This window comes from Heteronotia binoei, chromosome 2 (assembly GCF_032191835.1).
Source record: "Heteronotia binoei isolate CCM8104 ecotype False Entrance Well chromosome 2, APGP_CSIRO_Hbin_v1, whole genome shotgun sequence".
NCBI lineage: Eukaryota > Metazoa > Chordata > Lepidosauria > Squamata > Gekkonidae > Heteronotia > Heteronotia binoei.
In genome coordinates this window covers 28,960,591-29,248,948 of record NC_083224.1, presented here as the reverse complement: position 1 = coordinate 29,248,948, position 288,358 = coordinate 28,960,591, and the positions used below count along the sequence as shown (strand labels likewise).

The 288,358-nt window shown below is 45.3% G+C and overlaps 3 protein-coding genes and 1 long non-coding RNA gene across 6 annotated transcripts; 3 read left to right on the top strand and 1 right to left on the bottom strand.

Annotated features, from left to right (window-relative positions):
* Positions 1-105,534: 105,534 nt before the first annotated feature.
* STX16 (syntaxin 16) lies at positions 105,535-133,635 on the top strand. 3 transcript variants are annotated; one of them, XM_060230732.1, is made up of 8 exons: positions 105,535-106,199; positions 123,181-123,288; positions 123,988-124,128; positions 125,864-126,026; positions 127,195-127,286; positions 128,402-128,545; positions 129,844-129,924; positions 133,350-133,635. In XM_060230732.1, exons 1-8 carry the CDS (start codon positions 106,119-106,121, stop codon positions 133,452-133,454), a joined length of 915 nt encoding a protein of 304 aa, XP_060086715.1. In that variant the 5' UTR covers positions 105,535-106,118; the 3' UTR covers positions 133,455-133,635. The 3 variants fall into 3 exon arrangements, with proteins under 3 accessions (XP_060086715.1, XP_060086714.1, XP_060086716.1); XM_060230731.1 differs by having other exon boundaries at positions 105,570-106,253; XM_060230733.1 differs by lacking the exon at positions 105,535-106,199 and adding an exon at positions 117,112-117,238.
* A 555-nt stretch (positions 133,636-134,190) lies between these two features.
* LOC132566059 (uncharacterized) lies at positions 134,191-135,042 on the top strand. Its single transcript, XR_009555044.1, has 2 exons — positions 134,191-134,313; positions 134,409-135,042. It is a non-coding gene; the product is annotated as an uncharacterized LOC132566059 (long non-coding RNA).
* Positions 135,043-151,195: 16,153 nt separating this feature from the next.
* Positions 151,196-179,740, top strand: NPEPL1 (aminopeptidase like 1). The gene is made up of 12 exons (XM_060230728.1): positions 151,196-151,393; positions 158,470-158,655; positions 160,160-160,330; positions 161,103-161,192; positions 161,511-161,592; positions 164,892-165,034; positions 165,527-165,604; positions 171,220-171,320; positions 172,776-172,899; positions 174,149-174,325; positions 175,303-175,413; positions 179,471-179,740. The coding sequence occupies exons 1-12, from the start codon at positions 151,244-151,246 to the stop codon at positions 179,627-179,629; spliced, it is 1,572 nt and encodes a 523-aa protein (XP_060086711.1). The 5' UTR covers positions 151,196-151,243; the 3' UTR covers positions 179,630-179,740.
* A 2,866-nt stretch (positions 179,741-182,606) lies between these two features.
* LOC132567283 (piezo-type mechanosensitive ion channel component 2-like) lies at positions 182,607-288,018 on the bottom strand. Its single transcript, XM_060232969.1, has 48 exons — positions 287,936-288,018; positions 273,521-273,710; positions 268,485-268,689; positions 266,940-267,153; positions 265,664-265,826; positions 262,107-262,202; positions 261,235-261,352; positions 259,698-259,834; positions 258,245-258,508; positions 256,277-256,388; positions 253,490-253,671; positions 251,477-251,625; positions 249,932-250,090; positions 244,489-244,580; positions 244,167-244,330; positions 242,923-243,111; positions 241,119-241,235; positions 239,515-239,715; positions 236,813-237,017; positions 235,272-235,370; positions 234,386-234,551; positions 233,624-233,867; positions 231,748-231,844; positions 230,690-230,852; positions 229,557-229,646; positions 227,641-227,735; positions 226,295-226,363; positions 225,949-226,061; positions 223,990-224,119; positions 223,524-223,589; positions 220,992-221,158; positions 219,090-219,250; positions 217,011-217,265; positions 215,858-216,116; positions 212,530-212,718; positions 211,387-211,582; positions 208,481-208,607; positions 205,835-205,982; positions 201,866-202,080; positions 199,607-199,765; positions 197,877-198,024; positions 194,915-195,103; positions 193,257-193,349; positions 192,471-192,640; positions 191,362-191,478; positions 189,798-189,877; positions 187,276-187,501; positions 182,607-183,091 (listed from the first exon to the last, which is right to left on the bottom strand). The coding sequence occupies exons 1-48, from the start codon at positions 288,016-288,018 to the stop codon at positions 182,836-182,838; spliced, it is 7,527 nt and encodes a 2,508-aa protein (XP_060088952.1). The 3' UTR covers positions 182,607-182,835.
* Positions 288,019-288,358: the final 340 nt, after the last annotated feature.

Here is a 288,358-nt window from a genome sequence, read left to right as displayed (position 1 = left end):
GAGTCTCCACACTTAACCACCGTGCCAAACAAACAGAAATAAAGTGCACAATTGTATCATCCCAAAAACATCCCCCCCACACACACACACGCACGCACACACTGCAATCCCTGGAAAAATTATCTTCCACAAAACCAGTCCCTAGTGCCAAAAAGGTTGGGGACCGCTGCTCTAGGACCTTTAGAATCTATTGCCAACACCATGCTGTTAACATTATGTCATTTCCCAGTATTCTCCAAAAGTGATGTCATGCCACTGACACAATGCCATTGTCCAGGGTTGATGCTTCCATCTCCACACTTATCCCCGGGGGACTGCAAGCTGCATCTAAGGGGCTCTGCACCAGAAAGCCCCAAGAATGGGGAAGTTGTCTGTCAGGTTGCAGCAGGATGTGGCCTAGACAAGGTCTGTTTGTGAGTCAGCCAGGAGTCCATCTGGCTCTCAGTAACATGGTCAGCAGCAGAAACCAACACACCCAAGTTCCTACCAGAGATGACCCTTGCAGTGAGACCCAGGGGAGCTCCAACAAAAGGGCAGAGAAAGCAGGCTGTGCTGACCATCTTAGAAAAGGTCAGGTGGGACAGTATAAAATGTAAAACAACAAGGGGAAAGTAAGCCATAGAGCCTGCACACAGATAAAGGTGGAAGGTACAGAGTGGGCAGAATGATCTCAAATGTGGATGGGGGACTGACCTTGGAGGGGCAGCAAAGAATGGAGGGGGGGGGAATCTGAGGGAATTGTACACTTTTGAATTACCTTCAGCTTGGAAGCAAAACAAGGGGGAAACTGACACAAAATCACTCTCAGAAAACCCAAAGAAACAGTGAGTGGAAAGCAAACTGAGTGTTGAAGGGAATGGGAATCAGTGCAGAATGAAAAGAAACACCAACAGAGATGCACGGCAAAGCAAGGGAAAACACATGCGCAAAATAAGCTGAGTTATTTTCTCCTTGGGAAACTGGCAATGAAGCCAGTATGGAGTAGGGTAGCCAGGTCTGTGTTGGAAAATACCTGGAGACATTGGGGGGGGGATCCAGGAGAGGGCGGGGTTTGGGGAGGGGAGGGGGCACAGATTGGGAAAATGCCATCGAGTCCACCCATCAAAGCAGCCATTTTCTCCAAGGGAGCTGATCTTTGCCAGCTGGAGGTCAGTTGTAAAAGCAGGAGATCTCCCGGCCTCACCTGGAGGCTGGCAACCCTAGGGAGCAGCCTTCAAGGACCCAAAACAAGAAGGAGGACTTCATACCAGTCAAAACAGGTATAAATGCAGAACATGTTCCAACATTATTATCTTTCACATGTCTGTCCCAAATCCCAGTGGGGTAGCTCTGTCTGCTGCAGCCAAAATAACAATAATCCATGCGGCACATTAAAGTCTAACTGACATATTCTTATCCCATCATCCTTCAAGGAATTAGCTGTTCAATCATAGCCTAAGCCTATTAGGAAGGGAATTGAAAACAAATCAGTCAGTATCATAATGCCCCTGTATAAATCGATGGTGCTGTCTCATTTGGAATACTGTGTACAATTCTGGTCACCACACCTCAAAAAGGATATTATAGCATTGGAAAAAGTGCAGAAAAGGGCAACTAGAATGATTAAAGGTTTGGAACACTCCCTATGAAGAAAGGTTAAAACGCTTGAGGCTCTTTAGCTTGGAGAAACGTTGACTTCGGGATGACATGATAGAGGTATACAAGATTATGCATGGGATGGAAAAAGTAGAGAAAGAAGTCCTTTTCTCCCTTTTTCACAATACAAGAACTTGTGGGCATTCGATGAAATTGCTGAGCAGTCAGGTTAAAACAGATAAAAGGAAGTACTTCTTCACCCAAAGGGTGATTAACATGTGGAATTCACTGCCACAGGAGGTGGTGGCGGCTACAAGCATAGCCAGCTTTAAGAGGGGATTGGATAAAAATATGGAGCAGAGGTCCATCAGTGGCTATTAGCCACAGTGTGTGTGTGTGTGTGTGTGTGTGTGTGTATATATATATATATATACACGTGTGTGTGTGTGTGTGTATATATATATACATTTATATATATATATAAATACACACACATATATTGGCCACTGTGTGACACAGAGTGTTGGACTGGATGGGCCATTGGCCTGATCCAACATGGCTTCTCTTATGTTCTATTGTTTTCAATGGGTTTGGACCAGACTAACTTTGCATATGAACATATGAACATATGAAGCTGCCTTATACTGAATCAGACCTTTGGCCCATCAAAGTCAGTATTGTCTTCTCAGACTGGCAGCGGCTCTCCAGGGTCTCAAGCTGAGGTTTTTTCACACCTATTTGCCTGGACCCTTTTTTGGAGGTGCCAGGGATTGAACCTGGGACCTTCTGCTTCCCAAGCAGATGCTCTACCACTGAGCCACCGCCCCTCCCCGAATGACTAGATATACTGTGAGGACACCTGTCCCATTTTCTCACTCACAACTCTGTATAGTAGACTAGCCAGGGGAATTATGTGCTGTTCAAGATCATTACCAAACGAGGATTTCAAAATCATGTCTCTTTCATCCTGGTCCCAAATGCTAGTCTCCAGGGCCGGTGCTAGGCTTTCTGGCACCCTAGGCAAATCACCCACTAGCGCCCCCCCCCATTAAAAATATAGGGAAATTGAAGTGTGCCAAACTTAAAAATTTCACATTTTTAATTTACCTTTTTTTAATTTAAGTTTTTCAAAAAAATGTGATAAGTTATAAAAAAATTGTGAGAATAAGTGCTTGCCAGTCATTCCAGGAAGGCAGGTGGCAGAACAGGATAAGGTGGGAGGCCAAGTCACACATTGGGGAGAGGGGGGTGGCTTGGCTTGCTGAGGGCAGCTTGGTGATGGGAGAGGACAAGGTGACAGTGGTCAGGAGCCAGAGTCATGTATTGGGGAAGGGGTGCCCAGCGGTGCCCCCTAGGCCAGGTGGCGCCCTAGGCGACTGCCTATGTTGCCTACTCCCATGCACCGGCCCTGCTAGTCTCTAAAACAGAGCACATTTGGTGTAGTGGTTCAGACCACAAACTCTAATCTGGGAGAGATTATGACTTCTTGGGGCCTCTCAGCAACAAAAGCAAGGTTCAGGGTGTGCTCAGACTTGAAAATGGAATTCTTATTGGCATCCAACACATGATGGGGCAGCCATATTGGGTCTAATAGCATTCTGACTGTCTTGCAAGCCAAACCTGTGAGACAGTTTGGTGAAGTGGTTTAGAGTGATGGACTCTAATCTGGAGAACCGGGTTTGATTCCCCACTCCTCACATGCACCTGCTGAGTGATCTTGGGTCAGTCACAGTTCTCTCAGGGTTGTTCTGTCAAGAGCAGTTCTCTCAGAGCTCTCTCAGCCCCACCTACCTCACAGGGTGTTTGTTGTGGGGAGAGAAGGGAAGAAGATTGTAAACCACTCTGAGACTCCAAGTGAAGGGCGGGGTATAAATTCTCCTCCTCCTCCTCCTCCTTCCTCTTCTTCTTCCCCTTCTCCTTAGGGTTACCAATCCCCAGTTGGGGGCAGGGAATCCCCCAGTTTGTAGGCCCTCCCCCCACTTCAGTGTTATCAGAAACGGGTGTGTGTGAATGACTGCTGGACACTCCATTATACCCTCTGGAGATTGGTTCCCATAGGGTATAATAGAGAATCAATCCGTGGGTTTCTGGGACTCTAGGGGGCTGTTTTTTAGGTAGAGGCACCAAATTTTCAGAATAGCATCTGGTGCTTCTCTTCAAAAAGCCCCCCAAGGTTCAGAAAGATTGGACCAATGAGTTCTATGAGTTCTGAGGCAACTAGGACAATTTATTCACAAAAGATGCTGAATGTAACCATCTGCTGTATTTCAGCCAACTTCTTCAGACTAACAGAGGAAAACTAAATGAGATCTCCTGCTTTTATAACTGATCTCCAGCTGACAGAGATCAGCTTCACACATTCCCCATCTCTCTGCTGGCTCGCCCCACCCATCCAGTTTTCCTCCTGAAATTTAAAGGCACACATACCTTCCAAAAAACAAGCAGTTTCCCCAAGCTTCTTCTAAGCCTTTCAAGGCGGAAAGACATATAGTGGCTGTTGGGGGGCGGGGGGCTTGGTGTAGGGGAAAGAAAAGGTCCCCTGTGCAAGTATCAGTCATTTCCGACTCTGGGGTGATGTTGCTTTCACAACGTTTTCATGGCAGACTTTTTACTGGGTGGTTTGCCATTGCCTTTGTAAGAAAATACCCCTTACAGAACATTGTAGTTACCAGCATTGTTGCCAGTACCCCTGGAGAAGTAACACACACAAATCTGGCCAGAGAGTGTGGGCAAACCTATCCAGGAACATAAGGGACTTATACAGTACAAGCAGCCACAACACTACATAGGACCTCTAGACCGGTACAAGAGGGCCTAAAAGAAGAACAGACATTTCCTCATCGTTCCATATGCCAGCCATGAAGCGGAAGAGACTGCACCACCAGGAGCTATCCAGGCGAACAGTTATGAAGCGCTGACCATGGAATCCACCGTGGAGGGCTAGCACCACACGCAGCCATCTTCCCGCCAAGCTTGACTCCATTCCATCGTAGCGGACAGCTCATGTACACACCAGATGTCACCTTTGGACTACAAGCAACCTACCCACCCCAGGAGTGGTTAATTGTCCAACCGCCACTTTCTTTGTTCAACAGAACATTAAACAAAGACTAGTCCCAGAAGAAGACAGAAGAAGAGGAAGACCATCTTCAGCCAGAGCCAAGTTCCTTTGTGCAGACCGGGTGTTACCTAGGCAATAATTTGATTCTCTATTGTCACCCTTTACATAGTCTTAAACACCTCTCCACCCAGTAACTTCCTCCTATTCTTCTCCCCAACGGACATTTTGGAGCCTCCCCCTGGTATATTTCAACTTGAAAGTTTTACCAGGTATTCCCAGATCCCACTTGTTCATTGGTTAGGCACAGGCATCCAATTAGGTGCCACCAATTAACTTGCTATTGGCTACTGCAGAAGTCCAGCCCTTATGGTCACTGCATAGCCTCCCCTTTCTCCTCCCCCGTGCAACCCATGCCCTGAGGGTCTAAGGTAGTCTATTTAACCTCTGACCCAACTCCACTCAGGTGTGCATCTAGCTGTACCCTATTTCCGCTGTCTAGATCCATCCCCAATTCTTGGCCAGTTGAGGGTCCCAGATCCCCCATCCCTTTTTCGTCGCCATTGGAGCCTTCCTGGAAGACTACAATAGGTAAATATCACCCTGTTTATCTACCCTTGTGTTTATCATCCATCTATCTATCTATCTATCTATCTATCTATCTATCTATCTATCTATCTATCTATCTATCTATCTATCTATCTATCTATCTATCTATCTATCTTTCCTAGGACTGTATGTGTGATTTTATGAGTATTTTATCTTGTATGGAAGCCTATATTTTTCTTAATAAATTTTAACTGATTTTACTTAATTAGAGTCCCTGATATTTTAAGCATCACTTTTTTCTGGACGTGTGTTCTTGTATACATTGGTAAAAAATCCTATTAAGCCAGGTGCCCACCTAATAATTCCCCAACCTCATTTTTGACGGCATTTCGGCTTACACCTTCCCCAGTCATCTACTCTTTCCCCCCAGCAAGCTGGGTACACATTTTACCAACCTCAGATGGAAGGCTGAGTCAACCTTGAGCTGGCTACCTGAAAACCCAGCTACTGCCGGGATTGAATTCGAGTCGTGAGCAGAGTTTAGGACTGCAGTACTGCAGCTTTAACACTCTGCGCCACGGGGCTCGCTTTCCTTTCCTGGGGTAGGGAGGAACCTGGAAAACAGGAGAATCCCCCGCTAGGACCTGGAGAGTGGCAAGCCTTTGAATAGCCTGATCTTGTCAGATCTTGGACACTAAGCAGGATCAGCCCTGGTCAGAATTTGGAAAGGAGACTTCTGAGGAATACCAGGGTTATGACATGGAGGCAGGCAACAGCAAACCACTTCTGAAAATCGCTAGCCTTGAAAACCCTACAGGGTCAGAATTCAGCTCTGACTCGATGGCAGGAAAAAGATCTTGGCAGTCATAAGGACACTGTCCAATCTAGGTCAGCTCTATGAACATAACAGGAACATGGTGACAGTAACCGTCTATGCACTGAGTATACATAATCCATGGTGTAAGTCTTACAGAATGAGAAAGCACTACCATTTGGAGGTATGGTGGCCTTTGAAGACCATAGATTTATACCATGCCCTTCTCTCTGAATCAGTCTCTCAGAGCAGCTTACAATCTCCTTTATCTTCCTCCCCCACAACAGACACCCTGTGAGGTGGGTGGGGCTGAGAGAGCTCTCCCAGAAGCTGCCTTTCAAGGACAACTCCTGCAAGAGCTATGGCTGACCCAAGGCCATTCCAGCAGCTGCAAGCGGAGGAGTGGGGAATCAAACCTAGTTCTCCCAGTTAAGTGTCCACACACTTAACCACTACACCAAACTGGCTCTTTGTAGGCTTGAACCTCCTAACAAAAGCAGGCAATCCGTCGCTTATCAAAAAGACATTTGTTTTTGCTAGAAGGAATTCTCCCCACCCTGCCTGCCTGCCGTTCACAGAGTGAGCCAAAGGCTTTTCTATGGAAGCAACAAAAGCAATAATCACAACATGCATAATATACAAAGCTTCAAGTGGGATTAAGTGTACCCCATGGCTGAAAAATAAGCTATTAGATTTAAACAACACACACACACACCAGACACAATATGTTAAAAGTATTTGCTGAATGAACTCTGTGTTTCCACCCACTCTCTAATCCTGCTGTCATAGCTCACAATCTCCTCTTTTTTATTGGATGCATTGATAAATATGCATCATTTGTCTGCAGGGCTGTTTTAACGCATGGGCCTGATGGGCACTTGCCCTTGGGCTCCATGAGCATAGGGGCCCAATAGTAATCTGAAGACCATTGACTTCAAGCCAATAATAAAGTAATTCTCTGCTAAGAAATGCCGCAAATGCTTGTTATAATAAGAAATTTGTAGTAATTTCATACTGCGACATCTAATTTGTATGGTTTACTGAGTATTATTGTGTTTTTCAAGCCTCCTGTATTGTTCAGATGTTTATCACGTTGATTAGTTGTTGCTGCACAGCATGTTTTTAATGTTTCGACACTGATTTTGTTGGAAGTGCCAATAAAATAAATATAAATTTAATTTTATCAACCATTTACATTTTTATCCCTGTGAGTAGCTGTAGTAGGGGCCCAGTACACTGCTTTGCCCGGGCCCCATAATGCTGTTAAGATGGCCTTTTTGTCTGCACTAAAGTGGCATATCACCTTCAGAGGTGAAGGAGTGGTGTGGGAGAGAAGCTCAGTTTTACATATCTGGGAACTGGACAGTCTAAATCAATCTGTCTGTGGGAGGGGAGCTGGCAACTTTATGGAACTGCAGAGGAGAAAACCTGAAAATTCAAACTTCAAGGGTTGAGGGAGATGTCCACTGATGGTTCAATTTCTGGATGTTACTGGATTTTACAAAATGGGTTAAGCAACAACTAACCTAATCATATAATGGCCAGACCACAGAATAACACTCATTAATAAGTCTTTTGCAATTCAACCTTTTTTAAAAAAAAATAAATCTGCATCCAGCCAAGCAATATTCTGAACAAAGAAAGCTAAGTTTGGAAAGAGAACGCATTGAGAGAATTTGGAAAAATTTGCATACCTTCTCTGGCTTTGCATAACCTCTCTTGGTTAGCTTAATTTTTAGAAAGACTTTTTAAAAAATTGTCCCCCGTTTTTACTATGGGCCTTCCAAAAACAGTATAAAACATATGAATGGCACAAGGCATTGCCAATCCCCTGGTGGGGGCAGAGGATCCCCCGGTCTGGAGGTCCTCCCCCTGCTTCAGGGTCGTCAGAAACCGGGGGTGGGGGGGTGGGGCAGGCAATGGCAAACCACTACTGAATTTCACTTGCCTTGAAAAATATACAGGGTTGCCATGTCAGCTGTGACTTGATGGCGACAACACCAACAACCTAAGATGACCTGTTGGTGGCAGCATATTAAAGTAGAAGGGGGGGGTGTGGCCAAGCCAGGGGAGTGGCACATCACCAGATGGAGACATTGGATGGTCATCTTTAGATATTGAAGATAAGAAGATATTGGATTTATATCCCACCCTATATCCTGAAAGAGCCCCGTGGCGCAGAGTGGTATACCTGCAGTGCTGCACTCGGAGCCCTCTGCTCAGAACCTGAGTTCGACCCCAGAGGAAGCTGGTTCAGGTAGCCGGCTCCAGATTGACTCAGCCTTCCATCCTTCCGAGGTTGGTAAAATGAGTACCCAGCTTACTGGGGGGGAAATGTAGATGACTGGGGAAGGCAATGGCAAAAATGGCAAACCACCCCGTAAAAAGTCTGCCGTGAAAACGTTGTGAAAGCAACGTCACCCCAGAGTCGGAAACGACTGGTGCTTGCACAGGGGACTACCTTTACCTTTTTTTTTTTTTTACTGTACCCTGAATCTCAGAGTCTCAGAGCATTTACAATCTCCTTTACCTTCCCCCCCAATAATAGATGCTTTCGAGCTGTGGTTCTGGAGAAGAATCTTGAGAGTCCCTTGGACTGCAAGAAGATCAAATCAGTCAGTCCTAAGGGAAATCAACCCTGACTGTTCCCTGGAAGGCCAGATGCTGAAGCTGATGCTCAAATACTTTGGCCACCAAATGAGAAGGGAGCTGAAGGTTGGAGAAAACTTAATGAGAATGACATAGAAGTGTGAGAAATATAAGCTAAGTATTGGTAAAATGTGGCTTGGATAAAGCAGTTGCGAAACAGGAGAATTTAGACAGTTATGCCTGTAAGCTGATACTAGAAGTGTATTGAAGTATCTTTTGCCTACATTGTGCAAATCCGGACCTATTTGTAAAGTAAAAAATTTGGAATATCATACCAATATTTTGAGTGGATTTTTTTGAAGATCAGAGATTGACAAGAGGTGTATTCTACACGGAGCTGTTGCTTATTTCTTGTCTCCTGTGTGACTTTTTTTTATGTTGCCTAATCCCCAGGTGAGGGCAGGGAATCCCCTGGTTTGGAGGCCCATCCCCCGACTTCAGGGTCATCAGAAAGCAGGGAGGGGGGGAATGTCTGCCGGGCACTCTATTATTCCCTATGGAGACTGATTCCGATAGGGTATAATGGAGAATTGATCTGTGGGTATCTGGAGCTCGGGGGGGGGGGCTGTTTTTTGAGGTAGAGGCATCAAAGCATAGCATCTGGTGCCTCTCCTCAAAATGCCCCCCAAGTTTAAAAAAAATTGGACACTGGGGTTCAATTCTATGAACCCCAAAGAAGGTGCCCCTATCCATAATTTCCAATGTGATGGCCAGAACTCCCTTTAGAGTTCAATTATGCTTGTCACAACCTTGCTTCTGGATCCACCCCCAAAGTCTCCTGGCTCCACCACCAAAGTCACCAGATATTTCTTGAACTGGACTTGGCAACCCTATCCCCAAACCTGTTGAGCCTGGGGTCACTTTTGGAATTTTGAAATAGGGTAGTGGGCACCATGACATAATGGCTGCCATGGAAGACAGGGCTAATCACAAAATGGCTGCCATGGTGGCAATCAGAAAATGTTTGGAGGTTCTAAGCCAAGTGTTCTGTTATGGGCCAGTTGTTTCTGAACAGGCACTCTCTGCAGCTGATTCTTCCTGGTGTATACCATATTCCACTGGAAAGCCAAGACTGGCACTTTGCTTTTGGGACAGTGAGAGTATGAATAGTTTATTGTACATGGACAATGGCACTTTGGTAAAAAAGTGGACACCAGTAAACACCTCAGTATGTGCCATGTGGTTTAAAGTACCAGTAAGCTTCCCAATCCCCAGGTCCCAGCAGGGGATCCCCCAGTTTTACAAGCTTCCCCCGCCCCCAGTCAGCTGACCAGCGGGGAAGCCCCACCCTCACAGCCACCATGCACCTCTAGATCTCGATCTATGGTTGATAGACTCAGCTTTCAGAAACCTGCAAATAGGTCCGTTTCAAAATGTGTGTGTCTCTGTGTGCCTTTAAAGTTGAGAAGAAAGCAGGAAGTACTTCATGGGGAAAGGTCAGTCCCTCCATTTGTTTTGCTTTCGTTTCACAGCGAGTAAGAGTGTGTGTGTGTGAGAGAGAGAGAGCAGCGTAGCCCCCTGTTCTTTTCAGATGTTGTGGAGGAACCAGACCCAGTAAATGTGTGTGTGTATGAGAGAGAGGGTTACCAATCCCCAGGTTTGGAGGCGCTCCCCCCACCCCACTTTAGAGGCATCAGAAAGTGAGGGGGAGGGAAATTTCTACTGGGCACTCTGTTATTCCCTATGGAGAAGGATTCCCAAAGGGAATAATGGGGAATTGATCTGCTGGTATCGGGGGCTCTGGGGGGGCCCCTGTTTTTTGAGGTAGAGGCACCAAATTTTCAGTATTGCATCTAGTGCCTCTCCCCAAAATAGGGTTGCCAATCCCCAGATGGGGGCAGGGGATCCCCCGGTTTGGAGGTCCTCCCCCCGCTTCAAGGTCATCAGAAAGCGGGGGGAAGGGAGGGAAATGCCTGCTGGGATCTCTGTTATTCCCTATGGAGATTTATTCCCATAGAAAATAATGGAGAATTGATCCGTGGGTATCTGGGGCTCTGGGGGGGGCTGTTTTTTGGGGGTAGAGGCACCAAATTTTCAGTATAGCATCTAGTGCCTCTCCCCAAAATACCTCCCAAGTTTCAAAAAGATTGGACCAGGGGGTCCAATTCTATGAGCCCCAAAAGAAGGTGCCCCTATCCTTCATGATTTCCTATGGAAGGAAGGAATTGAAAAGATGTGACATCCTTTTAAATATGATGGCCAGAACTCCCTTTGGAGTTCAATTATGCTTGTTGCAACCTTGATCTTGGCTCCACCCCTAATGTCTCCTGGCTCCACCCCCAAAGTCTCCTGGCTCCACCCCCAAAGTCCCCAGATATTTCTTGAATTGGACTTGGCAACCCTACCCCAAAATACTCCCCAAGCTTCAAAACAATTGGACCGGGGGGTCCAATTCTATGAGCCCCAAAAGAAGATGCCCCTATCCTTCATTATTTCCTATGGAAGGAAGGCATTTTAAAAGGTGTGCAGTTCCTTTAAATGTGATGGCCAGAACTCCCTTTGGAGCTCAATTTTGCTTGTCACAACTTTGCTTATGGCTGCACCCCCAGTGTCTTCTGTCTCCACCCCCAACATCCCCAGATATCTCTTGAAATGAACTTGGCGACCCTAAGTATCAGACTGGGCTGTAGGAGACCCAGGTTCAAATCCCTGGACTTTGGCCTGGTTACACACACTCAACCTAATTTAACACAGAGAGAAAGTAAAATGGTAGAACAACACAGGTGCTATGAACTCCTGAGTGGCAGGGGGAGGGGGACTAAAGTACTAAATAAATAAATATGGCAAGTGAAATATGTGCTCAGGCTCATCAGGACTCGGCCCTAGAGCCTGAAATTATTTTGAGTTCAGGGCTCAGCCCTGGGAAATGTGAAGTTGTAGTAAAAATGAGGTTGCAGTTCTGGCACTACCAAGTAACCGTAACAAGACATTTCAGAGCAGAATGCTCCACACACAGCATTGAACCTCCAGCACCATTTATTTTAGAAATTAAAAGCTGAACCATCTAAATTCACCAAAGGGAATATGGGAATTCTTATTTGACGAATGCTTCGGGTTCATCTCTCTCTCTCTCTCTCTCTCTCTTTCTATGTTTTGTGAGGTCAGGGCAAAGCAGAAAACATGAGTGAATCCATTTTAAAAAAAAAACCCAAGCCCTGAGCCAAAACACTTTCATATCAAAAATGTTTAACTCCCCCCTCCTCCCCACTGAAGCGTTTAATTTCTTTAAATGGATGGGAGACTGTTGCCAAGATTCAAGAGCAATTAAAACTAATGCAAGATAAGGCAGCAAGGATGAAACATAATTATATGCTTTAGAAAAGCTTAGGCGCTTTTTCAGATGAAGTGCCCTTAGGGGAGATTCCGTTTTTTTTCCCCCCCAGCAGAGTTTGGAACTAGCTGCCCTGCTCCTGAGCTGGTTGCCAGCAGTTACTTTTCAACAGTCCCCCCTGTGGCACCAGCCTCCAGTGGAATTCCCTGGCATCACCATGGAAAGATGCCACCAGACACTGACAAAACCTTTAGGTTCTCAATTCATAGCTTTGAACTCTATTTTCCATAATCTCTTAATAAGGGGTGATGGAGAGAGAGATTTTATGCACTGTGAGATGAATACTCAGAAGGATGAAGACATACTCCGTTGCCTAGATCCAGAGCGCCTTGTATGCAGTGAGACATTCACAGAGCTGGATCTATGTGTGTGAGAGTTGCCAGCAGGGGAAGGGGGGAGGGGTAGAGTTTCCAGATTCAAGCTGGGAAACTTTTAGAGATTTGGGGGTGGAGCCCAGGGAGTACAGGGAACTCAGCCACGGAGTCCACTGTAAACGTGGAACCTTCTGCATGCCAAGCATGTTTTCAATAGTGGTCAGCTGCCAAAGGGAAGTCCTCAAGTAGGACACACAGACAGTAGTCCTTATCTGAAGGCAGTTTATCTCTGGTCCTAGAGGCTATCACAGCTAATAGCCAACCACAGACATATCTGCCATAGATCTGTCCATCCTCATTTTAACAGCCATGTAAACCAGTAGTTGCCCTGACTCAACAGCAAAGACTAGCCTGGGCTCATCAGATCTTGGAAGCTAAACAGGGTCAGCCCTGGCTGCTATTTGGATGGGAAACCACCAAGGAATACCAGGGTTGTGACATGGAAGCAGGCAATGACAAACCATCTCTGAATGTCTCGTGCCTTAAAAACCCTATGGGGTTGCCAAAAGTCAGCTATGGCTTGATAGCTTTATTCCTAGTAGTAATGTATGACTGTGAGAGTTGGACCATAAGGCAGGCCAAGTGCGGAAGAATAAATGCTTTAGAGCTGTGGTGCTGGAGAAGACTCTTGAGAGTCTCTTGGACTGCAAGAAGATCCAGTCAGTCAGTCCTAAGGAAAATCAATCCTGACTGTTCTCTGGAAGGTCAGATGCTGAAGCTGAAGCTCAAATACTTTGGCCACTAAACGAGAAGAGAGCACTCACTGGAGAAGACGCTGATGCTGGGAAAGACAGAAGGCAAAAGAGAAGGGGACGGCAAAAGAGAGATGGCTGGACAGCGTTACTGATGTAACTAACACGAATTTGAACAGACTTTGGAGGACGGTGGAAGACAGAAGGGCCTGGTATGACTTGGTCCACGGGGTCGCAAAGAATTGGACTCGACTGTGCGACTGAACAACTATATATATGTGTGTGTGTGTGTATACACACACACACATACTGTGGTCATTACCAAATATTGTAGCAGTGAGTTCCACAAGTCAACTACTCACTGCGCAAAGTGGTCTTTCCTTTTGTTGGTCTTAACAAAGAAGATGTTATTAGGCTAGATGGATCGTAATTCATATACGTGCATACATAACAAATCGGGAAGGCATATGGTAGCATATCCAGGTAAGAACGTAAGAAAACCCTACTGGATCAAACCGAGGGTCTATCTAGTTGAGCATCCAGTCTCCAAAAATCTCTGGGAAGCCTACAAAGGGCAATGAAAGCAAAGAGATCCACACACACACTGGATGCCTTCAAGCATCTGATTATTCCCTTTGAACATGGAGGTTTCCATTAGCCGTTATGGTTGATAGACTCAGCTTTCACAAATACACCTTCACTCCACGAGCTGGAAGAAAAAAGCAAAACAATCTGGAAGCTTATTGGGTGACTCTTGGGATGTGTCATCTGTAGCCTCTCTCTATTCCTAAATCCAGCTTCACCACTTGAGCAGTCGTGGAAGACCAGAGGATTGAATTTCACCTCCTAAATTTCTTCTGTCCAGCTGCTGTGAAACCTCAGGAGCAGAGTGTTTTTTAAAAAGGAAGGTTGGCAAACCCCTTAATTACATCAGATTTTAGTATTATTGTCGGGGCTTTTTTTGAGCAGGAACACACAGGAACACAGTTCCGGCTGGCTTAGCTCCAGGGAGTGTGGACTAATACACAAATGAGTTCCTACTGGGCTTTTTCTACAAAAAAGAGCTGTGTGAAACAATGGTGATGTCGGGGTGTGGCCTAATATGCAAATGAGTTCCTGCTGGGCTTTTCCTTTAAAAAATCCCTGATTATTATTACTTTAAAAGGGTTAACTTAACGCTCCAGTCCTTATGATTGCGAGGACAGACTGGGAAATGTAGGGCCTGCCTGTGTTGTTTTTCTCCCAATCCTTCACTATACTAAAGTCCCTGTTGTGGATACTCTCGCTCTTTATAAACACTGTCCTTTTCTTCAAGCCAATTAGAAGCTGCTCCTTGGAAGTTTCAAATACGACACCAAGAATGGGTTATTTTGGTGCTACCTACAAGTCCCCTTTCCTTCTCCACCAACCCCCAAACTTGCGCTGTGAATCGTGGCCTGATTTCCCATCACAAACTTTCACAACTATTTATCAATCAGGTCAGTGCTGATCTAAAATGTCTTCCTCCGTTTCAGAGAATAGTCTGCCTCTCCTCTTTCTGAGGGACTCGTAAAAACATATAAACGTACAGTAAAGAATCATGCTCTGAGCTCTTTGCCTTTCTATAAACTCTGGCCTAAGGAGGCTGTAAATTCATTTGTTCTATAAAGGGCAGGGAGGTAAATTTTCAACAGAATGTGCAAGGGATTAGCCACTTAACTCCCATTAGCATTAATGGGAATGGAATATTTATTTACTCCACAGCACATAAATCTCGACCTTGTAACTTCTACAGTTTCTCAACCATAATGTTTCCATTGTTCCCTCAGTTCACGGTTATATCCCCCTCAAGTATTTACTGAGGTGTGGGCTTCAAAGAAATGGGGCGACCCTGTCGAGACCCCTCTCCTTTCCTGTCATTGTGGAAGCTGTAAAATCCATCCTAATTGGGGAGGGGAAGCGCTCTGGCTACAGCTTGAATGCCCTCCCATCAGAGACATGAACATGTGAAGGGACTCAGAAGCAGTTCCCATTAACTATTGGTGATTTACTCATTTAGAGGAAAAGCCACATAAACCCACGCAATGGCCTTCTGCTAAGCAACGTTGCATTATCTACCCTGTCCACTAGCAGCTCTCCAGGGTGTTGGGTGGCGGTCGATCACATCACCAACTGCTTTGTCCTTTCAACTGGAAATGCCGGGGACCGATCCTCAGATCTTCTGCATGTAAAGCAGATGCTCAGACACTGAGACTCTCCTGATTTCATTGTATTGCATTATACTGTCCTTTTGCAATGTTTGGTGTAGTGGTTAAGAGCGCAGACTCGGAGAGCCAGCCGGGTTCAATTTCCCACTCTTCCACATGCACCTATTGGTGTGATCTCTCAGGTCAGTCACAAGTTCTCTCAGAGCTGTTCTCTCAAGAGAAGACAAAGAAGAAGAGAAAAAGAAGATATACCCTGCCCTACACTCTGAATCTCTGAAGCAGCTTACAATCTCGTTTACCTTCCTCCCCCAAAACAGACACCCTGTGAGGTAGGTGGGACTGAGAGAGTTCTCACAGAAGTGGCCCTTTCAAGACTATGACACTGGATTTATACCCCACCCTTCACTACCTGAAGGAGTCTCAGAGTGGGTTATAATCGTTTCCCTTCCTCTCCCCACAACAGACACTGCTCTTGAGAGAAGTTCTGGAAAGAGCTCTCTCAGTCTCATCTACCTCACAGAGTGTCTGTCGTGGGGAGGGAAAGGGAAAGGAGATGGTATGCCGCTCTGGGACTCAGAGTGACGGATAGGGTATAAATCCAATCTCGTCTCTTCTTCAGCAGCAGCAAAGGCAAACTGTTAAGCATAAATAAATTAATCACCTATATTGTCTGTGCTGGCAGACAGAAGCTCTTCAAGGTCTTGGTGCAGTTGACTGGACTTTGGGAGACCTGGGTTTGAATCCCTGCCTACCAATGCAGCTCAGTGAGTGACCTCAGGCCTGTCATATACTCTCAGCCTAACCTATCTCACAGGATGGTGGCTGTGAGAAAATGGGGGCAAGGAGAACAATGTTCTAAGCCACTTTGACTCCAAGTTGGGAATAGGGTTGCCAGCCTCCTAGTGGGGCCTGGAGATCTCCTGTTTTTAGAACTGATCTCTAGCTGGCAGAGATCAGCTCCCCTGAAGAAAATGGCTGCTTGGAAGGGTGGACTCTATGGCATTGTGCCATCCTGAGGCCCCTCCCCTCCCCAAACCCCACCCTCTCCCAGATCCACCCCCAAAATCTCCAGGTATTTTCCCACACAGACGTGGCAACCCTAACTGAGAGAAAAGCAAGATGCAAATAAATGCATCGGAATGCCTGCATCTGTCTTCACACCGAATCCTTCCATGTTAACAAAAATTGTGGCAGGAAACGCATGGATGTTTAACTCTGCAGAGAGTGCGCAAACATCTGTCCCAAACTCAGCAGAAGGAGCCTCCCCCTGGATTTCCCTCTCCAGATCTCCACAAGACTTCTCACCTCATTTTTAGGCCTGGCCTTTTATGGTATTCTTTTCACAAGCTCTGCATAACCCAAAGCAGACCGGTCCCCACAGATTGTCCAGTTCCGACACTATTTAGACTTTGCATTTTATTTCCAGTGTATTGAAACTGCAGCTTTTATCATGGTTGACCTTATTGCTAATGGCACCTGTCAGGTTCCTACAGAGACTGGAATGAACAACATCTCCGGGTTTGTTTTCATAGCTCTAAAAACTCAGACGGGGATTCACCAGGAGGCCGTTACACAATATTCCACCATTTGTTGCAGATCCGTTTCCCTTTGTGAACAAAGAGGTCGTTTTCAGGCATTTTATGTGAGGGTGCTGAAGTCATGTCCGGGCCAGTGCAATAAGGGACTACTTTGAGCTATATCAATATATAACATGAAGTAACCCAATAATGTATGGAGCTTAATGGCAGTCAGGTTTAGGGAGTGTGCATTGGGGTATGTTCAAACCAAAATTTAACTCAAAATTAGCTGTTTGGGGTCAGTTCCAGATTACCTGGAATAACCCAAACACTTCCCAAATTTCAGGAGTAACAAAAAGATCTGAGATTTTGGGAGTTTTATGGGTTTTGGGAAGTGGGGAAGGAGAGAGAAATCTATGGGGGCAATTAGACAGTGGCTGCAACCACACACACTAAATAATGCACTTTCAATCCACTTTCAATGCACTTTCCACCTGGATAGTACTCACGTGAACTGCCAAATCCAGTTGGAAATTATTTATTTATTTATTTATTTATTTTATTTTATTCGATTTATATCCCGCCCTACCCCACCGAAGTGGGCTCAGGGCGGCTCACAACACAGAGGGTTCTAACAATAAAATTTTAAATACAATAACAGTTTACGTCATTAAAACATTAAAAAACATTAAAAACATTAAAATCAGTACTTCAGTCCAACAATATACTATCTATGACTTCCTTTGATGTTTTGATAGTTTTAGTGCCCGTCAGTTATAGGCCAACCGGAAGCGGACTGTCTTACAGGCCCTGCGGAATTGTCCAATATCCCGCAGGGCCCTGACCTCTTCCGGTAACTGGTTCCACCAGCAAGGGGCTGTTATGGAGAAGGCCCTATCCCTAGTTGACTTCAGCCGGGCCTCCTTTGGTCCGGGGATTACAAGCAGATTTTGGGAGCCTGATCGCAGTACTCTCTGGGGGACATATGGGAAGAGACGGTCCCTAAGGTAGGCAGGTCCTAGACCATATAGGGCTTTAAAGGTAATAACCAGCACCTTGTACCGGACTCGGTATATTATCGGCAGCCAGTGCAGTCCCCGGAGGCCCGGCTGAATGTGCTCCCGGCTGAATGTGCTCCCGCAGTGATCACACACTCTAAATATTGCACTTTCAACCCACTTTCAATGCACTTTCCAACTGGATTTGGCAGTTCACGTGAGTACTATCCGGTTGGAAAATGCATTGAAAGTGGATAGAAAGTGCATTATTTAGTGCATGCGATCGCAGCCAGCATCTCATCCCTTAAAATTTTGATGGGACAAGCCCAATTATCATGCCATAGTGGTTTATTTTTTTTAAAGTGCAATGGAAAGACCTAGGATTCTCTGCGCCAGCTGGCATCTCCCAACTGCCGGCACTCTGGGGCCACATCATAGTGGGTGGCCCTTCTCTGGGCAGCATAAAAGAAGAAGACCCAAAGGAGTCTCAGAGCAGCTTACAATCTCCTTTCCCTTCCACTCTCCACAACAGACATCCTGTCAGGCAGGTGGGGCTGAGAGAGCTCTGACAGAAACTGCTCATGAGAGGAACAGCTCTGCGAGAACCTGTAAATCTCATCAGCATGTGGTGCATGTGAAGGAGTGGGGAATCAAACCCAGTTCTCCCAGATAAGAGTCCACACATTTAACCTCCACACCAAACTGTTCTAGAGTATCTGAGCCCTGTGTTGAGACCAGTAGCACCTTAGAAACCAAAAAGATTTTCAAGAGTCAAAACTTCCTCAGTCAAATCTGATGAAGGGAGCTTTGACTCATGATAGTTTATACTCTGAAAATCTTGTTAGTCCCTAAGATTATACTGGATTCAAAACTAGCTTGTCTTCTCCAGATAAACATGGGTACCCTTGAAACTACCTGGGCCATAACAGTTGGAGAATAACTGCTGGCCTGCTGGCAAAACCCACTGAGTGTGTCAGATATTTGAAAGCTAGATTTCATTGCACCCTTGAAATCTAGTTGCCTATCCCTGACAACATGCTTAATGGACAGAAAAGTTTCCAAGTCTTGAGAGCCAGTTTGGTGTGGTGGTTAAGAGCGCAGGACTCTAATCTGAAGAACCAGGTTTGATTCCCCATTCCTCCTCCACAAGCAGCCAGCTGGGTGACCTTGGGTCAGTCACAGTTCTCTCGAGCTGTTCTCTCTAGAGCAGTTCTTGAAAGAGCTCTCTCAGCCACACCTACCTCACAGGGTGTCTGTTGTGGGAAGAAGATGGAAAGGAGATTGTAAACTGCTCTGAGACTCAAAGCGAAGGGGAGGGTATAAATCCAAACTCTTCTTCTTGGCCATCTGTGACATGGTATAAAATTCATTTCATTAAGGGGAGGGGACAGCCCTCACCCAGCAACCTGATAACATATATGTATAACCCTATATATTAGCCCACAAGGATAAGTTCTTGCCATATTGTACCATGAGGAACCACTGAACAAGCTGTGGGAATTCTTTAGCTGAGTCTCTTGGTGGTTTTTAATTTCATTTAAAAACAGCCACCGGAGGGGAGATTTTAATGAAGGCATGATCATCCTTTTCCTCAGTATGTTTTCCCTGACAGGAATCCACACCTGCAAAACTGTTATTAGCACTGGTAGATGAAAATATTTGTATATTATAGAGCCAAAATAGAAAAGACACCAGAAAACAGTAATGAGAAATTTACAGCATTTATTTTTTCCCCTCTTAAAATTGGGTGTTCAGGGGTCCCATCAAAATGAATAAGTCTTTCTCTATGCCATTTTCCCAATCTGAAATGGCCTCCCCAGGTTACCAGTTCCCACTGTAGGGAAATGTATGAGTACAGATATGATCATTGTCATCGGTATATGTGCCCCAGTAAGACAAATAGCAGTTGCACAGGGCCATTTTAGATTGGGAAAATGGCATGTAAGAAGGGATAACCCCTTGTCTTCTCTCACACTATAGTTCTGAACCAAATCAGACCCTCATGCAGCAGATAAAGTTTCAGAAAATTCTGGAACCTCCAGATGCAGAATTCCAAGTGACTCTCTAAACAGGGGGTGCCCAAGCTTGCTTAACATAAGAGCCACACAGAATAAACGTCAGATGTTTGAGAGCTGCAAGACATGAATGCCAGATGTTTGAGAGCTGCAAGACAGAAGGAAGGAAGCAAGAAAATAGATGGGGGATGGAGAGAGAGGTGGAAAGAAAGCAACTTTAACTTTAAATGTTTTCTTCAAACCACTGGCTGACTTGGCTTGGAGAGGTGATTTAAAGAGGGAAATGCCTTCTCTAAGCCAACCAACATGATGGTGGGGGCTTCAAGAGCCACTCAATATGTGTGAAAGAGCCACATGTGGCTCCTAAGCTGCAGTTTGGCCACCTTTGCTCTAGACAAAGAATTCCATCTGGAGTGCCAGTTTGGTGTAGTGGTTAAGAGTCGTGGGCTCCAATTTGGAGAGCCAGGTTTGATTCCCCACTCCTCCACATGCAGCTGCTGGTGTGACCTTGGGTCAATCATAATTCCTGCAGGGCTGTTTTTTCAAGAGCATTTCTTGAAAGAACTCTCTCAGCCGCACCTACCTCACAGGTGTCTGTTGTGGGGAGAGGAAGGGAAGGAAATTGTAAACTGTTCTTATAGTCTGAGTGAAGGGCAGGGTATAAATCCAATCTATTCGCTTCTTCTTCAGCAGCAGCAAAGGCAGGCTATTAATGAAGGCTGTGAATAAATGGGTGGCCAACAGTAGCTCTCCAGATGTTTTTTGCCTACAACTCCCATCAGCCCCAGCCATTGGCCATGCTGACTGGCGCTGATGGGAGTTGTAGGCAAAAAACATCTGGAGAGCTACCGTTGGCCACCCCTGAAATATATAACCTATATATTTTTAATTTTAAAACAATTTTATTCCATTAACATATGGAAACAATTAATTTTTGCATTATTAATTATTTTTTTAACTATCCCATATATTATTTTTCTAACCCCTCCTCCCCCCTGTTACTTGACCCCCGCCGGTGTTATATACTTCAAATTCTAATATTTAAAGGTACCCTTAACTAGCAAAACAAAAATTTCTATTTTTCTTTCTTTTAAGACTTAATCGTTAACAAAAATTGTCCAATGTCCTTTTATTTTCCATTCTTTTTCTATATAACTTCTAAACTTCTTCCACTCCAACTTAAAAGTTTCTAGATCATAGTCTCTTAAAATTCTTGTCAATTTGTCCATTTCACTCCATGTTATAATTTTTATAATCCAATCCCATTTCTCTGGTATTCTTTCTTGCTTCCACAACTGCGCATATAATGTCCTAGCAGCTGAGAACAAGTACCAAATTATAGTTCTATCTTCTTTTGGAAATTTTTCCATATATAATCCCAACAGAAAAGTCTCTGCAACTTTCTTAATTTCATATCCCAAAAACCTAGATATTCTTGTTGAATCATCTGCCAATACTTTTTTGCTCTTTCACAAGTCCACCACATATGGTAAAAAGAACCGTCATGTTTTTTACACTTCCAACATCTATCAGGCATCTTATTGTTCATCTTTGCCAACTTTTTTGGAGTTATATACCATTTGTACATCATTTTAAAACAGTTCTATTTAATACTTTGACATGTTGAAAGTTTCCATCTGTATTCCCAAGTTTCCATCTGTATTCCCAAGTTTCCATCTGTATTTATTTACATTAATTGCCCACTTAATCATTTGAGATTTCACTACATCTTCTGTAGACCATTTCAAAAGCAGTTTATATAATTTTGAAATTAGTTTTTCATTAACCGTTTTCGCACACTGCTCACCTCAGAGTCACGTCCCTCTTCACTGTGCAGCGTCTGCTCGGATTTCCCACCATCTGCGCCAAAGGAGCAGGAAGAGCCGCGGCTTCTGCGTCGCAAACGGAAACTGGGTTTTAGCGATTTCCATTTGCGACGCAGAAGCTGCGACTCTTCCTGCTCCACGGCGCAGATGGTGGGAAATCCAAGCAGATGCTGCGCAGTGAAGAGGGACGTGACTCCAAGGTGAGCAGTGTGCGAAAACGATTATCTCCAAGCAGAACTATTTCCATTTCTTTTTGTTCTTTTCTTATTCCTTCAGTTTTAATGTCTTTTTCCACCAAACTCTTTATTTGTTGCATTTGAAACCAATCATATTTATTGTTCAACTCTTCCGCAGTTTTCATCTCTATTTTACCACCTTGTATTTTTAATATCTGGTTATATGACAACCACTTTTCTTCACCCACTTCAGCCGTTATTTTTATCACTTCTGCTGGCACTATCCATAACGGTTTCCTTTCATCACCATATTTCTTATATTTCATCCATGTATTCAACAGATTATTTCTTATATAATATCTTATATCTTTCTTATATATATCTTCTTTTTTCCATAGTACATATAAGTGCGCCAGCCGAATTTATTTCCATGACCTTCCAACGCCAAAAGTTTTCTGTTTAGTAGCATCACCCATTCTTTTATCCACACTAAGCAGACTGCTTCATGATATAGTTTTAAATCTGGTAATTGGAATCCTCCTCTCTCATTTGCATCTGTTAAAATTTTCATTTTGATCCTTGGTTTCTTCCCCGCCCACACAAATTCTGAGATCTTCCTCTGCCATCTGTTAAACTGTTTGCTGTCCTTCACAATCAGAATCATTTGAAATAAATACATTATTCTTGGTAAAATGTTCATTTTAAATGCAGCTATTCTTCCCAGCAATGACAAATTAAGTTTATTCCATTTTATCATGTCTTCATCCATTTTACACCATAGTTTCTCATAATTATTTTTAAATAAATCAGTATTCTTCATTGTTATCTCCACACCCAAATATTTTACCTTTGAGGTAACTTCACAGCCCGTTAGCTTTTGTAACTCCTTTTGCTTACTTACTTGCATATTCTTACATAAAATTTTGGATTTTTCTTTATTTATATAAAATCCCACCAATTCTCCATATTCTTGTATTTTAGCTAACAGCAAGGGTGTTACTTGAGTTGGATTTTCATTTATAAACATTATATCATCTGCAAATGCTCTATATTTATAAGTAAATCCTTTTATTTTTAATCCTTCTATTTCTTTGTCTTCTTGAATTTACATCAGCAAAATTTCAAGTGTCATTATGAACAACAGAGAGAGTGGACATCTTGTCTTGTACCTTTACTAATTATCATATCTTCTGTAAGGTCTGCATTTATACATAGTCTTGCACGTTGTTCTGTATATATTGCTTTTATCATCCTTATAAATTCTTCTCCCAACTCCATTTTCTCCATTATTGCAAACATAAAGTCCCAGTTTAGATTGTCAAATGCTTTCTCTGCATCCACAAAGAATAATGCTACTTCCTTTTCTGGATGTCTTTCGTAATATTCTACAATATTTACAACAGTTCTAATATTGTCTCTTATCTGTCTTTTGGGGAGAAATCCTGCTTGATCTTCCTTTATAAAGTTTATCAAATATTGCTTAAGTCGTTCTGCAAGTATTCTTGTATATATTTTATAATCATTGTTCAATAATGAAATCGGTCTATAATTTTTTACATTTGTGACATCTCTATCTTCTTTTGGAATTAACGAAATCACTGCTTCCTTCCATGTATTTGGTATTTTACCTTTTAATCTTATCATGTTCATCAATTTTTGGAGCTTCGGTATTAATTCTTCTTTAAATGTTTTAAAAAATTTAGCTGTATATCCATCTGGCCCATGAGCTTTTCCAATTTTCATTGCATTGATCGCTGCTTCAATCTGTATTCTTTCAATTGGCACATTCAAAACCTTTTTCATATTTTCTGTTAAGGGTGCTATTTTAATATTTTGTAAATATAATTTCATCTTTTCATTCTTTATTTTAACACCCTTAAATAGTTTAGCATAATATTTAAAAATTCTCTTTTTATTCCTTCTTGATCCACCATCTCTCTTCCTTCCACCACAATCTTACTGTTTAATTTTACTTTCTCTCTTTTTTTGCTTTTTAATCCAATGAAATGTTGCCCTTCTTTTTTGTGGTGAATTTAGTCCATTTACATTCCAAGATAATAATTTGTAATCCATCATGGTGCAAATTCTTTATGTTCTTCATAAAATCTACGCAGTTCCTGTTCATTTGTAATTGTGGTTCTTTTTCCCTGAAGTTCAAAGCTCAAACCTTCAGGTATTATCCATCTATACATTTCATTGTCCTGTAATTTCTCTGTGAGTTTTTTGTAGGTTCTTCTGTCATTTATCACTTGCCTTGGTAATTCCTTCATGATTCTTACTCTGCTACCTGACACAATCAATGCCTTTTCAAAATTTTTGTTCATAATCTTTCCCACCATTTCTTTTGTCATATATCTTATGACCACATCTCTTAGTAGATTTTTTTTTGCATAGAATGAGTTCACTCTGTACATATAGTCATACATATTTTTAGACTCTTCAGGATCTTCCTCCAAAAATTCTGCAATTATTTTTATTATATATTCTTTCAAGTTACTCGCTTCCTTTTCAGGTACTCCTCTCAGACATATCTGAGTTTCCATCAATTTGCAGGCATGGATTGTCACTTTTTCCTGTATTTTCAACAAGGTGGAATCATGTACTTTCATTTTCCCTTCAACCTCCTGCACTTTCTTAGATGTTTCCTCAGTCTCATTTCTGAGATCCTCAATATCTTTTTTAATCTCTTCTATAATTTCTTTCTTAGAGGCAGTCATCATGTCTTTCATACCTTTCATCATTCTAGCCTTCATTGCCTCTAATTGTTCCTGCATTTTCTCCAGAGAGGTAACCCTTGTACGGGTTTGCTTGTGCTCTGACATTTAAAAACAATAAAAAAATTGTTCTCACCAAATTAAAATACAACTATCAAATTCAAAAGATTAGAGCTTGCTTTTTCCAACAAGCCTAATTTCGCCGTCCTCAGAGCCTCCTAGGCTGAGATATTAATTTTTGAAATTTTTATTTCTTTCAAAATGGCGGTCGCAGCTTTCTACTTCCTTTTTTAAAAAATTTCCTTTTAAAGCTTCTAAAGTCCAATGTTAACAATAATGTCCGATAGTATTTATCTTTTCATCACCATCTCAATTGTTTCCAACAATTATTAATGTCCCGAACACCTTAAAATTATTATTTTAATTTTGACCTCCTTGCAATGGCCACCGATGTTTTTCTATGGTATTATAGTCCTAGAGTAGGCTTTTCATCTAATGCTTCCTGCTTTACTTGGCACCAAATCCCGTTTTCGCTGGTAGAGAGATCTCACGATACTTGACGTACTTCCTGTGTTGACTGTATATGCTGCAGGTCTGTGACAATGGTGATCTTTTTTCAAAATCGCAAGTAGACCAAACAATAAATTCCTTCTCACTTTTTAGCACTGTCCTTTAAATTTAAAAAGTCCAAATTTCACTTCCTCATCTCTTCTTCTTCCAAGCTTTTGTAGATTTCCATTTCCTACCTTTTAAATTTCTTCTGTTTAACTTTAAATAGTCCCGGAATGAAAGATAGTAATCTGTACCTTTTTTACAAGTTATCTAGGTCCACACCGGTCTTGTGTAGCTTTAGATGTTTAGTAATGTCCAAGAAGGTTAGGATTCTGTCGAACTTATGTCAAATAAATGACTCTGAAAACTTCTGCAGATGATGAAAATGCAACTCTTCTCCGGAGACCCCTCAAAGCCTCAAAGGAGCCCCCCCCCCCCGGAACTCCCTTTTAGCCAAGGTAAATCTCAAAGTTTTCTGTGCATATCTTGGACTAATCTCTGACTGAGAAAAGTAGGCAGTAGGCATTAATTTGCCTTCCACTACCCCGAACAGAAGTTCCAGCCTGCTCCCTTTATGAGAAGCAGCTCAGCTCAGCATTTTCCTGCCCCAGAAGTCCATAACCTATATTGTCTATGCTGGCTGACAGGAGCTCTTCAAGGTCTTGGGGCAGTTGACACAGTGTCTGACTGGACCCTGGGATTGGAATCCTCCTCCTCCTCCTCCTCACTGTTGGACCCAGATATGTATCATGGACTAACCATGACTCAAATTAAACCCAACTTCCAGTCCTTTAGACATAACTCTGAACATCACAAGATTTTGTCTTGTTCTCACACTTCTTGTTAAGGCAGCTTCCGAGGGCAAAACTAGACAATATATGTGACCAGGGATCGTTTTGTAGAAAAATAGGTAGTGGAGCTCATTAGCATAACTCATTAACATATGCTGCCCTTCCCATCAGCCAAAAGCAACCTGACACAAGAAAGGAGAGCCCCAGATGAGCGAAGCCTGCCTGGGCTGGCTAGAGATCCAGCTCACCTGAGACCTTGCTTGCCTGGGGCTCTCCTGCCCCCCCCCCCGAGTCAAAAGGCCACCAAGCCACCCACAGCCCAAAATCGCATAAGAAGTGGAGAAAGGGAGGTGTGGGCTTCTCCAGGGGTTAATGAGGGCTGCTGGGGGTGTGGCAAAGCTCCTGGTGGCTGGCTGGCAGCCCACTCTCCTAATCCAGCGATTGTTATGCAGCTGCACCTAGTATTCAATGTACAAGGTAGGTATGTGGGGAGGAGGAGGGGGGTCCATCAGAAAGGTTCAGAAGAAGAAGAAGAAGAAGATATTGGATTTATATCCCGCCCTCCACTCCGAAGAGTCTCAGAGCGGCTCACAATCTCAGAGCTGTGCTCCTGTGAGCTCCTGCTGAATTCGAGGCCTGCATATGACAAAAATTGCTCACCCAGCCCTGCTGTGGGGCTGCATGTGTCCTCTCTGTAGCTCATGGCTCTCCATAGAGGGACAAACAGTCTCCCTCCAGTGGCTGTTTCAGCTCAGGAAAACAGCATGGGAGGGAAGGCTGAGGCTCGTCTTCAAGCTGCATCACAGCTTGGAAAAAAGCAACTTTAAATGCATTCTCCTCAAACTGAATCAGGTCCCAATACTCTTGGGAATGTTCAGTCTCCAGCATCACATACATCTGCGAGTTGGGCTGGCACATATCGTCTAGTTTGGCCCTGAGGAATAATCATTATGGGGAATGGGGAGGTGGGGTTGGGAGGAGGTAACGTCTATTTTTGAAAGTATTCACGTTAAATCACCGCAGGCTCCATGGAATGGTAGCCAAGCCCATGCCTCTTGTCAGGTAGCAGCAGCCGTTGTTAGAAAGCCTTGCAAACGTTCAGCCACATCACAAGTTGTTCGCATCATACGCCCGACGGCATGTGCAGACTTTTTCAGGATCAAGCAGATCCCGCTGAAGCCTTGTGCCCTCGTCGACTAAAAATAGAGCAATTAAGCCCTAGCAGAGAGGAAAATGAACACATCAGCAGAAACATTTGTTAACTGGAGATTCAGGCAGAGATAAAAGGTGTTTACACTAAGTTTGGGGAGAAAAGAGCCAACATAGCATGGAAGGTTGGCTTGGGTTTTTTTTAAAAAAATAATCCCCTTGCAATTTATCATCATTCTTCTTATTTAATTTGGTGTCTTAGGGTAGTGGCCTCCAGGTGCAAGCTGGGATCGCCCAGAATTACAACTGATCTCCAGACTATAGAATAGGGTTGACCAAACTTAATGTAAGAGCCACATAGAATAAGCATCAGGTGTTAGAGAGCTGCAAGGAAGGAAGGAAGGAAAATAGATGGGGGAGGTAGAAAGAAAGGACCTTGGGTCAGCCACGAGTTGTCTCAGAACCATCCTCTCAAGACCAGTTCTCACAGAGCATTGGCAATCCCACAGGGTGTCTGTTGTGGAGAGGGGAAGGGAAGGAGATTTTAAACTGCTCTGAGACTCCAAATGAAGGGCAGGGTATAAATTCAATCTCCTCCTATTCTTCAGTAAATACAAGTAAGATTTAAAAAACAACACAATCTATTACTATTTCACATGGCGCTTAGAGGACCAATTTATGTCCCTACCCCCTGGGGGAGAGGAGATATATGAAAGGCCGAGCTCAATGAAAAAAAATCACTATCCTCAACCATACACTTGGTGGAACATATATGTCTTACATCCCTGTATTCATTTTTGTAGAAAAAGCCCAGCAGGAGCTTATTTACATATTAGGCCACATTCCCTGATGTCACCATTGTTTCACACAAAAAAGCCCAGCAGGAACTCTGTTGCATATTAGGCCACACCCCCTGACACAAAGCCAGTTGGAACTGCATTCCTGTACATCCCTGCTTTCTTTCTTTTCTTTTCTTTAAATAAAAACCTTCATTTATACCCTGTGTTTCTCCACTATGGGAACCCAAAGCAGCTTACATCATTATCATCCATTTTCTCTTCACAACAATCCTGTGAGAGATCAGGCTGATACTGTGTGATTGGCCCAAAGTCACTCAGGAATAGGAATACCAGTCCACCTACTGGGGGTTGGGTCTCCCACTGCCGGGCCTCACCTCTCCACCTCTGGCCAGTGGGGAGAATTTACCCCCCCCCCCAAAAAAAAACAGTGTGGGCATTACCCCACTATGTGTCCCAGAACTGATGTAGGCATGTTGGGGACTTTGGGGGCAATGTTCTGGTTTTTGGGCAAAAACTCTAAGGTAGAAGCTAATTCTAACATAGAGTCTTGCCCGAAAACCAGAGTGTCACCACCATTGGGCTTCTGGGTCACACAGGCACATTGCTGAAAAGCCAGGCATTCCTCCCTACTCCTGGTAAGCACACCTCCCACCCCCCACCAGCTGCTTGGAGGGAACTGTGGAAAAAGCAGAAAGTTCACAGTAACAAAGGCTGTAATTGACTAAATAATCTTTGCAATAGAAAATAAAGAAACAATGTAGAAAACCTTGTGACTAGTTTCTTCAAAAATTAGAAAGGGCACTAAGTCAAACCCCATACATTGTACCTTACAAAAAGCCACTGCAGACTCGAAAATGATGTACATTCAATGACACACACAAGGTGTTAGTCCATTTCCAGGGAACTCCCTTTCCTTTCAACGTGCTGACGTTGAAATGTCTAGTAGTCCCCGCACACAGAATTAATGCAACTGATCACTAGCAGTACCATGCCATTTCCCAAAAAGGCTTCTTCAGCCATGCGTGCTCTCAGGACACATTTCTCCAAACTGTTCCGCTGCTTTGAGTCATGCAAAATGATGGCGTCAGTCAAGCTGCTCAGCATTTGTACTACATGATTTCCTCTATTGTTGGCTTGGAGGGACCTGGCAACCCTAGCTGTGGGGCAGATGGCATCCCTGGCAACCAGCAAAGGGCAGGAGAGACAAGGAGAAAGAGAAAGGTCTAGGCCTTGTTGCCAGCATTACACATCAGGTGACACTCTGGTATTTGGGCATAAACTCTATGGTAAAACCACCTAGATGTTTCTGGCATGATGATGTAATTTCCTGTGCAATGCTGGCAATGTAGCCTGGGCCTTCCTGTTTCTCCTAGTAAGTTCCTCCCCACCAGCCAGCTGATTGGCAGCTGGTGGTAGAGCTTGGTGGTGAGGGTGGGGGGAGCAGTCAGGCAACCATAGGCACCCCACTCCCTACAACTGATTGTCCTCCCCACTGCTTGATCATCAGTCAGCCCAGGGAATCAGAAGTGCTTCCTTTTCAGCTGGCTGCAGGGCAGTGGGGGCTCCCAGTGTGGGACTCACACTGCCCCATGGCTGAGATCGCCCCTGTCAACATGTGCAAAAAACAAATAGCCTGGAAATAATATTTAGGCCCGCCAACACCTGACTTCTTGTGCTTTTCATGGGTCTTGAAGGATGCTCCTGAACCTTCCATATGTTTGGCAGGTGCATCTTTTTTCCATGAGTGCATTCTGTAGTTGCTGGATATCTCTCTCTCCCTCTCCGAAAGGCAGTGAGGCCACCTTTAAAAGCTGGGGCTGGCGATCCAAGGAATGTTGCCTGCACCCAGTAGAAGGGTGATTTGCAGCCCCTTGATTTGCTGCTTTCCATAGATGTGGAAAGAATAATGTTCTCTAAAAAAGGAGAAAGAGAAAGCAGGGAAGGGAAGGGAAGGGAGGGGGGGAGAGAAAGAAAAGAGATGTTGAATAAACTGCCATTGCCTATTGGAGAAGTTATTTACTGTCTGGTAACCCCATTTTATAGCCACCCTGCATTTCACTTTCAAACCCTCTGAGTGACACACATGCTGTATTTCAGTCATTATCTGATATTAGAAGCTTTTGCTGGAGTTTCCAGGCGCCTTTTGGAAGCTGCCAAGGAATTCAACGGACAGAGCTTGAGACTTTATGGCTTCCCGCACCCCTCCTTCCCACAGCCTGGGCTGGAAATGAAAGAAGAGAATAAATGGGCTTAAAGATCCGGTTCCAAACCGATAGGCTGCTGGCCATGAAAGGAACAGACTTTGCCACAGCTTTATTGCATTCGAGGAAGTTGGCTTTGAGCCACCGGTAAACATAATACCATCACCTGAAGATCTTCACCCATTCTCCTTAAATCTCTGCTGTGGCTGGGAGAAAGGACAAGTCTTTGGGTTTCTTAAATTAGATTAAGAGGGTAGCCATCTTGGTATGCAGCTTAAAGGTCCAATAGCACCTTAAAGACCAACAAGATGGGGGGTGGGGTATAATCTCATGCTTTACGAATCTTGTTGGTCGCCAAACCAGGGGATCCCCTGCCCCTAGAGTTGTCAAGCCCACTGCTGTGGTGGGAAACTACCTGGTGTGATGCTCTAGGATTCACAGTAAAAACTCCATGGTACCATAGAGTTTTACTGCAAATCCTAGAGCATCCCCAGTGTGATGACATCACTTCCAGGTGACATCATTGCTCAGGGCACGTTGTGCGACAAAGGGGTCCTTTGGAGGTGGGGAACCACTGGTGTCCTGTTCCATGCAGGTGGGTTGGGGCCTCCAAACTAGAGGATTCCCCCCTCAGTGGGAACTTGGCAGCCCTACCTGCCCCTAACTGGGGATTGGCAACCCTAGACCACGATGTGCCCATCTCTGGTCTGAAGAGCTTCTGAGTCCCAACACTTGCTGTAGATCAGAGGCTGAAAGTAACTCTAAGACCTCTACTGGGGAGTCTGGTAACCTTACGCCAGCCAGTCTCACATACTCCCTTTATCTGGAGAATGGGCTAGGGCTGCCAGTCCCCTGGGCTGGGCGGGGGTTCTCCCACCCTGGAGGTTCCCAACCCACTGGCCTACATTGGGTCAGCGGGAGAAATGTCGCCAGTGCAATGACATCACCTGGAAGTGACATCATCGCACCGGCGACACCACGTGCTGGCCACTCTATTGTTTTCCGGGGCACTCTAGCAATTTGGGAAGGGAAACTCTATGGTATGATAGGTCTGACATATGATATGAAAAAAGTTCCCCGCCAAAGGCCACAGGGGACTTGACAATCCTAGAATGGGCCTATCGGAGTGGCAGGTCATAGGCCGAATAGACAGCTGCCTGCCTAGGATCCCATCTCCCCTGCCCTTCCTCCATGGGAAGTCTCATAGGGATACACCTCTGGCCCCTGCTGGTCTAAGGAGGTCACTGCAGCCTGTTTCCTGGTTTGCCCTTCCAAAGTAGCCTTCCTGGCTCCCACAACAGATGAGGATCAGCCCATTGTCTGTGGTGGCGTCTGCTGCTCCTCTGCCACCTTTGTAGCCTTGTGCTTCTGCTGCTGGCCCTTGGGGGGTTGGCTGCTGGCTGGCCCCCGGCCTGGTCAGCATCTCTGGGCATCATGGCAAGATGGGAAGAACCAGGTTTGATTCCTCACTCCTCCACTTGCACCTTCTGGAGTGGCCTTGGGTTAGCCATAGCTCTGGCAGAGGTTGTCCTTGAAAGGGCAGCTGCTGTGAGAGCCCTCTCCAGCCCCACCCACCTCACAGGGTGTATACCATGGGGGGAGAAGATATAGGAGATTGTAAGCCACTCTGAGTCTCTGATTCAGGGAGAAGGGCGGGGTATAAATCTGCAATTCTTCTTCTTCTTCTTCTTCCTGGCTCATCAGATTGGGCTTCTGTGTTTGTCCTTGGAAGTTTCCCTCTCCTCTGAGCTAAATGAGGGGATGGCAGGTCTAAGTCCAGACGCTCACCTGAATGGAAACATGGTCAAACTGAGAGTGACACGAGTCCCAACACCAGAAGCAGGAAGACCTAGGGTTGCCAACCTCAATGTGTGGTTGGAGATCACCTTGGATTATAACTGATCTCCAGGTGACAGAGACAGTGCTGGATTAAACCCTATGGAGATCCCCTAGGCAGTCAAAATTTCAGGAGCCCCCTCACAAATTATCTCTGAGTCGGTGCCCACCCCACCCCTATTACAAACTGCAGGCACCTTCTCAAAAGCACCTTTGACAAAGCCACAGGGGAGAGGCAGAGAGTGGCAAACTTGGTGACGACACCAGCAGCAGCTGTACCAGGCAAGTCGGGCAAAGAGCAGCTCAGTTGCCGGCTGTGCATGCAGACTGGGAGGGCTGCAAACAGAGGAAAAACTGGGGGGGGGGGGGCGGGGGCTGGCCTGGGGCCCCTAAAAGTGTGGGGACCCTAGGTCAGTGGCTACTTGGCCTAATTGTTAATCCAGCCCTGGACAGAGATCAGTTCATCTGGAGAAAATGGCACTTTGGAAGTTGTTCTCCATGGCCTTATACCCCCCTGAAGTCCCTCTCCTCCCCAAACCCCACCCTCCTCAGGCTCAGCCCATGAATCTCCAGGTATTTCCCTACCTGGAGCTGGCAACCCTAGGAAGAAACTTCAACAATGGAGAAAGATCCAGAACGGTGCCTTCAGGCCAAAAACGAACCTTTCCTGGACTATCACTTGCCTGCTTTGCAAGACGGAATTGCCAAATATCTCTCTACAAGTTGGGGAGAACGGTCTAGCCGACTCTCTTCCTTGGAGATCAATCAAGATGGGTAGCTGTGTTAGCCTGTCTGTGGCAATAGAAAAGCGTAAGACCAATTTCTCAAGCTCCTCTTCTCTGCGGGGCTTCCGTCGGCTTTCACACTATCTGCCCCGGGGCTGCAACTCACTCTGCCTTTTTCACGGATCAAACACAATCCTCTAAAAACCAGTTTCTGTTTGGGAGAGATAGTGTGAAATCCCATGGAAGCCCCGCAGAGAAGAGGAGTGTGAGAGCGGCATAAGGCTAGTGGGGAATTGGTCTAAGAGTTTGACTCCAGTAGCACCGTAAAGACTAACAACTTCTATGGAAGGGCATACTGCTTTTGTGAGCAATGACTAATGAAAGCTCATGCCCTACCACAAATTTTGTTAGTCTTTAAGGCCTCTTCCTGACATGTTAGTTTTCTATACGTGGGAATCTGGGTGGAGCGAACGTAATCAGACAATCCCCGATCTCAGGCTGAAATGATAACAGTCCAGGAACAATCTGACCACACGATGAGTTGTTTGTTTGGAGAGTCTGAAAGCTGAATGACATGGGATGCTAGAGTTATGTGCTCGGAACTCCCAATATTGAATTTGGCCCTGAATATCAGCTGGGGAAGGCACATCTTCCTCCATGCTATTTTCCCAACCTCAATTACACACCCCAGGGAGCTTTAAGTCCTGACAGAGGGGAGGAAAGACATGCACAATACCTGTGTTTCCCCCCTGCTGGAACCAAAAGCATTCTGGAACAGCTATTTCTGCTTAGGGAAAGAGGACTCCACCAACCCCAACATCATAGCTCTGATCATTTTTTGGATACTTTTGAAAGACCAATTCTATGAGTCCTAACAGGGTCACCAGATCCCACTGGCGAGCAATGGGGAGGTAGGGTTGCCAGATCCAAATTGGGAAACTCCTGGAGGTTTGGGGATGGACCCTGGAGAGGACAGGGACCTCAGTGGGGTACAATCCCCTAGAACAGGGGTGTCAAACATGCGACCCAGAGACTGAATCAGACCCTTAGAGGCTCCTATCAGACTCCCGAGCAACTGATTGTCATCTGCTTCTTTCTCCCTCTCTCTTGCTTCCTTCTGCAGAACTGCTTAATTTGCCAGGCTTGCTCAATTGCACAGGAGCTACAGAGAAAAACCTCTATTTTCTCCATTGGCTGAGGCTCCTCCCTTGGGGAATAAGGGGTATAGGCAGAGCTTGCTTTGCCCCACCTTCAAGAAGGGTTTAGATAAAAATATGGAGCACAGGTCCATCAGTGGCTATTAGCCACAGTGTATGTGTGTATATAAATTTTTTTGCCACTGTGTGACACAGAGTGTTGGACTTGATGGGCCGTTGGCCTGATCCAACATGGCTTCTCTTATGTTCTTATGTTCTTAGGCTCTCTCAATCGCACAACAGAACTACCGAGCTAAGCCTGTCTTCCTTCTATTGGCTGAGGCTCCCTCCCTCCTGGTCCCTTCTATTGGCTGAGGCTCCCTCCCTCCTGGTCCTCTGGGGAGGGAGGGAAAAAGCCAGAGCTTCCTTTGCCCAGTTCCCTGGATCCCACGGGAGAAATACAAAGAAAGTACCTTTAAGACCAACAAGTGCTAATGTTTTTCAGCATATTTTATTTTAAGTTTTTAAAAAAAGTCTTTAATTGTGTTTGTCTGTGTCCTTTATAAAGTTTATATCTCTGCTACCTGATCTTAAATAGGTACACACATGGCCCGTCCCAACATGACTCGGCCCAACAAGGTCTCATTTAAGTTAGATCCAGCCCTCATAACCAATGAGTTTGACATCTCTGCCCTAGAGTCCACCCTCCAAAGCATCCAGTTTCTCCAAAGGAACTGATCTCTGTAGTCTGGAGATGAGCTGTAATTCCAGGATATCCCCAGGTCTTCCCTGGAGGCTGGCATCCCTAAATCTAGGGCATGCTGAGGAGCAGAGGATGAGGGAGACTGTGGCTCAGGGGAAGAGCTTCTGTTCTGCAAGTAAAAAGTCCTGGGTTCAGTTCCTGGCATCTCCTACTAGAAGGACTTGGCAGCAGGTGAAGAGGAAAACCTTTGCCTGGAGAGTGGCTGTTGCTCTGAGTAGACAATACGGACCTGGGTGGACCGAGGGTTTGATTCAGTATAAGGCAGCTTCCTGTGTGAGACAGTGAGCAAGTGAACTTTGGCCAGCCCACCTTGCAACTACGGTCAAGATAACCCAGCTTGGCATCTTGTTCCAGACATTGCCCTGCTCTTAACAGGGATTAACAACCAGGATAATAGGGGGAACTGTACATCTATTCACAGTTAACTGGGATTCGTTCCCAGAAAACTCAGAGGGTCTGACTTCCAATTAAGCATGAGAAAAAAGAGGAGGAGGAGAGTTTGATTCATACCCTGCCCTTCACTCAGAGCTTATAATCTCCTTCCCCTCCCCACAACAGACACCCTGTGGTGTCTGTTGGTGGGGCTGATAGTGCTCTGAGGGAACTGCTCTTGAGAGAACAGCTCTTTCAAGAACTGTGGCTGACCCAAGGTCACCCAACTGCCTGCATGTGGAGCTATGGGGAATTACATCCAGTTCTCTATATTAGAGTCTGCCACTCTAAACCACTATGCCAAACTGGCTCACAGGTTTGCTTTGCAAAACAGTCACAATGCTATAAGACCCAATATGGCTGCCCCGCCATGTGTTGGATGCCAACAAGAATTCCCTTTTCAAGTCTGGGCACACCCTGAACATTGGAGGGGGGGGGGTTTGCTCAGAGGCCCCAAGAAGACATAAAAGAAATATTTAACTATACCTAAAGAAGGTCCAAGTTTGGCAAAAGTGTAAAAGCATCCTATCAGGATGACAGGCAGGTGAAGAAAGAAATTACTTTGCTACAAAAGAGACAGTTGGCTGGACTGGTATATTTGTGCTGGCCCTGTGTGACTTAAGATCAGAACAGCACAGAGTACTTTTGCATTCTCTGCCTCTCCTTGGGGAGAATACCTTGTCTTTTTAAAGTCATTTTCACCGTTGCCAATCATTTCTTTTCAAATTCTTTATACCCAGGCTGCTAGCCAAGGTCAATGTTTGTGTTGTTTTAAAAACTTAAAAGTATATCACTGTGGGAAACTTCAAATGTACAGATTACTTCACAAAAACCATTTTTAGGCAAAGAAAGAGAGCTGTGATAATACGCAATGTTATTTTACATTCCGCCCCCCTCGTATTCTTTGTCCATGTTAAAAAGCACTTTCAGAGTCCTTTTCCGCTTTGCGCAAGGCGATAGGATATTCGCCGACTCTTGTCTACACTGTATTCCACCAGGTCAGAGACAGCAAGAAGCCGAGCCTGAACTCTTATCTTCGTCGCTGGAAAATAATGTTTGAAGTGTAGGCTGAACATTATGAAAACATTGTCGGGTGCCTTGATAGTAGTTGTTACTGCCAAAACTGTAACACAGGATCCAAACTGTGCAGAACAGCATCTGGCAGTCTTTCGCTGGAAACAGAATCTCGGGCTAGACTAGGGTTGCCAAGTCCAATTTAAGAAATATCTGGGGACTTTGGGGGTGGAGCCAGGAGACTTTGGGGGTGGAGCCAGGAGACATTGGGGCAGAGCCAAGAGCAAGGGTGTGACTAGCATAATTGAACTTCAAGGGAGTTCTGGCCATCACATTTAAAGAGACCACAAATTTTTAAATGCCTTCCTTCCATAGGAAATAATGAAGGATAGGGGCACCTTCTTTGGGGGCTCATAGAATTGGACCCCCTAGTCCAATCTTTTTGAAACTTGGTAGGTATTTTGGGGAGAGGCACTAGATGCTATACTGAAAATTTGGTGCCTCTATCTCAAAAAACAGCTCCCCCAGAGCCCCCAATACCCGCAGTTCAATTCCCCATCATTCCCTATGGGAATCGTTCATGGAGGTGCATGATGGCTCTGGGGGCAGGGCTTTCCCCGCCGGCCAGCTGGCTGGGGGAGGGGGGAAGCCTGTAAAACCGGGGGATCCCCCTCTGGGACCTGGGGATTGGGAAGCCTAGGCTAGACAGCTCTTTGGTCGGTCCAGAAAAGCTGTTCATGCGCGCTTACAGAAAAACAGAAATAATGACAAAGCTGAAGGAGACACACGCTCAGGGTAGAGATCAGGGGTCGCTTTGTAGAAAAATAGGTGGTGGAGCTCGTTAGCATAACTTATTAGATATGCCACCGCCCCCAGCCAGAAGGAACCTGATGCAAGAAAAAAGAGCCCGGGCAAGCGAGTCCTGCTTGGGCTGGCTAGAGATCCAGCCAGTCCAGCAGGCCTCACTTGCCTGGGGCTCTCCTGGGCTGCCCCCACCCCAGTCAAAAGGCCAGCAAGCTACCTATCACCCAAAATCACATAAGAAGTGGAGAAAAGGTAGCACTGGCTTCTCCAGGGGTTAATGAGGGCTGCTGGGGGTGTGGCAAAGCCCCTGGTGGTTGGCTGGCTGGCTGGCTGCCCGCTCTCCTAATCCAGGGATTGTTATACAGCTGCACCTACTATTCAATGGACAAGGTACGTGGGGAGGAGGAGGCAGAACCCTCAGAAAGTTTCAGGAGTTATGCTCCTGTGAGCTCCTGCTGAATCTGAGGCTTGGTAGAGATAGATAATAGGACTTTCCCCCTGCTGAACTAAAAATATCCTAAAAGAGGGAAACACTGCTTCTAAAGCAGGGGTGTCAAACATGCAGCTCAGGGGCCAAATCAGGCCCCTGGAGGGCTCCTATCAGCCCCCTGAGCAACTGGCTGTCATCTGCCTTCTCCCTCTCTCTTGCTTCCTTCTGCATCACAGCTTGCATTGCCAGGCTTGCTCAATTGCACAGGAGCTACAGAGCCAAGACTTTCTTCCTTCTACTGGCTGAGGCTTCTCCTCCTCCTGGTCCCCTGGGGAAAGAAGGAAAGAGCCAGACTTTCCTTTGCCCAGTTCCCTGGATCCTATGGGAGTGATGCAAAGAAAGCACCTTTAAGACCAACGAGTGCTAATGTTCTAATCATGTTTTATTTTTTAAAAATCTTTAATTGGGTTTTCTGTGCCCTTTATAAAGTTTACATATCCGCTACCTGGTATTACATTTTATGACACAGATGGCCCGGCCCAACAAGGTCTCATTTATGTCAGATTTGGCCCTCATAACAAATGAAGAAGAAGAAGATATTGGATTTATATCCCGCCCTCCACTCCGAAGAGTCTCAGAGCGGCTCACAATCTCCTTTACCTTCCTCCCCCACAACAGACACCCTGTGAGGTGGGTGGGGCTGGAGAGGGCTCTCACAGCAGCTGCCCTTTCAAGGACAACCTCTGCCAGAGCTATGGCTGACCCAAGGCCATGCTAGCAGGTGCAAGTGGAGGAGTGGGGAATCAAACCCTGTTCTCCCAGATAAGAGTCCGCACACTTAACCACTACACCCAACTGACTCTCCATGAGTTTGACACCCCTGTTCTAGAGTATACCTACTTCTCATTTTTACCTTGGGCGAACAGGTTTTGCTTGAGTTTATTTAGTTCCAAGAATGTGTTTGACCAGAAGTGAGAGTGAGTCAAACACAATGCATATTTACACCATAGGAAGCAATCCCTCTCTCAAAGCATTTTTGTCTTCCTTAAAATCTGCTGCTTGTGTCTAGCTTTTAAGTCTTTGGAAGGTGGAACTATATGTTAGGCACAAATGCAGATAACAAAATTGTCACAGCTGGATTTTCCCCTTTACCCTACCATCCCATATATTTCCACAATGAAAAGGGCTAGACTAGAGGCTTCCTTTAAAAAAAGAAAGAAAACTGGGAATTCAGAGGAACTAGTGAGATTGTGGGAAAAGATTGCTGTATCTGTAGTTCAGAGGAACTAGTGAGATTGTGGGAAAAGATTGCTGTATCATAACGTTTTTGCACTATTAAAAAAGTATTCCCCTGTGCAAGCACCAGTCATTTCCAATTCTGCTTTCACTGGCTTTCAATGTTTTCATGGCAGACTTTTTATGGGGTGGTTTGCCATTGCCTTCCCCAGTCATTTACACTTTACCCCCAGCAAGCTGGGTACTCATTTTACTGATCTCGGAAGGATGGAAGGCTGAGTCAGCCCCTTGAACCAGCTACTTGAACCCAGCTTCCGCCGGGATTGAACTCAGGTCATAAGCAGAGCTTGGACTGCAGTACTGCAGCTTTACCACTCTGTGCCATGGGGCTCCTATAGCAACCTAGCAAATACTCTTTTCTTTAAAGACAAAGAAAGAAAAAGCTCTCTGGTGAATAAGAAGAGAAATGGCAGTTGTGTAGGGTTGGGGACTGAAGAAAGCGGAGTGTAAGAAGAGCTGGTATATAAACATCAGTTGCCAGTCTGTCAATGCCCCTGTGACTAAGAGATACCGAAAGAACAGTCACTGTGTGGAAACAGCCTGAATATTGCTATTATTTATTTGACCACCCCATCCTATGCACTACTCACAACCTGTTTTAAACTTCTTCTGAGAGCTAGAAGCTTTCAAGTACATATTAAACAACAACAACAAAAGACATATAAGGTATACCTCCACTGTGGTCATTAATTATAAGAGTAATTTAATGGCAACACTGGGAATTGTGGTTCTGTGGTCAAAGAGGTTAGAGTTCTCTAAAAAATAATAATTCTGAAAACATTTTTCCAGACTGCCATTTCCCAATATTAAGGTGGGGGCAGAGGCCACGAGAGTTAAACTAATACAAACTTGATATGGGGTAGATATGCCCATAGAAGAAGAAGAAGACATTGGATTTATATTCTGCCCTCCACTCAAGAGTCTCAGAGTGGCTCACAATCTCCTTTATCTCCCTCCCCCACAACAGACACCCTATAAGGTGGGTAGGGCTGAGAGAGCTCTGACAGAAGCTGCCCTTTCAAGGACAACTGATATGAGAGCTATGGCTGACCCAAGGCCATTCCAGCTGGTGCAAATGGAGGAATGGGGAATCAAACCTGGTTATCCCAGATTAGAGTCCACACACTTAACCACTACACCAAACTGACTATCCTTGATGCATGGTCTGATATTTTGTCCAGAGATCCAACAAAGCATGAATATCTTTCAAAGCACAGGTAAGGCATGTTTATTCAGAGCTAATACACAAGTTACAAAACCCAGTGTGTAGCCATCAGTACTTGTAAGTTTCCCTCACTGGCAAATAGTGACTTTCCCAGGCCTGTTTCAGGTTGGAAAGGGAGGGTGGGGTGAAGTTCTTCTTATGCACCACAGACCTAATCCATAATGGACACATACATGCATGGAACTTAGATTATCAGTAGGAATCCCTAGAAGATGTCTCAGGGAAATGGGGGGGGGGGGGCAGGTTAATGGTGCGTACAGTGCTATGTCGCTTCCAGTAAAAATCCAGAAGAGTCATAGGGTAGCTCTATGGATCACCGGAAACTCTATGGTTTTACCATGGAGTTTCCAGTGATTCCTAGAGTTACCCTATATCACTTTCAGGTTTTTACTAGAAAAGATGTTGCACTGCAGCTGCTGCCACCCAGCATGCCCTCATCCACAACCCTTCCACTTGTTGCCAGGCCCTGCATGGCAACCTAGGACAGGTAAAAATTATGAGAAATAGCCCTAAGGCAGGCATTTGGTGATTGCTGTCAATCCATTTGGAGGCAGATTTATTCCAGTTACTAATTTCATCCAGCACTCCAAGGACTATAAACTCCTAATGAGGGATGCCAGCCTCCAGGGAAGACCAGGGGATCTCAGAATTGCAATTTGCAGCTAATCTCCAGACTACAGAGATTAGTTTCTTTGGGAAAAATGGTCCTTTGGAGGGTGGACTCTTTGACATTGTACCCCACTGAGGTTACTGTCCTCCCCAGACTCCATTCCCAAATCTCTAATCTCTAGAAGTTTCTCAACCTGAATCTAGCAACTGTAGTTACCTATCCCCCACCAGCAGTTGGGGTAGGGAGGAGGGACCTGAAAATCCTGACTTCAGGGCTTTTTTTTGTAGCAGGAACTCCTTTGCATATTAGGCCACACACCCCTGATGTAGCCAATCTGTCAAGAGTTTACAGTAGGCCCTGTAGGAAGAGCCTTGTAAACTCTTGGAGGATTGGCTATATCAGGGGTGTGTGGCCTAATATGCAAAGGAGTTCCTGCTACAAAAAAAGCCCTGCCCAACTTTATATACATTTCTTACAAAAATCAAAGGACCAGCCCTATAACCCAATCAGTTTCCTATCAGCCAAAAGGTCTCGGAATTCTTATTCTGTGGGATCACATCAGTTGATAGGAATGAATGAGGAGTAGCCATTTACAAAAAAACAGTCAGTGTCACATGTGTTGTCTTTCCCGCACACTTCATCTTCCTCAGTGTCCATTTTCTATTATCTTCTGGTTTCCTGAAAAAATAAACTAAACTAAGTATGTCCTTAATTTCTCCTCTGTTTCCACTGCCCACATTTCCCCTCGTTTTCGAAGCGTCTAGGCCAGATTCTGACTGCGTCTGCTTTTTGGCAATAACCATTCTGCAACCCTGGCCAAGCACACTGTGTAAACACCGGCAACCCCAAAGTTTAAATAAAGTGGCATTGAAGTAACTGCACAAATATCTTTTCTACAATAATCTGCTTGCTGTCTTTCATGCGTTTGCTAATGATCGCTCCCTCCTGTGGAAATTTGGGGGGGGGGGGCTTTTGCCTCTTTGTAGTGTTCTAGGATTCAAAAAATGTCACTTTTTCCCTTTGGTGAGTTATTATATTTGTTTATTTAGGGATGGGTTTGGGGTTCTTAACTATAATTTCAGCTTTATGACATGAAATACCTGCCAGGACAAAATGTATGAAGAAATGCTCAAAAATGTCAACCGGTACAGCCTTATGTTTCCAGCCAAACCTTTACAGCTAAAATTTAACTACAGAACTAGTGTTATTGTGTCTAAACTTGAAGAAAATCCATCTTTTTATGAAAGGTATTCCAAAAAAAGGAAACCATATAGAAACAAATTGCAACGGCAGTGCATACCTGTCAGGATCTTTCTGCACCAAAGATTCTGATCTTTTGTCCAATATACAACGCTCACATACTTTGACTATCCAGTCAGAAAGCTGCAATGGTCTGGTAGTTTTCCAAGATTTAGCTAGAATTAGTCTAGCTGCTGCACATAAGTTTTTAACCAAAATTTTGTTCTTTACATTAGAATACTGTTCCCTCCATACGTTAAGAACTAAAATGTAAGGATCTAGAGGGATTTCATCATGAGTTATCTGATGAATGGTGAAAAGAACTGCTTTCCCGAATTTTTCCACTTTCTCACAAGACCACCAGTTGTGCCAGTATGTGTCTAGTATCCCACAGCCACGGCAACTCATAGGGCAGGGGTGGCCAAACTGTGGCTCAGGAGCCACATGTGGCTCTTTCTCACATATTTAGTGGCTCTCAAAGCCCCACTACCCCATTAGCTGGCTTGGAAAAGGCATTTGTCTCTTTAAATCATTTCTCCAAGCCAAGCCAGCCACCCCATCTATTTGTTTTTCTTCCCTCCATCTATCCATCCATCCATTTATCCTTGCGGCTCTGAAACATCTGATGTTCGTGTCTTGTGGCTCTCAAACATCTGACATGTATTCTGTGTGGCTCTTATGTTAAGCAAATTTGGCCACCCTTGACAAAGAGGAAGTTTTTCTAGTCATATAATGACCTACCTGATAGCATAAAGGCAACTCTACGTTCTTTGGACTCTAGGGGGCACCATGTTTCTCTTCATATCTGAATCAGAATGTGTGCGTTCTCTCCTTACTGAAGACAGCATGCCTCTTGTTCATTTACGACTACGAGCAATCAGGGAACTTCCTTTTACACTCTGGCCCCTCCCTCTCTCTTTTTTTGCCTGTTCTCTTGTGGCCATTCCAAGGAGCAGGACCATCCTGTGGCTCTCTCCTGTGAGATCGTGCAGGGATATGTCCAAGCAATAGGGCTGCCAGCTTCAGGATGGAAAATTCCTGGAGATTTGGAGGCAGTCAGAGTCTGGGATGGGCAGAGGTGAGACCTCAGCTCAGCTGGATATAATGCCATGTATATCCTCCAAAGCAGCCATTTTTTCCAGGGGGACAGATCTCTGTCATCTAGAGAACAGCTGTAATCCCTGGAAATCTCCTTCGGACCTTACTGGCTACAACCGTAGCCAGGGTGGCAGGGTTGCAGGTCCAATTCAAGAAATATCTGGGGGCTTTGGGGATGGAGCCAAGAGTAAGGGTGTGACAAGCATAACTGAACTCCAAAGGGAATTCTGGCCATCCATTTAAAGGGACCACACACCTTTTAAATGGCTTCCCTCCATTGGAAATAATGATGGATAGGGGCACCTTCTTTGGGGGCTCATAGAATTGAACTTCCTGGTCCAATCTTTTTGAAACTTGGACAGTGTTTTGAGGAGAGGCACTGGATGCTATGTTGCAAATTTGGTGCCTCTAGATAAAAAAGAAGCCCCCCCCCTGAGCTCCAGAAACCCACAGATCAATTCTCCAGGAGGTCTTTGTTCTCTGTGCAGCCCATCCTTCCAAAAAGCAGCAAATAACTGGAAGTTTGGGGTGGGGGCTCATGATGACCCAGCACATGGGACTCCACAGCCCACCTAATGTTTGCAAGCCATGAAAACCACTGTGTTAGCTGAGCTCACATTCTCAGTTCATGCGGAGGGGATGCATTTCATGCCGAAGACAGCAAAAGACAGCGTTATCTCAGCAAAACATACCTGAGATGACAATCCTTCAATCTTGATTCCGCAAATGACCCCTCGGTGTCACGTTACTTTGCATTCTTGGCTTTTGGGAACCACGCTGCTGAATCCTAGAGATTTCCAGAATAGCCAAACTGTCAAGTATAAATAGAAAGTTACTGGGGGTTGTCTGCAAAATGCAAACTCCTCAAGCGCTCTGACACGTGCGGTTCCAAAGCCAGGCCTGAAGATATCTTGCTTAGGCCATTGAGATCTAATACCTTTTCAGAGTCTTTGTAAATAGAACTTGAAGGGGACTATCCCAGAGCAAGTGGTTTTAAGAATTACAGCCAAGGTAAATGCTAGAAATGAATGCTAAGACCCTCTTGAACAATTTCCATTTTCAACTCGGTTGACAGGGCTCAGATAAAAAGGGGAGAAAAGGAAAGGTATATTTTATAGTCATGTTTAGATTTAATCTTTTTTATAATAAATTTTATTTTTTTAAAGGGATATAGAAAGAAAAAGGGAAATAGAGAATAGGGGGTAAAAGTGTATGTAATCTTAATGTAATAAATCTAGCTTCCTCTTGTTAGTTACTAACACTACCTCCCCATACAAACTGTAACTGGAAGAAGAAGAAGATGATGATGCTATTGGATTTATATCCCAACCTATACTCTGAATCTCAGAGTCTCAGAGCAGTCACAATGCCCTTTACCTTTCCACCACCCCCACAACAGACATCCTGTGAGGTGGGTGGGGCTGAGAAAGCTCTTACAGCAGCTGCCCTTTCAAGGACAACTCTGTGAGAGCTATGGCTGACCCAAGGCCATTCCAGCAGGTGCAAGTGGAGGAGTGGGGAATCAAACCCAGTTCTCCCAGATAAGAGTCTGCACACTTAACCACTAAACCGGCTCTCAGAAGGTCATCTACTTGAAAGCATTGGTAGTCAGGGCCAGCTCTGCCATTAGGCAAACTAGGCAATTTTCTAGGGTGCTGGCTTTTGGGGGGTGCCAAATTGGGCACCCCCATGTGACTCAGTGACATTATCGGTGCATGGGGGGGGGGGTACCAGAATTTAGCCTTGCCTAGGGTGCCAGACAGTCTAAGGCCAGCCTGGCCCTGTTGGTAGTCTAATGAATTTTGTATTAAATCAGACATATCTGCCCACAGGACAGAAGTCTTGGGTGTGTGCTCGATGCAAGGAGTTCCTGGTCCTCAGGGAACGAGTTTGTACCCTTGAGGCCGAGGTGACTGACCTGGAGAAGCAGAGACGGTCAGTTAGGCACTCAGAGAAGACTCTCGAGGATGTATTAGATGAGCCCCACTCTGAACATGGCAGCCCCGTTGCTGCCAGGGAGCATGAGGGTCAAGAGGAAACAGGGCACCATGCTGAGGATAAGGGGAATGCACCCTCAGAAGGGACCCATTCTTCAGTTGGTGAGCGGGTATCTTTTTGTGCCAAGGAACCATCCCTGGGCAAGGAGAGAGGGGGGATCTTGGTAGATGGTGATTCGATCCTTAGGCAAGTAGACAGCTGGGTGGCAAAACCACGTACTGACCGTATGGTGACTTGCCTGCTTGGTGCGAAGGTAGTGGATATTACGCATGTTGTAGATAGGCTGATAAACAGTGCTGGGGAGGAGCTAGTGGTCGTGGTGCATGTTGGCACCAACGATGAGGGGAAATGCAATCATGAGGTCCTCGAGGAAAAATTTAGGCTGCTAGGCAGGAGACTTAAGGTCAGGACCTCCAAGGTAGCCTTCTCAGAAGTGCTACCTGTTCCACATGCAGGGTTGAAGACACAGGCACAAATTAGAAATCTCAGTGTGTGGATGAGACGATGATGTAGGGAGGAAGGGTTTAAGTTAGTTAGGCACTCAGATGCTTTATGGAACAAGTGGGAGCTGTACAAAAGAGACAGTCTCCACTTGTCCCCAGATGGAACAGGCTGCTGGCACGTAAAATCAAAAAGGTGGCAGAGCAGTTTTTAAACTAAATCTTGGGGGAAAGCTGACAGGAGATTAAATATCTCTGGTTCGGGAGGACTCATCTCAAAGAGATGAAGGGTTAGTTGTTACTTTTCTACCGGGTAATGGATCAGAGTTGTCCACTGAGACGGTGACAAACAGTATGGAGTGTCTGCCAAAGTCTCGAGGCAGCAGAAGAAGGTTGTGGGCCTAACTTGCCTGGGAAATTATAGATGTTTGTACACAAATGCTAGAAGTGTTCAAAGTAAAATTGGTGAGTTGGAATGGTTAGTGTTGGGGAAAAACAGACATTGTAGGAATTTCAGAAACTTGGTGGAATGAGGAGAATCAGTGGGAAATAGTGATTCCTGGATATAAATTATATCAGAAGGATAAGGAGGGAAGGGTTGGAGGTGGGGTGGCCCTGTATGTCAGAGAGTGTATACAGTCCAGTAAGACTGAGGTCAGAGAATTAGATTCCCTTCTAGAAATGCTTTGGGTCGAAATAGAGGGGCCAAAAGGAAATTTAACTATGGGAGTTTGCTATCGCCCACCAAATCAAAAGATAGAGGACAATTTTAATATGATGGAAGGATTAAAGATAGTGGCTAAATGTAAAAACTGTGTCATAATAGGTGATTTTAACTACCCACAGAATGATTGGGTCAATTTGTGTTCCGATCGAGAGAAAGAGATTGAATTTCTAGAAACTCTCAATGACTGTGCTATGGAGCAGGTGGTCACAGAAACTACCAGGGGTGGGGTGATCCTGGATTTGGTCCTAAGTAATGCCCAAAACTTGGTGAGAGATGTAAAAGTGATTGCACCGCTTGGGACCAGTGACCATAACGTTATTGATTTCACCATTTGTATAAATAGAGAGTTGCCCCAAAAGACCAGCACAACAACGTTTAACTTTAAAAGGGGTAAATTCTCTGAGATAAGGAGGCATGTGAAGAGGAAACTGAAAAGAAAGGTAAATACAGTTAAAACCCTTGGGGAAGCTTAGAGGCTATTTAAAACTACAATCCTAGAAGCTCAGATAAAATATATACCACAAGCTAGGAAAGGCACAAAAAAGTATTAGAAAAGGCCTGCATGGTTAACAAAGTAATGGAAGCTATAAAAGGTTAGAAGGTTTCCTTTAAGCGGTGGAAAGCTAGTCCAAGTGAGATTAATAAAAGGGAAAACAGGCTGTGGCAAATCAAATGTAAGACTGTGATCAGGCAAGCAAAAAGGGACTACGAGGAGCATATTTCAAAAAACATAAAGACCAGCAATAAAAATTTCAAATATATTAGAAGCAGGAAACCAGCCAGCGAGGCAGTGGGGCCCTTGGATGACCAAGGGGTAAAAGGATTACTGAAGGAGGATAGGGAAATGGCTGAGAAGCTGAATGCATTTTTTGCCTCCGTCTTCACTGTGGAAGATGAGAAGTGTTTGCCCGCTCCAGAACCGCTAATTTTGGAAGGGGCATTGAAGGACCTGAGTCAGACTGAGGTGACAAGAGAGGAGGTCCTACAACTGATAGACAAAAACTAATAAGTCACCAGGTCCGGATGGCATACATCTAAAGTTCTGAAAGAACTCAAAGGTGAACTTGTGGATCTCCTGACAAAAATATGTAATTTTTCACTGAAATCTGCCTCCGTTCCTGAGGACTGAAAAGTAGCAAATGTCACGCCCATCTTCAAAAAGGGTTCCAGAGGAGATCTGGGAAATTACAGGCCCGTCAGTCTGACTTCAATACCGGGAAAGTTGGTAGAAACCATTATCAAGGACAGAACGAGTAGGCACATTGATGAACGCAAGTTATTGAGGAAGACTCAGCATGGGTACTGCAAGGGAAGATCTTGCCTCACTAACCTGTTACAGTTCTTTGAGGGGGTGAGCAAACATGTGGACAAAGGGGACCCAATAGATGTTGTTTACCTTGATTTCCAGAAAGCATTTGATAAAGTTCGTCATCAAAGGCTCCTCAGTAAACTCGAGAGTCATGGAGTAAAAGGACAGGTCCTCTTGTGGATCAAAAACTGGCTAATTAATAGGAAGCAGAGAGTGAGTATAAATGTGCAGTCTTAGCAGTGGAGGACGGTAAGCAGTGGGGTGCCGCAGGGCTCAGTATTGGGTCCCATACTCTTTAACTTGTTCATTAATGATTTGGGAGTAAGAAGTGAAGTGGCCAAGTTTGCGGATGACACTAAATTGTTCAGGGTGGTGAGAAACAGAGAGGATTGTGAGGCACTCCAAAGGGATCTGTTGAGGCTGGGTGAGTGGACATCAACATGGCAGATGAGGTTCAATGTGGCCAAGTGCAAAGTAATGCACATTGGGGCCAAGAATCCCAGCTACAAATACAAGTTGATGGGGTGTGAACTGGCAGAGGCTGACCAAGAGAGAGATCTTGAGGTCGTGGTAAATAACTCACTGAAAATGTCAAGAGAGCGTGCGATTGCAATAAAAAAGGCCAATGCCATGCTGGGAATTATTAGGAAGGGAATTGAAAACAAATCAGCCAGTATCATAATGCCCCTGTATAAATCGATGGTGCGGTCTCATTTGGAATACCGTGTACAGTTCTGGTCACCGCACCTCAAAAAGAATATTATAGCATTGGAAAAAAGTCCAGAAAAGGGCAACTAGAATGATTAAAGGTTTGGAACACTTTCGCTATGAAGAAAGGTTAAAACGCTTGGGGCTCTTTAGCTTGGAGAAACGTCGACTGCGGGGTGACATGATAGAGGTTTACAAGATTATGCATGGGCTGGAGAAAGTAAAGAAAGAAGTCCTTTTCTCCCTTTCTCACAATACAAGAACTCATGGGCATTCAATGAAATAGCTGAGCAGTCAGGTTAAAACAGATAAAAGGAAGTACTTCTTCACCCAAAGGGTGATTAACATGTGGAATTCACTGCCACAGGAGGTGGTGGTGGCTACAACCATACACAGCTTCAAGAGGGGATTGGATAAAAATATGGAGCAGAGGTCCATCAGTGGCTATTAGCCAGAGTATATTATTGGAACTGTCTGGGGCAGTGATGCTCTGTATTCTTGGTGCTTGGCGGGGGGGGGGGGGCAAAGTGGAAGAACTTCTAGACCCACTTGTGAACCTCCTGATGGCACTTGGTTTTTTCGGGGTTTTTTGTTGGCCACTGTGTGACACAGAGGCCGTTTTCCCACTCACGTTTTTACTGGCGCCACGACCATCCTGACGCCGGCGAATCTGCCTGGATTTCGCAACAGAAGCGCCGGCGCTCCCAGAAGCGCCGGCGCTTTCCGTCGCTAAGCCAGCGCAAACGTTTTCCTGCATCTTTGCGATTTCCGTTTGCGCTGGCTTAGCGACGGAAGTAGCCGGCGCTTCTGGGAGCGCCGGAGCTTCTGATGCGAAATCCAGGCAGATTCGCCGGCTTCAGGATGGTCGTGGCGCCAGTAAAACGTGAGTGGGAAAACGGCCAGAGTGTTGGACTGGATGGGCCACTGGCCTAATCCAACATGGCTTCTCTTATGTTCTTATGAAGTAAAGGGAATGATGTAACTCTGCTGCAGGGTTGCCAGTCTCCAGTTAGCTTTTTATATCTTTGTTAAACTGCACTGAAATACTGTATTAAGAATCTATGATACCTTTAGCTGTTCGACATATGCAATTCATCAAATAAAAGCATTAATGATGCAGCAGTTATAACATCTCTGTCTAGAATATTACTTTTTAAAAGCTATTATGCTTTAATTTAAATATGCACTTCAGTGATTTGGAAAGACTTTACATAGAAAAATATAACATAATGCCATTTTTCTGCATTTTCAGCATTTTCATGTACTAATTCCAAAACTGGATATTTGCTCACGCAGCCTTCACATTCGCAGCCAAATCACTAATTAAAATCCAGCTTGGGGGCTGGAACACACCGGCACATCGAATTTTCTTTTAGAAACCACGCACCCCCACAATAGCCCAACCGCAACAAACAAATGCAGAACAAGCCCTTAGTCAAGAAATGAAATTATGAAGTGTTATATTGCCCTTCCAGCAGCCTGCTCCTCCCTTGCGATTCTGCCTGGTTCTCGGTTACACATCTGTATTATTCTTTATATGAGAAATAAATTGCTCCCTCAGCACACAGGATTCTGCTTTTCAGTCATTAATCTCAGAAATGTGATTTTCATCTGACATAATTTCCACCGCATCAGAATAGCAGCCTTTCAGAACTGGAAGCCATTGACTTCGCTACTTGGTTCTAATTGATCATCTTCTATACCCCCGGCAATTGCAATCCATTAAAAGCCCTGAACAAATAAACCTGGGCTTCATACTCCCAAAGAGCGCAGGGAAAAAATATGGTTCACACTTGCCTTTTATGCTTTGCAAGATGGCACACCGGATGAAAGCAGGCACAGACGTACAGACTTAGATGATTGGTTTGGGAATCGTTGTTTGCACCATGCATTACATTCAAATGTTGGGTGGCGCAGACCACATTAAAGCCTAGAGCAGAAAGATCCTGTGCAAACTTGAGAATGGAACTCAATGTCATGCTTGATTGGGAATACTGCCAAGAGTGGCATCCCGTATCACATTATTCCCCCTTCCCTTGTAATCAGAATTACTTGGGATGTCTGTTACTTTACTTGTTTTTATTTATTTACTTTAAATTTATATCCCGCCTTCTCCGCAAGCAGACTCAGGGCAGCTAATAATCATTTAAAATAACAGTATTGAATGATAGTGTTAAAACAATAAACGTAAACAATTGAAATCAATTAATTAAAATCACATTATGGTGCTACTCAGAAAACATTTTTAAATCATACTAGGAACCATGCTGAATAAATAAAAATACAATAACCTTTACTGCTGCCGGCAAGAGAAGGCAGCTCAGCAGGAAGTCATTCTTTACGAGACTAGCGATGGTCTTGTATCGCCAAATTGATGCCGCTTGGGAAAAAATTGAAATGTAGTTGGGGGAGTGGCCTATGAAAGGGTGGACACAGGGCAGGGGAATCCAAGGGAATTTGTATGCTTTTGACTTATCTTCAACTTGGAAGCAAAGCAAGGGGAAAACCAGCATAAAACCACTCTCAAAAAAACACAGGGAAACAGTAAATGGGAAGTGAACTGAGTACTGATAAAAGGAAAAACTATACAGAAGCAAAAAGAAAACCCTGGAGAAAATAGGGTTGCCAATCCCCAGGTAGGGGCAGGGGATCCCCCAGTTTGTAGGCCTTCCCTTCGCTTCAGGGTCATCAGAAAGTGGGGGAGGGGTGAGGGAAATGGGCATTCCATTGTTCCCTATGGAAACCAATTCCCTTAGGATATAATGGAGAATTGATCTACGAGTATCTGAGGCTTTGGAAGGGGGGGCTGTTCTTTGAGGTAGACACACCAAATTTTCAGCTTAGCATTCAATGCCTCTCCTCAAAATACCCTTCAAGTTTCAAAAGGATTGGACCACGGGGTCCAGTTCTATGAGCCCCAAAATAAGGTGCCCTTATCCTTCATTATTTCCAATGGAGGGAAGTCATTTAACAACAATAACAATGTTACCATCACCCGACACTAGGCTTAATTTCCGTAAGAAATAAATTATTCAGTTCTACGCTGTATGTGAGTTCTGCCCACTTGGTCCCAGACGGAGACCTTGGGTTCTTTATTACTCCGTTTCAATATTATTTCTTCAGTGGTACAAGCTTCAATCAACTTATATCGGATGCGATGCAATCTTATTCAGTCAAGAATGTCAATCTTTGAGTATTTATATTTCCAATTTTTAGACGCATTTGACTATACATGAGGCTTGAATCCACATAGAGAGTAACTGGTACATGAATTATGCTATATAAAGAAATTGGAATATTGAAACGGAGTAATAAAGAACCCAGAGTCTCCGTCTGGGACTAAGTGGGCAGAAGTCACATACAGCGTGGAACTGAATAATTTATCTCTTACGGAAATTAAGCCTAGTGTTGGGTGTTTGTAACATTGTTATTGTTGTGTATACCGTCACTCCATTGTGTATATTACATATTGTTTGATATGGGAAGTCATTTAAAACATGTGCAGTCCCTATAAATTTGATGGCCAAAACTCTCTTTGGAGTTCAAGTATGCTTGTCACACCCTTGCTCCTGGCTCCACCCCCAAAGTCCCCAGATATTTCTTGAATTGGACTTGGCAACCCTAGGAGAAAATGGCTGCTTTGGGGGGATGGAGTCTAGAGCATTATATCTTGCTGAAGTCACTTCCATCTCAAAAGTCATCCCCCCCCCACCAAATCCCCAGGAATTTTCCAACCTGGAGCTGGCACCTTAAGGGCAACTTACCTCTGTAGTTGGAAGATCTGTTGGGATTCTTGGGCTGTGATCACAGACGCTAAACAATGCACTTTCAATCCACTTTCAATGCACTTTAAAACTGGATTTTGCTGTGACTGATTCTGCACTTAGCACTTGCCTCCCTTCTGTGTGGGGCTCCTCACAGCGAATGTTTTTTTTTCCTGGATTCTGCATGGGCATCTCTGGGGCGGGGCTGCATGTTGCCCGCTTGCTCCTTGCCCTGCACAAACCTGAAAGCCAAGAAAGAGACTGGGACAAAGGCTACTGTGGATTCGGTCTGTGTGAACTGGCAAAATCCAGTTGGAAAGGGCACTGAAAGGGGATTGAAGGTGCATTATTTAGTGTGGGTGATCGCAGCTTTGGAGAGTCTTTGCCACTTCTGCTGCCTTGTGAGGGGGTGGGGGAGAGGAAGCAGATGAGCAGCTTGGAGAATGATGAGGCGGTGAGAGTGATGGAGTGGGGGGGGGGGAGAAAGAGAGAGGAAGTGACAGGCAAGGAGTAGAGAACAGGTGGCAGGAAGGAGGAAGAATGAGAGACAGAGAAATAGGGGGAGAGGAGATGAAGCAAAGGGGTGGGGGTGGGGGATGGGATAGCTACTCCCACAAGTTTCTTGCAGATCCCCACTTGTTATGTTCCAATAACACAACACATGCCCCAATGGGATGTATCCTAGTCACCTTGGGCTCCTCCTGTGTGGGAAAGGCAGGGTAAACATTTTAAAATAAATTAAGTTTATGAAAATAAATGCTAGAAGAATCATTTCTAGGATTTTGTAGGAACACAGCTGGAATGTGGTATATGAGAGCCAGTGGGAATAGCTAACACTGAGGGGAGTCTGAGGGTGGAGCTTGTGAATTTCAAGAGGCCCTCCCTATCTTTTCCCACACAATAGCTTCAAGATTGCAGAGTGATGGAATCATATGATGTATATTAATTTTTCAAAGCATATTTCAGCTCCTATCCAGTCACTTCCGGGAAAATGGGCTAACTAAGGGTATTTTTGTCTCGTATCTTTTCAGCACAGAAAAGGTTAATGAGGGGGAAGTTCCTCCCTGTGACCTTTCCGCTCCCTAAATTGTTTAATTTTTTGCATCTCTCAGGCATGCCTTTTTTTGTTTGGGAGTGGACCTCACTTATATGCATTTATTACACAGACATCATGTTTAGATACATCATCCATCAGAGAAAAGCCACCTTATGCAAAAGCTCTGTTCTCTGAGTGACAACAGAGCCAGAGGTATTTGGGGCAGCCCTCTTGCCAAGTCTCTGCAGCTGGACATTTTAAACAAAGCTCATTTATGAATGATTCAAAGAGCGGGAGGGAATTCCACACTAGTCTATCGGAGTTCTTAGGCAAGCCCTCTCAGCCGCTTGCGGATTCACAGACACAATTTAAGACATTCTAGTGCCTGAGATAGAAAATCCAATGGGCCTGTTTGGTACATCATACAGAAGAGGGCAACCAAGATGATTATGGGGAAGGCTGAAGAGACTGGGACTTTTCAGTTTAGAAAAGAGACAACGAAGAGGTGACATGATAGAGGTTTATAAAATCAGCCTCTATACCTTGCTACTGGCTCTCCAGAGGAACTGGTTGGCCACTGTGTGAGACAGGATGCTGGACTAGATGGACCACTGGTCTGATCCAGCAGGGCTCGTCTTATGAAGGCCTTGGCCTTATGAAAGCCTTGGCCTATATATCCTGTTGTTGTTTGGCCACTGGTGAGACAGGATGCTGGACTAGATGGACCACTGGTCTGACCCATCAGAGCTCTTCTTATGTTCTTATGAAGGCCTTAGCCTTTATGCCCTGTTGTTGGATCTCCAGAGGAACTGGTTGGCCACTGTGTGAGACAGAATGCTGGACTAGATGGACCACTGGTCTGATCCAGCAGGGCTCTTCTTATGAAAGCCTTGGCCTATATGTCCTGTTGTTGTTTGGTCACTGGTAAGATAGGATGCTGGACTAGATGGACCACTGGTCTGATCCAGCAGAGCTCTTCTTATGTTCTTATGAAGGCTTTAGCCTTTATGCCCTGTTGTTGGACCTCCAGAGGAACTGGTTGGCCACTGTGTGAAACAGAATGCTGGACTAGATGGATCACTGGTCTGAACCAGCAGGGCTCTTCTGATGTTCTTAACCTCCACACTAAACTTCTGAATCTCAGAGCTAGAAGGCATCATCAGTGGCAGGCCTCAGCCTCTATGCCTCGTTTTTGGCCCTCAAGAAGAACTGGTTGACCACTATGTGAGACAGGATGATGGACTAGTTGGACCATTAGTCTGATCCAACAGGGCTCTTCTTATGTTCTAATAAGAAGAGGTCCTTCTAATCTAGCATCCTGTTCACACAGTAGCCAGGCAGCTAAGGACAAAAAGAAATGTGGAGCAGTGCTTGATCCCTGGAGATAAGCAGAGCAGAGCCAAATTGAAACTGTAGTGAGTATATATGAGAGTATATATGGGAGTACCTTGAATAAGACTCTAGAAAATGCATTTGAATATTGTTAACTGGAAAAATTTATTTTGTGACATGTCAGTCCCTTGGTGAGCTGCCTGAAGAAAGATTCTCTGAAAGTGGACAGAAGCAGCCAGTTGCAGCCACACCAGTTTGGGAACTACAATCACACCTGCATTGGTGAATTGGACTTCGGGAAGTCCTGCAAACGAAGAAAAACATTGTATATTGTAAAATGGACTGTGAAATAATTTCAAATTAATGTGGAAATATTGTGATGTAAAATATTGTTTAAAATATTGTTTTCAATATATATTAGTTAAAGCTCTCACGGAGTGTTCTCCTATATACCTTACTTATACCCGTGATGAGCTCTCTGGTTTCTCACACTCTCACGCAGTAGCCAGGCAGATGCTTATGGGAAATAAGGCTGCCAACTCCACTTTGGGAAATTCTTGGAGATTTGGGGACATTGCCTGGCAAGAATGGAGTATGGGGATGGGGCTCAGCAGAGATGCAATATACATTCAGTGACCTCACATCCAGGTCAAAGGTCAGATCACCCAACTCTTCCCCTTCCTGTGAGTTCACTTACTTCCACCAAAACTAAAATTTTATTTATTTACTTACTTATTCGATTTAAAACCCACCCTTCCCGCAGAACAGGCTCAGGGCGGGTTACATCATAGAAACGGATAGTCAAACAGTTAAAACCAGATTAAAATTATATAAAATCTAAAATTACAGAACTAAACATTGAAAGCCAAAAATGACAGATTTAGCCTCACAGACGTGGCCTATCACTCCAGTAGGACCTACAGCATTAGGATGGAATGGAAGCAGGGAGGCTGATAGCAGGTGACGTCCGCTGCCTCAATTGAATGCCTGGTGAATGAGCTCTATTTTACAGACCCTGCAGAACTGGAGTAGGTCCCTCAGGGCCCGGATCTCCAAGGAGAGCTCATTCCACCAGGCAGGGGCCAGGGCTAAAAAGGCCCCGGCCCTAGTAAAGACAAGTCGGACGTCTCTGGGGCCAGGTACCACCAAAAGGTGTTGGGTCACCTATCATCAAGACCTACAGGGCTCATACAGGGAGAGGAACTAAAATTTCCTTCCTCATATCACTCATCCCCCCTCCCTTTTTCCACTGTCCTTCCATCCTGTAGGCATGTGTTCCATATATTATACAAAACTTTTGATCCTAAATATTTGTGCTACTCTAAAAGCTGGTTTATTTGAAATGTGGTGCTGGAGGAGAGTTTACAGGTACTGCGGACTGCCAAAAAGACAAAACAGTGGGTCCTAGATCAAATCAAACCTGAACTCTCCCTAGACACTAAAATGACTAAACTGAGAGTATCTTACTTTGGTCACTGGAAAAGACAATAATACTAGGAAAAGTTGAGGGCAGCAGGAAAAGTGGATTGATTCTATAAAGGAAACCACAGTCTTTGGTTTGTGTGCGGACTCTTATTGAGAGAACCAGGTTTGATTCCCCACTCCTCCACCTGCAACTGCTGGAATGGCCTGGGGTCAGCCATAGCACTCACAGAGTTGTCCTTGAAAGGGCAACTTCTGTGAGAGCTCTCTCAGCCCCACCTACCTCACAGGGTGTCTGTTGTGGGGGCGGGGGGGGGAGGTAAAGGAGATTGTGAGCTGCTCTGAGACTTTTGAGATTCAGAGTGAAGGGTGGGGTATAAATCCAATTTCTTCTTCTGTTTGGAAGATGAGCAAGGCTGTTAGCAAAAGGACGTTTTGGAGGATGTTAATTCATAAGGTGGCCATGGGGTGACCTGCTGGCACTTAACACACATGTCCAGTTATATTCCATTCAACCAAAAAAAAAAAACGTCCTCTCAAAATCCTCTTCAGGTTTTTCTCAGTGTTAAGGATTAAAATCCATTCTGACAGCCCATGGGAGGATGCCAGCCGATCCTAAGTAGCTGCTGCACACTGAATAGGAGTTTTCATTGAACTCTCCACCATTACCTCAAGGTCTCTTTCCTGGATGTCCTGGAGATTGACAATGAAGCCTCAACTGGGAAAAATGTGAAGTTAGGGGGGAAAGTTTATATGTGAAGTTATGGGGGAAAGAAATGGGTTTATAGGGCACGATCCATCAGACAATTCCCCTGTTCACTAACTGGGCACAGGTCAACCATCTCTGTGTTAATTCTATCCAGGCAAGGTGTGATTTTAGGAACACTTTGTCCCAACATAGCCAGGGAGGGAGAGGCTCACGCGCAGTCAGCAAGGCAAATGCCAAGTCAGCCCATTGAAGTGTACAAACTCCAGAGTTTGGATGATTTTATGGTTGTTTTTGGATCAGGCAGAAGCCATCTGAGTGGCTCCGGAACTCAAGTGTTTGCTCAAACTTGTCTGTGAAAGCTACAACACGAGGAAAAAGAGTGATTAATCAACGGCATGGCTTTATTCCCCACAGTTAGCAAATTAAGGTCGATGTTTTGTGTGTTTAAGGCGTGTTGCCCCTAAAGCAGGTATTTCTCAATTACAAGTTAAATGTGAGATGCACAAGCAGCTGCCACTCCCTTCCCTGACCTGAATTCACCCAGTCTCAACAACTGCTTGCTCTTGTCATTCATCAAGAGGAACACCAGCATAGCCAGCTGAGGTCCAAGAGAATATCTGATTGCAAATGCTACCAGAGCCTTCGAATGACAAGGGGCTGTGGCTACGGTTGCCGGGTCCTTCCCGCCAAGCAGCAAGGGATGGGGGGACTTACCAGGAGTGGGAGGGAGGCCCAAGCTACATTGTCAGTGATGTGGTGATGTCACTTTCAGCATATACCGGAAGTGATGTCATCGTACTGGAATTTCCCAACGATGCTCTGGCATTTGGGCAGAACCAGTTTGGTGCAAAGGTTAAGAGTGGTGGACTCTAACCTGGAGAACCAGATTTGATTCCTCACTCCTCCACATGAAGCCAGCTGGGTGACCTTGGGTGAATTACAATTCTCTCAGAGCTCTCTCAGCCCCACCTAACCTCACAGGGTATCTGTTGTGGGGAGAGGAAGGGAAGGATATTCTAAACCGCTCTGAGATTCCGAGTGAACAGTGCGGTATAAATCCAATCTTCTCCTCCTCCTCCTCCTTCAGTACAATGTTGTTGGAAAGTTCTGTCAAGTTGCATGCATCTGATGAAGAGAGCATTAACTACTGAAAACTCATCCCCTGGAAATATTGTTGGATCTCTAAAAGACTCAAATCTTGCTTTTTCTACTGCAGACTAACACAGCTACCTACCTGAAGCCCAAGATAATGGAAAGAGAGCAGCATCAGAACACCCCCTGACAGTGACTGATGGGGTGTTGGTCTGGGAACCGGAAAAGGAACCCTTGGGCTCAGCCCTGGCACTAGGGTTTCTGCTGCCCAAGGCAGAACCCTGCACCACTGCCCGCCCCCCTCGGCCTATAATCATGTGCACAAAGTGCACACAGCACAATGATATCACCCGGAAGTGACATCATCACAATGGCACGCAGCACACCCCGGCCCCTGCTCAGCAGCCCTCTCACACTTTGGAGGGAACTGAGCAGAGGCCACGGGGGGGGGGGGGGCATTGTTTCTTCACTCTGATTGCTTGGAGCGAATAAACAATGCCCCCTGCGGCCCCTGCTCATCTCCCTCCAAAGTGGGAGAGGGCTGCTGGGCAGGGGTCATGGCGTTCTTTCTTTGCTCCAAGCGATCATGTGAGTGAAGAGTGAAGAATGGAACACAGTATCAGGGTCAGCACGAGCGGAGGCGGGTAGGGGGTGCCCACCCTAGGCAGTTGCCTACCTCACCTACTCCCACGAACTGGCCCTGCTTGGGCTGGAACTCTAAACTGGCTTCCTCTCTCATCCTCTGATTCCTTTCCTGTGTTTTCAGTCCTAGGTGGTTCCTTCAGCCCTGCTTGATTCTATCTGCCAGGGCTATTTTGTAGCTGGAACTCGTTTGCATATTAGGCCATGCCCCCTGATGTAGCCAATCCTCCAAGAGCTTACAGGGCTCTTAGTATAGGGCCCACTGTAAACTCCAGGAGGATTGGCTACATCAGAGGTGTGTGGCCTAATAATGCAAAGGTGTTTGCTACCAAAAAAAGCCCTGTGTGGCCTCATATGCAAAGGAGTTCCTGCTACAAAAATAAGCCCTGCCATCTGCTCCCTTGGTTCAGACCCACTGTGGTCCGGTCCGCCAAAGGAGACCCATCCAGGGTGGAAACTCTGCAAGGCCTGCCCAGCATTCTCTGGGGAGCCATTCTCCACTTACTGAGACGGAATTCTCGGTGTGAGCGAGGGCCGTCTGTTTTCCAACAGAAACGGAAAACGCGCTTCAACTCCCTGTGGTCTCTCCCTGCAGCTCCCTTCCCTGGCGTATTATTTTCGAACAGCGTGCAAAGAATCTGTGCGCTAGTCACTCCATGTTGCAAATCCAATCACCGAACCTGTTGAGCACCTGGGTGGTCTTGCCCTCCCCCCACCCGCTTTGACCGTGTGATAGAACCATCACAACAAGTGCTGCAATGGCTTTGACAGGACCCTTCAAAATCACTTTAACAATGGGATGTTTCCACTGGGTTCTCTGCTCCAAGCGTTTTCCTTTCCTTTCACTTTCCCTGCTCTCAGGTGCTCTTGGCATCTGTGCTCTGAGCAGAGTCGCAAGCCTGCCCCGTATTATTTACACTTTGACACTTGGACAGCTTTGCCTGGTTCGCAGGCCAAATACCCTCCAGGGTTTAACAAGCTGGATTTGGCCTGCCGAGCCAACAAAGAGACGCTAAGCCCAGGAATCAGGTGTCTTTATGCCAAGAAAATGGCCATCTTCTCTGACTCACTTGCAAATGGGAGAGTCAGGTTGTTTTTTGGGAACATTTTTATGAACGGGGTTAGCACCCAAGGGTGTAAACTGTTGGAAAGATTCAACAGGAACGCTCACAGGTGTTGAGCCAGCCAGCGGATAAATACATGTGCGCACATTCTCAGTCGCTCACTCATTTGGAAACACAAGAGAAGTCCCGCCAGCGGCTTTCAGTCTAGATGGGATGGCGATGTTATCTCATTACTGATTCCTTTTCCCTACAATAAGAGCCATGCTTTGCAACAATATTGTAGGGTTGCCAACCTCCAGGTGGTGGCTGGAGATCTCCTGGGATTACACCTGATCTCCGGGCAATAGAGGTCAGTCCAAATAGAGAAAATGACCACTTTGGAAGCTGAATGCCATGGCATTAGACCCAATTGAAGCCCCTCCGCTCCCCAAACCCTGCCCTTTTAAAGCTCCACTCTGAAAATTTCTAGATATTTCCCAGTCTGGAGCTGGCAACCCTAACAAATAAATCCTAAGCAGATCTATTCAGAAGGAAGGCCCATTTTATCGTTTGATTGACTGATTATTTAATCCATTTATACCCTGCCTTTCTCCACAGCAGGGATTCCAAAGTTTACATCCTCTTCCTTTCCTCCATTTTATTCTCACAACAATTAGTGGGGTGGGTTAAGCTGAGAGTGTGTGAGTGGAGATTTGAACTCGGGTCCCCTAGAGCAGGGGTGTTGAACATGCAGTTTGGGGGCTGAATCAGGCCCCCAGAGGGCTCCTATCAGGCCCCCGAGCAACTGGCTGTCATCTGCTTCCTTCTCCCTCTCTCTTGCTTCCTTCTGCATCACAGCTCACTTTGCAAGGCTTGCTCAATGGCACAGGAGCTACAGAGTGAAACTTCTATTTTCTCCATTGGCTGAGGCTCCTCCTTCGGGGAGGAATAGCTTGCTTTGCCAGGCTCTCTAAATTGCACAGCAGAGCTACTGAGCCAAGCCTCTCTTCCTTCTATTTGCTGAGGCTCTTCCCCTCCAGTCCCCTGGGGTAGGAAGGAAGGAGCCAGAGCTTCCTTTGCCCAGTTCCCTGGATCCCATGGGAGGAAATACAAAGAAAGTATCTTTAAGACCCATGAGTGCTAACACTTTAAGCATGTTTATATATATATGTGCGTGTGTGTTTGTGTTCTTTATAAAAATTATATCTCTGCTACCTAATCTTAAATAGGTACACACATGGCCCGGCCCGACATGATCTGGCCCAACAAGGTCTTATTTATGTCAGATCTGGCCCTCATAACAAATGCGTTCGACACCCCTGCCCTAGAGCCTAGCCTGACATTCTAACCACTACTTACTATCAAAAACGGGCTTCTAGGATTGCATCCCTGCTTTCCTAACCTTTGTCAGTTGTATAATACGAACACCGCTTTCATAGGATCCCCACCCCCATATCAGCAAAATGCTTTGCAATTCCTGCTTGAGTGCCATCCCATCCCATCTTCTGAACTCTTATTCACGTGGCCCCAGTGACACATGGAGAGACATTCAACCACACGTGCCAGCAGGCTGTTACCCCAAGCCTTCCTTTGCTCATGCTATTATTTATCACATTATTATCTCAGACCAATTTCCCACTTGCCTTACACCACTCTCAAGCTCCTCTTCAGCAGGGCTTCCCTCCGATTTCACACTATCTGCCCGGGGCTGCAGCTAGCATCAGCTTTTTTGCGCAGCAAACAGAAACCTCTAAAAACCAGTTTCTGTTTGCCACGCAAAAAAGCCGACGCTAGCTGCAGCCCCAGGGCAGATAGTGTGAAATCGGAGGGAAGCCCCACTGAGAAGAGGAGCTTGACAGTGGTGTAAGGCAAGTGGGAAATCGGTTTCAGTTTTCTTCCAAGGAGCTTGAGACAATGTATAAGTAGGCTATTGATAGAGGATAGATCTGTCTGTGGCTATTAGCCATGATGACATTCAGAAGCAGTAAACGCTGAATCCCAGGGCCAGGATGCAACATTGGTGGAAGGCCATGGCCTCTAATCCCTGATACTGACTCTCCAAAGTAACTGGTTGGCCAGTGTGTGAGACAAGATGCTGGACTAGACGGACCACTGGTCGGATTTAGCAGAGTTCTTCTTATCCCACTGCAATTCCACAGCAAACTTATGAGCTCGGCTAGGGTGGGAGAGAGGAAGGCTAGTACAAGGCTTCAACAACAACAATACTGTAGATGGCCAATGGATAGCATTGCAGCCAAGTTAGCTGCAATGGATAGCATTGCCCACTGCTGCTCTGATCAGTAGAGGGAGAATAAAAAACAAAAACAAAAACAGCAATGTTAGTTACATTGTAACATAATTTCCCAGAAAAAAACATGGAAGTGATGTAGGGTAACTCTAGGAATCTTCCAAAATTCTATGATTTATCCATAGAGTTTCCACTAATTCCTAGAGCTACCCCAACAGCACTTCTGGGTTTTTCACAGAACTGACATTGTATCCAATGTCATTCTCCCCATCCCCCCGTTTCCCTGCCCCTACTCCTCCCACCAGTTACCAGGCTTGGCCTGGCAACCAATACTCCCTCTAAGCTGTGGAGTTTTGTGAGCAAAAATTCTACTTTGTGAGCTCCTGGCACTAAAGTTGTGAGTTACTGCATAAATTAGTTTGCGCTGGGGACATTTTTCCTGAGCTAAGACAAAAATGTGTGAGCTGGAGGCTAAAAATAAAGTGAGCTAGCTCACACTAACTCAGCTTAGAGGGAACATGCTGGCAACCCTTAGCCCAAGGAGTCCAGTGTCCCGAGAGAACAACAGGATTCCACCAGGTCCTCTAAAGCTGCTGACCCTGAGCCTTAGGCTGAGTATCTTGTTACCAAGACACAACTTGAGTCCTTAGATTGCCACTCCATGAGTGCATGCACCCCTGCTCCCAGCTTGCCTTCAGACCACCATCAGTCCCGACAACATTATTTTGCCATACAGAAAGCTCAGCATTTGCCAAACATATCCTTGCCGCTGTAGGGTTTTTCTAAGCTACAGACAACTCTACTTTTCATAAACGAAGCTCAGGTGGCATCAGATGAGAGCGGGCATTGACTCCCAAGTATCCCAAGGAATCTAGCATAGAAGAATCCAGCATGAAAAATGAACAGCATTAGGGATAAAGATATTCAGGAAGCACCTTAGACCTCACGCTCATTGCACTACAGGATAAACATTCACATTCCCTCCATTTTTATAAGGTGCATTCTTTCCTTAGGATGGAAGACAGATGTGTGTCAAAAAGGCAGGGAGGAGAATATTCTTCCTAAGGTAGGGTAGATAACACTGTCCTATACCCCTCCATTTTACCTTTTTTGATATTTAAAATGCATATTTCTGTCTGTGCACTTTGGCAGGGTGAAATGAATCTGTACACAGTGTGGGAGTTTAATAAAACAGGAGTGCGGTGGCATCTTAAAGACTAACAAGGTTCATTCCAGCATAAGCTTTCCCAAATCAGAGCTCACTTCTTTGGATGCATTGAAGTGTACGACCATACATTGCCATTTGGCAGGGTCCCATTACGCTGAGTTCTTTTGCAAATATATTTGCATTGTTTTCAGCCAGCACAGTTTTATTGCTCTTTGAAAACAAACATCCATCCCTCTTTAGCAACTGGATCCTGAAACTGTCAGCATACATGGAAATTCTGAATATTGCGGCCTTTGGCCAGGGAGACTTGAAGTAACAGCAAAAACAAATAAGTTTATAAGAGCAGTTCCAGACCATGGCTCAGGCGCATTCGGAAAGACCAGGGGACTGTGAAGATTGCGTGAATCCAACTAACTAGCAGAAATTGCATGACTGAAACAACCCAGTCACTCTTGCAAATTTCCCTACCCGTTCAGTCCTACTTTTAGTACAGCTGTTGCCATCCTTTTCCTTGACTCTATGTTAGAGTAACAAACACTGGAGAAGCTGTTGTCTAAGCAAAATCTTAGGACCCCTCTACATTACACAGTGACAACAATACAGTAATCCCTATTAATTAGGGTCACCAGCCTCCAAATGGGGCCTGGAGATCTCCCAAAATGATAACTGATCTCCAGACAACAGAGATCAGTTGCCCTGGAGAAAATGGCTGCTGGGGGGGGGCTCTACTTCATCATATCCCTGCTGAGCTCACTCCCCCCCCCCCCAAAAAAAGAAAATCCTCCCATCCTCAGGCTCCACTGCCAAAATCTCCAGAAGTTTCCCAGTCCAGGGTGAGGATGGGAAACAACCAGTCTCACTTCCCCTTTTCATATATGTGACCTTTTTTAAAAAAAAAAAAAACAACACCTTTTTTTGTAAGAAAGATCAAGATGGGTAGCCGTGCTAGTCTGGGTGTAGCAGTAGAAAAGAGCAAGAGTCCAGTGGGACTTTAAAGACTGAGACCGATTTCCCACTAGCGTTATGCCGCTCTCACTCTCTTCTCTGCGGGGCTTCCATTGGATTTCACACTATCTGCCCCAGGGCTGCAACTCCTTCCGCCTCTTTCGCACAGCAAACAAGATCCTCTAAAAACCAGTCTCTGTTTGCCACGCGAAAAAGGCAACGCTAGTTGCAGCCTCGGGGCAGATAGTGTGAAATCCGATGGGAGCCCCACAAAGGCTAGTGGGAAATCGGTCTAACAAAATTTATGGCAGGGTAAGAACTTTTGTGAGTCACTGCTCAGTTCTTCAGATAGTTACAATGTGAGTCCATCTGTCCTATAATACAGATAGGACAGATCTTATCCCCCCCCCCCATCCTATAAACCTCCCCCATTCTATAAGACAGATAGGACAGATCCTCTTCCTCCCAATCCTATAAGCCTCTCCCCATCCTATAAGACAGATAGGCCGATTTTGCACTCACCTTACTCCACCCTCACGTCCCTCTTCTCCATGTGGCGTCCTCCCAATTTCCCACTATTTGGGTCGGGGCTGCAGCAAACATCACAGTTTTTGCGCAGCGAACGGAAACTGGTTTTTAGTGGTTTCATTTACTGCGCAAAAATCGTGATGTTTGCTGCAGCCCCAGCGCAAATAGTGGGAAATCGGGAGGATGCCAGGCGGAGAAGACGGACATGAGGGCGGAGTAAGGTGAGTGCAAAATCGTTCTCACATTCTAGCTGTATCTAAAGAAGTGAGCGGTGACTCACAGCCCATACCCTGCCACAAGTGTTGGTAGTCTTTAAAGTCTTACCGGACTCTTGCTTTTTCTGGCAAGCATTACAGCTTTATAGTATACAAAATATATTTTGCATAGACTGGTAAAATAAATTGGTACACAAAACAGCACTTATCTTCCTCTGCCAGATGGTGGATGATAAGCTGTTGTCTATGGACTGGGCAGCCACGAACCTAGATTTAAGGTTTTTGGTTGTTTGGGATGGGGGAGCAGTGAGCCTGTCTGTGCCACAAATTTGCATTTTTTTTCTGTGTCACCCATAATGTGACTGGGGGCAGCATTAAGGGACCCCTACAACAGGAACAGACTTTGCTGCCATCTACAGGAGGTGGAGAAATTTCCACGTCGTATGAATATTAGAGCACTGTTTGTCCTGGGTGCCATTTGCAGGAGGGACAGGGTATAAATTAACAGAAATAAAATTTTTAAAATAATGTTTTAAAACATTCCACAGGCAGTCTGTAGTGTGGCTTCAGCCAATGAGAGATGCATATTCTGGCTAGCACTGGATCAATGAGAATTACCAGCTCCCAGTTGGGAAATACCTGGAGATTTTGGGGGTGGAACCTGGGGAAGGAGGGGTTTGGGGATGAGAGAGACCGCAGCGGAGTATAACGCCATGAAGTCCACCCTCCAAAACTGCCAGTTCTTCTAGGGGAAGTGATCTCTACAGACTGGAGATCAGATGTGATCCTGGGACATTTCTAGACCCAGGGCTTTTTTTGAGCAGGAACGCAAAGGAATGCAGTTCCAGCTGGCTTGGTGTCGGGGTGGTGGTGGTGGTGGTGTGGCCTAATATGCAAATGAGCTCCTGCTGGGCTTTCTCTACAAAAAAGCCCTGTGTGAAACAATGGTGATGTCAGGAGGTGTGGCCTAGTATGCGAATGAGTTCCTGCTGGGCTTTTTCTAAAAAAACAACCACTGCCGCTGTGAGAGCCCTCTCAGCCCCACCCACCATCCCACCTCACAGGGTATCTAGACCCCACCTGAAGGCTGGCAACTCTATGGTGCATTCTGGCTAGCACATGGCTAGTCACTGCTCTCCTATGCCAGCTGAGTCACAAATAGGGTCATCTCCCCAGGAATAGATCCCCCCCACTGCTACCATGTAAGAAGGGAAGACAATTACACAGCAGGCTTCAATTTATTGCTGCCAATTTATTACCAAACAAGTGAGCTTGACTCAGCAGCTGGTGTCACACGATTGAACTGTAGTTTTCCCAGGTAGATGTTGTGAGGAAGCTAAGGACACGGTTGCATCAGTGCTCAGTTCTTGTGGCCTTTTCTTACATGCCCAGGGAAATGCTGATTGACACTTTGGGGTCAGTCAGATATTTTTCTTCCAGGCCAGTTTGGCAAGGGATCCTGGTGGGTTTTGCTGTCTTCTGGGCATGGAGCAGGGGTCACTAGGGATGTATGTGTGTGGGGAAGGTTTTTGGGAGTTCCTGCATTGTGCAGGAAGTTGGACAAGACTGAACAGGGCTTGTGTGAAACGGCCATGAAGACAGATTCCAAAAGGTGCTCACACCGTGATGGATCTGTTTCCTTTTGCCCAAAAGCTGAAAGGAATCATGTTCAGGCATGCCATTAAATCTGCATTATATATGTTTTTAGAAGACGACAGAACTGCTATATCATCCTAATGATTCCTCCAAATTGATCACGCCTTCTCCCCTGCTGATGGCCCTCGTTCCTTGAGCACACTCATGAGCTTTGGCCCAGATCTTATTTTTACTGTTGTCAGATTGGGATTCATTAATCAGGGCGGAATGGAGCATGGGTCCATATTGTTTTTGTTGGGTAATCACTTCAAGCCTGTTTTGACTGCTGGTGGATCGGGCTGGACGTGCTTGGCCTTGTGTGCATCACAATGTAAACAGCAGCTCGGAGTACAACAATTAACAGTGTGCCTCTGTAGATGTTTGTTCCTCTTGAAGGAGCCTGGAATTGGAGTGAGGAATTAAGGGGGAGTCGAACGCAAGAATTAAAGGACAGCAAATGGGGGGCTGACTAATACCTATTGAAGCAACGCCCCCCTCTGGGTTTTATAAACAGCTCGAGCGGCTTCCATTCCCTTTTGCAGTGTCAATAGAAACCCTCCACAGGGCCGTGGGGTTGTTATCAATCATCCACCATCTGCTGTTCCTCCCCTACTGTATAGCAGGGGGCGTTGAGGTTGAAGTTGTCTGCAAAGGCAGCTGGAATCTCAAAGCTTGAACCAGTGCCAGAAGGGGGGGGGGTGTTTCAAGTCAGTTGGAAAATCCAAGCCATTAATCTCCTCCCCAGTCTGAAGATAATGCCGTCCAACAGTTGTAGGTTGCGATTTCCTAAACAGCAAGATAACCCTCGTCGTCAAGTGAAGGTATAAATGTCCAGGAGGAGATAGGAAAGATGATTTAAGCCCATGTAGACATTAGCTCAAGGAGCCTGAATTGATGACACCAGCTGTGATGAAATGAGTGTTTTTCTAGCTAGACGGGGACACCTAACACAGACCAGTGGTTCTTTCTGAATTTGTAACCTCTTTACGTTTTTGGCCCATCATTTTTCTCTCTTATTTATTTATTTATTTTTATTTATTTAAGATTTATATCCCGCCCTTCCCACAAGTGGCTCAGGGCGGCTTCCAATAGTAGATCCATCAAAATTACACATATAAAGGGATCCATATTTAAAACAGATAAAACAGATAAAACAGATAAAACCCTAGTTATTAATACACATAAATGTTTCAGCTATATATAAAAGGAATCCAGCAAGTTACAGTAAAACTCTCAAGCTAAGTAAAGGCTAGCCGGAAGAGGGTCGTCTTACAGGCCCTGCAGAACTGAACAAGGTCCCGCAGGGCCCTCACCTCTTCCGGCAGCTGATTCCACCATGTAGGGGCCATAACAGAGAAAGCCCTTTCTCTGGTGGACTTCAACCGGGCTTCCTTCGGCCCAGGGATAGTAAGGAGATTTTGTGTTCCCGACCTCAGTACTCTCTGGGGAACGTGCGGGGAAAGACGGTCCTTCAGGTAGACAGGTCCCAAGCCATATAGGGCTTTAAAGGTGATAACCAGCACCTTGTACCGGACTCGGTATATTACTGGAAGCCAGTGCAGGGTCCGAAGACCCGGCTGAATGTGTTCCCGCTTTGGGAGACCTAATAACAGCCGGGCCGCGGCATTCTGCACCAGCTGCAATTTCCGAGTTCGGGACAGGGGCAGCCCCATGTAGAGGGCATTACAGTAGTCTAACCTCGAGGTGACCGTGGCGTGGATCACTGTTGCTAGGTCGTCGCGCTCCAAAAAGGGGGCCAACTGCCTTGCCCGCCTAAGATGAAAAAACGCGGACTTGGCAGCGGCTGCTATCTGAGCCTCCATCTTTAGGGAAGGCTCCAACAGCACCCCCAAGCTCCTGACCCTGTCCGCCGCTATCAGCGGCGCACCGTCAAAGGCTGGTAGGGGGATTCCCCCTTCCGGACCACGGCGACCCAAGCAAAGGACCTCTGTCTTCGCAGGATTAAGCTTCAGCCCGCTCAGTCTGAGCCATTCAGCCACGGCATATAGTGCCCGGTCTAGATTTTCCGGGACGCAGGTCGGCTGGCCATCCATCAATAGATAGAGCTGGGTGTCATCAGCATACTGATGACACCCTAGCCCGTACCTTCGGGCAATCTGGGCAAGAGGTCGCATATAGATGTTAAATAACATCGGGGAGAGAACCGCCCCTTGAGGCACACCGCAGTCAAGTGTGCACCTCCGGGACAGCTCCCCCCCAACTGCGACCCTTTGTCCCCGACCTTCAAGGAAAGAGGAAAGCCACTGTAAAGCCAACCCCTGAATCCCTGCGTCGGCGAGGCGACCCTTCAGTAGCCGGTGGTCGACCGTGTCGAACGCCGCCGACAGGTCCAACAACATCAGCACCGCCGAGCCGCCCCGATCCAGATGCCGTTGAAGGTCATCCATTAGGGCGACCAGCACCGTCTCCGTCCCATGTCCCGGGCGAAAGCCGGACTGAAATGGGTCAAGGATGGAAGCATCCTCCAGGAAAGTCTGCAGCTGCATCGCCACTGCCCTGCCAGTGAGCCTGCAGTCATACCGCTGTAGGACTGAGAGAGCCAACTGGAGGTCCAGATGCTGGATCTCCATGCAAGTTTATACAGCCCCCAGAGATACTCCATGGAGTTTTCCAACACAGCAAGTTGCATTACTACCAAACACATTCTGGAAAGACAAAGGATCACAACTTTTACAGAGGTCTGGCAAAAGGTAGCAGTTCAAATAGCCAGGCTTAGAAGAAGACTGCAGATTTATACCCTGCCCTTCTCTCTGAACTGGAGACTCAGAACAGCTTACAATCTCCCATATCTTCTCCCCCCCACAACAGATACCCTGTGAGGTAAGTGGGGCTGAGAGGGCTCTCACAGTAGCTGCCCTTTCAAAAACAACTCCTGCGATAGCTATGGTTGACCCAAGGCCATTCCAGCAGCTGCAAGTGGAGGAATGGGGAATCAAACCCGGTTCTCCCAGACAAGAGTCCATGCGCTTAACCACTACACCAAACTTAGCCTCAGCTGGCCAGATCTTGGAAGCTAAGCTGGGTCAACTGTGGTTAGGACTGTGGTTAGGACTTGGTCACAGTGAGATAGAAACCCCCAGGATTTGTTGGTTCAGACCAGTGGTCCATCTAATCCAGCCCTCTGTTTCACACAGTGGCCAACCAGTTGATTTTAGAAGGTGTGGAGTAACTCTGCCTATGATTGCACTGTGAGCCATTCGCACAGTGTTTCTGCCATTTCTTTAGGTTATAATAAAGACAATCTTTTAAATGGTAAGCCAGAGGCCTGTGTGTGTCGTTCATAATATACAAAGAAACAAGGAATTTAGCAAAAATTACTTGTTAATCATAATCGTGCACGGAGGTCTCAAAGTGTTTTCTGGAAACTCCATCTCCTGTAGATGGCAGTAAAGGGACAGCTACTATGCAGGGTGTTGAGTTACACAGGGTTCTATGCTTTTAGCTTCCACATGTAAAAAAAAATACAAATTATGCTAGGCCAGCTGTGAGTCTGGGTAAAAGAGAAGCAATCATTTTACGCTTTCTCCTTTGGTCCCTTTCTAGCTCAAAATAACCCCTCAAACAGCTTTTTTCATCCCCATTAGGGAGAAAGATATAGGGAAGATGGTGGTGGTGGGGGGGGAACGTGTTATGTCTGGCCTCCATGTACAAAAGAGTAGCTGAGAGGGACAGTGATTTTAAGAAGAAAGGGTTATGGAACCTCTTTCCATTTTATTTTTTAAAAGTTTTTTTACTCTGTCTTTCTCAAAGTCAAGGCAGCTTACATTTTTTAAAAAAAAAATCTGTAAAACCACATCAATATTCACATTGAAACAAATAACAAAAAATGAATAGCAAATGTCACTGCAGCAGCTGCACACGGAAATTGATCCATTAATACCAGTAAAACAAGTCTAGCTACAAAGCAGCCATTGAAAGGAAGTTGATACGATCACCATCTTCAAGTACTTGAAGGGATGTCATATAGAGGATGGGGTGGAATTGTTCTCTGTGGCCCCAGAAGGTAGGACCAGAACCAGTGGGTTGAAATTAAATCGGAAGAGTTCCTGGGTCAACATAACGAAGAACTTCCTGACAGTTAGAGTGGTTCCTCAGTGGAACAGGCTTCCTTGGGAGGTGGTGGGCTCTCCTTCCTTGGAAGTTTGTAAACAGAGGCTAGATGGCCATCTAACAACAATGCTGATCCTGTAAATGTAGGGGGAGGTATTTGTGAATTTTCTGCATTGTGCAGGGAGTTGGACTAAGAACATAAGAGAAGCCATGTTGGATCAGGCCAATGGCCCATCCAGTCCAACACTCTGTGTCACACAGTGGCCAAAATTTATATATATATATATATATATATATATATATATATATACACACACACACACACACACACACACACACACACTGTGGCTAATAGCCACTGATGGACCTCTGCTCCATATTTTTATCTAAACCCCTCTTGAAAGTGGCCATGCTTGTGGCCGCCACCACCTCCTGTGGCAGTGAATTCCACATGTTAATCACCCTTTGGGTAAAGAAGAGCTTCCTTTTATCTGTTCTAACCCGATTGCTCAACAATTTCATTGAATGCCCACGAGTTCTTGTATTGTGAGAAAGGGGGGAAAGTACTTCTTTCTCTACTTTCTCCATCCCATACATTATCTTGTAAACCTCTATCATGTCACCCCGCAGTCGACGTTTCTCCAAGCTAAAGAGCTCCAAGCGTTTCAACCTTTCTTCTTAGGGAAAGTGTTCCAGCCCTTTAATCATTCTAGTTGCCCTTTTCTGGACTTTTCCCAATGCTATAATATCCTTTTTGAGGTGCGGCGACCAGAACTGCACACAGTACTCCAAATGAGACCGCACCATCGATTTATACAGGGGCATTATGATACTGGCTGATGATCCTGGGGACCCTTCCAATATGATTTTATTATCCTTGAACCTGAGCCTCTGGTAGGATGCATGAATGCTCACTGGCATGGCTCACATCCTGTTAGCCCGTCGCAAACAGATTTTTCAACCATCAGCGCAGTTGTTCATTTATCTGTTTGTCAGTGCTCAGCAAGTTGTTTCATTGTATTTCTTACTAACTATGCAGTGCAGCAATGGCTAACAGCGTAACATAACACCATAATGGTGAAATGCTGGGGGAAGTGATGACTTTCAAAAGGTGCCCGCTGGATTAATTAAAAGCCTGGAGGAAGAGCTCCATCTTACAGGCCCTGCAAAACCTTGATAAGTCCCGCAGGGCCTGGATCTCCAGCGGAAGCTCATTCCACCAGGCAGGGGCCCAGACTGAAAAGGCCCTGGCCCTCGTTGAAGCCAGCCAGGTGTCCTTAGGACCAAGGACTATGAGAAGATGTTGAGCAGCAGACCTCAGAGTCTGGGAGGGGGGGGGGGTTCATATGGATAGAGGCAGTCCTGAAGATAATGGTTGCTGACATTTGCATATTAGGCTACACCCCCTGACATCATCATTGTTTCACACAGGCCTTTTTAAGTTAAAAACCCCCAGCAAGGACTCATTTTCATATTAGGCCACACACCCCTGACATCACTATTGTTTCGCACAGGGCTTTTTCTCAGCAGAAACTTATTGGCATATTAGGCCACACCCCCTGACACCAAGCCAGCCAGAACTGCATTCCTGGTATAAAAAAAAAGCCCTGGTTGCCGATCAGTTTGAATAAGTAGCATCTGTGCAAATGCAATTTGGACACAACCTAATGTAAATCAGTTCAGCAGGTGCTTGCAGAAACCAAACAGCCCAGGTTTCTGGCTCATATCTGATCACTGTCTCTGAATACAGGAAGTTCAACAGTTGGCTGTGTCCACAGTGAAATTCTCAGTCTCTCTATCGTGCTAATGCCTGGGGACAGGCCAACACCTTGAACTGATCCTAGAAGGACCTGCCTGCTTGAGGATGAATCCCCATGTGCCAGTTTGAGTATTTTTCAGTCCCTCTCCTGCTGTTGGTGTGAAAAAGCAGAAAAGGCCAGGAGTGGAATTCTAGCAGGAGCTCCCCCTGATGGAGCCAATCCTCCAAGAGCTTCCAAAAAAGAACCTTGTAAGCTCTTGGAGGATTGGCTAACATCAGGGGGTGCGGTCTAATATGCAAAGGAACTCCTGCTATAATTCCACCTTTGAGAAAGGCCATTCCAAATGCACTTTCACCAAGCTTCTTTGCAGGAAGGATGATTTACAAGGTGGCATCTCAACCTTCCTGCCCTTTCCTCTGCACATCTACTTCCAGCCTTGCTCTCCTATGTGATACTTGCACATCTTGCTGGGCAGCCGTTCCCAGCCTTTTCTATATAATGATTCACAAGTCCAAATTTACTTGATATGGTAACCCATCCAGGGGTGGCCCAAGGTTTGTTGGCACCCTAGGCGAACTATAACCTTGGCACCTATCTAGGACAGAAGAGAAGCCATGTTAGATCAGGCTAACGGCCCATCCATTCCAACACTCTGTGTCACACAGAGGCCAAAACCCAGGTACCATCAGGGGGTCCACCAGAGGGGCCAGAACTCCAGAAGCCCTTCCACAACTGCCCCCCAAGCACCAAGAATACAGAGCATTATTGCCTCAGACAGAGTGTTCTATCTATACCTTGTGGCTAATAGTCACTGATGGACCTCTGCTTCATATGTTTATCCAATCCCCTCCAGCTCACCATTCAATTTTCTGCAGTGGCTCACCAGTGGCTCACAAGGTGCAGGTGACTCCACTAACCCTGACCAAGTGGCATTACAGCATACACAGCCATTCATAAGGAGGCTACTTTACACCCTTGACCATTACTTCCTCTAATCCTCAAAATCTTCACACATGCTCAGGGCTTCTTTTTTTTGTAGAAAAGGCCCAGCAGGAGCTCATTTGCATATTAGGCCACACTTCCAAGGTCGCCATTGTTTCACAAAGGGCTTTTTGTAGAAAACTCCAGCAGGAGCTCATTTGCATATTAGGCCACACCCCCTGACACCAAGCCAGGCAGAACTGCATTCCTGTGCGTTCCTGCTCAAAAAAAGCCCTGCACAAACTTGTGGCCATTAGAACATGCTTTATGTGACCAACCTGTATACACAGTGTGTGGGGGGAGAATACTAGCTAATAATGTATGACACAGAAGACAGTGCTTCCAGGGTCGGGTCTTGATTTCCAAGATCTGAAAGAGAGTAATGGAAAGCACAGAGGCAGCTATTAGGGAGGGCTGGCCCCTGACTCACTTTGTGACTTATAGGTTGGGAAACGTCATGCTAGAGAACAGAATGGAGCTGTTCTCTCTACTGCACTTGGCACCACCCAACAAATGGCCATCATGCAGTCACCAAGTCAGCCAGGGGCCAGGTGATACGAGGATCCGGTATTGTTTCACCTGGGAATGGTCCTATAAAGCTGTTGTTCCTGGACTGGTTCCGCCACATGTGGACACCGGGTCCAGACGCTGTCTGCTTGCATTCCAGCCGGCTGCCAACTCCGATGCCAGTTAATTAGCCAAAGTTCATTGCTGTCTTTGCACCCCCTTTAAAAGAAAATCCTGCTTCTTCATCCAGATTTTCGCTTCCGCCCTCTTCAAAGAGGTTTCTGCCAGGCATCTTGAAAGTTTCACGCTTTCTGCCGCAGCGTTCCCAGCAACATTAGCCGCCTGCGTTTGGCCTTTGGCATTGCCCATCCCGTCAGGGTAATCACTGCCTGCAGCTGCCCACATCTTGGAAACAGCCGCAGAACAGACGGGTAACATTATCTGAGACTTTGGGCAACCCCAGTCCGCTCTGCAGGAGATAGCAGCCTCCCCCCACAAGCTACAATTCTGGTGAAACTTTATCAGACTATAAAGGACTAATTAGGTGCACCGGGCCATTAGCCATCTCTCAGCTTTGATTGATGAAAAACATAGTGAATGGCAATTTTTTCATAAACAGAACCCAGGATGGTAGAATTAACTTAAAAGCAAAGCAGCTGCTGCTAATGGAAACGGAGACCATTTCCTTGCTTAAATACTCCCCTATCTTTCTGGGGGAGGCAGCTTCAGAATCCTACGGCTGGCTAGGGAGACGATAAAGAGGAATTTAGGAGCAGAAGTCTGCAGAGGAAATCAAACTCATTTGACTACAGAGAGTCGGTGTTATTCTTTTCAGACTCACAACCATGCTTTATACTTGGTGAGGGATCAGGGATTTTTTTTTGTAGCAGGATCGCTTTTGCATATTAGGCCACACACCCCGATGTAGTCAGTCCTCCTGGAGCTTATAGTAACCCTGTACTAAGAGCCCTGTAAGCTCTTGGAGGATTGGCTATATCAGGAGGTGTGACCTAATATGCAAAGGAGTTCCTGCTACAAAAAAAGCCCTGGGGAGGGTAATTCTTTGGAACATCACTCTAGTGGAACTCTGGACTGAACTGCTTCAGGCTACTCAAGTAGAAATGGTCTTTCTTGCGTGTAGAGAACTAGCGCTTCAGGGGAAGAGATTATAAGTTTTTATTTCTCGGGTGTGTGCAAGTTTTCTACATGCAAGGAGTCTTCTTTTTTTAATATGATGGAATATCCCTTTAAAACCTTTTCCCATATATTTTTAATTTATTTTTGTGCTTCTATACTGCCCTCCCTCAGAGGGCTCAGGGTGGTGTGCAGCATTGTTAAAAACAGAGCTCCAGAAGCAAATATAAAATTAATCTAAAACCCATTTAGCTTAAACCTTAAAAACATTCTGATGGCGTAGATAAATATGAGCTCCAACCTTTGTACGCTAAGGATATCAATCAATGTCCTGCCTTAGATTTTGTGGTTAGAAAGAGGGCCTTTTCAACAGAAGGAGTCTTGCTGAAGAACCACCTTCATGAAGAGGCCAGCCAAATAACCTCTCCTATTGTCTATAAATGGCTGGCTAAAACATTTTTACTGGATGAAGGGCACCGGAGGTCTTGGCTCAACCTTTTTGCATGCCTGCGGAACTGGTTTTATCTAGTTATGTATACAGTTTTACGATTACTGTGTTATTTACATAATTTGTAAGCGACCTGTTTGGGTGCCACAAAGCAAATAAATAACTTTAAGAAATAACTACAGAATCCCTCTCAGTGCCAGCAACTGACTGGTTCTCTAGATATAAGAAGTGAACATGCTGCCTTAAATCAGAGAGGCAGGGTGATCCTGGAAACAGTGCTGGGGTTGGTGGCCAGTGGCCTCATAGGATTGCCAGGTCTGCATTGGAAAATACCTGGAGACTTTGGGGGTGGATCTGGGAGAGGTAGGGTTGCTAAGTCCCCAGTGTTCTGGAGCGGGGACTTTCACGCACATGCGGAGTGCACGATGCAATGACGTCACCCAGAAGTGACGTCATTGTGTCAGCGACATCATGTGCGACCACTCTAGGCATTTCCGAGAAAACTATAGAGTTTTCCCAGAAACGCCTAGAGTGGCCACTGTGCAACATCGTCAGCACGATGACATCACTTCCAATGTGGGCTGGTGGGTTGGGAACCTCACCTGGACCAGAGGCGTGGCAGCCCTAGGGAGAGGGTGGAGTTTGGGGAGGGGAGGGGCCTCAGCAGGGTACAATGCGATAAAGCCCACCCTTCCAAGCAGCCATTTTCTCCAGGCGAGCTGATCTCTGCCAGCTGGAGATCAGTTGTAAAAGTGGGAGATCTCCAGGCCCCACCTTGAGGCTGGCAACCCTATGGCCTCACTCACTCCCTCAGCTCACATAGGCTTGCAGGATGGTTCTAAGAGACAAACAAAAAAGGGACTTATTATTTTCTATTCTGCTAGAACAAACCTATCCTGGAACAGTGGTGACCCGCTGGCTATCCAATCCTGGGATTACTACAAATGGCAAAACAGCTCCTGCTCCATCTCAAACCATCTTCCCACATGAAAACAGTGAGAGGAATTACTTCCCCAATTTTGTGGCTCTACATGGAGTATCTGTGCACATGTGGTCTATACTACTGTGCAGGGCTTTTTTTTGTAGAAAAAGCCCAGCTGGAGTTCATTTGCATATTAGGCCACACCCCCTTGTGTCACCATTGTTTCGCAGGGCTTTTTGTAGACAAGCCCAGCATGAACTCATTTGCATATTAGGCCACACCCCCTGCACCAAGCCAGCCAGAACTGTGTTCCTGTGCGTTCCCGCTCAAAAAAAAAAAGCCCTGCTACTGTGTATATTTTGTTGTAAGTTGAATCCTATCATGTAACCTTGCATAACTTTATGTGTCATGGTGACACCTACAATTTGCTTTTTAAAAGATTTCTGATTGGTTCTATTGGGATATTTCATTAATGTGGCAGAATTTTGCCGAGTCATAGAAGCATGAGTGCAGTAAATAAACATCCCAAGAAGTACGTTGGAAAAAAGATAAACTTACCGGTACGTTTATTCAAGTAGATCCAGTTCACATTCAGGTTGCAGTCAAAAGGAGGAAGAAAAGCCTACCCTTTCCCTATCACAAATGGCCATCTTGTCTGGCATCATGTATGTGGAAGTATGAGGGCACTGTATGAGGAGAGACTTACATAGACATATGTCTCCAAGGAAGGCCATGTAAAGGGAGTGAGGGGACATGGGGAGAGGAGAGGGGTCAGAGGGCAGCTCCCAGGTTAAGATAAAGTAAGGCATCCCATTCAAGAAGGTAACCCTATACACACTTAAGAGGAGAGTAAGAGCGGCATAAGGCTAGTGGGGAATCTCTCTCTCTCAGCCAGTCCCTGAAGCGGCTGTGTACTGCAGGGAATATGACTTGGTTCTGGGGAACACAGACCCAGGTCTTTAAAAACAGTAACATTTTGTTTGGGCTTAACTCCACATGCAAGTTTAACCAACAATTTAACTTTCTGCATTAAAGTCAACATCTCCCCTCCCTGGCCACCACCTTTACCAAGCTCTCCTTTCTCACTTTTCTTTCAGCACCATAATTAAGGGCATGTGAGAAAGTGTCACGTGGTGCACCATATGGCTCAGACTGTAGATCATGAATAGAACCATAGAGTTGGAAGGGCCATCTAGTCCAACCCCCTGCACAATGCAGGAGATTCACAAGTACCTCCCCTCCACACACACCCAGTGACCCCTGCTCCATGCACAGTAGCAGGGGTCACTGGGGGTGTGTATGAGAGAGTATTTGTGAATTTCCTGCATTGTGCAGGTGGCCAGACTTGCTTTACACAAGAGCCGCATAGAATAAACGTCAGATGTTTGAGAGCTGCAAGACATAAACATCAGATGTTTGAGAGCCAGAAGACAAGGGAGGAAGGAATGCAAATAGATGGAGGAAGGAGGGAGAGGTGGAAAGAAAGCAACTTTAAATGCCTTCTCCAAGCTGCTGGCTGGCTTGGCTTACCGAAGTGATTTAAAGAAACAAATGCCCTTCTCCAAGCCAGCCAACCGGGTGGTGGGGGCTTCCAGAGCCACACAATATGTGCAAAAGAGCCGCACGTGGTTTCCGAGTCACAGTTTGGCCACTCCTGGACTAGATGATCACTTTACATACACACACTTCCATGACCCGCAGGTAAAGGAAGGATATAATATTTAATAAATATAGCTTTAAAAACAACCAATTTGAATGTCTGAACTGCCATTTCCAGTGGCAACTCTACCCCCTCAAGCCAACTGCCACGGCTGCTCATATTGTTCCCCTTATTTCCTAACCTTCCTTCCCTGCTAAGAACTCTTTTTGATGGAGTGCAAACTGAAATGGTTTTCATCCTTGTTCCCTTTCTTACCTCAGCATCTTGAGTCAGAGCAGACTGACAGGTTTTAATCTCTGCAGGCAACAAACCCTGAAGTCCTCCCAAAGCTAGAGAAATTACATTCTTGGGGCCCTGATAAAATCATTACAGGGAAATGAATTGCTTCATGCGGTTTTAAGCTTCCTTCTCCTGAAATGCCATTAAGAAGATCAAATGCATTTGTGTTTATTCAACAGGGTTTCCTACTGGGTTTCTGCTTGAAAGGGGGGGGGGAAGGGGAAAGTGAGAGGGGAGGAGAGAAGAGCGAGGCTGAAATGCGTTGGTAAGTTGCAAGTGAAAGCTCAAAACCTGACACCTCACTGAAGCACACGTTTGGGAACCTGTAGTGGTATCCTCTTCAGGTATGCTTTGAATTCATTCCACAGCCAGGGGGAACTGGAAGACCCTTGCTAGGATCAAAGATGAGACAGCAAGCAGCATTCTCAGCTGATATGGATCCTCCCATTAGGCCTTCCCTTTGTGGAAAATTCAGCTTTGGTACAACATGCTGCACTTTGGCATTTAATCCTAGCCCACAATGAAAGAGGTCCAAAATGTTGATGGTTTGTTGGCTCGCCACCCTTATTGACTGTGGTAAAATCAGTTGATTTTAAAGATAATCAGCAGAGGACCACGTAGGACAGGAACTTAAGAGTTTCCAGCAGGGCTTTTTTCGAGTAGGAACACAAGAAATGCAGTTGTGGCTGGCTTGGTGTCAGGGGGTGTGGCCTAATATGCAAATGAGTTCCTGCTGGGCTTTTTTTGCCAAAAAGCCCTGGTTTCCAGAAATTTCTAGAGCTACATTATGTCACTTCTGGGTTCCCCACAGAACTGACATACTGGCACACACGATGCCAACGTTTAATTTTTTTTTTCTTCTTACACTGCTCAGAACAGCAGCAAGTAGCTTGCTTCAAACACAGTGGGAGTAGGGATGCCAGTTCTGGGTTGGAAAATACCTAGAGATTTGGGGGGATGGAGCCTGAGGGCAAGGATTTGGGAGAAGAGGGACTCCAATGGGGTATACTGTCATACAGTCCATCTTCCAAAGTGGCCATTTCCACCAGGGGAACTGTCAGGGGTCATTTCATAGAAAAAGAGGTGCTGGAGCGTATTAGCACAACTCATTTGCATATGCCACACCCCCTGACATCACCAGAAGGTGTACTAAATTTTATCAGCTCAGCATCTACCTTAAAATGTTCCTTGAATTATATTTGTCATAATAAAACCTTACTCCCATAATACTTTTACTTTCTCCTATGTGGCCAGAGTGGCATGATGAAGATTTACACCTGTCTGCTTTATATGTTTTGGTTATTTTCCTGGGGTTTTTTGTTTGCTTTCTTTTTGCGGGTAAAAATATTAGAAGTTAATTTTTTTGTTAAATCTTTTTGTTAAATCTTAGAGTTCAGCAAAATTCTCACAGGGGGGTTGAACAATGGAGCCCAGAAACAAGTATTGGGGAACAACCCAATAGAATTTAGAGGTTCCATCCTTGACCAAGCAGCAAAATATAATAATTATACCCAAACAGGATGCGTTCTTGATGGAAACCTCTGGAAGATTACCTCACCACTCCTGATTCTTCACCTCCCATCCTGTGGGCCTCAGGTTCTTATGGAAAATTAATTACCAGGCTCCTAACTCTGACCCTGAGGACGATACAGAACTGTGTAGGCTGAGAGACCCAATTAGCAACCCCTGCAAGATGGAATAGGCCCTTTACTATAAACATTAACCCTTGAGACGGATGAGCGCTTTGCCCCACACCACGGTAGCCTCCAGATCACAAAAACACATCATGAGAGAGAAATCCCAAGCAGGTCCATTCAGAATCCTACTTAGGTCTATTTAATGGGGCTTAGTCCCAAGAACTGTGGTGCTGGAGAAGAATCTTGAGAGCCCCTTGGACAGCAAGAAGATCAAATCAGTCAGTCCTAAGGGAAATCAACCCTGACTGTTCCCTGGAAGGTCAGATGCTGAAGCTGTAGCTCAAATACTTTGGCCACCAAGTGAGAAGGGAGCACTCACTGGAGAAGATCCTGATGCTGGGAAAGACAGAAGGCAAAAGAAGAAGGGGACAGCAAAAGTTGAGATGGCTGGACAGCGTTATTGATGTAACTAACACAAATTTGAGCAGACTTAGGAGGATGGTGGAAGACAGGAAGGCCTGGTGTGACTTTGTCCATGGGGTCACAAAGAGTTGGAATCGACTGTGCGACTGAACAACAACATCCCAAGAAAATGACAGTAGGCTCACACTGTGAATCTCCTAGCACTAACCCAACTACTACAGACTTCGTCTTTGGGGAAGCTGTCCCTGCTTCTAACGCCAAGATGCCTGCACCTCCCCGATCCATCACCACGATGCCTTGACATGCCCCACAATCAGCAAGTCAGGCATGACAGGAAAAGAGCCTCACCAGAGCTCTTGGTACTTTCTCTTCTAAACCTTTTAATGATACATTACAGATTTAAGCTTTCTCTCTTCCCAAGACACATCCATGAGGAAACACCTCTGTTGTACGTAAACAACAGGAATCCATTTTCAAGCAGTGTGTGGAGGAATGCTGCCTTCCCATCATGCTTTCTGATTTCCCCTCCTCCATCTACTTATTTATTCAGCACCCAAGAAATTGCATGGCTTTGTGACTGGCTGGTTCAGGGTGTGTAACTGGCTTAAGATACAGGCCGTGCTTGACATGTGGTTGTTAGAAATGATACTGAGAGAAGAAGAAGAAGAAGAAGAAGAAGAAGAAGAAGAAGAAGAAGAAGAAGAAGAAGAAGAAGAAGAAGAAGAAGAAGAAGAAGAAGAAGAAGAAGAAGAAGAAGAAGAAGAAGAAGAAGAAGAAGAAGAAGAAGAAGAAGAAGAAGAAGAAGAAGAACTTTTATTTCTATCCCGCCCTCCCCGCCTAGGCGGCTCAGGGCGGCTAACAACAACTTAGACATTAACATAAATGATAAAACTTTAAATTTAACAATTAAAATTAAGCATAAAAACCAGTCAGTTAAGTTAAAATACATGATTTTCGTTAGCCTAGATATATATGAGTGTATCTGGCAGCGATTGAGCTGTTATGGCGCTGGTTCTGCCAGTTTAGGTAGTCTTATAGATGGCGGTTCTTACACCAGGCAACTCAGCAGTCAGTGTCGTTATAAGCTTGCCTAAAAAGGGCGGTCTTGCAGGCCCTGCGGAACTGGCCGAGGTCCCGCAGGGCCCGCACCTCCTCCGGAAGCTGGTTCCACAATGCCGGTGCAGCCGCTGAAAAGGCCCGTACTCTAGTATGTTGGAGTTTGACCTCTCTCGGCCCAGGGATGGTCATTTTGTTTTTACCCACTGACCTCAGTGCCCTCTGGGGTTCATATGGGGAGAGACGGTCCCTTAGGTAGGCTGGTCCTCGGCCATATAGGGCTTTAAAGAAGAATTTATATCCTGCCCTCCACTCTGAATCTCAGAGTCTCAGAACGGCTCACAATCTTCTTTATTTTTCTCCCCCACACCCTGTGAGGTAGGTGAGGCTGAGAGAGCTATCTCAAAAGCTGCCCTTTCAAGGACAATTCTGTGAGAGCTATGGCTGACCCAAGGCCATTCCAGCAGCTGCAAGTGGAGGAGTGGGGAATCAAACCTGGTTCTCCCAGATCAGAGTAAATACACATAACCACTACACCAAAATGGACAACCCTCACTCACACAAGCCCCACAATGCTGGCTGCAGTGTCACATCACTTCTGGTGAAAAAAGGAAGTAAATTAGGCTGGATCTAAAAATTTCTGGAAACTCTGTGGTTTTACAGCAACACCTAGCGCTACCTATGGCACTTCCAGTTTTTATTAGAAATGACATGATGCTGTAGCCAGCGTCACTCTGCCCTCCCCATTTCCCTGTCTGCAGCCCTTCTGCCAACTGGCAGGTCTGTCTACACTTTAGGCTTATATTGGTGCATTTAAGCATTCAGGACACCCTGAAAGAATCCTGGAAATTTTACTTCAGAGGAAAGATTGAGACTGATTCCCCACTCGCCTTATGCAGCCCTCACGTTCCTCTTCTCAGTGGGGCTTCCTTCCAATTTCACACTATCTGTCCCAGGGCTGCATGTCAGCGTTTTCACGGGGCAAACAGAAACTGGTTTTTAGAGGTTTCTGTTTGCCGCACGAAAACACCGACGTTACTTGCAGCCCCGGGGCAGATAGTGTGAAATCGGAAGGAAGCCCTGCTGAGAAGAGGAACTTGAGAGCGGCATAAGGTGAGTGGGGAATCAGCCTTAGAATTTTAGAGCTCTCTCCCTAAGATGCCAAGGTTTCCCTCAGAGGAGAAAACAGCTGCTGAACTAATTTCATGCACATCCATGTGCTCTTAAAATCATGCCTTTAAAACCTCAATTTTTAGAAATGAATCCCCCACCTCAGTTTGCCATTTTCACTAGTGCTAACTTCATGAAATGTGTTAGGGAATTTCTGGAGTATAGAAACTTTTTTAGGGCTCCCATTCCTATTGGTACTCTATTCTCCCATAAGAAGAGGGCAGGAATAGCCTGGTTGCAAGGGAGCGACAATATATCAGGGGATATGAGAACTGCATCACAGAGTTTGCAGCTGTGAAACCTGTGAGGATAAATTTAGCTTAAGAAATGGGCTGGATGAAAGGACCAGATATTATGGAATGAGGACAAGTTGGGCAGAGGAGCCTCAGCAGAAGATGCTGGGAGATTCTCTGAAATGGAGGCCTGGTGTTAATCGGTTACAACCAGGCGTTTGTTGCTAGCATAGTTGTGTTATTTGTAAGGCAGACAACAACATAGCACCAGCAGATGGATACAGAACAGTGCCTGAGATACCAAGCCGCTGTTCCAAGAGGAGCATGAAGCCTTACTGGTCTTACCATTTAAAGAAATTAAAGGCAAGTTTGATGCAAAAGTTTGATGCAAAGGGAAGAAGAAAAAACAATCGTGCCTTAGGGGAGCAGATTAAGAAATGCCTAGGGTTGCCATCCCTGGGGAACAAGGATGCCAGCCTCCAGGTGGTGCCTGGGGATCTCCTGGAATTCCTGCTCATCTCTGGACTACAGAGATCAGTTTCCCTGGAGAAGGTGAATGCTCTGGAGGGTGGACTCCATGGCATGGTATTTCACTGTGGTCCCTGTCCTCTCCAAGTGCCATCCCCAAATCTCCAGGAGTTTCCTAACCTGGAGTTGGGAACCCCGTCCCCTGCTGGTGACCAGGGGATCTGGCAGTCCTATGTGGGGAAAATGTCTTGTGCCTTTAATAGAGGCTTAATCCCCCGTGGTGCAGAGTAATAAAGCTGCAGTAGTGCAGTCCAAGCTCTCTGCTCACAACCTGAGTTCGATCCTGGCGGAAGCTGGGTTCAGGTAGCCGGCTCGAGGTTGACTCAGCCTTCCATCCTTCCGAGGTCGGTAAAATGGGGGGAATGTAGACGACTAGGAACGGTAATGGCAAACCATCCTGTAAATAGTCTGCCATGAGAACGTCATGATGCAACATCACCCCAGAGTTGGAAACAACTGGTGCTTGCACAGGGGACTGTCTTTACATGGAAATAGGCATCTGACGCATTCCATGGCAGAGAGGTGAATAACATCACCTAACATCCCTTCAAGTCTCTGTTAAAGGGACAGGACATCCTTTTTCTCCCAGCAGACAGCAGCAACTCCAGGAATGCCTCTCTAGGCCAGCATTTGGCTTTCAGCAATGGCCAACCAGATGTTTCTGGGAACTCACAAAAGGGCATGAAGGCAATAGACATCAGCTATTGTTTCTTCTGAGCATCCAGAGGTGCACTGCCTCTTACATGGAGGACCCATCGATCGGCCAAGGGAAACAGCCACTGATGAGCCTTCAATAATTTTTTAAGCCATCTGGGGCCTAGTTAAGGTTGCCAACTAGCCAGTAGAAAAATGTCCCTTTAACAGAGATTTAATATGCAGAAATACGCAGTAGAAGGTTTTCATGGCTATCTTAATAACATCTCCTGATAATTGTTGCAGATCAAACTGGACGTTATATTTGGTGGGAAGCTTTCATATGAACATATGAAGCTGCCTTATACTGAATCAGACCCTTTTTAGTTGGAGATGCCGGGGATTGAACCTGGGACCTTCTGCTTACCAAGCAGATGCTCTACCACTGAGCCACCGGGCAGCAGCAGGAAATGCGAGAGACTCTTGAAGACATCTAGTGACTGGGATGCTAGCAGCAACAAATGAGCTGTAGTGGCACAAATTACCTGTACTGGTTCTTTTGCATGCATATAAGTATTTTGTCTTAGTATGTAGTTACCAATAAAGCATGTTCCTGTTTGAATTACAATGTATCGAACTCAGTATTTAACAAAAAGGCTACCTGGAGCAGGGCTTTTTTTATAGCAGGAACTCCTTTGCATATTAGGCCACATACCCCTGATGTAGCCAATCCTCCTGGAGCTTACAGGGCTCTTCGTACAGGCCCTACTGTACGCTCCAGGAGGATTGGCTACATCAGGGGGTGTGGCCTAATATGCAAAGGAGTTCTTGCTACAAAAAAAGCCCTGACCTAGAGTGACCAGGTGGAAACCTTATATGCATGGGGAGGGGGGAACAGTGGCTCAGTGGCAGAGCATCTGCTTGGTAAGCAGAAGGTCCCAGGTTCAATCCCCGGCATCTCCAACTAAAAAGGGTCCAGGCAAATAGACATGGAAAACCTCAGCTTGAGACCCTGGAGAGCCGCTGCCAGTCTGAGTAGACAATACTGACTTTGATGGACTGAGGGTCTGATTCAGTACAAGGCAGCTTCGTATGTTCATATGTTCACCAGACTGTATGTGTGCGTAAAGTGCCATCAAATCACAACCGACTTAGGATGACCCCAGCAAGGGGTTTTCAAGGCAAGTGAGAAGCCAAGGTGGTTTGCCATTGCCTTCCTCTGCTGAGACTTCCTTGGTGGTCTCCCTTCCAAGTACTGACCCTGCTTCGCTTCTGAGATCTGACGAGATCCATCTATAGCCTGCCGGTTTTGCTCTGCAATGCACCAGGATGCAGGGAGAGAATCATATTTTTAGCAGCCTCCTACATTTTAAAAAAAGGGTCTCTGAACATATAAAATAAGCACAGTGTTGAAAAAGCTAGCGTGGAATTTTCCTCCCTGATTGGCTAGAGGTTTGTTTTTACTGGTAGGGAGTTTTTACATGTGGCAGCAGGAATAAAACATGCACTGAGGAGGGAATAAAACATGGCGTCCTCAACCTGTGGTCTACAGTTTACTCTACAGCCTCAGAACTGTACTGTATTGCAGGTGTAGCTCAGAACTAAACTAGCAGATTTCATCACGTGGAGAGTCCTGGGCTTCCTGCCAATTGGTTCCCATGTGACTTCACCAAACGGGGGGTCCCATCCATCCCACAAAAGGACAAAGATGCCACAGACCTTTACATTAAGAACAACAATGAAATGTTCTGTGTTGTCTCTGTCCCATTGTGGGATTGCTTGTTACCCCAAACATATTGTGGTTCAACTAGAGACATCTGAATTCATGAGCCACAGAAGTATTTGTCATAAAATTCCCTCTCCTTCCACCATTATTCAGAGACCCACAAATCACCACCGCTAAAACTGTGGACAAGAAAGACTCACATTTTCCATCCTAGCCTGAGAGAGTGTCGCCATATTGGCAGGGGGAACAACCCTTCGCTTCAAGTCACCCCGTCACCCCTCACCTCATAAGTTACATGACACAATACAGGGAAATCAACAGTGGCCCTTCAGACTGGCCAAAGTCAACCATTCCCCCTCTCTCCAGCTCACAGCCAGATCATTAATGGTGGGATAATATTAGAATACGGAGATGAAAACCCTTGCTATCGGGACTTGTTGCGGTTTGTTTGTTTGTTCATGAAACTGTGCCAGACTGATTCAGTACATCTTCTGCCACAGGAAACTTGCAGCTGGTTGAGAATCCTGGAGATGAAGAGGTGAACACAGCAAAATATATATACATGAAGCTGCCTTATACTGGAGTAAGACTCTGTCAAAACCCACATTGTCCATTAGGTCACCCACTTATCTGTCTGGTACTGGGATCTACCTGGCTCCAATTCCTTCTTCTGTTCCTGAAGAACTAAGGCGTAGTAGAAAAATGGTGTCCATTTCTATAAATTCCCACAGTCTTTACGGTAAGGACCATAAAGACTATGGGAATTCATAGAGCTTTATGGTGAGGACCATAAAGACGAAGAGATGCAGCCTACAGAATCACCTAGAAGTAGGGTTGGCAACCTTCAGGTGGCACCTGGAGATCTCCCAGATAAGTTCCCTTGAAAAAAAATGGCTGCTATGGAGGGTGAACTTTATGGCATTATATCCTGCGGCGGTCCCTCCCCTCCCCAAACCCCATCCTCTCCAGGATCCATGTCCAAAATCTCAAGGTATTTCCCAACCCGGACCTGGCACCCAGACCTGTAGGGATGAGAAATGTAGCCACCTGAAGACAAGGTGAAAATTTCTGCACACCTAGGTCAGTCCTTAGGTATGCAAGAAAATGTGTGGTATATGAAATGTACTGGGTTCGATGCATGAGGAGACTCAGCTGCCGTTGATCACAGCTCTTTATTGGTGATTACAGCATGGCAATGGTTAAACTAAGACTGGAGAACTGGGGCAATGGGACCAACTATATACACGTAAAGTTTCCATACTAGGATGTCACTGGATCATTTGAAAAAGCAGGGAGCTAGTTATTGGTCTGGGAAAGCAGAGATCTGGATCCTGCTTCCCATTGTTTCAGTGTCCCCAAGCTCAATCCAATGAGCCAGGCAAGAACAACCTCCATAAAAGCATTGGGTGATATACTCAAAAGTATATGTATCATCAAGTTGTTTCCATACAGAATTATAATGTGAGCCTGTAGCTCACTTTACTAACAACTGTCATCCAGTGTAGTTTAATGGCTACAGTGTCAGACAAAGATCTGGGAGACCCAGGGGAAAATCTGAACTCCTACTGAGGACTAAGATCTAGGAGACCCAAGCTGGAATATCCAAAACTACACATTTATTTATTTATTTGTAAGTCAAGTCATGACTCACTAAAAGTTGTAATGTGCAGTTCGACCCTCTGCCATGAAAGTTCTCTGGGTGATCTTGGGACAGTCATTCTCGCTCAGTTTCTGCATTTGTTGCAAGGAGGGAATATGGCTTTGAATCTTCATTTAGGATAGAGTTGCCATTGCCAGCCTCCAGGGGGTGCCTGGAGATCTCCCACTTATTACAACTGATCAGTTCACCTGGAAGATGGACTCTATGGCATTATACCCCATTGAAGTTCCTCCCTGCCCAAAACTCTGCCCTCCTCAGGCTCCACCCCTAATCTCCAGGTGTTTCCCAATGCACAGCTGGCAGCCCTTTGGTGTAGCTGGCAGCCAGTTTGGTATAGTGGTTAAGTGCACAAACTCTTATCTGGGAGAATGGAGTTTGATTCCCCACTCCTCCACTTGCAGCTGCTGGAATGGCCTTGGGTTAGCCATAGCTCTCACAGAGTTGTCATTGAAAGGGCAGCTGCTGTAAAAGCTCTCTCAGCCCCACCCACCTCACAGGGTGTCTGTTGTGGGGAGGAAAATAAAGGAGATTGTGACCGCTCTGAGACTCTGAGTGGAGGGTGGGATACAAATCCAATATCTTCTTCTTCCAGGGGTGGAAAACAGGAAGGCATTTTTATAAATGGACATGTCTCTACAATATGCCATTATTTTCTGTTTGTTGCACTGCTCTTGTTCCATTGTTTTCCAACTTTAGCTGCAATCTTTTCTTCATTTGAGTTAATACTTTTTGTTTTGTTTAAAATTTTTGTGATCCCAGTCCTTTCGCACTGCTTATGAGATGTCTCATCCTATGGATGTCATCCTACTAATTGCCATCCAAGTGTGCAAATGCAATTTAAAAAGGTCAATGCTATGCTGTATCATAATGCCCCTGTATAAATCGATAGTGTAGCCTCATTTGTGTACAATTCTGGTCATCGCACATCAAAAAGATATTATAGCATTGGAAAAGTCCAGAAAAGGGCAACTAGAATGATTAAAGGGTTGGAACACTTTCCCTATGAGGAAAGGTTGAAACGCTTGGGACTCTTTAGCTTGGAGAAACGTCGACTGCGGGGTGACATAATAGAGGTTTACAAGATTATGCATGGAATAGAGAAGGTAGAGAAAGAAGCATTTTTCTCCCTTTCTCACAATACAAGAACTCATGGACACTCAATTAAATTGCTGAACAGTCGGGTTAGAATGGATAAAAGGAAGTACTTCTTCACCCAAAGGTTGATTAACACATGGAATTCACTGCCACAGGAGGTGGTGGTGGCTACAAGCATAGCAAGCTTCAAGGAGGGGATTGGATAAACATATGGAGCAGAGGTCCATCGGTGGCTATTAGCCACAGTGTATTGTTGGAACTCTCTGTCTGGGGCAGTAATGCTCTGTATTCTTGGTGCTTGTGGGGAGGGGAAACAATGGAAGGGCTTCTAGTGTCCTGGCCCCACTGGTGGACCTCTTGATGGCACCTGATTTTTTTTGCCACTGTGTGACACAGAGTGTTGGGCTGGATGGGCCATTGGCATGATCCAGCATGGCTTTCTTTTATGTTCTTAGCCTGGGCTATCAAGGTCAAGGCCACTGAACTATAGTAATATGTCAGTTATTAGCAGGGCTTCTTTTGTAGCAGGAGCTCCTTTGCATATTAGGCCACACACCCCTGATGTAGCCAATCCTCCAAGAGCTTACAGGGCTCTTAGTACAGGGCCTACTGTAAGCTCCAGGAGGATTGGCTACATCAGGGGTGTGTGGCCTAATATGCAAAAGAGTTCCTACTACAAAAAAAGCCCTGATTATTGGTTTTTGTTAAAGCCCTCCAGCAGAGGCAAATGGCAGCTATGGGGGGGGGGGGGGGCGGTGGTTGAAGCAAAGAAAGCATGGAGGAAACAATCCTGTGGACATTCTCTTGCCACCACGAACGCTTTTACATTTGTAGCGGTTTTGAAAGCAAAACAGAGAATCATTGTCATGTGGAAGCAGTCGGCTCTCTAGTTTAACGAAGCGTTCCCGAGGTTCTATTGTCACGAACATCCTTCATCAGCCAGAGCAAGAGAAAGCAACTGGGATGAAAGAGAATAGGCACTTGCTGCAGCACACTCTTAGCATCCATTCAGAGGAAGAAACCTACCCATCCCGCACTGTGCCTCCCTGGTCAGAGAGACAATGAATCCATCTCTCTGACCTTTTTCAGGATTCACAGAATTACTTCCTGAGCTCAAGAGGGGAAAACGAACAAGGCAGCGGTATCTTTTCAGAACTGCTCTTGCGGCCCTCTGTTTCATTTTGGGGGATGTGGTTCGCTTTCAGCGGATTTATTCAAAACAGGAGGCTCCTGCAGACAGAAGAGGACTTGTCATTTTGATTTCTTCAGCCGGAGCTGTCCCTCGACACCCTTGACTTCAATCAGTCTAACAATGGCGCTTTCTTTCTCTTTTTTTTTTTAGCATGCACATTGTCTGCTTGCCCTCACGATCCAGTGAATTTGAGCAACTAAAATCTCTGAACTGTGTTATGTTTTTCACGACTCAGCTCTGCTCACGTAAGTCAGACGTGCCATTAGGAAAAGCTACATCGGGCAGGAGAGAGTCAGCTGGAAGGAGGAAAGCTGAGAGTTTCATGCAAACCAGACTAGCTCAGGATTACCAGGGTGCAGGGCTTTTTTGTAGCAGGAACTCCTTTGCATATTAAGCTACACCCCCCTGATATAGCCAATCCTCCAAGAGCTTATAGTAGGTCCTGTAATAAGACCCCTGTCAGCTCTTGGAGGATTGGCTACATAAGAAGGGTGTAGTCTAACAGGCAAAAGAGTTCCTGCTACAAAAAAGCCCTGCCAGGGTGTGCTTACCTGTGACACAATTCCAAAGGTGCCCACAGGGTCAAAAAGGATGGGGACCCCTGTTGTAGACACTTGGTAAATACGTATTCAAATAACTGGCCATACCAGGAGACTTGTAGGTGATAGGTTGGTATATTGTATAATGTATGAAAAGGACTTCTGTTATTAAGAGAAGTGCAGCTATCAGTCACTACATTGTAGGGTTCCCAATCTCCTGCTGGGGGCAGGAGTTCTCCCAGTTTTCTCCCAGTTTTGAGGGCCCTAATCTGCCAAGATGGAACTGGCCAGCAGGGGAATCGCCACCCACAAGGAGCTGCGTTGGTGCCCGACATGTCTATCGTGATGACATCACCAGGAAGTGATGTCATCATACGAAGGATGCTCTAGGATTTGGGTAAAAACTCAATGGCACCATAGAGTAAAGACCCTATAGTAAGACCTGCTTGGGTAAAACTCTATCTTAAGACCTGGCAACCCTACTGCATTGTAGATTGGGGTCTCCGACCTTCTGAGCCTGCTAGGTGGTCGCAGACACAAAATGGCTGCTGAAAAATGGCTGCCACAGGAGGTGGAATCAGCCACAAAATGGTTCCCACAGTGTACCTTCATTCACACAGTGAAGAATCTTGTGTAGTTGTGGCAACTGCTCCCCAAAGCAACATTTTAAAAAATCTGCATAGCCAATCAGATGCCTATTTGAACAAAGCCCCTATTGGGCCCCACCTACTTTCTAAAAATATTTGGCAGTACCAGGAAAGATGCTGGCAGTGCTAACATCTTTCTTGGTGCTGCCAGTTGTGTTTAGAGACCCCTTTTGTATATTCTACTGGTCATATTTTGTTTTACGTCCCTGTTTTTACTACTTTTGCTGTTTGATGACTAATTAGAGGGCTGAATAGCCAGGTATTGATTTTTCAGTATATCAGTAATAATATGCAAGATAAATTCTGTCAACAATCAGTCCTTAAATTTAGATCCAAATGAGCAAAATGGTGATGTACTGGAGAAATCCTAAAGTTGAGTTGTGTATTACCCCAGAAAAACACAGCAAGATCTACAGAGCACAGAACTCTCTTGCTCGCCCTCTGCTGGCTGCAAATGGAAGTGCCACCAATTAGTGGCCCCCATATTTTCCACCGCTCCTTAACAAGATTAATGATGAAATGATATTTAATATAAAACAGAGTCAGGCTATTTCCACTAAAGTTCCAAGAAGAAAATATACATTATGCAGAGTTTCTGAGCATTAAAAATATCTCTGTTATTTCACTGGTTATTTTTACTTTTAAATGCGCAAAGGCTATTAATTTCTTTGGAAAGGCATCTTTAAAGCAGTTGTGGCATTAAGTGCACGAAAGAGATCCTTTCTCGATTAGAACTATTATTGCTGGAAAGCACATCAGACGCTGTTCTAGCACATTAACCATGGTATGAATCACCTTGATTCATTTTGCAAACAAGGAGAAACATTCAGATGCAAAAAGATAAATCTTCCAGGGGTGGGTGGACGTCACGATTATTAATTAAGACAGCAGGATCAAAGGAAGAAATAAATGGTGTCCCCACTATTCTTTTCATTCACACACACAAAACAGATTCTTCATGTAAAACTGCCCTGGTCTTTCGACTTAAAATCCACCATTATATCCAGCACTGGGCTGAAACTCTTCCAGTCTCATCCAAACCTGGAGGCTGCTATAATCTGCTTTTTAAACTTCTAGGCTAGACTACTGTATGCACCCCTATTTGGGGCAGCCCAGGATGACTGTCTGAAATCTGCAGCCTGCGCAGAATATGATGGGCTGCCTCCTAGTAGGGGATAGATCCCAGTAGGCAGCCATGTTAATCTGAAGCAATAGAACAAAGCAATAGACAAGTGCTAGTAGGAGGGATGGTGGCTCAGTGGTAGAGCATCTACTTGGTAAGCAGAAGGTCCCAGGTTCAGTTCCCAGCATCTCCAACTAAAAAGGGTCCAGGCAAATAGGCATGAAAAACCTCAGCTTGAGACCCTGGAGAGCTGCTGACAATCTGAGTAGACAATACTGACTTTGATGGACCGAGGGTCTGATTCAGTATAAGATAACTTCATATGTTCATATGTTCTAGTAAGGATGAATAATCAGTGCTTTTCTGGTTCCCAAGCAACTGTGGTATAGAATTTTAGCCTGGACTTATTCTTTAATTTTGCCTGGATTTATTATCTGCTTAGAATCCAGATGGGGTCCCTTCTTTGTCTGTTATATATTTGATCCAGTACAGTGGTGGCCAATTAAGCAGTTCAAATTCAGAACAGTCACGGGGGAATTGAGGGTGGAAGGGCAACCCCCACCCTTATCAGTAAGCACACTGGGATGTGGTGGGAAGAGGTGGTACTTCATCCAGCTCAATGAAAGCTGATTAGCTAGCAGCCCTGGTGAGGATGCAGGCTGATGATGTCGGTGTAGGGTTGCCAATCTCCAGGCGGGGGCAGGGGATCCCCCAATTTGGAGGCCCTCCCCCCACTTCCTGTTGACCCTGAAGCGGGGGGGAGTGTCAGCTGGGCACTCCGTTATTCCCTATGGAGACCAATTCCCATAGGGCATAATGGGGAATTGATGCACAGGTATCTGGGGCTCTGGAGGGACTGTTTTTTGAGGCAGATGCACCAAATTTGCAGCATAGCATCCAGTGGCTCTCCTCAAAACATCCACCAAGTTTCAAAAATATTGGATCAGGGGTTCCAATTCTATAAGCCCCCAAAGAAGGTGCCCCTATCCTTCATTTTTCCAAATGGAGGGAAGGAATTTAAAAGGTGTGTGGTCCCTTTAAAATGTGATAGCCAGAACTCCCTTTGGAGTTCACTCATGCTTGTCACACCTTTGCTCCTGGCTCCACTCCCAAAGTCCCCAGATATTTCTTGAATTGGACTTGGCAACCCTACGTCAGACAAACCTGGGAGCCAAATGTGGTCCTCCATGGTGCTAATGTGCCCTCTGCCTCTGCTGCCACCTACTGGTATTTACTGGTAAAGGCATGCACTGCCTTAATCAATGGTGGCTGGGAATTCTGACTTATGAATCTCTTCATCAACTTCCGTTGTCCTTTGTTTCCTTTACTTGTCCATGTATCATTCTGTTTCAAAATTTACCTATAATGCTGAACTCCTTGAACACTGAGATAATGGAATGAACCTTGGCAGACACGTCTGGGGCATAGTTCTACATTTCAGGTTCAAATACCAGCTCAACTCCCACATCTGTTTTCAAATTGTGCCACTTACCAGCCTAAGGCAGGAGTCCTGCCTCCTATTTTCCCCTTGCACATACTCAATAGAGTCATGCAGAAAAAATAGGAGGGGTAGTGATAGGGTTGCCAAGTCCAATTCCAGAAACATCTGGGGACTTTGGGGGTGGAGCCAGGAGACTTTGGGGGTGGGGCCAGGAGACACTGGGGTGGAGCTAGGGGGGAGGGGGGGGAACGGCTCCAACCTGTTTTTACTGCCACTAACAAAGCCTTTGGCTCACCACCACTTGATTCACTGGGGAGACCTTGGAGGCAGGTCCGGTTCTCTCAGCCAGACCATCAACCTTGCAGGGTCGCTGTGTCAAATCCGGGGAAAGGAGCGCGCTGGGCAACCCCTGCTGGTAGTTGAAGAAGTTGACGGCCATCTGGGCGGCCCTCTGGACCGGCGGGCTGGAGGCAGTCAATATCCCACAGCGACTCAACAGTGGGTCCTTTTTCCACACCAGCTGGGGCCATTCAGCCAGCAAGCCCCGAGCCGCCGGCAAGAGCGTGAGCAGCGCCGCCAGCACTAGCAGACGGGGACCTGCTGGAGAGGGCTCGCAGCGGCTGCATCCTTCCTTCCCGCGCGAAAGTGGGCGAGAGCGGGCTTTTCGGCACGAGGCAGTAGGCGAGCCGAGGGACTGAGTGCAGGCACCCGCCCAAATACTCCAACCTGTTTTTACTGCCACTAACAAAGCCTTTGGCTCACCACCACTTGATTCACTGGGGAGACCTTGGAGGCAGGTCCGGTTCTCTCAGCCAGACCATCAACCTTGCAGGGTCGCTGTGTCAAATCCGGGGAAAGGAGCACGCTGGGCAACCCCTGCTGGTAGTTGAAGAAGTTGACGGCCATCTGGGCGGCCCTCTGGACCGGCGGGCTGGAGGCAGTCAATATCCCACAGCAACTCAACAGTGGGTCCTTTTTCCACACCAGCTGGGGCCGTTCAGCCAGCAAGCCCCGAGCCGCCGGCAAGAGCGTGAGCAGCGCCGCCAGCACTAGCAGACGGGGACCTGCTGGAGAGGGCTCGCAGCGGCTGCATCCTTCCTTCCCGCGCGAAAGTGGGCGAGAGCGGGCTTTTCGGCACGAGGCAGCAGGCGAGCCGAGGGACTGAGTGCAGGCACCCGCCCAAATACTCCAACCTGTTTTTACTGCCACTAACAAAGCCTTTGGCTCACCACCACTTGATTCACTGGGGAGACCTTGGAGGCAGGTCCGGTTCTCTCAGCCAGACCATCAACCTTGCAGGGTCGCTGTGTCAAATCCGGGGAAAGGAGCACGCTGGGCAACCCCTGCTGGTAGTTGAAGAAGTTGACGGCCATCTGGGCGGCCCTCTGGACCGGCGGGCTGGAGGCAGTCAATATCCCACAGCAACTCAACAGTGGGTCCTTTTTCCACACCAGCTGGGGCCGTTCAGCCAGCAAGCCCCGAGCCGCCGGCAAGAGCGTGAGCAGCGCCGCCAGCACTAGCAGACGGGGACCTGCTGGAGAGGGCTCGCAGCGACTGCATCCTTCCTTCCCGCGCGAAAGTGGGCGAGAGCGGGCTTTTCGGCACGAGGCAGCAGGCGAGCCGAGGGACTGAGTGCAGGCACCCGCCCAAATACAAAGAGGTCGGGGCTGTCCCCCGGCTGCCCGGCCCTCGCTCCCTCCCTCCTCCGGAGGAGCAGCTATGGTGAGCGGAGGGCGCTCCTTGGCGCCATTTCCCCCCCTCCCCCCGCTTCTGTTTTTTGGGGAAGCGGGGGAAGAGGCTGGACACCCTGGGGTCCCCCGCCAGGGCGGAAGGGTTGGGAAGCCTACCATCTTGTGATCGTGCCCATTAGTCTTTCTCAACAAAATGAAAGCAGAAGAGCCACAGCTGCTGGGTCAGAGTTCAACAATGAGAAATGCTGTGTTTTGTTGTGAGGAACTGTTGGATTATGCTTTGAAGTTTTGTAATTGGGGACATTGATGGATTATACGTTGAATCTTTGTAATTGGAGATGCGTTTAGAATGTTTTCTTGTTAATTACTTTGAGCTTATGAACTGTTGAAATGTATATATAATAGATACGAACAAAATAGTCAGCCAAAAAGAGCATTTAAAGTTTCATAACAAACATATCATATTAAAAGGAATATAGACTATAGTTACTTACTTAGTAGTCTTTCGCAGCATTTCTAAAGCAGCTGAGCTGAGGGAACAACATAGTTGGGGGCCATTGGCGTAGATGTATAAGGCCAGGGGTGGAATTCTAGCAGGAGCTCCTTTGCATATTAGGCCACACACCCCTGATGTAGCCAGTCCTCCAAGAGCTTACAAGGCTCCTTTGTGTAAGTTCTCGGAGGATTGGCTACATCATGGGGGTGTGGCCTAATATGTAAAACAGCTCCTGCGAGAATTCCACCCCTGTATAAGCCACTCCCATCCCAGGAGCCTCGGGGTCAACGAGAGAACACATATGGCTGGAATGGGGGTACACTGCTTGACCACCGTCACTAGACTTATCGTTCACTAGGGTTGCCAGCCTCCAGGTGGGGCCTGGAGATCTCCCGCTTTTACAACTGATTTCCAGCTGGCAGAGATCAGCTCCCCTGGGGGAAATGGCTGCTTTGAAGGGTGGACTCGATGTCACTGTACCATGCTGAGGCCCCTCCCCTTCACAAACCCCATCCTCTCCCGTATCCATCTTCAAATTCTCCAGGTATTTCCCAACACTGACCTGGCAACCCTAATCTCCACCCTCAATCATTTGAGAAGCAGGAGAAAAATGGGAGGGAAATGGCATTGGTGATGACACTCTAGGAATTTCCAGAGTTTCTATGGTCTTCATCGTAGCAATCAGGGGGAATTCCTGGGGTGTCACTCAGAAGCGATGTCACATGAAACTCCACCCAACCAGGCACCACCACCCAAATATTTGCCAACAGACAGCTAGGAACTTTATCACTGGGCAGGTGTTGGAGAAAGAGGACTGTGAGCTTATTAGCAAGAGCCACTAAGCAAGCATGGGGGAAAGAGGTGAGCTGATGGTGCGTCATGGGCAGGGCCGGATTAACAATTAGGCCAAGTAGGCACTGGCCTATGGGCCCCCCACACCTTTAGGGGCCCTGGGCTGGCTCCCCACCATTTCTCCCCCTGCTTGCAGCCCTCCTAGCCTGCATGTGCAGCCAGCAACTGAGCCACTCTTTGCCCAATTTGCCTGGTGCGGCTGCTGGTGGTGTCCTTGCCAAATTTGCCTCTCTCTGCCTCTCCCCCGCAGCTGTGTCAAAGAGACTTTTGAGAAGGTGCCTGCAGGCTGCAGCAGGAACCGCATGCAACATGGTGGGTGCTCTGACTCTGAGATAATTTGTGAGGCGGCCCCCCCGAGATTTTGACTGCCTAGGGGCGCCCATAGCGTTTAATCAGGCACTGGTAATGAGGCCATTGGCTTGTCATAGTAACCTCTGTGCTGTGCCACCACATCCTGCCCATTTTCCTCTACTATTGCCCAGCCAGCAAATGGGCATCTTATACGCTTCACCCTTCATAGCTGTTTGGTGGTACTAGCAGCTCCCTGGGGCTCCATCCCACCACACAACCCAGCACTGCGTAGGACAGTTAACCGCTAAAGCAGCAGTTCTCTGCACCCTTCAGTAAATTCCATTGAACTTGGACATTAGTCTCACCAAGTAAACACGCACGGGACTGGGTTGCAGGCGTCACAAAACCAAGACAAATAAATACACACAATCCCCTTTTTGAAACCCAGAAATTCATAAACTGTTTGGATTTTTAAAGGTATTCCATACCTGCCAAACCTCGGCTATGAAAAGCCAACCCAAACAACAAGGTCTTTCATTAAATAATATGAAGGAGGAGGTGGGTCTCTGAGGCATACAGGGCCCAAAACACCGAGTGGGGTTGCAGGCAGGGTGATTCCGCAAGGATGCAGAATGTGGCATTGGGTACAGAATCCAGCTTCCTGGGAATTTTAGCTTTTTTTTTTTTTAAAGGCTATACAGATATGCCGAGAGTCAATGCGGTGTAGTCATCAAGGGTGTTAGATTAGCACAGGGTTGCCAGGTCCAACTCAAGAAATATCTGGAGACTTTAGGAGTGGAACCAGGAGCAAGGGTGTGACAAGCACGACTGAGCTCCAAAGAGAGTTCTGGCCATCACATTTAAAGGAACTGCACGCCTTTTAAATGCCTTCCCGCCATTTTGAAATAATGAAGGATAGGGACACTTTCTTTGGGGGCTCATAGAACTAGACCCCCTGCTCCAACCTTTTTGAAACTCAGGGGGGTGTTTTCAGGAGAGGCACTGGATGCTATACTGAAAATTTGGTGCCTCTACCTCAAAAACCAGTCCCCCCCCCCAAAGCCCCAGATACTGTCAGAACTTCAGAACATCAATGAGATCCCATACTTGGTTTCAAAGCTAGGATTTTATTGAAGAGAACTAAGCACTGAAAGGTACAAGATAACAGTGATGGCGAAAGCCAGCACTGGCATAGTTTTATACACTAAAGCAAACAAGTCACAAAGCCCTAATTCACACCATTACAGACACAGCTGTCTTCCCACCCTTGCTATCAGCAAAGATGTTGCCTCCTTACTCTGAAGGCCACACGGTTCGGCTTCAAAGGGTGTCAGTGTGAGAATGCACAGAGATACAACATAACTCAATCTACAGCCCCAAATATTTTGGATACCAGTGGGGCAAGGTTAACTACTATCCAGGCACTTAAGGTTAAAAAGAGGTTACAACATGGAGTCGGTCTGGTTCAGTCCCAGACTCCCTACCTTCATAGCAAGAGTATATCACATTACATCAATTACACTGGCTACATAATAACAAAGCAGCAGTAAAGTTACAAGTTCTGACAGATACCCACGGATCAATTCTCCATTATACCCTATGGGAATCGGTCTCCATAGGGTATAATGGAGTGCCCAACAGACATTTCCCTCCCTCCCCCCGCTTTCTGATAACCCTGAAGTGGGAGGAGGGCTTCCAAACTGGGGGATCCCCTGCCCCCAACTGGGGATTGGCAACCCTAGATTAGCATCTGAGAGACCCAGGTTCAAATTCCCACTTGTGCCATGGAAACTCACTGGGGGACCTTGGACCAGTCACTCACTCTGAGCCTAACCCTACCTCACAGGGTTGTTGTGAAGCTAAAATGAAGGAGAGGAGAATGATGTAAGATGCTTCAGGTCCCCCAGTGAGGAAAGAGATGGGATATAAATGAATTAAATAAATAGATATGCACCCATGTAGGGCTGAAATTTCAGATCCAAATTACACGTTATGAGATAGACGCATGATTGGATCTTCCAGAACTTTAAAAAAAATTGAAGTCTTTCTGATTAAAAAGTGTCTGCATTTGGGGGGGGGGGATTTGGCTTGGAGCCACAGGGGCATGGGGGAGGGTTGCATTCTTCAGGTTCCCTGATAACAAATGTGGTTAGCCTAATGACTGTCCAGAACTTGGAGGTGATATGGAATATGGTTCCCAATGCTGCCTAGGCAAATGTGAGATTTTGGGAGTGGTGCCTAAGGACAGTGGAGTTGGGGAAGGATTTGATGTCACTTCTGGTTAACACTCTAGGAATTCCCACTAATCTTTATGGTAAAGACTGCAGAGACTAAGGGAAATCCCTGGAGTATTACTACGGAGGCCATTTTTTGTTCTGCTCCTACATTTATCAAAGGTGGGAGAAAGACTGGGGCTAGGGATGGAGAATTCTCTGCTGTGCCTAAACAAAACCTATGTCCCCTTCTCTCATGCCACTGGTCCTACAAGAGCTGCCAGAGCCTCGGAGACTCATCTCAGTTATTTGGGCAGAGAAGTGGCTCTGTGTACTGATGCTGAGAACATAAAAAGGGTGCATGCACATAAAAGATGACACCTGGGGCGGAATTAAAATTTGTTGGTCTTAAAGGCAGGGGTGGAATTCTAGCAGGAGCTCCTGTGCATATTAGGCCACACACCCCTGATGTAGCCAGTCCTCCAAGAGCTTACAAAAAAGAGCCTTGTATGCTCTTGGAGGGCTGGCTACATCAGGGAGTGTGGCCTAATATGCAAAGGAGCTCCTGCTAAAATTCCACCACTGCTTAAAGGTGCTATAAGACCCAAACTTTGTTCAATAAATAAATAAATATTTCCTCAATGTAACTTGTAGTTTGGCCTTCAAATTCCTGCGAATTATATACATTTGGTGGGGGGACGGCATCAGTGCCTTGCATAATTCTTTGCCTATCTCTATGACCATCAAAAATCCAGATAGAAATACAAATAATGTCAAAGTGGAGGGGGGGGATCCGTGTAATAAATCATGCTCATTTGCAAATGACAAAAGCCTTATATGGCCGAGGACCAGCCTACCTAAGGGACCGTCTCTCCCCATATGAACCCCAGAGGGCACTGAGGTCAGTTGGAGAAAACAAAATGACTATCCCCGGGCCGAGAGAGGTCAAGCTCCAAAACACCAGAGCACGGGCCTTTTCAGTTGCGGCCCCTGCACTTTGGAACCAGCTTCCAGAGGAAGTGCGGGCCCTGCGGAACCTTGATCAGTTCCGCAGGGCCTGCAAGACCGTCCTTTTTAAACAAGCGTACATTGACATCGGCTGCTGAATTACTCTGAATAATGAACCGCCATCTATATTACTATGGAATTATTTAAACTGGCAGAATCAGCGCCAAAATATCTTTATTGCTGCCAGATATATTTAACTTAACTTAAATTATGTATTTTAATTCAATTAACTGGTTTTTATATGTTTAATTTTAATTGTTAAATTTAAAGTTTTTATCTATTAATTTAAATGCATAAAATGTTGTTAGCCGCCCTGAGCCGCCTAGGCGGGGAGGGCGGGATACAAATGAAATCTATTATTATTATTATTATTATTATTATTATTATTATTATTATTATTATTATTATTATTATTATTATTATTATTATCATCATCATCAAACAAGACTACAACAGTACAGATCAGGTTGCTGAGAAGTACTGTGCCCTCCAAAGCAGAGTAGTTAAGTCCATTGAAGTTATAGGGCTTAGAAGGGTCTGACTTGGCTCAGGGTGTCACTGTTAATCGTTGCACACTGCAATATGCAAAGGATTAGACTTTCCTTTTGCTTCTGTAGCTTACCAGGGTGTGCATTCTAAGCCCTTTCCAAGACAACAGCGCAATCCAAACATCAAGAGCATTCCATTTTCTTATTATTATCATACAGCACCATCTACAGTCCTAGCACTGTAACAAAGAAAGCACACTGGAAGGCAGGCATAAATTTACAGGCCAAAGACTCTGTTTTTAGAGAAGGGGCTTTAGATATCGGTGAAAAATGCTGGCCCAAAGTCGTTTGCTCAGCTTGTCAGGACTAATAGTAGGAGCATCTGTATGTCCCTCACTTATTACAGGGAAGGTTGCCAACTGAATATTAGGAAGTTCCAGGAGATATGGGGAGTAAGGTCCGGGGTGGGTGGGTTTTGTAGAAGTGAGAGACAATCCCTGGAGGGAGATCCTGGCCTGGACATCAGACACCCTAATCTGGTAGAACTTCATGAATTGAAGGGGGCTAAATTAGAACCTACAATGTTCTCCCTACACACTTAGAAGGGCTGCATACTTTTTTTTTTAAAACTATTCTTAATGAGACGCAAAAAAAATCAAATGAGGGCTCATGCCACTGTTTGTAATACCTTTCGAAATCCAGGAAGGAAGAGAAAAGTTTGGAGACCTAACCAGCATCGAAAACATGATCAACAGCACAAGAATCAGGGTCCAGACCCTGGTTCAGCCTCAAAAGGATCTCTTTCCCACTTAACAGGGTCATCTTGGCTTCGTCATCACGGCTTCCATCACAGGCCTGCTGCACAAAAGATTTCTGAGTCATTCTAGTGAAGAATAATCCTCTTTGCCCCAGAATTCTTTCCTGGAGGTTGCTTGATGTGGGTTAGTCATGGCTATCTTTGGGGCTCAGGGTTTTTTTTTATCCCATCCTGCACCCACTCCCACTCAGTCTGGGTTTGGCATGAGGGTTGCTGGGAGTTGGGAGGTTACCGCCAACCATGGACACAATTGTGCTGTATTTCAAAGAGACCCACAATTCCTTTTCCATTAGACCAGAGGTGGGAATGTCCGGCCCAAGGGCCATTTATGACCCTCGAGACCACTAGGACTGGCCCTCAAGGATTGCTGGGCCAAGCCAAGCCACGTGGCGGCTTCCCTGAGCCCCAGCTGGCCAGTGAGGAATGTGGGGCCCAGCTGTGTTGTGCAGCAGCCACCCTGGGGCCCAGCTGGCTGGCAGGGAATGTGGCGCCCAGCTGCGCTGTGGCCTCCCTGGGACCTGGCTGGCCAGCCAGGATCACTGTGGGGCCTGGAAAAGTCACTGTCACAGTTCAGGTAATCCCCCCTTTCTTTATTTCCCTTTCTTTCCATTTCTTCCCCCTATTTCTTTATTTCCCTTTATTCCCCTTTCTTCTCCCCTTTCTTTATTTTCCTTTATTCCCTTTTCTTCTCCCCTTTCTTTATTTTCCTTTATTATACTTTCTTCCCCCATTTCTTTATTTCCCTTTATCCCTCCCTTCCTCTCTCTCGCTTTCTCTCTGTGGAGAATGAGTGGTGGGCATTGAGAAGGACTGCTGCTGGGGTATGTGGGTGCCTTTAAAGGTGTATTGGGAGGAGATGCAGTTTCCGCATGAAGGGAGGGAGGGAGGGATGGCAGGGGTGGGAGCCAGCTACCACCAGCTCAATTTGCACTTTTTTACCCCAGATGGTGTGGTCTAATATGCTAATGAGTTCTTGCTGGGCTTTTTCTACAAAAAAAGCCCTGGAGCTAGGCATTTGCCTAGGGTGGTGGTCCAGGTGTGTGTATGCCAAATTAGGCTCTCCCCGCATGACTTCAAATAGAAAAACAATTATTTACATTAATTTTGCTGGCCTGAATCCTTCTCCCACGGCAGAGCACTGTTTTTTTTAGCTGATAATTTTGTATGGCCTGTGAATGATGTTATAAATATCCAAATGACCCCTGGCAGAAAAAAGGTTCCCCACCCCTTCATTAGACACTCATAAGGCCATCACTTTTGCTTATTTATTTTATGTACAAAGTTTGTCGCCTGCGTTTCTGCCCTTATCAGGGCCACCAAGGCAGCAAACAGATTAAAAACATACATAATAAAAACATATCTTTTAAATCCATGAGAACTAAACAAAAACATATCATTAAAAGAATTAAAGGCAAGGTAAAATATCACACAAAAAAATTCCCATAAAAGCAATTAAAATGTAGCACAGAAAGAAGGGAAACTCAGGAAACTCCTCAGCAAGGAAACGCCTCTGGCAGCAGAAGGAAACAGATGAGTCTCTGTGGGAACAGAGGTCCAGTTTCGGTGTCACAAAAAAGAAATTCCTCTCCCTGGTTGTCACCTGCCAAATCTCAAAAGGTGGGGACAGCTGAAACAGAGTCTTGAAGGATGATGACCATCAGGGGTCGTTTTGTAGAAAAATAGGTGGTAGAGCTCATTAGAATAACTAATTAGCATATGACCCCCCCCAGCCAAAAGCAACCTAATGCAAGAAAGGAGAGCCCCGGGCAAGTGAGGCCTGCTTGGGCTGGCTAGAGATCCAGCCAGCCCAAGCAGGCCTTGCTTTCCTGGGGCTCTCTTGGGCTGTCTCCCCCCACCCCTGAGTCAGAAGGCCAGCAAGGCACTTGCCTCCCAAAATCACATAAGAAGTGGAGAAAGGATGTAATGGGCTTCTCCAGGGGTTAATGAGGGCTACTGGTGGCTGGCTGCCTGCTCTCCTAATCCAGGGATTGTTATGCAGCTGCACTAGGGTTTCCAAGTCCAATTTCAGAAATATCTGGGGACTTTGGGGGTGGAGCCAGGAGACACTGGGGTGGAGCTAGGGGGGAGGGGGGGAAATGGCTGCCGCTGCCGCCTCTTCTTCGCTCACTGTAGCTGCTCCTCCAAGATGGGCTCAGGCTGAGCCCATCTCGGAGGAGCAGCTAAAATGAAGCCGAGAAGAGGCGGCCCTGCTCTTCCGGCAGTTTCTGCAGGAAACACCGCTGGGCAACTGGGCCTCCGCGGAGGGTGTGGGGGCCGCAGAAGCCGCCTGCCTGGTCCCGGGGAAGCCACGAAGGCAGCAGAGAAGGGAGGGCAGCAAGGGCAACCCACCGGGCCTCGGCAGCTCCATCCCCCCGGCCTCCCTCCCTCCCGTGCCGGGGCAGGGCAGGGCGCTCACCCACCTGGGGTTGCTGGGGCTTGGGGGGGGCGGCGGCGGCTGTGCTGCTGGAGGCGGCTGACCACGCGGCCAGTGTAGAGGACGGGCTTGAGGGTGCACGAGCGCTGCGGCCAGCCGTAGCAGAAGGTCTCCGCGCCCTGCCCGTTGCGCCCGTAGCGCACCGACGAGGAGCACATGGAGCGCGAGCGCAGGCAGCCCCTCCAACCCCTGCTGTTGATGCTGTTCACCCCCAGCATCCTCCCCGGCAGCCCCCGACGCCACCAGCAGCAGCAGCAGCAGGAGGATGCCGAGCGAGTCAAGGAGGAGGAGCATTTACAGTGAGCGGAGAAGAGGCGGCAGCAGCGCAGCGGCCGCCCGCTTCAAGATGGGGCAGCTCGCTGCGCTCCTTGGCGCCATTTCCCCCCTCCCCCCGCTTCCGTTTTTTGGGGGAGCAGGGGAAGAGGGTGGAAATCCTGGGGTCCCCCGCCAGGGCAGGAGGGTTGGGAAGCCTAAGCTGCACCTACTATTCGATGGACAAGGTAGGTGGGGAGGAAGAGGGGGAACCCTCAGAAAGGTTCAGGAGCTGCACTCCTGTGAGCTGCTGCTGAATCTGAGGCCTGATGACTATAGTCCAGGTGGTTTGCAAGGAATGGGCAGTCATTCAGTATGCTGGTCTCCAACTATATAGACCTCTAAAGGTCAACACTAGCACTTTGAAGACTGCCTAGAAACTTTCTTTCTTTCCCTCCCACCCTCTTTTTTGGTCTTTTCATTCAGTCTCTTCCCACCTACACCAGGTTACCTTTACATATCTCTGTAATACCTTTACATCTCCATATAATACTGATTGTAGGTAATTTCACACAGCCTTTAAAGCTGGACTGTCAAACTGGTTTTTTATGAGGGCCAGATCTGACATAAATGAGACCTTGTTGGGACGGGCCACATGTGTCATAAAATGTAAAGGTGTTTTGTATGAGCTTTTTCACACAGTCTATGTATTCCGGTATGGAAGCTGGTCAGTTACTGAACAGTAACGGGTTTCTGCTGGCATTTCAGACAGACCCGATTCAGTAACTGGCTGCTACCGGAATACTCTCACCTTTTCACACACTCCCGCAGCTGTCCCGGTAGTGAGGCGTGCCTGAGTCGTTACAAACAAAGAGCAGCTTCTTCCACTTTTCAACCCCTCCTTCCGGGTTGAAATTGCTATGGGGTGCTGTGTGAAATGTCCAGTATCTAACCCGGGAGCAGTTTTCGCGCCCTTTTTCACCCGCCGGCGCGCAATCTCCGGGTTTTTTTTTTTAACGTCGGGCTAAGATCACTATAGCGCTATAGCGACATATCACAACAGCAGCACCATAGGGATGCCTGGATTGCATTAAGATGCCAGAGATTGCCGCCGCTGAAACTTGGTAACTTATCTCAATGGAGCCTAGCCATCTCTATGGTGGTGCTGTTGTGATATGTCGCTATAGCGCTATAGCGATCTTTGCCCGACGTTCCAAAAAAAAAAGCCGGAGATCGCGCGCCGGCAGGCGAAAACGGCTGCCGCTGGTGGAAGTGAGATAAAAGCGGAACAGTGTGAAATGGCTTGCTTCAATCACGGAACCCTACCGGGGAAAAAACATGTGTCTGAAAACTCCCATCCCTGTCTCGGATTACTGCAAGGCGGCACAATACCGACTCCCTTCCGGCTTCCACTGGTAAGTGTAAAAAGGGCCTATCTCTCCCATGTGATCAAGGGAACTGGGCAAAGCAATCTCTGGTGTTTTCTCTCCCTTCCTAGGGGATGAGGGGGAGGAGCCTCAGCCAATAGAAGGGAGGCTTAACTCAGTAACTCTGCTGTGTGATTGAGAAAGCCTGGCAAAGCAAGGTCTCCCTCCTCCTCCCCAAGTAAGGAGTCTCAGCTGATGGAGAAAACAGGCTGGATTCGGAGAGCGGGCAGGAGAAAACAGTAGCTCCTGTACAATTAAGTCAGCAAGCCTGGCAAACCAAGCTGTGACACAGAAAAAAGCAAGACAGAGGGAGAAGGAAGCTGAATTGCTTGTGGGGCTGATAGAATCCCTCTTGGGGCCTGATTCAGCCCCCAGGCCACATATTTGACACTCTTGCTTTAAAAGCTCAAGAACTCAGTTCAAAAGATATGAACCTATGAAGCTGCCTTATACTGAATCAGACCCTTGGTCCATCAAAGTCAGTATTGTCTCCTCAGACTGGCAGCGGCTCTCCAGGGTCTCAAGCCAATTTTTTTTTACACCTATTTGCCTGGACCCTTTTTTTGGAGATGCCAGGGATTGAACCTGGGACCTTCTGCTTACCAAGCACATGCTCTACCACTGAGCCACCGTCCCTCCCCAAATATTACAAATATATATTTATTATATATTTATAATTTTTCTGCAATATCTTTCTACACCTATTTTTCTACAAATATATATACATACAGGGCTTTTTTTGTAAAAAAAAAAAAAAAAAAAAGCCCAGCAGGAACTCAATTGCATATTAGGCTACAACTCCTGACATCACCATTGTTTCACACATGTAGAAAAAGCCCAGCAGGTGCTCATTTGCATATTAAGCCACACACCCTGACACCAAACCAGCAGGAACTGCATCCCTGTGGGTTCCTGCTCAAAAAAAGCCCTGTATATATGTGTGTGTGTGTGTCTGCACTGCAACGAAAATAAATTCAGATTTAACCATTCGCACGACATTCCTATGTATTCTCACGTCTTAGTCAGGAATCGGAAGTTTCCTTCCAGAGCAATTTACACCGCTGCCCTTTCCTTCCTCCCAAACCCTCCCTTTCCAGTGAGCCCCCGCTAGCCGGAAAAGCATCCGGAACCTTCGCGCTCAGTTTGTTGGGTATAGGAGGAGCCATTATTCTTCGCACCACCCGGAAGTGTGCCGAGTTGGTATTATGATTGCAGTCAGGTCCATCCGGGGCCGGGAAGGGAAGGATGTGGGGTGCTGCAGGGGGTCGGGGCTAGGTCCCTTCCCTGTTTCCCCACCGTGAGCGGCGGGGAAGGTGGAGCAGGCCCTGCCCGTGTGCTGCGTCCTCCCCGGGGAGTCTGGGCTGAGAGCCGCGCTTGCAGTTAGAAAAGGGAGGCCAGGCGGTGACTCACTAAGACTAAGGGGGCAAAGAGGAGTCTCTGGGTGCTCAGAGGGATTAGGGGCTGGAAGAAGGGGCCTCTCCCCGAACATTAGAGGGGAAATCGAAGGAAGAGGGTGGAAAGTCTCGAGAGAAACGTTTTGTAGCTTTCTTTGCAAGCCCCGAGAGGATGTTTAAAAATTCTGAGCTGCAAAGCGCAGATCCTTCAGACCTTACCTGCAGGCGCAACCAGCAAGGGGACTTTTCAGGAGAGAACCTGTTGGTAACCCTTGGGGGACGTGGGTCGAAGGGTCTTTGAGAATCCTTGAGGGAAGGGGGGGCCCTAAAAGCCCCTGTGGGGGATTTAAAGCCATGGCCACTCGGCGTTTAACAGACGCGTTCTTGTTGTTGCGGAACAACGCGATCCAAAGCCGGCAGCTGCTGGCCGAGCAAGTGAGTAGTTACGGCTCCTCCAGCCCTCTGACTTCACGTAGCATGGCTGCTGCGGTGAGTCTCCTCCCTTCATCCTACTGTGTATCCTACATTTCACTGTTCTAGTGCCAAGTGCTTAGGTCTGTCAGACAGCGAGCAAGCTTTTGAATTTCATTTTGCATCTCTCTTGCTTGGCTTTTTGTGTCTTGTCTTCCGTTTCTTCCTTCCTAACCCCGGGCTCCTCCTACCCATCTCAATTCTGTTAAGAACTTTTTCTTACCTAAATGTGGTTTTCTTTACACTCAACCTAACGTCCTTTCAAGGGAATATCCCAGGGCATCCATAATCTATTGACATGTGATTTTCTTATAATGAAGTCAGATTCACTTGATGCATATACAGAAAATAATTGAGTTTGCACACAAATGTATTCTCGGTAGGGAGCTGTAGGCAGTTGCTTGTATTGATTTCGGCAGAATCTCCATGTTAGCCTGCTGCATCCAAAATAGATTCTTGTGGCATGTAAAACTTAAGTTTATTGTGGTATACGCTTTCATGAGTCATAGCTCACTTTGTCAAGTGCATGAAGTGTCGCCTTCAAGGGATAGGTTTATACCAAGAGCTACCAGTAGTGGAAGGGAGAGAGAGTTATCTGTTTTGAATTTCACCAAGAAAGTAAACAAAGTGTTAATATCAACAGAACAGGAGCCTCAGATGGTTTTAACACACAAGGGCAGATTTATGCAGTTTCTTGGTTGCTGCAGCTGCCAGTACAACACAGCAATGACAGGGCTTCCACATGGCAGATTTCCCCACCCTCATCTCAGGCAGCACAGATGGAAACAAGATTCAGTTTTTTTAAACAACATCATCAACAATTTCACAGTAGATGTAGGCTGTTTCCAACTGTTGAGGAACTAGCAAAGTAGGGTGAATCTGAATAGTTTACATAAAGTGGTGAGGAACAGTTGTGTTTTGCCATGAACGTCCTAAGTTCCTAGGAGGCCTAAATGGTAACAAATCCTCATATGAATTCCACCTAGAATTATGAGTTGGGCTGGAGTCCTTCCAGACTTCCAACTGCTCTCCAGTCTGCAAAGATCAGTCCCCATGGAAGAAATGACAGCTTCAGGGGCTTGACTCTATGGGCACTGCATTTTCACTGAGCTCCCTCCCCAGACTCTATCCTCCCTGGGTACTGCCCTCAAATCTTCAGTAATTTCCCAAGTCAGTGTTGGAAACTAATTCCAGTTCAGCTCTTCATGGAGTCCTCTTCAGTTAGCTTTGCTGAAATATTACAACTTTTAAGTATTTTCAGGTAGGCTGAAATACCCACAGGGTTTTCATTTTTAATGACTGATTTGTGTATATTTATTCCTGTTTGACCCTACAAAACATCACCAAGATTTTCTTTCATTCCATTTTTTTTAAGAAATGGGAAGTATGAAATACATTTCCTCCTGTTTCCAATCAATAATATGGGTTTAGAGCCAATGTTTCCACTAAGCTGTGGAGTCTTGTGAGCAAAACTTCTACTTTGTGAGCTACTGGCATTAAACTTGTCAGCTGCTGCATAAATTAGTGTGCTCTGCCTGAGCTGAGACAAAAATATGTGAGGTGGAAGCTAAGAAATTGTGAGCTAGCTAACACTAACTCAACTTAGAAGGAACACTGCTTAGAGCATTTTTGTGTTGACTGATGTCGCTTGAAGGCTAACTTTTATTCACTTAACCTGGGAGGCTTTGCAGGTTGAAACAAAGCAATGAGCTATTTTATGGGAAGGGCGGGATATAAGTCATAGAATAAATAAATAAATAAACAATGTAACACACACACCCTCCCATCACTGCCTTTCATTTCTTTTGGTTCAGTGATCCAAATGATATGAGGATTCCCAGTGGAGTCATGTTTATCTAGACTTAGGTACTCCTGAGGAAGCTCTAGCAGCATAATGAGATTCACTTTCAAACTGCCACAGTGTTCATGAAATTGAATTTGGGCATTTCCTTCCTGCTGTACGTATGTGAAATATTTTGCTTGGTCCACTGGAATGAATAAGAAGAACAATTCAGTTTTTTGGGGGAAACTATAGAAATGGGCTTGGGGACATTATGAAACAGGGTCTACACCTGTTTTGCATCCTCTTAAGTATGTCCCAGATTTGCCCCCATAGAACTTGCTCAGTAAGTGCCATTAAGAATTAAGTTAGCTGCTGCATCTGCAATATTCCCATCTTGGGTTGCACTGTTTGAAAGCTAGATCCCAGCTTACATGTAGATAATTAACTGTGGCAATTAAAGTTAAGTGCAGCCCTGTACTTTTGTATGTTTACTACCTCTCTGGATCTCCTAAATGACCTTCAACATGCCTGTAAGCTGCTCTGACTCAGAATCTTAGCTGTCTCCTTGCTGTCTTCCTAGAGCATTCAAATTTAAGACTCCTAAAATAACAGCCCTACTGTCTCCTCTTTCTTTTCCTTTGCTACTATATCTGTTTGGTAGTCCTACATCAGGGCATGGGGAAGAATCCTCCTAGCACCAATAATAATAATAACAGCATCAGATTTTGGGGCAATAGCTTGGCACCCAAAGAGAGAAATTTCTGAGGGCCTAGTTTCAGAGTTTTACAGGTACAGGATTTTTCTAGCCCAGCCCAGTCTACAACTGAACTCACATTCTTAATTGCCTTTCCCCCCTTAATTCAGCATCTCATTCTGTCCCTTCATTTTGCTCTCTTTTCAGCTTGCTGATAGTATCATTAGTAAAGACTTATTATACCAATATTTTTGTGGTAATAAAACATGGAGCCGCTGTTCTCCCATCCCCCTCACTTGAATTCTCCCTTAAAGTGAAAAAAGAAAAAAAGTAACACCTAATTTCTGCTTTGGTTCACGGGAGCATTGTTTTGCTTCATTGTGTATTATGCCATTCAACTGCTGAACCTTTGGCTATCTTTTTTTAAAATTTCCTCCTGTCCTTGAAAAATTAACTAATGAAATGCTGTGCGTGTGTTAATACATAGTAACCTAAGCAGTAGGTTCTGCTCTGTTCAAAGGTTACCCACTTGCCGTGCTGTATATTTTGGTTATGCGAAAGGAAGATATTATAAATGCATATTATAAAGTATCATGAATGTAGGGTTGCTATCAATGTGGAGGAAAAAAATACCCAGCTCCTTTAAAAGATGCTTAGTGGGACGTTATTCACCAGTCTGTGTTCTTTACCTCTGTGCATTTGGAAAATTTCATCTGTCCATTTCCATAAATGAAACATTGGTTAAAAGAGTGAGACACTAATTTCTCCTGATTGCTGGCAACCCTATGGAAACGTGTTAAACATTAATCATATCTGTTTTTAAACTGTGTTGCTGACACTTAGCCCTAAGGCATAACGTGAAAAGTAAAAGTTGGATGCATCTCCTAGAAGGCACAGAGCTCTTTTTGTTGAAACAGAGCATCCAGATGGTCGTTATGGATCAATGCAGTAATTTGTACCTTAACAGAATTCTAAAATTGTACACTTTGGGGCCTGTTGTTCTTAACTGGTTTGTGCAGAACTGCAGAGGCGTCTTCTGTTATTTAGTCGGGGTTAGTGAGTGCTTTCAAAGAAGTCTTTTAGTTTAGAAACAGACTGGGGTTTTGTGTTCATTCTGGGGTTTTGTGCTCATTCTAAGTTATTTGCTTAATGCCAGGTGAACAAGTGCTCCTGCCTGCATAGCACTAAGGAATGTATTGAAACTAGAGTCAGAGTAGGAAAACACATTTAACAGCATTCTAATTTATTATAATAAGCTAAAATGAATTGTGTTGGATCCCGCAGATCTGTTCTTTTAGCAGTGAGGCCTTCCTCCCATTCAAGGAACCTTTCCCTGGTACAGGAGGCTTCTCCACCAGTGGAAAGCTCTTTGCCCAAGGGAAAGGGCACCTACTAGAAAAATTAATTTGGAACCCAACCAAATGGGTTACATTGAATGTTCACAAACTCTTTTGCCCAAGTCCCTCTTCAGATAGTTTTTAAGTTCTCCTTCTACCTTGAGATGATTCTGCGTGTTCAGTTCCCTACTCCCAGCTGTTCATTAGAGTAGAGGGGACACATGGCATCCCTGCTTTCTGCACTCGTAGAATTTTCTCATGTTTGTGGTGGTACGGGAACGCTATGCAACTGGACTGTGCACCTTAAACTCTTTTTGTTCTTCTCGTGCCTGTGTCTCATAGCACTCATTGTGCCACTCTGTAAAGACACAGATCAAAATGGTAGCTGTGTTAGTTTGTCTGTAGCAGTTGAAAAGAGTAACAGCCCAATAGCAACTTGAAGACTAAAAATTTGTGGTAGGGTATGAGCTTTTGTGAGTCAATGCCTATTTCGTCAGGTATCAGTGATGCACGAAAACTCATACCCTACCACAGATTTTGTCTTTAAGTTGCTGCTGGACTCTTACTCTTTTCTACTGTAAATGCATAGCGTTCCATTTTCCAGACCCCTCAGTCATATTAAGGGGGTTAGCAAGGACTTCATGCTGTGTCCAGACTGGCTCTTAAAGGCTCCATATTTATCTACGGTTGCTGATCAAAACCCCAGACTGCAGAGCTGTATGGCACAGTGGCATGACTACAGTTATATACAATAAATTTTAGTAATGAAACTGAACATGATAGAGAAATTGAATAATAGTTAACCTAAACAGGAGTACCTAAGAGCCACATTGTATGAACTGTGTCAGCTTTGTGGAGACTTGAGTGTGTGTGTGTGTGTGTGTGTGTGTGTGAGAGAGAGAGAGAGAGAGGCCTTCCTAATCATTCCTTATGATCAGATCATTCTACCCAAAATATTAGAACTCGAGGGCATCTACTGAAATTGATGGGCAGTAGATTCTGGATGGACAAAAGGAAATATCACTTTACCCAGAGTGTGATCAACATGTGGCATTCACTGCCGGGGGGATGTAGCCATGGCCAAAGGAATAAACAGCTTTAAGAGCGGATTAGATTGATTCATGGAGGATAGGTCTATCGGTGGCTACTGGCCATGGTGACTGAGGGGAACCTCCATGTTCAGAGGCACTAAACCTCTCAATCTCAGAGGTAGGAGGCAACATCAGGGGAAGGCCTCGTCCTCTATATCCTGTTGTTGGCCTTCCAGACGAACTGGTTGGATACTGTGCAAGACAGGATGCTGGACTAGATGAACTACTGGTCCAATCCAGCAAGGTTCTTCTTATGTTCTAGGAGAATGCACCACTAGATGTGCTTCAAAAGCCTCATCATTTTTATTTATTATTAAGGCTTGTTTCCCTTCTTTCCATCGTAAAACAGATCTCCAGCACAGCATACAATAATTGAAAATTGTCACGGAAGCGCAGCTGCATTAAGATATGACGGCTGGCTGAAAGCAGCTCCTAATTTCCCAACCTTTGTATTCATTTTTTTTTTATTTAACAGAAATGTGTGCCCTGCCATTCTGACTTCATAAGGTCCACCATGGTGGCTAACAAATGAAAACATACAAAATAGAACCACATTTTGAAAACCGTTAAAGCCAAGAAAAACGGCATCATTAAAACCAGAGTTAACATTCATAGCAAAAACAACCGTTAAAACATTGGGCAGGAAGGAGGGAATGCCGTATCAAACAAAGTCTTGAACTGCTGGTGGAATACGGCAACAGAAGGGGGACAGGCGAGTCTCCCTGGGGAGAGAGTTCCAGAGTTTTGGTGCCGCCACTGAAAAGGCTGTCTCCTGGGTCGCCAGCAGCTTAAACTTTGAAGGCAGAGGCACAAAAGGCAGGACCTTAGAAGATGATGACAGTGGCAGGATAGGTTTCTAAGGGAATAATAGAAATAGTTAACATATTATTAAAATCATACTCAAATGGTGACTAGATAGAAATCAAGCTGGATAATTATTAGGATCAGTAGCAGCAACTGTCTGTAGCAGTAGAAAAGAGCAAGAGTCCAGTAGCACCTTAGGACTAACAAAAGTTGTGACAGGAGATGAGTTTTTGTGAAGTGAAGAAGTAAGCAGTGACTTCTAAAAGGCCATCCCCTGCCACAGATTTTGTTAGTCTTTAAGGTGCTCCTGGTCTCTTGCTCTTTTCTTAGAGAGCCAGTTTGGTGTAGTGGTTAAGTGCACAGACTCTTACCTGGGAGAACCGGGTTTGATTCCCCATTCCTCCACTTGCACCTGCTGGAATGGCCTTGGGTCAGCCATAGCTCTCTCAGGAGTTGTCCTTGAAAGGGCAGCTGCTGTGAGAGCCCTCTCAGCCCCACCCACCTCACAGGGTATCTGTTGTGGGGGAAGAAGATACAGGAGTTTGTAAGCCACTCTGAGTCTCTGGCGCAGAGAGAAGAGCAGGGTATAAATCTGCAGTCTTCTTCTACTGCTGGATAAACATTGTTATCCAGGGATTTTTGGAGCTGAAATGCCAGCTTGCAAGTGAACACCATATCCCACACACAGAATAGTCTAGACTGGATGGAAACGCTTGAGATCTGATGGCTCAAGGAAAGGCTCTTTAAAGAAAGGGTCCCTCAACAGCTTCCTGGAGCCTGTGACAGGATCAGCAAGGCCATTTGTATTTAAAAAAAAAAAATCCAGACCTTGGAACACTGCAAGTCCCAGTGCTGTTTAAAAGTGCTTATGGAATAGCAGTCATGCAATGTGGAGCATGAAAGGTTTTTGTTTCCTCTCTTTAGAAAACATAAACGTTATTAAAAGGGAATAAAAGCATCCCTGTATGAACTGGTTCTTGATCTATCGAGTAAGCAGCAAAGCAGCTGACTTGACTCATCCATATTCTTTACTGTAAAACAAGCAGCTTTTCCTGGCTGGTAATGAACACGACCTGCCTCGGCTGTCTTCTGGATTCATTTCCTCCTCAGCCCAGACTTTTCATCTATCTTTAAAGAGGGCCTTCACATATACATGGGCCTTCACATCTTTCCCCCCGCTAGCTTGGCATTAATGCATGTTTCTGTATGAATAGGCAGTTCCTCGTGCTTAAGTTTCATCTCTTCCCATTCGATTGACTCAACTGTGTAAATAGTTTTCTTTGTAACCGGCAGCTGGCGAAGTCAAAATTTATACAATTTTTAAGTAACGTTTTTACAATGGCAAAGGTCACATCTGTTAATAGATTCCCCCCCCCCCCCCCCGGCGTGCTTTCTTTTGGCACCGCCTTGCCAGTTCTTACCAATTTGTTTGTCCAGATTATGAGTTCAGATCCCCATGGGTCTTCCCGGCATCTGCAGTTTTTAAATGCTTGTGATGTTTGTGTAAAAAAAAAAAAGTCTCTCGCAAGGAAAATCAAGCAGAGAAACAAACAACCAATCAAACGGCAGGTTCTTTCAAGTAGTTAATGGGATAATAATGGCTAGGATATATGGAAGAGCTGTGTATTTTCAAAGGGCTTTGCTATCCAGGGCAAAAAGGGAATATTTTTCTAGGCCCTAGTTCAAATAGTATTAGTCAGCAGGGCATTAAATCTGGTTTTCTTTGCCTGGGGTGAACAAAGAGTTTACCATAGTCAGGGGCACCATTTGGGAGACCATTTAAAGAGGATTGTCAGGGGCACCATTCAAGGAGGGGCCATGGCTCAGTAATAGAGCATCTGCTTGGCATGCAGAAGGTCTTAGGTTCAATCCCCAGCATCTCCAGTTAAAAGGATCAGGCAGTAAGTGATGTGGAAGATCTCTGTCTGAGACCCTGGAGAGGTGCTGCCAGTCTGTGTAGAGTAGACAATACTGATCTTGTTGGACCAAGGACCCTAAAATGGGTTCAATGGGAAGGGGTCCAACTGAACCAGACCAGTGGTTGAAATTGATTCCTTTGTTCAATGGTGCATCATTGGACAGCACCCACATCTAACAGAATGTTAGGTTAACTGCAGCAAACGTCATAAAGCAAGGCTTTTCATAGATACAGGTTGGTAGCCATGTTGGTCTGAAGAAACAGAGCAAAGTTAAGAGTCCAGTGGCACCTTTAAGACCAACAAAGTTTTATTTCTGTGTATCTTAAAATATCTTCATCATATTATATGCTGATTTGCTTATTAGCCTCTGCCTATAAGTTTGAATGGTCATCTTCCATTTTATTGTATCTGAAGAAGTGTGCATGCACACTAAAGCTCATACCTTGAATACAACTTTGTTGGTCTTAAAGGTGCCACTGGTCTCTGACTTTGTTCTAAGGCCTTTCATAGAATTCAGCTACATAGTATGCAATTACATTGGATTCTGCGGCAAAATCCTCCAATCATAAGAAGCCAACTCAATGCTGCAGCATTTCTGAACCAGTTGCTGATGAGTTAGCAAACTTGTTAAATTTCTTACGACTTTCAAGAATACCGCTTTTTACTTCTTTTATGCTAATGGCATGCTTACAGAACCAGTTACACCTCGCACTACCCTGAATGGCCATACCACAAACTCTGCTTAGCTCTCAATACTTTATCATTCCCTTTCACATGTTACTGTGTGTGTCCAAACCAAAGGGGGTTTTTATATTCACTTATGGGCAAAGCCAGATATATTTTGTGAATGTCTGAAAGCAAGCATGTTTCCTCCATATTTTGAGTATGCTGCCTATCAAACACAGGTGGCGGTTGCTTGGTCAGTATTTGCGCTGTGTTTCAGTGGTCAGTGTCCACTGTGCATTTCAAGTAGAACAGGGGTGGCCAAACTTGCTTAACGTAAGAGCCTCAGAATAAATGTCAGATGTCTGAGAGCTGCAAGACATGAATGCAAGATGTCTGAGAGCCGCAAGGCATGAACATCAGATGTTTGAGAGCTGTGAGACAATGGAGGAAGGAAGGAAGGCAAATAGGGGTGGGAGGAGGGAGAGAGAGGTGGAAAGAAAGCAACTTTAACTCTAAATGCATTCTCCAAGCTGTCCGCTGGCTTGGTCAGAGAAGTGATTTAAAGAGACAAATGCCTTCCCCAAGCCAGGTGATAGGGCAGTGGGGGCTTCAGGAGCCACACAATATATCTGAAAGAGCCACATGTGGCTCCTGAGCCAGTTTGGCCACCCCTGATCTAGAATGTCTTTCATCTCAAATTTACAACATTGACCACAGTTTAGATATTAGGTACACTCATAAATATAATTTTAGATATACTACACTTATGCAAGGTGACTGTTGAGTACATTGACAAAATTATTAAAATGATTAAATTTAACTGTTTACAGTTTAATCTTGAATGATCCAAGAAACAGTAAATATTATTATTCAAAAGCCAAGAGATGCTAGTAGCCCCATGTTGGAAGAAGAGCCTTTTGCTTTCTGCTCTTACACATACATGTCAGGAAGGGTCATCAAAGCCTGCTGTCAGGTTCCAGCCTGAGGAATTCTTGGTCTGTTGCCTCCACCATTTTCTTTCTGGGTCCTGTTGCTGACACAACCACCACCCTCCTATAGTGATGCACAGAGCTTTTGTGGTAGAAAAAGCTCAGCAGGGACTCATTTGCATATTAGGCCACACCCCCTGACACCAAAGCATCTGGAACTGCGTTCCTGCTCAAAAAAAGCCCTGGTGATGCATGTTATTTGCTTTAGCAGGCTTGGGAAGGTTGAGCCATAGGATTTAACAAGGAGTCAGACGAAGAATGAAGGTGGCAAAGTCTCTCCTGGCTGTGGTAGGGAGACAAAAATACTCTCCCTTTGGCAATCAGGAAATCTGTTTCTAAGACCAGTTCCAGTAGAAGATTTTACTCCCAAGAGGTGGCTATTGAAGTAATACCTAGATAGGCATGTTTTGAAGGGATCAGCCACACATAATTAAATCAAAAGAGTCTCCAGGAAATTAAATCAAAAGAGTTTCCGGCTCAACATTAGGAAGAACTTCCTGACCATTAGAGAGGTTCCTCAGTGGAACAGGCTTCCTTGGGAAGTGGTGGGCTCTCCTTCCTTGGAGGTTTTTAAACAGGCTAGATGGCCATCTGACAGCAATGAAGATCCTGTGAATTTAGGGGGAGATGTTTGTGAGTTTCCTGCATTGTTCTGGGGATTGGACTCGATGACCCTGGAGGTCCCTTCCAACTCTATGATTCTATGCCTGGACATTCTTCTATTCAGAAACGCAGCATGGCTGCCCACGATGCCCTACAAAGCAGTTGCACAGACACAAAACATTCCAAAGAGGGATCCAAGTGGGCAGCCGTGTTGGTCTGAAGCAATAGAACAAAGCAGTAGACAAGTGCACCTTAAGACCAACTAAGTTTTATTCAGTATGTAAGCTTTTATATGCTGTAAGCAAACTTCACCAGACAAAATTGGAATGGCGAGCAGCAGTTCTTAATATAAGTGGGCCCACTTATATTAAGAACTGCTGCTTGCCATTCCAGTTTTGTCTGATGAAGTTTGCTTAGAGCATACGAAAGCTTACATTCTGAATAAAACTTAGTTGGTTTTAAAGGTGCACTTGACTACTGCTTTGTTCTATTCCAAACAGGGGTGTTTTTTTAATGTGCATGACGCCCACTAGGATAACTTCAGTAGACCTCTTATGGCTGCTCTGTGTTATACCAGGCTGCGTCTTGAGCCATCCCTGGTTATCTGTGATTTCTACTTAATGAAAACAGATCCTACAGAGACTCCGCAGATTTCCCAGTTCAGTTAATGAACTGGGATTGAATTAGGTTTTAAAAAATTATAGCTCGCACTGCAACACAGGTTACAGTTTCACTTTATTGTTTAAAAATGTATTGTGCAAATGTATGTATTTAAAAGAAACAAAGCGTTCTGTGGTCATTTTTGAATGCCCTTTTTCTTCTAGCAAATATGAAAAGGAATATATATATATATATATATATATGTACACATTTGTCTACCAAGGTTAAAAATTATCCTTGTTTTTTTAAAAAAAAAAACTGGTCCTGCCCTCAGAAGGCCTTTTGGTTTTCTTTTGATAAGCTGAGCAATTTTGAACAATGCAGTTCCTGTGTTTCTTCAACTGACTGTATACCCTGTGCTCTGTTCTATTCTTTTGTTTCCTTCTCTTAACCTTTTTGCTGTCCCTATATGGATGGGGCTGATGGGATCAACAAACCACCCCAGGAGCTGGATGAGGTATAGTTTTGTTTCTTATGCTACTTGTCTTTCCTTGAAAAATGTGCCTTAGAAAAGGCAGTGTGGGGCGGGGAAGGTGTAAACAAAGACACAGATAACACATGGAGTTTATTAGGTTTGAAGTTTTTATTAGGTTTGAAGTTTTGAGAGCCTTCAGAGAGAATAGTAGTTTTTTAAAGCTAGGTGTTAAATGTGAAATTCAGTGAGCCTGTTTTATTAATTTTACTTCCACCAGGGACTTTAGTAACAGAGAGTAACAAAATATAAAATCTGTACAACAATGCCATGAAATTGTTTAGGTGGAGATAGAATTGTTTGCCCAGGATCACAGTGAACTTCTGGGAAAGAGTGAGGATTTTTTTGTTTAGGTCTCCCGATATAGTACAAATTCCATGTGGCCCAACGGCACACTTTTCCCTATAAATATCCCATGAGCCTCTCCTGTTAAATATGGCTAATATCCTAAACAAAATCACACCCATTAAGGTCCATTGAAGTCAATGGGCTTAGAAGGGTGTAACTTTGTTTAGGATTACACTTTCACACCCCTTTGTGTAGCCTGGTTGGAGTGCACCCACCTTTAAAAGGCTGAACTAGCCTGCCTTAGCCTTATATGGGCCAGGGTAACTGAAGGACTTCCTTCTCCCATACATTTTTGTCTGCAGGGAGATTTGTTTGCAGGGAGAGGCCCCTCCTGACTGTCCCACCAATCAAAGAAGCTTGCCTGATTTGCACATGAGACAGGGCCTTTTCAGTGGCAGCCCCACGATTATGAAGCAACCTCTGTAGGTCTTGTGGCCCATTTATTTGCAATCTTCAAGAGGCAGTTGAAGGTATTTTTATTTAGAACTGTATTTGACTAATTTAGTTTTTATTTATTGGCAGTCCTAAATAAGATTTTAAACTGTAGACTTTTGTGTGTGTTTTATAATCATTGTTTTATTAACATTGTAAGCCACCTTGAGTTCCACAAGGTGGAAGAGTAGCTAATAAATTTTTTAAATAAATTAATTATATAAATTAACTACCTGTGTTGGCAGTCTTTGGTAGTGCTGAGTAACGGAACTAAAATACTGCAGGAAATGGAAAGAGAGACAGAGAGAGAAATTGTAATGTTCTTTTAAGCATTCATATTTAAATCTGGAATTTAGCAAAAATAATATTAAGTGTGATCAGACCCCTAAGCCTTTGAGTTTGCATATTATTTTCTCAGGGTTTGGCTTATTTTCCTTGCTTTTCTCTCCCCAAAGTAGCACTGGTTTAATTCCCACTTGCCTTAAGCACATGGGATCAATTGGAAGATTACATGAAAGCTAGAAACATCACTTTAAGCATCTTGATGCTGTATAGATGCTGTATGCACAATCAATCTGCTTTTTCTCTTTTCAACATCCTCTGAAGCCTGCATATACTTCGTTATGATGCTGACACAAACCAGATTCTTTATCTGATAACTGCTTTCTACTGACATTTTACCTACTGCATCACCTGAACTTAATCTCCAGTTTTGTTAATATAATGATGATTTGACTCTCTGCCTTTTAAGGAACCTATATTGTTCCATTTGGTGTTAGGGAGATGTACATTTTGGGGAAAAAAATATTTTCGGTTGGAGGCTGCAGTTTTTCCATCTCCTCCAAAGGCTAAAAGAACAACTTGATCCCAACTCTAGCCAGTTTGGTGTAGTGGTTAAGTGTGAGGACTTTTATCTGGGAGAACCGGGTTTGATTCCCCACTCCTCCACTTGCAGCTGCTGGAATGGCCTTGGGTTAGCCATAGCTATGGCAGGAGTTGTCCTTGAAAGGGCAGCTGTTATGAGAGCCTTCTCAGCCCCACCCACCTCACAGGATGTCTGTTGTGAGGGGAGAAGATATGGGAGATTGTAAGCCGCTCTGAGTCTCTGATACAGAGAGAAGGGCAGGGTATAAATCTGCAGTCTTCTCTACCAAACACCATCTACAGTTTTCAGATCTGCCTGGCATTTGGCACAGGTAACAGGCAAAGCTTTAGATCAGGGCTTAAAACATCAGTCCCACCCCCCACCCCCCCCAATGCCTTCTGGAGAACTCAAAAGCTTGCATACTGTTGTTCTTTAGTTAGTTCTGTTACCCTGGGGTTTTTTTGTTTCTGAACCAAATTAAGAGACTTTAAACTCGCAATGTCAACCCCCTGAGGATATCTTAATGCAGCATTTCCTTTAATTTTTCAAGCTAATTTCAGATGTTTTATATAGTTTCCTGAAGGAACAATACATTACTGTTTGTTGTATTGTTCAAAGCAACCTGTGTTGTCCAGCTATGCCTACTCAGAGGAAATTAACAGGATAGTACTATAAAACTCACTGCCCAAGAGCTAAATCATGGGGAGCTGAGGGCTAACTAAATTCTGTTATATGTTCTAACATTTTCCCCCTGACCTTAAGGAAGGAATTTCCTCTCTGCTTCAGTTTTCTCCATGTTAAGGTTGTTGGGGAAGGGGGGGGGGCAGGTAATTGGACTAGCAACCCACGCCATCCTTAAAGTGTGAGGTAGGTTACTAAATGGGTGTGGTAAATAAAACCCAATAATTGAGTTGGTATTGTGTTAAGCCAGACTGGACAAAATGATACTGACAACACATCCACACCAATGGTTTTGTTTCAGAAAGACTCTTGGATAGGGTTACCAGCTCTGGGTTGGGAAATACCTAGAGATTTAGGGGGTGGAGCCTGGGGAGGGCAGGGTTTGGGGAGGGGAGAGGCTCCAATGGGCTAGAATGCCATAGAGCCCAGCTTCCAGAGCAGCCATTTTCTCCAGGGGAAGAAGAAGAAGAAGAAGATATTGGATTTCTATCCCGCCCTCCACTCCGAAGAGTCTCAGAGCGGCTCACAATCTCCTTTACCTTCCTCCCCCACAACAGACACCCTGTGAGGTGGGTGGGGCTGGAGAGGGCTCTCACAGCAGCTGCCCTTTCAAGGACAACCTCTGCCAGAGCTATGGCTGACCCAAGGCCATCTCAGCAGGTGCAAGTGGAGGAGTGGGGAATCAAACCTGGTTCTCCCAGATAAGAGTCGGCACACTTAACCACTACACCAAACTGGCTCTCCACTGGAACTGATGTCTCCACTCTCCACTGGAACTGATGTCTGTCTCCTGGAGATCAGTTGTAATCCCAGGCAATCTCCAGCCACCGCCTGGAGGCTGGCATCCCTGCTTTGAAGGAAGGGAAGTGCTTCCCTGTGGGATGGATAGTGAGGCAGGCTTGTCAAGACCAGGGCACCCCTGCAACTAACCTCCACATCGTCTGCTGTATGCCACCGTTAAGAGCTACACAAATCTACAGAGTATGGATGTAATATTTCTCTCAGAAAACACTGCAGAAAGGGGAGACATTTTTCTTTTAGTGCCACCCCCTCTTGGCATAAAATCTTGTACCAATGCGTTAAGTTCACATTTCTTTGGGTGAATTTTATATGCAGTTTCCATATGGCAGCCATATTGGTCAGCCGCAGAACAGCTAGATTCAAGTCAAAGCTCATACCTTGAAAATCTTGCTTGCCTCAAGGTGCTACTGAATTGAGATCCAGTTATATAAATAAGAACGTGACAGACCATTTAAAAAAATCCAACTTTTTTCTTGAGTTGCTGTTGTAGTTATGATCTGGGAACAGGCGCCACCTATCGGCTGATAAAAGTGTTAGTTTTTCGTCTTCCGTCCTACTCCTTTCTGCAAGGTTTTCACTATTCCTGCTTGCTGGCCACCCTTGACTGGGATATCTGGAATGCCTAGCTATTCAGACATGGAGGTTTGTGCTTATGAGGAGAATTATTTTACCTAACCTGGACTCAAGTTGTTTGGCAAAAGTTAAGAATGGCATGGGCGCCTTCATCTACTTTATTCCGTGAAGTCTGCTGAGTACATAGACTTTTCGATGCAACAATAAAACATTTAAAAGGTGAAAAAGCAACCTGATTTAAAATTAAGGACACACAGTTAGATAAGCTTGGTGTTTGTACGTGCTGACTTGAATTTTGACATGGTAAGTATTGCACGCAGAACTTCTCACTACCAGGACTTCTTTTTTCAGTGTTTGCGGAGGAGAAATGCAAAAATTGGAGAGGAAGTGGGGGGGGGGAATCCTGTGAAGTATTTCTTTTCTCCTTTGGAATGAGTACAATGTTTTTTAAGATGAGGTTTTACTCAGACGATGTCATACAGATACTGAGACCCAGTTTGGTGTAGTGGTTAAGTGCGCGGACTCTTATCTGGAAGAACCGGTTTTGATTCCCCACTCCTCCACATACACCTTCTGATGTGACCTTGGGTCAGCCACAAGTTCTCTCAAGGCTGTTCTGCTCAAGAGCAGTTCTGGGAGAGCTCTCTCAGCCGCAGCTACCTCCCAGAATGTCTGTTGTGGGGAGGGGAAGACAAAGGAAATTGTAAACCGCTCTGAGACTCCTTCAGCTAGCAAAGGGCGAGGTATAAATCCAATCTCTTCTTCCTCCTCCGTAAAACCATCTGCATAATTAGGTAGTCCCAGTGTGTGCTGTCTACAGCATATTTTCATAGATATATTTATGGCTTAAATGTAACTGTTTTTGTTCACAATTCATTTGGTTGAACTGTTGAAAAGTTCAGTGTATCCAAATGCAACACTGGTACTGTTGTGACTGTGTCACACTGGTCCTCTGACGTACACTGTCTTTTGTTTACTATAAAATTTGTGTTCTGTTTTCAACTTTCATCCCACTCCCCCCACCTAGCTCTTAGGTGGCAAAAATGAAGACACATATGCTAAAGTGGCACTCCATGGCTTTCTGTCTCTATTCACAATTTTGCTTGCAGAAAAATGCCTTAAATTCTACAAATAGTAAAGTTTTGTATGCCAAGTTATAAATGATACGTACTGTGTTTTTAGAGCAGTAGAATAAGTTTGGCTTTGGTAATTGAGAACATTTAGCTTCCACCCCTCCCCCCCCCAAAAAAAAAACTCCCCAAGATTCCACTTGGGGGAGGGGAAGCAGGTCCCCCCCCCCCCCCCAATCATTTCAACATTTCCAGAAATTTTGCATCTCTGGGGGAACCCACCTAGACTGCAGCATTCCTCCTAAGCTGTGCATAACATGAGCTGCCACTCATTAGGACAGGAAGCCTCAATCAGCAGCAGTCTGGAGCCACGTGTGGTCTTTCACTGCCCGCTGCCTGTTTTAAGATTACAGCAGTTCTATTCTGCTCAAGATGTGATCTACTCTGCTCAGTGGCGGGGTGGGGGAGAAATTGGAGAGAACGTTGTAAGTAGGTGTGGAATTCTAGCAGGAGCTCCTTTGCGTATTAGGCCACATACCCCTGATGTAGGCAATCCTCCAAGAGCCTACATAAAAGAGCCTTGTAAGCTCTTGGAGAATTGGCTACATCAGGGGTGTGTGGCCTAATATGCAAAGGAGCTCGTGCTAGACTTCCATCCCTGATTGTAAGTATTATGAAGTTAGAGGTTATGTTTGGTTCCCTGGTTGCCAGGCCTGTTGGGCCTTATTGTCACCTGCAGGGATTGAGAGAGAGAATTGCTAGCCCTAGGTTTGGAAATACCTGGAGATTTGGGAGTGGGGGTGAAGCCTGGGGAGGGGAGGAACATCAGCAGTGTATAATGCCATACACAAACCACCTCCCAAAGCAGGTATTTTCTCCATGGGGACTGATCTCTGTCATTAGGAGACCTGCTGTAATTCCAGATGTCAAGATGCCACCTGTCGGTTGGCAACCCTTCCATACAGTTGTCCATTTCAATGGGAAACGAGTCGTCCAGGAAATCTTGTCTATCGTTATTCATGGAGCAACACTTGATATGCTTCTAAGGTTCCTGCGAGCCTCCAGTGGGAAACCACTGCTCTAGATATCTGGTGATCTAACTGTTATGGACCTCTAACTGTTGCGTTCCCCTAATTATTTGTTTCTGCTTTCCGTAGCTCGCTGATGACCGCATGGCACTGGTCTCAGGAATCAGTTTAGATCCTGAAGCAGCTATCTGCGTAACTAAGAGATTACCTCCGAAGTGGGTTGATGGCGTGGAAGAGGTTAGTTTACATCTGTGTAGTAGGGTGTGATTTCTATGTAAATATGTTGGGCCGGGCAGTGTGTGTACCTATTTAAGATTAGGTAGCAGAGATATAAATTTTATAAAGGACACAGACAAACACAATTAACGACGTTGTAAAAAAAACTTAAAACATGCTTAAAACATTAGCATTCATTAGTCTTGAAGATACTTTATTTGTATTTCTCCCGTGGGATCCAAGGAACTGGGCAAAGGAAGCTCTAGCTCCTGAGCAACCGGTTGCCATCTGCTTTCTTCTCCCTCTCTCTTCCTTCTGCATCACAGCTTGCTTTGCAAGGCTTGCTCAATCACAAAGGAGCTACAGAGAAAAACCTATATTTTCTCCATTGGCTGAGGCTCCTCCCTTGGGGAGGGAGGGAAAGAGCCAGAGCTGTGCTTCTCCCTTCTCCCTCCAAGTATGGCAGTTGGCCATCTACACTGAGAACAAAAAGCATTTTTTTATTGTCTGCCAAATTTCCCCCTGAACTGGTGATTAGGTATGTCTGAAAAGTGAATAAAGAGGCTACACATTTCTGCACACTGCTAAAACTGCACACAGCTTCTCCATGGAAAGCAGATCTGATTTTTCTTTTCTTAAAATGTAGTATTTTTCTGTTTACTTCCCCATCTTGTAATCTTCTAATTTCTCCCTAATTGTCTTTATTTATTTGCTTTTTAGATTCAGTATGAGATTTCCAGGATAAAACAGAAGATGAAAGAATTAGCCAGTCTCCATGACAAGCATTTAAACAGACCAACTCTAGACGACAGCAGTGAAGAAGAACATGCAATAGAAATCACCACCCAGGAGATTACGCAGGTGCCCATTGCGTGTGTGTGTGTGTTGTTTTTCAGTTGTGAATGCTGGAGCTTCGTCCGGCCACTGAGTTTTCAGCTAGCAGTTTCATTTGAAATTATGTACAGTCGCTTTGTGGACATTTTACTTATTTTTAAAACATGCACTCTACTTAAACTAGGCCTATTTGGCTCTCAGACATCACCCAAGACATTCGAAAGTTCATCTTCCACCTGCTGCCATCGAAAAGCCTAAAGCTAAAGGGACAGCTTAAATAGTCCAAGCTGGGCCCATTAAGTTAAACATCTTTTCCCTTCCCTCTTGAATGCTTGAATGTTTCAATGACCTTTGCAGGTCTCCAAAGTTCCATTTTGATTATTAAAAAAGGGGGAACTAATCTTACTGTCCCCTGACCTGAAGGGCCCAAAAAGAAAGGAAGCCACAAACATTATCTCATGCATTTCAGCAGATGTGAGAGCAATTCTGTTTGTTGAGCATTGAGGTCTCTGTTATTTCTTGTGTTTAAAAGCAGCATAATGTGAGGGAGATAGAATACAAACACTTTTGGAGTTAATCACGTACAGGTCTGAAGCCTCGCCAACACTGAGTGGCTGCCAACGTCAGAGAGCAGTGATCCTCAGCAAAGGTTGGAAGGTGTTTGTTCATTCTAAGGATGAATACCAGTTACTGCTTACCAAGTGGTGCCTTACAACAGTGTGCCTGTGGTCACGTGATAAGGAGCTCCTCTGCTGCCAAGAGCTGAGGAGAATCTGACCTCTCCCCTGTATTTTTTTTGTATTTTGAAATAATCTTTATACCAAATCAGTATGTCAATACATTGATACAGTACAGAATGACAAATACAAAGGATGATAACAGAATACAGAGAACCAGATGTGTTACAGATAAGATACAAAAAAAGGAATGCATTAGAAAAATAACAAGTCCCATTAGTAAGCCTTATTAGGAACCACTTTTTGCTGAGTCAAATAGTATACTACTGAAAACCATACTGCTGTAAATTTTTCTTGATAATTTTGCAAATCTGGCATGAAATAATAACTGGTAATTTTGCAATGGATAAAACAATTCTTCATATTTTGCCAGGATAATAAAGAAGATGAGCTTTTATCTACTCATTTTGTAGCAGTTACAATCCTAGCGATGGTTAACAAAGTTGGGATCAAAATATTTTTACTTCTGTTTCCAAAGCCCATTGGTAGCATAGATAGCAATAGAATTTCTGGCCTGACTGGAACCATGACTCCTGTTATCATAAAAAAATATATGCTGTAAAATCAGCTGCCCAAATGAGTATATGCGAGGCCAGTATAGCCAGCAGTGCATAAAGTCCCCCAAATAACCATATCCCTTCCAACATTTAGCACTCACAACAGTCCGAAAACAGTATAATCTTAATAGAATTAAAACGAATATTGAACACATTAGACTTAAGCCCTTATGAATTATATATTGAGTCACATGGGGGAGCGCCCAATTTGGCACCCCCAGAAGGCCGGCGCCCTAGGCAGTCACCTAGTTTGATTGGTGGCAGACCCAGCCCTGACCACAGCCACATGCTCTATCGGAGTATGGTATCTTAAGAAACCTGCCTTACAAAGCTCCTGATGGTGGGGTACGAAGGCACGCCAACATGAAGAATAATAATAGTCCTCCTGTTAAAGCAGAGCTTGAAAGATTGGTATCTTAAGAATGGTGCCTGTTGTTCTTTGACCAATTGAAGTTGCTCTCCCACCAGCTATTCCACAGGTGTCAGAGGGCGGTCCAGACATTACACAGCAGATCCCGAGGCTGCACAGAACAAGAGCAGCGGCTTCTCAAGAACGTCGTTTCTTCCTTGGCCCAGTCCCTTCAGGATCTGTCTACGAATTTTAGGCACGGGCAATCTGACTATCTCAAACGTAAGCTGAAGAGCCGGATGCTTTCTGCTTGACAAGCATGCTACGGAATTGACCTCTTGCCTGTTCTCCCTTGACCGGGGGAGGGGGGGGCTTGGAAACTAGTTCTCGGGGTGGCATGCCACTTTGTGATCGCACAGCTGTTCCCCACTGGTGTAACTCTCATGTTCTGAACCCTTCTTTATCTGCGTCATTTATCATCCACATTCGCACTGGGACTTAAGGCAGGTGACCGCCATTAAAACCAGTGCAGGTGGAGCAGTAGACACACAATCAGCATTAAATGCAGTTAAACAGGACTGCAATGCTGGAGCCGTGCACTGTTTAGTGTTCTACTAACAGTAACAATATCAAGCACAGAGCAAACAGTATAACAAATCTGAATTCAAAGGAACAAAGTTCGAGTCCAGTGACACCTTTAAGATCGAAAAGGTTTTATTCAAGGTATAAGCCAGGGGTGGCCAAACTGAGGCTCTTTCACACATATAGTGTGGCTCTTGAAGCCTCCCACCCAGTCTGCTGGCTAGAAGAAGGCATTTCTTTCTTTAAAGCTGGCAGCTTGGAGAATGCATTTAAAGTTAAAGTTGCTTTCTTTTCACCTCTCCTCCCCCATCTTCCTCCCTCCCTCCCTGTCATGAAGCTCTCAAACATCTGACATTCATTTCTTGTGGCTCTCAGATATCTGAGGTTTATTCTGTGTGGCTCTTACGTTAAGCAACTGTGGCCACCCCTGGTATAAGCTTTCATGTGCACACACACACTTCTTCAAGTCCAGTGAAATGGAAATTATCGGCCCGTGCATATAATTAGAGGGTGAGGAATAAATTAGCATAAAGAATAATGAAGATGTTTAATTGCTAGTAGCCACTGATAGACCTATCGTCTATGAATCTATCTAATCCCCTTTCAAAGCTGTTTATTCCTGTGGCCATCACTATACGTCCTCTTGGGTTTCAGGCAGAGGTCTTCCCCATAATCCTCTGACTGGTCCTTTTAGCTGGAGATGCCAGAGATTGAACCTGGGACCTTTTGCACGCCAGGCAGGTGCTCTCCCCCTGAGCCAACAGCTTCTCCCTCAACTCATTGCTAGTTTGTTGCACTGAATAAATGACTTCTTTATAGTAGCAATTATTTCCTCTCCCCTCCCCTCCCCTCCCACTCCTCTTTATAGGCATGAAGAATCGAGAAGAAAGATCAAAACATTTCTTCGACACTTCAGTCCCCCTGATGGATGATGGGGAGAATAGTACAATATATGATCGGGTAAGCTAAGAAGCCAAGCTGAAGGGTGACTTGTTTGGAAAGGCATTCATTTAATGTTTGTCCAGTGTGTATGCGGAGTAGAATTGAGTCGCTCTCTAAAAAACAAATTAAATTTGTATCCTATCTGATCCCATACAAATTAAATATGTTTCGTATCTGTGATAGATGGCAGGTGGTTTTGCCATTATCTTTTTACAATATCACTCACATGGGTTGTTTCAGCTGGGTAGCCATGTAAGTCTGCAGTAGCAGAATCAAGTCCAGTTAGCACCCAGCAACATTCCACAAGGGGTAATCTTCCATGAGCCAAAACTGGTTTTATCAGATACAAACAGGGCTTTTTTCATAGCAGGAACTCCTTTGCATATTAGGCCACACACCCCTGATGTAGCCAATCCCCCAGGAGCTTACAGGGCTCTTAGTACAGGGCCTACTGTAAGCTCCAGGAGGATTGGCTACATCAGGGGGTATGGCCTAATACACAAAGGAGTTCCTGTTACAAAAAAAAGCCCTGGGTACAAATAAAAACGAAGCTCCATTAGCCCCTTCTATCAGGAGGGGTGTTACTAAGAAGGGCCAGCTGGCATCAGGATGCAGAGGTGCAATATTAAATATGATTAGAGCAGGGAGATTTACAAGGTTTGTACAAGAAATAAGTTAAGGCCACATAAGTGCTGTTTTCGTAATGAATCTGGCCAGTAGTTTGTCATAGCTGTTAAGTCAGTGACATCTCTGAGGGAGATTTTTCTTATCTCTTTGTCTCAGATCCATAGGGAAGTTTTGGGTTAAGTGAAAACTGGTTTGTCAGGAACCAGAAAAGGATCTAAGATGGATTTTATCGGTGGCACCATTTTTATGTCTTGGGGGGGGGGGGGGGGGGAGGCGGTTTCCCTTTACAATGGGGAAGAACAAGGAAAGAGAAATGAACTTTTATATGATTAAAAAGAGTCAAGGTGACTCCTATGTTGCATGTTGGAGTTAAAGATAGCTCTTGGGTTTGAAAACATCAAAGACTGTCATGTAAGACGTGGAAAACCTGCATTTTCTGGCTTGTTTGGTAGTGCAACATGAGGCAATGTTGATACCTATTTATCCTCTGTGCTTATTTTTTTAAGGGCTTTACAGATGACCAGTTAGTATTGGTGGAGCAAAATACACTGGTGGTGGAAGAGCGGGAGCGAGAAATCCGGCAAATTGTACAGTCTATTTCTGATCTCAATGAAATTTTTAGGGATTTAGGATCAATGATAGTAGAACAGGTGAGTGCAGCTACTGTATTGGCAAAAGACTTGCTGATACCATATAAAGTTATCCATGTACTTTCCCTAAAATTGAAGGCATGATCTTTCCTATCCTGAGCGCCATTTATAAATATGAGAATGCTTCCCTTTGACAGTTTAGTTGCAGGTGGGTACCTGTGTTGGTCTGCAGCAAACAACAAGATTCAAGTCCAGTAGCCGCTTAAAGGCCAACATGGTCTCTATGGTGTAATGCAGGGAGCCTTGACTCTCTAAAGCATGCATAGATAGACAGACAGACAGACACACCATGGAAATGTTGTTGGACTTTGAAGGTGTGACTGGATTCGAATCTTGTTCTCCCTTTGACAGGGTCTTAGTGAAAACGTTTCAACAGCTTTCAGAGCATTTGCACTTCATAAAGCAATTGTATGTGAATACAGATTGCCTGGCTAAAGTAAACAGACTGTACCACAGGTTGCAGGAGAAGACCAAATTCATCTAAAGAAATGTTCTGCCCTTTCCCCAAGGGAGTTGTTCCATAGGCAGTGGCTTATTTAGATAAAAGATTGCAGCTGGATGAGCCACATCTGCAATATAGTTGCTAGTAGAAGTACAAAGTGAACCGCTGGTGGTGTAATTGAGGATTAAAGGGGGTCGCAGGTTTGTGGGTATTTGAGGTCAAGGAAGAAGCAGCTGGATGCACAGACCGCAACCCTCTCTAGGCTGCTGCTTTCAAAAGCAGTTGCTTCTTGGAAACATCTTCCTTCCTTCTAGGTCTTGTTCCTAAACTAGTCAGGAGCTTTACCCTTCAGCCAGTGCCTCAGTTGAAGCAGTTCTCAAAACTGAAAGGACATTTGCCCTATTTTCTTTCCTCATCATCAGTTCTGGCACCCGAGGATAGAGACAACCTGGATCAAAGTATGTTTGAAGTGCAGCCAACTGTTCTTTGATGGAGAGGTCATCCTGATCAGGGGTGGAATTCTAGCAAGAGCTCCTTTGCATATCCCTGATGTAGCCAATCCTGGAGCTTACAGGGCTCTTAGTGCAGGGCCTACTGTAAGCTCCAGGAGGATTGGCTACATCAGGGGTGTGTGGCCTAATATTCAAAGGAACTCGTGCTAGAATTCCACCCCTGATCAGGATGACTTCTGAAACGGAGCTGAGTGCGTGCTGCCTTCCCACTTCTGTAGCTATTGTTGGACATCGTGATCTTCATTTTTAAAAACAAAACCGGGTTAAATGTTTTGATCCTTTATTGGATTTCTGGTGTTTTATTCATACCGTGAAACTGACACATGTGCCGTTCTTCATCCCAGGGTACTGTTCTGGATAGGATCGACTACAATGTTGAACAATCATGTATGAAAACAGAAGAGGGCTTGAAACAGCTACACAAGGTAAACATCGAGAGCGTGGTATGGTGTAGTATTCCTTGCTTTTCTCTTTTGGTGGACAGCATAAAAGACTTGGTAGGAATTTGAAGATACTGGCTAGTAGAAGGGTCCGTAGTTCTCTTGGGCAAAAACTTGGCAAGCAGAAGGTCTCAGAGTCAGTCTCTTCCATCTCCAATTAAAATATTTTGGGCAGCAGGAGTTGAGAAAGGGTGGGGGCTGTGGCTCAGCAGTAGAACATCTGCTTGGCTTGCAGAAGGCCCCAGGTTCACACCTTGGCATCTCCAGTTCTCCAGCTAAAAGGGTCAGGTAGGAGGTTTTGTCAAGGACCTCTGCCTGAGACCCTGGAGAGCCACTGCTAGTCTGACTAGGCAGTACTGACCTTTGTGCTGACCTTGAGGGACCAAGGTCTGATTCTGTCTAATGCAGCTTCCTGTGTATGTTGAGATCTGCTGAAACCCACTGTGAGTCACTTCTAGCAGAGTAAGAAAGACTGAGCTAGGTGGACCAGTGACCTTCAGCAGCTTGTTTTTGTGGACCTACAAGAGGCGGTGAATGCAACAGATCATCAGCACTGTCTGAGACACCTTGGCTGGGTCCTATGGACCCATAGGACACCTTGGCTTTCCTCTAAAGGCAGAAGCCTTCCTCAGTCACAAGGATTTCAGTAAAGCATCTTAGGACAGGCAAGACATTCTTCTGCCAAAAGGATGCTCTCTTCTGAGAGCCAGTTTGGTGTAGCGGTTAAGAGTGCTGGACTCTAATCTGGAGAACCGGGTTTGATTCCCCACTCCTCCTCCTCCAAGTGAGGCTGCTGGGTAACCTTGGATCAGCCACAGTTCTCTCAGAGCTGTTCTCTCAAGAACAGTTCTCTGAGCCCCTCTCCCCCACCTCACAGGGTGTCTGTTGTGCGGAGGGGAAGGGAAGGAGATTGTAAGCCACTCTGAGACTCCCAAGTGAAGGGCAGGATATAAATCCAATCTCTTCTTCAAAAGAAAGCACATCCACTGGCAGAATGAACCTACGCAATCCACTCCAGTGATTCACGAGTTAGCTGCTGACTTAACTATCACATTTTAAAAAGTTTTATTAGTTTCAGAAAAAATAGGTATAGGGAATAGAGGGTATAGAGAGCACAATACATAGATAGCATGATACATTTTAACCTTATTCTGCATACAGATACTTTCAAAGAATACAAGCCTACATCTGCAATATTTTCTTTACCTAAATTGTCCCATTTTATTATCTCTAAGCTAAACATCATCAGCATTTTAAATTTTTATATTATAAATTTTATGATTGAGTCATCTATCGATTTTGACAATTCCAGTAAAGGCAATTTTGTAATATAAAATACAGGAAAAAAGTGAGAAATAAGTTCACACCAGAGAATCTTAAGAGTCTTGCGTATCTAACCAGGCATAGAATTTCATCCAGTATTTTCTTGCTCCTTCCTTAGATCTCCCAGCCAGCAGCTGGGATAGAAAGTCCAGCTCTGCTGCTTCCAGAATTTTTCCCTGCTGACTTAACTGTCTAGGGTTTATTTAATGATCACATCTCACTCCATTAAGCTTTCACTTTTTCCAAGTGTCAGAGCCACCTGCGTATTTTCCCCTAAATCTCTCTTTCCCTGGATCCAAAGCTTAGGCCCCTTGGTGCCGTGTCGTTCACTAGATATAGATCCTGTTTTAGAGGTGATTTCATTATCTGTATCTTCGCTTTGAAACTGTACTTTTAGTTCCATCTTCTAAACTGTATTGGCAGTTTTAATTTGCTTAACGTTCATATTTTTAGGAGAAATAGATGGGAGGGGGTTTATGTACCTGAAATATTGGTGAATTGCTATTTGTTTGGTTTTTTGAACACGAGCTCCTATTTAAAATGGAAATTTCCTCTTCCTTATAGCTAAGCAAATGTTTTACAATTTGGCTTTTTGGGGGTGAACCACTCTTTTCAGGAGTATTGCACACAGTCATTCCAATCAGCCTAATTCTTTGAGTAAACCTACCTTCCAAGGCTGTTGTGAGGACAAAATGTATGCCACCCTCATCTCCTTGGATAAAGTGTAGAATAAAAATGTAGGAAATAATCCAACATTGGAAATGCACACATTAGCATGTCATATTCAAAGCAACAAAATAATGTCTGTAAATAAACTTGCTGGCAAGACTTTAAACCAGGTTACCTTTCGTTCTCAGACACTTTAAAGGGAAAGGGTGCCATTTAAAGCCTAGTGTGTGAAGGTTTTGTGTTTCCTCTGTGACTGTCCAAGAGGCAGATCCAAACTTTCTCTGCAGCCTCCCTGAAGCAGACCTGACCTGCTGCATTTCTCTCCCTTCATCACCCTTTCTAAAAGGTGATTGGATGCTGGAGCAGGACTCCCATAGGCTCAGCTGAGTGGTTGTTTTCCCCTCCAGAGGCAGGGCAGCCTCCTGTCCATCACAGGCAATGTTCCCTCTAAGCTGTGGAGTCTCGTGAGCAAAAATTCTACTTTGTGAGCTACTGGCATTAAAGTTGTGATCTATCGCATCAATTAGTTTTGTCTCAGCCATTTTTCTTGAGCTGAAGCAAAAATGTGTGAGCTGGAGGCTAAAAATCTGTGAGCTAGCTCACGCTAACTCAGCTTAGAGGGAACACTGATCACAGCATCATCCATGGAGAGAGGGTGTGCATGCAAACAGTACCACTAAGAAAGGACCTATACCCAAGGTAAAAGGACCAGAATCAAGTGCCCAAGATGCTGTCCTTCTGTGAATCTGGCATGCTTACTGTACTGTAGCCTGCTTTGTAAAGCATGGGAAATGGGGAGGGGGTGTCAGAGGCAGTATTCAACAGCATCTCTTAGTTGTTCAGATCCTCCTCTGAGTCACAAACACGTGAAGCTGCCTTGTACTGAATCAGGCCATTCTAGCCATGTCAGAACCATCTTCTCTGACTGGAACGGCTCTCCAGGAGGCAGGGCTTTTTTTGTAGCAAGAACTCCTTTGCATATTAGGCCACACCCCTCCTATGCAGCCAATCCTCCAAGAGCTTATAGGGCTGTTAGTACAGAGCTACTGTAAGGAAATGACTGGTGTTTGCACAGAGGACTACCTTTACCTTTTTACTGTAAGCTCCAGGAGTGGCTACATCAGGGCTGTGTGGCCTAATATCCAAAGGGGTTCCTGCTACAAAAAAAAAAAAAAAGCCCTGCCAGGAGGTCTTTCGGATCCCCTCCTAACCGACCTTGTTTGTTTGTCTGTTTTTTAATTGGAGCTGTTGGGGATTGATCCTGGGATCTTCTGTGAACCGAGCAGATCCTCCACCTCTCCCTGCAGCAGCTCTTCCCCAGTGTTGGCTGTGCTCCAGTTTCAGTCCTCAGTCAATGCTTTTTTTTTAAGTTCTGCCTGAATCCACATAACTAATTTGCTTATCTTCTGTACCTACAGGCTGAGCAGTACCAAAAGAAGAATCGGAAGATGCTTGTAATTTTAATTTTATTTGTAGTAGTCATCGTCCTTATCATTGTCCTCATTGGTGTAAAACTGCGCTAGGTAGCACTCCAGTGATCATGATCTCTTTTGTGTGAGTGTATGGGAGGGGGTGGGATTTGGGTTTTGGGGGGGTTTTTGTCTCTGCTATGAATGAGGTGTGCCTGTCCTCCTGAAAAGCTGTCTATGAATGAATGAATGTATAAGCCCTACTGGTTCAAAGACTGTGCAATGTTATTGTTAACACACACACACACACCCTTTTTCTGTTTTACATGCTCAGCGATGCGTGGGGTTTCCAGAAATGTTTGTATCAATGTTGGGACCTTTTTGATTATTGCTACCAGATTAGATACCTGGTTCTTCATCTAGGCAGTTGAAAAAACTTAAAACTCAAATTAAGGACTGCATTGTTTCCGAAAGGGCACTAATTAACTTCCAGTGTTTTGCAGCTGTGTGCTATCATCTGCAGTGTTTTTATGTGACAGCCAGGGCTTTTTTTGTGGCAGGAATTCCTTTGCATATTAGGTCACACCCTCTCATGTAGCCAATCTGCCAAGAGTTTACAGGGCTGTTATTACAGGGCCTACTCTAAGCTCTTGGAGGACTGACTACATCAGGGGTGTGTGGCCTAATATGCAAAGGAGTTCCAGCTATAAAAAAAAGCCCTGGTGACAGCTAATCTTAAAATGTTGTTGACTGTCTAGGATTCCATTTGGATATGATACCAAAACGCCCCCCAGTTATTTGGAGGTGAAAAAAAAATGCCTTAAAGTTTTTTAAAAAACTGGTTTCACTTAACCTTCCTCCAGATTTCCACTTTCTATTTCACTTTAGCTTTCTCCAGATTTTCACTTTCATATTTTTATAGCATATAACAGAAGTGAAACCTTTAAAAATGGCAAATAATTAAGACCCTCCAGTTTGATACCCCTACCGCTCTCCCTTCCTCCCCAGGGTGGCATTTAGAAGTGGAAACAGGATCCAAACTATTATCGATACTATTGGTGTAAACAGTTTAAAATGCCTTTCTATGGTTCGAGTAAGCAGAAGTGTATTCCTACCCCCCCGCCCCCCAAAATTCATCCTGTACTGTTTTCTCCTGCACATATTTTGACACCCTTGGAACGTTAAGCCTCAAATGAAAAGGAAATTTCTTTCTTGCCCCTCCCCTCCATTCACATGCATCTAAGCATTTCTGATTATAAGAAGTAAAGTTTGGCTTATTTCATCCTGTACTTGGCAGATAACTGAATGGCAAAATGCATGATGCTGCCCATGCATGTAACAAACTGGATGAAGTAAGCTAGTTGGTGAGGGTGTAAAAAAACCCAAACTATCAGGATCATGTCCCTTAAGAGAAGAGCCTCTTGTCCTTTGTTGTCGGGCTGCAGGGAAGATGCAAAAGAAATTGGGGCAGGCGGGAGAGCTCTTCAGCTGTGATTTTAAGTGCTATTCTACTGTACGTCAGGATTCCTTGGTTTTTGTATACACATCAAATGACTGTGCAGAGAGATGACTTTATGCAGTGGAAATATTATTTAGCGGCTTAATAGGATCCTAAAAATGCTGTGCAATTTTAGGGACCTTGGCTTCAATCCTGTGTCTTTTTTTTTTTTTAAAGCATTCAATATTGAATAATTTATTTAAAGCGTGCTGTGTTGTCTTTTTCTGTTTCCCATTTGCTTCATAGAATCATAGAGTTGGAAGGGACCTCTGGGGTCATTTAGTCCAACCCCCTGCACAATGCAGGAAACTCACAAACACCTCCCCCCTAAATTCACAGGATCTTTATTGCTGTCAGATGGCCATCTAGCCTCTGTTTAAAAACCTCCTAGGAAGGAGAGCCCACCATCTCCCAAGGAAGCCTGTTCCACTGAGGAACTGCTCTAACGGTCAGGAAGTTCTTCCTGATGTTGAGTCGGAAACTCTTCTGATTTAATTTCAACCCACTGGTTCTGGTCCTACCTTCCGGGACCGCAGAAAATAATTCCACACCATCCTCTATATGATAGCCCTTCAAGTACTTGAAGATGGCAATCATATCACCTCTCAGCCATCTCCTGTCCAAACTAAACATCCCCAGCTCCTTCAACCTTTCCTCATAGGACTTGGTCTCCAGACCGCTCACCATCTTCATTGCCCTCCTCTGGACCCATTCCAGCTTGTCTATATCCTTCTTAAAATGTGGTGCCCAAAACTAAACACAATACTCCAGGTGAGGTCTTACCAGAGCAGACTAAAGCGATACCATCACATCACGTGATCTGGACACTATACTTCTGTTGATACAGCCCAAAATTGCATTTGCCTTTTTAGCCGCTGCATCACACTGTTGACTCATGTTCAGCGTATGATTCACTAAGACCCCTAGATCCTTTTTGCACATACTACTGCTAAGACAGGTCTCCCCCATCCTATAACCATGCATTGGAGTTTTCCTACCTAAATGCAGAACTTTACATTTATCCCCGTTAAAATTCATTTTATTGATTTTAGCCCAGTTTTCGTGCCCTCCACTAACAGAAAGCCCAATCAGTAAGGGTTGTCTTATGGGATTCTGCCTTGGCTCTGTCAATCATTCTTTCTACCAATCAGCTCTTCATTCTGTTTAGACTTGGGGGCAGGGTGGGTGGGAACAGTAACAGAAAGTATTTTATTGGTTCATACCAGGATTAGTCTTCCCAATTAGGGATTAAAAAAAAAAAAAACTTTCCACCAATAAGGTCTCCCTGTGTTTTGTTCAAATGGGTGGGTGTTCCACAAAAGCACCGTATACAACCCTACCTGGATAGCCCAGGCTAGCCCGATCTCGTCAGAGCTCAGGAACTAAGCAGGGTTCACCCTGGCAAGTACTTGCAAGGGAGACCACCAAGAAATACCAGGTCCAGGATGCAGAGGCAGGCAACAGCAAACCACCTCTGAATTATATCTTACCTAAAAAAAAACCCAGGTCACCACCTAGTGGTGCATTACACTAAAGCCCCAGATACCCACAGATCAGTTTTCCATTATACCCTGTGGGAATCAATCTGCATAGGGAATAATGGAGTGGCCAGCAGACATCTGTCCCCCGCACCTGCTTTCTGATGACCCCAGTGCAGGGGGAAGGCCTCCAAACCGGCGGATCCCCTGCCTCCATCTCGGGATTGGGCAAACCGGAAACTGCAGTGTACTGATTAGCAAACACTAGAAATAAACCACTGCTTTTTAATGTTGCAAATAAATGCTTAAGCAATTTCTTTCAAAATGATGCAATTATACTATCTTCACAAACCAGAATTGCAGCTTGCACAAATGGTTCTCCAAAGTAACCATGTATTGTAATGTGCGAGCAATTGCCTTCAGCATGGGTTCCAAAGCTAAAAGAAAGCGGCCAGTGGAAGGTGAACGAAACACAGAACTGAACCTAGGACCTGTGTAGCCGCAGCGCCTGTCTCTTTGGTCTGCTACCCATAGGAGGAACCATATACAAGCGTGGGACTGTCTATGTCTTTCAAGCAAAAGAGAACTGAAACAGTGGACTGTAAAGTACTACCTTACAAGAGTGGTGTGAAATAACTTTGATTTTTCTATGAACATTTAATGCATTTTGGTTTGTGAAGATAATAATATAATTGCATCATTTTGAAAGAAATTGCTTAAGCATTTATTTGCGACATTAAAAAGCAGTAGTTTGTTTCTAGTGTTTGCCCACCTGGGGACTGGCAACCCGAGGTAGTGTGGAAGTCTTCTCCCTGAGACCCTGGAGAACTGCTGCTTGTCTGAGTAGACAGTGCTGACTTTGACGGCCCCAAGGGTCTGATCGGTATAAGGCAGCTTCATGTGTTGATGTGGTTTTATATCCTGGGCAAGGCTTGGATTAGATCGCATTTTGGCCACTTCCTTCTCTGTGAATAAAAAGCTTGGCTCTTAGGCTGGGGTTTTTAATTTGAAGAGAGTCTTTGAAGGAGGAGAGCCAGTTTGGTGTAGTGGCTAGGTTTGATTCCCCACTCCTCCACTTGCAGCTGCTGGGATGGCCTTGGGTCAGCCATAGTTTTGGCAGAGGTTGTCCTTGAAAGGACAGCTTCTGGGGAGAGCTCTCTCAGGCCCACCCACCTCACAGGGTGTCTGTTGTGGGGGAGGAAGATAAAGGAGATTGTGGGCCGCTCTGAGATTCGGAGTGGAGGGCGGAATATAAATCCAATATCATCATCTTCTCACAGAGTGGGGTGACAAGCCAGTTCCTAGACAAGACTTACTGGAAAAGACAATAGTACTAGGGAAAAAGTGAAGACAGCAGCAAAAGAAGACCCAAGATGAGATAGCTTGATTAAAAAAAAGAAAAGAAACAGCACTGTTCAGTTAGCAAGAGCTGAGCAAGGCTGTTAACAATAGGATGTTTAGGTGGTCCTTGATTCGTAGAGTCAACATACGTAGCTCAATAGCACATAGTATCAAACAGAAAAATCAGAGTTCTGAAATTACGGGTGTACAAAAGAGAACCGTGTGGCAATGTCAGTTTCAATGTTTCAAGCTTCCTTTCTTTAACAAACTTCCTTTCACACACAAACCATATATTCATACAAAGCATACAGTAACTATTATCATTTCGAATAGCACTTGCAACAGTATCCTTACAAAAGCAGTCCTGGGAATACAAGGAGTTCCACAATCCGTAGAAGGACATTTGAGAATTTTCAAAAGTGTCCTCAAGGGCATGTCCAGACACGGAGGGCACTAATGAAAATTTTCCAGTGTCCTATGGATTGTGGATCTTCTTGGTTTAAGGGACTAGTTTTGTTGGGATACCGTTGCAAGTGCTATTCTAAATTATAATGGTTATTTTATGTTTAGTATGAATATATGGTTTGCTTAGTTATGTGTGAAAGAAAGTTTATTAAAGGAAGCTTGAAATACTGAAATTGACATTACTGCATGGTTCTCTTCAGGAGTGGAATTCTAGCAGGAGCTCCTTTGCATATTAGGCCACACGCCCCTGATGTAGCCAATCCTCCAAGAGCTTATAAGGCTCTGTTTTGTAAGCTCTTGGAAGATTGGCTACATCGGGGTGTGTGGCCTAATATGCAAAGGAGCTCCTGCTAGAATTCCACCCCTGGTTCTCTTTAATAACACAGAGGACACACACAGGAGGTACTGCTTTGGATGGCGAGTTATGGGGCTCATAGGATAGAACAATCCCTTAGAAAGCAACAGATATCCGTATGCATTGAAAAGGAGTAGGGGACAGTCCTTTTTAACTTTCTATGTGGAGGGAAGTTATGGAGCAGTGTTCTGTCCTGTGAGTTCTCTCTCACCATCTGAAACGCCGCAACTCCGTGGTGGTCCACCACCTCAGTGATAGCTAGGGTGGTAGTCAGCCACCTGAGGCTGGAGAAGGGCATTCATTCCAGCCCTGCCACCATCTCTGATCAACTCAGCTGGCTTGGACTAAAGGGCAGCTTCTGGGATAGCTCTCTCAGCCCCACCTACCTCACAGGGTATCTGTTGTGAGGAGGGAGGGTAAAGGAGATTGTGAGCCACTTTGAGATTCAGAGTGAAGGGTGGGGTATAAATCCAATAACAGCTTCTTCTAAAAATCTTTCATGAAAATGATACAACAGTTGTTAAGCTCAGAGGTAACTACAAAAAAACGGGGGTGTGCACCAGTGCATCAGGAGTCCATATTTGCAAAAACCCTAAGCAATGCAAATTGTTGGGACTGTGTTAATAAGACTTTAAACGTAGTAGCCTTCTTTCCCAAAGAGCCTGCAATCTAATTAGCGCAGGAGATGAATTAAGCTGAATTAAACAGACTTCATTTTGGGAATGCATAAGAGGGAAGGGTAAAGCAAGCATTTTGCAAATGGCTTCTAATCTTGAAGCCTACAGAGGACTGAATTGTTCCCATGAGGGCTGGAGGCATCATGAATCCTTGCTGATCAGTTATCTCCTCCTTCAGCTGTAGTGTTGCATAATACAAAATACCACAGCAACAATGGATCTATTGCTGTTCACTTCTTGGAGATTTCCTTAATTCATCTGTTTGGTTAAATAGCCCAGCCTCTCTAGTCTTCAAGCAGTGTGTCATACACCAAAGGCCAAAAACAAAAAAAAGGGGACTTTGTTTTTAAAAAATTACCCAAATATTGGTAATTTTGTACATTCTCTGACTTGATCAGTGTGCAAGTAGCATCTGGAGTCCAGATTCTGGATACTTAATTTTGCATTTTGAAAATCTTTTACTTTTTTTTTTAAGCCAGATGCTAACACTCCTGGGCCCAGCTGATATAATAAACATGATCCAAGTGAGCAAGATTTGAGTCCAATAGCACCTAAAAGACCGAGATTTTCAGGGTATCAGCTTTTGAGAGTCACCGCTCCCTTTGTCAGATATCTAATGAAGTGAGCTTTGGGGAAAGTTTATTCCCTGAAAATATTGCTGGTTTGTTAGGTGCTCCCAGCCTCAAATTTTGCTCTCTCCTACTGCAAACTGGCATGGTTACTCTCCTGAAACTATGATTTGGTGGGGGTGGCCAAACTTGCTTAATGTCAGAGCCACACAGAATAAACATCAAATGTTTGAGAACGCAAGACATGAGTATCAGATGTTTGAGAGCCATAAGACAGGAAGGAAGGAAAATGGAGGGAGAGGTTGAAAGAAAGCAACTTTAAATTATTTTTTTCAATTCTTTAAATTTAAATTAATTCTCCAAGCCACCAGCTTGCTTGGCTTGGTAAATTGATTTAAAGAAAGAAATGCCTTCTCCAAGCCGGCTGTCAGGGTGGTGACGGTTTCAAGAGCTGCATAACATGTGTGAAAGAGCCACATGTGGCTCCCAAGCCACAGTTTTGCCACCCCTAATTTAGGTGATCCTTGGGTTATTCTTTTGAGTTTCATTTGTTATAAAGCAGCTCGGTGCAACTCAGACACACCCATCCCAGTTGCTTTGAACGTTTTTTCCATTCCAGGTTAATTCTCAGTCCAACCCCTCCAGCAGGTGCATGCACAAGTTTTGTTTCTCCTGACTGTGCCTCCCCCTCCTCCTTCCTTTGATCTTTAAAAGAAAGCTTGAACATCCTCATGAGGGATCTCCCACTTCATGGCTACTTTGGCTCTTAAATCACAGGAGCAAAGTCAGAGTCAGCATTTGATAACGATATTTTCCTTGCCCACCTGGCCCCAAACAAAGTTTTAAGGGAATGCCAATTTGGAAAAGGAATAAACTGTAGAAAGTAAATGGCTGCAGATCTTACATTGTTTCTCTCGTTTTTAAAATACACTAGAAAGTAATTTTTATAACAATAGCAAAATGCGCTAGAAGATGCCAAGAAATCAAAGAGGTGTAAAGGGAACAGATCATTACAGCAAAGTCTGAACTAATCATTAATCTTTGAATGACAAATAGCCTATTCAAGGCTAATCTTTATTATGCTTCTTGAAGTTGGGTTTGGGGGGAGTGATGTAGATCTCAAAGGGGAAGGGCTTTCTAGTGAGAAGAGATAGCTAAGGATAATTTGCGCAGGCATTCTGCTGGGTATACGGGGTGGGGGTCTTCATACATGCTCATGTCTAAGGCACTAGAGAATTAAAGAAGAAATCTGGCCGCTGGGTTGCAGAGCTTTTCAAAGGCTTTGTGGAATAGCTTCCCAAGGTTTCATTTGTCTATTGTGCTTCATCCACCTATAAGCATATAACGCACAGCGTTTTCTGAAGGTTCAAACGAAATCTGTGTTTGCTCTGAGAAAATGTTTAACTTGGTTTGAACAATCTATAGTATCTGAGGCGGCCAACATGTAAGATATGTACATTCCAAAGGGATTTGCCATCTTGAGATCCCTTCTGTTCAGGTACCATCGTTTCAGTGGAAGGCTGCTATAGATTTCAGGAGAAATGTGATAACTTTTAAAGGACCTTTCTACCACTTTTCACATTTTCCAGGCAAGCCATGTTCTAGGGGCTATATTAAACACTAGTGTGATATTCATTCAGCCAAGAGGTCGTCACATTTCATGATTAATGTCTGCGGTCAGTGAAGCAGCAATGAGGTCAAGTATGAGCAATGAGATAGATGGCAGAGATTTGATGGTGATGGTCATATCTGTGCGTTGGTCCTTTCTGTGGGCTTTTTATGTAGCTAAAGAGACATCATGAACTCTCCTGAAATTCATTCCAGGGAATCTCACTACTGTCCCATTTGTTTCCTTGCCGTGCCTCTATAGTAAAAATTTGGTTTCTGGCTTAACTGCAAATTCTGATCTCCACAGTGAGTCCAGTGACTAGTATTCCTCCCCTCTTTAACAATCGGAAAGGCTAAAGCTGAAAATGGCTGGCTACTTCGTTACTATGATTTGAACAGCAGCTGAAGGGTGAAGACAGATGTCACATTCTGAACAGTGGTCATCCGTTATGTAGTTTTTCAAGTTTGTCGTGTGTGTTCATACATGAAACTGGTTCAGTTCTCAGTCTCGCTTCTGCCCTGTGCTGCAAGGATATTTTTTTTTAAAAAAAATTAAATGCCATGGATTTATATATGTGCACACTTCCTTTCTCACTCTAATGAGAAGACCATGTTAACGTGGGTGGTTTCTTCCCTCTGGTCAGAAGGCAGGCCTTATCTTTAATATCCTCTCTCCCATTGTGAGTGAACCTCTTCCTCAGCTCATTGCCTGCTTAGGGGAGGAGTACAGGCTGTTAGGAGAGCTCTTTCCTTCTCCAGACGCTCTAATCTCCTTTACTGCTAGTGATTACAGCCCTTCGCAGAGTAACAGCCAGGAGCCCTGTCCATCAGAAAGAGAATTCCACATTTTCCATGAGAACCAGGTAGTTCTAAGAGGAGATCTAGTGTTCGTGCCTAAGGTCAGCTCAAGGCCTCCTTCGGTTATTCTCAAGGAATTTGCCATTTTTCCTTTTTGTCTCCAAACCATGCAATCCTAGGGAGAGAATCTTGGCATACAATACACGCCCAGAGGGCTCAGAGGAGTTACCTGTGCAGGCAGGCCGACTAGTTGTTTCTCTCATACCAAATACCTATACAAAGTGGGGAAAAGGTTTCCACGTTTGCATTGAGTATATGGTTAGAACAGTATATCAATAAGGGTTGCCAATCCCCAGGTGGGAGCTGGGGATCCCCCAGTTTGGAGGCCCTCCCCCTGCCTCTGAGTTATCAGAAAGTGGGGGAGGGCAGAGGAAAATGTCTGCTGGGCACTCCATTATACCCTATGGAGACTGATTCCCATAGGCCAGTGTATAACGGAGAATTGATCTGTGAGTATCTGGGGGGGAGCTACTTTTTGAGAGAGAGGCATCAAATTTTCAGCATATCATCCAGTGCCTCTCCTCAAAACACCCCCCAAATTTCAAAAAGATTGGACCAGAGGATCCAATTCTATTAGCCCCCAAAGAAGGTGTCCCTATCTTTCATTATTTCCAGTGAAGGGAAGGCATTTAAAAGGTGTGTGGTCCCTTTAAACATGATGGCCAGAATTCCGTTCGGAGGTCAATCATGTTTGTCACACCTTTGCTCCCGACTCCAGCCCCAAAGTCCCCAGATATTTCTTGAGTCAGACCTGGCGACCCTATACATCATGCATGCAGCAGATATTCCACAAGACATGACAGCCCGCTCTTATGAGCAGCACTGCTATGTCAGTGGCATTTGACTGAAATGCTTCAGTTCAGAAGAGATCTGCAAAGCAGGAGCATGGGGTTCAGCCACACCATATGTATGTTCCCACAGAACAGATGTCATTGCCTTAATCGCTGCAGCCTTTGATCAAGGAAATATAATTAAAAAATATGGTAGCCATTCCTACGCGACATGGGATATGCTCAGGGCTTTTTTTGTAGCAGGAACTCCTTTGCATATTAGGCCACACACCCCTGATGTAGCCAATCCTCCAAGAGCTGACAGGGAGTACAGTGCCTAATGTAAAATCCAAGAGGATTGGCTATATCAGGGGGGTTTGGCCTAATATGCAAAGGAGTTCCTGCTACAAAAAAAGCCCTAGATATGCTGCTGTCGAACATCCCATTCTAAAACACCCTCCCATTTGGAGTAAGGAAGGGACATTGGACTTAATCTGAAAGTTCCTTCTACCTTGAGGTTGGGATGTCATTTCACCCTGAATGGGGGTGGAAATTAATGGGAAATGACTTACCCTTATAGACCATGGCACTTGCTAGCACCTCCCTGATGCTCATTGAGCTGTTCAGAAAGTGGGCATTATCTTTCTAAGGCAGGGCTTGTTATTGGCTGCCTTCGTTCAAACTAAAAGGGTTTTCCGTGTCTGCAATGCCAGCCGCTGCTACTGGAGGATCAGAAGGACTAAGATGTATCATACCTTCTGGTTACATTCCTCCTCCATGCTTTCCTCCTTTTTATTCCTCCTGCTCCTTCTCACTTCCTTCCCCATGCTTTCCTTCAATTTTTTTATTCCCCTTTTTTTGAGAACTGAGGTATTGGAGTTGGTTCTGCCTCCTGTGGCGGCCATTTTGGGTTTAGCTCCACCTCCTGCTGTTTTTACTGTTGATAACCATTCAGGAGGGTGAGATGAAATTTTATTCTCTTATTTACAAAGGACAAGATTTGAGAAGCCTGCCTTATCTACACATGTAATAACTTCCTTTTGGCTAGAGGGATCTGTCTCCCTCAATTTAAAAAAAAACAAACAAAAATCTTAACACGTGTTCAGTTTTGTGTATCGTTCGCCGAGATGTGCCTGTGGGAGAGTAAAACAGAACTACTACTTCATAAAGAAATAATAACATAATGGCATTTGGCATTAGGTTATCAGTCTTATAGTCTGAATACCTCTTGGTGGTAAGGAAGTATCACCTGCCCTTTGTTGTTTTAAAGTGTTCTGAAATCTGTTTTCCTGGAGGTGCCATGAGAAAATGTAGCGTAAACCATATTTTGGCGATTCTTTTAAACACACTGGGGAGGTTGTGGGCTGATGGTTCAATCTAAATCTTGGACATTTTCATCCAGATAGCATTCTGCGGTTCTTGATGCACACAACTCTGTGGGAATGTTGGCAACTCCTTTTTCTTCATTGTGAAGGAAAGCTTCATATAAGCTTGGTACATATAAGCCTTCCTCAAAACAGAGCTTCAAGGCTTCTTCTTTCCCTGGTTAGAAGAAGAAGATATTGGATTTATATCCCGCCCTCCACTCTGAAGAGTCTCAGAGCGGCTCACAATCTCCTTTATCTCCCTCCCCACAACAGACACCCTGTGAGGTGGGTGGGGCTGGAGAGGGCTCTTACAGCAGCTGCCCTTTCAAGGACAACCTCTGCCAGAGCTATGGCTGACCCAAGGCCATTCCAGCAGGTGCCAGTGGAGGAGTTGGGAGTCAAACCCGGTTCTCCCAGATAAGAGTCCGCACACTTAACCACTACACCAAACTGACTCTGGTTAGGTGTCAGGCTGGTAACAGATCAGTATTTAGAGCTCTGTACATGCTTGGATACATTCCACTAGTTTTTGCATCACAGCCTCCAAGTGCAAAATGGACACTCAGTTCTGCAGTATGTGGCCCCCCAGTAGGCATCTCTAATACCAAATATCTGCCCACTGCTTTATTGTAGGATCTTCAATGAAATCAGGTATTTGTTTCCAATCATCTCATAATAACTTGGCTACCTGAATCTATGGCACATCCGACACAGGGGCTCTCATGATTTATCCAACGATGTACAGTATATTTTCTTCCATTTCTCTGTGTACAATTTGTAATGTATGAATAAACAGTTAAAATTCCAGGCTGATGTGCTAGATGTGATGTGTTGTGTTGAAAGCCCTCTTTGAGGGAGTATTTCCTAAATATCTTACCAAGGGGCCTTTCACTGGTTGAATTTTGGCCATGGGTAATGCCTGTCTGCTTGGATTCTCTGAACTAAACACCCCCTTTTAGCTATTTTAAATTTTGTCTAGATCTTCAGCTGTATTACCGAGGGGCTGGGGAGGTATAGAGCTACTGTTATCTGCAGGACTGGGTCCCAACATCCTTGACATTTAACAAGAACGGGTAGATTCAAGTCTAATAGCACCTTAAAGACCAGCAAGGTTTGGGGGTATAAAATCTTTGACCTGACAAAATCCTGTTGGTTTCTGAGGTGCTACTGGAACATATGAAGCTGCCTTATACTGAATCAGACCTTTGGTCCATCAAAGTCAGTATTGTCTTCTCAGACTGGCAGCGGCTCTCCAGGGTCTCAAGCTGAGGTTTTTTCACACCTATTTGCAAGGACCCTTTTTTGGAGATGCCGGGGATTGAACCTGGGACCTTCTGCTTCCCAAGCAGATGCTCTACCACTGAGCCACCGTCCCTCCCTGGACTTGAATTCATTTTATTTTACTGCAGGCCAACATAGCTATCCTCTGAAACTAACAGGAATGTCACAGCTTGTGCGCTGCCATGCTATTCTTTCCACAGGCAAACCGTGTGCCTTTTGAGTGGGAAGACTCCCTTGTCCCGTAAAGATATGGTCCCCTTTCAGGTCTTTGCCTTTGTGGCTCCTGAAGTGCCTTCTTTAAACCGAATGGAAGCACTCCTACTACGTTGTGTGGATTGATTAGAGACCAACATGATTTGCATGCACACGGAGGCTTACACCCAGTATTAAACTCTGTTAATCTCAGGGCTTTTGTGTGTGTGTGTAGCAGTACATATGAAGAACATATGAAGCTGCCTTCTACTGAATCAGACCCTCGGTCCATCAAAGTCGGTATTGTCTACTCAGACTGGCAGCAGCTCTCCAGGGTCTCAAGCTGAGGTTTTTCATGCCTATTTGCCTGGACCCTTTTTAGTTGGAGATGCCGGGGACTGAACCTGGGACCTTCTGCTTCTCAAGCAGATGCTCTACCACTGAGCCCCACGGTCCAGCCTTCCATCCTTCCGAGGCTGGTAAAATGAGTACCCAGTAACTCCTTTGCATATTAGGCTACACACCCCTGATGTAGGCAGTCCTCCAGGAGTTTACAGTAAGCCCCGTAAGAAGAGCCCTGTAAGCTCTTGGAGGATTGGCTACATGGGGGGGGGGGGAGGAGTGGCCTAATAATGCAAAGGAGTTCCTGCTACAAAAGAAAGCCCTGTTTGGTCTTAAAGGTGCTGCTGGACTCAAATTGTGTTCTGTTACTTTGGTCCAACACTGTTACCCCACCCCCACCCCAAATCTATCTTCATGATAGGTGAAAGTGCCTCTGAGGCACAAGGCAGTCATTAAAAGATATTGAGGAAACCTGCTGTCTGGATGTGGGTTGTTTTTAGACCTGCTTGGATCTTGTCTAGATCTCTGTGGGTGCAAAGGGGTGTGTGTGATGTTCACTGATTCAACCCACCTGTGGCAGTCTAAATGTCCCCCCCCCCCTTCCATAATGATGCTCCTGGAGAATAGGGTTCTTATTACCTTATTTTTTCTGCAACAGCCAGTACAGGCAGTGCCCCTCTGGAAAAATACACCCTTCTGAATTACAGATGCTACAGGCACCCCCTCCCCCCAACAAATGCTATGGGAGTGAATGTGAGCAGAAAGTGTGAGCTTTGTTCTTTAGGCACCTGATTGTCAAATATCTTGGTGCCTTGGCACTCATTTGTCCAAACCAGTGTTCCCTCTAAGCTGAGTTAGCGTGAGCTAGCTCACAGATTCCTAGCCTCCAGCTCACATCTTTTTGTACTTAGCTCAGGAAAAATGGCCCCAGAGCACACTAATTTATGCAGTAGCTCACAACTTTAATGCCAGTAGCTCACAAAGTAGAATTTTTGCTCACAAGACTCTCTGCAGCTTAGAGGGAACATTGGTCCAAACCATTTTTAAAACCAGGTAATTTTTGACACAAAAACCACCTACAAGATTTTTTCCCTAAGTCCCACTGTGTTCAAGCGGGCTTACTTCTGAGTAAGTGTGCATCAAGTTGCAATGTGGCAGTGCAATCCATTATACACAGTACATTCATTAGGTTGCTGTAAATGCATGCTATCACCTAACTATGCAGAAGACAAAGCAGGAGTCAAGTAGTTCCTTTAAGTCCAACAAAGTTTCATTCAGAACGTGAGTTAGTATGCAGAGTCATGGAAATGTTTTTTAGCAGATTAAAAGAAGCATGAGTTGGGGTCTGGTGTTTGTTAGTGTTCACTGGGCTGAAACAACAACAAAAGGTGATATAAAGCAGATTGATGCAGAGTTATTCCAGTATGAATTAATTCCATTGGACTGCAGTATATATAAAGCACTATGCAGTCTAGAGCTATCAAAGGGTTGGAGAAAAATGTTCTTTCCTTGCAATAAGTAGCTTAATGGGATATTACTGACCTCCTTGCCATGAAAAGCCCCTGCCCACTTTCACACATTTCTGACTACTCAGAAATACACATTCCAACTGTATCTGTAGATAGATCAAGATGGGTAGCTGTGTTAGTCTCTCTGTAGCAACAGAAAAGAGCAAGAGTCCAGCAGTACCTTAAAGATTAACAAAAACTGTGGCAGGCTAGTAGCCGGTTCAAGGTTGACTCAGCCTTCCATCCTTCCGAGGTCGGTAAAATGAGTACCCAGCTTGCTGGGGGGAAAGTGTAGATGACTGGGGAAGGCAATGGCAAACCACCCCATAAAAAGTCTGCTGTGAAAACATTGTGAAAGCGTCACCCCAGTCGAAAACTCTGGACTACCTTTACCTTTTTATGAGCTTTTGTGAGTCACTGCTCTGAGGAAGTGAATAGTGACTCACAAAAGCTCAGCCCTGCTGCAAATGTTGTTAGTCTTTAAGGTGGTATTGGACGCTTGCTCTTTTCTACTGTATCTGAAGAAGTGAGCAGTGACTTACAAAAGCTCACACCTTGCCAAAAATTTTGTTTCGTCTTCAAGGTGCTGCTGGCCTCTTGCTTTTTTTTGCTGCTACAGACAGACTAACACGGCTACCCATCTTGATCTACAACTAAGGTAGATGATGAAGAAATGTCAATTGTTCAAGATTTTGTATTTCTGGCTCCATTATCAAACAAAAGGAAGACAGAAATCAGAAGGAGTCTGAGACTGGAGAAGGGTAGAGATGAAGGTGCCAGAAAATATTGTTCTGTGTAAGGATGTGCTGCTGCTGGTGACCAAGATCAAGTTAATTCATGCCACAGCATTCCCCGTTACTATGTATGGGTATGAAAACTGGATAATGAAGAAAGCAGACAGGAAGGAAGTAGATTCATGTGAAATGTGGTGTCGGAGGAGTTTTAAGGACACCATCGACTGCCAAAATCATAAATGTGGGTTCTAGATCAAATCAAGCCTGAACTCTCCCTAGAAACGGAAATGAATAAGCCAGGGGTGGCCAAACTGTGGCTTGGGAGCCACGAGTGGCTCTTTCGCGCATGCTGTATGGTTCTCGAAGCCCCCAACACCCTGACAGTGGGCTTGCAGAAGGTATTTCTCTCTTGAAATCACTTCTCCAAGCCAAGCCATCTGGTGGCTTGGAGAATGTATTTAAAGTTGCTTTCATTCCACCTCTCCCTCGTCCATCTATTTTCCTTCTTTCCTTCCTTCCTTGCAGCTCTCAAACATCTGACATTTATTCTATGTGGCTCTTACATTAAGCAAGTTTGGGCCCCCCCTGGACTAAACTGAGGTTATCATAGTTTGGTCACATTATGAGAAGAGTCACCGGAAAAGAAAATAATGCTAGGAAAAACTGAAGGCAGCAGGAAGGAGGGAGACCCAACATGAGCCGCTGCCAGTCTGAGAAGACAATACTGACTTTGATGGACCAAAGGTCTGATTCAGTATAAGGCAGCTTCATATGTTCATATGAGATGGATGGACTCTCTCAAGGAAACCAGGACATTCACTGGACACCACTTAACAGACACAAATGGGGACAGGACATTTTCTTCAGGTCTGCTGTTGCCCCCCACCCCCAGTCTGTTTACTTAAGTCAGAGGTGGGGAACCTTTTTTCTGCAAAGGGCCAAATGGATATTTATAACATCATTCGTGGGCCATAAAAATTATCAACTTAAAAAACAGTGCTCCGCTGAGGGAGAATGATTCAGGCCAGCAAAATTAATGCAAATAATTGTTTTTCTATTTGAAGTCATGTGGGGAGAGCCTAATCTGGCATGCGCACACACACACACACACACACACACACAGCCCACCGCCCTAGGCAAATGCATAAGTCCAGGGCTTTTTTATAGAAAAAGCCCAGCAGGAACTCATATTAGCATATTAGACCACATCCCCTAATATTAGCATATTAGGTCGCACTCATTAGCATATTAAGCCACACCATCTGGGATAATCAAGTGCAAACTGAACTATGACAGTAACTTTTCCAGGCCCTGCAGCAATTCTGGCTGCCCAGTCAGGCCCCAGAGAGGCTGCTGCACAGTACATCTGGGCCTTGTGATCCCTGCCTGGCCCTGGGGAGGCTGCTGCAAAGCACAGCTGGGCCCCACGATCCTCGCTGGCCAGCCAGGCCCCAGGGAGGCTGCCACATGGCTCGGTTCGATCCAGCAATCCCTGAGTGCCACACCAAGTGACCTCGAAGGCCGTGTATGGCCCTCGGGATGGAGATTCCCCACCCCTGACTTAAGTTCTGCCAGATCAGAACCAACATCCACATATCACCCACACCAGCATTTAACTCTAGGATTGCCAGCCTCCAGGTGGGGCCTAGAGATCTCCCAACTGATCTCCAGCTGACAGATCAGCTCTCCTGGAGAAAATGGTGGCTTTGATAGATGGGCTTTATGGCATTATACCCTGATTAGGCCCCTCTCCTCCCCAAACCCTGCCCTCTCCCGGATCCACCCCCAAAGTCCCCAGGTATTTCCCCACACAGGCCTGCTGGCAACCCTAACAGTGATCGTCCAGATGCACCCCACCCCTGTAATAGGAACATAAGAGAAGCCATGTTGATCAGGCTACAAGCATAGACAGCTTCAAGAGGGGAGTAGATAAGCATATGGAGCAGAGGTCCATCAGTGGCTGTTAGCCACAGCTTATTGTTGGAACTCTCTGTCTGAGGCAGTGACGCTCTGTATTCTTGGTGCTTGGGGGGGGGGGCAAAGTGGGAGGACTTCTAGTGTCCTGGCCCCACTGGTGGACCTCCTGATGGCACTTGGTATTTTTAGCCAATGGACACTGTGTGGCACAGAGTGTTGGACTGAATGGGCCGTTGGCCTGATCCAACATGGCTTCTCTTATGTTCTTGTTAACACATGGAATTCACTGCCACAGGATGTGGTGGTGGCTACTAGCATAGACAGCTTCAAGAGAGGGTTGGATAAGCATATGGAGCAGAGGTCCATCAGTGGCTGTTAGCCACAGCGTATTGTTGGAACTGTTTGGGGCAGTGATGCTCTGAACTCTTGGTGCTTGGGGGGGGGGGGGTAGTGGGAGGGCTTCGAGTGTCCTAGCCCCACTGATGGACCTCCTGATGGCACCTGGTTTTTTTGGCCACTGTGTGACACAGAGTGTTGGACTGGATGGGTCGCCGGCCTGATGCAACATGGCTTCTCTGACGTTCTTATGTTCTTAGGCCAATGGCCCATCCAGTCCAACGATCTGTATAACAGTGGCCAAAAAAAACCAGGCGCCATCCGGAGGTGACACCCATCAGTGGGGCGAGACAAAGGCCACGCGGGACTTCGAGGTTGACTGGACTGCCCTTAACCATGGAGGCTCCGCTTCGCGTTCGGTGGCTCTCCTGGGTGCATTGACCTAACGCAGGCCGCTGCTCCCTCTCGCCTTCCCGGCCTTCCCTTTCCGCGCTCCCAGCGCCGTCACTTCCCGGCCCGGGCGCAGGAGGCAGGCGCGCCGCTTTCCCTGGGAGGAGCCGGGGAGAGCGTGGCCCGCCTCCTGCCAGTGCCGCGGGCGGGCTGGAAGATGGCGAACGTGCAGCTGGAGTTCCAGGCCAGCGCCGGCGAGGCGGACCCACAGAGCCGCCCGGTGCTCGTGCTGGGTCAGCTGCAGAACCTGCACCGCTTGCACTGGAGCCAGCTGCAAGGCAAGCTGCAGCCCCGCGTCACCGAGGAGGTAAAGCCGCGCCGGGGGAAGGAAGGGGGAAATGGGCACGCAGCCGGGCCGGAAAGAGCTTTGGGGCTCCCGCTGCCCTCCTTCTGCAGCTCTCCGGCGGGTGGATCCGGTGCCCCGCCGCGTTGCAGAGGCGCCCCCCCCCCTCCGGATCTCTCCTGCTTTCCCTAGGCCCGGAGCAGGCTGCAGCAGGGTGCACCGCCCTCCCTGGGTGACTGACGGTGCAACCCGGTGGGGAGTTGTTCCCCTTTGATATCAGCAGAATTTGCGGTAACTCTGCCTTGGATGGCCGGGATCGGTTTCAGTAGGTTGGCTCCTGGAGTCATGCTACATTTAGGGTTGTGCATCCTTCGTTTCCCTTTTCTCCTGTTCCGCGGCAGTTTCCTCCCATTGTTAGTTTTAGGGACGTAAATCCAGCAGCCTGCTTCGGCGGGGAGGGCGGGATATAAATCGAATAAACTAAACCAGGGATGGCCAAACTTTGTGGCTTTTTCACACATATTGTGTGGCTCTCTAAGTCCACAGTGCCCTGTCAGCCAGCTTAGAGAAGACATTTGTCTCTTTAAGTCACTTCTCTAAGCTAAGCCTGCGGGTGGTTTGCAGAATGCATTTAAAGTTGCTTTCTTTCCACCTCTCCCTCCCTCCCTTCCTTCTCTGTCTTGTGGCTCTCAAACATCTGACATTTATTCTATGTGGCTCTTATATAAAGCAAGTTTGGCCACCCCTGAACTAAACTAAAGGGCAGCGTTTTATCTCCTAGGGGGCAAATCCTCCCACCCCGTCGAAGCTGATACCCATGTAGTTCAATCCAAGCCTGGAACCAGATTGGAAGCGATCTAAAGAATTTGCTTCATCCAGGAAGACTTGGAGTTGTCCAACTGCCACTCATTCAGTCACCTTACTCAAGGATAGAGACATTTGAGACTGATGGATAATTATCAGGATCTTTCTAATCAAGCGTAGGCTTCTTTAGAAGTGGACACATCACAGCCTGTTTCAAGGCAGGGGAGATGGCCCACCTGTCTTAACTAAGCATTAACTACTTAAACACAGTCAGCTTCCTAACCCCCTCCCCTCCCCCGGGCAAAATATTTAACTTGGTAAGACAAGAATCGTACAAATGGATCATAAGCCTCAAACTTCCAAGGATCTTGTCCACATCCTCTAACTGAATAAATTGAAAAGTATTCTACACAATCGGACAAGTTGGCAACAATGCTCCCTCTAAGCTTTGGAGTCTCGTGAGCCAAAATTCTACGTTGTGAGCTACTTGCATTAAAGTTGTGAGCTACTGTATACATTAGTTTGTTCGGGGGGCATTTTTCCCAAGCTAAAACAAAAATGTGTGAGCCAGATGCTAAATAATTGTGAGCTAGCTCACACCAACTCAGCTTAGAGGGAACACTGGCTGGCACCCTTGTCACCCTAGACACATAGCATCATTTGTTCTTTTTAAAAGGATTTGTATTGGACATTTCCACACATCTTAGCAATTCTGTTTGTACATTGTTCAGGCAAAAATTCTGATGCAATCCAAATAAGAAGTAGCATGGGTTGTCACATCTTGCATTGGACGTGATGCAGAGGGAAAGGAGGCAGCTGCGGAGAGCTGGAGAGCCAGTTTGGTGGGGTGGTTAAGTGTGTGGACTCTTATCTGGGAGAACCGGGTTTGATTCCCCACTCCTCCACTTGCACCTGCTGGAATGGCCTTGGGTCAGCCATAGCTCTGGCAGAGGTTGTCCTTGGAAAGGGCAGCTGCTGTGAGAGCCCTCTCCAGCCCCACCCACCTCACAGGGTGTCTGTTGTGGGGGAGGAAGGGAAAGAAGATTGTAGGCCACTCTCTGTCCTTGAAAGGGCAGCTGCTGTGAGAGCCCTCTCCAGCCCCACCCACCTCACAGGGTGTCTGTTGTGGGGGAGGAAGGGAAAGGAGATTGTGAGCCGCTCTTTGAAGTGGAGGGCGGGATATAAATCCAATATCTTCTTCTTCTTCCAGTTGGCTCCTTAGCTTCTCTGGCTGTGCCAGGCAGTTGTGCCATGCTGCCATTACTAAAGCAGGGTGAAGTAGAAGCTACCTTTCCCAACCACTAGCATTAACCAGCATCCCAACTACTAATCCTAACAAGCATGGTATAGCGGTTAAAGTGTTGGATTAGGATCTGGGAAATGCAGGTTCGAATCTCCCCCTCTGCCATGAAAGCCAGCTGGGTGACCTTGGGCCAGTCACCTACCTTACAGGGGTGTTGTGAGGATAAAATAAAGGAGAGAACAATCTAAGCCAGGGGTGTCGAACTCATTTGTTATGAGGGCCAGATCTGACATAAATGAGACTTTGTTGGACTGGGCCACATCAGGTTGGGTTGAACCGGGCCAGGTTGGGCTGGGCCAGGTCACGTGCATACTTTTTTAAGATTAAGTAGCAGAGATATAAACTTTATAAAGGACACAAACACAATTAGATATATATTTTAAAAAACTTAAAACGTGCTTAAAATGTTAGCACTTGTTGGTCTTAAAGGCGCTTTCCTTGTATTTCTCCCATGGAATCCAGGGAACTGGGCAAAGGAAGCTCTGGCTCTTTCCTTCCTTGGGGGGTGCGGAGGAGCCTCAGCCAATAGAAGGAAGAGAGGCTTGGCTCAGTAGCTCTGCTGTGCAATTGAGAGAGCCTGGAAAAACAAGCTCTGCCTCCACACACACACACACACACACTTTCTTCCTCAGCCAATGGAGAAAATAGAGGTTTTGCTCTGTGGCTCCTGTGCAATTGAGCAAGCCTTGCAAAGCAAGCTGTTATGCAGAAGAAAGCAAGAAAGAGGGAGAAGGAAGCAGATGACAGCCAGTTGCTCAGGGGCCTGATAGGAGCCCTCCGAGGGCATGATTCAGCCCCTGGACTGCATGTTTAACACCCCTGATCTAAGCTGTTTTTGGTCCCTGTTGGGGAGAAAGGTGTTATAGAAATAAAAACACGACAGATGCCACAAGATTCCTGTCTATTACTATTACTACTACTACTTTTTTTTCTTGTGTGAGGGGAAGCATAACGTCAACATTAATAATATAGTAGAAATTAGGATTGAAATTAGATTTTTAAAGGTGATGGTAAAAGCAGAATGCTGAGATTTTTAAAAATAATGTTACTAGTTTTTCAAGCAAACAAAAAAACAGAAGAAAAGCAACCACTGCTCAAGACAAACAGGCAAAAAAAGAGGAACCCCTTCTAATTTACAAATATAGAAGCAAGATTACAAAAAAAACACATAAAATACAAAATAGACAATGTTGAATCCAATTATTGACAGAGGGCTTAATATTTAACACAATTTTCATTTTACCTTACAAGATTTCGCTATGAAAGGAAGTCATTGAAGGCACAATGTTAATAATATTTATTTGTATACTTTATGTTTCATTCCTTTTCCATAATTTGAGGAAGGGTTTGGATAGATACTGGAAACCTTTCTGATTCAGATATGTAATGAAATCATGCCATGTTTCAGAAATATCTAACATTTTAACTTTACCTTTGACTAAGTTGATATGACTGCTCAGTCAGTTGATACCTATAGAGTCACTATGGGTAAGGGAGTGGGGTGGGGGTTGGTTCTGGTAACATGAACGAACAATCTGTCAGGTTCTTTGCAGTTGCAAAGAACCTGACAGATTCTTTGCAGCTGCAGCCTTGTGAAAAGGGAGCTGTTTCCACCCACCCCCAGTGGTCCCTCAGCTGCCTTACAGTAATATATTACAGCGCATCACTGCTGAAGCTATTAGAATGGAAATGGCTTTGGCACAAAAAGAGGGGGTCCATTTTGTGACTGGATTTAATATCATACACAATTTGCTCATTTTATAGGACATGGGGGGAGGCCAGGACATTAGTGCAGCTGATTAGTGACCACATTTCCTCATAGTTAAGCAGTACCTGTGGAACATTAGGCTCTTTTTTAATGTCACAGCTTCTCAAGTGGCAGAAATTCTGTACAGCCACTCAACTGAGGAGATGGAATGATTGTGCCAGTTGGGTTTCTGTAGCACTACATTGCTGCTGCTGTCCTTAGAAAGACAGCATGGTGTAGTGGTTAAGAGCAGCAGACTCTTAATATGGAGAACCAGGTTTGATTCCCCACTTCTTCATATGCAGCCAGCTCAGTGACTTGGGCCAATCACAGTTCTCTCAGAACTCTCTCAGCCCCAAATATCTCTCAGGGTGCCTGTTGTGGGGAGAGAAAGAGAAGGTGATTGTGAGCCGCTCTTAGACACCTTCAGGTAGTGAAGGGCAGGGTATAAATCCAGCTCTTCTTCCGTTACGGTGCAAGTCCATTCCAGCAGTCATTTCTCACATTGTAGCAAAACAAACACGGGCGTTCCACTTGATTCTGCTCAAAAGGGAACCACAACCAAGCCAAACGCTTTGTAAGGTGCTTCTCATGGGGAGGGGCTGTGGTTGAATGATCTCCTCCCCCCCCCTCCAAACACAGTCAAGTCATGGTTGACTTCTGATGAGCATGTAATGTTTTCAAGGCAAGAGACTTCATAGGCAGTTTGCCATTGTCGCCTCTGCATAGCAACCCTGGACTTTCTTGGTGGCCTCCCGTCCAAGAACAAATCAGTTGCTGACCATGTTTAGTCTGCAAGATCAGGCTAATCTGAGCTGTTTATAGAGCAGCTGTTTTACCTGCAGAAGATCTCTAGTTTAGCTGATGTAACTCATGCTTTTGTACATGTTCAATTAATGCTCTTTCAATCCATTTTCAGTGCACTTTGTGAAAATGGCAAAAATCCAATTGCAAACATAAAATACTTTGGAAGTGCTTTACTTAGAGTGTGTGAAAGCTCATTACAGCTTAATGTGTATTGCAGTATATGTTTGCAAACACCTGGTCTTTACGCTGGATGAATTCAGATTACCCTTTACTGACCATTCAGATGACTGACCATTTACTGAGTGGCAGGGGTAGAATTCTAGCAGGAGCTCCTTTGCATATTAGGCCACACACCCCTGATGTAGAAGTATAGCACCTATCTCTATCTATTTTTATACTTTATATTTTATAATCTTCTACTCTTATATTTTTATATTTTTAAATTTTAATTAACTTATGTAATTGTACTATTTAAATTATTGTTTATCTATTTTAACCAAATCATGCTTGCCGTGTCTGTGAGCCACCCTGGGCCCGCCTTTGGCGGGGGAGGGCGGGATATAAGAATAAAATTTGCTTTGCTTGCAGTCCTCCAGGAGCTTACAAGGCTCTTTTTTGTAAGCTCTTGGAGAATTGGCTACATCAGGGGTGTATGGCCTAATATGCACAGGAGCTCCTGCTAGAATTCCACCCCTGCTGAGTGGTAACTCAGCCCTTGAGAAAACTAGACTCACTGGAAAAGACAATAATGCCAGCAGATGTTGAAAGCAATAGGAAAGGAGGAAGACCCATTGGGAGATGGATTGACTCCATAAAGGAAGCCAAGGCTTTCGCTTTGAAAGACCTGAGCAAGGCTGTTAATGATAGGATGTGTTGGAGGTCATTAATTCATAGGGTCATCATGAGTTGGAAGGGACTTGATGGTATGTAACACACAGAGAGCTTTCCTGTGGGTTCGTGTGTTGCTGAATTGTGCTGCTCTGGCACTCCAAATTGTGCTGCTCGAGTTATTGATCAGGAGTGGTAAAATTCTGTTCCCTGCATGGCATTACAGCTTGCCGAGTGGTTATGTGTACAGTGGGGGAGTCCCCCTTTGATAAATGGTGATCTTTTGACCCATTCTTGGGGATATATCTAAAGCAGAGATGACCAAATTGTGGCTCGGGAGCCACATGTGGATGTTTCACACATATTGTGTGGTTCGCAAAGCCCCAACCACCCCATCAGCCAGCTTGGAGAAGGCATATCTTTAAATCAGTTCTCCAAGTCAAGTCAGCCGGTGGCTTGGATAATGCATTTGTGATATTATTTTAACTCTGTTGTTTTACTGTCATAAGCTGCCCTAAGCCCGCTTGCAGGATAGGGTGGGATATAAATTAAAAAATTAAATTAAAGTTGCTTTCTTTCCACCTCTCTCCATCTTCCTTCCTTTCTTCCTTGTCTTGTGACTCTCAAACATCTGATATTTATTCTGTGTGGATCTTATGATAAGCAAGTTTGGACCCCCCTGATCTAAAGCATCATAGGGGTGTAGCTAAAGCATACTGCTGTTAGGAGAGCAAGTGTCATATAATGGTTAAGAGCAGCAGACTGTAATCTGGAGAAGCAGGTTCAATTCCCCGCTCCTCCACGTGAAGCCTGCTGGGTGACCTTGGGCCAGTCACCATTCTCTCAGAACTCTCTCAGGACCACCTACCTCACAAGGTGCCTTTAATGCTCTTTCAATCCATTTTCAGTGCACTTTGTGAAATGGCAGAGCCAGTTTGGTGTAGTGGTTAAGTGTGCGGACTCTTATCTGGGAGAACCGGGTTTGATTCCCCACTCCTCCACTTGCACCTGCTGGAATGGCCTTGGGTCAGCCGTAGCTCTGGCAGAGGTTGTCCTTGAAAGGGCAGCTGCTGTGAGAGCCCTCTCCAGCCCCACCCACCTCACAGGGTGTCTGTTGTGGGGGAGGAAGGTAAAGGAGATTGTGAGCCGCTCTGAGACTCTTCGGAGTGGAGGGCGGGATATAAATCCAATATCTTCTTCATCTTCTTCTTCTTCTAAGTGGGAAGAGGAAGGGAAGGAGATTACAAGCTGCTTTGAGACTCCTTAAGGTAGAGAAAAGTGGGGTATAAAAACTTTATGTTCTCCAATGTAAAGGGAACCATAGCAGCACGGCTTCTTCCTGCAATTCTGGGAACTGTGAGGAACCAGAAAATTTGTGGGATATGCATACCTTGCAGTATCTTTCCATGCTAGCATGATTGCAGCTTTTTCAGGAATAGGCCTCTACCCTTCTGGTCCAAGGTTTCTCTTAGGATCCAAGTAGTGCAGGAAGGAATGGTATTGCTGCAGTTCCCAAACTGCCAGGTAACAACAACAACGCCATGCCTAGAAGCACCCCAAAGTGCTGAATTTCTGTTGTTTTCCCCCTTTTGCTCTCTTCTCTGTTCACAGACATGGCAGGCTGCATTGAGCACCCTGAACCCCAACCCGACCGACAGCTGCCCCCTCTACCTGAACTACGCCACTGTGGCAGCTTTGCCTTCACGGGTCAGCAGACATAACAGCCCATCGGCTGCCCAGTTTCTCACCCGGCTCATTCGAAACTGTCTCCCAGGAGGGGTGAACAGATGCATTCTGGTAAGAACAACATAAATGGACTTCATTGGGTTTGGTGCTTGCCAAAGTGCTCTGGGGTTAATTTCTGGAACAAAGAGAAAGCCAGCTCATCTGTATATCCAAGTTTAGAAACTAACTTCCAGCTATTGTTGAAACCTCAGCAGAGGGACCCTGGCTCAATGGAAGAGGTTTTGCTTGGCATGCAGAAGGACTCAGGTTCAGTCCCTGGCATCTCCAGGCAAAAGAACCAGGTAGCAGGTTTTGTGAGGGGCTCCACTTGAGATCCTGGCAAGCCCCTGCCAGTCAGAATAGACACTACTGACCTTGATAGACCAAGGGACTAACTCAGTATAGGCCAGATTCAGGTGGGATGAGGGGGTGGGGAAGGTTCTGAGGCACCTGCCTTCTGGACTGAAGAACATCCAGTCCCTCCCTCCCCCCTGGCCTCTCCAGTAAATTCTTTATGCCCCAACTACCCACAATCAAATAAAAATGTAGACGTGCTTCTTAAAGGTCTCTTATTTGCAGACTGCTAGACTAAGATGGTACTTACATATGAGGCAAATAGAGACCACTGCTTCTTAGATTTTAGAGTTGACGTACAAGACACAGATGAAGATGAACAACGAAGGTTTATTTAACAGAAAATAAAGTATTTTTAATAAGGTAAATATGACGTGTGGATAACTTAGATATGTAAGGCAGGTTCAGATGGGTGGCTGTGTTGATCTAAGCAGGATAGCACAGTCTGAGTCCAGTGGCACCTTTAAGGCCAATCAAGTTGAATTCTGGGTGTAAGCTTTCATGTGTATGTATCTGAAGAAGGGTGTGTGCACATGAAAGCTTATCCCCAGAATTAAACTTCTTAAAGGTGTCAGTGGACTAAACTTAGATTATAAGGTAAAGCTGGCTCTCAAATCAAGTAAATAACGCCTGAGGGAGATTTGATTTCACCGCTTTACTGGACAAGGTTACCTCAGCAGGTTGAAAGTTGCTCTTTTCTCTCAAAGAGGGCACCTTACCACAGAACTGACACAGACCCAGATAGCCTTAACAGGATGCTTATTTGTCACACTAAAATAAGCTTTCTTCCCCAAGGTAACCGCTCAACCTTAACTAAAAAGCCTGGCAAAGCCGACACTCCTTTCCTGAGCCATGAAATCCCTGTCCAAAAGTGAAAAAAGGTTTCTTCAGTCATCTTAAACTGAGGCTGTGTCACTCCCCCCCTCCCCTCCAAATCCAGTGGAGTTCTGTAGGCTCTACTTGACTGACAATCCTTAGATTTTCTTGGGGCCTAAATCACAAGATTTGGTTCAGAGCCCCAGAGGAGAGGTGGGGTTTTTAAGGTTGATTGCCACACCTATCTTGGCCCAGTTTGTGTTGACTTCATCTTTAGCTTCATACAGGCCCTAGAGTTAGAAAGCTCTCTCCCAGACAAATCTTTATTTATTTATTTGGCAGCTTAAGAAAGGCAGCTTTATTCATCTCCCCTGTTAATACACTTGGCTTTCTGCTGCTATTTCAGATGGTCTGTGAGCGCTCAGAAGTCTTTGCCTCGGCTTGTGCAATAGCGAGGGCGTTCCCACTGTTCACCCATCGTTCCAGTGCATCGAGACGTACAGAGAAGAAAACAGTAACTGTGGAGTTTTTCCTGGTTGGCCAAAACAATGGCCCAGTGGAGGTGGAAACGCTTAAAGTAAGTAAAGGGAGCTTTCTCCATCTGCTTGTGGTATATGTGCTTTACGGTGCAGTTCTGAGCAGAGTTATGCTTTCCCTAGCCCACTGAAGTCAGTAGGCTTAGAAGGCCATAACTGTGCTTAGGATTGCACTGTCAAAGTAATTTGAGTTGGGTGTGAATGGCTGTTTTTGTATTGGGATGAATTTAAAATATTTTCTAGGCACATTTTAATTTTTTTCTTCTTTTGGCAATGTTATATTTTGGTCCATTTTCAGTTTGCAGACAGTTCTTACCATTTAATTGATTCAAATGATTTTTTTTCTGCTTTCTCCCACATTGGGGACTCAGAAGTGTCTTATATTGCTACACACATATATCCAATCTGATCCAATCCAACGACTGTCCCTTTGACCATTGTCATGGGCAGGAATACACAATCAGGTAAAACAAATCAGGCAGATGGCTCTTTAAATATGCTGCACTATAACCGCTGCCAAATATTTGACCACCTGAACAATAACTTGGTTTTCTACATCTCTCAGTAACCAAATATGCAAACCTGCTACAAAAAAACCCTGCATATGAGTTATTTATTTACAAAAAATTGTACCCCATCTCTCTGCCCTCATTGGGGCCACCAAAGCAACTACCAAGATTAAAAGCACACGTAATAAAAATACGTCTAAAAACCAAAACCTAGAATGCACATATAAGAGCATAAAAATCCAAACAGGCAAACCCAAGGCCAGCTGAATGGCATGCCCACACTCTTTTCTTGCGGCCTTTCTAGTGTCTGGAAAGCGCTACGGAAGGAGTCCGATTGGCCGCTCGGCTCGTCGACACCCCCTGCAATGAAATGAACACAGACAGCTTCCTGGAGGTCAGTGACACTTTTGAATGTTTGTACTTTGAGTCCCAGTGGCTGCATTCAGGCTCAGCACAGTAATATGCTGAAATGTGGCCCTTGAATTTCAGCAGCAGGGCTCAATGGCAGAGCATCAGCCTTGACTGCAGAAAGCCTCAGTTACAGGAAGTCAGATAACTGGTGCTGGAAAGAATCCCCCACTTCCTGTGACCGCCCCCAGCAGCCAGAGCAAACAATAGCATGTAGATGGATCGTCTTATGATCTGACAGTTTAAAGAGGGGCAGAAATGTTGTCATTTCATTCTAGTTTCTATCTTGCTCCCTTCCTTGAAGGAAATCAGAAAAGTTGGAAAAGACTTGGGGATCGTTCCAACCGTTTTTCGCGATGCAGAGCTGAAGGAGAAAGGATTTGGAGGTCAGTCAGTCCCCCCCAAAAAGTGACCCCCATCCCCGTTTAGTCAATGTTCTGATTCTTTTTTACCCTCCCAAGAGTTTGGAGCAGTTAAATATCCTTTAGAATGGCAGCGTGGCGTTCTGGCTGGAATGTCTCTGAGGAGAGCTGGGTTCAAATTCCTACACAGTTGAAAAGTTTGGTGGATGACCTTAGCCCTCCACTTCTCTGCCTAAACTAACTCACAAGGTAGTTGTGAGGCAAAATGTGGAAAAGAAGACCCATGGCTTGCCTCCCAAAAAGCCATGATATAAAACTTTATTTTTAAAAGAAAATAATGATTTAAATGTGGCGTTTTTTTAATTTTCAAACAAATGTATTTCACAATACAGAGAGACACACAGTGAGGGTGCGGTTCTAGTCAAAACCCAAAGAACTTTTTAGGGCCTTGCTCTTCCACGGCCAGCAGGGTTTCCCCTGCAGTTTTTATCCAATCACAAACAACATCCAGTTTAGTGTAGTGATTAAGTGCACGGACTCTTATCTGGGAGAACCAGGTTTTATTCCCCACTCCTTCACTTGCAGCTGCTGGAATGACCTTGGGTTAGCCATAGCTCTCGTAGGAGTTGTCCTTGAAAGGGCAGCTTCTGTGAGAGCTCCCTCAGCCCCACCTACCTCACAGGGTGTCTGTTGTAAAGGAGATTGTAAACCACTCTGAGATTCAGAGTGAAGGGTGAGATATAAATCCAATATTATCATTATCCCAAGCTGCTCCTGAAGTTCCACCTGGTTTCGACCCTGAAGGGGGGACCTTAGGAAATTCTCTGAGTACGTGGTGATTTCATACAGATGTTGGGGTGCAGCCATATGCCTAGCTTTCAGATGTGATATGTTGTCTCTCTGAGAACAAATTTTAAAAAGTGGCATAATTTTATACATCTGGAGTTTTCAATTCATCTGGAAGTTGGAAAAATCCAACATCTAACATTTCTGATGTCTCAGATGGAACCAAAGCTTATATTTATTTATGTCCTTTATAATCCACCATTCTTCCTGAAACACAAGAGGGATTGGTGGAAAATGCCATTGAGTCACAGCTGACTTATGGTGACCTTATAAGGTTGTCGAGACAAACAGAGGTGGTTTGCCATTACCTGCCTCCACACAGCAACCCTGGACTTTATCTGTGGTCTCCCATCCAAGTACTAACCAGGCTGACTCTGCTTAACTTCTGTGATCTGATGAGATTGGGCTAGTGTAGGCTAACCAGGTCAGATTACAGGATATAAAACAATGCAGTCAGACAGCATAAAACAACCAATAAACAATGCACTTGGACTAGGGTTATACAACAATGTGAATAGCAAACAAGCTAAAGCAAAAATATACTATAGAGGATTATATGGCAAAGACAGTGCAGTGAAAACAGATGGTACCTACAGTCATCATTGTGGTGGACTGCAGTCTTATTCCCTTATAAAGATGCTCTCTTGGGCTGTTACATTCTACTGCATATTAGAAATCAGATGGAAACTGGGATATTAAGTAATCGAAACAGAGATAAGAATTCAAATAATGAGCAGTCTTCAGCCACAAGGGAAAGGAGGGGTAGAAAAAGCTATAAAAAATTAGAGTTCCTGGTAGGTTCAAATATTTATTTATTTATTTATTTATTTAATCCCAAGATTGGAAGGGACCACTGTGGTCATCTAGTCCAACCCTCTGCCAATGCAGGAGCTATAGTTATAATTTACAGTTATAATTGGTTCTTTAGCTATCCAATACTTAAATGTTTACAGCAATCAGCAATCAGAAACCATCTCACTGTTTTACTTAGTATATACTGGATTGTGAGGCACTCCAAAGGGATCTGTTGAGGCTGGGTGAGTGGGCATCAACGTGGCAGATGAGGGTCAATGTGGCCAAGTGCAAAGTAATGCACATTGGGGCCAAGAATCCCAGCTACAAATGCAGGTTGATGGGTTGTGAACTGGCAGAGACTGACCAAGAGAGAGATCTTGGGATCATGGTAGATGACTCACTGATAATGTCAAGACAGTGTGCGATTGCAATAAAAAAGGCCAACGCCATGCTGGGAATTATTAGGAAGGGAATTGAAAACAAATCAGCCAGTATCATAATGCCCCTGTATAAATCGATGGTGCAGTCTCATTTGGAATACTGTGTACAATTCTGGTCACTGCACCTCAAAAAGGATATTATAGCATTGGAAAAAGTTCAGAAAAGGGCGACTAGAATGATTAAAGGTTTGGAACACTTTCCCTATGAAGAAAGGTTAAAATACTTGGGGCTCTTTAGCTTGGAGAAACGTTGACTGCGGGGTGACATGATAGAGGTTTACAAGATTATGCATGGGATGGAGAAGGTAGAGAAAGAAGTCCTTTTCTCCCTTTCTCACAATACAAGAATTCATGGGCATTCAAGGAAATTGCTGAGCAGTCAGGTTAGAACAGATAAAAGGAAGTACTTCTTCACCCAGAGGGTGATTAACATGTGGAATTCACTGCCACAAGGAGGTGGTGGTGGCTTCAGGAGGGGTTTGGATAAAAATATGGAGCAGAGGTCCATCAGTGGCTATTAGCCACAGCATATTATTGGAACTGTCTGGGGCAGTGATGCTCTGTATTCTTGGTGCTTGGGGGTGGGAAAGTGGAAGGACTTCTAGCCCCACTTGTGAACCTCCTTTTTTTGGCCACTGTGTGACACAGAGTGTTGGACTGGATGGGCCATTGGCCTGATCCAACATGGCTTCTCTTATGTTCTTAAATTAAATTTTTTTAAAAAACATCTCACAAGGAGACTCCAGTAGCATCTTAAAGACTTAACAAAATTTGTGGCAGGGTATGAGCTTTCTGAAGAAGTCAGCACTGACTAACAAAAACTCCTAGCCAGCCTCAAATTTTGTTAGTCTTTAAGGTGCTGCCAGAATCTTGATCTTTTCTGCTGCTACATACAGATTAACATGGCTACTCATCTTGATCCATCCACAAAGGATACTGTTCCACAGTTGAATGCACTTCACTGTCAGGAATTTCTTCCTCAAATTCAGATGAAACCTCCTTTGCTGCAATTTATACCTATAGTCCAAGTCCCTTCCAACATGACTTGAAAACATCTGCTGCATCCTCTACGTAGCATCCGTTCAGGTATCAGAAGGTGGCAATTGTATCACCTCATCAGCAACTCTTCTCCAGCGTGGAGATTCCCAGATCCTTCATTAACAATCCCAAGCCTTTTTCTATTTTGCAATCTCTATTTATTCCGAATGCAGCGGGGTTCTCAGTCTCTTCTTTCATTCCCAGGTATCTACGGTGTTGGCAAAGCAGCCGTGCACCCACCAGCTCTAGCTGTGCTCAGTCATACCCCAGAAGGTGCCACGCAGACTATTGCCTGGGTTGGGAAAGGCATTGTCTATGACACCGGAGGACTCAGCATTAAAGGGAAGGTAGGTTTCTCTAGGATGTTACTTCAGGAGATGAGGCTGTATTCTAAGTAGCCACAGTTCTGAGAGCAAGATCTCTAGCGACATCCATGTTATTCCTCTTCCCAGGGCTTTTTTGGTAGAAAAAGCCCAGCAGGAACTTATTCACATATTAGGCCACACCCTTTGATGCCAAACCAGCCGGAACTGCGTTCCTCTGCGTTCCTGCTCAAAAAAAAGCCCTGCCTCTTCCTATCATAGGTGTTAATTCTTAGATATTATAGCAAGATATAAAATCCCATTCTGGATTTTATACAAATGTTAGCCAAAATGGAGCTGGCTATGGCTGCATTTTGGGTTCTGTAAACCTGAGCTAAGACAAAAACCACAGCAGTATTTTAGCGTAAGGGAAAATGTTAGGAAATCTGATCCCAGGGTTAGATTCAGATAAGAATTAGGCCTTTTGGCATGCAAGTTACCTGCATCTCTTCCTGTGATTCTGTTTGTTTTGACTAGACAACAATGCCTGGAATGAAAAGAGATTGTGGTGGAGCAGCTGCTATTTTGGGAGCCTTCAAAGCCACCGTGAAACAAGTAAGAACGTTTAACATCTCAAGCCTGGTCGTGATTTGATTGATGAACTGGTTATGAATTTGTTGGACCATTTAGCAATTAATACAGTTTGTTCTGTTAGTGTATGGTACCCCTGCCTTTTGGATTCTCAGAAAATGGACTGAATCAGAGGAAGTGATAGAGCCTGGGGAGGGCCCGTGGCTCTGTGGAAGAGCCTCTGCTTTGCATGCAGAAGATCCCAGGTTCAGTCCCTGGTATCTCCAGTTAAAAGGACCTGATAGTGTGTGACATGAAAGACCATAATCTGAGATCCTAGAGAGCAGCTGCCAGTCTGAGTAGACAATACTGACCTAAATGGACTACTGGTCTAATTCGCTATAAGGCAACTTCATATGTGTTCTTGTCAGTTGAAACAGCCCTTGATGTTTTGTGAGGCGGGTGCTAGTACATCAGAGCTCAGCGGAGTGAATTTGTTGCTGGTAGGGATATTTTCAGGATTATCTATCCCGTGTGTAGGAGCAAAAAAAAAAGGAATCTGTCCTATCTTGCTTAAGTGTAGGGATCAGATTGGATTCTCCTGAGCTTGTCCCATGCTTTGATTTTCCCATTTGTAGAATATGTTCTTCATGCTATCACCTCTCAGATGTCACATTAAGCTATGCTATGACCTCTAAAACACTTTCAGATGAATCCATGAGCATCAAAGCTCTGTAGCTCTGGGGAGCATTGATGTTAGGTGCCTTCTCTGTTGTGGCCCCCAATCTTATGGAAAAGGCCTGCCTAAGGAGGTCAGGCTCCTGCTCGCCTGCCTTTCCGCAAACTGTGCAAAACTGAATTATTAAAGAGAGCTTTTCTATGCGGGCAATAGGTTAGCACTGTACAAAAGGCTTCACGGAATTACTTAGATAAATGATTGGGGACTGAATTCTGTACTTGGGGACTGTGTTCTGAGCCGGTTTGGTGTATTGGCTAAGTGTACAGCCATTTATCTGGGAGAACCAGGTATGATACCCCTCTCCTCCACTTGCACCTGCTGGAATGGCCTTGGGTCAGCCATAGCTCTGGCAGAGGTTGTCCTTGAAAGGGCAGCTGCTGTGAGAATCCTCTCAGCCCCACCCACCTCAAAGGTTGTCAGTTGTGGTGGAGGAAGATAAAGGAGATTGTGAGCCGCTCTGAGATTCGGAGTGGAGGGCGGGATATAAATTCAATATCTTCTTTTTCTGCTACTACTACTACCGAGTATCATTTGCTGTGGGTTGAATGCTTTTGAGTAATTTTTGCATTGTTTAATGTGCCATGATAACACTTAAAGCTTTTGCTCCAGTCCTGTTTTATTCGTCTGGTTGGTTCTACAACCTAAATCCCATTTCATTGTTTATTGAATGTCCCGTCTTGCTAATTGTATTGCCTCACTTTGTGTAAACAGCCTTGCGTCCCTGTGAGAAAGGCGGACTATAAATAATGTAAATAAATATTCTGTTGCCACAGATTGCTGCCACTAGTCCTGTGCATCTGAAGAGTATCTCAGGCTAATGCTTGCCCTGGTGGTCTGGATCAGTGAAGGTCTCAGTCTGTAAGCCGCAGGCCAAGAGCCCTTTGGTTTTTGTCTCCAGTAGGCTCAGAGGTTTCAAGCCAGCTGATTGGCTGTCTGCCTGTTTTATCCATGCCACGTGCATGTGAGACCTAGACAGATGTTCAAGATACGGGTAGAGGGAGCAAGTTTGCGTCTAGAAGCGTGTGTTCTCACACATGTGTGGGACCCTCTTCGGATATTCAGACATGTGGGTGAACGTTCCGAGGGATGAGGTGTGTGAAATGTCCCACGATTGCAATCCCACTCCCCTCCACTTGGGTGCAGTGTGCTGTTTTTAACATTGCATGGGACTGCTGCTGGTACAGCATTGGTGTAAGATAACTTTCTCTCCCTGATTTTGATTCATGCCAGTTATTGTCAGCAGTATGAAGTGAATCTAGCCCTAGTTCACCTTTTCAGTCGTTTTTTCCCGTAAACTAGAGATGTCAAGATTTTCAGTCAAGCAGACGTGGCTTTGGTTTTTATTTTATTTTTTTTAAATGCTGCCGAAGGGGTCAGGTCTGTTGCTTTTGCTAAAGGGGATGTTGAGATGCTGTTTGCGTGACAGTATGGATCACTCACACCTGAAGAAGGTGTGAACTGGCACAGTTGGAAAAATATTGGACTTGAGGAGAAATGAGGCAAGATCAAAGTTCTATGTGGTTGGACAGGCGACCTCAGTTCCTATATTTTAACATTAGTTTGAAGCGTTTACCAAAGAATTCCAGGGAATTCTGGGATGCAAATGTGGTTCATAGTGTCTGTCTGATGTAGGATTATCTATTTATTTATTATTTCATAGTTATGCTGCTTTTCCGCCTGATCAGCAAATGTGAAAACATAAGAACATTTGAAAAATTAAAAACAACATTTTAAAATTATAAAATATCTCAATACAAACCTAAATTATTATTATTATTATTATTGCTACTACTGCTACTACAATTATTGCTATTATCATCATCCCTAAGATCAAGAATATATGCCCGCCCTCCGGAGCATGGCTGGTCAATACATACATGGCTGGAATTTATAGAGTGCTTTCAGTGCTCAAAGCCCTACACGTGAGATTTGTTATGATAATCCTTACACCAACACCACATGGTAGGCCAGTATTATTAATTCAGTATTGCAGTTTGAGGCTAGAAGGGAACAGTTTGCTCATTAATGAGCTTCATGGCTTGTTAATGAGCTTCATGACAATCGAGCCTTCTCTTTTCCACCGCATTACACCAGCTCCCCAAACTTTTGCTGACAATTGAGAAATCTCTCTAATTCCCTGAAATAACCGCGGCAGAGTAAGTCGGAATACTGAGGGGGGGGGGGTTGCTTTCCCAACCCCCCTCATCCCATGCCATGTTTACCACTCCTGTAGTCTGAAGGCAGCCTCTAATGAGAGCCAACCCGGGTTTGAGTCTCTTCTGCATGCAACTGCTGGAGTGACCTTGGGTCAGTCATAACTCTCTCAGAGCTGCTCTGCTCAAGAACAGTTTCTGTCAGAACTCCCTCAGCCCCCACCTACCTCATAGGGTGCCTGTTGTGGGGAGGGGAAGGGAAAGGAGATTGCAAGCCGCTCTGATACTCGTGTTCCTCTCAAGGGCAGTTTCTGCAGAGCTCTCTAATGAGGAAGGAAAAGAAAGGTCCCCCTGTGCAAGCACCAGTCGTTTCCGACTCTGGGGTGACATTGCTTTCACAGCGTTTTCATGGCAGACTTTTTACGGGGTGGTTTGCCATTGCCTTCCCCAGTCATCTACACTCCACCCCCTCCCCCCCCCCCCAGCAAGCTGGGTACTCATTTTACCGACCTCGGAAGGATGGAAGGCTGAGTCAACTTTGAGCCGACTATCAGAATCCAGCTTCTGCCCGGATCAAACTCAGGTCATAAGCAGAGAGCTCAGACTGCAGTACTGCAGCTTTACCATTCTGCAGCACAGGGCTAGTTTGATTTAAAAAAAAAAGTAGTCCCCTGTGCAAGCACCAGTCGCGTCCGACTCTGGGGTGAGAGCCATTTTGGTGTAGTGGTTAAGTGTGCGGACTCTTATCTGGGAGAACCAGGTTTGATTCCCCACTCCTCCACTTGCAACTGCTGGCATGGCCTTGGGTCAGCCATAGCTCTGGCAGAGACTGTCCTTGAAAGGGCAGCTGCTGTGAGAGTCCTCTCAGCCCCACCCACCTCACAGGGTGTCTGTTGTGGGGGAGGGAGATAAAGGAGATTGTGAGCCGCTCTTAGACTCTTGACTGGAGAGCGGAATATAAATCCAATGTCTTCTTCTTTCACAACATTTTCGCGGCAGACTTTTTACAGGGTCATTTGCCATTGCCTTCCCCAGTCATCTACACTTTCCCCCCAGCAAGCTGGGTACTCATTTTATCGACCTCGGAAGGATGGAAGGCTAAGTCAACCTGGAGCCGGCTACCTGAACCCAGCTTCCGCCAGGATCGAACCCAGGTCGTGAGCAGATCTTAGGACTGCGGTACTGCAGCTTTAACACTCTGTGCCATGGGGTTCTTTTGGTAATGAGGAGCAGGGTATAAATCCAGCCTCCTCTTCTTCTAATAAAGGACCTACAAATAAGCCAGGAGCTAGGCGTGCAGGCTCTGTGTGGAGGTACGTGCTGCCTCTAAGTGTTTTCCCAGAAAAAGGAGCAAGGATGGCAGTTTGAGAAGCCACATTTTGAGCTGCTGTGACCAGCCGTGTGGGAAAGAATGCAGCCAGAGAAATTCCATTCTCACAGTCAATCCCGGGTGCTGTGAATCCTGTTGGCAGCCCTGGTGCGGGCCTCCCACCCTCTGAGTGCTCAAACCATTCTCTGAGGTGATTTAATGGACAGTTGGTCAGCCAGAGATTTGCTCAGGAGGTCATCAAATAAATGCCACTAAATTAGTGTTTCCTAGGGCAACAGCTTGACATGAATACTGGACAGAGATTTCCCGTGTGCCAAATGCCTTGTTTTTGCAGGCTTCAGAAAGCCTCCCCAAGTAAAATTGTGAATTATTCAAATTTCCCCATGGTTAGTAAAGCAAAGACTTGAAGATAAGAAGAAGAGATTGGATTTATTCCCTGCCTTATACTTGAAGTCTCAGAGCAGTTTACAATCTCCTTCTCCTTCCCAAGCAGACACCCTGTGAGGTAGGTGGAGTTGAGAGAGCTCTGCAGAAACTGCCCTTGAGAGGAACAGCTCTGTGAGAACTTGTGACTGACTCAAGGACATGTCAGCAGGTGTATGTGGAGAAGAGGGGAATCAAACCTGGTTCTCCCAGATAAAAAGTCTGTACACTTAACCACTACACCAAACTGGCCCTAAGGTGCTCAAATCTAATGTTTATTGTCAGGGGTGGAATTCTAGCAGGAGCTCCTTTGCATATTAGGCTACCCAGCCCTGATGTAGCCAATCCTCCAAGAACTTACAAGGCTCTTTTTTGTAAGCTCTTGGAGGATTGGCTATATCAGGGGTGTGCGGCCTAATATGCAAAGAATTCCACCCCTGGTTATTGGGTAAGTATCTTTTCACAGAGGTGTTGTAAGGATGCAATGGGAAAGGAAAAACCACACACAATACCTTGAGCTCCTTAGAGAAGAGAGGAATGAAAATGTACTAAATGGAAAATTGTAAGAGCATCCGTGTTTTTATTATACAACGGGAATCGGTGTTTTCATTATACAACCCTTGTGGGAAAATTACTGTTATGTTTTTAACTCGAGTGTTTCTTTCTGCTTAACTGACCTATTTAATATTTTAATTCATTCCCCCCCCTTAATCTGTTACTGTGTACAGTGACAATACTTCATTGTTCGGAGATGTCTTTGAATGTAGTAATTAAAAGAAAAGTGAGTCTCTTAGCTGAATGGGAGTATAAACCTGGGTCTTCCATATCTAAACCTGTGCTACTTTGCCCTGGCACAAATAAAGCTCCTTATTAACCATTTGGACACAAACTATTTCTGCGCAATGATCTGCGGTATTTTGCAACTTTTTTTCCACCATTAGATCTTACTTGATGGTCAAACTGTTTCCTGAGTTCTGTTGAATGATGCCTATTTTATCTTCTCTTAATGCAATAGGGCTTTAAAGACAATCTCCATGCCGTTTTTTGCTTGGCTGAGAATTCGGTTGGACCGAATGCGACGAGGCCCGATGATATCCATGTCCTTTACTCTGGAAAGTAAGTAAAATAACTGGGTTGGATCCAGCCCCCTTTTTCACTCAGCCCATTTAATTCCGCTCTTTACTACAATACCCATCCTGCATGGCTTTTTGTCCATACCTGTCCCATATTTCCCAGTATAATTTTTTTAGTGGTCTAAGGGTCCCCACCTCTTCCTTACCAGTGGAAAAGCTGGTTGGATCCAACTCATCCTCTATGTATTTGTGATGATACATATAGTGCTCAGTTATGTGGCCTGAGCAACATTTTTTTTAAAATGGAATTATAAAGATATGAATCAATAAAATGGGAAGGTCTGTGTACCTTTTAGGAAGACTGCCCAGTAGATACTCTGATCTTGAACTTTGCATGATTGCATGGATATGATTCTCTGGAAGCAGAAGTCTTTGACCTCCCTAGTCTTGGGGAAGGATCCATGTGCAACAGAGAGCTGCATGTATAAAGCACTCTCGTCCAAGACGATGCCTGTGCTTTAGAGAGCCAGTTTGGTGTAGTGGTTAAGTGTGCGGACTCTTATCTGGGAGAACCGGGTTTGATTCCCCACTCCTCCACTTGCACCTGCTGGAATGGCCTTGGGTCAGCCATAGCTCTGGCAGAAGTTGTCCTTGAAAGGGCAGCTGCTGTGAGAGCCCTCTCCAGCCCCACCCACCTCACAGGGTGTCTGTTGTGGGGGAGGAAGGTAAAGGAGATTGTGAGCCGCTCTGAGACTCTTCGGAGTGGAGGGCGGGATATAAATCCAATATCTTCTTCTTCTTCTTCTTTGGAGCGTCCTTCAATTTGAGGCTGTGTGAAATATTCCCTAGTTTTGATTTTCACCTTGAAATATGCATCTAGTGTGTGCAATTTTTGGACAATCTTCAGCTGAAGCTTTGCATGCCTAGTCCCCACACACAGTTCCTCTCTCCCCCCCCCCTTTCCCGCTTCTAGGGTCATGTTTATCTGCATGCGCATTGGGCCATCCAAGACATCTTTAAGGGGAGAACCAGAAAAAGAGAGGAGTATCTTTTTTTGAACCAAGCAACAAAGGAAGTTGAAGCGAACAGGTTCAGCTCAAGATGGGTAGCCATGTTAGTCTGTTTGTAGTAGTAGAAAAGGGCAAGAGTTCAGTAGCGCCTTAAAGACAAATTTTATGGTAGGGTATGAGCTTTCATGAGTGACTCACAAAAGCTCATACCCTGGACTTTTGCTCTTTTCTGCAGGTTCAGCTCTGTTTTGCTTACAATTCTTAAAGTTCAACCAGGAGAAGCCATTTCTTTCTTGAGTTGTCTTCCTCCATTGATACTGTATTCCCTAGCTACTGTGTGGAGAGGCAAACTGTTTTTGCCTCTAGGTAGGTAGCAAAGCCTGACTAGAGAGGTTTGGTAGGCTAAAGAGGGATGGATGAGTGTATGTATACGCGTGTCACCTGAAATGTTAGCCATGTTAACAAAATTACCCTGCCCCTCTTCCCAGGACTGTGGAAATCAACAACACTGATGCTGAAGGCAGGCTGGTGCTTGCAGATGGAGTTGCATATGCCTGCAAAGACCTGAGCGCTGACATCATTCTTGATATGGCCACTCTCACTGGGGCTCAGGTACTTGTGTGCAAACCTAAAGTGGCACTGTTTCTGCTAATCATCCCCAGCTGTGATCTCTGTATCTGATATCTCATCTCTGGGCTATTCCACATTCTCATTTTCATCTGCTATGTATTCCAAGAGGTGGAATTCTAGCAAGACTTCCTTTGCTTATTAGGCCACATACCCCTGATGTAGCCAATCCTCCATGAGCTTACAAGGCTCTTTTTTGTAAGCTCTTGGAGGATTGGCTGCATCAGGGGTGTGTGGCCTAATATGCAAAGGAGCTCCTGCTAGAATTCCACCCCTGTACAGTATTCCTATTGCTTTTGGGGTTTTTTCCCTTTTTTGCACATATTTTACTCAACTGGCCTGGCCATGGCCAGCGTTTTTGCACTGACTGAGTGAGCCTATGTAGAACATATCCCAGAACTGTAGCAGATTGATGGTTGTTACTTGTACATTGATTGGACATATGAATTTAAACAGTAAATATATTGAGGATTGAGAATGAAAGAGACTGCAATAATTCTTGAGAAATATATACTTTACTCAGTACTTTATCTAACAGTGATTGTAGTTTTGTTACACAGTGTTTTTCTTAAGAACATAAGAGAAGCCATGTTAGATCAGGCCAATGGCCCATCCAGTCCAACACTTTGTGTCACACAGTGGCCCAAAAAAACCCCAAATGCCATCGGGAGGTTCACAGGTGGGACTAGAAGCCCTTCCAATTTGCCCCCCCCCCCAAGCACTAATAATACAGAGCATCACTGCTCCAGACAGTTCCAATAAAATGCTGTGGTTAATAGCCGCTGATGGACCTCTGCTCCATATTTTTATCCAATCCCCTCTTGAAGCTGGCTATGCTTGTAGCCGCCACCACCTCCTGTGGCAGTGAATTCCACATGTTAATCACCCTTTGGGTGAAGAAGTACTTCCTTTTATCCGTTCTAACCCAGCAGCTCAGCAATTTCATTGTATGCCCATGAGTTCTTGTATTGTGAGAAAAAGAGAAAAGTACTTCTTTCTCTACCTTCTCTATCACGTGCATAATCTTGTGTCAAATGTGTCTTATTCTTGCTAATTACCTACACTGTGGTTTATTGTTTTGCATACACTTGGCATACAGCAGCTACATCACAGCAGAAGTCTTCTGTTACTTTAAATGTAAGCACTATAGAAGTCTAAGCCATATATGCAGAAGCAGCATTTATCTGCCTTACTTTCTCTCACATTTCATGTTTTTCCTCTTTTCCCCTGCTAGGGAATTGCCACAGGGAAATACCATGCAGCAGTCCTCACCAACAACGAAGAGTGGGAAAGAGCATGTGTTAAGGCTGGCAGAAACTGTGGTGATCTGGTTCATCCGCTCGTCTACTGCCCTGAACTCCATTTTAGTGAATTTACCTCAGCTGTAGCTGACATGAAGAACTCTGTGGCGGTAGGTTTACCAGGCTTTCTTTGAAATTATTCCTTTGCTGAATGCAGCTGTTGGTCTGTGTTTGAGGTATCCTGTTTGAGGTGTATTGATTCACCTTACCTGGCAACGTCAGGCATTAATTTGCTTGATTACTTTTCTCATCCCATTAGTTTCTCTTGGGGGCCATTTTGTATGCAGCTTGAAAGGAAGATGGAATGGAGATTTAAAAAAAAAACAACTCTTCCATATACACTTAATTGTACTAAAGGGTTTTTTTTTTTTTTAAAAAAAAAGTGGGAAGACTTTAATTAGAAACTGCAAGAAGAAAAGAAAAGGTTTGACCTGCTTCCATAGAAATGTGATGAAGCAGCTGAAAAGACTAATACCTTTTCAATTACTGGGCTCAATTTAACATATTGGCTTCATAGCATTGGACCCTCATATCTGCAACGCCCTCTCTTCCTCTAGGCACCAGCCAGTTTTGTGTAGTGGTTAAGTGTGCGGACTCTTATCTGGGAGAACCGGGTTTGATTCCCCACTCCTCCACTTGCACCTGCTGGAATGGCCTTGGGTCAGCCATAGCTCTGGCAGAGGTTGTCCTTGAAAGGGCAGCTGCTGTGAGAGTCCTCTCCAGCCCCACTCACCTCACAGGGTGTTTGTTGTGGGGGAGGAAGGTAAAGGAGATTGTGAGCCGCTCTGAGACTCTTCGGAGTGAAGGGCAGGATATAAATCCAATATCTTCAATAACAGCTTCGCTCAACTGAGCAAGGTCTTCTGCAGGTACCAGCCTGCAAATGAGTAAAATCAACCACAGCAAGAAGAGAAGAGACTGGATTCTTCTGAGGAATCCTCACTGTTGTTGAGTGAATTTGGTTTCTCCTGCACACCTTCTTTAGAAGCGAAACTCAGCATCACACCTGCACAGCTTTGGGGAGCCATTCCCTTTGGGGGGAAAAAACTTCTTATTTGAGGAAATGTCTTTCTCCTGTTTCCTCCAGGACCGTGATAACTCCCCAAGCTCTTGTGCTGGACTTTTCATCGCTTCCCACATTGGCTTTGACTGGCCTGGCGTCTGGGTCCACATAGATATTGCAGCACCAGTCCATGCAGTGAGTACCATCCCTAATGAATACGCCTCAGAGAAAGAAGCCCTCCTTTCCCTCTAGGGACTTTTTGCTAACTCATAGGCTTAGAACTCCCATTGACAACATGTGGTTGCCCTCTTCCTGGTTTTATACAACCTGCAAGATTTCTTTCTTTCATGGAACTTCTTCACAACCTTGCTGTCCCTTTAATTTGTACAATTCAGTGCTGTTTAACCTTTGGGTTGGGACCTTCAGGTGGGTCACAGAGCCCCACCTGCTGGGTCACAAGCCCCTTCAGAGTTGCAGTTTGGAAGGACTTGCTGCTAAGTGTGCATGTATGAAGAGAGCCGAGGCCTCACACTTCCATTTTCCTTGTACACAGGCTAAGAAGCAGCAGGGACAGTGAGGTGAGACAAGCATAACCAGCTTCAAGAGGGGGTTGGATAAGCATATGGAGCAGAGATCCATCAGTGGCTATTAGCCACAGCTTATCATTGGAACTCTCTGTCTGGGGCAGTGATGCTCTGTATTCTTGGTTCTTTGAGGGGGGCACAGTGGGAGGGCTTCTAGTGTCCTGGCCCCACTTGTGGACCTCCTGGTGGCATTTGGTTTCATTGGCCTGATCCAACATGGCTTCTCTTATGTTCTTATGAGAATTCCTCCATGCTGTGATCTCTGGCTTGTTCCCACAATGATACACTTTAAGTTACCTTTGAGCCTGGTAGAGACAGTAGCCCACATGTTCATCAAACATGCAAGGAGAGAGAGTAGGCATGAGCATGTGAACTCTGCACGATCACCTGGTCATCTCCCAGAAGTAGTGGCTGCATTTCCACTTTCCAAACATTCATGATCACGGGGAGGGAAAATTTGCGCTGCCCTTCCTCCACGTGGCTGCTCCTACAGATGCCCAGGTGATTGTGCAGAGGCAAGGGGCGGGGCCAGCGTTGCTTGTGCCTGCTCTGCTTCCCCATCCATTCATTAACCACATGGGCCTGTCATCGCTTCCAGGCTTTGGTGTTCAGACTGTATCTCCTGTCACTGACTGCCCGTGGTCCCAGCCTTGACAACAATAAAGTCCTAACCAGGGCTTTTTTTTGGTAGCAGGAACTCCTTTGCATATTAGGCCACACCTCCCTGATGTAGCCAGTCCTCCTGGAGCTTACAGTAGGCCCTTCACTAAGAGCTCTGTGGAAGTTTGGCTACATCAGGGGGGCATGTGGCCTAATATGCAAAAGAGCTCCTGCTACAAAAAAAAAGCCCTGGTCCTAACTCTAGTTCCACTCTTCCTGTCAGAGGATTTTTTGTTACGTTTTGGCAGCTCAGAAGGTCCCATGCTTCTGCCTAGGGGCTCAAGGTCTGGGAAGGTTGAAGACACCTGTTGCAAACCACCTGATTGTTTTTTCACTTGGTGATGCCAATTGCAACCATAATAGCCCACCCTAGCCTGATCTGATCAGTACTTGTCGCAAGCATAAGGTCAGTACTTGGATGGAAGACCGCCATATTGGAGCCGCTATGCAGATGGCCATGGCAAACCACCTCTGTTCGCCTCTCGCCTTGAAAGCCCTGTAAGGGAGAACTTTATGGAGTCACCATGAGTTGATTGCAACTGGACAGCACAATTTATTGTCCGCTGCCAGCTCTTTTTTGCTGTTATTTTATTTAAGGAAGATTTTGAGTCATTTTGGGGAGAAGGGCTCTGCACCTCTTCCATTTTATATTCTGTACAATGTGTGAAGCTAAGCAGGTCTGCTTAGGCCCTAGATGGGGAGCCCTCATGTCAACACTGGGAATTACCCATCATGCTGGAACCATAGTGGGCCACCGATGTAATCTATAACAAAATTTCCTGTTCCATAATGAAACAATTACAGAGAAAATTTCAGGTCATGTTACTTGCCCTCTTGAATGGGAAGATAACAATGAAAGCATGTCGCCAAACCTCAGAAGCCAGAGGTTGACTGGTTTTCTCAGAAGTCCCACAGAGCTCGGGGTTTACTTCTGAGTAACTTTACTCAGGCATGCAATGCAGTCTTAGTTCCTGAATTCACACAGAGATCTGCTGTCTTTCACAGATTTCTTGTCTATCCCCACAAGAAATACATTTGTGTGGAGAATTTTTAGAAAGAATGATCTTTCATGATCTTTTGGGATAGGCTTCAGGTTGCTTCATAACAGAAGTTTGTTTTTTAAATGTAGAGATGTATTTGGTGCTGTGATGAGCAAAGTGCTTGTCAGTGTGTGGGAAAACAATTTCCTTAGGAAGCTTGTTGATGAGGTACGGGTCTCAACTCTTTTTTTTTTTTAAAGGGCCTATCACTGGCTGCTCATTTTGATAAGAACAAGAGAAGCCATGTTGGATCAGGCCAATGGCCCATCCAGTCCAAAACTGTCACACAGTGGCAAAAAAAAAACAGGTGCCATCATGAGGTCAACCATTGGGGCCAGGATACTAGAAGCCTTTCCACTCCCCCCGCCCAGCACCAAGAATACAGAACATCACTTGCCCCAGACAGAGAGTTCCATGTCTACTTTGTGGCTAATTGATGGAACTTCCATGTTCAGAGACAGTAACCGTCTGAATATGGGCGCTGGGAAGGGGCATGACAGAGATAGGAGTTGGCCTCTGTGTTTTTCTTGTATGCCATCTAGGGGCATGTGGTTCTCCATTATGTGAAACAGGAAGCTGGAGGAGACAGACCATGCTCTTAATGGTCCTGCCAACAACGTCATGCTCTTTATAGAATTAGTGTTCAACATTTGCTTGAAATCAGTCCTTTTCAGGCATTGTGGGTATGTAAAGTGCCATCCAGTTACAGCCAACTTCTGGTGACCCTGTAGGATTTTCAAAACAAGAGTCTAACAGAGGTGGCTTACCCTCGCCTTCCTCTGCGTAGCCCCCCTGGACTTCCTTGGTGGTCTCCTATCCAGGAGTAGAATTCTAGCAGAAGCTCCTTTGCATATTAGGCCAAACACCCCTGATGTAGCCAATCCTCCAAGAGTTTACAAGGCTCTTTTTGGTAAGCTCTTGGAGGATTGGCTACATCGGGTATGTGGCCTAATACACAAAGGAGCTCCTGCTAGAATTCCACACCTGCTCCTATCCAGGTACTAAGTGGAGCCCACCCTGCTTAGCTTCCAAAATGAGATCAGGCTAGCCTGGGCTATCCAGGTCAAGGCATTACAGCAGCACATTCTGAGAGCCACCAAGCTCATGTAACAGGGCGTGTGCAGTTGCATGTAGCCTCACTTGTATGCACCTGGTAAATACACACATTGCCTGTTTGCATCTATCAGAGGAATTACAAGTAGCACATGCTCATGTCCAGGGGTCATTTTGTAGAAAAAGAGATGCTGGAGCTCATTAGCACAACTCATTTGCATATGCCACACACCCCTGACATCACTGGAAGGTGTACTAGCTTAAAATGCTTCTTGAGTTAGAATTGCCATAAGGAAACCTTACTCCCATCATACTTTTTAAATTACTTCTTCCTTCCTTGAAGGTAACAGGCTGGATGGCCATCTGACAGCAATGCGGATCCTGTGAATTTAGGGGGAGGCATTTGTGAATTTCCTGCATTGTGGAGGGGGTTGGACTAGATGGCCCTGGAGGTCCCTTCCGACTCTACGATTCCACTTTCTCCTGTGTGGCCACAGTGGCATGATGAAGATTTCCATCTGTCTGCTTTTATATGTTTTGGTTATTTTCCCATTTTTGTGTGTGTGGGAGGGGAAATGTTAGCAAGTTTGTCAAATCTTAGAATTCAGCAAAATTCTCACAAGAGGTTTGAACAATGGAGCCCAGAAGCAAGTACTGGAGTGTGTGTGTGTGTAAGGAAGAGCACAATAACATTTAGAAGTTGAACAATGGAGCCCAGAAGCAAGTACTGGGGTGTGTGTGTGTAAGGAAGAGCACAATAACATTTAGAAGTTGTGGAGCTCTGCTCCTGTGAGCTCCTGCCCAAAATGAGGCCTGCTTGTGTCATGTACTGTACCATCTGAACAGGGCTTGTCTCTTGTGGTTTCTTTGAAGAAGACTGAGGCCACCATCTGACTGACCTCCATTTTCTCCTAGGGGGAACGTGCCACTGGCTACGGTGTTGCTCTGCTGCTCTCTCTCTTTGGCCGAGCCTCCGAAGACCCTCTCCTGAGCATGGTGTCTCCCTTGGGCTGCAACGGAGACTCCCCCAACGACGACATGGAGAGGAATTCCAAGAGACGCCGTTTGGTTTAAAGTCTCTGAGTCCCTCGGAGATGGCACACCAGAATTACCTCACTTTGCACTGACGTGTTTCCAAAACGGTGAAAGTACCACGTGTCAGAAATGACCATTTTAAAGAGCGGGGGGGGGGGGGGAGAATCACCATAAACATTTGACTACCCATCTGATTCTGGAGAAATGCCATATTCTGCATTGCTTTAAAAACAAAAAAAGTATGCTTGGGTCTCTACCCAAATGTAAAGACTGTGCTGCTTGCATTTGTTACCAAGAAAGGGCCGGGGATGTTTCTCCCCCTCCATGTCCTTTTCAGAAGCATCTACACCAGCTTAACTTCTTCTTGCTGATAGTCTTCAGAGTTTAGGTCCAAGGCTTTTGATTTCCCGAGGGTTTCCTCGGCCTCTGGATTTCAAAACATGATTGTACAGGACAAAGTTCAGCTGCAGCTTTCTCCTCTGGCTACCACTGAGGCTAGGAGCTACGGCTTTTCCAGTGCACATTTTCTATCTCTTCCATCCCCTCCCGTCACCTGCTGTCCAGCATCCATGGAGTCCTGCTTGCCACAGTAGGTGAGAGAAGAGGCTAGAGGGCAAACCTGCCAGGGGAACAGGTGGATGGAGCGGCAGCAGCCCTCCGCTTAGGTGGCTTGGGTGGGAGTCTGCAAGCTATCCACACTGCCAGAGGGCAGCCTCGAGAGAGAACCACTTTGGGCTCTGCTTAATTCAGCAGCGTTTGCTTTCCAGCATGGCACTCCATGGAGGCCTTATTTTCTTTTTCTAAAAAAAAGGCTTTAAAAAAAAAAAAAAAAAAAACCTCTGAAAAGATGCCATTCTTGCATGTTCAAATCTTTTTCTGATCTTCAGGATCACCCAGAGAGTGATCAGGTGCATTTCTCCATCACATTTTTACCTTTCTTCTAACAAACTGTATTAATGCTTAGATATGAAAGTGGTTATCATGTAGGGAGGGGGGCATCTCCGTAATAGAATAAAACCCTTCTCTCCTCTTGGCATGCACGTGGGCTTCTTCAATCACATGTCTGACAGATTTCTTTCCTGCAAATGGTGTAAATAAACGCCTAAAGCCGCTTTGTGCTGAATCAGACCATTGGTCCTCCAGTGGAAGTATTGTCTGCTCTTGACTGGCAGCAGCTCTGCAGGGTCTCAGGCAGAAGTCTTTCACAGGACCCAGTCCTTTAGAAGAAGAAGACCTTAGATTTATATCCTGCCCTTCTCTCTGAATCGGAGTCTCAGAGTGGCTTACCATCTCCTTTATCTTGTTCCCCTACAACAGACACCCTGTGAGGTAGGTGAGGCTGAGAGAGTTCTTACAGCAGCTGCCGTTTCAAGGACAATTCCGTGAGAGCTATGGCTGACCCAAGGCCATTTCAGCAGGTGCAAGTGGAGGAGTGGGGAATCAAACCCGGTTCTCTCAGATAAGAGTTTGCTCACTTAACCACTACACCAAACTGGCTCTCTGGGTAAAGAGATTCCAGGGACGGAACCTGGGACCTTCTGCATGCCAAGCAGATACTCTACCACTGAAGAAGAGGTTATTATACCCTGCTTTTCTCTACCGAAAGAAGTCTCAAAGTGGTTTCCAATCTCCTTCCCTTCCTCTCCTTACAACAGGCACCTTGTGAGGTAGGTGGGGCCGAGGGAGTTCTGAGGGAACTGTGACTGGCCCAAGGTTACCAGATCCTCTGATCCAGCATGAAGACTTTTTGCACTGTTGGAATAGAAGGCCTCAGCTATGGAATATAATTTATTTAGTACTGTTTATCAACAGGGCTTTTTTTTGGTAGCAGGAACTCCTTGGCATATTAAACCACACCCCCTGATGTAGCCAATCCTCCAGGAACTTACAGTAGGCCCTCTAAGCTCTTGGAGAATTGGCTACATCCAGGGGTGGGGGCTAATATGCAAAGGAGTTCCTGCTACCAAAAAAAAAAGCCCTGCTGTTCAATGTGCAATGACCCAGATGCCTGGCATTTGGCGAAAGTCAAGCAGTAGAACAAAGAAGCTTCCATGGATGAGCTGTAACATATCAGCCAGTCAACTCTTAGGGTAAGGGGCTTTTCCAGGGTTGTAAATTATCCTACATCAGTGATCCCCCATGTACCTGTGGACACCAGTGACACCCACCAATGGTTTTCCTGGAGCCCATTTACTACGTCGCCAAAGGATATAGCCAATTCTAGCTTTCCTGTACCGCATGAGGAAGGAGATGTTTCAGAAGAGACCCTTTACATCTGCAGAGAGCACCCATTCAGAAAAACGGGGGTTTATAATAATTGAGGAAGCACTGATGGTTTGGTGTTAAACTGGCTTCTCTTTTTCAGCACACTGTCATAAGAACATAAGAGAAGCCATTTGAATCAGGCCAATGGCCCATCCAGTCCTACACTTCCACAGTGGCAAAAAAAGAAGCAAACAGGTGCCATCAGGAGGTCCACTCGTGCCCCCCCACTACCAAGAAAGAGCATCACTCGCCCCAGACAGTTCCATCTATTCCCTGTGGCTAGTAGCCCCTGATGCACCTCTGCTCCATATGCTTATCCAATCCCCTCTTGAAGCTGTCTATGCTTGTAGCTGCCACCACCTCCTGTGGCAGTGAATTCCATGTGTCAATCACCCTTTGAGTGAAGAAGTACTTCCTTTTATCCGTTCTAACCCGACTGCTCAGCAATTTCATTGAGTGTTACAGGTGCTGCCCCCAGGCATGTCATTCAAGTCTGGCTGAATCCTTCCCATGTAAGAAAGTCACGTAGATCTAGGCACTCTCCACCCCATCTACAAATGTCAATGCCATCAAGTTGCAACCAACTTATGGAGACCCCAGCAAGAGGCTTTCACGGAAAGGTGGGTTGCTTTAGCCTTTCTTGGTAGTCTCTTGTCCAAGTATTGACCTTGCTCAGCTTCCGAGATCTGGCAATATCGAACTATACCCTGCTACCTCCCCCTCAGCACAACATTAAAAATTATACATCAGGTATTTTCTCTTACTATATTTTGTGCTAGGCAATGGCGCATGTGGTTTACAGTATCTCCATCGAGGAGACTCGGAATTCCTGGCACCAAAGAAATTACTCAAAATGTACATGGAACTAGCTTGCCTTGCATGCTCGAACTGCAATCTCTACTCCATGTATCACAATTGCTTTCTCTCGAAAAAGTCTCCTCTTGCTGATGCGCTGACCTCCCCCAACCCACAATCTCATTTCACTGTTGCTTGCGTTCTCTGGTCCACTTAATCATAGTCTCAGGAGACCGATACAGGAAAATCAGCTTGGCAAAGAGTTGCTCTTCCAGTTCCAGCTCCCCTGCTTCCCGCACCAGGAAGATGTCAGTGCAGAGTTTCAGAATACGATCCACGCAGGGCAGCTCTTCGAACATTATAGAGCGCGAGATCCCATTGAAAAACTCTCGGATGAACTTGCCAATGACTAGGACAACGGACATGTAGAGACCCACGATGCTGGAAAGGACAGAAAGAGAGAAGCTGAGTTAAGAACACTGCAGAGAATTTGGGAGAAAAAGTCCAAGGACAGAGCCCTTGGAATAGATCAGCCCACCAGTACTTAACATTTGTCTTGAAAAGCGCAGGACAGACAATTAAGCTAAAATAGTTTCCTAAAGGTGTCCTCTGTTCAGCCTTATTTATGGATAATGGGTTGGATCCTGCAGATTCCATTCCACGACTGGCTCTTGCATCCTGGGAGGGCTTCTTATGCCATGCAAAGGTGCTGTTACTGGAATAAGGCCACAGGATCCAGCCCTACCAGCTGTTCCACTCAGCATCATTTAAAAAAATGTAAGTCTTGAGGCCCCTCCCTTACCCTGCTGGCCAGCAAGGAAATGGGGAAGAGTTTGCTAGCTGCCTAGTAGCTGCTGCATAACATCTCACTGAACATATGAAGCTGCCTTATACTGAATCAGACCCTTGGTCCATCAAAGTCAGTATTGTCTTTCAGACTGGCAGTGGCTCTCCAGGGTCTCAAGCTGAGGTTTTTCACACCTATTTGCCTGGACCCTTTTTTGGAGATGCCGGGGATTGAACCTGGGACCTTCTGCTTCCCAAGCAGATGCTCTACCACTGAGCCACCGTCCCTCCCCCTCCACTGACTTGGTTCTCTTGCTACGCAGCTCTTTAAGGCCTGGGTAAGCCCAGAGGCACGAATGATCTTTTGTCCTTTGGCTCTTAGCCTGAGGATGCTGGAGCTTTAAACCGGCAAGAAGATCAGTCGGGAAAGAAAGTCCTGCTTTAGCCTTGCTTTCCCCCCATTATTTCTCTTTCTTTTTGTATTGTATGCTGCTTTGGATCCCCACTAGGGACAAAAGCATGAGCCAAATAATTTAAAAATTTAAAAGCTAGCCAATCCTGGGCACACAGAGGGGTCACCACGTCTGAGTCCTTGGTTTTGGCTTTGGTTTTCACTGCAAAATGTAGGGGATCCAGGCCGTGCCTGGCAACTAGTAGGAGGCTCAATGGGTGGGGATACAGGAAGGACACACCTTTCTGTACGTCTTTATGTCACTTTTGGGGAAATCCCAGAATCAGAGTTGGAAGGTGACATACAGGCTATCTAGTCCTGGATTGGCCTTGGGTCAGCCATAACTCTGGCAGAGGTTGTCCTTGAAAGGGCAGCTGCTGTGAGAGTCCTCTCAGCCCCACCCACAGGATGTCTATTGTGGGGGAGGAAGATAAAGGAGATTGTGAGCCGCTCTGAGACTGAGATTCGGAGTGAAGGGCGGGATATAAATCCAGTGTCCATTTACTTCTAGTCCAACCCCCTGTTTAATGCAGGATCAGCCTAGAGCATTCCTGACAAGTGTTTGTCCAGCTGCTGCTCAAATTGCTGGCAATTCCTAGAGCTACCCCACATCTGGCAATTCCTAGAGCTACCCCACATCACTTCTGGGTTTTCCATGGAAGTGACACAATTCCCTACTCCGTTGTGGCTTGGAGCCATAGCAGGAGGCCAGGCAGCCGTAATAGTTAATGAAAGCGACACTTTCTGCAGGTTGATAATTCCAGAGGGTAAACTTTGTTTTCCCCTGGAAAAAAATAAACAGGAGTCTAACAGAACCTTAAGGCTAACAATATTTTATTCCAGAAAGCTTCTGTGTCTGGAAGAAGCAAGTTCTAGTCCAGGAAAACTCATGCCGGAATAAAATGTTGCTAGTCTTCAAGATGAAACTGCGCCCCTGTTTAATGCTTCGTGCTCTCTTCCTTAGCTTATATCCAGCTTGTTCTCTTTATGCCAAACAGAGAGCTTTCCTTAGCGGGGTATTGTTGCCTCAGAAATGGTGGGCAGGTCCACAAAAGGTTCTTGCTATGAATTGATTCAAGGAGGAGAGAGCCCTTGCGGAGGTCAGCAAAGGTCATCGTTCAGATACACTCTGGAAGCAATAGTGAAGATGTCATCAGTACAGAGATGGACGTAAACAGACATTTTGTTCTTATCCAGTTTTAAGAACATAAGAAGAGCCCTGCTGGATCAGACCAGTGGGCCGTCTAGTCCAGCAACCTGTTTCACACAGTTCTGTGGCTCAGCACACAGTTTGCACTGAGAACAAAAACAAAAAGTCAGCGGGAAGAATATGCTTCTTTGTGCAAGGATAGAAGATATTAAGCCTAACCATTCAGGGAATTCAAGCCCCTTTTTGTTGGGCTCTTCCTGCATAATAAATATTGTTTGACCCCCCACACACACATTTATTCTTTAGCAAGACAGTCCCACACAGGGCTTTTTTTTGGGGGGGGGGGGGTAGAGAAAGCCCAGCAGGGACTTATTTCAGTATCTCTAACTTCCAGACATCAAGTTCACAGCATAAATGTAGAATTCCGCAGGTTCTCTTCTCCTGTACACTGTACACCATTGCTGAAGTGTCTGAACCAAGAAGCCCCTGATAGTCTGGCAGTCATAAAACCTGTTTGTTCCCAACCATCACTGGCCCTTTAGTGCAATGGCCTACTGGGAAATTCCCCTGGAACTTAAATGATCAGTCTGTCCCTGGTGAGACCGGTGACTGACAGAGCAAGAAAGCTTTCTATTGGTTGCCCCATCCTTATGTCCGTTTGGAATGGGTGGGATATAAATGGAAAGTAAATAAATAAATGAATCCTTATGGAATAGGCTATCTCTTGAACTAAGTGCCACCTCTTGTCTTAGGCTGTATTGCTTGAATGGATAATGTGCCATCAAGTTGCAGTTGATACATGGCGACCCTATTCATGGGGTGTCGAAGGCAAGAGATGAGCAGAAGTGGTTTGCCACTGCCTTTCCTTCATAGAGCAACCCCAGCCTTTCTTGGTGGTCTCCCATCCAAATACTGACCACAGCCAACTCTACTCAGCTCTCAATCTGCCATTCAGCACAGCAGGCTTTCCTCTCTTGTAGTGGCATATACATTTATGCAAACTCTAAGCAGCTTTATTCAGCCCTTCCTCCAAAGACCTCATAGGGGCACACTTGGTTCTCTCACCCCAGCATCCTTATCCCTGCACCATTCTCCACCCCAGCTTCCTTATCCCTGCACCATTCTCCACCCCAGCATTCTTATCCCTGCACCATTCTCCCACTCCAGCACCCTTATCCCTGCACCCTCCTCCCACCCCACCATACCTATCCCTGCACCATTCTCCCATCCCACCATCCTTATCCTGCACCATTCTCCCACCCCAGCATCCTTATCCCTGGCACCATTCTCCCACCCCAGCATCCTTATCCCTGGCACCATTCTCCAACCCCAACATCCTTATCCCTGGCACCATTCTCCCACCCCAGCATCCTTATCACTGCACCAGTAGTATTTTCTCTGAAAGGCATGTCTTCCATGGATGGGAGCAGAAGAACTGAATATGCTGAAAGGGGCTATGGGGAACTTTCTATACACTCTCAGGTAACACAGCAGAACTCTTTTGGGTTGGGTTTTTTTTTTTGCTCACAACAGCGTATCATTCCCCTTTGGAATTGCAGCCCAAAGGTTCATTTCTTCCCACTACAAGCTGCTGGAAAGAATGGACCATGAACTAGCACAGACACCAGAGGGCAGTAAAGAGTTGGTAAAGGGCCACACCTTCCCTCTGTCCACTCCTGAAGCTGTTCCTTCATTACTCAGAATTAGGACTGAGTGACAACCCCCAGGTGGTAGCTGGAGATCCTCAGGGCTTCCAACAGAGATCAGTTCACCTGAAAAAAAAGTCTGCTTTGGATTGTAGCCCCACCCCAAACTCTGCCCTTATCAGGCTCCACCCCCTAAAATCTCCAGGTAGTTCCCAATCCAGAGCTGGTAACCCCCACCCAGAATGCTATTCTTAGGGGTTCCTTCCTTCTGGTCACTTCCCTTGTCTCTTTGTCCTTCTGTAAATCCTGAGAGCCAGTCCTGCTTTCCACAATCTTTCTCCATCTTAGCTTAGATAGCTAGCCAGAAGCCTTTACTCTGCCTTTCCTATCTAGCATGGAATTCTCTTACGATATACAGCTTCTATTTCTTCTCTAAGTAACAAGCCTCAGTGTGAACTTATTCCTCAAGCAGCCAGACTATAGACTTCTGCTGTGCACAAATTCAGCTCTGCTCTTGCAGGCCACAAGCGGAAACTTTAAAAGGATGGGCTGTATCATGTGGACTTACAGAAACAAAATATGGCATCCTTACCCATGTGCCGCCAGGAATCCCAGGCTGGAAGGGCTGACCTTATCGTTGAAGATATAGAGCTCCATATTTTTGCCGCATTCATTACCCGAACAGCCAGGCCTCTGCTCCTGAACGATCCACCACTCGGGAACATGGCTTGAAGAGCTGTTGGTAGGCAGCCGCTGAAGTTTTATGAGGATGTCTCTGTAGAAGGTCATCTTGTCAATGTCCTTTGGCTTGAGAGGGGCTGTTTCCAACAATACAAACCACAATTATGGTTATTCCCTTCCTGCCCCATCTTCTACCCAATTCTTGCATACAGTGGTACAGTGCTGAGAGGAGACAGTGGAAGTAGCAAGGGTGGCAGGCCTCTTGGTATGGCAGGAGGCCTCCCATTGGCCTTACCCTCTGCCACTCCAATTGGTGGCAGGAGAATTTTTTAAAAAACCCTCAGCATCATGTGAGCCACTGCATCCCTTCTGGGTGGAAACAGGTGGCATAGGGTCGCTCTAGGAATCACTAGAAACTCTATGGTTTTACCATAGAGTTTCTAGTGATTCCTAAAGCGACCCTATGCCACCTCTGTTTCCACCGTACTGGTAACCCCATAGAGTTTCCAGTGATTCTTACAGCTAACCTACTTCAATCTGGATTTTCTCTGTAAGTGACATAGTGGTGCAACACAATGTCACAGCCTTTCCCTGCTCCCATCCCTGACCCTCCTGCCAGTCACCAGACATGGCCTGGCCTAGGGAATAAAGAGCCTGGATCCAGTCCCCCCCTTCTAGAGCACTTTATCATATCTGCCACTCTCCGTCTAATTCCACGCTCCTGAGAGGCTTCGCATTCCCATTTCAGCCAAAACTACAAGGTGATTTCTAGTGCAATCCTAATCCTATATCCTTGGTTTCAGAAGAGTGTAACTCTGTGCATGATTTTAATGAATCTATAGTTGGTGTCCCAAATCCTCAGTCAATGTGGGGTCAAATTAGCATATTTTAAGATAGAATTGCCCCAGTCATGTAGAAAGGAGGTGGGTGGATGTCCAGTTTTCATAGCGAAAAAGGGTGTGGGAGTGATTACAAACCACATTCCCCCTGGAACAAAGCTGGAGTCCAGTAGCACCTTTAAGACCAACAATGTTTTATTAATGTAAGCTTTCATTAGATGATGGAATGGGGTACAGTAAGCAACATCATCTGATGAAGTGTGCATGCACACAAAAGCTTACATTCTCAATAAATCTTTGTAGGTGCTAAAGGTACTTCTGGACTCCAACTTTTTTCTATTGCTTCAGACCAGGGATGGAATTCTAGCAGGAGCTCCTTTGCATATTAGGCCACACACCCCTGAGCTTTCAGGGCCACACACCCCTGAGCTTTCAGGGCTCTTTTTTGTAAGCTCTTAGAGGATTGGCTACATCAGGGTGTGTGTCCTAATATGCAAAGGAGCTCCTGCTAGAATTCCACCCCTGCTTCAGCCCAACATGGCTGCCCATCTGGATCTATCCACATTCCCCCTGTACATCCCAAGTGCTTTTCTGCTTTGCCGAGCTTTCATATAGAAAGTGAACTCAGTTGGGCACAACGTGTTTGGGACAAGGAAATGCCAGGAGTTAAGTGGTAGGTAGGGATTGTGGCTCAGCAGGAGAGCCTCTGCTTTGCGTGCAGAAGGTCCCAGGTTCAATCTGCAGCATCTTCAGATAAAAAGGTGCCAGTAGTAGGTGATGTGAAAGACCTCTGCATGAGACCCTGGAAAGCCGCTGCCAGTCTGAGTAGACAATACTGACCATGAGGGACTGATAGTCTGACTCACATAAGGCAGCTTAATGTGGGTATGTGGAGAGTTCTGTGACTTTCACCCTTTCCTCCTTTTGCTCTAAAAAAATCCGGCAACCCCACTTCCTTTTCTGTTTTTGGAACAGTTATTAGCCCTTTTCCTCCACTGAAAAGTGGGGTGCAGTAAAAACTAAAAATCAAACAGGTTTGGTGAGAAACAAACCCATACGCATGGAGCAGCTATGGCCTCATCTAGTATGGCCAGCGTTCGGTTTTCAGATTTTTTGTTGAGTTGTTTTGTTTTTAAAAGGAAGAATGCTGAGAGCCAGTTTGGTGTAGTGGTTAAGTGGGCAGACTCTTATCTGGGAGAACCTGGTTTGATTCCCCGCTCCTCCACTTGCACCTGCTAGAATGGCCTTGGTTAGTCATAGCTCTGGCAGAGGTTGTCCTTGAAAGGGCAGCTTCTGTGAGAGCCCTTTCAGCCCTACCCACCCCACAGGGTGTCTGTTGTGGGGGGAGAAGATAAAGGAGATTATAAGCCGCTCTGAGTCTCTGATTCAGAGAGAAGGGTGGAATATAAATCTGCAGTCGTCGTCTTCTTCTGGGAGCCTTGGAAGATCACATTTTGTGCCCTTTTCTTGTTCCTGTAGCCCAATTGTAACGGGTGAACCTGCAAAGTGGGCTTCCCTTTTTTTTTTTTTTTAATCTCACCTCAAAGTTGGCTGTTTTTTTGTTTTCGCAATTCATCTCCTCGCACAGACTTACCCACTTGCAGCCGATGTGCAATTTTAGCATCTGTTCCGCTGGTAGCCCTCAGGTATTTTGGAAAGACACCTGGAAGCAGACTGAGGGGAGAGGGAGGAGAGAAGGGAAACCCGAACCTTAATGTATGACACCTTCTTATACTAGACTGTGCAATTCACATTAAACTGTCAAACAAAGCAGGAGTCAAGTTGCACCTTTAAGACCAACAAAGTTTTATTCAGAATGCAAGCTGAATAAAACTTTGTTGGTCTTAAAGGTGCAATTTGACTCTTGCTTTGCTCTACTGCTTCAGACCAACACGACTGCCCACCTGGATCTATCTACACATTAAACTGTGTTTACTTTTCACAGCTTTATCCAACCAGCCCTTTCTCTAGAGGGCTAAAGATGGAACACACTCTCTTTTATCCTCTCAGCAATCCAGTGGGGTTGAGAGAGCCTAAGATTCATCACCCGCTTGTTTAAAGCAAGCAAGCAAGCACATTTTGTGAGCAGGGGCTGTGGCTCAGCAGTACAACACCTGCTTTGCATGCAGAAGGTCCCAAGTTCAGTCCTCAACATCTCCAACCAAACGGAACAGGTTGTAGGGGATGTGAAAGACCTTGGTCTGAGACTCTGGAGAGCTGCTGCCAGTCAGAGTAAAAAGCACTGAACTTGCTAAACTTCAGTATAAGGGCAGCTTCGTGTTTTTAAGGCTGATTGGAGCCCAGAATGTCAGCCGGAGCTTTCTTCTTGGTCTTAGTAGAGACATCCTCAAGGCTATTTGGTGCCTGAGGAGAACAACTTCTTAGCCACCCCCCCAAAAAAGAAAAGCTGCAAGGAAGGTGCCACCCTTGCCCTTCTCTCCCCCAACACCATGAAGAAGCTACCCACATTCATGCTGTCCTCACTGCTACCTAGGCTGTACCTTAACACGCTGCCACGCTTCCTAACAGAGGTCAACCGGGAACCAGAAAGGGCCCTGAAAAAAGGTCCAGACCTTTCACCCACTCGCAGTGGAGAAGGAGCAAATTTGCTGTGGACTGCCCACTGGGGTCAGGGGCGCCTCTTGGGCCTTCTGCTTGCCATGGCAGACCCCAATGCAGTGGATAGGCAAGGGGGTGACAAAGCTAGTTTGAGTACCTTAGGCAATTGCCTTGCTGTGCTAAATGGATGGGCTATTCTTGGTCTTCTGCTGTTTCTGACTGGAGATGTCCCAGGACTGAACCTGGGAACTTTGGCATTTATGGCATCTCTTCTGCCACTGAGCCACAGCTCCTTCCACTGTCCCCCTCCCACCAAAGGCTGCCCCCAGCTCCGCAAGAAAAGAAAGCTCCTGAATAGTTTCCAAGGGCAAGGCTATAAGCAGGGGTGAAATTCTAGCAGGAGCTCCTTTGCATATTAGGCCACACCCCCATGATGTAGCCAATCCTCCAAGAGCTTACCAAAAAGAGCCTTGTAAGCTCTTGGAGGACTGGCTACATCAGGGATGTGTGGCCTAATATGCAAAAGAGCTCCTGCTAGAATTCCACCCCTGGCTATAAGGTCCCCAAAGAAGCAGGGAGGTGAACAATATGGCACTGACACTGGTTCTGTCCTGTTCCCACAGAGCATGTGGACGATTTCTTTTCGTATTCCTTCCTCTTCATAGCGCACGGTGTGTATGCCGGATGCTTCAACGTTCTTCACAAGAGAGACGTTCCTGATATAGGAAAAGAACAAGCCATGACTGGAAAAGTTCATTTGTTTATGCCCTTCTTTTCTCACAAAAAAAGGACCCAAAGTGGCTTACAATGGCATTCTCCCTTCTTCCCTTTTATCTTCACAACAACCCTGCGAGGTACATTAGACTGAGACTGTGTGACTGGCACGTCCATTAGGCGACCTTAGGCAGTTGCCCACGGGTGCAGCCCAGGGGGGTGCTGAATTGGGTGCCGCCCCCTCCAGCTGCGGAGGGAGCAAGCAAACGAGGAAGGGAGAACCGCTGCCCTTCCCACTCACAGATAAAGGCCTCACCAATCAGCCAATCGCCAGCCCCTTTCACGTGCGCCTTCCAGCACACTTTAAATTGCACAGGAGGAAAGGGGCGGCAGAGGCAAGGGTGGCAGCATGCATGCATATGGACACGCATCTGGATTGCAGCATCCATAGCCAGGCTGGTCACACTGCGCTGCAGCACTCGGCATGGCTGCCCGCACAGCAAGGAAGGGAGCTCCGCCCCACCTCTTAGATGCCCCAGGTAAAGTGGCTAAGGCAAGGTGAGGTTGGTTGGGCAGCTGTGGGGTGGGGGAAGATTGGGGGTGGGGGGGCCTCGCCTGGGATGCTGTATGGCTTGGTGCTGTCATTGGGGCAAAGGTCACTCAACAAGCTTCCAAGGAAGAGTGGGGACTCGAACCTGAGTCTCCCAGATTCTGTTCTAACCAGTACAACACACAAATACAATTTGGGATAGGGAGTTGGGAAGGATTCTTTATCTTGTGCTATATTTTTTAATTAATTTGTATTTTTTACATCATTTATAGTCCACCTTTCTCACAGAAGGGGGAGAAGTCTAGGATGGCCAGGCAGGGCTACCTCTGGACAGGTATGTTGTAAATTAACCCAGAAAGGAAGGACAGATTTGGAAAGGGGGAAATGCCTGATCGCTCGACAGAACAACGAAAAGGGCAGCTGCTTAGGATTTCATGCAAATACCTGAAAAGCATCCAGTGAAAGTTGATATAGATAGCGGGAGAATTGGAGAGCTCGGCAATCATAGCTTTCCGACTAGCTGGACTGATGCTCCACAGCAGACTGGCATTGCCTTTGATTTTAGCAACCACAATATCCTCTGGGCTGTAGTTCACTATAAATTGCATAGCGGACTGGAAAAGAAATTCATGAGTTTTTTACCCATTAATCATCAAGACAGGGAAGGTTCTAGCATTAGCGTCTCTTTTGCTTTTACAGGCTTGTTCAGGATACAGTTTCTCCACTTCTTATGTGATTCTGGGCTGCGGGTGGCTTGCTAGTTTGGTCTCATCAGCCTATTTCGGTCTCATCATCCATTACTGTAAAGTTAACTCAGTGTCCTGGAGAGGGGGGGAGGGGGGCTGAAAACACAGCAAGGCTTCCTGTCCTATTCTGCTTTAAATCCCAAGCTGAGGGTCTAGCTGTACAAGAGATGCTGAAAATGTCAACCTGGGGGCTTCCTTCCAGCCGGTGAATAATCTTTACAGGAAGGCAAGGAAGGTGAGGCTAGCTACAGCCATTTTAAGCATCAAAACGGTCCTGCCCCTTCATACTACAAAACCAATGCATGGCCAACAGGAGGATCTGCGTTGTGTAGCTAATTCCCAGGTGGGAACTGTAAACCTAAGGCAGAGCACATGGCTGTGATTTTATTCTGGGGGTGGGGGGAGTGGCTGGCAGTTCCAGCGACATAAGGGACTGCTTGCAATTTGTGCTTTATGAACTTCTGTGCACTCAGAAGATACTTACGGGATGCAGGCTGTATTGAGTGGTGAGGTCGTTGTATGCTGAAGGAGTAAAAGGAACCAGATTTTGCTGCTGAGCGCTCATGGTAAATAAGGACTAGGAGAGAGAAAGAAAAAACAGCCCTGCAGAGAAGCTGATCTCCGACAAAACACATCACGCTTTGAGCAAAGTTCAAAGCTGCAGTCAAGTCTAACAGCCATTTTGTGCTGGTGTTTATCAAACCCATGGACTCTGCACTGTGGGTCAGTTGTACTTCAGTACCTGTCTTTTAATTTACGTAAATTGAAATTATCTATCCTGATTTGTCGTTCTGAAAACGGGGGACCTAGAGGCAAAAGCATGGAAATGTACAAAACAAGCAAATAAATTCAAAAAGCAACATACCAAGTCTGCTATACCCTAATCTACATGTGAAATTAACAGCCTATCATACCCTAATCCATACACAAAATGAATACCCTAATCCAAATGTGAAACGAATACCCTAAACCACAAGCGAAACTAATTGTGTGTGGTCCTTAATTCCTCTGGTAGCCCATTTCGATGGGTCTGAAAAGGCCCTCTGGTGATTAATGCTCCCTCTAAACTGTGGAGTCTTGTGAGCAAAACTTCTGCTTTGTGAGCTACTGGCATTAAAGTTGTGAACCAACGATTTGGTTACTGCATCAATCAGTCTGCTCTGGGGGCATCCTTTTTGAGCTAAGACAAAAATGTGTGAGCCAGAGGCTAAAAAACTGTGAGCTACCTCATGCCAACTCAGCTTAGAGGGAACACTGCTGGTGATTATGGGGGAAATGGCACCCATGGAAGGATACAACAAAGAAAGTGCAGGAAAAAATTCTGTGTGGATGCGCTACTGCCACTGAAAATGCCTCAGCATTGGTAGCAGCAAAAAGCTATATGCAGAAGCATCTCTATGTGGAAGCATCTGACCTTGCCAAATCCGCTGGCTACAGCAGGTATATATCATACAGGTGCTGCACCATGCACAGTAGGATCAAGCACTAATGCTTCATTCCCATCCATCCCCTTTTGAAGAGATATAACACGGGCTCTTCTCAGGACTTGTTTTTGAGCAGGAACACACACAAATGTAGTTCTGGCTTGCTTGGCATCAGGGGGTGTGGCCTAATACACAAATGAGTTCCTGCTTTTTTCTACAAAAAGCCACGCGAAACAATGGTGATGCCATGGGGTGTGGCCTAATATGCAAATGAGTTCCTGCTGGGCTTTTTCTACAGAAAAAGCCCTGGCTCTTCTGAATTCTCATTATAATCTCATGTGCCCCTATTCCTTTGGGGTTTTTTTTCTTATTTATTTTCCAAAAGTGTGTTTTGCGCCTTCTAGTGGTCACTTTGATATTTCACTGTTGTATTTTCAACATGTTTCCCTGCAGTTTTAAAGTTCAGGGAAATATGCTGGGGATACAGCAATGTGAAATTGAAGCAACTATTGGAGAGAGCAAAACAAATGCAGAGAAGGGGGTGGGGAATCCAAAACAAAAGGGGCACACAAATGATGAAAATGAGAGTGCAGAAGAGCCCCGTGGGGTTTGGATGTTTCTTTGGCTTTCTTTGGATAATGTGAATGGAGCTCCATTGTCAAATATCTCCTTACTCAGCAAGCACACACAAACAGAGACAACACACATCCCGTCTTACCTCATAGCCGCTGATGGTGATTTGAATGGACACATCCAGAGGCTGGTTGGTCACTCCAGCCACCGATTTCAACAGCGACATAAGAAGTAGCGGGAACCATATAATACAGATCAGCACAAAGATAATGACACCCCCCATCCCATACTTCACAATCAGTTTTTTCTTCTGGCCAAGAGGTTGGGGATATTTCTGCAAAACAGGAAATGGGGAATAATCAAGGAAGAAAGCAAAAACATCCCCTAAAACATGAAATATATACACCAAAAATACCAAGTCAGGTTGGCCACAGCCAAAGCATTAGGAAATTGTAACAAAAGGGGAAAAAAACTATAAAAGTAATAACTCTTGATACAAGTCTTGGCTTGCTACTCTGTATTTTGAAACAATTTATTGTCAATATTATTAACAAAAAACATTATACACTAGATGCCAGATTTTAACAACATTGGCAACGTTACAATAAAGGGTTGATGTTACCGCCACAGCAGCAGCAGCAATGGATTGCCTAGGTAACTATCCATTTCATTCACTTTCTTCAGGCTGCAGTACACTAGGTAAAGCCTTGAATTCAGTAATAGAATACCCAGTATTTCCTTCAAATTTATATTTAGACACTCTCCAGCTTTTACAATTCTTGTATAGACAGTTGCAGTTGGAGCCTCAGAGATCAACAGTCTTCCATAAGGGGTTATCCTTTGTCAAATTCAAAATGTCTCTGTGCTAAGCCTTAGGAAATAGCTGTTCTGAATCAGAGGCTCTGTCAGGTAACACTTCCTGGTCTCCTTCCTCAGAGTATACAAAGCCAAGGAGGAGGAAAGTGCCTTTATTTAGACTGGCGTGCAGCCAAAGCCTTTGAAAAGAGCCTGTGAATCCAAGGCTCTGTCACACCACACCTTGCCAGAGAGGGGGAAAGATGCCTTCATTCAGGCTGGTATGCAGCCCAGACCTTTGAAAAAGAGCTCTTCTGAGTCCAGCTTTATCGAATCATGCCTTTGGGGGAAATGGGTGACAAAGAGCAGGCAGCTCTGTTGTGTGAACACCTTAGGCAGTTGAGGTACAGAGAATGGCCATTTAACAGCACCATTCTGAAGCAACAGTTGGCCCAATCCTGCTGAGACGCCTTTTTAGCTATAATGACACAGTGGGAATCCAGAAACATTTCTTTTTTAAATGTAGATTAGTCTTCACTGGAATGAGTACTGATGACAAATCTTCTCAGCCTCAAGAATAAGGTGAGGACCAGCCAAGTTTAATACGGTCAGAGACCCATCCAAAAAAGAAAGAAAAATAAGTAACAAGTGGCATTAAAAAACCCCCAAGGTATACAATTCAGCTTGGGCACAGTATAAAATATTATACATTTCAATTTCCATTTCTAATTATAAAACCAAGTAAATTGAAATATTTCATAGACTTTCTCCTGCCTCTTTGCTTTTAGCAATTCTATCAAACACTGAGTTTGCTGACTGTCAGGCTATAGGAGAGAAGTCTGGTTTCTACACCAAGACTTCCCAAAGATTCTCAAGTGCTCAGACATAGAGCCTTTAAATCATTACCTAGAGGACCATGAGCTTGGTCTGCCTGATCCTCTAATGGAGTGCCCAGCTCAATATAACCCACCTCCACTAGAACTAACTGTTGTAATTGAGAGAGGGTACACCAACTTGAGATTGGCTACCTCACGGAACAATCCTGATCCATGCAGTTTTGCTGAAAGGAGAACAACAACTGCAGGGCCAGATTAACAATTAGGCCAACAAGGCACTGGTCTATGGGCCCCCACACCTTTAGGGGCCCAAGGCTGGCTTCCCCCCCCATTTTTTCACCTGCTTGAGCCCTCCCAGCCTGTATGCACAGCCAGAAACTGAGCCGCTCTTTGCCTGACTTGCCTAGTGTGGCTACTGCTGGTGTAGTTGCCAAGTTTGCCTCTCTCTGCCTCTCTCACACAACTTTGTCAAAGGGGCTTTTGAGAAGGTGCTTGCAGGCTGCAGTGGGGGCCATAAGTGGTGGAGCAGGCGCTCCAACACTGAGATAATTTGCAAGGGGGCCCCCAAGTTTTTGACTGCTTAGGGGCCTTCACAGGGTTTAATCTGGCACTGAACAACTGAGAATTTTGTTGTGGCTGGCCTGCACACTCACAGTCATAGTATGGGACTGCGCACAAACCGCAATGATTAACAGTCAGCTTAAATACTAATAAATAGTACTAAGCACATATTATCTAATTTCCTTGATTTTCTCCACAGTCAATGACTCCTGCATCTTGACACCCCTGATGTTAGAGATTTACACATCAAGGGCCACCATTCCTCACATGCATTCGTAAAACACAGTGAAATGGAGACCACAGTCTGCTGTGAAGCTATGCACACAGAAGCAATGTTCCCCTCTAAGCTGTGGAGTCTTATGGGCAAAAATTCTACTTTATGAGCTACTGGCATTAAAGTTGTGAGCTGCTGCATAAATCAGTTTGCTCTGGGGCCATTTTCCCTGAGCTAAGAAAAATATGTGAGCCAGAGGCTATAAAACTGAGTTGGCTCACACTAACTCAGTTTAGAGGGAACACTGCACAGAAGTATGGCTCAAGATTATTGGGTAGTGTGCTGTTGTAATCAGGGCTTTTTTTGTAGCAAAAGCCCAGCAGGAACTCATTTGCATATTAGGCTACAATCCCTGACATCACCATTGTTTTGCATGGGGCTTTTTAGTCAAAAAAGCCTAGCAAGAGCTAATTTGCATATTAGGCCACACCCCCTGACACCTAGCCAGCCGGAACTGCATTCCTGCTCAAAAAAAGCCCTGGTTGTAACTATTTGCAGCATTCTGACCTGGACGGCCCAAGTCAGGCTGATCTCATCTCACCTAATTGCATCTTATTTTGGCCAAATGTCATGGAGTCTAGAGTCTGCTTACTGAGTTCTCCAGGTTTAGGCTCCATCACGTATTAAGGTAAGTCACTCACTTTCTCAGATTCTCTCCAACATTTCATGATGAAAATATTAGCATAGATATCTTCCACACAGATCCAACTGGACAGGCTGAGAGTTGTGTCCGTCCAAACCCAATCCATGGCCGCCCTTAGCTCTGTCAAGAAAGGTATCAGGCGAAATCTATACCCAGGAGGGGGAAAAAAGAACACAGGTCAATGGCAGGGGTCAGTATTTTGCTTTAACTACCTGTGGAGGGAACTCTGGCAAGTAGGTACTCAGGAAGTGACTTGACTGCATTTTACAAACGTTCTAGAATGGTTTACAGAATGATACAGTTTCTCATATTCTGAGGCCCTCTTTATGCTACTAATATATATCTGTTTTATAGCATGCCAAAAAGTACCTTGGGAATTGTAGTTTGGTACTGAGACTCCTCTGTTCCTACTCCCACCCAGACATAAGAACTTAAAAAAAGCTCTGCTGGATCAGACCAATGGTCCATCTAGTCCAGCATCCTGTCTCACGCCATGGCCAACCAGTTCCTCTGAATGGCCAACAACAGGACATAGAAGTCAAGACTTGTGGTTATCATTATGTTCTCTGGCTGCAAATTCCATATTTTAAGCACTCTCTGTGTAAAGAAGTATTTCCTATTGTCTGTCCTGAATCTATTGCCCATCAACTTCATTTCATGCCTAGTCCAGCATCCTGATTCTGGTCGAGGACTTGTCTATCTATGGGACCACCTTTCCCCATATGTTCCCCAGAGAGCACTGTGTTCGGGAACTCAAAATCTACTATCCATCCCCAGACCAAGGGAGGCCAGACAAAGCTCCACACAGGCCAGGGCCTTCTCAGTGGCAGCACCAATGCTGTGGAATGCTCTCCCAGAGGCCATAAGAGCCCTGAGAAATCTCTCCCAATTCTGCAGAGCCTGTAAAACTGAACTCTGTCGGCAGGCCTATAACAACTAAGTGGGAGAAGGCTGCCTCTTCTATGCTGCTGAACAATACCATCAGAAGGACCACTAACAGATAATTAGAAGAACTGTGACATCAAAAATAATCCGATCCGCCTATGTCAAAATTCTTGTATAGCACCAAATATTGAGTTTTAAATTGTTATTAAGTTTTATCGTTTTAGAATTGTAACTGAAATTGTTGTTTTAATATGACGGTGAGCTGCCCTGAGTCCGCTTGCGGAGTGGGCGGTATATAAATCTAAAGTAAAATAAATAAATTCACAAAGTGGCCAATGAGTTCCTCTGGGGAGCCAACAACAGGGCATAGAGTTTAGAGCCTCGGAACATGGAGGTTCCCCTCCGCCACCATGGCTTGTACCATTGATATACTTATCCTCCATGAATCTAACTAATCCTCTTTTCAGGTTGTTTATTCCTGTGGCCATGGCTACATCCTCGGCAGCAAATTCCATATTTTATTTTACACACTCTCTGTATAAAGAAGTATCTATGATATGTCAAGAAGATCTATCAATGGGGCTGACTCCCAGGGAAGTGCTCTTAGGATGGCCACAAGTCATATGCACTTCAAGTGACCTGTTCTGTTTTTAGCCGGAGAGATCTGTAAGATTGCCCTGCTCCAGCCAAGGGCCACAGATGTATCTTTCAAAAGTGCCATTACTTCTCTTTCACAATGTCTGGTGCTCTTAGAAGCAGTGAGCAGAATGGCTTGACATTCAGGGAGATAACACTATCAAAATTCTTTTTAGGTTTTTAAAGCACACATAACCCAGAGCTTACCCTTGGAATAAGAAGAGGTTTATGCAGTTGTATCTCTTGGTCAGAAAGTTGCCCAAAACCCTTTTAGGGTAACCACACTTGATCTGAAATGCTGACAAGCCAAAATAGACACACTTGACCAAATACCACAGCTGGGCCACTGGGTTCCTGTTAAACCTCCTGCAAAGGAACAGAAGAAACACCTCCATTTCCCTCTTGAGCAACAGAAGACAGGCAACTGTTTTCTACCCCAGTGTTGGAAAAAACAGGCAACATCTATTCATGAAGATGCTGACAGACCAGCAAACAAGGAAGAGAAGATGAGGGTTTTGCTCGGTCAGATATACTTGGGAGAAGGAGGAAGAGAAGGACGATATTGGATTTATACCCCGCCCTCCACTCCAAACCTCAGAGTTTCAGAGAGGCTTATAAACTCCTTTACCTTCCAGTTTGGTGTAGTGGTTAAGTGTGTGGACTCTTATCTGGGAGAACCAGGTTTGATTCCTCACTCCTCCATTTGCAGCTGCTGGAATGGCCTTGGTCAGCCATAGCTCTAGCAGAGGTTGTCCTTGAAAGGGCAGCTGCTGTGAGAATCCTCTCAGCCCCACCCACCTCACAGGGTGTCTGTTGTGGGGGAGTAAAATAAAGGAGATTGTAAGCCACTCTGAGATTCTGAGATTCAGAGTGGAGGGTGGGATATAAATCCAATATCTTCTTCTTCCTCCCCCACAACAGACACCATGTGAGGTAGGTAGGTATGGAAGAGCTTTCACAGGAAGCCCTTTCAAGGACAGGTCTGTGAGAATTATGGCTGACCCAAGGCCATTCCAGCAGCTGCAAGTGGAGGAGTGGGGAATCAAACCCGGTTCTCCCAGATAAGACTCCATGCACTTAACCACTACACCAAACTAGCTCTCAAGCCCCAGCACCACTGCCAACCCCTCAAGGGCTTGCAGGACCCAGGAGGCAACAGCTGGAAGGATCCACGCCTCTTGCTTCCCCAGGCCACCTTGCCCAGTGGCACTGCCAGCACCTCAGGGGCTTTCCTTGGATTCTTGAGCACTGAGAAAAATGGTGTTCCCCTGTTCTGCACTTGTGCCAGAGGCTGCCTAACACCACCACCACCACTCCTCATTAGACATAAGCTTTCTTAAAGTTAGGTCTTTATCTAGCTACACAAGACCCCTCTTCAAAGATTCCTCATGCCATTCTTGGGACTTTGGGGGAGAACTAATTGCAGCCCACTGCCTTAAAGAAACAGTCGCTTTTCTGAGAAGGGATCCATTATGTGACCCCAGCAGCTGGATTAGAAATAGTTTAGAAGCTGTGCGTGCACCACATATTCATAGTTATTCAGACAGGAATATGGGCATAAGGCAGTTGGCTGAATGCAGGAAAAGATATACACGTGCTCAATATGGCATGGTTTGTACTTGACAAAACCACAAGACATTTGTGCAGCCGACACCTAGGCATATGTCCTGAACTCAATTGACATTCCACATCATATCTGCTTATAACAATAAGGACTGGTCGATGTCTACCTTAAATGGGTGCTAATACTGTTGTTCGTTGTTTGTTATTCATATAGCAACATGGCCAAATAAATGTGATGCATTTCTAGTTCTTGAGCTCCATTCTCTATGTAGTACCACTGTCAATGCCTTATGTACCCAATCCTTTTTCCATTAGCCTCACCCTGACAATCTCTAAATACATGTTCATAATATTATACATATGGATCTACTGTGTATGTAATGTGGCGTCAAGTCACAGACAACTTATGAGTAACCTGTAGTGTTTCCAAGGCAAGAGATGAGCAGAGGTGTTTTGCAAGGATCTTCTTCTGCATAGCAAGACCCTGGACTTCCTTGGGGGGTCCCCCATCACAATACTAATCAGGGCCAACCCTGCTTAGCTTCTGAGATCTGACAAGACCGGGCTATGTCAGGGCTAGAATTTTCTACATGCCTGTAATTTTCCAGAGCTGCAGCATTTATTTCTGCCACAGAATTGGGGAGTCTCAATTGCAAATGTTTATGCGCATGTGCAAGGTTCTGTCCCATTGTCCATGAACTTGAGTTGCAATTCAAGACCCCTTTTTTCCAGCCAAGCAACCTGCCCATCGTCATGATCAAGTGTGAAAGTATAGTCTTTTCAAGGGGACTAAAATGGATGACATCAGCAGCACCGCTGATTTCTTTCCCTGGCTTGGTCTCTCCGATCATTAACATGAGATTGTACCCAGCCCCGCTGCACTCAAATTGGACACTGTGGTACCTTCCTGTAACTCCAGGCAAGATGAAGAACATCCAGAAGTGGATGCCAAAGACAAGGACCACGTGGAAAACGCACTTTCCGAACATGTTCTTCCTCAGGTAGATTGCCCGGTCGACAATCATGGCAGCAAACTGCATCAGAAGCATCACGAGGAAAGCTTCGGGGACTTGGTCTTCAGAGAGGGATTCTGTTATGTCAGCAGCAGCTGAGTGTCTCTGAAAGGATGGAGAAGCATTTGTTTCTAACATACAGGTATGAAAGTAAAGAAGCAACCATGAGTTGGGGAGGGGCTGGAGATCCGTGGTTGAGCATCTAGGACCCAGGGTCAGTCCCCAAAATGGGCAGCAGCAGGTGATGTGAAAGACCTCTGGCTGAGATCCTGGACAGCCAACCTAAATAAATAAACCGATGGACCAAAGGTCTAATTCAGTATCAGGCAGCTTCATATGAGTTTTGGATGGAAGTCAGTAGGTATATCGATGCAATTTATTTGATAGGATTTTATTTGTAGCAATTTATTTGATAGGATTCCCCTAACCCCCCAAGAACCCTCAGACCTGTAGTTTTGTGAGGGTGCTAAGGATTGTCTTTTACTACCTGCTCTGCTCCTCCCCTCCAGCCCTTGGAAACAGAACTGTCAATCTCTAGGGGGGCAACACAATGGGAAAAGACATGGCAAGGTTGAGGTCCTGGAGAAAACCGTGTTAAAAAAATATCACACTCCTGAAGGTGCTGAAAAGTCTCTCCGTAATGTTGTAGAATAATGATGACACGCTTCCTAGGTTAAACACCACGTGTTTCAGTAGCGACCTTCGTCTGACCAATTATTCCTATTATCTGGAACCAATGCTCAAATTAATGCAAAAGCAGTTAGTCAATTTCTCTCTTATTATATTCCTTCATTTTTGGACTCTTTCATTAATATTGTAGAGTTTTGAGTCTATGATTGTTTTATGAATTTCTATTGAAAACTTGTGTATTAATTGCTGTAATCCTGTGTTATTACTCTGAGATATTTATGAATAGTAAATGAATTAACTGCATCATGTAATCGTTATAAAGTCACTAGTGTGATATTTTTTGAACACGGTTTTCTCCAGGACCTCAACCTCCAGGTGGGGCCTGGAGATCTCCTGGAATTACAACCAATCTCCAGATTACAGAGATCAGTGCCACTGGAGAAAATGGCTGCTTTGGAGGGTGGATTCTATAGCATTATAACTCATTGAGGTCCGCCTCCTCCCAAGCCCCAGGCTCCACCCCCACCCAATCTCCAGGAATTTCCCAAATAAGAGCTTGGGAGCAACCAGTGGTCATTTCCTAGAAAAAGAGGTGCTGGAGCTCATTGACACAACTCATTTGTATATGCCACACACCCCTGACATCACCGGAAGGTGTATTAAATTATATCAGCATCTTGAATTACAATTGTCATAATAAAACCTTACTCCCATCATACTTTTTAAATGACTTTCTCCTATGAAGATTTTCATCTGTCTGCATATGTATTGGTTATTTTCCCATTTTTTTTTTGTAGGGAAAAATATTAGAAAATTTGTCAAATCTTACAAATTCTCACAGGAAGTTTGAACAATGGAGCCCAGAAGCAAATATCTTTTTTTTTGGGGGGGGGGGGTAAGAAAGAAAGAAAGAGCACAATAAAATTTAAAGCAAACTCATTTGTTATGAGGGCCAGATCTGATATAAATGAGACCTTGTCGGGCCAGGCTGGGCCATGTCAGGCCAGGCCATGTGTGTACCTATTTAAGATTAGGCAGCAAAGATATAAACTTTTTAAAGGACACAAACAAACACAACTAAAAAAAACCCCTTAAGATAAAAAATGCTTGAAACATTAGCACTTGTTGATCTTAAAAAGTTGCTTTCTTTGTACTTCTCCAAGGGGATCCAGGGAACTGGGCAAAGGAAACTCTGGCTCTTTCCCTCCCTCCCCAGGAGACCAAGAGGGGGAGGAGCCTTAACCAATGGAGAAAATCAAGATTTTGCTCTGTAGCTCCTGTGCGATTGAGCAAGCCTGGCAAAGCAAGCTGAGATGCAGAAGGAAGCAAGAGAAAGGGAGAAGGAAGCAAATGACAGCCAGTTGCTCGGGGGGCTGATAGGAGCCCTCCACGGGCCTGATTTAGCCCCCGGGGCCATGTTTGACACCCCTGGTTTAGAGATTCTGGAGATCCACTCTTGTGCCCAAAATGAGTCCTGGAAGCAACACTATTTGGAAACCTAGTAGGAAGCTACCTCCTGGAAGGAAGTGCTTGGAGGAGAGACTGTTTCCACCAGAGGCAGAGCTTTTGCCATCTGCTCTGCTCCCACCCCTCAACTATAGATGAAATTCAAAACTACAGAGTAGAGTAAGACACGTGCAATGATTCATGCTCCCCCTTGCTTCACACTTAATGCAACACATGAAGCAGAATGAATGGAGAACCTCTGGAGTACATGAGTTTCACTGTGGGTGAGATGCCCAAACCAATCACCCAGCACAGCAGACAGAGATTCTCTTTTCTCTGCTTGTAAATTGAAAACAGGTTGAAAGGAATAGATAGGGGGGGACGAGCCCCACAATGTGACAAGAGTTGAGGTTGATCCTGTTTCATATGCAGCTGCCTAGTAGAAAATCAGACCATTGCTCCATCTAGTTTAATATTAGTTCCTCTGCCTGGCAAAGGTTCTTCAAGGTCTCAGGCACATAAAGTCCTTTCCTGGAACCTGCTATTTGAGAATGTTCAACAGGAGATGTTAGGAAATGAACCAAGGACCTTCCACATCCAAAGCATACATTCTACATTTCTGAATAGGATCCTTTTCCTGGGAGTAAGCCCCATTGTATATAATGGGACTTACTTCCAAGTAAAAATTGGAAATTATAATGTAAATGATTAGGTGTCTTTATAACAGGGAGCAGTTTTGTATAAGCTTTGCAAAAGGCCTGTGTTTTATGAATCTCTTTCCATGATGGAAATAAAAAGAGGGATACGAATGCAACACATAACTAACAAACAAACATAATACATCACATTTTGCTCAGCATGAAAATGTAACTAAGTTCCTATATGCTACATTGTCTGACTCACACAGAAAATCCTGAAAAATCAAAACACATGAAACCTGAATTGCTTTTCTTAACATTTAAAACAATATTTAGCATTGCCCTGGTATCATCAGATTTCAAAAGCTAATCGTAGTTGGTCCTGGCTAGTACTTGGCTGGGAGACCACTAAGGAAGTCCAGGGTTTCTATGCAGAGGACAATAACCAACCACCTCTGTTTAAGAACATGAGAAACCATCTTGGATCAGGCCAATGGCCCATCCAGTTCAACACTCTGTGTCACACAGTGGCCAAAAGGGTCTACGGGGTCCCAACATCAGCTGTGACCTAATGCCACACTTTGCACCACCATGGTTTCCAAAAATATTGGACACAACTACTGCTGCCAGCCCGTATATCCCATGAGAAGAATAAACTTGCTTCTCAGTTCCATTACTGAGATAAATTTTAACTAAAACAACGCAACATTTCATGCTTGAAATTTAGATTTTTAAACTGCAGATTTATTTGCCTCATTCAAAACTTTTATGTGCCTTATTCAAAACATTGCTATTTCATTTTCAGATCCGGCTGTATTCCTTTTTTGCTTTGCCAATATTTTGCTTAAAGTCCTTGCTTTCAAATACAGATGTGGAGAATGTGTGTTGCTTCAAACTTCCTTTATAGTCTCTTCTCAAGAAAATTGTTATTAACTCTAAGCCACCTTGGATGTCTTTCGAGAAAGGGAGGAAAATGTTTTAAATAAATAAACTTAAAGCATGTCAAGTAATAACAGAATAAATGTGAAAATATGCAAAGTGATTTCTCCACCACCACTGTCAACTCCTAAACATCTAGAATTACCAAACCGCACGTTCCAGGCATTACTTAGCTCCAGGGGACTTTTGTTCATGCATATACTTACACCAAAAGCCCAGTATCCAAAGATGACAATAATAAAGTTGATCACATCAGCTAGGAACATGAGAGCATAAACATCGCAGACTGCACTGTACTCTGGGTAGATTATATCATGGAAGAATTGCCTGATGGGCCGGTAAACCTTGAGAACACTGGGAGTAAAAAATGGATCTAAATTAGTCAAATTGCAAAGGAGATTCATGTGTCTCAAACAAATATCTCACATGGCTAACGCTTCAGGAGAACACATTCAGCAGGCTTGGCTTTGCAAGCAAACACCTGCTGTGTAGGCCTCCCATTTACCCACCCAGGATGGAGAATTACCTGCTCCAATTTCCCATCCCAAAGGAACTCAGGAGAGGGGTGGAAATGGCCTCCACACAGTGGCACTCTAGGAATTTCCCCTAGTTTCTACAGTAAAAACCATAGAGACTGGGGGAGGCAGCCTACAGCATCACCCGAAAGTGACGTTGCATTCTCCCAAAACTCAGACCTCCCTATCCCTAAAATCTCTAGCCATGTGCCAACGCAGTGTTGGAAACCCTACTGCAACTGCAATAGGCTTCCCAACCCTCCCACCCTGGCGGGGGACCCCAGGATTTCCACCCTCTTCCCCCGCTCCCCAAAAAAACGGAAGCGGGGGGAGGGGGAAACGGCGCCGAGGAGCATGGCGAGTCGCCCCATCCCCGAGCGGGTGAGGCCGCCGTGCCGCCGCCGCCCCCTCCCCGCCCACCGCAGCTGCTCCTCCGAGATGGGCCCAGGCTGAGCCCATCTCGGAGGAGCAGCCAAGAGGCAGCAGCAGCTCAGGGGAGGGCGAGGCAGACCAGGAGCATGGCGAGCCGCGAATTCGGGCCCTTCTAGGACCCGGATTCGCGGCTCACCACGCCCCCGGCCCGCCTCCACCCCCCCCCCCCGATTCCACCCCAGAGGCGGGGCGGAGCCGGCGAGGCCGCCGCGCCGCTGCCGCCTCTTCTCCGCTCGCCGTGGCTGCTCCTCCGAGATGGGCTCAGGTTGAGCCCATCTCAGAGGAGCAGCCACGGCGAGCGGAGAAGAGGCGGCAGCGGCGCGGCGGCCTCGCCCGCTCCGAGACAGGGCGGCTCGCCATTCCCCCCCCTTTCCCCTAGCTCCACCCCAGTGTCTCCTGGCTCCACCCCCAAAGTCCCCAGATATTTCTGGGGTTGGACCTGGGAACCCTAAACTGCAATTGTATGTGGAGTCACTCCAATCTTTCCGAGCCTCTTGATCTCAAAGAGTTTAGACTGGAGTAACTCTGCACTAGATTGCAAAGTACGGATTTCACTCATGAAACATACACATTTTGAGAAATTCCATGTAGTCAAAGAACATTCAAAAACAAAATCCATATAACACTTTAAATTAAGACCCTTCCAAACAACACTAAGCAGTTTGCAAACTTTCAAGTTTTACAGAACTTGTTAAAACATCCAGCTTGACGGTGAAGAATTCTAAAGAACTGAAAGGCTTGCTCACCGTTTTGTGCCATTTCGGTCAGACTTAATCACAACTACTCCATGGATTTTGCGACTAGTGATAAATAACACATTCACAAAGCTGTAAGGATGAAACTGCCCTCCTTGAAGGGTTTCTCATCCACTCCCGTCCCATATACAGAGACATTGATTTTCCAGACAGGCTTGACAGGTCCCCCCAACCACTGCTGGGGAATGGTGGGGTATGGTTGTGAAACTTCCAGAGATGGGAGGGTAGAGCCTGGGGAGGACAGGGACTTCAGTGGAGTACAGTGTTATAGAGACCACCCTCTATGGCAGGGGTGTCAAACATGTGGCCTGGGGGCCAAATCAGGCCTCCGGAGGGCTTAGGGTTCCCAATCCCCAGGTGCAGGCAGGGGATCCTCCAGTTAGGAGGCCCTCCCCCCGCTTCAGAAAACGGGGGAGGGGAGGGAAATGTCAGCTGGGAACTCTATTATTCCTATGGAGACTTATTCTCATAGGAAATAATAGGGAACTGATCTGCAGGTATCTGGGGCTCTGGGGGGGCTGTCTTTTGAGGTAGAGGCACCAAATTTTCAGTATAGCATCCAGTGCCTCTCTCCAAAATACCCCCCAGGTTTCAAAAATATTGGACCAGGGGGTCCAATTCTATGGGCCCCAAAAGAAGGTGCCCCTATCCTTCATTATTTCCTATGGAAGGAAGGCATTTAAAAGGTGTGCGGTCCCTTTAAATGTGATGGCCAGAACTCCCTTCGGTGTTCAATCATGCTTGTCACAACCTTGCTCCAGGCTCCACCCCCAAAGTCTCCTGGCTCCACCCCCAAAGTCCCCAGATATTTCTTGAATTGGCAACACTAGGAGGGCTCCCATCAGGCCCACAAGCAACTACACAAAAGAAATGCAACTGTGCAGGGCAGTAGCCCATCTTCTTAACAGACACAATGGTCTGAGCTTCACCCCTCAACAGCATGCAATGCTCTCCTCCAACCTAAGGAGAATTCCTCCAACTTATATGACTCTTCATCTAGCATGAGAGACACTATATTTGGATGAAGATCCTTTAGACTGGAGGCAGGCTTTAAACTTTGCTGAGGAGAGAGGGTTGGATTCAGACCACCAAAAAATTTTAAGTGAGGGATAGACATGTTTTAAATACATAAGAATATACTCGCATTTACATTTTAATCACTAGCTTTTTTGCTTTCTGCAGTGGCAGCTTTCTGTTCTTCTTGGCTGATCCTTCCACAACAGCAGGGCTCGTTTTTAAAAGACTCCATTTCTTCTTGGCTTCTTTCAGAGATCCATCTGACAAGAGAAAGTACACACGGCTCAACCTGAGAAATTTTCATTTCCCTCATATCGAATTTTTACAGCTTAGAGCAGGGGTGTCAAACATGCAGGTTTGAGGGCTGAATCAGGCCCCCGGCGGGCTCCAATCAGGCCCCAGTGCAACTGGCTATCATCTGCTTCCTTCTCCCTCTCTCTTGCTTCCTTTTGCATCACAGCTTGCTTTGCAAGGCTTGTTCAATCGCACAGGAACTACAGAGCAAAACCTCTATTTTCTCCATTGGCTGAGGCTCCTCCCTTGGGGAGGAAGGGGAGAGGAATAGCTTGCTTTGCCAGGCTCTCTCAATCGCACAGCACAACTAATGAGCCAAGCCTCTCTTCCTTTTATTGGCTGAGGCTCCTCCCCACCCAGTCCCCTGGGGAAGGAAGGAAAATGCCAGAGCTTCCTTTGTCCAGTTCCATCAATCCCATGAGAGAATACAAAGGAAGCATTTTTAAGACCAATGAGTGCTAACATTTTAAGCATGTTTTAAGTTTTTAAATATATATATTTGTGTTTGTCTGTGTTCTTTATAAAATTTATATCTCTGCTACCTAATCTTAAATAGGTACACACATGGCCCAGCCCGACACAGCCCAGCCCAACCGGACATGGCCTGGCTCAACAAGGCCAGCTCTCAGCAAAAATTGTTCCCAAACATCAACATATTTTTAAAAAACAACAACACAATCATTATGACAGTCCACATATGCATGGACTCCAGTCCAGATGCAAAACATCTCTGTCCTTGTCAATCTGGAATGGTAGAAACAATTAAGAATGTCCTCTTACATTGCTGGTTTTACCAGAACATTCAGAAGACATAAATCACTCCCATTATAGCCAATCATCCAAGCAGATCAAATCAATCTTAAACTTCTCTTCTTCTTGCCAATCATTATAATGAAACTGCCTTTAAGGTAGCAAGATTTTGTGTCCTGGCATGTTTAATCAGGCAGAAGATCACAGTTTTGTTTTTGTCAGGATCCACACAATGTCTCCTGTCATACCTTCCTTCATGAGTGGTTTTACATCAATCCAAGTGGACACCTGTGTTGGTCTGAAGCAGTAGAACAGGGGTGGCCAACGGTAGCTCTCCAGATGTTTTTTGCCTACAACTCCCATCAGCCCCGGGCATTGGCCATGCTGGCTGGGACTGATGGGAGTTGTAGGCAAAAAACATCTGGAGAGCTACCGTTGGCCACCCCTGCAGTAGAACAAAGTAGAAGTCTTTGGGGGAGGGACGGTGGCTCAGTGGTAGAGCATCTGCTTGGGAAGCAGAAGGTCCCAGGTTCAATCCCTGGCATCTCCAAAAAAGGGTCCAGGCAAATAGGTGTGAAAAACCTCAGCTTGAGACCCTGGAGAGCCGCTGCCAGTCTGAGAAGACAATACTGACTTTGATGGACCAAGGGGGGGTCTGATTCAGTATAAGGCAGCTTCATATGTTCATATGTTCAAGTCCAGTAGCACCTTTAAGACCAACAAAGTTTTATTCAGAATGTAAGTTTTTGTATGCATGCATACTTCATCAGACAATGGAATGGGGTACAGTGAGCAGAGCTACATATAGCTGGTAGGCAGTGGTTTAGAATGCAAAGTGGTATAAAGTTAGAATCCCACACAAATGCCATCCAGACCAAATGTTCCTTCAATTTGTTAATTTCACTTTTTCCCATTGGATTCTAACTTTATACCACTTTGCATTCTTAACCATTGCCCACCAGCTATATGTAGCTCTGCTCTCTGTACCCCATTCCGTTGTCTGAAGAAGTATGCATGCACATGAAAACTTACATTCTGAATAAAACTTTGTTGGTCTTAAAGGTGCTATTAGACTCCTACTTTGTTCTAATGGTTCTACATGTTAACTGTCACCGTCTTGCTATGTAGTATGTTATAGGGTTCTGGTGTGTTGAATACGTAATGTTCTTGAGATGATTTGTGAAAGGCTACCTTGTGGAGATGTTGGTGACTGCCTGAGAAAGTGCCCCCCCCCTTCCTCTCCATCATCTGGAGACGGAGGCTAGGAATAAATTTTCACTTTTCAGGAGATAAGGAGATGGGTTCTTATTATCTTACTAGTCCTCCTAATCCTCCAGTTGAAAACCCTTTTCATTTGAAGGAGAGCAGCCACTTTCAAGGCCTATTTTAGGAGGCCTCCACTCCCTTTTTGAAAAACTTGACAGACACCAGAGGAAGTAATGGTTAGTGCTATGTTGGAAAATCCTGCACCACAGCATGAAGAGAAGGGGGTCTTAAGCCTTCCACCTCACAGCACTTTCCTGACATTTATTAATCATAATACACATTCAATCTTAGTGGATCTTCCATTATTTGGCATGATGTCTGAAGTGTACAAGCATCTCTGATACCTTTCCATTATCTATTATATGCTGCCCACTATCTATTGCACTCTACAATATTATACTCTCTGCTCATTACAACAACAGCACAGTGGTCAGATACATAGGCCTATTGTTATGTCTTGCATCCAAGTCTGCATGTACAACACAGCGAAGGCTACAGAGGCGACCAGTGGAAACCCACTGGTCCCTGGATGTAGCTCGCTAATATGATCCGCCAATCAAGATCTGTGGCGGGAAGTTTAACTGTCCAGGATTGGACCAGGCCAGACGGAGGGTTGTTTCAGGGCATGTATATAATCGGGACCCAGCCCGCATTTCTCCGCTTGTGATGTACTCACCAGTAAAGTATGTTGCCTTCAACACGTCTCGTCACTCAGTACATTACACCTACCTTCATTATTCTTCTTGGCATTTCTTTTGAAGATCATCCTGGGAGAACCTAGAAGTCTACAAGGCTGCTGAACTCTTAATCCAGGCTGAGGCTCTTTTGGTTGGTCTCTGCTTTCCTTCTTCTTCTGTCTCCTTGTTGAGTTCTTTTTCTTGGAGCCTGAGGTCTTGATGTCAGTGGAATCCCAAAGCCCGTGACACTATAGAAAATTATACGCTGAATTCGTTGTGCCAATTTAAAGCGACCAAAGAAAACCAAAACCACTTTGTAAAATGAGAGCTCGTGGGTCAGATCCAGGGCTCACTTTGTAGGAGGAGCTCCTTTGCATATTAGGCCACACCTCCTGATGTAGCCAATCCTCCAAGAGCTTACAGTAGGTCCTGTAAGAAGAGCCCTGTAAGCTTTTGGAGGATTGGCTACATCAGGGGTGTGTGGCCTAATATGCAAAGGAGCTCCTTCTACAAATTGAGCCCTGATCAGATCTAATAACACATGAATGAAAGGACTGCAGATCTTTATTCCCAGGATCGCACAACATGCATGGACTAATAACAACATGCAATGAAGAGCAGAAAAATGAGGCAAAATCCTCTCTCCTTCCTCTTCTGTCAACAAATCTTTGTTGACAATGAGCGATTCATCCCCCTTCCACATCTCCACTGCAACCTCTCAACTAGGGCTGCCAATCCCAGCAATGCTCTGGAGATCAGGGGGATGGAGGCATGGGGGGCAGCCACTGGCAATGGTGTGATGTCACTTCCAGGGAAAACTCAGAAGTGATATCATGCCCCTCTATGGATTGCCAGAAACTCTCCAAAGTTTCCACTTCCAAATCATCAGGAATTTTCCAGCCCAAAACTGGCCGTCCTACTGAATGAGATGGAATACTTCCTGGAACGTGGAGTTTTAGCACTTAATGAAGAACAGAAACACCCTCCGCAACTGGTCCACTGGTCCATCAAAATCAGTATTGCCTGCCAATGGGGGCAAATACCAAACCTAAGCCAACCTCTCCCTCATCCCGTTTTGCTATTCTACTTACGACTGGGATCCACTTGTATAGAAAGATTTAATTAGTGAATGCCCTAAGGCAGTTCTAAAAAAATGATAGTATTCCCTTTGAGGATGCAGAATGGCTCGCCATACCTTCAAGTTATACCTGTGGAAGAACAAAGCCAGTAGCTGCACCAGATCAAAGTGTACATAGCCATCCTTCTTCTCAATTCCAGCAATATTTGGCAAAACAAACGGCACTTCTGCATTGATAGCACAATACACCTTAGTGGCCCAAGGAAAGAACCCAAACTGGAAGAAGTATTTGATGACAATATTTACCTGATAGGAGAAAGGAAACATTTAATTATTCAGAGCAAATGACTTCATGACATGAGGCTTTTCCTCCTCTGTCTATATAGGGTTCCCATTTGCATTGGGGTTTTCCTCTTCTATGTATAGGGTTTCCATTTGCCCACTTATGGTAGGAGACCTCCTAGCCTTCCCAAGCCTCCCGCCCTGGCGGGAGAATACTGGATTTTCAGCCTCTTTTCCCGCTTTCCATAACTCTGGAAGCGGGGGGAGGAGGGGGGAATGGCGCCAAGGAGCATTTGCGTCATCCGGGGAGGAGGTGCTGAGCCTGGCAAGGGAAATCTTGAGAAGGGAGGCTGGCTCGCCAGCGAGCGGGTGGAGGTGGCTGCCGAACGCAGGCGGGTCTTGACGGACTCCAATGCCCGATGCTTCTCCTCCTCCCTTCCCTTCCCACCCAGCCCCGTTGCAGCAGCCGTTCTTCCTTTTCGCAAGCTGCTTCCCGCGCCCAGTCAGCTGGCTGGGGGGGGGGGGGAGGAGAGAAGCCCCGCCTGCAAAGGACCATGTGCCTTTGCACCTCCGGAGGCTTGATTGCAAGGCTCCACTTTGGGATGGTGTGACTGCTGCTGTAAAGAAGCTGGCAGCAACTCGTGAGTAGAAAGGCCAGTCCCTCGCTTCAGTTGCCAGAAAGGGGGGGGGGGGGGAGGGAGGAGGAGAGGGAAACGTCTTCATTATTCCCTATGTGGAGATCAATTCTCATAGGGTATAATGGGGAATTAATCTGGAGGTTTTGGGGGCTCTGGGGGAGCTGTTTTTTGAGGTAGAGGCACCAAATTTTCAATATAGTATCTAGTGCCTCTCCCCAAAGTACCCTCCAAGTTTCAAAACGATTGGACCAGGGGGTCCAATTCTATGAGCCCCAAAAGAAGGTGCCCCTATTCTTTGTTATTTCCTATAGAAGGAAGACATTTTAAAAAGTGTGCTGTCCCTTTAAATGTGATGGCCAGAACTCTCTTGGAGTTCAATTATGCTTGTCACACCCTTGTTCTTGGCTCCGCCCCAATGTCTCCTGGCTCCACCCCCAAAGTCTCCTGGCTCCTCCCCCAAAGTCCCCAGATATTTCTTAAATTGGACTTGGCAACCCTAAGACCTCCAGACAATTGCAGCCCTTGCCCATCGATGCTCAACTGGTCAGCAACTGGGATAATTTTACATAGAGTCTCTGATGATTCCTAGAGCTACTCTTGTCACTTCTGGGTAGCTCTAGGAATTGCCAGGAACTCTATGGTCAGAACTTCCTATAAGTAGCTGACAACTTTTTTTTCTTTTTAATTTTCCTTGTGGGTTGCTGCCCTTTCTTATAACCCTACCACTGGTTGCCTATCCATGTACCCTATCCATGTATACTACTATGTAGTGAATCCAACTACTACTTCCTTCTAAGTTCCTAAGCATAGCCAGCAATGATTTAGTGCAGTAAGGGTTCCCCTAGTAAAAGCTAACTTTCTGAAGCAGGCATCCTTAACCTGTTTCAGCCTGCAGGAACTCTGAAATTTTAACACTGGGTGGTGGGCACAAACATGAATGGCTGCCATGTGAGGTGAAGTCAGCCCCAAAATGGTTGCCATGGGAGGTGGATGCAACTACAAACTGTCAGGGAGTGACGCTATGCATTTCAGGCAGAAGCTCTGTTTAACATGATGCTTTTAAAAACTAAAACATTACTTAGATATTTTCTTGCATACACACAAAATAAGAAGAATTCTCAGCACTCTCGCAAAACTACAGTCCCATGAACTGGAACATTGGTAGCACAGGTATGTGCAATGATTTTTGCCTAGACTCCTGTCCATTAGCTTTCCATGGCCAGCCTTACTTCAGTGAAAAGAGCTGCTTTTCTAGAGTGTAAAAGCTGCCCCTGAGAGCCCCATTACTGGTTGATTTTCTGACATATGGAATTACACCAAATACACTGAGATAAACAGAAGAGCGTTTTGGCATCCATTTGAAAAAATGTTACTTGTAAAGCCATTTATTTATTTAGGATATTTCTATGCCACCTCTTCAGGGCCCTGCTTGAGGTGGCTTGCAATTAATACGATGCAATGATATTTTAAAAACCAATTTAAAAAAGGAATATTTTATCCACATCTTCAGAAGACTTAGAGATCAGTTCACCTAACCCCAGTGGGTGATACCCCTTACATGTAGCAATTGTTTCTAGAGGAAGTATCTATGGCAGGGTCGCCAACCTTTTGAGCCTGTGGGCACCCTTGGGATTCTTACGCATCATGGTATGCGCAGAAACAAAATGGCTGCCACAGGGGGTGGAACCAGCCACAAAATTATTACCAGAACTTAAGACAGAACTTAAGACAGTGTCGATTCTTGTGGTGTGGTGGCAGCTGCTGCCAAAGCAATATGTTTTTTAAAAAATCTGCACAGTCTACCTAATAGCCCCAGCCTATCCTGATCTCATCAGACCTCAGAAGTTAAGCAGGGCTGATGTGGAGGCAGGCAATGGCAAGCAACCTCCAAATGTCTTTTTCCTTGAAAACCTTAAGAGGTTACCATAAGTCAGCTATGACTTGATGGTGAAAAAAATAGAGGGCGTGTGTGTTAAAAAATTACCTGCCTTGGGTGTAGGGTTGCCAAGTCCCCTGCTTCTCGTAGTGAAGCGTGCACGTGTGAAGCGTGCAACACGATGACGTCACCCAAAAGTGACATCATCAAAATGGTGGCATGTGTGCGGGGGCCACTCTAGGCGGTTCTGGGAAAACTCTATGTTTTTCCTGGACGCTCTAGCCATTTAGGAGGTAAAAACCTCTATGGTACCTATTGTACCATAGAGTGCTCCCTCCCAAATAGCTAGTGTCTGGGAAAACCATAGAGTTTTCCCAGAAACGCCTAGAGTGGCCCTGCACATGCACCACCGTTTTGATGATGTCACTTCCGGGTGATGTCATCGCGCCAGCAATGTAGGCAGAGGTTCCCCCCGCCAGCCCAATGTGGGCCAGCAGGTTGAGAACCTCCCGCCCAGACCAGGGGCTTGGCAGCCCTACTTGGGTGCTAAATAGGCTAGGTACACCACTGTCCTTAAGGTAGAGAAAATCAGAGTATAAAAACATATTCTTCATATTCACTGGGAATTCCTGATCTCTGCAATACCCACCTCAGTGTAAACAATCGCTGTCATCCAGAAGAATTTTGTAGGCCTCGGAATGGACACCATGGCCCACAAGAACATCAGGACAGGCAGGATCAAAGTGAGGACAGAAGCAGAGACCATGTGGTTGAGGATGATCACAGAGTAACACAGCATTTCTGATTTGGACACCATGGCATTGTACAAGGTGACTCCAAGCTTCAGGGGGCGAGGGAGGCCCTGGTAGAATTTGTCAGATCGCTCCAGTTCACTGTCATAAAAAGTCCTGGATCACATTTTTCAAACAAGAAACATTAATAAGTAAAATGGCATATTTATCAGCTCATACATTTCTCATCCTTCTCTCAGTCCTCAACCAACCTCTGGCCTTCACTATCTTTACAGGCAATAATCAAGAACATATCATCTCTGTGGTTTACTATAATCCTAGAGCATCCACCCTCTATAGCCACTCTAGATTTTCCATTGCTTCTAGACTCTATGGTACACCATAGTGTCTTTCCTCTGAAGCTGCCATTTCCTCAAGGGGAACTGGTCTATGTAGTCTGGAGATCGGTTGTAATTCTGGAAGAACTCTAGGCTTCACCTTGAGCTTGGTAACCCTAGTCTAATATCAAAGGGTTCAAGCTGGGTAACAGTTATGCCTTTCCAGTCCCTAGTTATCAAAAGACATGTTGAATTTTAAGTCTCACATTGCTTCCAAGAGATGTATAGAATTTTAGAGGCAGAATTCCAGGGTTCAAAATTTACCATCCTGGACATCTCTCTTCGGTGACTTGGTTTTGACCTTGTTTTGTGGGCAATAAATGTAAGAAAGCATTCCCAACTTAAAGGTCATCTTAGAATACAGAGGCTCATGGCTTTTTTTGTAGCAGGAACTCCTTTGCATATTAAGCTACACCCCCTTGATGTAGCCAATCCTCTGAGAGCTTACAGGGCTCCTCTTACAGGGCCTACTGTAAGCTCTTAGAGGATTGGCTACATCAGGGGTGTATGGCCTAATATGCAGAGAAGTTCCTGCTACAAAAAAAGCCCTGCAGAGGCAGATATAATAAGCTGAGCTTTGGGGCTTTCTAAGATCTTCAGCAGCTCGATTTGATACTGTCATTATCAATACAAAACATAATATTCGTAGATGCTTAAGAGGAGTAATTCTTGCCTATTCAGAAGCAGGTCGCTGGCAGTCATCACAGCAGAAACTTTATTCAGTGGCCTGCCTGCTTCTGTGATTCTGACATGCAGGGAAACTGGAGGTTCTTCTTTCTCTACAGGCAAATTCTGCACAGCAAATCCAGCAAAGTCAGCACAGGAAAGGGCTGGATTGAACTCTGAGGGACAGGTCCCACCAGGGCTGCCTCCTTCCATGTTTTCATTTCCAGTGGCATCTTTAGTGGCTTCATTAGGTCTCCGGCAGCTAAAAGGCATAAAAAAAATAACAATCCCTGTGACCCACTGTCACCCAGCACACCAATGATGAGGTGGTTTAAAACACAATTTTGCAGCTTGCAAGACAACCAGTCCATGCCTGAGAACTATCACCCCTCAATATGTAATACTAGAGAGGTGAAATTTCCCCCCCATGTGGCAGAACAGACCTGTTCGGGTCTACAGAGCCTATTCCATCCTGCCCTCCAGGCTGCACACCTGAGGAGGCTCTTCTTTCTCTCTCTGGAGTAACCACTGCCACCATCTGACCATGGTAGGGAATTGCTCACTGGGAGTGTCAGGATCCCCAACTTCCCTTCCAAGTTCTGAGACCTTGCCTCTGCATCTTCCATGGCCCAGTGCTGTGTCACTACAGCAACTGTTTATTGCCCTGAAGGAACAGCCACTTGCCTTCCCCCAGCACTCCTTTTAAACTAGTGTGTCCAAGACAGTGGAGGTCTATGTGGTACACAGAACCACTACCAGCATCTAACGTTATATTTATTAAAGAGAAAATGTTCACAAGCATACTTTTAGCACAGCATCAGATTGAGCAAGGGTTTCCCTCTTCCTGCCTGTTCTCTGTCCAGAGGCGGGGGGGGGGGGGGACTTTTAAAACTCAAGAGTGAAAGTTTTGCTCATTTCAGACTTCCAAAGAAAAAATGCATTTCTTCACACCCCGCATTCAAAGTAAGAAACAGCCACAATCATGTCATGGTACTCTCTGTAACTCATAACTGCACAGAGCGTCTTGAACCAGAATCTCTCAGGGGAGTGGCTGAGCTTCAGTTGTAAATCATCAGCTTGGCATGCAGACGATCCCAGTCTCAGCATCTCCAACTAAAAGGATCAGATAATAGGTAATTAGGCTTACCAGTCCCCAGGTCCCAGAGGGGATCCTCCAGTTTTGCAGGCTCCTTCCCAACCCCAGGCAGTGGGATCCCCACCCCAACAGCCACCATGTGCATTTCTACCTCAAAAGGATTAGAAGATGCTTGGGAATGCCTTGCTTTTTAAAAGACGTGTGTGTGTGTGTGTGTGTTTGAATCTCCAGAACCAGGCTGAATGGGGGTGAGGTGAGGTGGCAGGGCAATGTGCCCACTGCAGAAAAGGGAAGGGAAGCAGCTCAGTCCCTCTTTTTGTCTTACAGTCCCTTCAGAAGTCATTTGCACAGTAAAATAGACAGTAAAGAGTAAAGTAGAACCTCTGGTTTCCCTGTGTTAATCTGAAGATCTTGGATGAGTATACAGCATTCAACAACTCCCATGGTGAGTAAATTGCCCCAGTGAGACCACAAGGTGTGCCCTTCCCAACTGTGTTTATTTTGGCTGGTGGGGGGGGGGGAGAAAGAGAGAAAGTAGAAGTGCAGCCAGCTGCTGGGGGGGTGAGGGAATGAAGACTGTATTCAGGGGAACTGCACTGCTGTATTTTTATTTATTTATTTTAGGGAACAGGAAAGTCTCCTAGCTCCACCCCCAAAGTCTCCCACCCCCACCTCCAAAGTCCCCAGGTATATTCTGAGTTAGACTTGGCAACCCTATAGGTAATGTGAAAGATCTTTAGTCTAAGACCCTGCAGAACTGATGCTAGTCTGCGTAGACAATACTAACCTTGATGGATCATTGGTCCAATCCAGTATATGGCAGTTTCGTGTGCATATATTCACATGCAAATTTTAATAGCTGGGCAAAACTACCTACACAGATGCAAACATGCAACACCAGCATCTCCCCAACTTAGAACACTGCAGTCTTCTCACTGGACCAGGAAAGATCACACCAAGAGCAGGGGAAGGCAGGTAGTTAATACTCACTCCAGGTATGCTGGTGATATCTGACTCTCCTCCTCAGGTGCACATTCAGGTAGCTTGATTTGTCTGTCATCCTCTAATAATGTTTTACTTTCTCCATAATCTGGCTGACTTTTCTCAGGGTTGTAATAACACAGAACACCATCTGCTGAGGTTCTGTTTCCCTTGAAAGAAAAATCCAGTGAATTTAGGATGAGGGAATGTTGTATTTAATACATAAATTGCATAGTACTCTATGGGGCAACCTGAAACCCTTCAAGAAATTGGTGGTGAGAAGTCCCTTCAAACTGCATCCGAAAGGCCAGCTGTACACTTCCACAAATCACAAAATAAGCTAACATGAACTAATAAGGAGGGAACACATTTACTCCCATACCTGACTACAGTCTTCTACTTGGCAGCATCTTCCCCCCCACCCCCCCACCCCCACCCCCATTAATTAAAGAGAAGTTTACATTTCATACTGAATTTTGTGTTTGCACAGAATCAAGGAATGCAAAGCTGGTTTTGGACGGCCCTAGGCAATGGGCCTTCCTAGTTCTCAGATGCATGCACACTACTTCTCTCCCACTGCAGGGAGCAGAATGCAACTCCTTCACAATACCTTCAAGTCCATTTGATACTGGCAGGGCTCTGAGAAAGCATAAAGGAGCTTCATTCCACTCCTGTTCATTGGCAACCCTCCTAGCAGGAAATGGGGGAGTACTCTAAAGCAGGGGTCCCCAACCCCCGGGCCATGGACCAGTACCAGTCTGTGGCCTGCTAGCAAACCGGGCCATGAGTTGCATAATTATTTTATTATATATTACAATGTAGTCAGAAGAAGAAGGAGACAACATAGGATTTATATCCTGCCCTCCACTCCGAATTTCAGAGACTCAGAGTGGCTCACAATCTCCTTTACCTTCGTCCCCCACAACAGACACCCTGTGAGGTGGGTGGGGCTGAGAGAGCTCTCCCCAGAAGCTGCCCGTTCAAGGACAGGTCTGTGAGAGCTATGACTGACCCAAGGTCATTCCAGCGGCTGCAAGTGGAGGAGTGGGGAATCAAACCCGGTTCTCCCAGATAACAGTCTGCACACTTAACCACCACACCAAACCAATAGAAATAAAGTGCACAATTGTATCATCCCGAAACCCTCATCCGCCCCCACCCCCATGGTGGAAAAATTGTCTTCCACAAAACCGGTTCCTGGTGCCAAAAAGATTGGGGACCACTGCTCTAAATGCCCCTGGAACATTGCCTAACCATCTGAAATAATCGTCCATTTTCCATGATGGAAGAGTCATCTAGGATAGGGGAATGAGTGGCGAGTGAGCTCTTTGTGCTCCTCTATACCTCATTGGCCAGGGTTGGCAGGGGACCTTCCTTGGCCTCTGAGACTCTAGAAGGTGTCTGACTGTGCCGATCTCTGATACTGATAGACAGTGTTCCCTCTAAGCTGAGCTAGTGTGAGCTAGCTCACTGATTTTTTAGCCTCCAGCTCACAGATTTTTGTCTTAGCTCAGGAAGGATGACCCCAGAGCACAATAATTTACGCAGTAGCTCACAACTCTAATGCCAGTAGCACACAAAGTAGAATTTTTGCTCACAAGACTCTGCAGCTTAGAGGGAACATTGCTGACAGACAGACCTGCTTTCATTCATCATTTATCCACAGACATGGTTTTAAAAGAGAGGATAAATTCAAGGATTGGAGGATAATCTCTAAAGGAGATTTAGAGTTATTGGCTTTGAAGATTTCAGTCACTTCAGAGGATAGTCCAGCTAGAGTGAGAAAGCTCATAAACTATTTCAGTGGGAGATTCTGAATACCAAAATCCACATCTTGTACTACCACTGGATCAGTTTCACCCCCTTGCTCTTTTTAAACAGGGAACTGTGGACAAAGCAGAGAGCTCTTACCATGCTCATCTGTCGCCATAGCAAGCACTTTTCGATTCTCATCACACGGGCTATGTCCAGGGTGTCTTTACACAAGGCATTCAGCGCTTCTGTGATGTCATCCAGCAACACTTGGTTAAAGATCCAAATAAACTTAATAATGTTGATTCCTCTTTGCACAATATTTTCTGTTTTACAAAAACAAAAATGCATATAGATGAGTGAGAGTAGTTAAGAAGAAGAAGAAGAAGATATTGGATTTATATCCAGCCCTCCATTCCAAGGAGTCTCAGAGCGGCTCACAATCTCCTTTCCCTTCCTCCCCCACAACAGACACCCTGTGAGGTGGGTGGGGCGGAGAGGGCTCTCACAGCAGCTGCCCTTTCAAGGACAACCTCTGCCAGAGCTATGGCTGACCCAAGGCCATGCCAGCAGGTGCAAGTGGAGGAGTGGGGAATCAAACCCGGTTCTCCCAGATAAGAGTCTGCACACTTAACCACTACACCAAACTGGCTCTCCGATCTGGCAAGATCTGGCAAGGCTCTTTAGGCACAGGGAAGGATCTGGAGGATGCTTACCTAGGTTCCCCTATCTTGGCATCCCCAACTTTTCTGAAGCTGTGTACAGTGGGATGGGCATAGTGAAAAAATCAATGCTGGAGGAGGCAAAGCCAGTCACAGAATGTATTAGGGCTGCCAATCACCAGATGGGGCAGGAAATCCCCTGGTTTGGAGGCCCTCGCCCCACTTCAGGGTCATCAGAAAGCAGGGGGGGAGGATGAACATAAGAACATAAGAGAAGCCATGTTGGATCAGGCCAACGGCCCATCAAGTCCAACACTCTGTGTCACACAGTGGCAAAAAATGTTATATACACACATACACTGTGGCTAATAGCCACTGATGGACCTGTGCTCCATATTTTTATCTAAACCCCTCTTGAAGGTGGCTATACTTGTGGCCGCCACCACCTCCTGTGGCAGTGAATTCCACATGTTAATCACCCTTTGGGTGAAGAAGTACTTCCTTTTATCCGTTTTAACCTGTCTGCTCAGCAATTTCATCGAATGCCCACGAGTTCTTGTATTGTGAGAAAGGGAGAAAAGTACTTCTTTCTCTACTTTCTCCATCCCATGCATTATCTTGTAAACCTCTATCATGTCACCCCACAGTCGACGTTTCTCCAAGCTAAAGAGTCCCAAGCGTTTCAACCTTTCTTCATAGGGAAAGTGCTCCAGCCCTTTAATCATTCTAGTTGCCCTTCTCTGCACCTTCTCTAAAGCTATAATATCCTTTTTGAGGTGCGGCGACCAGAACTGCACACAGTACTCCAAATGAGACCGCACCATCGATTTATACAGGGGCATTATGATACTGGCTGATTTGTTTTCAATTCCCTTCCTAATAATTCCCAGCATGGCATTGGCCTTTTTTATTGCAAACGCACACTGTCTTGACACTTTCAGTGAGTTATCTATCATGACCCCAAGATCTCTCTCTTGATCAGTCTCTGCCAGTTCACACCCCATCAACTTGTATTTGTAGCTGGGATTCTTAGCCCCAATGTGCATTACTTTGCACTTGGCCACATTGAACCGCATCTGCCACGTTGACGCCCACTCACCCAGCCTCACCCAGCTAAATAAAACTGTCTTCAACTGCCTCCTAAAGACTGATAGTGAGGGGGCCGGGTGCACCTCCCTGGGAAAGATGTCTGCTGGACACTCCATTATTCCCTATGGAAACTGATTCCCATAGGGTATAATGGAGAATTGCTCTTTGCAAACCCATCCAATTTCCAATATTTTGCAGATTAAAAATAAGCAAATGTTTGCAATACCCAGGGCTTTTTTTGTAGCAGGAACTCCTTTGCATTGTAAGCCACACACCCCTGATGTACAATAAAACACAATAAAAACAATTTCACAAACCCATTTAAGTGATACATTTAAAACTTCAGTGAGGACTGCCAAGAAATAAAAACTAAATCAGTCAAATGCAGTGCTAAATAAAACTGTCTTCAACTGCCTCCTAAAGACTGATAGTGAGGGGGCCGGGTGCACCTCCCTGGGAAAGCTGTTCCATAATTGTAGGGCTACTACTGAAAAGGTCCTCTCTTGTGTACTAGAAAAACATAATTGTCCTACAGTAGTCTGTCATCATTTCAAAATATACCTCATTGGCCATAGTGGACATGCCATCTGTGGTGTTCAACTAGGGTTGCCAAGTCCTCTGGCCACCAGCAAGGGATCTTAACCTTTCCTGATATGGAAGCTCTGAGCGGAAAGCTTGCAGCATTAGAGTGCTTGAAATTACCTTTCTTTCCTTCCTTCCTTCCTTCCTTCCTTCCTTCCTTCCTTCCTTCCTTCCTTCCTTCCTTCCTTCCTTCCTTCCTTCCTTCCTTCCTTCCTTCCTTCCTTCCTTCCTTCCTTCTTTCTCTCTCTCTCTCTCTCTGAGGCATTTTTTAAAAAACTACCTTTCTGTTGCGAAGGATTCCAGGCATCTTACAACATCATTATAAAAAGTAGTAAGTATAAAATCAATTCAACCACACCTGACTCATCCTTTTCAGTAGCTGGCACCTCCAGATTTTCTTCACTGGCCCCCATTTTTTCATTGGCTGTGGCACAGAAGGAAGTAAAACTGAGAATTTTAAGCAGCTAGACCATTCAGAAATGGAGCAATTCAACTCTATGAATCCTGTCCTTGAATTATGTTACTCAAAATGCGCTAAGAAAAATGCAGGAAGAAGGAAAGATGCAAACAAAATTTTCTATGGCTGGTTCCAGAAGCCTAGAAACGTGATATTTTATTAAACGCTGTGTAGAACCCACATTTCAATTCTGCTAACAGGCAAATGCAAAAAATCAGCAACTGAGTACTTTAAAAAAGTCACAGTGTGGAACCAGTCTGTGTAAGGGAAGCATTCCACACACCCCCTCCCAGCTGCAGTCTGCAGTGGTACAGTCAAGGAACACCTGTAACACCTGCTTTCCCACTTATTTAATGTGTCTTCCTACCACTTCCAATATCTGCTGTTGGATGTTGCCGCTTCTCCTCCTCTTTTTTCTTCTGTTGGTCCCTGATTTCATCTTCTGCCCTCATTCTTAGAGCTGATTTTGAACTTGTCATCCAGGCTTCATATGCAAGCTGCATAGAGGGAAAGGTCTACTTTTAGGTACTGAACAGCAACATTCTTCAAGAAGCCCATCAGACTTTCGAGATGTTCTCTGTTTGGATTCTACTTTTACAGTAGGGCTTTTAGAGAATGCCGCACATTCTGACAGCGTTTGCAGAAATGCAGGAAAAAGCGTTTGCAGAAATGCAGGAAAAAGAAACCCAGAAAAGCCAATGGGACCAAATCTGTATAGTTGTGTTTAAGCTGTTTGTTCTATAAATATCACATCTGCATGTATAGCGGGTTAATGCTATAGTATTTTGTGCCATGGTCTGGGGTATCACTGGATGTGAAGTGTGAATATTTCCCACCTTCCAACAGAGTCAAAACATAGTGCAGCACAAAAACCTAATGCTATGTGTCTTGCAATTAGGGACAATTTAGACTTTTTAGTCAGAACCCTAACCTTGCACCCCCACCTGCTTTTCCTTCAGGGAGGGGCTCACTGATAGAGCATTTGCTTTGCACGCAGAAGGTCCCGCATTCAATCCCAATGAACAAAGACCAGGAAGGGATGTTAAAGAGTTAGTTGTTGTAGATATTCCAGGCTGTGTGTCCATGGCCTTGGCACTGTAGAACCTGATGTTTCGCCAGCAACTGTGACTGGCATCTTCAGAGTTATAACCAGGGCTGGCTCTCCCACTAGGCAAACTAGGCCGTTGCCTAGGGCGCCAGAAGGTTGGGGGTAGAAAATTTGGTATAACCCAGAAAACTCTGAGGATGCCAGTCACAGTTGCTGGCGAAATGTCAGGTCTCACGGTGCCAAGACCACGGCCATACAGCCCAGAAAATCTACAACAACTAATGAACTCTGGCTGTGAAAGCCTTCGATAACATATTGATGTTAAAGAGCTTTGTGTGAATTGCTGCAGTAGGCAAGATGGACCTTGACAGAGCAATAGTCTGGTTCAGTATATAGCAGTATCTACACTCCATATGGTTTCATCTGTTATAACTGCCCTTAGTTTGAAGGAGAGGTACCTTTTCCAATGCCCTCTTTTTCACTAGTCCAGATGCGCTTTAGAACACTGAAAGCCAGTGTGGTGTAGTGGTATACAGTACTGGGTGAGGATCAGAGAAGCCCAAGTTTGAATCCCTACTCTGCCATGGAAGCTTGCTGGGCCAGTCACATACTCTGAGCCTAACTGACCTCAGAGGGTTGTTGTGAGGATAAAATGGAGGAGAGGCAGTGCTGGAGGCCTCTAGGCAATCGAAACCTGTGGAGGCCCCTAGGCAATCGAAATCTTGAGGGCCCCCTCACAAAGAGTCTGAGTGCCCACCTCACTGCCCCTCCTGCAGGCACCTTCTTAAAAAGCCCTTTTACTAAGCTGCAGGGGAGAGGCAGAAAGAGGCAGCCACAACAGGCAAGTCGGGCAAAGAGCAGCTCAGTTGCTGGCTGCTCATGCTGGCTGGAAAGGCTGCAAGCAGGGGGGAAACGGGGGAGGGAGCCAACCCAGGGCCCTTAATGGCATGGGGGCCTATAGGCCAGTGCCTACTTGGCCTAATTGTTAATCCAGCTATGAGGAGAGGAGAATGATGAGAGCAATGTTCCCGCTAAGCTGCAGAGTCTTGTGAGCAAAAATTCTACTTTGCGAGCTCCTGGCGTTAAAGTTGTGAGCTACTGCATAAATTAGTGTGCTCTGGGGTCATCTTTCCTGAGCTAAGACAAAAATGTGTGAGCTGGAGGCTAAAAACCTGTGAGCTAGCTCACGCTAACTCAGCTTAGAGGGAACACTGGCTTTGAGTCTCCATTGGGGAGGGTAAAATTGAAATAAACAAACAAACAAAACAAGGGCCGTACCTGGAATGCTGTTTTCCTCTTAGGAGATTCCTCCTCATCCTGCTCAGTGCTTCCTTGTTCTTCTTCTTCCTCACTATCTGACTCAAAGAGGTAGTAGCTCCCGCCACGAATCACTGGGAAGCAGACATGGTTGAGAAGTTGAAAGTTTCAGAGGAACTCTCTGCCACCTACGCAAGGCCATACTGCCTCGGTTCACCAAGAATAACAACCACTTTGGGGTTTCTCACTGAACAATCACACACCAGAGCTCCTGTTCCACCAGGAAGCAGTACTGAAAACATGGGGAAATAATCTGAGAATGAACAAGATATGCACCATTAGGGGGTGAGTCTTGCGGGAAACTTACTTGAAGTGTGAGTCAACCACGGTTGCCACCAGGTCTTCTTCTCTTCATTCTCCTTCTTGCTAGTATCCTCTGCAAAAGTGTTCAAAAATGGCTCAGTCAAAAAGGCTCTTAAGGAATAGACTATCCAAGAATACTATGCAAACCCAAATGTGACTCATGAAGAGAAGAGACAATAACCCTTAAAGGATTCTAAATGTGTGCCTAGGCAGACACCCATACACCAACAAGAGCAGGGGTGGCCAAACTGTGGCTCTCAAAGCCTCCACCTCCCCATCAGTCAGCTTAGAGAAGGCATTTCTCTCTAAATTTCTTCTCCAAGCCAAGCCAGCTGGCAGCTTGGAGAGTGCATTTAAAGTTAAAGTTGCTTTCTTTTCACTTCTCCCTCCCCATCTATTTGTCTTCCTTCCTTCCTTTTCTCAAACATCTGACATTCACGTCTTGCAGCTCTCAGACATCTGATGTTTATTCTAGGTGGCTCTTACACTAAGCAAGTTTGGCCACCCCTGAACTAGAGTCTTCAGGCTGCCACCTTCTGGTGCTTCCTCCATTTAGGGTGGCCCGCCCTGTGTCACCTACAGGCCAGGCCTTTTCCATCATGGTTCCCATGCCATGGAATGGGCTCCCTGAAGAGTTGAGGAGAGCCTGCTCATTGGAGAGGAGGCGCTTATTTGTTTGCCAAGGCTTTTGATGGGGTAGGAAGAAGAAGCATCTTTTGCAAGAGGGAGGAAGTTTTATCCGACATTCAAGAGGAAAGGCAGCATACAAAGATTTTAATAAAATAACTAAATACAGGTAAATGCATGTTGACAAAAATGGCTGCCCAATAGTTTATTCCATGTGTGTGGGCTTTCATATGTAATCCAAGATCACATAAGATGTGAACTTCAGAATACCCATTTGGGATGTCTGTTAGCTGTCCTGGGTCATTGAAAGTAAATTAGATTGCAATGCACAGACCAGGAGTGGCCAAGCTTGCTTAACAAGGGCCACATTGAATAAATGTCAGATGTTTGAGAGCCACAAGACACAAACATCAGATGTTTGAGAGCCGCAGGAAGGAAGGAAGGAAGGAAACTGGGGGAGGGGGCAGTGGAAAGAAAGCAACTTTAACTTTAAATGCATTCTCCAAGCTACTGGCTGGCTTGGCTTGGATAAGTGATTTAAAGGCAGAAATGCATTCTCCAAACCAGCTGATAGGGTGGTGTGAGAGCCACACAAAATGTGTGAAAGAGCCACATGTGGCTCCTGAGCCTCAGTTTGGTCATCCCTGGCACAGACCATCATAAAAAAGCAGGGGCAGCAATGATAGTAAGAGTAGAAGTAGTAATAATAATATAGAGTTTCACCTGGGCCCTGCTCTTTTTCAGACTTCTGGACAGCTTCCACTTCCGTTTTCTTCATCCTGTTATGCTTTTTCTGAGTTGCTTTGATCAGTTCCATCCTAAACACAAATGAGCAGAAGCAATCTTGCCTTGAAGCTGTTTACAACCATTTCTGGCCCTCTTTGTTTGCCGCCAATGGTTTGGATCCACAGAAGTGTTTATTGCCCATGGAAGGATTTCCATCCTTGGAAATCTCAGCCAATGTTTGCAACTTGTAGGTTATCCTGGAATTTTAAGTCCCACAGAGTGCAATGGGGTTAATATCCCTGGTTTCAGAGGTATCTCCTACTAACACGCTCCAAAAGTAAGAGCAAATTATGGGTGCATTAACACACACTGATTAATGTACTTTGCTACTTGATTTTTACTGTGTTAAGAACAGCAGAATCCACCTGCAAACAGCCATCATGTGAACACACCCTGTGTTCAGATTGACGAGAAGTCTCTTGCTGTCTGTTTCCTTCAGACTTTTCTTAAGGACACACCTTTCCCTCTTGGGGTTTATTCACCCAAAGGGTGATTAACACATGGAATTCACTGCCACAGGAGGTGGTGGCGACTACAAGCATAGACAGCTTCAAGAAGGGATTGCATAAATATATGGAGCAGCGGTCCATCAGCCACAGAGTATAGATGGAACTCTTTGTCTGGGGCAGTGATGCTCTGTATTCTTGGTGCTTGGGGTGGGGGGGACAATGAGAGGGCTTCTAGTGTTGTGGCCCCACTGATGGACCTCCTGATGGCATCTGTTTAGTTTAGTTTGGGTTTTTTGCCACCTGTGTGACATAGAGTGTTGGACGGATGGGTCATTGGCCTGATCCAACATGGCTTCTCTTATGTTCTTAGGCTTTTATTCATGCTTGTTTCTCTGCTCTAAATCCCCTCTATCCAGGCCCCAGAGGTTCCCAAAGCATTTCCCCCAGCACATTTTAGAATCCCCAGGGGGAAAACCTGTGGCATGAAAATTTTGAAAGCATTTTTTAATATTTTATCCTTTTCTCCAAGCAACTCAGAGTGGCATGCAAGTTTCTTCCCCTCCTCCATTTTGCCCACAAAACAACCCTATGAGGTAGGAGGTTAAGCTGAGAAAAACTTTGTCCCAATGTTGCCCAGTCAAGCAGATTTGAACCCACATTTCCCCATGCCTAGCCCAACACTTAAGCCCCTATACAGCCCTGTCCATTTACAATGCGCTGTTCTGCTCCCTCACAGCAGGCATTTCTGGTTACCATCAAAAGAAGAAGAAGAATTGTAGGTTTTTACCCCGCCCTTCTCTCTGAATGAGAGACTGAATCAGAGCCGTTTACAATCTCCTATATCTTCTCCCTCCACAACAGACACCCTGTGAGGTAGGCAGGGCTGAGAGGGCTCTTACAGCAGCTGCCCTTTCAAGGACAACCTCTGACAGAGCTATGGCTGACCCAAGGCCATTCCAGCAGCTGCAAGTGGAGGAGTGGGGAATCAAACCTAGTTTTCCCAGATAAGAGTCCGCACACTTAACCACTACACCAAACTGGCTCTCAGTTACATCAGTGTTACATCTAAGATTAGTGTGAGCTAGCTCACAGTTTTTTAGATTCTAGCTCACATATTTTTGTCTTACCTCAGAAAAAATAGCCTCAGAGCAAAGTAATTTATGCAGTAGCTCACAACTTTAATGCCAGTAGCTCACAAAGTAGAGTTTTTGCTCACAAGCCTCCACAACTTAGAGGGAGCACTGGTTACTATGCATACTTGTTTTGCTTCTGCTTACAAAGTAAAAGGATGGCATGGGCTGACCTGAATTAGAGGGATTGTGTAGAGGGCAAAGAGCTCTAGGAGATGAGGCCTAGATTTTTTTCAGCCTCATCAATTCTGTGAAAAAAACAAGAAAAACTTACTGTCTCTTCATGGCTTGCATTGATTTCTCATCGTCATCCATCTTGCATGCCATCTGTTTCTTCATCTTTGCTTCCAACAGCTCAGCTCCTCTACATGTGCAAGGAAGATATAAAGGTTCTTTAAAAAAACAGAAGAACTACTAGAAGAACAGATGGACCTCCTATGATCCTTCAAGTCCAGCATCCTGTGTCAATCCAAAGGTCTTTGGGAAAGCTCTGACTGGAAATGGAGGCAAGGAACCTCTCCTGTTCCTGCGATTGCTACTCAGAGCTATACTGCCTGCCTCTGTGCACGGACAATCCATTTTCCTGACATGGTTAATAGCTGCCAATAGATTTCTCCCTCATGAATTAATGTAATCATGGTTACAGCCCTCTGCCAATGACAATCACTGCATATGATGCAAGGGAAACATCTGCCCCCAGATGCCAGAAGGAACATACAACACATGAGTTTGAGTTTAACAAGGCCTCAGTTTACTGAAAGAACTGTAGCGCATAGCCCAACAAACCCTTGGCTTGTTGCAGAATTATGGGGGGAAGAAGCCAGTGGCTGCCTCTGTCCAGCTACCAGAATGAGCTGTTACAGATTTCTTAGAACATAGCTTCCTGGACAATGGGACACAGTTTTCTGCATCATGATTCCCCATAACCAGGGGTGGAATTCTAGCAGGAGTTCCTTTGCATATTAGGTCACACATCCCTGATGTAGCCAATCCTCAAAGAGCTTTCAGGGCTCTTTTTTGTAAGCTCTTGGAGGATTGGCTACATTAGGGGGTGTCACCTAATATGCAAAGGAGATCCTGCTAGAATTCCACCCCTCCCCATGACCCATCACTGGTGGTAGAAGTCAAATCACAACTGAGTTATGGCGATCCCATAGGGTTTTCAAAGCAAGAGGCATTCAGAGGTGGTTTGCCATTGACTGCCTCTGCACAGCAACCCTGGACTTCCCTGGTGGTCTCCCATACAAGTAAAAATCATTGCAACCCTTGTAAAAATGCTTTAGACCTGAACTGCACTATGAACGTGGTTGGCTGCCATCAACCTGTCAATTTAGCTGTTTCCCACACCTGCTTTCTCAGTAGCTAAGTACCATCTTGTTTAGACTTTTGAACATCCTAAGCACACACCTGGAGGCCAAAGTCTTAGCAGCCTTGAGATCGACTACAACATAGAGGTAATAGTAGCTCATAAAAACTCTGCGCTGGATCAGCAGAAAGGTAAAGCATATTGCATCCCAGAAGATGCCTGCTTCTTTCTCAGGAAGGTCACATGTCTCATTCTCAGACGGATCTGTGCAAAAGCAAGCAGCAAACAAACAAACAAGGTCACTCATGTGCATGCATTTTCCAAATTTCTATGACATGTTCATCCAGCATTCTTAGCGTAATACATCTGTCATTATATAATGTCTGCAATCTGGAGGCCTTGCATGGATCTTTCATTAAAAGGAAGTATTTCTTCACCCAAAGGGTGATTAACATGTGGAATTCACAGCTAGGGATGTGCATTCGGCTCGGCCGAGCTGAAAATACAGCCGAATCTACGCTGTGGCTGTGAACACAGGAGGTGGTGGCGGCCAAAAGTATAGCCACCTTCAAGAGGGGTTTAGATAAAAATATGGAGCACAGGTCCATCAGTGGCTATTAGCCACAGTGTGTGTGTATATATAAAAAATTTTGCCACTGTGTGACACAGAGTGTTGGACTGGATGGGCCGTTGGCCTGATCCAACATGGCTTCTCTTATGTTCTTATGTTCTTATTTGCAGAGATGACACAAAAGGGTGAAAGGAGCATACATAAATTGGAATTTCAGATCCTTTGGCCATTTCCTAGTGGAAAATGCCATCAAGTCACCACCAACCAATGGCAACTCAGGGTTTTCAAGACAAGAGATTAATAGAGTTCGGGGCAGTGATGCTTGGTATTCTTGGTGCTTGGGGGAGCCACAGTGGGAGGGCTTCTAGTGTCCTGGCCCCAATGATGGACCTCCTGATGACACCTTTTTTTTTTTTTTACCACTGTATGATACAGAGTGTTGGACTGGGTGGGCCATTGGCCTGATCCAACATGGCTGCACTTATGTTCTTAACAGAGTGGTTCCCTACTCACAATCGATGTTCTGCATGTTGACAGGAAATTGCATCATAAAGAATTGTCCTTCCAAAAAAGCTACTTCTGACTTACCTATATCATAGCCTGGTATGGTACAGAACATGCCAAAAGTATGGATTAACCAACAATTGTTTCTTTGTAATTGGCTAAGGTAAGCACATGATCCAATCTGTGGGCAAAGAAGGGGGGAGAACAGTCTTTATCTTTTCAGTCATTACCTTTTAGTCACTCTTACCTAACACAGCAAGAAATCACCATAGTGTGGCATTCCCGCCTTCAAAGTGTATGGGTTAAGATGGCTACAAGACCTTCTTCACATCAAAGACTATGCTGTATATTAAGTTGTGTTCTTCAAAATCTATAAACTGGGAGGAAAGTAGATGCAGCTCAAGGGCAGAGCACATGTAATAGATCCAGTTCTAAATATCTCAGGTATCTAACTGGAAAAGACCTCAGAGGTCTGCTGCCAGGCAAAGCCAAGTATGTGGGGCTAGAATGGGCAAACAGTCTAGTACAAGAGCATCAAACATGCGGCCTGGGGGCTGAATCAGGCCCCCAAAGGCTCCTATCAGGCCCCTGAGCAACTGGCTGCCATCTGCTTCTTTCTCCCTCTCTCTTGCTTCCTTCTGCCTCACAGCTTGCTTTACAAGGCTTGCCCAATCGCATGGGAGCTACAGAGCAAAACCTCTGTTTTCTCCATTGACTGAGGCTCCCCACCTTGGGTAGGAAGGTGGGGAGGCAAAGCTTGCTTTGCCAAGCTCTCTCAATTGCACTACAGAGCTACTGAGCTAAGCCTCTCTTCCGTCTATAGGCTGAGGCTCCTCTCCCTCCTGGTCCCCTGAGGAAGGAAGGAAAGAGACAGAGGCCGTTTTCCCACTTACCTTACCCCGGAGCGACGTCCCTCTTCACCGCGCTGCGTCTGCACGGATTTCGCACAAACTGCTGCGCAGCACCAGGAAGAGCCGCGTAGTCCCGGGGCTTTTGCATCGCAAATGTAAACCACCAAAAAGCAGGTTTACATTTGCGACGCAAAAGCCCCGGGACTACGCGGCTCTTCCTGGTGCTGTGCAGCAGTTTGTGCGAAATCCGCACAGACGCAGCGCGGTGAAGAGGGACGTCGCTCCGGGGTAAGGTAAGTGGGAAAACCGCCAGAGCTTCCTTTGCCCAGCTTCCTGGCTTCCATGGGAGAAATACAAAGAAAGCACCTTTAAGACCAACGAGTACTAATGTTTTAAGCATGTTTTAAGATTTTTTTTTAAAAAAAACTTTAATTGTCTGGGTCCTTTATAAAGTTTACGTCTCTGCTACATAATCTAAAATAGGTACAGACATGGCCTGGCCCAACAAGGTCTCATTTATGTCAGATCCGGCCCTCATAACAAATGAGTTTGACACACCTGGGGCGTTTTCGCACAGGGCTTACCCCGGAGCGACGTCCCTCTTCACCGCGCAGCGTCTGCGCGGATTTTGCACCAACTGCCCCGCAGAACCTGGAAGAGCCGCGAAGTACAGCGGCTTTTGCGTCGCATATGTAAACTGCCAAAAACCAGTTTACATTTGCGACGCAAAAGCCGCGGCTCTTCGCGGCTCTTCCGGGTTCTGCGGAGCAGTTGGTGCAAAATCCGCGCAGACGCTGCGCGGTGAAGAGGGACGTCGCTCCGGGGTAAGCCCTGTGCGAAAACGCCCTTGGTCTAGTATATATTAGGCTCCCCTAGTCTTGTTGAACTTGTGAATCATTTTGGAATTTTGAGAAGAATTAGTGGGTACCACCAGAAAATGGCTGCCATGCGGGTCAATCACAAAAAAATATTGGGAAATCTGTATACACCCCATATTTTTCATTTATTTCTTTCACTCTGCCATAAACTATGGGCAGTTTGCTACAAGAAACAATGCAATTTTTGTCCATCCTTGGTAAGCTTGGCAAACAGGTGAGTTCAATACATACAGCAAAGAGGTTCTTGGTCGCTATAACCAAAGCTGCATAGGCGATCAGATAATCCCAGAGTCGGAGCATATGTTTGACTGGCTTCAGCAGAAGATTTCTTCCAAAGAGCATGAAGTAGAAGCATGCTGCAAGGTAGCCCACACAGAAGATGTTGACCCGCGTAGTCCCCGTCACAAAAATCAGGCACAGGACAAACCAGAAGAGATATTTGAACACAATCACTTTCGCTAAATCCAGGTAAGACCTGTGCGGGAAGGAACAATGGGAGAATCTCTGGAAGAGCAAAAATATATACCTGTTTCACAACTGGTGAACTTGCTCAGATCTGTGAGTTCTGAAACAGAATTATTAAAAATGTGCTCCAGTTGTTACAGTTTATTAGATGTTACATAATTGCTTACGTGAGTTACCGTTTGTAGCAGGGGTGGAATTCTAGCAGGAACTCCTTTGCCACACACCCCTGATGTAGCCAATCCTCCAAGAGCTTACAAAAAAGAGCCCTTTAAGCTCTTGGAGGATTGGCTACATCGGGGGGGGGGGGTGGCCTAATATGCAAAGGAGCTCCTGCTAGAATTCCACCCCTGAATATTGTCAAAGTTAAAGACGACTATCCCTGTTTCATCTGGGAGATGTTGGAGGGCATGACTTTAGAGTATCCGTGGTACTGAGCAAGCATATCTACTATGGTGTGTCTCAAGAACCACCCTCCATTCCACAAACCCACTGTACTTTATGGAGCAAATCCCCTCCTCATCTTCTTACCTGCAGCGTACGAAGTTTGGTACTGGGCTGTACTCAGTGAGCCCAGCTGGGTCTAGGACTCTACTGATCTCTAAATTATCCCCAGCTAGCATCCTCACGGTGAGCTTGTTCTCATCCTCAAACACCCGCCATTGGAAGGAGGCAAAGAGAAGGAGGAGGAAGTCATCTGTCATGAGAGAGGAGACACAAAAAGATAGTTCACTTAACCACTTGCCACATGGCTATTCCAGTTTGGGGGACCAAGGGGGACTGCGGCAAGATGGGGATTGTCTCCTCCAGTATGAACTTGTACACCAGCTCAGTCCCTTATAGGGTTCCTTCCTGCCTGTCTTCTCTCCCAAACAGAGCCGGCACATGGGAGTAGGTCAAATAGGCAGCTGCTTAGGGCACTAGGGGCACCACGAGGAACCCCGTTCCACACGTGCCGTGCCCTGAAGTTGCCTCGCTGCCTTCTGGACCTCACCGGAGCCTCTGGAAGCCTCAGCAAAGTCAGGGGCATGGCAGCGAGCGTGCTCAGAGCCTGGCTCTGAGTGCGCCCGCTGCTTTCCGGATCTCACTGAGGCTTCCCGAAGCAAAAAAAAAAAAGAGTTTGCCATTGCCTGCCTCTTTGTAGCAACCCTGGACATCCTTGGTGGTCTCGCATCCAAATACTAGCCAGGGCCGACTCTGCTTCGCTCCTGAGATCTGATGGGATCAGGCTAGCCTGAGCTTTGCTTTAATTTTTTTTTATTATTATTTTAAATGCTCTCTGAGCAATCCCATTTTACATTATGCACCAGACAACAGGAACATGGGGGATACTTTTTACTCAGGCGTTTCTTCTTCTGTAAGTAAGAAACAGCTACTTGTGGCTAAGCAGATGTCACACAGTAAAGTTTATACTCACTCAGAAGAAGTGTAGCATCAGGTTTCTTGGCAAAGTCCGGCAGGTACAGCCATTTAATCAGATTTGAATGCAGCAGCCAATGAGTTCTCCATGGATAATCTGCCAGCAAAGAGATCATTTGCATGACACAAAGGAAGCACTTTCCAAGCTCCCACTGATATCCTAAGCAGAATTGCATTCGTCAAAGATATTGACCTCAACAGACTTAGAAAGATGTAAATCTGTTTAGGATTGCTCTTACAGGGCTTTTCTGCATAGAGTTTTTTCCATCTATTCTGGCCCCATAGTGTTTCAGTTCATCCATATGTATTTTTGTGCCCTTAGTTTTCACTTCAATTTTGTTGTTGTTCTTTTCCCATTTCTTTTGAGACCACTTTTACATCAGTCTTTTTTCTGGGAGCCAATTTTGAGTTGCCTTTTCCCTGGCGTATAATGTTTCTGTCAGTTTTCTTTGTTCTGCCTACTCCCATCCACCTCCAGCTCACTTTTTTATGACTGGACAATCCCGCCCCACACCGAAAACAAGAGATCTCTTTTTCTTTTTTTAATAGCAATAAAAATTGATATATGACCGGAGTGTTGTAACCATAGGCTTAGAGGGTTCCATGAATTCCCTTCTGTCATTTTTTAAAAGTAAGTCTCTAGCCTCTTCTACCTGCTAAGCCTACTATTACAACATTCCAAAGATATATCAATATCATAGTGCCTTTTTCAAAAAAGGACTGTGCTGTGAAACCACCGATGACATCACCGATGATGACAGCACTCTCCTTTGAAAATCCTCATTATTTGCCTTTAAGCAGCAGCTGGGCAAACACTTGTCTGGGATGTTCTAGGCTGATCCTGCATTGAACAGGAGGTTAGACTAGATGGCCTGTATGGCCCCTTCCAGCTCTAATTCTATGATTCTATGAAGCCATGTGCAGAAGGAAATAAACAGACTCCAAAGCTGTGAAAATTCACAGGAAAGGCAGAAATGCAGAAGAACCATGCCTGAACTGATTCCAATGCTTGCAGATTGACTGCCAAGACCAGGGCTTCTTTTCTGGAAAAAGAGGTGCTGGAACTCTCAAGAGGAAATGAAGGAGAAACACATAGGTGCCCCTCATGAATTTTTAAAGATTTTTTCAGAATTTTGTTACCACAAAGAGGTTCCAGAACTCCGTTCCACCACGTTCCCTCAGGGAAAAAAGCCCTGGCCAAGACTAAGTTGAATGTTCAGAAAAGCCCACTGATTTGAGATATTTCACTGTCCAAAGGAACTCTACCCATTGGACAGCCCAGCCAGCTATTTGCTCAACAAAACATCTATTCCTGACTCTAGTCCTACAACTACCCAGAATGCAATGTGCAGGGATGGAATTCTAGCAGGAGCTCTTTTGCATATTAGGCCACACACCCCTGATGTAGCCAATCCTCCAAGAGTTTACAAAAAAGAGCCTTGTAAGCTCTGGGAGGATTGGTTACATCAAGTATGCATAGCCTAATATGCAAAGGAGCTCCTGCTAGAAATCCCACCTCTGGCAATGTGTTAAGTTTACCTTGGCATAAAGCAGGTGGGAGGCCAATGCAAAGCAGATACTGAAAAGCCAAGATGCTGGCAAGGAAGCAGCAATATCTGGACCAGACTTCAGCCATTGCTTTCCTCCTACGACGGTTCAACAGGTAAATAAGCCAACCTGCATGGATCAGGGAGTAGAGGTCCATACGCTTCCCAATCACATTGATGGCAGCCACAAAGCATGTCTGAAAGAGCAGAGGATGTCATTGAACCAGCCTTGAAGCTTCACCCTCCAATGTTTTAACTGAGTCGTGTAGACTCTGGCTGCATCCATGAGGCAAGGATTCTTTGTGTGGTGTTCACCACTGCTGCATCCATACGAGAGTCTTCTGTGCATCTTCCTATGTCAGCTAACATTTTACTTGCATTGTCTCCCCACTGGACAGTTTTCTGAGGACTTTTTCTTAAAATTGTTTATAGCACACTATTATGTTATACCAGTGCAACAGCAATTACTGATTTTCTTTAAAAACCCTCCAGTGGCTTGGCAGAGAAAATTGCAGCCATGGAAAACTGGTAGAAGGAAAATGGCACCAGAGTGGGTGGGGCCTTTGAAAAACTACATCTTCCCATTGAAATGGTGTAATAACGCCCTTGGACAGTGTTTTCTAGAAGAGTGTAACAAATCAAGTTTAGGGCAGAATGTACGAAGGATGGGGGAAAGGGTGACAGGAGCACAATTTGAGCACAATGCCATATGGATGCTCCAAAAAAGAAGTGCTATAGTTTGGATGCCAAAGACTAAGAAAAAACTTTATCTGAAAGCAGTCTTTTATTTCATATTAATGCAGGGGTGGAATTCTAGTAGGAGCTCATTTGTATATTAGGCCGTACCCCCCTGATGTAGCCAATCCTCCAAGAGCTTACAAGACTCTTTTTTGTAAGCTCTTGGGGGACTGGCTACATCAGGGGTGTGTGGCCTAATATGCAAAGGTGCTCCTGCTAGAATTCCACCCCTGAATTAATGGTTTTCTTCTTGTGATTATTATTGATTTATTTATTTAGTCAATTTATAGTCTGCCCTTCCCCATAATGGGCCCAGGGCAGATCACAAGCATGATAAAACAATAAAACAGTAAAATCCAACCATAAAATCATAAAACCATAAAACAATCAATGAACAATCAAATGATGCAACATAAATAGGTTACAGTACAGATATCCTAGTGTCATAGATGTCAGAGCTGTAGGCCCGATATCTAGCAGTCCAAGTAGGGTGGTCTGCTAGATGATGTCAGCAGTAAGGTATGGACGGCCGCCTGCCACAGCCAAAAGCCCAGCGGAACAGCTCCGTTTTGCAGGCCCTATGGAATGACAGCAAATCCGGTGGGGTTCGAACCTCCATAGGGAGCTGATTCCACCGGGTCGGGGCCAGGGCCAAAAAGGCATTATACCTATGTATCCACTCTCACAGGGAGTTCCCAGTTATCTCATACTCAGGTTTCTGATAAAGGTTCCTACTGTTACCATTGCTTCTCATCAAGGCCTTTCTTGCAGAAAAAGCCAAGCAGGAACTCATTTGCATATTAGGGTACACCCCCTGAAGTCAAGAAAGTTGAAACTGTGTTCCTGTGTGTTTCTGCTCGAAAAAAGCCCTGCTTCTCATACTCTAAGAACACGACTTTTTCAAAACAAAGTCTACTAGTGTTTACAAGTGTTGCTTATGAGTAAATGATTCAACACATGACTAATTGTTGCCAGTATGAGTATGAGATATCATTTTATAGTTACGTTGTGCATTTTTGTACTTGTGCTATTACATATATATGTTCTACTTTCTCTGCTTTGTATGGGTTTAGCTGCATTGTATCTATGAATATTTCACAATATACTATTTTTTATTCTTACAACATCTAATACATTTATACTTTTTTTGTTTGTCTTCGTAGAGGTTTGTCTTTACCCTTTTCCTCTCTCTAAGAACATTCACTGGGCCTCATACTAAGAACATAAGAAGAACCCTGCTGGATCAGACCAATGGTCCATCTAGTCCAGCATCCTGTCAACCAGTTCCTCTGGACAGCCAACAACAGGGCATAGAGGTCGAGACCTTCTCCTGGCTCTGGGATTCAGAGGTTTAGTGCCTCTGAAAGTGGAGGTTAAGAACATAAGAGCCCTGCTGGATCAGAGCAATGGTCCATCTAGCCCAGCATTCTGTCTCTTACAATGGCCAACCAGTTCCTCTGAAGGGACAGCAACAGGGCATAGAAGCCAAGGGTTTCCCCTGATGTTGCCTCTTGGTTCTGGGATTATTTGATCCTGCACAGTTCCCATCCTCATTCAATCTCAAGCCCTACCCATAGTAACATGCAGGGAAAGAATGGAAACCTTCATCTCATTTCCTCCAGCTTAAAATTACCTTCTTGTGGTTTACCCAAGTCTTGCTCTGTCTCTGGTGGTTAAGTAGACTTCCTTTCTTGAGATCCATTTAGCTATTTGAAATCTACCAGCAAATCGCTCCCATTTAACCGTATTCCCTCTAGGCTAAATCTGTCCATTTATTGCAGCTAATTCTTCAGCCGGTTTGTTCCTCTATCTTCCCTGACATATTCAGCTCTGAAAATTTCATCTTGGGTTCCTCTTTGGGTCTCATGCCAAATAAATGTTCCTCTTATACCAAATTCTTGTTTTTTTGTTCTCCACGTTGCCCACCAAAGAGTCATGTTACCCTTTTTTTCTCACCTCTAGCCCAAATTTATAAAAACCGTAATTGATAAAGTATTTGATACAGCTGAGCAACCCATCGTCCAGGTTCTGCCGGGTGACGCCATCAAACATGCTCCCTGTGGCAGGAGGGATCAGCTGGTTCTCAATGCGGTAGAAAAGCTGGTGGCGGTGCACCGTTACTTCAAGTGCCATGAGGACCAGGATGGTGAGATGAGCCTACAAAACGCAGAAGGAAAGGCTCGATGCTTTCTAATCCATGGCAACCATGTTCCCCCCACCTTCATCTACAGCTTGGTCCTTCTGATGCCCTCTTCCCTTTGATTCCTCCTTTGCCTGACTTTATCAGCTGCTGTGATGTTAGCCAATATGTCCAACAGCTAGATGGTTTGTGACAAATATCCATCTTGCTCAACAGCAGGGGCAATCACAATCCCCGTCACCCATAAAACTATTGTTGTATACTTTGAGGTATTCGTATACAGAATACTGATCTTTTATTGCTGTTGTTCAATTATTTGCAAGCAGAGGACCACGAGAACTCTTATGCCTCCAAACTTTCTACCCATATAATCTTCACTGTCCCTCCTCCCCCTCCCCTCACTGCCTCCACAGCTATTCTGTTCTCCCTGCTTCACCTCCCTCCCACCTACCTTTTTTCAGTTCCCCCCTTGCCTGCCACATTCCCTCTAGTTCTTTCTTCTACCCACCTTGTAACTTCTTCTGTTTCTCCAATTTCTTTCTTCTCTCCAGCTCCAATCTCCCCTTCCTTTTGTGCTCTTTTCCTTTCCTCACTCCCTCAGCTCCAGCTTTGCTTCCTCCCTCCACAATCCTTCTTGAATTTCTTGCCTCCCTGGTCCTTCTTTCTCACCCAACATACCTCAAGTTTCAAGATGAAAGAACACCAGCCATTTTGGATTGCCAAGGCAATCACAGACACCACCATTGCCCAGGTAATCCAAAACAGCTTGTCAAGGTCATCTGAGGAGATCTTTTAAGATCTTGGCATGTTAAAACTTTATTTTATCACCTCCTTTATTTTTTAAAACAATGTGAGTTTTTTGATCTGCATTCTGAGGCCATCTTCCAAAAATAGATATATAGACTGGTGATTTTTTCTGTTTAACAATTTCCTTGATATTTTGATTATTTGAGTTGTCAGGAGTAGATTTCGATCATGTTGTGTTGATTATTGGAGATTTCCAAACTGCCTCAGAAATTAATCAGTTAAGAGTGCAAGATGTATATGGTTGCAAAATAAAATGATTAAAACCCATCCACAAGCATTTTGCAGTGTCTAAAATAGAAGACTGCAGATTTATACCCCACCCTTCTCTCTGAATCAGAGACTCAAAGCGACTTACAATCTCCTTTATCTTCTCCCCCCACAACAGACACCCTCTCTCTCACAGAGGGCTCTCACAGCAGCTGCCCTTTCAAGGACAACTCCTGCGATAGCTATGGCTGACCCAAGGCCATTCAAGCAGCCGCAAGTGGAGGAGTGGGGAAGCAAACCTGGTTCTCCCAGATAAGAGTCCACGCATTTAACCACTACTCCAAATTGGCTCTCAATAAAATACCCAATCTCATGCTTAGTTCCTGAACTTTGACAAGATCCTTACCTTTAGGCAAGGGAGAACATTGTCGTGGCACTTCATTAACCCTCCAATCCAGTATGCTGGGTCCACTGGCGCAATGTACAACAAGGATTTATTTAACAGTTCATCCATATTGTCATACTGGTAAGTGATATTTGGATGCAACCCCTGCAGAGATAAACATTCCAGCTTTCTTTCAAAAATCATCCACTATTTTCTGGCAGTCTTACACCGATGCTCTCTTTTTCATATGGTTCATTAGGTCAGATGAATAACTCAACATGTACTGGGGTCATTGTTCAGACAATTGGTTTTACCCTAGGACAGCTGCCTTCAAATGGTCTTCTGGGAAACTTAGATTAGTTCATCAATTACACCATAATTAATGGGAAAGCTAGCTTCCCCACTCTATTGTCTTTCCTTTGCTGTGCGCAGGCAGAAGAGAGAGTCAAGAGCAGGACTGGCCAAACTGAGTCTCGGGAGCCACATGTAGCTCTTTCACACATGGTATGTGGCTCTCTCGAAGATCCCACCACCCTGTTGGTCAGCCTGGAGAAGGCATCTGTCTCTTTAAATCACTCCTCCAAGCCAAGCCAGCCAACACCTTGAAAAATGCATTTAAAGTTGCTTTCCTTTCACCTCTCCTGCCCCATCTATTTTCCTTCCTTCCTTCCTTCCTTCCTTCCTTCCTTCCTTCCTTCCTTCCTTCCTTCCTTCCTTCCTTCCTTCCTTCCTTCCTTCCTTCCTTCCTTCCTTCCTTGTCTTGTGGCTCTCAAACATCTGACCTTTATTCTATATGACTCTTATGTTAGGCAAGTTTGGCTATCCCTGGTCAAAAATGCCCAGGGTCAGGACTTCCCATATCTTTTCCCTCATTGCTGGAAAAGTAGCTAAGAGTGCAGAGGAAAGGTTTAAGGAGTGTCTTCTATTCAGTGTTCCCCTACTTAAATTTGAAGTCCAACAATATTTTTTTGGTTCTTTTTTTAAAGTCAAGGGATACATAACATTGTGTCCAATTTGGGAATCAGTACAGAAGGGGTAATGGGCAAGCCCAACAAGCTTGGCCATTGTCTTACATGAACTGAATGTATACCTCAGAACATTCCCTGGGCTCCTCAGCCAACATTTAGGGCAGTTCTCCCCAACAGTTATGGGCACCCTGGTACCTGCTAATGTGTTTTCTGGCATCTACTTGCTTCTTCCCCAAAACAAAGAGCCTGTCTTGGCTTTCCTCTACGTCACTGGAGTAGTTGATAGTTCAGAAAAGCTGAGGAGGCATCACCTTTAAGTCTGTGAGGAACACCCATTTCAAAATGGCTGCCTTTATCATAACAGGATGCTTGGCTTCAAGCCTACTAGCATTTTGTAGAAACTTCCAACATTTTGTGATTGGACCTTGAACCTTTGGCAGCCTTTCTGTGATTTGTTCCCCCATGGACGCCATTTTGTTGTGGGGCCCACTACCTGGTCTCAAAATTCCAAAAGAACCCAGAGATCCAACCATCTCTGGGGGGGGGCGGGGTTGTTCTGATCTAGGGACTTAATGGTAGAGACACAAAAGGGTCTCGCAGCAGATAAGTTGATGCAAGAAGTACCGTATTAAGGCAGAAAGCTAGAAAACCACCACCAAACAGGGATTGCAGAGAAAGCAGGAGGATCACAGCGCCAATGTACATGGAAGAATAATTATTTAATAATTATGAAGTTAGTTGCCTCTTCTTTTTTTGAAGGTCTTGACACCAGTCAAGCAATTAATGCAGAAAGCTCCCGTAAAACTGTTATCTAAGAGACAGGAAATGTTTAAAACGTATCTTTGTCCTCAGGACACAAGTAAGCTGACCTGGGTGCAGTTTGAAGAATATTTGTAGGGCTTGACATACTTCAGCTGGTACATCATTTTACAAACAACCATCACACAAGACCAAAATGTGCAGATCCTGGAGGCATGTGGGCAGAACTTGGGATAAGGTAGTGCAAACACCCAGAGGACAAAGAAAGGGTAGTTCATCAAGGACACCTATGAAACCAACATCAAACACATCCAAAAAAGAAAATGCAATGAGCAATAATGGAGATCATGGCTTCAGTTTATGCAGTTCTGTCACATAACTACAGGATGAACAACAGATTGTGCAAAGTTCTAGAGAGATTCCATTGCCACAGTCATTTTGTAGAACACAGCTTAAGTTCCTAGGAAGTTAACTGATCCTTTACTTCAGGGGTATCAAACATGCAGATCAGGGGCCAAATCAGGCTCCCCAGCAACTGGCTGTCATCTGCTTCCTTTTCCCTCTCTCTTGCTTCCTTCTGCATAACAGCTTGCTTTGCCAGGCTTGCTCAATTGCACAGGAGCTACAGAGCAAAACCTCTATTTTCTCCATTGGCTGAGGCTCCTCCCATGGGGAGGAAGGGCAGAGAAATAGCATGCTTTGCCAGGCTCTCTCAATCACACAGCAGAGTTACTGAGTCAAACCTTTCTTCCTTCTATTGACTGAGGCTCCCTCCTTCCCCCCCACCCCAGTCTCTGGGGAAAGAAGGAAAAAGCCAGAGCTTCCTTTGCCCAGTTCCCTGGATCCCATGGGAGAAATACAAAGAAAGCACCTTTAAGACCAATGAGTGCTAACGTTTTAAGCATGTTTTAATTTTTTTTTAAATATGTATTTGTGTTCGTGTTCTTTATAAAATTTATATCTCTGTTACCTAATAGGTACAGACATGGCCCAGCCCGACATGGCTCAACCCAACCCGACATGGCCCGGCCCCTCAAGGTCTCATTTATGTCAGATCCAGCCCTCATAACAAATGAGTTTGACATCCCTGCTTTCCTTGGTCCACATGTAGTAAAATCATTAAAGAATAGGGTTGCCAAGCTCCCACTGGGGATGGGGGGTCCTCCGGGTTTGGGGGCCCCAACCCACCAGCATGGAGCAGGCCACCAATGGGATCTCTGCTCCCAAAGAGCCCCATCGCTGCACAGCATGCCCTGCACAATGACATCACCTGGAAGAAAGGCACTGTTGGCCTGCTGTTTACTGTACTTCAGCGCCACCATTGCAACAGAGATTTGCTGACCTTGTGAACAGTGATCCAGATGATCCAAATGGACATAATCTTAAGAATGTGCAGCTCCAGAAATCGCCAAGCAAACGCTTGCATTGCACAAATCGCTTCTGTGACCTTCAGGAGGTGAGATTCCAAACTGTCAACTGCTTCTGTCCATTTACTTATCTTTTCCACTAAAGAAATAGAACAGATTTTTTAAAAAAAAAAAAAAATACAAATTATGACAATTTTTGCCAGAAGGTGGCACTTTATGGTTGCTCAACAGAAGGACAAAGGAACACTATAGGACAGAGAAATAAAACAAATCACTTAATAGCAAACATGTCCTTACCTAATTTCTCATTCTGATTCTTTCGTGTGGTGTCATCAACGGCTATATACTCAGAGGAGCCTGATCCACTTTGTAGCTTTTCAGCAGCAAGCCTGTTGACAACATGGAGGGGAAAACATTTTGGTTAACTCAGGGCAAATGAGTATTTGCTGTTATCACATAGGCCTTGGGGTATTGCTTGAAAGTTTTAACAGCGTACTGGTTGTTATAAGGGGAAACTTGGAGGGCTCTAGGCTCTCCCTCTCAAAGCACTAAAGCATTGCTAAGGCAATGAAAGATAGTGTAGACAAAGAAGGATGTGTATGGGTTCAGCAAGAGTGTTGACCATTCTTACAATATTGTGGTGACGCACCTTTACAAAGGATCAATTTCTGGTTCGAATGAATCTTCCACCAAAACACATGTACATATTTACTGCATCCTTTGTTTCATGCTCACCTCTTTTGCAGTCTCAAGATATTATCCTTGAGGCTAAAAAAATGCAAAAGATAAAAAATATATATAAATAATTATCATGCTAACTCAGAAGTCTTGAACACTCTTGAACCAAATGTGGTAGAATCGTCTGGATTCTAACTCTATTCAATATTATGTTTCCGTGGGTCTTTTATGAACATTTATACGTTGCATGCTCTATAACTCATTACCAAAGTGGTTAGCAACATTATGTGAAGCATAAAAATCAATACCCTCAGTTTGTAATAATGTCAAGCTGTTGAATTATCTGCTCTTTTATGATCATCCCATGCATAAAAATATAGCAGGTCCTCTACAAAATTCCATCTGACACCCATTTTGACTGCTTTCACACAAAGATTTTTCTCCTCTTTGGTGTCCAAATGGGCAGGTTATCACCACCACCACCACCACCACCATCATCATCATCACTGAGTCTACAAAAATTACAGTCATAAACTTCATTAAATCCATCACCAAAAACTGTTTAACTGCAACTATACAACATCCCCTCTGTTAACCAATCTCCTTCCTGTTAATATAATCACAATGTCTGCTCAGGTTTCCCAAACCAAGCATTACATCAACATAAGAACATAATAACATAAGAGAAGCCATGTTGGATCAGGCCAATGGCCCATCCAGTCCAACACTCTGTGTCACACAGAGGCCAAAATTTTTTTATATATATATACACACACACACACTGTGGCTAATAGCCACTGATGGACCTCTGCTCCATATTTTTATCTAAACCCCATGCTTGCGGCTGCCACCACCTCCTGTGGCCTCCAGGACCTGATCAGATCTTTTAACCTTTTGTACAGATTCTAATGCAAAACTCTAATTCCAGAAATCAAGAAATATGATCAACACTGCACAAAGAGTTTCTGTGAATAATTCTTATTATTATAACCCTGCTTCAACATTGAAATTTTGTCTATAATCATTATGAACCATATTTTCTGCAACCAAATTTCCAGAATTGGCAAAATGCACTTCTAAATTCATTCTGTTATACTAAACTAATGACATAGGAGGTGATTTATAAGGAAAAACTTTGGGAATGGTTCAAGAGACAGAGCTGACTCACATATTAGCCAGGAGAGTCACCCGAGTCTTGGATTTCTTGTCACTGTGGAGAAACAACAGAATCTCAGTGCCTAATTTTTTCAGTCACAGCAAACTAACTCTAAACCAGTCCCTGTATTTCCCTGTTCAAAAATGCCCTCAGCAAGGCAAAGAGCCCAGTGGCACAGAATGGTAAAACTGCAGTACTGCCGTCGGAGCCCTCTGCTCATGACCTGAGTTCGATCCCAGCGGAAGCTGGGTTCAGGTAGCCGGCTCCAGGTTGACTCAGCCTTTCATCCTTCCGAGGTCGGTAAAATGAGTACCCAGCTTGCTGGGGGGAAAGTGTAGATGACTGGGGAAGGCAATGTCAAACCACCCCGTAAAAAGTCTGCCGTGAAAACGTGAAAGCAACATCACCCCTGTCATGCCTGCCCCTGACCCAGCACCTGCTAGCTCAGAGCAGGCGCCTTTAACAGCCCTGGACGTAAGTCCTGAGGAGGCAAGCCGGCAGCAGGAGCCACCGGGAACTGATCAGGCCACGCCGGGCCCCAGCTCATCCCCTCCTGAATCTCCACCACCTGTTAGCCGGCTCCGTGAAAGGAGACGGCAGGAGATTAGAAACAGAAGGAGTGAAGCACGCATGCGGGGGAGAAGAGATCTAAGCCCGGCATACTAATGGGTTAACAAGCCAGCACAGTATATCTGCAATCCTGGCCCTTTGGCAAACTGTGCTGGCAACGAACGATCCTCCTGGGACGTGACCACGCTCTGCACCCTCTTGACTCCTGTGAGAACCCGCATATTTCTGACCCGGCTTGAACCTTGGACCTCGGAACTCTGGACTGTGACTCTGCTCTGTGGACTTGCTTTGGTAATTTGACTTCGTTCGGCTTTGCTCTCTCTGGTTACCCGACCCTCGGCATTCCTGTGTTTACGCTCGCTGTCTCATCCCTTGGCTCGGACTGATTTATGGTTTTGACTAATTGGACTGTTTAAGATAACGCCTGTGCTGCTCCCTGAAAACCTCAGCCGGCTGCAAGAGTTCTGGCTGACTGCCGGGACGCCAGCAGCCGTCTCCTACCCGAGGCTCGAGTCGTGACAACCCCAGAGTCGGAAACAACTGGTGCTTGCACAAGGGACTACCTTTACCTTTTAGGGTGTCAACATCCAGGTAGTGGGAGAAAATGGCTGCCTTGGAAAGTGGACACTATGGCATTATACCCCTCTGAGGTTTCTCCCCTCCCCAAACTCCACCCTCCCCAGAGCCTACCCCTAAAATCTCCAGGAATTTCCAAACCCAGAGCTGGCAACCCTATGCTGAGCTCACTTACCATCTGAATCATGGCCATAACAATAATGTAACTCACACAGTGGTTGAGAGAATAAATTAAAAGCAAAGAACAACAATAAAAATTAATCATAATTTTCACATTATATACTCTCAGAGCATCTGCACATGAAAGAATACATTCTTTCTATTTTTGTATTTTGTTAAAATTTTACGTCTCCCTTCCATGAATAAAGCACAGTTAGAGCAAAGTATATGAGGGTGTCCGAAGGTGCTGTGCCTTTTATTTGAGGTTGTTTGGACCACTTCAGCAGCTATAGTTTTGGGACATGGCTGAAGAGGGTAGAGTTCAGTGTTGGTATTGTTCTGAGACAATAAATCTGGTTATTGAATCTTGTATCTTATCACTACCATATCTAGCAGAATGAATGCTGAGAATTCTGACACACACAAGAAATGCAAGAGAACTTCAAAGGGAGAATCCAACACAAAAGTACTAAACTAGAATTCACCAAGAAATTCTACTTTAGTCAGACTCAAAAAAAAGATTTAACTGTCTTCATTTACTATGATGCTAATAGCTCAGCATGACCTGCGGTTTGCAGATGCTAATTTGTTATGCTTAAGTTTCATTCAGCTTCTTCCTTTTATTTATTTAAAACATTTATCTCCTGCCTTTTCTTCTTGGTGGGCATTTTTCTACTTTCTCTACAGTTGGGAGCACTCCTTGCTCAATCTGAATACACAGAATTTTTGTCAACTGGTCATTGTTTCTAACTGGCTTATATTTGTAATAAGAACATAAGAACATAAGAGAAGCCATGTTGGATCAGGCCAATGGCCCATCCAGTCCAACACTCTGTCACACAGTGGCCCCAAAAAAACAAAAACCAAGTGCCATCAGGAGGTTCACAAGTGGGTCTAGAAGCCCTTCCACTTTGCCCTACCCCAAGAACCAAGAATACAGAGCATCACTGCCCCAGACAGTTCCAGTAATATGCTGTGGCTAATAGCCACTGATGGACCTCTGCTCCATATTTTTATCCAATCCCCTCTTGAAGCTGGCTAAGCTTGTAGCCGCCGCCACCTCCTGTGGCAGTGAATTCCACATGTTAATCACCCTTTGGGTGAAGAAGTACCTCCTTTTATTCGTTCTAACCCGACTGCTCAGCAATTTCATTGAATGTCCACGAGTTCTTGTATTGTGAGAAAGGGAGAAAAGTACTTCTTTCTCTACTTTCTCCATCCCATGCATAATCTTGTAAACCTCTATCATGTCACCTCGCAGTCAATGTTTCTCCAAGCTAAAGAGCCCCAAGCGTTTTAACCTTTCTTCATAGGGAAAGTGTTCCAAACCTTTAATCATTCTAGTTGCCCTTTTCTGGACTTTTTCCAATGCTATAATATTCTTTTTGAGGTGCGGTGACCAAAATTGTACACAGTATTCCAAATGAGACCGCACCATCGTTTTATGATACTGTATCGTATTATGATCGTATTATGATACTGGCTGATTTGTTTTCACTTCCCTTCCTAATAATTTCCAGCATGGCATTGGCCTTTTTTACTGCAATCGCACACTGTCTTGACATTTTCAGTGAGTTATCTACCATGACCCCAAGATCTCTCTCTTGGTCAGTCTCCGCCAGTTCACACCCCATTAACTTGTATTTGTAGCTGGGATTCTTGGCCCCAATGTGCATTACTTTGCACTTGGCCACATTGAACCTCATCTGCCACGTTGACGTCCACTCACCCAGCCTCAACAGATCCCTTTGGAGTGCCTCACAATCCTCTCTGGTTCTCACCACCCTGAATAATTTAGTGTCATCTGCAAACGTAGCCACTTCACTGCTTACTCCCAACTCCAAATCATTTATGAACAAGTTAAAGAGCATGGGACCCAGTACTGAGCCCTGTGGCACCCCTATGCTTACCGTGCTTCACTGCGAAGAATGCCCATTTATACTCACTCTCTGCTTCCTATTAATCAGCGAGTTTTTGATCCACAAGAGGACCTGTCCTTTTACTCCATGACTCTCGAGCTTACTAAGGAGCCTTTGATGAGGAACTTTATCAAAAACTTTCTGGAAGTCAAGGTAAACAACATCTATTGGGTCCGCTTTGTCCACATGTTTGTTTATCCCCTCAAAGAACTGTAACAGGTTAGTGAGGCAAGATCTTCCCTTACAGAACCCATGCTGAGTCTTCCTCAATAATTTGTGTTCATCAATGTGCCTACTCGTCCTGTCCTTGATAATGGTTTCTACCAACTTTCCTGGTATTGAAGTCAGACTGACACGCCTGTAGTTTCCCGGATCTCCTCTGGAACCCTTTTTAAAGATGGGGGTGACATTTGCTATCTTCCAGTCCTCAGGAATGGAGGCAGATTTCAATGAAAGATTACATATTTTTGTCAGGAGATCCACAAGTTCACCTTTGAGTTCTCTTGTATGTATGCCATCAGAACTCTTGGATGTATGCCATCCAGACCTGCTGTGAGATTGAGAGAGCCTGGCAAAGCTAGCTATTCCTCCCCCCTTCCTCCCCAAGAGAGGAGCCTCAGCCAATGGAGAAAATAGAGGTTCTGCTCTGCAATGCACAAACTCATTATAGCAAGCATGGTACCTAGGCTTGATGACAATATTATTCAGATCTATAATCTTCAGGAAACCTTCATGAAAATAATGCAACTGAAGGATGCAAGCCAGAAGAAATGCAGCAGGAAGCAGAATCCTTGCAAACAGCTCCATAGTGCTGAATCGTTCAAGACCCAGATCTTTTAACCTGTAAATACAAAAGGGAGAAAATGGAAACAGATGCTCAAGAGCCACAAGACATAAACATAAACATCAGATGTATGGAAGCCACAAGGAAGGCAGGAAGGAAGGAAGGCAGGAAGGAAGGAAGGAAGGAAGGAAGGAAGGAAGGAAGGAAGGAAGGAAGGAAGGAAGGAAGGAAGGAAGGAAGGAAGGAAGGAAGGAACATAAATGGGGGGAGGAGGAAAGAAAGCAACTTTAACTACGGTATGTTCTCCAAGACCCAGCTGGCTTGGCTTGGAGAAGTGCTTTAAAGAGAGAAATGCCTTCTCTGAGCCAACTGATGGGGCAGTGGGGGCTTCAAGAGCCGCACAATATGCATGAAAGAGCTGCATGTGGCTCCCAAGCCACAGTTTGGCCACCCCTGGGCTAACCCAAGGCCATTCCAGCAGCTGCAAGTGGAAGAGTAGGGAACCAAACCTGATAAGAGTCCACACACTTAACCCCTAACCAACTGGCTCTTTACTGAATGCCATTGTTGATTAGACAGCATTTTTAGTTTGTAAATTGATTAATTTGATGGATGTCTAATTAATTCATTGTATGTTTTTAATTATGATGTACACCACCCTGAGCCCTTTTGGGGAGAGCAGTTTATAAATTGAAATAACAACAACAGCAACTTACATATGTTCTGAGTGCCAGCTTGTACCACTCCAACCCTCCTGGCTCTTGCAGAAACAACTATGAATATATTGCTTCAAACACACATAGGCAATTATTTGCACAGGTAAATAATACAGAGTATAGGAAGGGAGAAGGGCAAACTGTGGAGGGGGGGGGAGTGGGATACCAGGCCAAAGATGGAAAGGCAAATGAGCTGAGCAGGATGGGATCCCCTCCTTGAGTCTCACAGGTCCCTGACTGGACATGTGAATGTTAACAAAGTCTGTATTTGGTACCATTGTTGCTGTTGTTGTTCAGTTGCACAGTCGAGTCCAACTCTTTGCGACCCCATGGACAAAGTCACGCCAGGCCCTCCTGTCTTCCACCATCCTCCAAAGTCTGCTCAAATTCGTGTTTGTTACATCAGTAACGCTGTCCAGCCATCTCATCTTTTGCCGTCCCCTTCTTCTTTTGCCTTCTGTCTTTCCCAGCATCAGGATCTTCTCCAGGGAGTGCTCCCTTCTCATTTGGTGGCCAAAGTATTTGAGCTTCAGCTTCAGCATCTGACCTTCCAGTGAACAGTCTGGGTTGATTTCCCTTAGGACTGACTGATTAAATCTTCTTGCAGTCCAAGGGACTCTCAAGATTCTTCTCCAGCATGCAGCTCCCTTAAGAGCTTACTGTAATGAATGCCAAGGGGGGGGGGGGGTGAATGTAGAATGCTTTTAATCTTATTGAAAGCCCTTACCTCTCCTCTGGTATTTTCAAGGTCTTTAAGAAAAACTCAGAAATCATTTCAAACTGGTAGGCATAAATAGCAATGAGGACCACCATGGAGTACGAGACGATGGTTAGCCAAAAGCCCTTCAGGATTCGCCGCCACTTCTCATAATGAACCTGAAACCAAAGGATGCTGTTTCACACCTTAGTATAGAGGCCAAGAGATATCTTAAATATGTCTATATTTTAAATAGCCTCGGAAGTCAAAGGGCTGAGGCAAAAGTTTCCTCCCCTCTTATGTGTGCAGATGTTTTTCATGGGATTGAACCCACTATGCTTTCTCAAGCTGGAGGAAAGCCAGGAATGGTTGTTTGCTTTGAGGACCAACATTCGGGATTGCTAAACTAGAGCACTGCTCTTCCCTCAGGCAGCTCCACTCTGACATGCTATCAACATTTTTAAAAATAGTGATATGCAAAGCTTTTTTTTGGTAACAGGAACTCCTTTGTATATTAGGCCACACACCCCTGATGTAGCCAATCCTCCTGGAGTTTACAGTAGGCCCCGTACTAAGAGCCCTGTAAGCTCTTGGAGGATTGGCTACATCAGGGGTGTGTGGCTTAATATGCAAAGGAGTTCCTGCTACAAAAAAAGCCCTGATATGTGTCCTACCATTAAAGTTAAAGAAGAAAATGCCAAAGCAGGATTACAGCTGAACATCAGGACCAGTAAAAAGCCTTGTCAGTTTTTCTAGTCTTTCAACCAAAACCTGTTGGATCAGACATGACAGTATGATCACTGATAACAATGGCTTGGATCCTGTGAGTGAATTCAATGTGTGCTAGATGGTGTGGAACACACCTCCTCTCTAAAAGTTCTGTTTCATGCAAGCAGGGCTGGCCCTAGACCAGGCAAAGCTAACTTCTGGCACTCCCCCCCCCTGCAATGATAACATCACTGAGTCACATGAGGGCTGCCCAATTTGGCACCCTCAGAAGGCTGGCACCCTAGGCAATTGCCTAGTTTGCCTAGTGGCAGGACCGACCCTGTGTGCAAGTAGGATGGGTTTCAATGGGTTTCCATGGACCTTTGCCTGAGCAGCACAAGTGTGCTCTACGACAGAGACTATCATACTTACACGGAACTCATTCACAGAATCCAAGCCACTGCTTTTATCATACTACTTTCGAATCTTAGAAATAATCATCAGCTCCACATATGTACGAACTGACCTAAGGTTCCCCTTGTACTATGTGTATGCTGCAATTCTGTCAGGGGCGGGGGCACGCAGAATGTGACACTAGGAATAGAATTCTGTTTCTTGAGAATCTCAACTTTCATTTTTTAAAGCCAAGCTTCTAGCCCTTATGGAATCTGTGAAGACAAATTTGAAAGCATGTGGATAACACCTGTTGAAATATCACAGTGTTAGTGGGACTAAGTTTTGAGTTGAGGCTTTTGAATCATAGAGTTGGAAGGGGACTCCAGAGTCATATAGTTCAACCCTTGCACAATGCAGGAAATTCACAAATACCTGCCCCTGAATAGCTCTTCGTTTGTGAATTGTTTCAGAGAGTTGCTATGTTGGCCTGAAGTCGAACAGCCAGATTTAAGTTCAGTGGCACATCAGGGATCAACAAGATGTTCAGGATATGAGCTTTTGAGAGTCAAACCTACCTTCATCAGATAGTGGCAATTATCATGCGGATATTAAAGTATCTGACAAAGGGAGCTCTGACTCTTGAAAGCTCTTGCGCCCCCCCCCTTCCCAAATCTTGTTGGTCTCTGTTACTGGATGCCTAAATAAAACTGCATAATTAATTGTGCAAAAATAAGAGACATGCACAAACGAGCATTATGAGCCACAGAATTTGCTTTGTCCATTGTAGAATTTTAATTGTTGCTAGGATGGAATACACAACCCAGCCTTTAAGTGGCAAGTATCCTGCTGGTAAAAAGGAGTTCAAAATTACTATCAGACAATTTCCACAAAGTAACCCAAAACAGCCTTTCAGATCTGTCTGATTCCAGGCTTGCTTACCTGATACAAAGCCACCCAAAGCAGGAAAAGTACAATGTAGAGAATTTTGTACAGAGCTACTTTGCCGTTGAAGCTGACGATAAAAAACATGACTGAGCAGAAGTAAATCCAGTATTTTACAAGAATCTCCCTTAGCATAGAACCGAAGAAATCCAAAAGCAGGTTGCGCTGTTTGTCCATTTCTGCAAAGAGGAGTTTGAAATCAACCAGAAATGCCACCAGGGCATAAATAACCACTCTAATCTACAACATGTGAAGTCAAGACTACATTTATAAAGCCTCTCTCATCAATCTTAGTCATCTGTCATTTTGGCTGTTTTCGCACTAGCGTTTACTCTGGCGTAGCACCCCATTTACCTCCGGATCTTTTCCTGGTTTTCGCACCTGTTGCTCCGGCGCTGCGTCTTGCTCCGGTGCTGCAGGGGTTTCACGCCGGAGTATCTAGATCCACCTCCTTCCGGAGTTTTTGAAAACCTCCGGATCCACACTGGATCCACTCCTCGGAGTTTGCTGTGGGAAATCCATCCACGCCGGATCGACTGCTTTGTGGGCGTCACCCTCTCCCTTTCCGTCCTCCCACCCCATCCACCCCCTTGGCCAATCATCAGCCGTTCGCGGCGCTTCCCAAAAGTGCCCGCACGGCCATTTTTTTTTAACTTCATCTTTCTTGCGTAATAGCGATATTTCGAAATTAACAAATAGAAAAAATAAAAAACCCTCCTGAAGCGGCGGGTATGTGAGGTTGCTTTTCCGATGTTGCGTTATTTCGCAACTTCGAAATTGCATTATACATTATACATTGTTGGGGGGGGGGGAAATCTAGTGCCGGCGTGGGCCAAAGCGTTCATGTGTGTGTGTTTTAAAAAGGCAATGCCTCCCTCAGCTGTGCCACCAGCATTTCTGGACCTGCACAAAATCGCCATGTATAAAATGGGAAGTTGGAGTCCTGCATTCTCCTCCCTGGCTACATTCCGCTCGGTTAGAAAACAGACGCAAGCTTGCTCTTCACACGCGCCACAGAAGGGGAAGGAGAGAATGGGGCGGGGGGGGGGAGCTCTGGCAGCAGGAGTCAGTCAGGTCCCCGTTGCGGCTGCAAGCGCCAGCCGGGGAGGGGGAAGAGCGCGGAGGAAATCCCAGCTTCACCACCCGGGAGGGAGCGAGGCTGGGAAAGGAAGAAGCTGCCACATACACACACACGCAACTCTGGAATTTGTGTTGGGGGGGGGGAATCTAGTGCTGGGATTCTCCACTGTGAATGCTTCTGTTAATACATAAAGGGCTGTGGAGGATACTACAGCTGCAGCCACTCCATAAGCAGAAGCGGCACACGTGATGCGGTTTACGTTGTTACGTTGTTACGTTGTTACGCAATTAGACTTGCGCTTAAAAAAAAAAATTGACAGGGCATCGAACTCAAGTCGATGCTAGTGCAAAAACGATTTGAGCCGGGGCTTCATGGAAAGCGACTCCACTAAAGAGGCAATGTGCGAAAACGAGGAAAATGATCCGGACATAATTGCGCCGAGGAATAAGGGGAGCAAACGCTAAGTGCGAAAACGACCAGAGGTCTGTTTTACTTACGAAAGTCTCCTGGTTCATCAATACCTACTTCTTTGAATGTAGTAACAACTGACATTATACCACTTTGCATTCTAAACCACAGTCTACCAGCTATAAGTAGCTCTGCTCACTGTACCCCATTCCATTGCCTGATGAAGTATGCATAAGGCTGCCAAGCTCCCAGGTGGGGTGGGGGTTCTCCTACTTGGGGGGGGGTCCCCTCCCGATGTCGCCAGTGCAATGCCATCACTCGCAAGTGACGTCATCACACTGAGGCAAAATCACACGCTGCCCACTCTAGAAGCTCCTGGGAAAATTCTATGGTTTTCCCAGATGCTCTAGCAATCTGGGAGGAAAACTCTATGATACCATAGAGGAAAACTAGAGGCCGCGGGGGACTTGGCAACCCTAAGTATGCATGCATATTAAAGCTTACATTCTGAAAAAAAAAAACTTTGTTGGTCTTAAAGGTGCTATTGGACTGCTCCTTTGTTCTATTGCTTCAGACCAACACAGCTGCCCACTTGGATCTAGCTGACATTATTGTTATACACAAAGTGGTACAGATACAGGCCACTGATGGCACTCCGCCAAAGAGTGTTCACAAATGTGGTTTCCCTGCTGACCATCTGAAGCTATACAGTTCATACTTCTATTTCACTCTGCTAAACAGGGCAATTCAAGAACACAGTGAATGGAGCTCCCGTTTCTTTTGAAATTCAATTACAAGACATGCAGGGACCAACTTCTGATTGAGGCCATAGAACAGACAGGAGGGTTAAACCTTCCCCTCACTGGGACTGCCAATAGCAGGTTGAGAAATTCATGGGGATTGGGGGACAGAGTGTCCTCCACTCTGATCTTCTGTTGGGTGGATAAAGTCAAGGGAAACCTGAAAGTGCTACTTTGCTTACAAATCTCGGGATCATTCTGCAGAAGTTTTAAGTTTAGAATGCTACAGAAAGCCTGTATGGATACAATAAACTCCACTTTTTAGAAACCCTGACCTGCTAGCCTGATCACAGCATCTCAGCAGGATCAGTACAGGTTAATGCTTGGATAGTACACCACTAAGGAAGTCAGAAGTTGCTATGCAAAGGCAGGTTGTGGGAACCATCTCTGTTTGTCTCTCTCCTCAAAAATCCTCCCTACAGGGTGGCCATAAATTGGCTGTGACTTGATGGAACTTAAAAAAAAAATACTTTACATGGTACTGAATTTTCTTACCAGGTTCATCTATTGTCACAGCCTGCAGTGATTCTTCTTCCGCTTTCTTCTGCCTCTGCCTTTGCACCATATGCTGCTTCAGCAAGAGCCAAAAGGTGAACAAGTACAAAATCTGCAATAAAATCACATAAACACTTTGAAGAGGCATACATAAATAGGGTCTGCAAGCAACTCTGCTCTTTTTGGGATGAAAAGTAATGAAAAACGAAGACTGAATTGTCACCTTCACTATCCCCCTGGTTAATTTGGGATTCACTAATAATGGAGAAGAAAACAGATACAATATCTCTTCCCCGGGCTTTTTTTGTAGAAAAAGCCCAGCAGGAGCTCATTTGCATATTAGGCCACACCCCATGATGGCAAGGCAGCCAGAACTGCATTCCTGCTCAAAAAAAGCCTTGTATCTTCCTGACATATATCCTATAACTACCTCTTATGAAGAAAAATGGTTTCCCTTTTTTGAGTTTATATCAGAACACGATATTTTACTCCTCACCGTTTTCCGCCATCAAATACTTTTGCTTGAATTTCTCTCTGTTTCTCTTAATCGTTTCTTATGTTTCTATACACTTGAGACGTGATAGGACTGTCAGTGATAAGGTTCATTACCAATTTACCATATAGTGGAAGTGGGCTCTGAATACTATGATGCTTTGATGTGCTGATCATGAATGATTTACAGTATATGATCGAGATATCCAAACAATAAGTCCAGGCCTGGGGCTAGACTGGGTGCCCCCATTGTTATTTTTGCATGCATGAAGCACGTGCCCGTACCAATGACATCACAATGATGTCACTGTCACCCAAACCCCCCAACTTTGCCAAGGCCTCCCGAGCCTCAGGAGACCTCAGCAAAGTCTGGAAGGGCAGCAGGCATGCTCACAGCTGCCCCCCCTCCACTTTGCCACAGCCTCCTGAGCCTCGGGAGAGTTTGGCAAAGACTGGCAGGGCAGCGGGCGCGCTTGCAGTGTGCTCACTGCCCCGCCCCACTTTGCAGCGGCCTCCCGAGCCTCAGGAGACCTCGGCAAAGGACAGCAGCAGCGTGGGGAGAGCAGCCGCCTACTTGGTCTACTCCCATGCGCCAGACCTGGTAACTATGGATAATATTATCCATGTCTGTATTACAGTTCAATCTTCACTTTATTCTTTGTATGCTGGTTATGAGATCAATAAAATACATTGTGAATTTTAACAAAAGAATGAAGAATGAAAAGCCCTGACCAAGAGAAAACAAACTCTAGCCAGACAATCAGACTATCGTAAGCAGAGTTACACTCTTCTGTGTCTATTAAAGTCAATTTGGGATGTGTGTATTATGTGCTGTCAAGCCCCTTATGACTTACAGCAATCCTATGCATTAATGGCCTCCAGTATACCCTATCATCAGGGAGGTTTTTTGAGCAGGAATGCACAGGAACGCAGTTCCAGCTGGTTTGGCATCAGGGGGTGTGGCCTAATATGCCAATGAGTTTCTGCTGGGATTTTTCTACAAAAAAAGCCCTGTGTGAAACAATGGTGATGTAAGCGGGTGTGGCCTAATACACAAATGAGTTCCTGCTGGGTTTTTTTTCTATTTAAAAAGCCATGAGTAAATGATAGTCCTCCAAATGGTTGGGGGAAATTACAAGAAAGGGAGTTATTAGGGAAGCTTTTAAATCACCATATAATCAGTTCTGATGGTCTCAAGATGCCTGAAACCCTGACACAGGAACCTGGAGACCACCAGAACAAATCCTCTGACCACATGGCATGTTGAGAAAACTTCCAAAAATATCAGCAAGATGCACTGAAATGGGCCAAAGAGGTGATACAAGGAGCCATAAGAAAGTACAGATACTTATTGCCAACAAATTATTGAGATCACAAATTCAGTACACTTGGTTATTAATTTTTTTTAAAATAGTATCCTGTATTATATCTTAAAGCCTCACATCTGAGTCCAGCATTGAACTGAGAGGGACTCACCTTGGCTGCCAGGTGGATGCAGGGCAACGGATAAGGTTTTAAATCCAAATCAATAAGCAATGAAGTTGGAACTCCAGGAAAGAGCTCCTTCTGTGAAACATTCAGCCCCACAAAGAAATTGAGGGTCACCAGGATGTTTCCGTAGGCAACCAGGAAGGGGGAGCTCCGCAGAGCGCAGAGGCGACGGTTGCGCACCATCCAAATGATACAGGACCAAATCAGCAGGACAAAAGCCAGCCAGCTAGTATGAGTGATGCTCCAAACCTGCAAAGAAACAGACACAAGAAATCAGGGCTTTTCAGGGCTTTTCTTACAGGGCCTACTGTAAGCTCCAGGAGGATTGGCTGCACCAGGGGTGTATGTCCTAATATGCAAAGGAGTTCCTGCTACAAAAACAAGCCCTGCCTAGAATAAAACTCTGTTGGCCTTAAAGGTGCCACTGGACTCAAACTTTGTTCTCAAAAATCTTGCTGACCCCTAAGGTGCTACTGGAATCTAGATTTCCTAGGAACAGTCAATGTAAGGATAAGGGGACACTGTGAAATCCCATTCCTTCTGATGTGCCTGCTGACCTCCCAGCAACCTACATGGTAAGGCCCATAGAGGTTTTCTACAAATGGGGCAGGGGGTGGAATGGGAGCTGGGCAAGTCATGGCTGCACTGGGCATGATGTTGTCCGGATGCTCCCAGTTACTTCAGGGGCTTCCCATTGACCATGCAGGGGGAAATAACTTTCCTGGGTTGGAGATTTTCAGGGAACTATCTCAAAACCTACTGCACCCAACCTTGAGCCGATAAACATGCCCATTGCCATCTGACTCCTCATTAGTCCACGCAAGGCATGCTCTGCATCCCTGGCCAAAACAACACTAAGAACAGGTAGACCTGCCAATTCTCCATCCTAGAAAAACTAAGGAGCACGAGAAAAAATGGTCGCCATATAGGGTTGCTAGCCCCCATGTCCTAGCAAAGATTCCCAATTTTGGGGGCTACACCCTGCCATGGACCATCAGGCTGGCAGGGGAAAACCCTGCCCCTAAACAGGGACATCACCATGCAACATCCCCAATGAAATGACATAATTGTGTTGGGGATGTCGCATGGGGGTGCTCTGGTTTTTTGGCAAAACTCCATGGTTTAAGCCCAATTTTACCATAGCCAAAAAACGAGAACTTCCACCGCCTGATGTCCTCACCCACTCCTAGAATGCCCCCCAAATCCCTCCGCTGAATCTACAAGGGAACCTGGCAACCTTGCCACTATATGGACTCTCCAGGAATTTCCCCGTGTCTTTTTTTGTATTTACCACAGAGACTAGAGAGAATTCCTAAAGCATCACCCAGAAGTGATATCACAACCTACGAAAACCCCACCATCCCCAAACATTACCCTTAAAGCAGTGCTGGCTAGCCTAAAGCCTAAAGTAGTCTCCATGAACATAAAGGTCTCTTACCATCATGGCGATCAAAGCAGTGACGTAGCTCTGACTCATAAGGAAATGTGCCAGTGCTGACCAAGCACTAGGCTGGTTGTCTTCAATGCAAAGTTCATCATCAGTTTCTGTCATATTTTCAGGGCCTCCTGAAACCTCTACAGGGAACATAACATTTGAAGACAAAGACAGAACAGAAAGACTGATTAAATCAGGCAGCTACTGAATAAAACAATGTGTTATAGATTTTGCAAGCCAAGTCATGCAGCAAGTCACTCAGCATTTTATTTTTATGAATGAAGCTACAAAAGAGATAGGGCAGTCCTCTGAAGACTAGAGCAGACATATTTAAAGATACAACAAAAAGAGAAAAGAAGGGAAATACGATAGTAAATAGGAATGGCAGGGAGAGGGGAGAATTACCACCTTCCGCTAAATAGTTTCAGAGGGCAGCCATGTTGGTCTGCAGTAGAAAAGCTAGATTCGAGTCCAGCACCACCTTAGAGACTGACAAGATTTTTGGAGTATGAATTTTCAAGAGTCAAAACCTCCCTGGCACATATCTGACAAAGGAAATTTTAACTCTTGAAAGCTCATACTCTGAAAATCTTGCTGGTCCCTAAGGTGTTCCTAGACTCAAATCTAGATGTTCCTCCAAACAGGTCACTATCTGTCTTGAGCTCCTATTCCCAACACTCACCTGCTTCTCCACACACCTGGGGCACCATATAGACCAGGGGTGGCCACACTTACTTAAGATAAAAGCTGCATAGAATAAATGTTGGCTGTTTGAGAGTTGCAAGACATGAACATCAAATGTTCGAGAGAAGGCAGGAAGGAAGGAGGGAAGGAAGGGAGGAAGATGGGGAGGGGGGAGGAGGAAGGGAGAGATGGAAAGAAAGCAACTTTAATTTTAAATGCATTCTCCAAGCCACCAGCTTGGAGAATGCATTTAAAGGGAGAAATGCCTTTTCCTAGCTGGCCAATAGGGCAATGGGGGATTTGGTGTAGTGGTTAAGTGTGCGGACTCTTATCTGGGAGAACCAGGTTTGATTCCCCACTCCTCCACTTGCACCTGCTGGCATGGCCTTGGGTCAGCCATAGCCCTGGCAGAGGTTGTCCTTGAAGGGGCAGCTGCTGTGAGAGCCCTCTCCAGCCCCACCCACCTCACAGGGTGTCTGTTGTGGGGGAGGAAGGTAAAGGAGATTATGAGCCGCTCTGAGACTCTTCGGAGTGGAGGGCGGGATATAAATCCAATATCTTCTTCTTCGAGCCACACAATATGTGTGAAAGATCCACATGTGGCTCCTGAGCCTCAGTTCGGCCACCCCTGATATAGACTAACAAATATATCATGGCTTAAATTTTCATGAACTAAAAAGTCCAGGGAACCGGTAGCTGAACCTTGAAATTCTTGGTCCATGTAACTTCCACAGCTTTGAAAAATGCAGACAATCCTGATGACAGCTTCCCCACCCAGCAAGTTGCAGTGCTTGCTGCTAGAAACTGCTCACACTTCAGACTCAGCCCTGGCATCTGAACCACACAATAACAATACCTGACATGGAACTGCAGTGCCCTGCGTTGGTGTAGGCATACAGGTTACAACTGCTGCTCCTGCTTTGGCGCTGCAAGAGAGGGATGTCTTGAGAGCTTCCACTTGGAATGTAAGGCACCTGGAGACCAAAAGAAGAATGGAGACAGCTTTGCAGTGCAATCTTAAGCAGAGTTACACCCTTCTAGGCTCATCTATGTGGAGAGACCTGTCTCTATATATGAACGATTAGCTTCCGTGTCTATCTATTCTGAGGAAGTGTGCATGTACGAAAGCTCATACCTTGAATAAAACTTTGTTGTTTTGGACTCACACTTTGTTCTGCTGCTTCAGACCTACACGGCTGCCCACCTGGCTCACCTTTCTGGCTCCAGATGGGTAGCTGTGTTAATTGGTCTGTAGCAGCAGAAAAAAGAGCAAGAGTCCATCTTAAAGACAAACAAAATTTGTGGCGGGGTAGGCGCTTTCATCAGCAGGGAAGAAGTGAACAGTGACTCAAGAAAGTCCATACCCTGCCACAAATTTTGTTAGTTTTTAGGCTGCTAATGGACTCTCGCTTTTCTCTCCTTCTAGGTCCACTGAAGTTGGGGTTGGCAACTTGGCAGCCTCCATGTGGAGCCTGGAGTTCTCCTAGAATTACATCTGTTCTCCAAATGACAAGTATAATTCCCCCTGAAAAAAATGGTACCTTCAGAGGGCGAAGTCTAGGCTGTAGCACTTCCCTGCTGAGCTTTTCCCCCTCTTCAAAGTCTACTCTCCCCGGGCCTCTCCCAAGCTGGGGCTGGCAAACCTAACTGAAGTCAATGTTATTCTGTTTAGGACTGCATGGCTGACTTCCTACCACACAGGCTGGCCCAAGATCAAGTCAAGTGTACCTTGATGCTTTCATGAGTGGTCACCCAGAATTTTGCATCTGCCTTCACCTCAATGTAGTCTTCGGACTGCAGCTGCGTAGCTTCTCCCTTGCTTCCCTAAACAATATGTTCATTTTAAGAAGAGAGGAGGAAAGACCAATGAAAACAATATCACATACAACTGCTGCACATTGGACAGAAAACTAGTAACACCTTCATTCCTGTATGTGTTTTTGTGGACTAGAAAGTCTAGGATCGTCAAGTCCCCTGCATTCTACAGTGGGGTACTTTTACGTGCGCGCAACACAATGATGTCACCCAGAAGTGATGTCATCGCGCCAGCGACATTGCACACAGCCGCTCTAGGCGTTTTTGGGGAAACTCTATGGTTTTCCTGGACGCTCTAGAGTTTCCCCTCCCAAATGGCTAGAGTGTCTGGGGAAACCATAGAGTTTTTCCAGAAATGCCTAGAGTGGCTGCAGCGCAATGTCACTGGCACAATGACATCACTTCTCCCAATGTGGGCCAGCGGGTTGGGAACCTCCTGGGCAAGGGAACCCCCACTCAGACCAGGGGCTTGGCAGCCCTAAGAAAGTCCCCTGTGTCAGGTGCAATGGACCAGACTTGGTGGCTGTAGATTCTTGTGTTTAAACTTGGATTTGCTGCAGTGGTGTAGAAAGTGGAGAGGGAGACACCAGTTTGAAAACAAAAGGAGCAGGACTTTTTTCTGCTGGAGCCCACAGGAGAAGAGCTCTGCATGGGCTGGCCAGGGCTCCAGCTGGCCTGACCCACTGTGTGGCAGCCAGTGCTCCCAGGCCAGGCCAGGTGGTGTGGCCTAATATGCAAATAAGCTCCTGCTGGGCTTTTTCTAGAAGAAAAGCACTGAAAAGGGAACATGATCATCCAAGTGAGAAGAGCACAGCACTAGTGCCTAAACTGGGGCTCTGAACCCAGAAAGGAGACATTTGGAAAGAAAAGTGATTTGGGAGAGATAGGAGAGGGGGTATTCCATCACCCACCCACAACTTTTGCTCCTGAAACTGAGCTGCATTAGCCATTTTGCAGCAGAGCCATGTTTAAACACAGCTACAATAAAGGATCCCAGTAGCACATGTTTTGCTGGCAGTCAGGTGTATTAAAGAAGAGAGGAAAAGGAGGTGAGGGAGGGGAGTCAGAAAGAGACCTATAAGACAAGTTAAAGAGACAAAGGGCAGTAAAAGATGAAGAAGTTCACAGACAGGCTTACACAAATGGAACTGTGATATTTTTAGTTAACCACATTTTTCAGAATTTGAAAGAGAAAAGAATACATATAGTCCCCATTCAGCTACACATCATTTTATATATGTAATTTTATTTACTTTATTTCTGCCTTTCTCTTCAATGGGGACCCAAAGCGGGTTACATTGTTCTCTTCTCCTCCATTTTATCCTCACAACAGTCTTCTGAAGTAGGTTAAGCTGGGAGAAAGTGACTGGCCCAAGGTCACCCAGCAAGTTTCCATGGCACAGCAGGAATTCGAACCTAAGTCTTTAACCATTAAAGGCTTTAACCATTACACCACACTGTCTTTTAAAAAAACTATGCTATTCAAACATATTTTATGTTATCTGTGTCCATCCTGGCTAATACGTGCTTGCCGGATGGAATTCCTGGTGTCACTGCAAGAGATCATCAACAAGTCCTTGACAGAAGGGACCTTTCCCATGCTCCTTAAAGAAGCAGTGGTCCATCCACTTCTTAAAAAAACATATTTGGGCCCAACCGAATTGCCCAACTATCAGCTGGTCTCAAACTAGCCATTTTGGGCAAAGTTATTGAGAGGGCAGTGGCAGCAGAGTTACAGGGGTTTTTGAATGACACTTCCGCATTAGACCCATTTCAGTCTGGCTTCCATCCAGGCCATAGAATGGAGACGGTACTGGCGCCCTCAAAGACAATCTCCTAAGACATCTGGATCAAGGTGGATCAGCAGTGCTGTTATTATTAGCTCTGTCGGCTGCTTTTGACACAGTCGACCACCAGCTGCTGTCCCACCGCCTTGCTGACGTGGGGATTCAGGGGTCTGCCCTTCAATGGCTTACCTCCTTCCTCCAAGGTTGGGGACAAAGGGTGGCCATAGGGGAGCAATCGTCCCGGAGACACCCACTTGTGTGTGGTGTGCCTCAGGGGGCGGTTCTCTCCCCGATGTTATTTAACATCTACATGCGTCCCCCTGCCCAGATTGTCCGGAGTTACTGGCTGAGAAGTCACCAGTATGCGGATGACATCCAGCTCTACCTATTGATGGGGGGCCGGCCGGCTGTGTCCCAGAAAATCTGAACCTGGTTTTACAAGTTGCAGTGAAATGGCTCAGGCAGAGCTGACTGAAATTGAACCCAGCAAAGATGGAGGTTCTGTGTCTAAGCCAAGGTGGCCTGGGTGGGAAAAAGATCCCTTTGCCAACCTTTTATGAGGTGCCTTTAGCGCCAACTTCTAAGGTCAAGAGCTTAGGGGTACTCCTGGAGTACTGTCTATGGAAGCCCAGGTGGCAACCACTGCCAAATCCACATTTTATTATCTTAGGCAGATAAGGCAGTTGGCGCCATACCTGGTTACCAGACTTAGCCACAGTAATCCACGTGACAGTCACCTCAAGAATAGACTACTGTAATGCCCTCTACGTGGGGCTGCCCTTGACGCGAACCCGGAAGCTGCAACTGGTGCATAACGCTGGAGTCAGGTTGTTATTGGAGCTACCTTTACGGGAGCACATTCAACCTGCGCTGGAGACATTGCACTGGTTGCCTGTGGCATTCCGAGCTCACTTCAAGGTGCTGGTTATGACCTTTAAAGCCCTATATGGCCTGGGGCCTGCCTACCTGCGAGACCGCCTTTCCCCACATGAGCCTCAGAGAGCACTACAATCAAGCTCACAAAACCTTTTAATGATCCCCAGGCTAAAGGATGTTCAGCTGTCCACCGCTAGGCTAAGAGCCTTTTCGGTGGTGGCCCCTACCCTCTGGAATGCTTGCCCTGAAAACATCAGGGCCTTGTGGGACTTACCACAATTCTGCAGGGCCTGAAAGACAGTACTGTTTAAACAGGCTTTTAATATCTACTGGAGGCATCCAGTACTTCACCACCCCACCGCATCAATATCTATCCCAACCCTAGACAGAAACACAAGGCACCTAATAACATCTAATGACATTACAGCAAACAGCGCTAAGCAAGAATTAGTAACAACGCCATCTAGGGACTAAAACTATACATGTTGAGATGTTTCAATGAATTTTTATGATTTTACTGTAAAAAAATTACTCTTATGAGTTTTGACTGTTGTTAGCCACCCTGAGCCCGATAGGGGAGGGTGGGATATAAATATAATATAATAACTAAATAAATAAAAATATATTATGCTCATCTACAGTGTTTTCCAAGTTGATATACTGTTGCTACTTAGACAGATGAACAATGACAAATGGGAAGGGCTGCATATTGCCCAGAATCCATTCCATCAACCTGAAGTTTATATCATGTTGCAGGCAGAGCTTCAAGAGTTTAATGTGCGGATTGGTCTTTAATGCATCCCTTACCTTTGCAGGCAGCGCCCATTGCTGGAGCATCATGACCAATGTATAGTAGAGCACAAGAAGCATTAAAGGATTCAAAGCCATCGGCCAGCTTAGTTGAGAATGAACTTGAAGCTTCCAGGGTACACTGATGTTGACCTTAATAAGCGGAACAATGCCCAACAGCCTGGAGAAGGACAAAATGGAGAAAGAGCCGCTTGACTTAACTTTCTTAGAGGATACCCAGAGGAGGAAGGGGAGAGCATCTGGGTATTCTATGCCCAGGGCCCCACAGAACCTGGAACCAGCCCTCCCACCCACCCAATGATTCTTTACAGGCTCCTAGCTTGTGCCAGACTATTTCACATCGTAAAATATTTTGTCTTGGGGTGTGGCCACACCTCACATTAAAAGCGGGTGTGTAGCGCTCAAATTTGAACAGCTGAATATTGATTCGATGCAGGGCTGTTCAGACGAGCATCCAAGAATGCCATTCATTCTGTTGTTGAGCGATCACACATCCAAAACTATCATGCTCTTTTCTTGGAGCATGTGTGATCAGATGTTGATTTCTGGGAGGGGGGGGTCCATTGAACATGCACCCAACTGTTTGGAGGTGGGTAATCAAACAATGCTTCAGAGGCAGGGGAAAAGGGGTAAAATTTCCGCAATTAACATTGCGGATTCAAACCAGGAAACTGCCAGGAATTAATTTCCTAGAAATTGGCAGTGACAATGATATCTGGAAATCCTCCACATCGAAAAAAAAAGAATTTTTTTTTCCTGTCCTGAAGAGTGAGATAACGTCCCCCCCCCTTCCGATCCTGTGTTGATTGGAGAAGCAGAAGCGTCACCTCAGATTCCAGGATGATCTGGTAATGCGCATGTCTGCTGGGGCTTTTTTTTTTAAAAAAGGTGGGAGGGGCGGTAAACATTCCAAGGGGCAGTATCACGCGTGAGCTGTCCAAACAGGAAAAAGCCGATTTTGTGCCGCTGTTTTGAAAAAGGGCCGGATTTTCTGCGCTGTCAAATTAATGCGGCACTGATCTGCAGCAAGTCAGAATGACCCTGGATGACGCTCGATTGCCAGATGTGGATGTCTGAACGAACACATTTAATCCGTCAGCGAGACGGAGCTGTGTCGCAACTAATGGTACGTCCAACTGCACCCTTGGTGACTCTTTTTAAACCTTTCTCCATAATTCAGACGCTATTTCTGTTTTTCAGCCAGGAAACAAACCCTAGTACTAGATTCCATTTACGCAGCAGTGTTTCCAGGATACAAGCAAGAGCTTTTTACCTGGCGTACAGGTCTTCAGCAGGAATCTGGCCCTGAATGACTGGCAGCTGGTACAGATACAGGACAGTTAAATGGCCCGCATTGAATATTGCAATCATCACACACAAGCTATTGAAGATGAAGGGGCTGATTGGACGATGGCAAGACCACCACGAGCACAAGCCCATGAAGAGGAAGAAATAAACCGCAGACGTCACAGAGGGCAGGATTATGCCTGACCAAAACAGAAAAAGACCAAACAAGAAGTGCAGTGGTCAGGCTAAGCATACATGTCAAACCTTTCATTTATATGCTGGTCACAATTCTTTGTTTTTTAATCAATCCCAATTAATGCAATAGCAGGGGTTTTTTTGAGCAGGAATGCACAGGTACGCAGCTCAACTGGCTTGGTGTCAGGGGGTGTGGCCTAATATGCAAATGAGTTCCTGCTGGGCTTTTTCTACCAACCCCCCTGGCAATTAGCATAATCTAACAGTAACTGACTCTGAACCATAAGACTTCAGACTACACGTGAGCAGTTGTGTGCCTGAATGCTCCCCTCAATAAAACACAGCAACATTCCATGTGAATAGAAAACTATCATGCCAGGGAACAGCTGAGTTTGCCACCAATATGCGGATGATGCTCAATTCTATCTTGTGCATCCAGCAGATCCCAGGGAAGCTGTGGAAAATGTAGACTGGTTCCTGGAAGCATTTTTTGGGATGTTTGAGGGTTAACGTCAAAATGCAATCCCAACAAAACTGAGGTGGTAATGGTGGAGGGAAAGTCTGACCCAGAAATTGGGATGTCTTTGCATGCAGAAAATCCTGAATCCAATCCACAACACCTCTTGCTCTGGACTCCCCAATGTAGTGACCGTGGGCACCTGCTACTTATTTTGGTGCCCCACCAAGAGTTTTTAGGATGTGGATGGTGCCAGATAGGGCTTTTGTCCAGCAAGTCTTCTGATGGACTACTGGTGATTTGCTTGGCTGTGCAGATTCTTCCAAAATGTTGCTTTGGCAGCAGCTGCCACCATGGCATAAGGACCTTCGCTGTGTGACTGAAGTTAAGCTGCAGCAATCATTTTGTGACTGGGTCTACCTCCTGTGGTAGCCATTTTGTGGCAGCCATTTTGTGTCTGCACCCACCATGCCATGTCAGAATTCCAAAAGTTTGTGCAGGCTCAAAAATGGCAGGGACTTCTGATCTAGTTAGAAGCAAATGATGAGAAAGACCCTACCCGGCAGCCTAGGGAGTCACTACCAGTCAGAATAGACAATACCAAGCCTGACAGAGCAAAGCCAAGTCAACCCAATGATCTGTCTCAAAGGCAGCTTCATGTGACCAAATTCAAACCCCAGTTTGCCATGAAACTCAACTGGCTGGCCTCAGGCTGGTGTGTGTGAACCAATTTCACATAAAAACAAGCCATTTGAGAAGATATGAAAGTTCCGTGCTGTTCGTTCTATAGGACTCGTTCACACAGGCAAACTAACCCTTAAGTCCTAAGTCACAAATATACATGCATGAACCAATCCTGGGAAGCATTTTTGTTTTTACCTGCTAAGCCTAATAGAACCGTGGCCACCACCTTGCTAGCCGTATCTCGCACCCCTCCGAAGAGGATCTTCAAGCCTACTAGGAAAAGTGTGATTTTCTGGAATAAACTTGATTGGCCAGAGTCAGGATCTTTCTCTCGATGCTCCTTTTCCAGTAAACTGTCCTCCCCTTCATCATCCGAATCATCGGTTTCTGCTTCAGATTCCTGTGAACGTGGAACCAATTACACAAGGGTCAGACCTCATGACATTGAAGAGCAAAGCCAATTCAACAGCACATCGGATTTTGTTCCACTTGCCTTAAGGGAAGGATGCTGTTTCCCAAATAGGGTATTAACTACAAAGACTTTATTGGGGGGAAATTAGCCACAACACATTGGTTTGTCTTATCAATATCCTAAATAAACTCTATGGCCTGGCTAGTGTGTGAAAATTTGTTCCAGTGATCTCATCCTATTTAAAGTAAGAGCCATAAAAGAAGGAAAATATCCCACCCCCCCTTATTGTACATTTACAGTGAAGCCTGACTTCTTCTAAGGAAGGAATGTTGCAGAATCAGTCACGCTAAGCATGGATGAGTGCTTTTGGTACGGAGCCTATGGCTGTGTTTTGAACGCTGGTCTGTCAAGGCCACCAAGTGTATTTCTTTTGAACTCTCAAAGGGGTTTGTTGTTGTTGTTTTGCCATCAATTTCTGGTCCTCTTATGGTGACCTCATTGGGTTTTCAATGCAAGAGCCATTCAGAGGTGGTTTGCAGTTGTCGGCTTCTGCGTAGCAACTCTGGGATTCCTTGGTGGTCTCCCATTCAAATAGTAACCAGGGCTGACTCTGCTTAGTTCCCAAGATCTGACAAGACTGGGCTAGCCTGATCTGTTCAGGTCAGTGCCATTTATAAAGTCTTTGAGACAGCAGGCCGGTTCACTTCTGGTTGGCAAGTACCGTCAAGTGGGAGCTAATTTATGGCAGCCCTGTAGGGTTGTAGAGGTAAGAGATGAATAGAAGTGGTTTGCCATTGTCTGCCTCTGTGTAGTGAATAGGACTGGGGTGCCCCAGGTCGCAAATCTGTAGCAGGCCCAGAGACATTAGACTTGGCGCCTGTGTGTAAACATGCATAAAATCAGGCTTAGTGGATTCCAAAACAAATATCCATGCTCTGCTTGAATTTTGACATAAGGTATGGATAATATGTGGTTTGCAACACAATGCAATAAGCATTCTGTTATGGTAATAGATTGTAGATGGATTGCTGACGATGAATACTGCTATGGGCCATAATAATTTCAATATTACGATTGGGTAGATAGGGTTGCCAACCTCCAGGTAGCACCTGGAGAGCTCCCACTATTATTACAGTTGATCTTCAGATAACCAAAATCAGTTCCTGTGGAGAAAATGGCTGCGTTCGAGGGTGAACTTATATGTCACTGAAATCCCTCCCCTCCCCAAATCCTGCCCTCATTAGTCTCCACTCCCCATAACTTCGGGTATTTCCAAACCTGCAGTAGGCAACCCTACACCACCTGAAGGTTGGCAATCTGTCTGATCTGAGGCCTAGTGTGACCTAGAGGTCAGGGAAAAACCTGCCTAAAAGTAGATACAGGGACCTACATCTCCCTGGATCTCTGCTTTCCCTCTGATTGGGTGAAGAAGTTTTGGAAGGAAAACTAGCCCAAAAGGGATGGGACCTGGGAGGAAAGCATAAATAGGCCTGGCTGGAAAGGAGGTTTGTTCTCTCTGGAAAAGGCTGTGAGATAGAAGGCAGCAGGAGAGATCTCTTACCCAAGGGGTGAGTTTTGACAACAGAGGCAAGGAACGTCTAGTCAGACACATCAAGATTTTTATTTATTTATACCCACCTTTACTGTTTTCTTATTTCACTGTTGCACTAAATGTTTTATTACCCACTTCTTGTTTGAGCACTGTAAATAAACTGTTGTTGCTGCTTAACTGCCTGGGTCCTCATGTCTCCTTGGTCATGGAAAAAAGTTTAGATACAAGGGTGGTTAGGTGCTCTGGGCCCTCCCTTACAGACCATTACCAGAGTGGTGGCAGCCAGTAGCAGGCCTTCCTGGCCCCCTGCTGTGTGACACAACCCTAGGCTAGAGGGTGGGGCTGGGGCTGATTGATGGGGGCAAGAAGGAAGCACAAATGACCAATCATGGACCAAACATGACCAATCCAGAAAGGACTAGAAAGGAAGAGAGTGCTGTACCTTGCAGGAACATTGCCCCAAGAGAGGGAGGTTTTCAGCAGCGTATCTCTGCATCCCCTCTTTTCCAATTCTGAGGTAGGGTTGCCAAGTCCAATTAAAGAAAAATCTGGGGACTTTGGGGGTGGAGCCAGGAGACTTTGGGGGTGGAGCCAGGAGACATTGGGGGTGGAGCCAAGAACAAGGATGTGACAAGCATAATTGAACTCCAAGGGAGTTCTGGCCATCACATTTAAAGGGACAGCACACCTTTTAAAATTCCTTTCTTCCATAGGAAATAATGAAGTATAGGGGCACCATCTTTTGGGGCTCATAGAATTGGACCCTCTGGTCCAATCGTTTTGAAACTTGGGGGGTATTTTGGGGAGAGGCACTAGATGTTATACTAAAAATTTGGTGCCTCTACCTCAAAAAATAGCCCCCCCCCCAGAGCCCCCAATACCAACGGATGAATTCCCTATGGGAATCGTTCTCCATAGGGAATAATAGAATGCCCAGTAGACATTTCCCTCCCCCCCCCACGCTTTCTAAAAGGGGGGAGGGCCTCCAAACCAGGGAATCCCCTGCCCCCTCCCTCTCACACACACACACACACACACACACACACAGACTTACCAGATCTTCTTCCGGAGAACTCTTGCTGTGAAAGTGAAAGCAAAAGAAAGGGCGGGGCTGTTCTCCCAAGCCCTTCCTGCTCCCTGCCCAGCCTTAAAGGGGCAGACATTTTACAAACGGCTCAGGAGCTCTATAATGAAGCCTACAGGTATGTTCTCCCCCCCCCTCCACCCCCCACCCCCCCGCTTCCCACTTCTTGAAGACCGGGATATGAGGCTGCAAACCCAGGGGACTCCCGCCAGAGCGGGAGGGTTGGGAAGCCTATTCTGAGGCCTGGGGAGATCCTGAAGAAGTAATGCAGTGTAATGGCTGAAGGCCAGGAAGTGACATCAATGAAAGAGCCTCACAGTTTTGAGGAGTGTGTTTCTGTGACAAAGAATCACACAGATGGTAGAAAGTGGGGCTGCCAAGCTCCTGTGGGGACAGGGGATCCTCCAACTGGGAGGGCCCGAACCCACTGGCAGGGATCCCCACCCCCCAAAAGCCCTGTCAGTGCACGCCGTCCCCTGCACAATGACATTACCTGGAAGTGACGTCATTGCACCTGGGACGCTCTAGGACTCACACTAAAAACTCTATTGTACCATAGAGTTTTACCGCAAATTCTAGTGCACCCCTAGCGCAATGTTCTTGGTGTGGTGACATCACTTCCAGGTGACATCATCATGGCACATGCTCCTCCACAGCGGCAGAGGGACTTGTGTTGCCAAGCTGCAGCCAACTTGATACAACTCCATTGGGTTTTCAAGGCAAGAAACATTCAAACCTCTAGTGTTGCCAGGTCTGTATTGGAAAATACTTGGAGATTTCAGGGATGGATCCAGGAGAGGGCAGGGTTTGGGGAGGGAAGGGGGCTCAGCATGGTACAATGCCACAGAGTTCACCCTTCAAATTTCCCGTTTTCTCCCGGGGAGCTGATCTCTGCCAACTGGAGATCAGTTGTAAAAGTGGGAGATCTCTAGGCCCACCTGGAGGCTGGCAACCCTGCCTACCTCTGTGCAGCAGAGCCTAAGCTTCCGTCCATAACCTCACTAGGGCTGGCCCTGCTTCGCTTCTGAGATCCAATGAGATCAGATTCGCCTGCCCATGCAGGTCAGGACAACATATGTCTAACCAAATTTAAAATTAAGCACACCAGCAAGCCTACTTGTCTTGCAATGTTGCCATTCCAACCCAAAGTAGAATTTATGCCATTCTCTAATGAAGCCAATAGGTTTGAAGGGTATAATTCTGCTTAAAATGGTACTGCTATCTCCCTAGCTTACATAGTTTAATAATTATTCATCTCACATCAGGAATCCAGTTTTCTTATAGAATTATCCATCCCTTAACCGAACAATCTTCAGAATTTTTTGAGGGAAGCAATGGTAACTAAACCAGTATAAAAGCCTAGAGGCCAATGCTACTGATTAATGATAAAGTATTTGCAACTTTGGGTTGGAAAACTTCAGAAGATTCAGGTAAGGACCCTGAGAAGGTAGGAATTTGGGGAGAGAAGAGGAAGGACTTAAGTGGGGGATAATGCTGTTGAGTTGTTTGTTTATAAAATGTTCTTATTGTATTTTATTGTTTTATCATATGTTATAGAACATAAGAACATAAGAGAAGCCATGTTAGATCAGGCCAATGGCCCATCCAGTCCAACATTCTGTGTCACACAGCGGCCAAATATATATATATATATACACACACATACACACTGTGGCTAATAGCCACTGATGGACCTCTGCTCCATATTTTTATCTAACCCCCTCTTGAAGGTGGCCATGCTTGTGGCCGCCACCACCTCCTGTGGCAGTGAATTCCACATGTTAATCACCCTTTGGGTGAAGAAGTACTTCCTTTTATCCGTTTTAACCTGTCTGCTCAGCAATTTCATCGAATGTCCGCCCTGAGACCTACGGGGAATAGGCAGAATAAAAATATACTAAAATAAATAATGTCAAGCAGCCATTTTCTTCAGGGGAAAATGATCTGTGTAGTCAGTTGTAACTCCAGGAAAACTCCAGTTCCCAACTGGAACTTGGCAACTGTATTGCACATGCTTTCCTGGTACAGCTTACAACAGGTAACAAGCATTCCCACTGCATGTCTAGTTGTAAGAGACGTAGGAAAGCACATGTCCTTTCCCCTTTCCAGTCCTTGTGTAATATCACACATTAGAAAGCCATCACTAGAGCCAAAGGAACCAATTACACATTTACATCACTCACCGTTTCTGCTTTGTCCTCCTTTTCATCATCACAGACAGACAGATTTTGGATCCCAGAACTGAGCTGGGCTTTCCGATTGTGGTGCCTCACCATCCTTTTACAAAGCCGTGTGACTATGAGGCCGGTAAGGAACATTCCAATGTCGGGAGCCAAAAGCCGTATGATGCTGCCAACATCGAGACTGCTAAATCTACAGAAGAGAAGACATGTTAGCATCTTGAGGTGTTAAGATTTTACAGTCTAGTAGGGCGCAGGCCCTTGGTCTTGTCCTATGTGCACTGTATTGAATGCTGCTGTAGCTATAGCAACATAAGCGTCTGCTTCAGGAGTGGACTGGGAAATGAAAATGGCCCTGGAACAAGACCTGTGGTGCAGCTCCTGTGGTAATGTGAGCCAGCACTTCAGGAGCCATCAAACTTAGTGGCACCGACAATGGACACTGTCTCACTTTTTACCTCATCCCACAAAATAGCAACAGTGCAGGAGGAAACCATTGGTGAGCTGACATAGATTACCAATGAATGGTCTGGGCAAAGCGGCTCCTGATTAGGGTTGGCAGGCTAAGCCTGGAAGCTGATGGGAGAGTTGGGCACAGTGACATTGTGGAAGGGTGGCATTGGCAGCTTGATGATATCATTTCCAGGGAAACCCTGGAAGTGATGGCAGGTAGCTCTAGGAATTGTCAAAAAATCTGTGGTAAAATCATAGAGTTGCCCATGATTCCCATGAGTTGCCCATGATGGCAGGTAGCTATGGGAATTGCCAAAAACTCTATGGTAAAACCACAGAGTTGGTCATGATGCCCAGAGCTACCAGCCACCAGTTCAGGGTTTTCTCAAAAAGTACATTGTCATACTGGTGATAGTACTGGGTTGTTTTTTTAAAAAATATTGTGCCCTAACACTGTTGGGGGAGGGTGCAACAGGAGCTTGAGGCAGAGAATCTCCTTTCCTCACCAAGGGCTTGGCAGCCATACCCCTAAGTCACAATAAGAGTTACCAGGGCTTGGTTACAAGAAGCCCTTAGAATCATAGAATCATAGAGTTGGAAGGGACCTCTAGGGTCATCTAATCCAACCCGTGCACAATGCAGGAAACTCACAAACACCTCCCCCTAAATTCACAGGATCGTCATTTCTGTCAGATGGTCATCTAGCCTCTGTTTAAAAACCTCCAAGGAAGGAGAGCCCACCACCTCCCAAGGAAGCCTGTTCCACTGAGGAACTGCTCTAACGGTCAGGAAGTTCTTCCTAATGTTGAGCCGGAAACTCTTTTGATTTAATTTCAACCCACTGGTTCTGGTCCTACCTTCGGGGGCCACAGAAAACAATTCCACACCATCCTCTATATGACAGCCCTTCAAGTACTTGAAGATGGTGATCATATCACCTCTCAGCCATCTCCTCTCCAGGTTAAACATCCCCGGCTCCTTCAACCTTTCCTCATAGGACTTGGTCTCCAGACCCCTCACCATCTTCGTCACCCTCCTCTGGACCCGTCCCAGCTTGTCTATATCCTTCTTAAAATGTGGTGCCCAAAACTGAACACAGTACTCCAGGTGAGGTCTTACCAGAGCAGAGTAAAGCGATACCATCACATCACATGATCTGGACACTACTGTTGATACAGCCCAAAACTGCATTTGCCTTTTTAGCCACCGCATCACACTGTTGACTCATGTTCAGCACATGATCCACTAGGACCCCTAGATCCTTTTCACACATACTACTGCTAAGTCTCCCCCATCCTATAATCTTAGGGCAGTGGCCCATCAGGAAATTTCCCTGTAAGTTAAAAGGCCATTCTGTTTGTGGTGTGCTTACTCCATTGCAGTTGAAGCATCAGGAGAGCAACAGGCTGCCCACTGGGTAACTTAGGTGTTCCAGTACACTGGCAGGGTTTCCTGGGTCTATGTTATAAACCTGCTTGAGGAAGTGTTTTTCCTGAGGAACAAATGGTTTGAAACCTAACACCCTACAACTCTTAAGTTTTAATATTTACCTCAAAGAAAATAAATTCAGGTAGGTAGCCATGTTGGTCTGAAGCAACAGAACAACATTTAAGTCTAGTGGCACCTCTGAGACCAACAAAGTCTAATTTCTGAGTATGAACTGGGTATAAGCTTTCATGTGCATGCACATGAAAGCTAATACCCTGAATTAAACTTTATTGGTCTTAAAGGTACGACTAGACTCAAAATTTTGTTATATTTACCTCAAAACTTTGCTATATTTTATTTATTTTGTTCGATTTATATCCCGCCCTACCCCACCAAGGCGGGCTCAGGGCGGCTTACAACACAGAAGGCTAACAGTAGATCAGTTTAAAATACATTAATAATTTATACAGTAAAATACATAAAAATAGATAAAACACACATCAATATACTATGCTACCTCTTCCTTAAGTCAAGTATTCCAGTATTCAAATATGTGAATATGTGTCTTCCTGAATAAATTTCGTTCTTGTTCATTTTCAAAAGCAAACCATGTTATTCCTGTCAGTGTACCTCATCATCAACAATCCAGTTTTGGGTGGATTTATATTCAGGCCCAGACTTTCTCCCCTTAAACCTTTTAAACTTCTCATTGGGAACCCTAGTGCAGTGGGGCAGGTGGAAAATTTTGGCGGGAAAAAGTATTTGGGGTTGAGTCCGGCCCCAGGAAGGAATACACTTTCCTGTATCTAAGGAGATACTATCATTCCAATTAAGCAGTACTGACCAAGATAGACCAACAGTCTGACTCTGTAAATGGCAGCTTCATGTGCTGAAAAGCTTTCAACAAAGAAACAAATTTCACTAAAAACAATGAACTCCCGTGGAACTATTTTGGAGTACAGTGCCTCACTCTAGTTAACCTGAAAGAAGCCATATATTGTTAAATTCCCTTGGATTCTGAGTACTTCTAATTATGGTCTGTTCTGCAGAACAAAAGGAATAATACATTGTGATTCTAGATGCCTCCTCCCCATTGCCCATTACCCATCAGGGCTTGTAAAAGGCGAGCATCTCCTAGCTAAAAGGTGGGGACAGGTAGGGGTGTGTGTGTGTGTGTGTGAGAGAGAGAGAGAACAGTTTAGACACTGAAAGAAACTGACAGAGGCAGGGTTGCCAGCCTCCAGGTGGGGCCTGGAGATATCCCACTTTTGCAATTGATCTCCAGCTGGCAAAGATCAGCTCCCCTGGAGAAAACGACTGCTTTCAAGGGTGGACTCTATGGCATTGTACCATGCTGAGGCCCCTCCTGACCCCAAACCCCACCCTCTCTTGGCTTCATCCCCAAAGTCTCCAGGAATTTTCCAACACAGACCAGGCAACCCTAGACAAAGGGGCAAATGGAACAATCAGCTGGCAGTGAGGTTGCCTGCTCCAGACTGGGAAATACCTGAAGATTTTGAGGGTGGAGAGCAGGGTTTGGGGAGGGACTTCAGTGGGGTAGAATGCCATAGAGTCCACCTTCCAAACTGGCCATTTTCTCTAGCTGAACTGATCTCTGTTGCCTGGAAATCAGTTGTAATCCCAGCAGATCTCCAGCCACCATCTGGAGCTTGACAACCCTAGATGTAGGATCTCTCTCTCTCTCTCTCTCTCTCTCTCTCTCTCTCTCTCTCTCTCTCTCTCTCTCTCTCTCTCTCACACACACACACACACACACACACACACACACGGTGTGGGGTGTTCTTTGTCTGTTGGAGTACCTATCATTCCACTGTAGCAACCATATGTAACTGGATTGCCTTGTCTGCACAGGAGAACCCATTGGTGACTGTCTGCCAGAGCACAGCTGCAGCAATATCAAACAGTTTGTGGGCCCAGCCTTATTTTCCTTTTATGGTCTTGAGTAACTAGTTTTGGGAGTCAATCAGGATGTGTTCAGTTAGGCAGCAGTGAGGTTTCGAGGATACTTTTCCTTTAAAAAAAAAACAAATCTGTATTGAACCACAACAATAAAATTGGTATCTCACCTTAGGAAACCAAAATGGCACAGTACTTTCTCCCATAAGGAATCTATTCAAAAGAAACAGACGTTATCTGACTTTCCATCTCTCTGTCTTTGAATGGGCAGTCTTATGTCTTTGCTGGAAACCTTCCTTTTCATTCCATCCCTAGCTCTGCCCCAAAACCAGAATTTTGCAAATCAATACTGAACAGGCCTGTATACATAAGGTCTATCATGCTGATGTATTTATTTATTTATTTGACTTGTATCCCGCCATCCCCGCCGAAGCAGGCTCAGGGCAGCTCACATTAGGAGGTCATAAGACCAATATTAATAGTCAAAAGATAAAAATACAAGTACATCATAAATAAAAACATATAAAACAATTGCATAAAACAGGGGTGGCCAACGGTAGCTCTCCAGATGTTTTTGCCTACAACTCCCATCAGCCCCAGCCATTGGCCATGCTGGCTGGGGATGATGGGAGTTGTAGGCAAAAACATCTGGAAAGCTACCATTGGCCACCCCGGCATAAAACAACGGTAGGTGCTATTTGATCTCGCATTAAAACATATTGATGTATTGATGATGGCAAATACTACCAACTACATTGGTGTTAAAATTTTATTATTCAAGTACTTCTGCTAGATGTCCTATTAGAAAAAGATACCCAGTCACAATAGGTGCGCCAAGTGGATTAATTTCTGCTTTCCTGTTATCGATTTTGATTCGGAATGCCTGGCGGAAGAGCACCGTTTTACAGGCCCTGTGGAACTGTGGAAGCTCTCACAGGACCCTAACCTCCGGCAGCTCATTCCACCAGGCAGGAGCCACAACAGAAAAGGCTCCGGCTTTGGTCATCTTGAGCCTGGCCTCATTGATGCTGGGGATCAAGCACAAATTCTGTGACCCTGACCGAAGTGCTCTCTGGCGTACATGTGGGGAAAGGTATGCAGGTCCCTGGCCATATAGGACTTTAAAGGGAATAACCAACACCTTGAAGCAAATCCAGTAAGCAATAGGTAACCAGTTCAGCACTTTCAACACAGGTTGAATGTGTTCCCGTGAAGGAAGCCCCACTAACAACCTGGCTGCAGCATTCTGCACTAGTTGAAGCCTCCGGATTTGGGACAAGGGCAGCCCCATGTACAGGGCATTACAGTAATCCAACCTCGAGGTGACCGTAGCATGGATCACTGTTGCCAAGTCATTGAGTTTGAAAAAGGGAACAACAATCTCGCTTTTATCTTCATAAGAAAAAAGTGGGGTAGTGGAGATTTAGGCCCGTTTAAAGCAAGGCTCAGGGTAAGAAAGCAGATATAATAACAAGAGAAAGTCAACTGTCAGTTACCAGTTTAGCCAAGAGAAGCACTGGGTTTAGTTCACAGGGTTGTGACCTGGAGATTTCCCAGACTTACAACTGATCTCCAGACTACAGAAATCAGTTCCTGTGGAGCCAATGGCTTCTTTGGAGGGTGGACTGTATGGTATGATACCCTGCTGAGGTCCCTCCCCTCCCAAACTCCACCCTCCATGGGTTGTCCCTTAAATATCCAGGAATTTCCCAATCCAGAGCTGGCAACCCTCTTATCTGCATGGCGTGGTACTGCGCTTAAAGATATCAAAGTAAAAATTTGCATGGGCATTCAGGGCACAGTTCTGCATTTTGTATTCTGGCAGCAGCTGAAATTGCTCTGTCAACATCAGGGAGGGAGACAAAATCCTTTGTAATTCAGTATTTGCCTTATGGATTGAGATAGTGGAAATGAATACCCATTTTCTTTTCCAAATGTGGATGCAAAGGCACCCATTTTTGCAAAGGACAGTCTTGGGAGATGGCCGCACTTAGTTGGTTTGTTTGCCTGCTTGTTTAATTGTAAAGGAAGGAAGAGGAAAGAATAAGGTTGCCAAGTCTGGGCTGAGAAGTTTGTGGAAAACTGGAGGTGGAGTTTAGGCAGCAGGTAGGAAAGGAAGGGACCTCAGTAGGAATGTGATCCCATAATGTCCATCAGGGCTTTTTTTGTAGTAGGAACTCCTTTGCATATTAGGCTACACGCCCCCCCCCCCTAATGTAGCCAATCCTCCCAAGAGCTTATAGTAGGCCTTTCACTAAGAACCCTGTAAGCTCTTGCAGGATTGGCTACATCAGGGGTGTGTGGCCTAATATGCAAAGGAGTTCCTGCTACAAAAAAAAGCCCTGTCCATCCTCTGAAGATGCCAGGAAACAATCTCTGAATATATCCTAGGGAAAATGCCAAACTCTTTTCAATGCGCTGTCTAAATTCAGGCCTCTCAAACATTATGGTTTACAGTGAGAACACATTTTTTACTCTAGGTAAAATGGTGTAAAGTTAGATATTAAACCAAAGTTACCATCAGGTGGGTGGTAGTGGAAAGCAATTTGAAAAGCCACTTGTACCACAATGAAAGTGAAGCTAGTATAGGTGATTCCCCAAAGCAGAAGTCTGGTAGACCCTGGGGAAAAAAACAACAGTGAAGGTTTTTTTTCCTCAAGTATGTCAATATGCCTTGTTTTTTTAAAAAAAAGAAAAGAAGAGGGCAAAAGTCTATAATTTGAGAAGCTCAGCCTAAATTAATTCCTCATGTTTATAACCTACCCTCCTCAAAGGAGATTCAGGGTAGCACAGAGAGCCAGAACAACAATTTCTGAAATCAAGCCATCCTGAGCCCGATAGGGGAGGGCGGGATATAAATAAATAAAATCTCGCTTTTACCTCCAAAAGAAATAAGTGGGAGAGTGGAGATTTAGAGCAGTTTAAAGCAAAGTTCAATTCAAAGAATAATCAATTCACTCAGAGTGTTTCTGTTGTTAACAGAAATGCAATGGCCCAATGGTTGTACATTTCATGCATCTGATGAAGTCAGCTCTGACTAACAAATAAAGTTACCAGGTCTTGGCTGGGAACACCTAGAAGAGTGAGGCATGGAGACTAGATTAAAAAAAAAAATGGCCCAGGATACCACACCATCATTTTCAGCTGCATGTCACAGGATGCTCTAGGATTTCCCCTAAATTCTTTAATAAAAATCATAGAGTTTCAGGGAATCCTTGTGCATCCTATAATGCAGTGACATCACATAGCCAGAAATGATGTGTCGATGTTGTGGGACAGCATTCCTTCCATTTTTCACTCAAGTTGTGGTAGGCAATGGGTGTGGAACAGGAGTTCCTCCGTTTTATTTATTTAATCAGATTTGTATCCTGCCCTCCCCTTAGGGGTGAGGGTGGCTAACAACATTTTAAAACAACAATTCAGTTTAAAAACAAGACAATATAAAATAATAATAATAATAATACCAACCAATATAACAATTTACAACAATGTAACAAAAAACCAATATAACAATTTACAAAACTATAAACTGATCATCCAGGTATCGTTTACCATCGCTGCTATTATTGCTTTGGTGCTCACATATTGCTGACATTATTACTACTGTTGTGTAGTAGCAAGTAAGTAGTACCCCTACTAAAAAAAAACTTGTTGGGGAATAAATCCTGTTAGCTTCTGGTGCCACTAGGCTTTTGTTTTATTTTACTGCTACAGATTCACATATGCATCTGAATTTAAAAAAAAAAAAAATTGTGCATACACCAGTTAACGGAATTGGTACTGTGTTGGGGAATTAAACACTGACAATACCATTTGCAGAATTAAACTTTATGACATGTAGTGCTTTGCCTACCTTTCATTGTGACAGGGGTAGGTTTTGGGCACAGTGGCAGAAGCAGCAGGAAGAGGAGATAGATCACAGAGAGCCCATTATATCTGAAGCCTATAGCTGTGGAAAGAGCCAGACACTGTTTTAAAAGAACGTAAAACACAAGAAATTCTTAAATACATCAGTATAATATATCCCTTGGTTTAGTAAATATAGCACTGATATACTTCCAACCCTAAAGAAAATAGTTTATTTGGCTTAGCTGCTACAAATTTCTGAACTCCTAACCTATATTTCCTCCCTATAAAATGGGCATAGAATTTCACCTTTTCTTTAAAAAAAAGTTTTTATTAAGAATTTTAAAACCAAAAGATAAAAGCTAACAACAAATATTTTAAAAGGAAATGGAAATACAGAGTTGAAAAGGAAGGAAGGAAGGAAGGAAGGAAGGAAGGAAGGAAGGAAGGAAGGGAAAGAGGGAGGGAGGGAGGGAGGGAGGAAGGAAGGAAGGAAGGAAGGAAGGAAGGAAGGAAGGAAGGAAGGAAGGAAGGAAGGAAGGAAGGAAGGAAGGAAGGAAGGAAGGAAGGAAGGAAGGAAGGAAGGAAGGAAGGAACATAAATGGGGGGAGGAGGAAAGAAAGCAACTTTAACTACGGTATGTTCTCCAAGACCCAGCTGGCTTAGCTTGGAGAAGTGCTTTAAAGAGAGAAATGCCTTCTCTGAGCCAAATGATGGGGCAGTGGGGGCTTCAAGAGCTGCACAATATGCATGAAAGAGCTGCATGTGGCTCCCGAGCCACAGTTTGGCCACCCCTGGGCTAACCCAAGGCCATTCCAGCAGCTGCAAGTGGAAGAGTAGGGAAAGAAAGAAAGAAAGAAAGAAAGAGAAAGAAAGAAAGAAAGAAAGAAAGAAAGAAAGAAAGAAAGAAAGAAAGAAAGAAAGAAAGAAAGAAAGCCAAATCTTGTCAGATCATCAGCAGCTAAGCAGGGTTGGTACTTGGATGGGAGGCCACCAAGGAATACTATGCAGAGGAAGGCAATGGCCAACCACCTCTGCTTCTCCCTTTCTTTGAAAGCCCTTTGTTGGGAGAAGCTAGGCAGGGTCAGTATTTGGAAGGGAAACCACCAAGAAAAATTCTGCAGAGTAAGGCAATGGCAACCCACATCTGCTTCTCCCTTGCCTTAAAAGCCCTTTTCTGGGATTGCTTTAGTGTGGATGCCATGTGATGGCACTTATATACGTGCATAAAAGGAGAAACCACTGGACCAATGCTGCCAGGTCCTCTTTAAGAATGCCCAATCAGTCAGTCAGTCAGTCAGTCACATTTTATTTGTATCCCGCCCTCCCCGACCAAGCTGCTCAGGGCGGCTAACAGCAAAGAACTCGATACATACATTATACAATAAATAACGTTTAACTACAATTAATTAAAATCCATTAAAATTCTAGAAAACATTAGTACATTTAGTGCTATATTCGCTGGCAAGTTTACTTGGTAGTTTAGTAGTTTCAGCTGGTGAAGGCCGTTTGGAACAAGATGGTTTTGCAGGCCCTGCGGAACTGTTCAAAGTCCCGCAGGGCCCGCATTTCTTCTGGGAGCTGATTCCACAGCTGTGGGGCCATAACAGAGAAAGCCCGAGTATGGGTACTCTGGAGTCTTACCTCCTTTGGCCCGGGGATAGTCAGCAGGTTCTTCCCTGCTGACCTCAGTGCTCTCTGGGGTTCATATGGGGAGAGATGGTCCCTAAGGTAGGCAGGTCCTCGGCCATATAGGGCTTTAAAGGTAATAACCAGCACTTTGTAACGAATCTGGTATATAACTGGTAGCCAGTGCAGTTCACGCAGCCCCGGCTGTATGTGCTCCCACTTTGGGAGCCCCAGCAACAGTCTGGCAGCCGGGTTCTGCACTAGCTGCAGTTTCTGGGTTCGGCACAAAGGCAGCCCCATGTAGAGGGCATTACAGTAATCCAGTCTCAAGGTGACCGCTGCGTGAATCACTGTCGCCATCCTAAACAGAGTTACACCCTTCAAAGTCCACTGAGTACAATCTATTTAGAACAGTGTAACTCTCCTACAAGCATAGCCAGCTTCAAGAGGGGATTGTAGCCGCCACCACCGCCTGTGGCAGTGAATTCCACAAGTTAATCACCCTTTGGGTGAAGAAGTACCTCCTTTTATCCATTCTAACCCGACTGCTCAGCAATTTCATTGAATGCCTACGAGTTCTTATATTGTGAGAAAGGGAGAAAAGTACTTCTTTCTCTACCTTCTCCATCCCATGCAAAATCTTGTAAACCTCTATCATGTCTCCCCGCAGTTGACATTTCTCCAAGCTAAAGAGCCCCAAGTGTTTTAACCTTTCTTCATAGGGAAAGTGTTCCAAACCTTTAATCATTCTAGTTGCCCTTTTCTGCACTTTTTCCAATGCTATAATATCCTTTTTGAGGTGCGGTGACCAGAATTGCACACAGTATTCCAAATGAGACCGCACCATCGATTTATACAGGGGCATTATGATACTGGCTGATTTGTTTTCAATTCCCTTCCTAATAATACCGAGCATGGCATTGGCCTTTTTTATTGCAATCGCACACTGTCTTGACATTTTCAGTGAGTTATCTACCATGACCCCAAGATCTCTCTCTTGGTCAGTCTCTGCCAGTTCACACCCCATCAACTTGTATTTGCAGCTGGGATTCTTGGCCCCAATGTGCATTACTTTGCACTTGGCCACATTAAACCTCATCTGCCACGTTGACGCCCACTCACCCAGCCTCAACAGATCCTTTTGGAGTTCCTCACAATCCTCTCTGGTTCTTACCACCCTGAACAATTTAGTGTCATCCGCAAACTTGGCCACTTCACTGCTTACTCCCAACTCCAAATCATTTATGAACAAGTTAAAGAGCATGGGACCCAGTACTGAGCCCTGCGGCACTCCACTGCTTACCATCCTCCGCTGCGAAGACTGCCCATTTATACTCACTCTCTGCTTCCTATTAATTAGCCAGTTTTTGATCCACAAGAGGACCTGTCCTTTTACTCCATGACTCTTGAGCTTACTAAGGAGCCTTTGATGAGGAACTTTATCAAAAGCTTTCTGGAAGTCAAGGTAAACAATATCTATCGGGTCCCCTTTGTTCACATGTTTGTTCACCCCCTCAAAGATATGTAACAGGTTAATGAGGCAAGATCTTCCCTTACAGAACCCATGCTGAGTCTTCCGCAATAACTCTTGTTCATCAATGTTAGATGGTAGAGAAGCAGTTCCTCAGGAAGGCTCACTGGTGTATTAACATTCTAATAATAGATTTATATCATGACTTTCTGTGTTTTCAGATATATTCTTGTCTCATTGTTTTAAACCTTTGTTGTTAGCCATTTTGGGCCCCTTTATTTTGGAAGGAGAAATATTTAACATATTTTAAAAGATGCAAATAACACTACTTTTAAAATAAGTACATAACAAAAATTCACTGCCCTGAATGCAAAAATCACAGTTTGCAACAAAAATGGATTAAAAATGCACAATTCTAACAGAGAATGGACTTCTTTAATCACCCTAAAATAATTTAGTTGAATTGCTTTGCACACTATAGAATTGCTACTACCATTATTCAATTATTGCATATGCAGCACATGCAAAAGAAGATGATTGCCTTAATTATCAACATCATCAACAACAACAACAACACTATTATTATTATTGCTTGATGGAATATTATTATTATTATCAGGGGTCATTTGGTAGAAAAAAAGGCGCAGGAGCTCAGTAGCATATCTTATTTGCCTGTGTGCAGCAGGGAGAGACCTGGCTAGAGGATGAGGAGCTGTGCTCCTGTGAGCTCCTGCTGAATTCAAGCCATTATTATTATTATTATTATTAATTACAAGGAGTGTCAAGTTGCAGTTGACTTATGATGACCCCTTAGGGTTTTCAAGGTAAGAGATGGACAGAGGTTGTTTGCCGTCGCTGGCCACTGCATTGCAAATTCAACCCTGGTATTCCTGAGTGGTCTGTCATCCAGGTATGAATGCCAGCCCTGGTTACCTTATAAGAGCTGATGAAATTAGGCTAGTCCAGGCCATCCAGGTTAAGAACATAAGAACATAAAAGAAACCATGTTGGATCAAGCCAATGGCCCCTCCAGTCCAACACTGTTACACAGTGGCCAACAAAAAGGTGTCATCAGGAGGTCCCCCAGTGGGAGCAGAATTCCAGATGCCCTCCAACTGTTGCCTTCAAGCACCAAGAATACAGAGCATCACTGCCCCAGACAGTGTTCCATCTATATCTTGTGGCTAATCACCACTGATCAACCTCTGCTTTATCCAATCCGTTCTTGAAGCTGTCTATGCCTGTAGCGACCACCACTTCCTGCAGCAATTTACTCTTTGGGTGTAGAAGTACTTCCTTTTCTCTGTTCTAAGCTTACTGCTCATTAATTTCATTGAGTGCCCATGAACAGTACTTCTTTCTCTACCTTCTCTGTTCCATGCATAATGTTGTAAACCTCTGTCATGTCACACCTCAACCATAATTTATCCAACTAAACAGCCCTAACCTCTTTAACTTTTCTTCATAGGGAAGGTGTTCCATCCCCTTAATCGTTTTAGTTGCTCTTTTCAAAAGAAGAAGAATAAATTGGATTTGTATCCCTCCATTCGCTCTGAAAGAGCCCCGTGTCGCAGAGTGTTAAAGCTGCAGTACTGCAGTTCTAAACTCTGCTCATGACCTGAGTTCGATCCCCAGTGGAAGCTGGGTTTTCAGGTAGCCAGCTCGAGGTTGACTCAGCCTTCCATCCTTCCAAGGTTGGCAAAATGAGTACCCAGCTTGCTGGGGGGGGGAAATGTAGATGACTGGGAAAGGCAATGGCAAACCACCCCGTAAAAAGTCCGCCATGAAAACGTTGTGAAAGCAACGTCACCCCAGAGTCGGAAACTACTGGTGCTTGCACAGGGACCTTTCCTTTCCTTCACTCTGAATCTCAGAGTCTCAGAGCGGCTCACAATCTCCTTTACCTTCCTCCCCCACAACAAACACTCTATGAGATAGGTGAGGCTGAGAGAGCTCTCCCAGAATCTGCCCTTTTAAGGAAAACTCTGGGAGCTATGGCTGACCCAAGGCCATTCCAGCAGCTGCAAGTGGAGGAGTGGGGAATCAATCCCGGTTCTCCCAGATAAGAGTCCATGCACTTAACCACTACACCAAACTGGCTCTCTTCTGTACTTTTACTTCTGCACTTTTACCAGTGCTTGATCAACCTACTAACCAGAGCTTGATAAGGGCTTAAATAACTTAGAGCTAGATCATCTTAATAAGCAGGTCAAAAAGACTATGCAGTCCATTCCCATCCTGCAAAAGGCTGTGTGCACTCCCCACAGCAAGCTGTATAATTCAGGTCTAAATATATAACAAATAGAACAGGTATAGCCCTGCTATGTTGTTTTAGTTGGTTTGTAATTTTATGAATTTATATGGAGACAATTGGGTCTTAAATGAGAACATGGCTTTGGGCATCTCTGGTGGAAAGGCAGCAATAAATGAAGGACAGTAAATAAAACAACGAGACAATTTGACTTGGGGAAAATTCCATTCCTGATCTGCATTTATGATTCTTGTCTGTTTAAATCATGTGTATCGGGACTTAACTAAGCTTAGCCACGTTGAAGTAGATGGAACCAACATGCCTTTCCTAAACATCTATTTGGAAACAAACACCACTACAATGGAAACTAATGAGATCCTGTTTTAGGTCGGAGTTCATATGCAGAAACATTTGGGTGGTCTAAGCCTTTTTTGGGATCGGAAACCACGGAAAGTAGTGATAGCACCAGTCGCAGTCTACTACACAGCTTGGCTGCAGAAATCCCATTGGAGTCAACATGAGTTTAGCACTTTAAATGGGAAAGACTGCAACCCCAAAAGTATTAATGTTGGTTAATATATCAAGTCAAACCTGGCAGTCAACCTACAACCTATGGCTCACAGTCTACTGTTTCCTCGTTCCTATATTACTCTTCCAGGTCCAATTGAAAACTTGGAATAGGCCACTTTGGAACACTTGAGCATTCATATATATCAGATAGCAACAAAATGTTTGAAAACAGTGGATGCCACAGCTCCTAAATCACTGTACACTGGTATTTGAGAAGCAGAATAGTAGTCACAGCATCAATACGCTTGTTTGGATAGCCCATTCTGACAGCCCGTTGCAATTGTTTTATTGCAGGGGTGGCTACTCTTTATTGCATAACAAAACGTGCAATAACTGCAATCTAGTAGATAAGTCGTTTTATGTAACGGCCACAATCCAGTCTAACTGAAATATGTTTGGAATCTTGCTGATTTACATGGGAGACCTTTAAATCAAAAGAGTTTCTGGCTCAACATAAGGAAGAACTTTCTGACCGTTACAGCAGTTTCTCAGTGGAACAGGCTTCCTCAGGAGGTGGCGGGCTCTCCTTCCTTGGAGGTTTTTAAACAGAGACTAGATGGCCATCTGACCACAATGAAGATCCTGTGAATTTAGGGGGAGGTATTTGTGAGTTTCCTGCATTGTGCAGGGGGTTGGACTAGATGATCCTGGAGGTCCCTTCCAACTCTATGATTCTAAGCAAATGCACATCCATAAAAATAAAAGGCCTTCACTTTGGCTGGATCGTGTCCCTTGAATTTAAAGTTGAGGAGTGCCAGTGGCATTCCTGACTGAAGCCCCCTGAGATAACGGAATTAATTTTGCTCCATTGACCATACTTCTGAGAATTAAGGTAGAAGTGGAAATGTCTTACCTGCTATCAAGGAAAGAGTGAGACCTAATCTGAAAATTAATCCACAGGCTGAATTGTTCGCCATGGTCTTCTCCGTTCAGCATCAAGACGGAGATGTGGAAGTATCCACAAAGTCTGCTGAAGCCTGAATAGTCAGCCTGGATGAAGGAAAGGACTTCTTTCTACAAGCCCTTTCTACTGACCCTCTCCAGAGGTCCTAGAAATGTGAACTCTCCAGACCTTTTTAAAACCTCACTCAAAATATGGTCAGTTGACCAATCGATGGCTGCGTATTAATTTTTCAACAAAAAGTAAGATGAAATCTGGTGGCTCTCCAGTCATCTTCATTTTCCGTAAAGTGGGAACTATTGATTTATTCGGGTCCCCTCCACACGCTGCACATCAATCCTACTTTTCCTTTACAGCAGATCAAGTACTCTGAAA

Excerpts from the sequence above, each read along its gene's own strand:
- STX16 (XM_060230731.1), top strand. The coding sequence starts at position 106,119 with ATGGCCACTCGGCGTTTAACAGACGCGTTCTTGTTGTTGCGGAACAAC. Across the intron at positions 126,027-127,194 it reads GCAATCTGACTATCTCAAAC|GCATGAAGAATCGAGAAGAA; the intron begins GTAAGCTGAAGA and ends TCCTCTTTATAG. Across the intron at positions 128,546-129,843 it reads GATCAATGATAGTAGAACAG|GGTACTGTTCTGGATAGGAT; the intron begins GTGAGTGCAGCT and ends TCTTCATCCCAG.
- NPEPL1 (XM_060230728.1), top strand. The coding sequence starts at position 151,244 with ATGGCGAACGTGCAGCTGGAGTTCCAGGCCAGCGCCGGCGAGGCGGAC. Across the intron at positions 165,035-165,526 it reads GACTCAGCATTAAAGGGAAG|ACAACAATGCCTGGAATGAA; the intron begins GTAGGTTTCTCT and ends TGTTTTGACTAG. Across the intron at positions 165,605-171,219 it reads TCAAAGCCACCGTGAAACAA|GGCTTTAAAGACAATCTCCA; the intron begins GTAAGAACGTTT and ends TTAATGCAATAG.
- LOC132567283 (XM_060232969.1), bottom strand. The coding sequence starts at position 288,018 with ATGCTGAACGGAGAAGACCATGGCGAACAATTCAGCCTGTGGATTAAT. Across the intron at positions 226,364-227,640 it reads TGAAAAAGAGCAGGGCCCAG|AGGATACTAGCAAGAAGGAG; the intron begins GTGAAACTCTAT and ends ACACTTTTGCAG. Across the intron at positions 212,719-215,857 it reads CAGCGATTGTTTACACTGAG|GTAAATATTGTCATCAAATA; the intron begins GTGGGTATTGCA and ends TTCTCCTATCAG.